This window comes from Lynx rufus, unplaced genomic scaffold (assembly GCF_022079265.1).
Source record: "Lynx rufus isolate CCGP_SWC_20201006 ecotype Redwood Valley unplaced genomic scaffold, mLynRuf1.p SCAF_2, whole genome shotgun sequence".
Lineage (NCBI taxonomy): Eukaryota > Metazoa > Chordata > Mammalia > Carnivora > Felidae > Lynx > Lynx rufus.
The window spans coordinates 61,233,708-61,461,546 of NW_025814834.1; the positions used below are offsets into that span (position 1 = coordinate 61,233,708).

The following is a 227,839-nucleotide window of genomic DNA, read 5'->3' on the forward strand; positions in this document are numbered from 1 at the left end:
CAGATGTTGGGGACATCATTCCATGTCAACAAATACAGGTCAACATCATTTTTCTTTTTTTTTAATGACTGCAAGTATTCTTCATTGAGGGTCTACGTGTCCTACACCGTGCATGAGATTTTAAAATTTCATTGGGAGTCAGGAACTATCTGTGTCATAGAAAGCTGTTTCAAGCAGAGGATAAACAGACGGGTCTATATGGCTTTAGGGATATGTCTGACTTTAGAGAATTTAGGGCCATGATTTGATTATTAAGTAGGCCTTAATCTATGAGTATATCACAAGCCATATTATAATAGGGTTGAAAGGTATTTATTAAAAAATATCATATAGCGAAAATCCGTTTCATTCTCTAGTTATCAGAGTTTCACAGGAAACTCCTTATTACATTAGCATTTTCCAAATTGCACAGACTGCATCCCAAAACTTAATTCTGACTTGGTTTGGCAAAATTGAAGATACATTTTCCTACAGAAGATATACAAGATAGTAAGAATCTCAGGTCAGTTGACAGAAGTTTAAAGTACTATACTTAATACATGGAGTGCCTGGGTGGCTCAGTCCATTAAGCATCTGATTTCTACTTAGGTCGTGATCTCATGGTTCATGAGTTTGAGCCCTGCATCAGGCTATGCACTGACAGTGCGGAGCCTGTCTGGGATTCTCTCTCCTTCTTTCGCTGCCCCTCCCCCACTTGCACTTGCTGTCTTTCTCAAAATAAATAAATAAACTTAAAAAAAAAAATCTTAGGGGCTCCTGGGTGGCTCAGTCGGTTAAGCATTCGACTTCAGCTAAGGTCATGATCTTGCAGTTCGTGAGTTTGATCCCCACGTCGGGCTTTGTGCTGACAGCTCAGAGCCTGGAGCCTGCTTCAGATTCTGTGTCTCTGTCTCTGCCCCTACCACATTCATGCTCTCTCTTCCTCTCTGTCTCCGTCTCTCTCTCTCTCAAAAATAAATAAACATTAAAACATTTTACTAAAAAAATCTTAAAAAAAATACTTAATTTATGATGTACAACAGCCCCTCCCCTTCCTGGAGGTTAAATTTGTGAAAAACCACTATGGTAAGAGAATTCTCAGTGGAAGAATCGATGGCCTTTAAGTCACAAATGAACAGTGGCACTTGTAAATATTTTTCACATTTGTTAAGCTAAAACAAAACAATAATAAAATATTAGTAGCATTACATCTTAAATTATAGTAATGAATAATGATATAAATATTCTATTTGGATATACAGTATTTGGATAATAAAAATGCTCAACATATAAAATTCAAACACGAAAATCAGTCTAATCTCACCATCTAGAAATAACAATTATGAACATTTGGGTGAACATTATTCTAGATATCACTTTGTGCATATCTACACGTAAGAAAGCAAAGATACATGCTTTTACATAAGTGGGATACACTGTTCTATACCCTGCCTTCTTTTCCTCACCATGTGTCAATGACGGGGCACCTGTGTGTCTCTGTCGGTTGAGCGTCCAACTTTAGCTCAGGTTGTGATCTCGTGGTTTGTGAGTTCGAGCCCCATATCCGGGTTGCTGTTGTCAGCCTATCAGTGCAGAGCCTGCTTCAGATCCTGTTCCCCCAACTCTCTGCCCCTCCCCTGCTCACGTTCTCGCTCTCAAAAAATAAATAAAACATTTAAAAAAATGTGTCAATGACTATTTTATGTCTATAGTACATTGACATCATCTTTTTTTTTTTTTAATTTTTTTTTCAACGTTTATTTATTTTTGGGACAGAGAGAGACAGAGCATGAACGGGGGAGGGGCAGAGAGAGAGGGAGACACAGAATCAGAAACAGGCTCCAGGCTCCGAGCCATCAGCCCAGAGCCCGACGCGGGGCTCGAACTCACGGACCGCGAGATCGTGACCTGGCTGAAGTCGGACGCTTAACCGACTGCGCCACCCAGGAGCCCCGACATCATCTTTTTTAACGGCTGCTATACAGCCATTAAATGCAGCAGCATGCATGGATAAACCACAATTTATGTAGCCCTTCTCCTACCAATGGACATTTCAGATCCTGTCCAATATTACCAACACACAATCTTGTTCAGACACCTTTTCATACTCAACCTATTGTTCTCTTAGGATAAATTCTTTTTTTTTTTTTTAATTTTTTTTTTAATGTTTATTTATTTTTTTTTTTTGAGACAGGGAGAGACGGCATGAATGGGGGAGGGTCAGAGAGAGAGGGAGACACAGAATCCGAAACAGGCTCCAGACTCTGAGCTGTCAGCACAGAGCCCGACGCGGGGCTCGAACTCACGGACCGTGAGATCACGACCTGAGCCGAAGTCGGACGCTTAACCGACTGAGCCACCCAGGCGCCCCGGGATAAATTCTTAAAAGCAGAATTGTTCGCTAAAGGCGTGGATATCTTACATTTGACAGCCATCGCCACACAGCCCTCTGGAAAGGCCAAACTATTTCACACACCCTTCAGCTATGCCTTACTTAGAGTCTATGCCAGACTCGCCAACAGTCTGCCCGCTCTCCTCTCACAGCTTCAGCAACTTCCACGTGGCTTGTGGAAGGACAGCAGGATAGTGCTTAGCTGCAACGGTTTACCTCCATCACCATCCTTCACCTCTCCCATGGCTATACTGCTTAAGCTTCAAGCATTTGTCTTTTAGATTTCTTCCCTTCCCCCATTTCAGCTTTTTTTCCCCCTAATCATAAGTGTGATTCACAATTCAAATTACCTGGAATGGAAATTCTCAGAGTTGCCAAAAAAGATACGCAGAAGTAAAACTGCCTTAAATTATTCTTGGAGACAGATGAAATATAAAAAAGAAAGAGAGGAAGGAAGGAAGGAAGGAAGGTAGGAAAAAGAAAAGAAGGAAGAAGGAAGGAAAAAAATAAATCACCACCTAGGCCTGTTAAGTGAAGAAAACTGACATTTTGAGATAATTATTCTTCAGGCCTACCAGACAACTCCTGTGCACAAATATTTCTATAGGAGGTTGCATTCTGAAGGGTTTTCATTCAGTTGTGAAACAGAGTACTTACTATGTGCAGACACTGTGCTCCAAACTTTGGGGAGATAGATGTGTAAACTAATGTTTTTTAGAGATGAGGGCATATACTTTGATGCTAGGTGACAAGTGTTATGGTAAAGTTATGCCCCAAGTGCTACATAAGCAGAGTGGGTTGGTCTAGCTGGGTAGAAGCAAACAAAGCTCAAAGGAGAGATGGCACTTAGGTGTGGCCTTGAAGGATGAATGGGTTCGTCAGGTGAAAAAGGACACTTTAGGAGCACAATTAAAAAGGCAGACAGTGGTAAACCTTAGCAGAGATATGAGGATAGGGAACTGACAGGAAATGAGGCTGAAAAGATACAGTGAGGCCAGACTGTGATGGAGCTGGCTTTCCACGCTAAGGGATTCAGACTTTATCTCAGCCATGAAGAGTTCCCAGAAGTTTTTCAGCAGGGAAGCGTCATAATCAGATCAGAATTTTAGAGCAATAACTGTGGCTGTGGGGAAGAGGATGGACTGAGGTAGAGATCAATTATAAAGGCCCTGCCTAGGGGCGCCTGGGTGGCGCAGTCGGTTAAGCGTCCGACTTCAGCCAGGTCGCGATCTCGCGGTCCGTGAGTTCGAGCCCCATGTCGGGCTCTGGGCTGATGGCTCAGAGCCTGGAGCCTGTTTCCGATTCTGTGTCTCCCTCTGTCTCTGCCCCTCGCCCGTTCATGCTCTGTCTCTCTCTGTCCCAAAAATAAATAAACGTTGAAAAAAAAAAATTAAAAAAAAAAAAATAAATAAAGGCCCTGCCTAGCCAAAGAATGGTAAAGACTTGTACTGAGACCATACAGAAAACTGGAGGGATCCTAGAAATGGGACTTACTGAGATTAAGAGTACACTTAGAGTGATGAGCACTAAGTAATGCACAGAATTGTAGAATCATTATACTGTACACCTGAAACTAACATAACATTGTATGTTAATTATACTTGAATTAAAAATAAATAAGTAAAGAGGCACCTGGATGGCTCAGTCGGTTAAGGGTCTGACTCGATCTCGGCTCAGGTCATGATTTCACAGTTCGTGAGTTTGAGTCCCATGTCAGGCTCTGAACTCATGGCATGGAGCCTGCTTGAGATTCTCTCTCTGACCCTTCCCTGCTAGTGTTCAATCAATCAATCAATCAATCAATCAAATGGGATTTATTAACTCACTGGACAGAGAAATGAAAAGGAACAGTGGGATCTAAGAGAACTCAAATGCTTTCACTTAGATACTGACTGGATGGTAATACCATTAATGGAGATAGAGGCTATAGGCACAGGAAGAAGATGTGGAGACAAATATTCATTTCCATGTTGGACATGTTGAGTTTAAGAGGCCTATGAGACATCTAGGAAAAGATGCCCAACAGAGAGCTGGCATTGAGGCCTGCTGTCCAGTTCCAGCAGATACTCTGTCCATTTTTTAAAAAATCATCTAGATTTGGGGCGCCTGAGTGGCTCAGTTGGTTAAGTGTCCGACTTCGGCTCAGGTCATGATCTCGCAGTTCGTGAGTTCAAGCCCTGTGTCGGTCTGTGTGCTAACAGCTCAGAGCCTGGAACCTGCTTCGGATTCTGTGTCTCCCTCTCTATCTGCCCCTCCTCTGCTCACACTCTGTCTCTCTCTCTCTCTCTCAAAAATAAATAAACATTAAAAAAAAATTTTTTTTAATGTTTAAAAAAAATCATCTAGATTTGACAGTCACTGAGGTAGATAAATTTGTTTGGTGACAACAGAGAGAGGAAACAGGGATAAGGGGTTGGGACAGAACCCTGGGGAACAATAATATTTAGAAACTTAACAATAGATAGAGACTAGTGAAAGTCTGGGAAAATCAGACTGATAGAAGACAAGCCAGGAGAGACTGGCTCATAAAAGTAATCAAAGTGTAAAGGAGAAAGTATGCCCCCACTTACTTGCCTTCCCCATTCCTTCCCACACAAAGGATCTTATGGAGTACCTTCAGGAACTGAAACAAGAATTCTAGTAAGTGGGGACTGGGAGTGAAAGACTAAGCAAGGAAGAGTTCCTGGGGCCTGAGAGTAGGGATTATGTACTGTGATCTGGGGCTTCCTGCCAGTGCTAATACCAGGGAATACTTTCATCCCTCAAAGGCTCTTGTTACCTTACCTCTTGGTTCCAAGAGACTGATCTGTCCTTTCTCCTTTCCAATGTCACTACTCATAGTTTCTACTCATCCCTTAACCCATCATGGGAGAGAACAAGTCTTAATAGCCTCTCAATTCAGCAAGTTTAATGAGTATAACTTTGACCCAGTTAGTTGTTTGTTAAAATAGACAGATATGACAATAGTTCCTGCTGAACAAGAATTAACAATCTAGTTAGGAGTGGGAATGCTGAGAGGAGGTTTACAGTGAGCTGGAGAGTCATCAGAAAAACCTCATGTCCTTCTTAAGAGGTTAAAAAATGTCTTCTTTCTATTTTCCAGGAGGGAGAGATGCTAATGATAAACCCTGACACAGAAAGACTTGTAGTGAATTGATTTCCATCAATTTAAGTGTGTGAAAAGGAGGATGAGAGAGGAGAGGAGCCTTCATGAATTTACCCTTCGTTTTCCACCCTGGGGGGTGGGGAGCAGGTGGTTTGTACCAGGTTGTCTGTGACAACCTGTCTGTAATTTTAAACTAATTATGGATAGTCCATAAAGGAGACCTTTCCCAGTCACTAAATCTCTTCCTGATGATACATTTTCTCTCCCTGTTCTAATCAGAAGATCCCTCTTACAGTTGTTGCAGCACTATGGGATAGAATGGGATGGGTTATAGGAACCAATAACCTGACCCGGTTTCCCTATAGCAGCCTTTTCCAAGATTGAACCACCATCTGTCAAAATCATAAGTGACAAAAAAGAGATTAATATGTTATTTCTGTAATCTGCATGGATTACATACATACACACACACATATGTGTGTATATATATAATATATATATATGTGTGTGTGTTTTGGTTTCTCCTCCACCTTGACTATCTCCCCAGATCCTCTTCACCATTACCTGCAGCAAACAAAAAAGTCTAAACACCATTATTTCTTGTCAAAAGAGGAAACAGAAAAATAACTTGATTAGTAAACAGAGCTTGGCCTGGAGCCCAGATCTTAAGAGATGTAAATTGGGCCCCTTTTCACAAGGCTGCACTCTTAACCTTGATTTGCACTCTTCCATCCAACTAGTCCAAAATACTGCTTACATCACCTTCTGCTTACACCTCTCACTTCAAATCTTCCTGTGGCTCCTTGCTCATCTCCACTAACACTGAAATACTGAGGTCTATCTGCCAACCAAGCTCCTTCCTCTCTAAAAACATCTTCCTCTTACTTTTCACACGCTCATCATACTTTTCCTGTCTCATCTGAGTGTTGTATACTGATTTGTATGGAAAGACCATGCCATGCAGTGCAGAGGAATGAACTTGAAAAAAAAAAAATCGGTCATGTTCAAACACCATTTTGCCCCTCACAGTCTGTGTGACCTTAGTCACTGCCTTACTTTTCTCATCTGCAAACAGGGAGTAATGCCTAACCCACTGGGTTTATTTATTTTTTTCCACAGTAAAGTTTTCCTTTATTTATTTAAAACAAAATTATGTTAGGGGCACCTGGGTGGCTCAGTCAGTTAAGCCTCTGACTTCAGCTCTGGTCATGATCTCAGGTTTGTGAGTTGGAGCCCTGTGTGGGGCTCTATGCTGACAGCTCAGAGCCTGGAGGCTTCGGATTCTGGGTCTCCCTCCCTCTCTGCTCCTCCCCTGCTCACACTCTGTTTCTCTCAAAAAATAAATAAATATTATTTTTTTAATTTTAATTCCAAAAAATATGGAACATTTTAAGAATTTGCATATCATCCTTGTGCAGTGACTATGCTAATCTTCCCTGTATCATTCCACTTTTATTAAAAAAATTTTTTTCTTTAACGTTTATTTGTTTTTGAGACAGAGAGAGACAGAGCATGAACAGGGGAGGGGCAGAGAGAGAGAGGGAGACACAGAATCCAAAGCAGGCTCCAGGCTCCGAGCAGTCAGCACAGAGCCCGACCTCATGGACCGTGAGATCATGACCTGAGCCGAAGTCGGACGCTTAACCGATCGAGCCACCCAGGCGCCCCTCCACTTTTAGTATATGTGCTACCAAAGCGAGCACTAGCTCACTAGTTCATTAGGTTTTAAAAGATATCTAGCAGTGGCGCCCTGGTGGCTCAGTCGGTTAAGCGTGGGACTTCAGCTCAGGTCAAGAGCTCCCCTTCATGGGAGGAGCCCGCTTCGGATCCTCTGTCTCCCTCTCTGCTCCTCCCCCTGCTTCTCTCTTAAAAATAAACATTGAAGAAAAAAATAAAAGTATCTAGCATGTGTAAGGTGCCGACACAGTATCATGTACTTAAAAAGCACTTAATATACGGTAGCTATTTACTGTGAAAATAACGTTCACTTCACAGGACCTGACACTTATGCAGTCCCTCCAAATATGTCGGCTCCCCTCTTTCCCAATCCTTGAAACAACTTCCTAGTTCTTTCTAACCAAGATTCAGAAACTAGTTCAAATCCAACAAGGATTTCCCTAATTTACCTGCAAAAGTATTTGCACGTTTACTAAAATCTCACCACGCACGCAAGGATAACACCTACTAACAGGTACCCAGACATAATTTCTCCTCTTCTTAACTTTAAGTCACTGTACGAGAATAATCACAATTTTCAAGTTTCCCAAAAGACGTGTTGCAGCATGCCAACAGATAGAACAAACACCAACTGTTTTCTCTCTGGCAACTGGGTATCCAGGCACATTTAGAGTTCCTATAGGTTTATCGCGAATCAGACAACTGAGGTGGGGAAAGAAAACTTCAGACAATGTCTCATAAGTCTCAAGGAGTGACGGCGAATAGATGCCAGGCAGTGACGGAGTCCAGGCAAGCGACGAGTGAACAAATATGTCTATCTGTTCCTGCGGCGTGTCAATGTGTCAGCCTGTGTGCCTGCGCGTATCGGGAGAACTGAAAGTACATTCATGTGCGCGGAGATGTCTGAGCGCGGGTGTGTAACCCTGTGAACCCGAGGGCTTAGCGAGTGAGCTACAGTGCAACCTCCCGCGGGTCTGTCCTCCAGGTGCTTACCTCTGCGGACGAGCAGGTGGACGCCGCTGGGCGCCGCCATGTTAGTGCCGGTCACGTGGTCGCGGAGCAACTCCCTAGCCGCCCCGCCCCGCCCCGCCCGCCGGAGCTGTCCAGTCGCAGCCCAGCCGAAGACTGGAGGCGCCCGGGCCGCCCCAGGGGGAGCGCGCGTGCGCGCGGGGGGCTGACTGCGGGAGCGCCGGCAGCAAAGCGGCCCCCGCACTGGGGCCAGCAGGGGAACCCGCGGCCCGCCGAACCCGCTCCGGCCGCGAGAGGCGGGCTCCAGCCACGGTTCGCGCTCTCGCTCAGAGCCCCCGCGCCCAGGTGGGATGGAAGAAGCCTGTCAGGTAAGCGTGGCATCCAATATTTGTAGCATCAACATTTTGGTGCATGGAAACGTGAAGTTGGGAGGAAAAAAATACAACACAGTCTAGCGTTCCACATAGCACTTTGCATCGTCGGCCACTCTGTTGGCAATTTCCCTGGATTGAGTTGAAAGGTAAAATTCGGTTCAAAGTCACCAGCTGCCCCTTTGCTGTCCCAGAGTGTCCGTTACTCAGCAGAGACTTCAGACAAGACAGGAATCTGTGTGCAGCTGCAAAATCAATTCTGGATACCCCAGTGGGTATGTTCGGGGGACTTCTCTGTCCCCAAGGACGCTTCCCGCTCAGCGGTATTAACTGGAGTCTTAATCCTAAATTTGACTTTTAAGAATGAGAGGATGACGTCTGCCCGTGGCTCTGCCAAAAGATGAAGCCTACAGAAGGCCAATTGTGAGACAAGTGAGGGTGCTGATGTATCCCTACTGTGACGGTGCCCATTTTTTTGACCAAATTCTCTTTTCGTCTTACCTGCATTTTGGGGCAGATTTCCATCCTGTCGTGGACCAGGCATTATTGATCTTGGTAGCCTGGTGCCCAGCAAAGAACCTGAAGCAATTGAACTCTTTATGGAACCAGTTAAACCAAGACTTTCACAGTTTCCCGGACTTTTAATGCAGCAAAGATTGGTGACTGTGTGTGATGATTCCTAATTAATTTTTTAAGAATTTAAGTACACACCTGGTGAACCATCCAGACAGTTCAGAAATATATAAAGGAAAAAGCCCAAGTCCGCTTCCTAACCCTCTCTGCACACCACAGTCCCACTCTCCAGCCAGCCACTGCGTGCATCATTCCATGCCCTGTACAGGCAAATATGTGTAAAATATTTTAAATGGACTCACATACCTACTGTTAGGACTTGCTTTTTGCACTCATTGCAAACATCAGATCTCAAACACTTAGTGCAAACCGATTCTTTTTAATGACTACATAGTTTTGATATTTTTACTTTCAAAGAGAATGGATTTAGGCAGTTCATTGGAGGACACATGCTATACTTCTTGGAGACCCAGTTTCTGATGCTTTTGGGTCACCTTAAAAGATAAAGAGAAACAGGGGCGCCTGGGTGGCGCAGTCGGTTAAGCGTCCGACTTCAGCCAGGTCACGATCTCGCGGTCCGTGAGTTCGAGCCCCGCGTCGGGCTCTGGGCTGATGGCTCGGAGCCTGGAGCCTGTTTCCGATTCTGTGTCTCCCTCTCTCTCTGCCCCTCACCCGTTCATGCTCTGTCTCTCTCTGTCCCAAAAATGAATAAAAAACGTTGAAAAAAAAAAAAAAGATAAAGAGAAATAATGTTTTCCACTGAGGTAAGTTAAGATGTACAAGGATGAGAATGAAAAGTACTCCCACAGGTTACTTCAAGCTCCACCTTTTTCAAAGTCAGATCAGTTCCAGGGAGAGGGTTTTTGACTATGGTAAATCTGTTCTGTTCCCCTGCAACTAGATGGAAAGGGAAAAGGAAAGGACTCAGGTGACACCACCATAGTGAAATCCAGTGAGGATATACTCAGTAAGTTCAGCATAGAAGGTATGTATCTAGGATGCACTAGAAATGAGGCAGATAGGGGCGCCTGGGTGGCGCAGTCGGTTAAGTGTCCGACTTCAGCCCGGTCACGATCTCGCGGTCCGTGAGTTCGAGCCCCGCGTCGGGCTCTGGGCTGATGGCTCAGAGCCTCGAGCCTGTTTCAGATTCTGTGTCTCCCTCTCTCTCTGCCCCTCCCCCGTTCATGCTCTGTCACTCTCTGTCCCAAAAATAAATAAACGTTGAAAAAAAAAAATGAGGCAGATATGAATGTGCACAGGTCATACAGCTCATCCACTGACCTCCTGCCAGTGGATTTGGCTTCTCCCATACCATATTGCACTGACATTAGAAGGATTAAAAGTTGCCAGTATGTGTCCTCCAAAATCAATTTATGACATAAATGCATACTGACCAACAAGATAAAAGGCTAGACCACTGACATCCGAAATCCCTTGCAATTCCAACATTCTGTGATCCTGGGCATTCAGGGCATTAGAATGCTTTCATTTAGATGAGTAACCACTACTGACTCACTTCTCTATTCCAGTTCTGTCCATCTTCCCACCTGTGAAATGAAAGTTGATTACATTGTGGCATTTACTGATTTGAACTCCCACCAATATTCATATTTGTACTTGGGATTCTTGAACAAAAAGTTGAGTACTTAGTTTCTCAAAACCAGGGCTCAAGAAATAAAGGATAACTTTTGGGGCACCTGGGTGGCTCAGTCAGTTGAATGTCTGACTTTAGCTCAGGTCGTGATCTTGTGGTATGTGGGTTTGTGGCCCGGGTCGGACTCTGTGCTGACAGCTCAGAGCCGAGAGCCTTCTGATTCTGTGTCTCCCTCTCTCTGTGCCCCTCCCCCACTCATTTTCTGTCTGTCTCTCAAAAACAATAAACATGAAAAAAATAATAATAAAGGAGAAGTTCTTAATACCTTCAGTTTCTGTGTCCAAAAATTCATTCTTCAACATTAAAATATTTTATTAATTGTGATTAATTACTGTTTTATAGGTCTTTTATCTTGGTTTTTACTTTTTCCTAAGTCCACGTCTTATTAGCATCTTTTAAATCTTTTTATCTTCGGGGCGCCTGGGTGGCTCAGTCGGTTAAGTGTCTGACTTTGGCTCAGGTCATGATCTCGCAGTCTGTGAGTTCAAGCCCCGCATCAGGCTCTGTGCTGACAGCTCAGAGCCTGGAGCCTGTTTCAGATTCTGTGTCTCCCTCTCTCTCTGACCCTCCCCCCTTCATACTCTGTTTCTCTCTGTCTCAAAAATAAATAAACGTTAAAAATTTTTTGAAAAAAAATTAAAAAAAATCTTTTTATCTTCTTTTATAAAAGAAATAATTCAGAAATAAATTGTCATATTCCTATTTTTGAAGTCAGTTTTTCCTTCTTTTACTTAATGATATTTTATTATAGACATACTGTATCCCTTTTTCAAAAGTTGTATATAGTTTGTGATAAAAATTTAAATTATATTGGCTTCTGTAATGTATGTTTTGAATTTGTAATTCAAATTCACATTTTAAAAATGTTCTAGGAGATTACGCAACACGGATTAAATCTCTTTAAAAATAAATTTTGCTTGGGCACCTGGGTGGCTCAGTCCATTAAGCATCAACTTTGGCTTAGGTCATGATCTTATGGTTTGTAAGTTTGATTCTCGCTTCGGGCAAGCAGAAGCCCCGCTTGGGCTCAGCTTTGCTTCTCTCTCTCTCTGTCTCTCTTTCTGCCCCTCACTCACTGGTGCCCCCCCCAAATGAAAATAAAATGAAATAAAATAAATTCTGCTTTGTAAAACATCTTCCTGCAACTTGTTTTGCAAGTTTAGATTTTTTAAATGCTTGTTAGGATTACCTATAATGCAAGATACTTAAAAACATAGACTATAAAGTAAAGACTAAGATGTCTACATATCCATAGAAGAATATAGGAACATATTGTAAAACTAACTGAAATAATGCAGTATTTCCTACTGGGCACAAAGCAGATTCTATGGCCTGCTGAGGGAACCTGGTGCCCTGTGACCTGCACAGCTTCGGCAGGTCTGTCATTGAGCCTGAGATGCCTTCATTTGCCCTTCCTGACCTTGCTTCTCAATTTTGCCATCTGAATTAGAAACACTTGTCTTTTGATTTCAGGATCATTTCTTACTTAGCATTTTACTCCATGGCTTGAGAAGAATAATTCCAATCTTGCCCTCTGATTTAGCTGATGTTAGTATGAGGAAATACTTCTGTTTATTTACATTTTTTAAGTCAAATGAACATTCTTTCCAGGAACTAGGAGTCCTGCATAAACATGTCTGCCCATACAACAGGGACCTGTCTCAGCAGTTCATTGGACCCCTGTAAAGTTAGGGTCCAGCTTCAAATGATTACCTGTGCAGGCAGAACGTTTCTAAGACATTCTCTTAATCAACTTTCTGGTAGAATGTCATTTCCTATGGCAATCATTTGAGACAACAATGGATATGTTACTGAGTATTCTAGAGGTATCCTCAGAGAAAATGTGTAGGTGCTCCATGTTTTTTTGAGGAAAACTAATGCTATATCTAAGGCAGTTGTGAAAAATCAAGGGATTTCTCCTTGCTGCTTGTGCCCTGTTTTGATCTATAACAGTGCTAAGAAGGAGCCAGGGGGCAAGGGAGTGGGGCTTTACTTGTACATGACTCTTCTGTCCCTCTCATTTTTGATTTGTCCAATGACATTTTCTCAGTCATATAAATCCTATGTAAGCGAAACTTGAAGTCCCACCCCCTTCTAACAACATTGTCCTACCTGAGCCCCTCCTACACTGAAATTCAGAAAATTTCAGGAATTTATACCCACTTATAGGCCTGATCCAAGTGGACTCAGCAAATAGCTTGCTGCACCTTCCTGAACAGTCTGTCAAGGTAAGCAGAGTAAAATGGGATCAGACAGGGCTAACTTAGCTGTAGGGTAAGACCAAAACATTGTCCCAAGGGAGTTAGGGAGTTGTTGCTTTCAGGCCCAGTCTGGCCAGTATTAATTTTAACTTGGTTCAACCTCTTGGCTTGAAAGATAATATGGGAGATTGTAAGCAGAAATGATGCTTCAGCCAAATAGCCTATTCATTGCTGGAGCATGAAATGGTGGCAAGAGCCAAGGGAAGGAGGGCATAGGAAGACTATAGGGAAGAGGATGAGGGTGGTCTGAGACCTCACACACTGATGCATCCAAGTTTTCTGATAATACTTGTTTTGATTAGATTTGCCTTTGGAACTGTGCAGGTTTAAGAAAAAAGGCTTCCCTGATCTCATCACTTGAAATTGGCTCTGAGGGAAGTTGGGTTAAAACAGAAGTGTGCATTTGCCCCTATGAAATCTAAATAAAGATGTGTACCATTAGCAACTACCATCTATATTAGTAATCTTTGAAAAAGCAGCAGCTGCTTAGACACTTCTGGAGAACGAAGAGTTCCAGTCAGAGTAAGGAAGAAAGGCAAAAGGTTGGCAAGAGAATTTAGCAATCAAACAGCCAATGAAGAAACACTTAAATGCCTACTCTAGGCTCCAAAGAGATACGATACTATTTTTGTTCTTAAGAAACTAATTGAAGGGATGCCTGGCTGGGTCAATTGGTGGAACATGCAATTCTTGATCTTGGAGTTGTGAGCTTCAGCCCCACATTGGGTGTAGAGATTAACTAAAAATAAACTCTTGAAAAAAAAAAAAAAAGAATTGGAAACCTGAGACTAACATGCTCACAAGATGGTCCGTAAAGAAAGACCAAATACCCTTGAGACTATAAGCCCCATAGGGACGACGACAGGGGTGAGCGGTCACAGATTCTGTAACGCTGGCTGTCAAGAACTGAGAAAAATGCTGAACTCTAATTATGTAAATATTGGAATCTGTTTAATATCCTTCACTTCCTACAAAGATGAAGGTGAGAGAAAGGGATATAACTCTTCCTTTATCACCTCTAATCCATGTTTATAAAAGTGAAAGGAAAATGTTCTAGATCTTGTTGGAATTTAAAAGAGTTTTTAAAAAAATTTTTTTAACGTTTATTCATTTTTGAGAGACAGAGAGAGACTGAACATGAGCGGGGAAGGGGCAGAGAGAGGGAGACACAGAATGTGAAACAGGCTCCAGGCTCTGAGCTGTCAGCACAGAGCCCGATGTGGGGCTCGAACTCACAGACTGTGAGATCATGACCTGAGCTGAAGTCGGACGCTCAACCGACTGAGCCACCCAGGTGCCCCCCCTTTTTTTTAGAGAGAGAAAGAGCACAATAGTGATGGAGAGGGACAGACAGAGAGAGAATCTTAGGTAGGCCCCATACTCAGCATGGAGCCTGACACAGAGCTTGACCCCAGGTTCTGGGATCAACACCTGAGCCAAAATCAAGAGACACTCAACCGACGGAGCCACCCAGCAGCCCTATACTTGTTGAAACTTTTTAAAAAAAGTCTATTTTGGGGGTGCCTGGGTGGCTCACTCAGTTAAACAGCTGACTCTTGATTGTCAGCTCAAGTCATGATCTCATGGTTCATGCGATCAAGCCCCAAGTAGGGGCTCTGCTCTGCCAGCACAGAGCCTGCTTGAGATTCTCTCTCTCCCTCTCTCCCTCTGCCCCTCCCCTGCACGTGTGCGTGCACACGCACACACACACACTCCCTCTCTCTCTCTCTTCATCTCCCCTGCTCCTGCTTGTGTGGGTCTCTCTCTCTCTCTCTCAAAATAAATAAACTTAAAAAAATTAAAAAGTATGTTTTGTTTTTTTCTGTTTACACAAGTATGTAATATGTGCTCTTTAAAAACATTTAAAAGTACCCAGATATATAATATAGAAAGTAGAAGTCCCCCAGAAAAGCTCTCTCCAGGTAGTCAGTGTTAAGTTGATGTATAGTCATCCATTTTTTTTTTTTCTAAGCATGTACCATTGACTGGGCTTTCTAAGGGAAGGAACCTATTTTTACCACGACCAGTCACACATCTATATAGAGTAAAAGACAGCAGGCTCGGCAATCCATATGTAGAAGCCCAGGAATGCACACTATTACCTATGGCTTTACTGTGCTTCCTCTCTTCCTTTTGCACTCACCCTGCACTTGTTTCCCTTTCATTGTTTCCATTTTCTGTGAGATTACTTAGTGGTTTTTTCCTTTCCCTCCTGAAGTGATGGTACACTCCTGGTTCCCTTCCTGTATCTTTCCATCTTTGCATCTTCTTTTGCTGGATTTATGGTTCTGTTTGCTCTTTCATGTTTAGTGTGTTTGAGCAAAAATATATGGTCCTGTAGCATTGTGTGAAACCAGGTCTGACCATTAATATCACAAGGTTGAAAATATTTGGAATTTTGATATTTCCTACCAAAAGCAGGAAACAGTACTCCTTGGTCCGTTAACAGTTATGCAAAATACACCGCAGTGAGAATCTCCGAGGTGGAGATTATGAAATTACAAGGGATTTAATCACAGAAAAAGAAAACTAGCTGTATGTCCCTTTCTCCCCTCCCACTCTCCGCCTCCACTCCCCAAACTGGCTGACAAACCAAGCAGTAGTGCATTTCTTAACTTCTGCTTGCCTCTCACTCAACCAATTCTACATTCAAGACCAAAACTGTCGAAACAAACAGGAGGGCAGATGCTGCCTCGACCTCTCTTCCCATTGAACTAGCTGCTCTGCACTCACCCCGTCCACTTTAGCCCAGAGAATAACCTGTGTGGAGAGCATTCTCCTCCTCTGAAGCACACACAAACATCGCCGCATTTTCTTTTGCTCGATAAAGGATAAAGGAAGAAAAGCAGCAGCTGCTCTAGGAACACACAGCAAACAAACCTCACTGTGGTGGCCCCACAGCCTTCACAAAGGGGGATTCAGAGAGCTAGGCAAACACGCTGTGCAGCCCAAGACTTCCGCACAGATTCACCTGCCAGAATTATTAATAAAATATCTGAAGAACTGTCCAGGTGAACTGGGAGTCTAACCAAAGCACATTTTCCAACTGGTCTTTTATTAAGTTCAAAGAAAATACAGTTGAAGAACTGGAAAGAGCTTCAAAGACCACCTAATCCAACTCTAACTCTTCCCCTTCCAACTCTACAGTGAGGCCCAGGAAGATCACAGGAGAGAAGGTGCAATCCTTTTCCATCCCGTGTACGTTATAACACCGGAGCTCTTAAAAAAATTTTTTTACAAGCTATTTATAAGGTACTTCTTGTATCATCTTACACTCTTCAGATATTCACAAGAGATAGCGTTACGCTTTTATTGCATTATATTTCTCCACAGGGTTCATGGAAAGCCCCAAAAATTATGACATGAAAAATTTCAAAGCTTTGGTTTTATACGTAGTGTCTGCTTGTTGATTCACAGAGCCAGGGTGTCAAAGATAGGGGCAGTTTGCTTTTGGTGGCCAAATAAAGAACATGCTAAACTATGATCCCTTTGAGAATCAATTTCCAAAGAAAAGGATTGAGTATTGTGGTTTTTAGGGGCTTTTTGCTTGTTTGTTTGTTTTTTATTAAAGAAAGCTCTTCATTATTTTTTCTTTTGGCGAGTTCTGCTTTGTGGAAGTCAGGCTGAGCACAATTCCACTGTTTAAAGGTGACACTTGTCACCTTACTTCAAGTAACCTTACTTTTAAAATCTACACATTTTAGGGGCGCCTGCATGGCTTAGTCGGTTAAGCATCCAACTTCGGCTCAGGTCATGATCTCATGGTCCGTGAGTTCAAGCCCCGTGTCAGGCTCTGTGCTGACAGCTCGGAGCCTGCTTCAGATTCTGTGTCTCCCTCTCTCTCTGCCCCTCCCCCTTCATGCTCTGTCTCTCTCTGTCTCAAAAATAAATAAACATTAAATTTTTTTTATTTAATAAAATAAAATAAAATCTATGCATATTATAGTTTTATTTGATAACTATATGGGGCTTCAGTTGATGAACAATATAGTTGTATTATTTAAATAAATTTTTGTATCAAAGTAACACATAGTTGTTTTTTTTTTTTTGTTTTTTTAACGTTTATTTATTTTTTTGAGACAGAAAGAGACAGAGCATGAACGGGGGAGGGTCAGAGAGAGGGAGACACAGAATCTGAAACAGGCTTCAGGCTCCGAGCTGTCAGCACAGAGCCCGACGTGGGGCTCGAACTCATGGACCACGAGATCACGACCTGAGCCGAAGTCGGACACTTAACTGACTGAGCCACCCAGGCGCCCCAAAGTAACACATAGTTTTTAAAAACATGCTGTTATAACAAGGGTTACAATGAAGAGGGATAGTCTGTCCTAAACTTTCCCAGTCTGACTGTACTCAACAAATTTGTTTCTAGTTGCTGCTCAGAGTCATGCCAACTACAGTTTATTATGTTTGGACTCTGACTTTCTTATATATTTTTTTCCTTGAGTTCATAATCTCCTATTATAAAATGGACAGTTACTTTCCTTGATATGTTATTCGGTTGCCATCCTTGGATTTCTTTTTATTGAAATCAGATTAGTTTCACTTTTTTTTTTTTTTTTTTTTGAGAGAGAGAGCATATGCACTTGCACTGATGCATGAGAGAGCAGAGGGAGAGAGAGGGAGAGAGGGAGAGAGAGAGATTGAGAGAGAGAGAGAGAGAGAGAGAGAGAGAGGGAGAGAATCTTAAGCAGGCTCCATGCTCAGCACGGAGCCCAAAGTGGGGCTCAATCTCACAACCATGACATGATGACCTGAGCCAAGATCAAGAGTCAGACACTTAACTGACTGAGCCACCCAGGCAGCCCTAGTTTTACTCTTTCTTATACTCCACACCTAACATGCTCTTTGATTTCACCTTCATGCTGCTAAAATAGACCTATATAACTGCATCAGAAAGTGTGTGAAGTAAGTCTTCTAGTTTCATAGATTTCCAAAACCACCTTTATTTTACCCTCACATTTGGGTATAGGACTCTAAACTGTGAAGACATTATTCCATTGTCTTTTTGCACGAAGCATGCTTGATGAGAAGTCTAAAGGCTATTTAAAGGCCCCCTCCTCCCCCAGGTGGCCTGTGTTTTGCCCTCTGAAAGTATTTAGGATCTTTCTTTTATGCTCGGAGTTTTGAAATTTAATAATTTAGCCTATATGCAGATCTCTTTAGGTAAGAGGTGTTGTGGTTAAGAACCCAGGCGAATTAGACGGCGCTCAAATCCTAGCTCTCCTACTTCCAGTGTGACCTTGGACCAAGTCACCTTCCCAGGCCTCACCTGAGGAGGATACCATGTGCCTCTGAAGGTCGTTGTGAGAATTGACAGGACTGATTCAAGTGCTTAACAGATAGTAAGTGCTCAGTAAATGTTCGTGCTGATGGCTTAACCTTGTTCAACCTTCACTGAGCTTCTAACTTGAAGATTCATTTCTTCAACTTGGCAGACTTATTCTGCCTTTCTTTGATAATATTCTTCTGTTCTCTTTTCCTCTCTGAAATGAAAATAACCTATCAGATGTCCCACATGGATTTCTTTTCGCTCATACTTTCTCTTTTCGATGTTCTAGGAACCGTCTTCAACTTTATGCTCCACATTTCTACTGCTTGAATTACAATGTTTATTTTAAATTTCCAAGAGCTCTTTTTTATTCACCAATTGTTCCCTTCTCACAGTATTATTTTTGTTTCATGTATGCAATAACTTTTCTTTCCCAATTTTTATTTTGGAAACTTTTTAAGCTTATTTATTTATTTTCAGAGTGAGTGAGCACAAGCAGGGGAAGGGCAGAGAGGGAGAGAGAGAATCCCAAACCCAATCTAACATGGGGCTCAATCCTACCACCAGGAGATTACAACCTGAGCCAATATCAAGAGTGGGACTCTTAACTGACTGAGCCATGCAGGCACCCCTATCTTTAAAACTTAATACAGAAAGGTTGAAGAATCATATAGTGAACACTTGTATGTATCTTCTCCCTAGATTCAATAATCTAAAATTATTTGGCACATTTACTTTCTTTTTCTGTTTATATAATTGTCTATATATGCCTGTATATATGTAAGTATATATATCACACCTACACATACTTTTTTTCTGGACCATTTGCATGTAAGCTGTAGACACCATGACTCTGCTGCTAAATACTTCACTACGTGACTCCTAGGAATAAAGACCTTTTCCTACACAATCATAATATCATTATCACAACCACACAAAATCCCATATCATCTAATATAGAATCCATATTCAAACTTCTTTATTGTCTCAAGTGTGTATAAAACCTACCCAAATGCAAAATGTCCATACACCTTTACTCAGTGATTCTATCACCATTGTGCACACAGCCTCCCACATGTACAAAATGGGGTACACACAAGAATATTTAGTACAGCACTGCTTGTTAAGAGCAGTAGATGGGATCTTTGTATTGAATCTAAGTATACTTGTAGTGGTTTGGGAAAGCATTTCAGTATGCTTATTAATATGAACATGTGTGATTAAGCAACCAATTTTGCATATTTCTATAATTTTAAGGAGTGAGCCAGGGGTAGGGTGAAATGGAATTATTTAAATTCAGGGCTTTATCTGGAGAGAGGTGTTTCAAGAAGTTTAGCAGACGTAATAAAAAGGGGTTGGTCTAAAAAGATAAATTGCTGAAAAGAATGAACTGGCCTACTTACATCAAAAATAGTTAATTAAGCAGGGCGCCTGGGTGGCTCAGTCGGTTAAGCGCCAACTTTGGCTCAGGTCATGATCTCACGGTTTGTGGGTTCAGGCCTCGCGTCGGGCTCTGTGCTGACAGCTTGGAGCCTGGAGCCTGCTTTGGATTCTGTGTCTCCCTCTCTCTCTCTGCCCCTCCCCCATTTGTGCTCTGTCTCTCAAAAATAAGTAAACATTAAAAAAAAATTCTTAAAATAGTTAAGAAGCAAAAATAAAAGGTACAGTTAACAAGAGTTGGGTAACCTAGAAGATAAAAGCAGAACTTACAATTTCCTAAAGTCAGTACAATTCTGTTTATGAGAAGCTGGAAAGTAATGTACCTTGATTGTTTTAGTATGTGTTGCAATTTTAATTTATTTAAATTTCTTTAAAACATGTCTTTAGCACTTCTGAAAATGGAAACTAGAAATGTTTATTGTAGGGTCTTTTGCAGAATTTCCATTTTATGAGATACTCGATAGTTTCATATCAGCCCAAAATTGTAAATTCTCTGTAGATTTTCACCCTATTCAAAGCAGTTGCCATTATTTTTTTTTAAATAAACATTTGATGTTAGCTGTGATGTTAAATAAGAATTCGATTTTTTTTTAAATTTACATCCAAATTGGTTGGCATATAGTGCAACAATGATTTCAGGAGTAGATTCCATAATGCCCCTTACCCATTTAGCCCATCCCCCCTCCCACACCCCCTCCAGTAATCAGGTAACCCTCTGTTTGTTCTCCATATTTATGGGTCTCTTATGCTTTGTCCCCCTCCCTGTTTTTATATTATTTTTGTTTCCCTTCCCTTATGTTCATCTGTTTTGTCTCTTAAAGTGCTCATATGAGTGAAGTCATATGATTTTTGTCTTTCTCTAATTTCACTTAGCATAATACCCTCCAGTTCCATCCACATAGTTGCAAATGGCAAGATTTCATTCTTTTTGATTGCCGAGTAATACTGCATTGTATATATATGCCACATCTTCTTTATCCATTCATCCATCGATGGACATTTGGGCTCTTTCCATACTTTGGCTATTGTTGATAGTGCTGCTATAAACAAGGGGGTGCATGTGTCCCTTTGAAACAGCACACCTATTTCCCTTGGATAAATACCTAGTACTGCAATTGCTGGGTCGTAGGGTAGTTCTACGTTTAGTTTTTTGAGGAACCTCCATACTGTTTTCCAGAGTCGCTGCACCAGCTTGCATTCCCAGTAACAATGCAAAAGAGATCCTCTTTCTCCACATCCTCGCCAACATCTGTTGTTGTCTGAGTTGTTAGTCATTCTGACAGTTATAAGGTTGTATCTCATGGTGGTTTTGATTTGTATTTCCCTGATGATGAGTGATGTTGAACATGTCGGTTGGCCATCTGGATGTCTTCTTTGGAGAAGTGTCTATTCATGTCTTTTGCCCATTTCTGCACTGGATTGTTTGGTTTTGGGGTGTTGAATTTGATAAGTTCTTAGATTTTGGATACTAACCCTTTATCTGATATGTCATTTGCAAATAAATATCTTCTCCCATTCTGCCGGTTGCCTTTTATTTTATTTTAATTATTTTTTTATAATGTTTTTATTTTTGAAGGAGAGAGAGAGACAGAGCATGAGTGGGGGAGGAGCAGAGAGAGAGGGAGACATAGAATTTGAAGCAGGCACCAGGCTCTAAGCTGTCAGCACAGAGCCTGGTGTGGGGCTCGAACTCAAGAACCCTGAGATCATGACCCGAGCCGAAGTCAGACACTTAACCGACTGAGCCACCCAGGTGCCCCTGTCGGTTGCCTTTTAGTTTTGCTGATTGTTTCCTTCGCTGTGCAGAAGCTTTTTATTTTGATGAGGTCCCAGTAGTTCATTTTTGCTTTTGTTTCCCTTGCCTCTGGAGACGTGTTGAGTAAGAAGTTGCTGTGGCCACGATCAAAGAGGTTTTTGCCTGCTTTCTCCTCGAGGATTTTGATGGCTTCCTGTCTTACATTTAGGTTTTTCATCCATTTTGAGTTCATTTTTGTGTATGGGGTAAGAAAGTGGTCCAGGTTCATTCATCCGCATGTTGCTGTCCAGTTTTCCCAGCACCACTTGCTGAAGAGACTGTCTTTATTCCATTGGATATTCTTTCCTGCTTTGTCGAAGATTAGTTGGCCGTACGTTTGTGGGTCCATTTCTGGGTTCTCTATTCTGTTCCATTGATCTGAGTGTCTGTTCTTGTGCCAGTAACCATACTGTCTTGATGATTACAGCTTTGTAGTATAGCTTGAAGTCCGGGATTGTGATGCCTCCTGCTTTGCTTTTCTTTTTCAAGATTGCTTTGACTATTTGGGGTCTTTTCTGGTTCCATACAAATTCTAGGATTCTTTGTTCTAGCTCTGTGAAGAATGCTGGTGTTATTTTGATAGGGATTGCATTGAATATGTAGATTGCTTTGGGTAGTATTGGCATCTTAACAATATTTGTTCTTCCTATCCAGGAGCATGGAATCTTTTTCCATTTTTTTGTGTCTTCTTCAATTTCTTTCATAAGCTTTCTATAGTTTTAAGTGTACAGATTTTTCACCTCTTTGGTTAGATTTATTCCTAGATATTTTATGGGTTTTGGTGCAGCTGTAAATGGGATCGATTCCTTGGTTTCTCTTTCTGTCACTTCATTGTTGGTGTATAGGAATGCGACCGATTTCTTTGTGTTGATTTTATATCCTACAACTTTGCTGAATTCATCAATCAGTTCTAGCAGTTTTTTGGTGGAATCTTCAGGGTTTTCCATATAGAGTATCATGTCATCTGTGAAGAGTGAAAGTTTGATCTCCTCCTGGCCGATTTGGATGCCTTTTATTTCTTTGTCTGATTGCAGAGGTTAAGACTTCCAATGCTATATTGAATAACAGTGGTGAGAGTGGACACCCCTGTCTTGTTCCTGACCTTAGGGGGAAAGCTCTCAGTTTTTCCCCATTGAGGATGATATTAGCGTTGGGTCGTTTATATATGGCTTTTATGATCTCGAGGTATGATCCTTCTATCCCTACTTTCTTGAGGGTTTTTATCAAGAAAGGATGCTGTATTTTGTCAAATGCTTTCTCTGCATCTATTGAGAGGATCATATGGTTCTTGTCCTTTCTTTTATTAATGTGATGAATCACGTTAATTGTTTTGCAGATATTGAACCAGCCCTGCATCCCAGGTATAAATCCCAGTTGGTCGTGGTGAATAATTTTTTTAATGTATTGTTGGAACCAGTTGGCTAATATCTTGTTGAGGATTTTTGCATCCGTGTTCATCAGGGAAATTGGTCTATAGTTCTCCTTTTTAGTAGGGTCTCTGATTTTGGAATCAAGGTAATGCTGGCTTTATAGAATGAGTTTGGAAGTTTTCCTTCCATTTCTATTTTTTGGAACAGCTTCAAGGGAATAGGTGTTAACTCTTCCTTAAATGTTTGGTAGAATTCCCCTGGAAAGCCATCTGGCCCTGGACTCTTGTTTTTTGAGAGATTTTGATTACTAATTTGATTTCCTTACTGGTTATGGTAAGAATTAGATTTCTTAAATTAAAGAAAAAAAGCAGAAGATGGGAAACAAACTAAATATCTGTTAATATAGGATTGGTTTAAACACACTGAAATCGGGGCACCTCGGTGGCTCAGTTGGTTATGTGTCTGACTTCAGCTCAGGTCATGATCTCACGCTTGGTGCATGGGTTCAAGCCCCACATCAGGCTCTGTGCTGACAGCTCAGAGCCTGGAACCTGCTTCAGGTTCTGTCTCTCTCTCTCTCTCTCTGCCCCTCTCCCACTTGTACTCTGTCTCTGTCTTTCAAAAATAAACATTAAAAAATGTTTACACACACTGAAATCGAACTATGTAATATCAAACAGCTGTTCAGAATCAAGGTTTTAGAATTAAATTGTTCTAATATGTACTAATAAAAATATGAGCTAAATTTAGTTGGAAAAGGCTCTGAGTACTGCACATGGTATATCAGCATTTGTGTTAAAACAAAAAATTATGGATATTTGCAGACTGATAATTAACTCTGAGAGACACAAGAGGAACTGGTAAATGTAACTGCCTCTGGAGAAGTGAATTGGGTGCCGAGGTAGAAAGGAGGGCAGCTTCTCACCAAATACTCTTACTTATTTTGAATTTTGTACAATGTCTATGTTACATAATAAATAATAGTGCTTAACGTGGATGAATATTCATCCAGTGTAGCAGTGGTTCTCAACCAAGGGTGATTTTGTTCCCCAGAGGACATGTGGTAATGTCTAGACACATTTGGTTGTTAATGGGGGTAGTGCTAATGGCATCTAGTGGATAGAAGCCAGGGATGCTGTTAACTGGCTCACTGTGCATAGGTCAGCCCCACACAACCAAGAATGGTTTGGCCCCAACTGTCAGTAGTGCTGAGATTGAGAAACCCTGCTATAGAGCAATTCTTCTGGATAAGGTTGGAGAAGAGCTAAGCAAGACTAGAGGAATAACAAGTCAGCTGTATATGCTTAATCATTCAAATCATTGTGACTTTAAAATAATTCCTATTTCTAGCCGTGAATGAGGATAGTTGAAGTCCAGTATGCTCCTGTCTGCATAGTTTATTCCACATTGGTACAATATCAAGTTTCTGTAACCTTATGTTATTTTGTGTTTATTTGTAAGTGTAGTATAGTCACTAGAAGAATGAGGTCACACTAAAGGACATGATTTCCAGGGCTTCAATGTACAGGTATGCTTGCACATGTACACACACAGCACATATACAGGGCTATGCATTACAGCACTGTTTGTAATGGAAAATATTGGAAACAACCTAAATAACGGGATTGGTAGAATAACTTATAGTATACCCATACAATGGAATACTATGCAGCCATTAAACAAGATAGCTTTAATGATCTCCAAGATATATCAAGTTTAAAAAACAAGTTAGAGGGAGCACCTGAGTGGCTCAGTCGATTAAGCATCCAGCTTCGGCTCGGGGCATGATCTCACGGCTTGTGAATTCAAGCCCCGTGTCAGGCTCTGTATCTCCCTCCCTCTCTGCCTCTCCCCTGGTTGCACTCTGTGTCTGTCTGAAAAATTTTTAAAAAGTTAAAAAAAAAGAATATGTAGGTTACCATATATATATATATATATATATATGATATATAAGATATATACATGTGCTCATTTATGCATATGCATACATCTGATTATATATATATATATGCATATATATATGTATATGTGTGTGTATGTGTATATATATATGTATATATATTCTGGTATATATTCAGGGATTGTTTCTGGATGGATTTTTCACTGTATGCCCCTTTGCATTTTTGTGCTATGTGCATACTACTTGTTATATACATAATGACAGCTCAGCCCAAGTCAATGAGTAAATGCACTGTATAACCTTACTATAACACATAATCCAAGGAGAATGAAATATGTGTTATAAAAAGATATAAAAGAATATGGAAATACAGAAAAGGTGTAGATGTTGAAAATGTTGAGAAGAAATGAGGAACTTCAAGCTATACCTCATATGAAGCACCATTTAGTTATTATAATCAAACATCCTTTTCCTAATACATGCTTCTCTACGGTTATAAAAACAAAGGGGCAGTTGTGGTATTTGGTGCCTAGGGTGAATGTCACACAAGTGACACCAGATGGTGATGAAAAAAAGCCCCTCTTATAAAGAACTTAGTGAGCTGGCATGCTTAAGACTTGGTGGCCTACTTAATGGAAGATGAAATGAAGTCAGAAGCCTAGAGTATAGTCCTGGCTTTCCAACAAATTTGTAACGTGACCTTACACAAGTGAACCTCTGGATCTATTATCCATCTATAAAGTGAGAGTGTAGATCCCAAAAGACATAAACAAACAGATAATTCTTATCAGGGAAAAAATTTCATAAAAAAATGGAAGAATATTTAGCCTTGCCATTCACCAAAAGGAATATAAATTTGAGATTTTATATCTATTGAAACAACAAAATCAACACCCCATGCCATTGAAATTCTGTTAAAACTAGTGCACACATTCATATGTTAGTAATTTACAAGCCATTATGGAAAATATGGCATGTTTATGTAGCTAAGCCATAGAGATATTCCTGCCCTTTGATTCAGTAACTGCATTTCCCAGGAATTTATATTAAGGAAATGATTTAACCGATACAAAAATATAAATACACAGACATTAGTTCATTTGAATGTTGTAATAAAAAAACCTAAATACCTTATTATGGGTACAGCAATATGAAATATTGTTCATCTGTTAGAAGACCCATTTTAAACACTGGAAATGTTAAAAATACTGCCATGTTCAATGTATACACAAAAATAACATACAAATGTAAATAATTTCATTTAGAAGGAAGAATTATGGGTACTTTATTATTTAATCACTATTTAATACTGTTAAACTGACTTTTAAATTCTAATAAAAAGAGCTTAAGAATGAATTTAAAGAATTAAATCATTTGGCTTCTATGGTCTATGATTCTAATCATTCTCTGATACAGGGTGCTTTGCTGTCCACTTTCTTCTAGTAGGCAAGGATGACAGTGGATAAGATAAATTTCCAGAATAGACAAGGTTCTGCTGAGGTCCCAGCTTGGAGACAATCAGAGACATAGTTTCTCCTCTCACACATAAACTCACTCACATACAAACGGTGAGTTTTGCGTGACTTACAAAAATGTTGTATTTTTTATAAACTACATCTACACTCACAATTGAGTATAAAAGCAGTAAGGGTGAGAAGAAAAGATATGAAAAGGATAAACATAGATCTTAGAACAGGGCAGGAACCTAGAGATAATTCTAGTATAACCTCATTTTACAGATGAAAAAACTGATGGGTCAGAAAGGAAACATGTTCTTACATATACAGAAAATGTAATTTGGAGGACAGGGAAAAAATTAAGGGTGATGGAGATGGGGGGTGGGGAAGATCAGTGAAAGAGATAAAGGCAACAAGTAAATACAGTAGATGTATGTATGGATGATAAAAGGGGTGAAGGCTACTATTGGAGGGTGGAAAGTGATCACTAGGGCCTATAGGGTAGCTGTGTTGGGTTCATACATAGTCCTACACACCCAGCCTGGTATTTAATTACACTACACAAGGTACAGATCTAACTATCAGATTTTCACTCTTCTAAATCCAAATGAAGGTACATCCTTTCAAATCCCAAAGATTAATGCTAAACCAGATTTTTTATCCATAAATGGATCACAGAACATTGCTTAAAAAAAAAAAAATTGGTATCCCACTGGATTTTTCTGGTTTCTACATAAAAAGTATGTTGAAGGGCACCTGGGTGGCTCAGTCGGTTAAGCATCCGACTCTTGGTTTCAGTTCAGGTCATGATCTCACAGTTTTCATGAGTTCAAGCCCCACATTGGGCTCTGCACTGACATCATGGAGCCTGCTTGGGATTCTCTCTCTCTTTCTGCCCCTCCCCTGCTCACACTGTCTCGTTTCTCTCAAAAATAAACTTAAAAAAAAAAAAAAGTATGTTGAAAGATAATTTGTTTAGATTTTACTGTCCCCCCCCCCCCCCCGCAAACCACCCCTCAGAGCTCATCTTTAGGTATCAATTGTGAATTTTTTTCATTTTTTAAATATATTTTTGAGAGAGAGAGAGAAAATGTGCACAAGTGAGGGAGGGACACAGAAAAGGAGAGAATCCCAAGCAGGCTCCATACTGCCAGCATGGAGCCCAGCACAGCTCCATCCCAGGAACTGTGAGATCATGACCTGAGCCAAAATCAAGAGTAGGACATTTAACCTACTGAGCCACCCAGGTGCCCCTTGATTGTGAATTTCTTTTAATTAAAAGAAATGTTTTTTAATGTTTATTCATTTTTTTGAGAGAAAGAGAGCGCGCATGCAAGTGGGGGAGGGGCAGAGAGAAAAGGAGACAAAATCTGAAGCAGGCTCCAGGCTCTGAGCTGTCAGCACAGAGCCCGACGTGGGGCTCAAACTGAAGAACTGCGAGGTCATGACCTGAGCCAAAGTCAGGTGCTTAATTGACTGAGTCACCCTGGTGCCCCTCGATTCTGAATTTTTAATTAAAAAATTTTAAATTTGCAAATTTAGATGAAAAGCAAATTGCTTTCATATATTTTCAGGAAGGATTTTAACTGAACTAGTTCATTCTATCTATAGCAAATTGTGTATATACTCTCAGAAATCAATCAGTTTTATCTATATACAGGCTTCTGAGATGAGACTAAAATTTTTGTAACACACCGATTCTAAGGGGATGGGCTTAGTGCTGTTGGTATGCTGCTGGCCACAGCTATTTTGTGCCCAGAGGGTACTGGTTACTTTGCTTCTCTTACATTTGACAGGCTTTCCTAATGGAAAGCTGATCTAAGGACAAGATAGTACTTGTCCAAGTTGGGATTTTGCCTTAAGCACTGAACAAATCAGATTTTAAAGGTAAAGTTCAATTTACATCCCATTTGTTATGTTATACAATATTTCACTTACTAGCACACGTTATAAACACCAAGCTTTTACTTTTAATGATTCTGTATCAAGCAATTTACTTGTACTCTAATAAAAAAATAAAGACTATAGTAATTTACTTTGGTTTTTTTTCCCCGTTGGACTTCAACATCTTCATAACCTTATAACAAATCACAACAGATACACACCTCATTTTCACAGAAGATATATTTCAATATATGGTGTGTAAACTGATTTCTATAAACTGATTTCTTATTATTTTACATTTTTATAAAGCATTTATGCTTTTAAGAAATTTTATTTATGTTTATGCTAACTTCTAAATTATCTTCAATTAGTATGTGATGCCAAGGTTTTAGGCTGTATCTAGTTTCTTTTCTCTCTTTTACCCAACCTACTCCCAGGAAGCAGTTAACAGAGGAGGAACAAAACAAATCTTACTAGGAATGTTTCCTATTTGGAGAAATCACCCAGGAAAAACAAGATTACTAGGAAGGCCTTCAATGTGTTTTAAAGGTGCCAGATGTAAAATCTTAGAAGCAAAATATGGGAGGAATGATAATAAAAGCCAAAAAGCGATCTGTGACAACATGAATAGACCTAGAGGGTATCATATGATGTGAAAACCTCAAGTTTTTTAACAAGACTGAAAAATTTACCCTAAGTATTTAAGAATCATATCATCACACATTAGCATATCACAACTATGCATTTATTATACTGTTAAGAAGGGAAGCAATTGCAGTGGTATTTCAGAAGCTATATATTTTTTAAAATGTAATATTCGCTCATAGACTCTAAACAGTATTTTAAAATATACAATCTCTCCGAAAGAAAATATTCAACTAAAGATAAGATAGATAACTTTTAATGTAAGTAAATGTTACAAGATTTTAAGATTAAAGTCATCATCAGATTTTCCACAACACAATGTACAGAAATTTGCAAACTTCCTGTACACAGCAGAATAACCTTTACTCTTGAGCGAGGCGTTCAATTACACGTCGGTAATCTTCCACAAGTTCCTGAAAGCTTTCTTCCAGCTGTTCATGTTGCATGCTTATTTCTATTTGGTTCATCTGGTTTGTCAGTTCTTCTGGTCGGAGACATTTTCTCATTTTAGCAAGATCTCTCTGCTTTTTCTAAGCAACAAATACAATTATTGGTTAGACTAAGAAAGAAGATATAGTTCTTTATATTCTTAGAATTTTAAGTCTCTACTGTTAGAAATAATAGTACGAATATGCCAATTTGTCCCATATAGTTTTTTTGTTAAGAAAATCATAATGTTATAGTAAATATTAATCCTCTTTTACTATATTTAAAAATACATATAATGTTAGCCCTGAATTATGAACCTTCTAAATGGAGTTAACTAGAAGACTTGGAATTTGTGTCAACTGATGGTAAATATACATGTCACTAATAGCCCCCTCTCCAGAGCATAATAAAGAACTGGCCAGTATAGATGCTCAAATATTTCTTTAATAAATAAATACATTAACTGAAAAAAGACAACTGAGATTAAGTGCTATTATTCTTCATTTCACTATTCAATCATTCATTACATTAATTTAAATTCCAAAGTGCCTTTTTCCTGCCACTAAATTAATTTCTAAGTTTCCTTACAATGTATTTATGGCCCAATATTATTTTAACCAAAACTGTTTGAGTTTCAGAAAGATAAACCAAAAACTGTCACATTTTAAGAAGACACTATTAACTAGCACTTATTGAATCTCTACTATCCAAACATACATTATCTTATTAAACCCTCCCCATTTTACTGAGAAGAAACCCATCATGATGAGCCAGTCGGGAGCCAGTAACAACTTTAAGCCAGATGCTGTGTCTGAACAGTACTGTGTTAATAATGCTGAGGATGGGACTGGAGGACTAAGTTAACAGCTACTGCAAAAATTTAAGTGACATGATGAAAGCCTCTCACTTGAGAGGCCAAGTCAATAGGAACAGAGATGGAGGGGAAAGGGCATATTTGGGAAGAAAATATTGGGTGATGTGGGGGATTAAGAATGACTCTAAGGGGCCCCTAGGTCACTCAGTCGGTTAAGTGTCCTACTCTTGATCTTGGCTCAGGTCATGATCTCAGGGCTCGCAAGATCAAGCGCCGCATTGGGCTCTGCGATGACAGTGCAGAGCCTGCTTGGGATTCTCTCCCTCCCTCTCTCTCTCTCTCTCTCTCTCTCTGCCTTGCCTGTCTGCTGCTTGCTCTCATGCTTTATCAAAATAAATAAATAAAAACTAAAAAAAATATGACTCCAAGACTCCTGGATAGGTGGCAACACTGCAATACATGAAACTTTCATACATTTTGGGTAAACTATTCTAGATTAATACATTAATCCCCTTTTACTAGAGTACATAATAAAGAGCTAACTTTATGTACATAAAGATCAGGGGTGCCTGGGTGGCTCAGTCAAACTTGATTTCGGCTCAGGTCATGATCTACAGTTGGTGGGTTTGAGCCCTGTGTTGGGCTCCATGCTGACAGTGTGGAGTCCGCTTGGGATTCTCTCTCCCTCTCTCTCTCTTTCTCTGCTCTTTCCTCACTCGTGCTTTCTCTCTCTTGAAATAAACTTTTTTAAAAAATCAGAAATCAAATGTATTAACTCATGTAATTCTAACAACTCTGTAAGATAATTTTCTACAATTCACAGATGAAGAAAAACAAGATATAGGAGTTGAATAACTTGACACAGAGGTAGTAGGAGAAACCAGAATGCAAAGCCTAACAGTCTGGTTAGACAATTAAAAAAAAAAAAAATACCAACAGCCCTGGGGCACCTGGGTGGCTCAGCTGGTTAAGCATTGGACTCTACATTTTTTTAAACATTTATTTTGAGAGAGAGAGTGTGCACACATGCACATGTGCAAGCACGGGAGGAACAGAGAGAGAATCCCAAGCAGGCTCCTAGCTGCCAGTGCAGAGCCAGAGAATATTGGAGTCTTGATGCTAGCTCAGATCATGATTCCAGGACTGTGGGATCAAGCCCTGCAAAGGGCTCTGTGCTGAGCGTGGAGCCTGCTTAAGAGTCTCTCTCTCTGTCTCTCTCTCTCTCTCTCTCTGTCTCTCCTACCCTCCCTCTGCCCCTCTCCCCTGCTCAAGAGAACTCTCTAAAAAAAAAAATAATAAAAATTAAAAAATTTAAAAAACCTAAATACTAATAAATGTCCTTTAAAGAGAACCCTAATATTTTTAGAATACTAGGCAAATGTGTCATGATTACTACTTAAAAAGCTCAAACTACAGCTAAATTTATAACCACACATTTTATTTATTTATTTGTTTGTTTAAAGTAAGCTCTACACCCAGCATGGGGCTTCAACTTTCATGACCCTGAGATCAAAAGTCATATGCTCTACCAACTGAGCCAGCCAGGTGCCCCTATAAACACATTTTTAATTAAAAAAAATTTTTTTTAACATTTATTTTTGAGACAGTGAGACAGGGCATAAGTGGGGTAGGGGCGGGGGGGGGGGGGGGAAGATACAGAATCAGAAGCAGGCTCCAGGCTCTGAGCTATCAGCACAGAGCCCGACGTAGGGCTCCAACTCAGATACCACAAGATCATTACCTGAGCCTAAGTCAGCTGCCCAACCGACTGAGCCACCCAGGCGCCCCTAAACACGTTTTTATTTTTATTTATTTTTTAATTTTTTTTTTAACATTTATTCATTTTTGAAAGAGAGAGACAGAGTGTGAATGGGGAAAGGGCAGAGAGAGAGGGAGACACAGAATTCGAAGCAGGCTCTAGGCTCCAAGCTGTCAGCACAGAGCCTGATGTAGGGTTTTGAACTCACGGACCACAAGATCATGACCCAAGTTGAAGTCGGCCGCTCAACCGACTGAGCCACCCAGGTGCTCCTAAACACATGTTTTTAAAGCAAGGTAACAACAATAAAGTTTGTAGATAAGCCTTTCTGACACTACAAAAACAGGTTGATACTGGGTCTAAATTGGTGGGGCTTTAGTAAATAAGGTTGTTGCTACTATAATCTGAAATAAAAAAAGTTAACTTCATTAGCGTAAGATGCCCCCTTTAAAGTAGTGCTTCTCGGGGCGCCTGGGTGGCGCAGTCGGTTAAGCGTCCGACTTCAGCCAGGTCACGATCTCGCGGTCCGTGAGTTCGAGCCCCGCGTCAGGCTCTGGGCTGATGGCTCGGAGCCTGGAGCCTGTTTCCGATTCTGTGTCTCCCTCTCTCTCTGCCCCTCCCCTGTTCATGCTCTGTCTGTCTCTGTCCCAAAAATAAATAAAAATGAAAAAAAAAAAAAATAAAGTAGTGCTTCTCAAACTTTAATGTGCACACAAACCACCTGGGGACCTTGATAAAAATGCAGGTTCTGACTCAGCAGATGTGGGATGGGGCAAGATTCTACATTTCTAACAAGTTCCTAAGTGACATCAATGTTACTGATCTACCGACCACACTCTGAATATTCTAGAGAACTGATGAAAATTCAAATATATTGTTCCTAAGACCCATGAGGACAGTGTATTTTTTACTCCCTCAATCATATTGGATAAGAAATGCTTTGTTTCTGCTGTAAAAGTTATTCACTATACTATATAAGAATATTTAACTTAAGAAAGCAGTTCAGGAACTAAAGGGTAATTCACCAGCAAGTTAGTGTGGTGTGTGATAGGAATAGAAGCTATTTTTCTAAATTGCTAACCAGTTATAATGTTTATTTCATAATTGATGCCCACTACTTGAAGATACCTCTAATCATATTAGATTCTTATATATAATAGAACCATCATATTAAATTCTTAAATATTTCTAGACTATCAAATTTTGTTCTAAATAACCTATAAAATGAATCATGTGCCAGTAATTTAATTAATTTATTTATTTATCCATGCCCAGCAGAGCCTGACAGGGGCTCAATCCCAGGACCCTGAGATCATGACCTGCACCAAAATCAAGAGTTGGACACTCAAAGGACTGAGCCACCCAGGCGCCCTAACATACTGTTTTAAATTATTATGCTGTTTTAAAATCTGAGAGCTTATATCTCCAATTTATCTCCCCCCTCCTCACCACGTTCAATTTCTTCATTGTCTATTTCTTTTAAATGGATGTCAGAATTAATCTCTATTGTAATTTTTATTGGCATGATGGAAATCTATGAATTTAAGAGCTCTAAAATACGTAGGAATAAAAAAATGCCTATAAATAGCTTCATGGAAAAAAACTATATATGAACATGAACATGTAAGGTATGGCTCAATTTAAAAAATAACTACATTGAGGTATTTATTATCCTTTAATATTCCTTACACTATATATTCCACTCTATGTGTATTATAAGTTAATCTTTCAAAGAATGGGTAAAAAAGGGGGGGCCTGGGTAGCTCAGTCAGTTAAGCGTCCGACTTTGGCTCAGGTCATGATCTTACGGTTTGTGAATTCTAAGCCCTGCATCGGGCTCTCTGCTGTAGTGTGGAGCCCGCTTTGGATCCTCTGTCCTCCCACCTCTCTGCCCCTCCACCACTTGCATTCCCTCTCTCTCTCTCTCTCTCTCTCAAAAATAAATAAACATTCAAAGAATGGGTAAAGAAATAAAAATCCCAAATTGATTTACAGAACATGTCTATCCAGCAAAGTGACACACATTGGGAGAACAAATGAAAGGTAGAACTTAAGACTGGAATAGATGTTCTATAAGCTTCAGAATAATTTTTTCCCTCTAAAAACAAAAAATTCCTTCATAGATTAGGGCAGTTCATAGTTTATTATTTTATTTAGTCATTTACTTTTAAAAAATTTTTTAAACATTTATTTTTTGAGAGACAGAGAGTGAGCAGGGGAGGGGCAGAGAGAGAGGGAGTCACAGATTCCAAAGCAGGCTCCAGACTCTGAGCTATCAGCACAGAGTCTGACACGGGGCTTGAATTTACAAACCGCGAGATCATGACCTGAGCTGAAGTCAGATGCTTAACCAACTGAGCCACCCAGCTGTTCCCCATTTATTTTTGAGGGAGAGTGCGTGAGTGAGCGAGGGGCAGAGGGAGTAGGAGAGAGAGAAGGAGAGAGAGTGTGGAGGCCAAGTGGGGCTCAAGCTCACCTGATGTAGGGCGCAAACTCACGAACAATGAGATCATGACCTGAGACGAAATTGGATACTTAACCAACTGAGCCACCCAGGTGCCCTGGCAGTTCATAACTTTTAATTAATCAAGATAAATTGAAGATGGCATTATTTTAAATTTATTTATGTTAACATTTGGCTTGAATATGAATTTATTTCCAGAAAATAATCCTTTCTTCTTGTCTAGTTTTCACAGGTTCCAAGAGGGGTTACAAGTATAATCTCAAAAATGCCACCACATCTAAGGGCTCCTTGATTTCCACTGGCTGAACTAGTCAGGCACTTATGCGAAGTACAGAGAGAAGGTTCTTTTGTAAGAATTTAAAAATAATAATGGTGTAGAGGCACATTAATTCCAAAGACTTGCCAAAAGACATCTTTTAAAACATGCACCACTGTACTGCATTTCTTTCTGTTCAGTTCCTAACTATGGAGGTATTTCCATTTTATGCAAGGGAAGCCTAACATCCAAGTGTTAATAAGTTGTCGACAATCACACAATTTCTAAAAGATAGAACAAAACTTCAAAATTGAGTTTCTAGATTCTAAATGCAATGACATAACAATGATTCGAAATTTTATATTTGCAAACCAACTAAGAATTAAAATACTCCTATGAAACCATATAAAAAAGCTTTAATGCTAAAACCAAGCAGGTACACCAATTTTTCTTTTGTTAGCCAAATTGTTCAAATGTATCTTTTCTTCAACACCTGAAAATTATTTCTGTACTAGAGATGGGAGTTTCTTCTTATGCTTAAAAAAAAAAAATGATTCTAGTTAATATAGGTTATTTCCCCTCTTCTGGCATTGATGTGAATGAATTATCAGTGTTTAAAACTTTTAAAGTAAGGCACAAGTACTTCTAATAGCTATCCAAATAATTTTTTAGGGGGAGAGTGTGTTTAGACTGATAGGTAAACTTGAGGGGTGCCTGGGTGACTCAGTTGGTTAAGTATCTGACCAGCTTAGGTCATGATCTCACAGTTCGTGGGTTTGAGCCCTGGGTCGGACTCTATGCTAACAGCTCAGAGCCTGGAGCCTGCCAAGGATTCTGTGTCTCCCTCTCTCTGCCCCTCCCCCACTCATGCTCTGTCTCAAAAAGAAATAAAACATTAAAAAAAAAATTAGACTGATAGGTAAACTTGATTCCTCAAATAAAGGCAGCACAGAATTGGTGTACTTTGCTAACAATCAATAAATTACTTCATATCTCAGTAATAATTTAGTGACAATCAAAATTATAATCTTTTCATAAAACTTGAAAGTAAACATAAATTTTACACTCCAAACTTTCCCCATTGGGCATAGATTTAAAGATTAAAAAAAAAAAAAAAAAAAGAAAAACTCTAAACCATATTATTAAGCAACTTTACTTTATTCTTAAATATAATTTGACATTTAAGAATGCTGTAATAACAGCAAAGTACATAATATCACACTGCAATCAGAAGCTGAAGAAAATCATCTACACACAATCAACAAAAAAATAACAGCACTTCTTCTATGCCTATAGGACATTTAACTCATTTCTAGGCTTTCTTAAAGTTTGTGGTAGGTTTCTTACCCCAAACATTGGGACTATCAACCTAAAGGAGGGGAGGGGGACCCTCAAGCTTTCTTGGTTTTCTCAGTGGGACAGAATACTGGATAACTGAACTGATTAAAGTGTACATTACTATAAATATGGTTTAAGCAAGTATCTGAAGAATTTGTAATCTGTGTGAGCTTTAGTGCAAGGATGGTGGTACTCTCATCTCAGTGGTGTTGAGAACCTAAAGAGTTTTAATAACGCTTTTGGTTGTCTTTCAGATAGATGACTTGTTTGACAGATGAGGATACTTAATATAAAAAATCATTACCATTCTTTAAGGGTGAAAAACACTTGCTTTTATAAAGTACAGAAATTCCTATTTGGCATGAGTTGGTGACTATTTACACTTAGAATCCATCATCTCTCATGTGCTACATCTGCCTATGTAAAACATCAAATAATTATGAGACACATAATTCAATAAATTATTTTACTTTACTAAAATAGTTTTAATACAGACATACCTCATTTTGTGCTTCGCAGATATTCTTTTTATAAAGTGAAGGTTTGTGGCAACCCTGCATCAAGCAAGTCTACTGGCACCATTTCTTTAACAGTATTTGTTCATTTCATGTCTCTGTGTCTCGTTTTGGTAATTCTTACAATATGTCAAACTTTTACATTATTATTGTATTTGTGGTGGTCATCTATATTCAGTGATCTTTGATGTTAGTATTGTTTTGGGGCTCCACAAACTGAGCCATATAAGATGGTAAACTTAACGTTGTATTTTTTTTTTTTAATGTTTATTTATTTTGAGAGAGAGTGTGTGAAAGGGGGAAGGGCAGAGGAGAAAGGGAGACAGAGGATCCAAAGCGGGCTCTGTGCTGACAGCAAAGAGCCCGATGCAGGGTCTGAACCCATGAACCGTGAGATCATGACCTGAGCCAAAGTCAGATACCCAACTGACCAAGTCATCCAGGAGGCCCATGTTGTGTATGTTCTGAGTGTACCACTGACCAGGTATATCCCCTTGGGCCGTTCTATTCCTTGAGACACAACAATATTGAAATTAGGCCAATAGTGAAATGAACCCTACAGTGGTCTCCAAGTGTTGAAGTGAAAGGAAGAACTGCACATCTCTCACTTTAAACCAAAGCTAGAAATGATTAAGCTTAGTAAGAAGGCATATTGAAAGCTGAGATAAGCCAAAAAGTAAGTCTCTTGTGCCAAAGAGACAAAGTTGTGAACACAAAGTTCTCGAAGGAAATTGCAAGTGCCACTCCAGTGAACACACATATGAAAAGAAACCAAAACAGCATTATTGCGGATATGGAGAAAGATATAGTGGTCTCAACAGAAGATTAAACCAGCCACAACATTCCCTTAAGCCAAAACCTAATCCAAAACAAGGCCCTAACTTTCCTCAATTCTCTGAAGCCAGAGAGGTGAGGAAGCTGCTGAAGAAAAACTGGAGGGGCACCTGCGTGGCTCAGTCGGTTAAACATCCGGCTTCGGCTTAGGTCATGATTTCATGATTTGTGAGTTCGAGCCCAGTGTCGCGCTCTGTGCTGACAGCTCAGAGTCTGGAGCCTGCTTCGGATTCTGTGTCTCCCTCTCTCTCTGCCCCTCCCCGGCTCACGCTCTGTCTCTCTCACAAAAATAAATAAACATTAAAAACAAAAAACCAAAAAAACCAGAAGCTAGCCAAGGTTGGTTCATGAGGTTTAAGGAAAGAAGTCATCTCCATAATATAAAAGTGCAAGGTTGAAGCAGCAAGTACTGATGTAGAGGCTATGCAAGTCACCCAGAAGATCTAGCCAAGATAATTAATGAAAGTGGCTATACTAAACAACAGATTTTCAATATAGACAAAATAGCCTTTTTTTTTTAAGTCTATGTATTTATTTATTTATTTATTTACTTACTTACTTACTTACTTATTTAATCTCTACACCCAATATGGGGCTCGAACCCACAACCTAGAGGTCAAGCGTCACATTCCCTTCTGACTTAGCCAGCCAGGAGTCCCAAAACAGCCTTCTATTGAAAGAGGAGGAGATGCTTGGCTTCAAAGCTCCAAAGGATAGGTTAAGTCCCCTGTTAGGGGCTAATGCAGCTGGTGACTAAGTTGAAATCAATGCTCAAGGATCATTCCAAATATCCTAGGGCCCTTAAGAATTATGCTAATTTTACTCTGCCTATGCTAGATCTACGGGAACAACAAAGCCTAGATGACAGCACATCAGTTTGCAACACAATTTACAGAGTATTTTAAGCCCACTGTTGAGACCTACTGCTCAGAAAAAAGGATTCCTTTTAAAATATCACTGCTCACTGACAATGCACCTGGTTACCCAAGAGCTCTGTGGAGATGTACAGCGAGATTAATGTTGTTTTCATGTCTGCTAACACAATATCCATTCTATAGCCCATGAACTCAGGAGTAATTTTGATCTTCAAGTCTTATTATTTAAGAAACACCTTTCATAGGCTATTGCTGCCATAGATAATGACTTCTCTGATAGATCTAGGCAAAGTAAACTGAAAACCTTTGGAAAGGACTCACCATTCTACGTGCCGTTAAGAACACTTGTGATTCATGGTAAAAGGCAAAATATCAACCTTAACAGGACTGTGGAAGAAGCTGATTCCACCCCACATGGATTAACTTTGAGGGATTTAAGACTTCAGTGAAGAAATAGCAAGAGAACCAGAATTAGAAGTGAGTCTGAAAATGTGACTGAATTGCTGCAATTCTCATGATAAAACTCGAACAGACGAGGAGTTGCTTCTTATGGATGAGCAAAGCAAGTAGTTTCTTGAAATGGAAACTACTCCTGATAAAGATGCTGTGAAGATTATTGAAATGACAACAAAGAATTTAGAATATTAGTTGATAAAGCAGTAGCAAAGTTTGAGAGTACTGACTCCCAATTTTGAAAAAATTTCTACTGTAGGTAATAAAATGGTATCAAATAGCATCACACGCTGTAGAGAAAGAATCAACTGATGTGACAAACTTCAGTTGTCTTACTTTAAGAAACTGCTACAACCAACCCCAGCCTTCAGCAACCAGCACCCTGATCACAGACAGCAGCCATTAACATCAAGGTAAGACACTCTACCAGCAAAAAGATAATGACTCACTGAAAGCTCAGATAATGGTTAGCATGTTTAGCAATAAAATGTTTTTAAATTAAGGTATGTACAGTTTAAAAAAAACATAATGCTATTGTACACTTAGCAAAATACAGTATAATGTAAACATAACTTTTTTATGCACTGGAAAACCATAAAATTCACTTGATTGCTTTATTGCAATATTCACTTTATTGCAACTGTTTGGAACTGAACCTGCAGTATCTCTGAGGTGTCCCTATACTCTGATGTTGCCATGATGACATCTACTTCTACTGTTCTATATGCCCAAATTTCCCATAAATTTTCCAGTGGCACCTCAATTGGTTAAGCGTCCAACTTTGGCTCAGGTCATAATCTCACAGTTCTCAGGTTTGAGCCCTACATTGGGCTCTCTGCTGTCAGTGAGAAGCCTACTTCAGATCCTCTGCCCACCTCCCCACCCCTCTCCCACTTGCGTGCCCACTCTCTTTCTCTCTCAAAAATAAACACTTAAATTTTTTTTTTCTAGTTGACAAACTAATGTTACTTTAAAACTCAAAACCTTTGGAAAGCACCATCTTTACCAATTGTCTGATGTTTCTGAATTGATAAACATCAAAGAATAAAATGCAACTTTGAACAATTTTGGGGAAGAGAGAACAGTGCAATGTATTACAACCTATTTATAGGCAGACAGTAGTCCATAAGACAGAAAACTTTTGGATTTATCATTTATGTTCTCAGCTCCTGTATTGTACAGGCCTACAGGTATGATGTATACAACTGTAGCAACCACATGTCAGATATTATTTATAGAACAAATTAAGAAATATCCTCCCCAATCAGCTTACTGCACAGCTGCAGCTATCATAGCAAATCCCCATTCACAGAGGCTGGCATGGACAATATCTACCGTAATAATGGCTACATGATGATCAGGACAAACCTGATCTAGGAGGGGAAATTTCTGAGTTAGAGGAAAATATGGGATATGAAAAATATGGGGTGGGGGTAGGGAACAAGAAGAAAGAATATTTTAAAAAAAAAGAAGTAAACAATATTATGTTGCAGTTTCAGCTATGGTAAAGTATAGATGTTAAAAATGACAACCAAGGGCATATTTAGGAAGAAGGCAGCAAAGGCAAACATAATATATATGACAACTAGGAAACTAGAGACTCAGAAAAAACTAATAAAATAATTTATTAAGGAAAAGTTTGGGCATTCACATTTTTAAAAGAGGGCAAACAAATGAAATAAAAAGTAACCATGAATAAACTATTCTTAGAATTAGTTTTTAAGTGAATGAAAAGAGATTTATAGCTTACACTGGAAAATTATGACAGCAAGACTTCTTACAACTAATTGGAAGAATGTATTCACTTTTGTAAAAGTATAATTTAGGAAAATGATTTGAACTCTCCCATACAATGGCAATTGCTACACTTTCTTCTTTTATTATTTATTTATTTATTTTTAAGTAAACTCTACCTGCAACGTGGGGCTCAAACTCACAACCCCAAGATCAAGTTGCATGCTCTACCAAATGAGCCAGCCAGGTGCCTCTCTTCTCCACTTTTATTTTTATTTATTTATTTTTTTAATTTTATTATTTTTTAAAACGTTTATTTATTTTTGAGACAGAGAGAGACAGAGCATGAACGGGGGAGGGTCACAGAGAGAGGGAGACACAGAATCTGAAACAGGCTCCAGGCTCTGAGCAGTTAGCACAGAGCCCGACGCGGGGCTCGAACTCACATGCCGCGAGATCGTGACCTGAGCCGAAGTCGGACGCCTAACCGACTGAGCCACCCAGGCGCCCCTCTTCTCCACTTTTAAACAATGACAAGAATACAATCTTTAAGACTCTACAAAGTCCTACCTTATATGGGCTAATTAGTCTTCTTTTAATGTCCAGTCTATAGCTTCTGTACTGTTCAGCATCACTCATGTCAGTTACCAGTAGTCGAAGAATTTCATAAACTCGTCTAGCATGTTGCTTAATGAAACAAAAGAAAAAAACATGAACACTTTCAAATCACAAAATAGTGACACTTTTCCAAAAGAACACAGGATATACTGAATATCTCCTATGGGCCAGAAATTGTGCTAGGTACCAGACGAAAAACAATAAAAGATAGTTTCTGTCTTCAAGGAGGCAGCAGCCTAATGAATAACACAAATGATTGAGGAGTGGTTAATTTAATGATGGAAATGTGCATAGGGTATTATGGTAGTGTAGCCTGGGAATGGGATAAACGCTAGAAACAAAACCTGGGGAAACAAAACCTGAGCTGAATCTTTTTTTTCTTTTTTTTAATGTTTATTTATTTTTGAGAGAGAGAGAGGGAGAGAGGGAATGAGTGGGGGAGGGGCAGAAAGGGGGGAGACACAAAATCTGAAGCAGGCTCCAGGCTCTGAGCTGTCAGCACAGCCAAAGTTGAATGCTTATCTGACTGAGCCACCCAGGAGCCCCAAAACCTGAGCTAAATCTTCAAGGGAAGGGACCATGCCATTCTAGAAAGAAGGGAGGGCTCTGTGTGTATACAAGTGCACACATGCAACACACATGCAGGACTGAAGCAGCCTGACGTTGCTGGAGCACAAAATGAAAAGCAGTGAGTAGAAGTAAAGTGAGGATACAGCAGAAGTGTGTTTACATAGAGGCTTACACACTGTGTTTTTATCACTGGGCTTTTACACACTGGCTTTTATCTAGCAGGTGACAGATTTTAAATGGCATGAACAAAGTGCACAAATATGAGTTTTAAGAAAAGTATTCTCTCAGCTACATAGAAATGGTAGCAAAAAGGGTAGGAAGACCAATTAGGAAGCTGAGCTATTAAATCAGGCAAAAATGATGAAGGCATGAACTAAGACAGCACAAGTAAGAATACTACAGGAACAAAGATTCTAGAAGAAGAGGAAAGACTGGGTGTGGAGAAGCATGTGGGATGATAGAGTTTTCACAGCCTAGGAGAGAGTCAGGAGGCAGCAGAACATATAAACCTAAAGAAAATTCTAGTTTAAAAGAGTGAGGATTTAAGCAATATCAGTACACAGGCAAGAGTTAAAACCGTGATTGGTTAGGAAAGCATAAACAGTGAAGAGGGAGATGTCAGAACCCTGTACTACAGTGACAGTTAAAGGGCAGGGAGAAGACAAAAACAAAGAAATATTAGGAAAATCAAGCTTTCGATACCAAAAGTAGTTTTGGTATCACTGAAGCCAAAAGAGTAGCCCATAGTTTTTCTGTTTGTGTTGTTTCACATATATTTATTGAAGACGGGAGGGGTCAAGTATAGGTAGATTGGGAAGATGATGTCTGAACATTCCGGAAGGGACACCTGAGCTGAGCTTGAAAAATGAGTAATATCTGGCAAGGCAAAGATGGAGGAACAAGAAAAGGGGGTATCAAGGGCAAAGGGAAGAGTTAAACAGACTTCAAAAGAAGAAAGATGTAGCACAGTTGGGAAATAGCAAGAGGTTTAATAATGCCACAGCTTGCAGGAAAGTGGTAGGAAAATGAGTCTACCAAGGTTGGCAGGGTCCACATTATGACTGGCTCTATGTGCCATACTAAGTTTTAAATTCTTTTTCTTAAAGGAAAAAAGGTGTTTGTATTCTCTTTTAAAAGCTGAGCTATTGATGGGGCGCCTGGGTGGTGCAGTCGGTTAAGCGTCTGACTTCAGCCAGGTCACGATCTCGCGGTCCGTGAGTTCGAGCCCCGTGTCAGGCTCTGGGCTGATGGCTCGAAGCCTGGAGCCTGTTTCCGATTCTGTGTCTCCCTCTCTCTCTGCCCCTCCCCCGTTCATGCTCTGTCTCTCTCTGTCCCAAAAATAAATAAAAAACGTTGAAAAAAAATTAAAAAAAAAAGCTGAGCTATTGAATAAATTCTCTAAAGGTTTAATACAGTCTGGACATACCAAATATTTCTAAAATATTTATTTATCTTAAAACTAGGAAGCCACTAAAGTGTTTTAAGGTAGGAGAAAATGGAAAGTTTCAGTTCAAATTAAGCTGTTGAAGATCAGTGATCAGGAACCTTTTTATATACAGGTTGGAGTTCAGAAGGAAAATCTACATTGGAGAGTTAGATGAGATCTCCCAAGTCAACAATATCACATACTAGTCCTTATTGGAATACTCTTCATCTCACATATCTTCATAATCCAAATCCTACCCATTCTTCAAAGCTTAGATCAGATGCATCTCCCTCCCATGAAAAACTCTGACTCCCCTGCATACATAAATATAAGAAACTAAACTCCCTCTTCTGAACTCCCAGATGATTTCTTCTGTACCTACTTTAGGATATTTACTACTTTAAAATTCAAATATACAGATGTATATAAAGTAAAAGTTAAGTGTTTTACTCCAGCCCTTCCCCCCACCGATACCGTCCCCAGAAGTATTAACTATTTTATCATTTGAAATATTTTCTTAAAAAGCAAAAGTAAGATCATACTATCCATTCTTTTCTGCTTGTTACACTTAATAAGCCATAAAATCAACTATCTTCCCATTCTATTCATGAGGAAATTAAATTGCCCTAAGTCACAGAACAAGTGCTATACCCAGATCTGAACCAGGCAATCTGGCTTCAGAGCCTATACTCTCAACCACTGCTACTTCCCACACATGTATTCTTGATACATTTGCAACGTTTAAGTTGTACTTAAAAAAGAAAGAAAACTTCCAAACTGAAATGTTTTCCTTCTACAGAATAAAAATACCTTATTTATTTTGAACTTCTGTTGTGCCTCTATTGCCATCTCTTCATTGAATCCTTGCATCAACTTTTCCCGGGAAAAACAGGGCAAATCTTGACAGAGCTTCACAAGCACAAAGTCTCTTAATTTCACGTAACTTTTGGATGGATCTTCCGCTAAAGAAAAGGCAGAATAATATTTCTCTTATCCAACATAATTCCTTCATCATTTGAGATCTCAATATACATGTTAGGCTAGAAAAAGGAAATATTATTAAAAGAATTTTACAAGACAAAAGTTATAATGAGAAAGGATTATTCCTTATTAATCAAACAATGGCACTATTATCTTTGCTAAATAAAATTACATAGTATTTGTGAAATTAGAGCTACTCCTTTCAGATGTAGACTTTTTCATGGGTGCTATCCTATGCATCTTAGTTTTCTTATTAAAAAAATTTTTTTTAATGTTTATTAATTTTTGAGAGAAAGAGAGAGAGAGAGAGAAAGAGAGAGACAGACAGACTGCGAACGGGTGAGGGGCAGAGAGAGAGAGGGAGACACAGAATCCCAAGCAGACTCCAGGCTCTGAGCTGACAGCACAGAACCCAATGCGGGGCTCGAACCCATGAACCAAGTGTTGAGATAATGATCTGAGTCGAAGTCAGACACTTAACTGACTGAGCCACCCAGGCGCCCCAATTTTATCTTCAATTAAAGTAGCTGTATAAACAAGAGATTCAAGTTTGGATAATCAATTCCAAAAGCAAGTATTCAGTGATATCTAAAGCTTCTAAAGCTCAATTTATAACTCCCCTACCCTAAACCAATAACCTTTACAGTCTGCCATACTTCTTTCCCCTAATTTAAAAAAAAATTCTTGCTTCCACAAAAGCAAATATATATATATTTTAAGAATAAAATGACAATATGATTTTGATCCTTTCTTCACTGCATCTGAATAGCATAGATCTTCCTTTGTTTGTCTCTTACCTACATTAGACTAAGTAGTTGACAAGGAAAATAGCAAAACATGATGGGTAGAAAGAAGACTACACAAAGAAAATCAGTTTGAGTCCCAGTTCTGTCATTCATAGATACAGGACCATGGGCAAGTCACCTCACTTCTCTGAGCTCTTGTTTTCTGATCAGTAAATGGCTTGAAACAAAGAATACTAAATTCTGAGCTAGTTCATGGATCATAAGACTTAATATTGTTACAGTAACAATACTCTACAAATCATTCAAAGCGATCCCTATCAAAATCCCAGCTAGCCTTTTTAGTTGCAGAAATTAAGTTTATCCTAAAATTCATACAGTTATGGAAGGAACCCAGACTAGCCCAAACGATCATGAAAAAGAACAAATGTTAGAAGACTCACACTTCCTGGGGCGCCTGGGTGGCGCAGTCGGTTAAGCGTCCGACTTCAGCCAGGTCACGATCTCGCGGTCTGTGAGTTCGAGCCCCGCGTCAGGCTCTGGGCTGATGGCTCAGAGCCTGGAGCCTGTTTCCGATTCTGTGTCTCCCTCTCTCTCTGCCCCTCCCCCGTTCATGCTCTGTCTCTCTCTGTCCCCAAAATAAACAAACGTTGAAAAAAAAAAATTAAAAAAAAAAAAAAAAAGAAGACTCACACTTCCTGATTTCAAAAATTACTACAAAGCTACAGTGATCAACACATGTACTGGCATAAGAACAGATCAATGGAACTGGATTGAGAGTTAAAAATAAACCTCTACATTTATGATCAATTAATTTTTTTTTTTTTGTCAACTGACTTTTGAGAAGTGTTCCCAAACCAATCTGTGAGGGAAAGAATGATCTTTTAACAAATGGTACTTGGACAACGGGATCTCCACAAGCCAAAGAATGAAGATGGACCCCTTTCCTCACACCATACACAAAAATAAATCAAAATCAACCATATACCTAAATGTAAGAGGCAAAAACCAGTTTAGAGGATGCCTGGGTGGTGCCTGGGTGGCTGGGTGTCACTATTTTGTGATTTGAAAGTGTTCATGTTTTTTTCTTTTGTTTCATTAAAACTAGCTAGGGAGAGAGGCACCACAGCAATAATTACATTAAGTGTAGATACATTAAACATTCCAATAACGAAGCAGAGATTGTCAGACTGGATAAAAAAAGATCCAACGATATGCTATCTACAACAGAAACATTTTGGATTCGAAAGCTGAAAGTCAAAGGATGAGTTTAAGCATTACTAAAATAAAAAACAATTGGGAAAAAACAGTTTAAGGCAAAAAAAAAAAAACGAGAAAAAAGGGCACATTTTATAATGACAAATTAATTCATGAAGATGTTAACAATTATAAACACATAGACAACAATAGAGGCCCAAAATACATAAAATAAAAGCTGACAGAATTAAGGAAGAAATAGATAATTCAATAAAAATAGTTGGAAATTTCAATACTACCCAATAACGGACAGAACAACTAGACAGAAAATCAGCAAATATAGAGAAGGTGTGAAGAACTCTATCAACTAACTTGACCTATCTGGTAGTTAGGTATCATTTCACCCAACAACAGCAGAATACGCATTCCTTTCAAGCACACATGGAACATTCTCCAGCAAGACCACATGTTGGGCAAAAAATTAGTAAACAATGGCCCATGGACCAAATCTCACCATGCTTACAGAGAACATACATGGCTTGCAAAACATAAGGTATTTATTGCTTCACATTTTAAAGAAAGAGTTTAGGGACCCTAAGGTAAAGTATAAATTAAAATTCAATAAATGAAAAAGAACTGAAGTTACAAAGTATGTTCTCTAACAACAATAGAATTAGATATCAACAACAGAAGGAAACTTGGGAATCTACGATATTTAGAAATTAAACATACTTCTGAATAACCCATGGACCAAAATGCTATTGGAAGAGATTTTGAACTGGGCGCCTGGCTGGCTCTGTAGGTAAACCATGCGACTCTTGATCTCAGGGTTATGAGTTCAAGCCCCACAATGGGTATAGAGTTTACTTTAAAAAAAAAAAAAAAAGAAAAAGATGGGGCGCCTGGGGGGCTCAGTTTGGCTGAGGTCATGATCTTGTGGTTCACAAGTTTGAGCCCCACGTTGGGTTCTGTGCTGACAGCTCAGAGCCTGGAACCTGCTTCAGATTTTGTCTCCCTCTCTCTCTGCCCCTCCCATCCTCATGCTGCCTCTCTTTCTCAAAAAATTAAAAAAAAAAAAAAAAATTAAACAAACAGGTATTTTGAACTGAATAAAAGCATAACTTATGAAAATACATGTTGTATATAAATATGAAAGTACTTATATATTTAAACTTCTGCATTAGAAAAGACATCAAATCAAATAAAAAACCTAAGTTTCAGTCTTCATTAGAGTAAGAGCAAATTGAACCCAAATAAGAAGAAAATAATAAAAGTTAATGTGGAAATCAAGTAAGTAGAAAACAGAAATAGAAATTTCTATGAAAACACAAGGGATCCTATATAACCGAAACAATTTTGAAAAAGAACATGACTAGAGAAATTTCACTTTCTGATTTCAAAACTCAATATAAAGGCTGAGGTACTGCTGTTGCTGGAGCCATGATACTTAAGAGAGAAAGGGAGGCCACAAAGGCCTAGCCAGCAGTACATGAGCCCCAAGGAGAATGATGCACATCTTTAGGCTGGAAAGCAAAAGGCCAGGGAAGAGGAGAAGCAAGATAAGAAGGTGATGAGGCTGCAGGTGATTCCAAAAAGAAGAAGAAATCTCTAGCCTCAGAAGAGAGTAAGGATGATGAAGATGACCACCAGCAAAGGTGTGGAAGGGCTCATCAACATCAAGAACCACAACTGGGTGGCACAGATAATTAGAAAGGTCACACAAGTGTATCTGGACAAGCCCAAGGAGCTTTCAAGGAAAGAAAAAGAAGACAGGGAGAAAGCAAAAAAGCATCACATTAAAATGCATTTATTGGGAAGACAGACTAGGCCAAGGCTGACCTCACCTGGCCGGAGATCAATCAGAAAGAGCAGAAAGGAGTGCAGCAGGTCACCAGGAAGAAAGAAGAGGCAAGAAAAGCAAAAGAGGATGCAACTTTATCAGGAAAACAAATGCAATCCCTTACCCTAATAAGTAAGCAAGGCCTGTTGGAGGAAATACCAGGCAACTGGGCCCTTTTGCCAGGACATCTGCTATGTCTTGCCCACTCTATGTCCTGGCACCACTGAAGCAGCCCCTCAGAAGTAGGAGTCTTCCTATGGCCTGGGTCCTCCTCTTCATCATCTTAACACATAAATAATTGGGGGAAAAGGCGAGCTGGGGGGCTGGCTGGAGAGGGAACAGCTGCTATCCTTGAGACAAAAAGATGAGGACTGTGTTTCCTATGTAACCATTAGAGTGGTTCTAAGAATTTAAACCTCTGTTGGGGGGTAGAAGGAATGTATAGGAAACGGGTTAAGAAGTTTTCATTTGTCAGGTAGATTGCACCTTATGGGGCGGTTGTGCTGGGGTCAGCTACTAATAAACTTGCAACACCAGCCCCAGACTGTGTTGACTGGGGGCTCACTCACAGAGGCTATACTCCAGGTCCTTAAAGGTCATGGTTGTCCCCAGCCAGTCCCCTCTAATTGAGGCTTCCTCTCTCTGCCCTTCCCTACCCCATTCCTAGCTACCTGGGCAGGGCCAGTATCCATTTTTAACCCTACTCATTGATCATTTCAAGAAACTTCTGCAGCACCCAGGAAAACCACACTCCACAAACTCAATGTACATATTTGGTGGATTAAATTTCACATAATAAAAAAAAAACAAACTCAACATAAAGCTATAGTAAACTAATCAAGATAGTATAATACTGGCATAAGGACATACATTGACTCTCAGAATCTAGAAATAACTCTTCCCATTTATGATCAACTGATTTTCAACATAGGTACCGAGGCAATTCAATGGAGGAAAAAAAACCAGTCTTTTTAACAAATGGCACTGCATCAACTGGATAGCCATATGTAAAAGGATGAATTTAGAAACTTATATAATATACAAAAATTAACTCAAAATGGATCACAGACCTCATTTAAGAGACTGGGAACAGGGACTGACTGCAAATGGACATGTGGGGTCTTTTAACTGTGATAGAAATATTCTAAAACAGGACTGTGGTGATGGCTGTAAAACTAGGCAGATACACTAAAACTCACTGAACTGTATGCCTAAAATGGGTGAATTTTATGGTATGCAAATCATACCTCAATAAAATTGCTTTAATTAAACCTCTACTAAATGACATACTCTCAAGCAAGCATCTCTTTAAAAAATTTCAGTACTAACAGATGAGGTTCAAACTTATTTAATGTCAATTTTTTCAAGTCTACCTCTTCTTTTTTTTTTTTTTTTTTTTTTTTTTTTCAACGTTTATTTATTTTTGGGACAGAGAGAGACAGAGCATGAACGGGGGAGGGGCAGAGAGAGAGGGAGACACAGAATCGGAAACAGGCTCCAGGCTCCGAGCCATCAGCCCAGAGCCCGACGCGGGGCTCGAACTCACGGACCGCGAGAACGTGACCTGGCTGAAGTCGGACGCTTAACCGACTGCGCCACCCAGGCGCCCCTCAAGTCTACCTCTTCTAATCTGTTTAGAAAAACACTGTTTTTGCTAATATTAATTCAAAATAAAATTTAGTATGAGTGACAGCTTAAGTAACCTCTATAACCTCAGAATATTAGGAAAAAACATAGAAAATAGAATTACAGTTGAGAAAAATCTAAAAACTCATACTACATTCCTATCAGAAATTTTCTTGTAATTCAGAAAAACATACAAAAAATTTCCATTTAGTTTTACATAAGCTGTGATAGACTGACAATATAAGGAGGCAAGTCACCATTTCAATCTGTAAGAACTTTAACCAAAAATGTCAGACTGAAAACTTAAAATGGTGACACTCAGTAATCTGTGACATCTTTCAATTCCTTTGTTTCTCTGCTACAAAGAAAAGCAACACATTTAAAAGATGAAATTTGCTTGAGTTTAAATCTACAGTCACATTCAAAATCAAAAATTGAGTTTTTTCCAAATTAAATACATTATCTAACAACATAAGTGCTCTTCTATCATTTTTTAAAAATCTCTCCAGGGGTGCCTGGGTGGCTCAGTCGGTTAAGCTTCTGACTTGGGCTCAGGTCATGATTTCACTGTTCGTGAGTTTGAGCCGTGAGTTTGAGCCCTGCGCCCTGACAGCTCAGAGCCTGGAGCTTGCTTTGGATTCTGTGTCTCCCTCTCTCTGCCCCTCCTCCGCTCATGCTCTGTGTCTCCTTCAAAAATAAACGTTAAAAAAAAAATTTAAAAAGAAAAATTTTCCAGGGGCGCCTGGATGGCTCAGTCAGTTGAGCATCCAACTTTGTCTCAGGTCATGATCTCACAGTTTGTGGGTTTGGGCCCTGTGTTGGGGTCTGTGCTGACAGCTCAGAGCTCTAAGCCTGCTTCGGATTCTCTGTCTCCCTCTTTCTGCCCCGTGTGTGTGTACTCTCTCTCAAAAATAAACATTAAAAAAATAATAATAAATAAAAACCTCTCCATATTAATATGTTATATTAGAGATAAAAAACCAGATGAAATCAGATAACACAAATCACCTAAGTATAAAAATTTTACAGATAATATTCTAAAATATTCTCTTCCAGTACTATAAAGGGACATTTAAAGGACAGTTATAATTAACTCTTAATACACTACTGATAGATTAGTAATACTGACATATATTCCAGCCCAAGATCAATTTCTTTTTTTTTTTAATTTTTTTTTTAATGTTTATTTATTTTTGAGACAGAGAGAGACAGAGCACGAATGGGGGAGGGTCAGAGAGAGGGAGACACAGAATCGGAAGCAGGCTCCAGGCTCTGAGCCATCAGCCCAGAGCCCGACGCGGGGCTCGAACTCACGGACCGCGAGATCGTGACCTGAGCTGAAGTCAGACGCTTCACCGACTGAGCCACCCAGGCGCCCCTGCAAGATCAATTTCTATTGCTAAATTCAATTCTCTTCAGAACTTTAGAAGAAATAAATCACTGATTATATTTATAAGGTCATACAACTGAGGTGTATTCAAATGCTTTATATCTTAAGATAGTGACATCCTTGGGGCGCCTGGGTGGCGCAGTCGTTAAGCGTCCAACTTCAGCCAGGTCACGATCTCGCGATCCGTGAGTTCGAGCCCCGCGTCGGGCTCTGGGCTGATGGCTCGGAGCCTGGAGCCTGTTTCCGATTCTGTGTCTCCCTCTCTCTCTGCCCCTCCCCCGTTCATGCTCTGTCTCTCTCTGTCCCAAAAAAATAAATAAACGTTGAAAAAAAAAATTAAAAAAAAAAAAAAAAAGATAGTGACATCCTGAATAGGAAGGTGCAGATGATATAAAAGAACTATCTTCCAATATTTTGCTTTAAAATTAAGTGCTAAAAAAAAGAAAATGAGTGGCAATTACACCACAACCACCTGTCTATCCTGTAACATAGGCCCATCAATGTTAACTTAATTATTACCATATCAGGCTGTAAATCAAGTAAGCAAAAGGCCATCTCAATATAAAGAATATTCAGGGTTGCAAAGGAAGATCAAGAACCTACTAAAGATCAACAAAGGTAAAAATATATATACAAAATAATGGAGAAACAGGCAACTAAAATGACTAAAAAGTGGAAAATTATGTTTTCTTTTTTAAAAAAGACTGGGTATGGAAATCTAAAAGAAATGTCTTAACGAGAACAGCTGATAAGGCATTTTTAGTAATTTATAATGCTGAGAACTGTTAACGCTGAAAATAAAAGCTGATACCTAGTTTTCAAATTCAGAAGTCCTTTAGCACGTTTAGCCTTTTCTCTCTGGAGACTTCAGTTTGCAATGAATAAAGGCTACACTATTGATGACTCTTCACTGAGATTTAAGAAATAAAATTCTTTATCTGCTAATTGGTGCTAAGTATCAAGGACTTTATTGGTTGGAGTAGACAGAAGAAAATGGTTAAGAGGCTTCATAGAAACAACCCCTGCTGGCACATTACCCACTAGAGAAGACAAAGACTACTTATGTGAACTCTAAGTCTCCAGATTAAAATCACCAAAAAAGTCCCTTCGTTTAGCACCAAGTCTAAGCTCTATAGAGTAAACAGAAGCCAAATAATTTTCAGCTTATTTAACAAGTGTCATCATTTTTATTGTCCCTATAACTTTTCACTTAGCCAGTGAAGGTATCACTTAAACAATTTATAACTTTTGATACAAACTAACTTAAGCAGTTACTTCTTTAGCTTCCAAATTTCCAAACCATTTCACAGTAGCACAAAAGTAAGATGAAAAGATAATTTAAATATGGAACTCCCTTTTAAAAGCAAATGCTTTCCCTCTAGTTTTTTATTAATCTACAGGATCAATTCAGAATCTGTTTTGTAGTAACTTTAATTTTGTTTACTCTGGACAAGTGAAACCCCTACATTACATGAAAGACTACTAATCTGCCTATTAGCCTGTGTGTGTGTGTGTGTGTGTGTGTGTGTGTGTGTATGTATGCGTGTGTGTGTATATATATATATTTTTTTTTTTTTCAAAAGCCTACTTATATTTTTGTTAGTCCCACATCCAGTACTTTTTTTTTTTTGGTATCTTTAAACAAATTGATAAAATTCCAAAACAGGGTTTTTTTAAAAAACTAACATTTTAGTATGTGTTAGGTACTACAGCTTCAAAAACAAAAATGTACTCCAACTATTATAGAATTAATAAAATGTAAGACCTAATTTGGATGTGAATATCCGATATAGTATTTTTCATGAAAAAAAGGGGGGGTGACTTTCAGTTTAATCAGCAACTGTATGAGTAACAAATCTGAAACAGTGTTACTCAGGGAGAAGAAAATAACAATAACATAAATGTTCCAGCCACTCAGTTCTTTGGTAGTTCACATGTTACACACTATCATCTGTAACCCCATCTAATGATGACGCTGGCTAATTCATAATGAAAGATGTATCCAAAACAAATAGGCCTGCATTTTGCCTTATAAACTACTGTTGTGAAGGTGTGCATTTTAGGGATATAAAACACATGTTTTAAGAAATGTGTATTCTCTGGGCTCCTGGGTGGCTCAGTCGGTTGGGCATCCAACTTCAGCTCAGATCATGATCTTGTGGTTCATGGGTTCGAGCCCTGTGTTGGGCTCTGTGCTAACAGCTCGGAGCCTGGAGCCTGCTTCATGGATTCTGTGTCTCCCTCTCTCTCTGCCCCTCCCCCACTCTTACTCGGTCTCTCTCTAAAATAAATAAAACATTAAAAAAAATTTTTTTTTAATGTGTATTCTAGGGGTGACTGGATGGCTCAGTTGGTTACCTGTCTGACTTCATTTGGCTCAGGCCATGATCTCATGGTTCATGAGTTTGAGCCCTGCATAGGGCTCGCTTCTGTTAATGCAGAGCCAGCTTCAGATCTTCTGTCCTCCCTCAGCCCCTTCACTCTCATGCTCTCTCTCAAAAATAAATAAACATTAAAAAAAAAGTATATTTGGGGCGCCTGGGTGGCGCAGTCGGTTGAGCGTCCGACTTCAGCCAGGTCACGATCTCGCGGTCCGTGAGTTCGAGCCCCGCGTCAGGCTCTGGGCTGATGGCTCGGAGCCTGGAGCCTGTTTCCGATTCTGTGTCTCCCTCTCTCTCTGACCCTCCCCCGTTCATGCTCTGTCTCTCTCTGTCCCAAAAATAAATAAACGTTGAAAAAAAAAAATTAAAAAAAAAAAAAAAAAAGAAAGAAGATAAAAAAAAAAAAGTATATTCTATTCAGGAACGATTTGCCTAGGTTTTTCTTTCTTCGTGAGGCTCAGAATATTCTTTCTCTACGTGAAAATTAGAGCAGGGCCTGTGAGCAATGCAATGGTTGGGCAAATGAACTGAACAACTAAAATCATACCACACTTACAAAGTACCTATGCCTGACCACAATTTCCCAATATATATTCAGTTCATATCTTCAAGTTGTTCAATTCACAAAGCACTTTACTTAGATATATAATCCAATCCCACCAAAGGTGTATAATTTAAAATGTAACCATAAGCCATCTTCACACAGTTCCAAAAAGACCCCAAGAGAATGCTGCTATTTAAAACAGAATAGTTGGGGCGCCTGGGTGGCTCAGTCGGTTGGGCGTCCGACTTCGGCTCAGGTCACGATCTCGCAGTCCGTGAGTTCAAGCCCCGCGTCGGGCTCTGTGCTGACAGCTCAGAGCCTGGAGCCTATTTCGGATTCTGTGTCTCCCTTTCTCTCTGACCTTCCCCCATTCATGCTCTGTCTCTGTCTCAAAAATGAATAAATGTTAAAATAAATAAATAAATAAATAAATAAATAAATAAATAAATAAAACAGAATAGTTATTTTGTGATGCCTGGGTGGCTCAGCCAGTTGAGCATCCGACTTCAACTCAGGTCATGATCTTATGGTTTGTGGGCTCGAGCCCTATGTTGGGCTTTGCACTGACAGAATGGATCCTGCTTTGGATTCTCTATCTCCCTCCCCCCCCTCAAAAATAAATAAGCATTAAAAACAATTTTAAAAAACCAGAATAGTTATTTTTTGACAAAAATAAAATTAATCAGTAAAGAACAGATTCTTTAAGAAAGGCTCTTTCAGTAACAAATCAAATTTCACATACCTGTAATATCAAGAACAGAAGGAGATGCAATGTAGTATCTATGAACTGTTTCAAGAAGTTGAGCACCATGGCCTTGACCTTGAAATGGAGTCAGTATCAGCATCTGACTACAGTAAAGAAATGATTTTAAAATTAAAATATCATAACATGATCCGTTTAAGAATTGCAAATCACTACAGCATTAAGAACATTTTAAAGTTAGTGGGGTTTTTTTCAATCAACCTTCCAGAAATCCAAAAATTATCAAGATATGCAAAATTGGTTTAATCTTCCACACTGTTTCAAAGGGAACAATGAAATAAATCAGTACATAGCCAATGAATAATGGCGATTTTTTTAAACAAATCAACACTATTATAACAAGTATTGGAAACTTCAGCAGTTCCTTCTTCTGAAATAAAAGACAAGGCACGTGTTATACCACCAATTACCTTACACGTGGCCGGGTTTTGTCTGGGTACACATAGTAATTATAGACTGTCATGTAGCCTACGGTCGCAAAGAGCGTAGCTCCATCCTTATTATACTTCTCAAATCTGCAGATAAAACAGAAAGCCAAGCAGGTCAATTACAGTCGCGCTCCCATGCAGTGTCCATTTTCTTTTCCATTCTCCGACTGAATTTTCAGTGTCAGCAAGCTACTCTGTGAGGGCCCAATGGGTACACCTGCTATGTTCTGAATGTACAATTCACTTAATTGGTGTGCAGCAACTTGGATAAATCAGACCTCTTTACATCACTTCAGTGCACTTGCCTATTATAAAGATGAATAGGTGGCAAGTAAAAGAAAACACAGGCAAAGCTCATTTTACTGTTTAAGCCTACATTCAGGGCCCTAACGGACAACAGCATTTAATTCAGCTCTATTCTCAAGGTCTCCGAAAGCATAATGAAGGAAAACTCAAGCCTCATAAACAATAGTTTTTCTTTCCTGGGAAAAATATCATTATACTGTCCCAATAATTGGGCCGCCACAATTAAAATGCTGGCTTTGTGGAGGTAATAAGGTCTACTGTTGCTTTAGAACTGTACTTACACTAGAAAGTAGTGCCATCTTTCATCATCCACGTCAATAAAGCTAGCAGTTTCAATAAACCACATCAAAAAGGTCTGAAGCCTTTCATGATATTCTCGAAAGCCTCTACATGTCATGTCAGCCTAGGGAAAAAGCCAGGAAAAGTCAGGTGAAACTCATCACAGAGGTAAGTGAAAGTCTGCAGAACACAAAACTATCCTGTGGGAAAATGTTTAGAAGTCTCAGATTAAGATGTGAACACAGACACACACACAAAATAGATCTTTGTTTTTAATGCTGACTGAAACTTGTTTCCTGAACTTAGAATGAGTCATTGAAAATAACACAACAAAACAGCACACCGGTTTCAGGCAAATGAAGTACTTTCACCCAAGAAATATTTAGATTTATCTTTACCTTGTATATCTGAAAGGTAAAGTTTTCCCCTCCTGTTGGACTGAGAACAGAGTATGTATGAAGTAAGGTTCCAAATGGCTTGAAATCGACTTCTTTTTCCAGCAAAGAGAGAAAGTCATTCGTGTTTGTACAAAATCCAGGTGGGATGATTTGTCTAATTTTGCCCTCAACATCGTCTGCCTAAGGAACAGAGGTTAAAGGACATAAGAAAACATTAATAACAAATTTGACTTTGAGTTGATTATACTTAATTTCTTTGAAATGGACAAAACCCACAAAAATCACAAAAATGAAGTTCCCAGTTAAACTAAAGAAGAAGACACATGGAGAAATGAGAAAGGATGAGTTTCATGTGCACAAGAGACTACTACCACACAAATCAGAGATGAACATAAGTATAATAAAGAAGTAAAAAAGAAGAGGCAGGTAGCCTGAAATCAGGTGCAAGTCAATGAGGGCAATGCTACTGAAATTTCTAACATCATATAGAAAATGCTGACCATATCCCTTCAGGACAATTGGAACTGGCCCAAACAAAAATCCGCTTATTATTTTATGAGTGTCAAGGAGACCACATTATCCAAGATCACAAGCAGTAGTAAGGGGAGGCTACAGTCTGACCAAACGAACAGCAAACTTACATTAACAAGTAGGTCGTAACTCCTTCATACACTAAACTCAATATTAAGACGACAATTTAAAAAATATGCCCACTTAGGACATACATAATTTATATGAATGGATAGATTATCCACTCATCCCTATAATGTGACACAAATTTTATAGACTTGGATTTGTGACAGTAGAAAGAGACAAGCCTGGACAACAAAATTAAACTCAGAGACTAAAATTACCCTTGTTAAACAACCTCAATGAATGTTAAAACTATCAGCTGAGCAGACTTCATAATCCCTTTCAAAACCCCAAAAGACCACTTGATTGAATACATTTACTACTTCTCTTTAACCATGAATATTTGATGAAGTCTTACAATAAAGTATTACTGCTTCTCACCAGGCAATAAAACTTAATGAATTGGTCTCAACTTAACAAAACCTTATCCCTCAATACAGTCCCTAAAAGCCTGACATTACATTCAACAAAATGAGCTTGCATTCTATTCAAACTTTTTCTTGAACAATGAGGCCAGGTTTTTACTTAATGGAGTTTGCCGTGAGTTCAGCTGTAATGTTTGTATTGTATCTATTTCCACAAGGACTGACACAAGAACACTTTGTGTTAACTTACTAAGCAGCTCTTTCATACCGTTTACATGCATGATGGGTATTAGTTCTAAACCAAGACCCTTGCTACTTAGCATTCAAAACAGGGAAATTAAGATGCTTAGGACAAAATACACTACAAAAGGCTAATACAACATGCTACTAATTCCTGTCCTTTCAACCATCTTTTAACTAAGTAGAAGCAATGCACCTGCAGATGAATAGCACTTTATTATCATTCAGTTACAATTTAGGATAGAGAACCAAGGATGGAGTTTATCACAAACAAGTTTTATTATTTTAATGCTCTGCTACCACCAACATTTATACATAACTTGTTTATAGCTATAAAAAAAGAAGAGCTATTATTTAAAACATAGCTCTTCAATATTATGCCCAACAGCTTATTTGTAATGCGTACATCAGTCCTTGCAATTCATTCACCTTCAAGATCAAATAAACTGCATTTGATATTTTTTGTTTAAAGTGCCATCTAATGTGAAGAAACCATCTTAAACATATTTTATAGAATATGTACAACCTCAATAAGTACAAGAGGAAACTGTAACAATAAGGAATAGTTTTAAGCAGTCTGATGTATGGCAATTAAAATCCAAAGTAGTGACAGGTGAAGTAGTATAATTTTAGTCCAAGTTAAAAAAAGTCAAGAAATATTACTTTTAAATAAAAAGGCTTATAACCTATCAGTTTAAAAGAAAACACTTCAAAGCACTTATAGTATAATTGTAAATTTTAAAAACATTCCCTATATCCTGTCTTCTTAACAAGGCATTGCAAAGTATGATCGAATAACTTCACATATCTTGCATCAAACGTAGAAACTAAGTTTCAAGTAGCAGTTCTGGTGGAAGACAGAAAGACCCAAAGGTCTGAGCTCAATAAAGCTGAAAAAGAGTTAATGTTTAACGTTCAGCCTTCAAGGGATACCTATTTACCGTAATAAATATCTTCAAATAAATACTTGGCTCTGGGCAAGTTCATAACATTTAAGAACTTTTACAGAAGAATAAAAGAGTAAGTTTAAAAACAAGGAATCTATTACATATAATAGGTTAGAAAAAACATGTATCGGATATATTACAAAAAATACATCGCATAAAACCAAATGGCTCTTATCTACTAAATATACTCTTTTAAAGAAAATATCCCATAACCACCCTGTCTTAGAAATCTGTACTCTTTACTAATTTAGTTCAGTTAAATATTCATTTTTCATATTGGATTACTGGCCAGATAATAAAAATCGTCATTAAAGAAAAACCCATCTCATCATTTAAAAATTTTTTTAATATTTTTATTTGTTTGTTTATTTTAGTAGGCTCTACACCCAACATGAGGCTTGAAATCACAATCCCTGGATCAAGAGTTGCACGCTACAGTGACTGAGCTAGCCAGGCACCCCATCTCATCTTTTTTAAATTTCATGTAGAATCAAAGCTTAACTGAAACCTTTTAGTTCCAATGCTTGCTGCTAAAAGCTTCGATTCTATTTCTGAAGATCACTAAAAAATTCCCTACTTTCAAGAATATTATTTTAAACCGCAATTAAAATTAAAGAAAAAATGTACTTATAGATAAGAAATTAAGCATTCATGAATAGATCAAGAATCCAGAATACAACCTGATGTATTAATAAAGACATGCCTTACAAATGTTTTCCAAACATTTAGAAATATCTTTTTAAAAAGGAAAGTATGGGGGGTGCCTAGGTGGCTCAGTCAGTTGAGCGTCTGACTGTGGCTCAGGTCATGATCTCAGTTCGTGGGTTTGAGCCCCATGTCAGGCTCTGTGCTGACACCTCAGAGCCTGGAGCCTGCTTCGGATTCTGTGTCTCCCTCTCTCTCTGCCCCTCCCCTGCTCATGCTCTGTCTCTCAAAAATAAATAAATATTTAAAAAAAATTTTTAAATAAATAAATATAAAGGAAAGTATAAAGGTAACTATTATACTATTTAGCTCTTAGGTAAGTCATGATGAAATGTTTTAGATTGCATTATCTCACATTATGATAATTTCAACTTCCAATGTTCTATACCTTGATATATATGCGATTTTCCCAGAAAGCAATTTTTGCTTTTCCTCATCACTGCATAAAGCAATGTGCCTGAGAATAACTGGTAGTCTGCTATGATGTAAATATATTTACACCTTATTTGTATTTATACACATTTGAAAACCAAATGACGTCGTTAGAATCTTATCCTAAACAGCATCATTTGTGTAAATTTGTCTATAGTGAGTTATTTTTGAAATAATGATTTTATTTTTTTTTTTTTAATTTTTTTTTTTTTCAACGTTTATTTATTTTTGGGACAGAGAGAGACAGAGCATGAACGGGGGAGGGGCAGAGAGAGAGGGAGTCACAGAATCGGAAACAGGCTCCAGGCTCTGAGCCATCAGCCCAGAGCCCGACGCGGGGCTCGAACTCACGGACCGCGAGATCGTGACCTGGCTGAAGTCGGACGCTTAACCGACTGCGCCACCCAGGCGCCCCATGAAATAATGATTTTAAAAAGGCCTGTTAAGTAGGTGCTCCTTTACTTGGCTAAAGTGGCAGACTTAATAACATTGACTAGAATTCTAAGATTACCTAAGATCTACTACAAACTACAAGCCAAAAAATTTCCGTATCTGCTTAATTTGCTCAATCTTACATTACCCGACAACATGTCTGGAAATCTGAGTGTTGTTAGAGAAGTTAACAGTGTGAACTTTTCACTACTGGAAAAACAAAAGTGGTATCCTGTTGATTTATACTGCATTAGTATTTTGCTACCTAAGCTCATATATAAAATTCTAAGATAGAAATCTCAATATATAATTTGAAAGCTTTTTATATTTTATAAAAAGCATTACACACTAAGAACACTGTCCAAATTATCAAAAAGAGTATAGTGAAGTATTAGTCTACCAAAGATTATTTTTTCATTTCCTCAAGATTAAATTTTTAGAAGTGCACAAGGATTTTCTTTAAGATGCTAAAGAATCCAGCAAATTTTAAATATTTGCTCTCATCTACTCTCAAATTCAATCCATATTAGTGGAAGACAAAGATAAAATAGATGATTGAAATTCACAGATAATACAAACTGTACCCAAATATTTCAACTTTCTCTACTAAACCTTTTCCCAGAAATGCTAACAATTAGCAAGACTGAGCAATCTTAGTTACACTCCCTTGCACTAAAAAGCAATGAAATTACCTCAGAAAAAGCGGGAGACTCTGCAAAGTGTAAGACCTTGATGAAAGAAACTGAAGACAACACAAATAAATGGAAAGATATATTGTGTTCATGTTTGTACTACTCAAAGCAATCTATAATTAATGCACCCTCCATCAAAATACCAACCACATTTTTCACAGAACTAGAACAAAGAATCCTAAAATTTGTATGGACCCACAAAAGACCCTGCACAGCCAAAGCAATCCTGAGAAAGAACAACAAAGCTGGAGGTATCATGCTCCCTGATTTCACACTAGACTACAAAGCTATAGTAATTAAAACAGTATGGTATTGGCACAAAAACAGATCAATGGAATAGAATAGAAAGCCTAACAATAAACCCATGCATATATGGTCAATTAATCAATGACAAAGGAGACAAGAATAAACAATGGGAAAAGACAGTCTCTCCAATAAATGGCATTGGGAAAACTGGACAGCTGCATGCAGAAAAATGAAACTGGACCCTCTATCTTACACCATATACAAAAATAAATTCAAAATGGATTAAAGACTTGAATGTTAAGACTTGAAGCCATAAAACTGCTTTAAGAAAACATAGGCAATAAACTCTTTAACATTGTTTTTAGCAATAGATTTCAGACTAGTCTCCTCAGGCAAGGGCAACAAAAGCTAAAGTAAACAAGTGGGATCACATCATACTAAAAAGTGGAGAAAAGGGAACCCTCATAACTGTTGGTGGAAATGTAATTGGTGCAGCCACGATGGAAAACAGTATGAAGGTTCCTCAAAAAATTAAAAACAGAACTACTATACAATCCAGAATTCTACTTCTGGATATTTATTGGAAGATGAAAACACAAATTCGAAGAGACACATGCACCCCTGTATTCACTGCAGCATTATTTACAACAGCCAAAATGTGAAGCACTGTAAGTATCCATTGATAGATGAGTAGATAAAGATGGGATATATATAAATACACATACAATGGAATATTACTCAGTCATAAAGAAATGAAATCTTGCCATTTGCAACAACATGGATGGACCTACAGAGTATTATGTTAAGGGAAATCTAAAAAACAAAGCATACAAACAAAACTCTTTGTTTACTGACTGTTCCTCCTAGCTACAATACAAGCTCCATGAGAGGAATGATTTTGTTTTGTTGCCACTATAGCATCAAGAATATAGAGGCATAGTGATATCTCAATACAAACTAAGAAGAGGTAAGCCCATCCCCCCAACATCCACTACCCATTCTTTTTTTATAAGGGGAAAAAAGTCTTTGCTTGAACATGTAATTTATACAAATCATCTTCAATCATGAAGCAAATAATCCTACAAAAAGACACCATAAAAGATTGATTCCTTACTCCTAACACAGCACTTCTAAATGGAAAAACCTGGTTTTCAAGAATGGGACAATTAGAAGTCAATGCAAATACATAGCTATTTCACTGCAAATAGTATTTGAAAGATTTACCAATAACTAAGTCAATAGTTCCTTTGGAAGAAATCAATCCAGTATTATCAGCTGGAACTTTAAAAAAAAAACACCACCACCAAAATCTTCAAATGATATTATATTTTGTACTACACAAGGAAACTACTACCTGCATTTTTAATAAGAGTATCTAGCTGGGCCTGAGAATTTAACAATCTAATAAGAAACATATGATCAGGGAAAAACTTCACTTTAATAAGTCTATATTACATGCTAGTTTATACAGCATTGCGTGAATTTGGGCAAGTCCTTTACAATGAAACAAAATTTTAAAAATTAAACAATAAAAAGAACCAAATCAACCAGTCCCAAGTCATGGAGAGGTTTTAGCCAACAAAAGATGGGGCATGAGATTGGCAAAAGATTTAAGTCAGAAGTTTAAAGTCCATTTTAATTTTTTTTTTTTCAACGTTTATTTATTTTTGGGACAGAGAGAGACAGAGCATGAACGGGGGAGGGGCAGAGAGAGAGGGAGACACAGAATCGGAAACAGGCTCCAGGCTCCGAGCCATCAGCCCAGAGCCTGACGCGGGGCTCGAACTCACGGACCGCGAGATCGTGACCTGGCTGAAGTCGGACGCTTAACCGACTGCGCCACCCAGGCGCCCCTTTAAAGTCCATTTAAAACCTTGAAAAAGTTGGTTTAATTGCTAATCTGCCCCTCCCCCAGTGGCACTCTGTCTCTCTCAAAAATAAACATTAAAAAAACCTTTTTTTATTTATTTTTAAAAAAAAATTTTTTTTTTCAACGTTTATTTATTTTTGGGACAGAGAGAGACAGAGCATGAACGGGGGAGGGGCAGAGAGAGAGGGAGACACAGAATCGGAAATAGGCTCCAGGCTCTGAGCCATCAGCCCAGAGCCTGACGCGGGGCTCGAACTCACAGACCGTGAGATCTTGACCTGGCTGAAGTCAGACGCTTAACCGACTGCGCCACCCAGGCGCCCCAAAAAACCTTTTTTTAAAAAATAAGAATGCAACTTGCAATTTTGTAAATGTGATTCAGCGACAAAAATGGCATTTCATTTAAAAAACTCAACTCTGTGAAATAATTCTTTGTTTTAATTTTTTTTAATGTTTATTTTTGAGAGACAGAGAGAGAGAGAGAGAGAGCGCGCAGGGGAGGGGCAGAGAGAGAGGGAGACACAGAATCCGAAGCAGGCTCCAGGCTCCGAGCTGTCAGCACAGAGCCCAATGAGGGGCTCAAACTCACGAACCGCAAGATCATGACCTGAGCGGAAGAAGTTGGACGCTTAACCGACTGAGCCACCCAGGCACAGGCACCCTTCTGTGAAGTAATTCTTCATGAAAAGTTTCAATGCCTTGAAGGAAGATAGTTGGGGGGGATGGGTTAAACAGGTGATGGGGATCAAGGAGTACACATGTAATGAGCCCTGGGTGACAACGTATGGAAGTGCTGAGTCACTATACTGTATACCTAAAACTAGTATTACACTGTATGGTAACTGGAATTTAAACAAAACCTTAAAGAAAAAAAAATTCAGTGTGTTTAAATAGGAATGCGCAGAAACAGAACAACTCTAAAACACATAATTTTCTTTTCTTTTTAAACTTTATTTATTTATTTAAAGAGAGAGAGCCAGGAAGGGGCAGAGAAGAGAGACAGAATCCTAAGTAGGCTACACCTCACCTGAGCAGAGATCAGGAATTTGACACTTAACTGACTGAGCCACCAAGATGTCTGAAAACATACAGCTTTCTTAAGGTCCCTCAGGGATTCATGTCCATCCTAAACATGCAAAATACACTCATCCCATCCCAACACTGCCAAAAGTTTCAACCATTCCATCATCAACTCAAGTCCAAAATGTCATTATCTAATCAGGTATGAGTGAGACTCTGGGTAGGATACTTCACGAGGCAAAATTCCTTTCCACCTGTGATACTGTGAAACTAGGAAGCAAGTTATTGCTTCTAAAATACAGTAGTGGGACAGGCACAGGATAAGTTAAGGAGTTTCCCATTCCAAAAGGAAGGAAATGGTAGAAAGAAAGGTGTCACTGGTACCAGGCAATTTCAAAATCCAGAAGGTCAAATTCCATTAGGTTTCAAGACTTGGGGATACTGTGGCCTGCAGCTCTACCCTCTGGGTCTTACTCCTTTTTCTCAAAGGGAAGTACATGTTTGCAGCTGAGTAGTGTTATCAGCTTGTTTCCTACCTATAGAATTTAGAAAATTCATTTGCCTTTCCTCATCCTGTTAGTCCACACTGGCAGTGTTTCTGCTGATATAACACTCTCAAAACCCTTCTAGGTCACCTATGTATGCCATGAGGGTTCATGCCATTAGACAAGATGGTCCTACAAAGGACTTGATCTCTACTCAATCTCTATTCCTGGCTTTTGCTGAGATTACTGAGGAGATACAAGAGTCACATGCCTAATCTCTTCAGCAAGAGTAAAAAGTTATCTAGCCGTGCTTTCAGCTTTCTCTCCACAGCACGCTTTCCTAACAATGAATCTCCTAACTTCCGTGTCTTCTGCAACCTGGATAGGCTAAGAGTCTCCCAAATCATCAAGTCGTGGATCTTTTATGCTTTACGGTTCTTCTCACAATCTCTCCCTTTCCTCCCACATTTATAATAAGCCGCAAGAAACCAGGCCACAACTTCAACCCTTTGCTTGGAAATCTCCTCAGCTAAATATCCAAGTTCACTGCTTATAAATTCTTTCTATGTAAGTGTAGGACACAATTCAGCTAGGCTTTCTGGCACTATATAACAAATATCTATCTCCTTTCCTTCATTTTCTAATAACATGTTCCTCCTTTCCTTCTGACTCAACAGAGGCACCTTCAACATTCCTATTTCTCCCAATATACTGTTTGTGATGGTACATTATTCTCTATGATGATATTGGCTTTCTCTCTCATGCCTCTAACTTTTTCTGAGCCCTCACCAGCAATGCCTTTAATGTCCATATTTCTACCAACAGTCTTTTCAAGGGAGTCAATGCTTTTTCTATCACATACCTTAAAATTCTTCCAGTTTCTACCCATTACCTATTTCCAAAGACATTTCTAGAGTTTTAGTTATTTGTTGCAGTAGCACCCCACTTCCTGGTATGAAAATCTATATTAGTTTCCTGTGGCTGCTATAACAAACTACCACAAACTTGGAGGCTTAAAACAACAGAAACTTATTCTTTCACAGCCTTGAGGCAAAGTCTAAAAACCGTATCACTGAGCTAAACTCAGGTGTCAACAGGGCCACACTCCCTCCAGAGGCTCCAGTGGAGAATCTGTTCCTTGCTTCTTCTAATTCTAGTGGCCAGAATTGTATTTGGTAAACAAAATACAACTATGATCATAAGAGTGAACATTTTTATAGAGAAGGACCACTCAGGAAAAAGATCAGGCTAAGGATCATGATCAAACGTTAACTGCCATGATAAGCAGGCAATCACATCCATAACTAAAGATTGAATATGTGGTTTCAAAGCTACTATATAACAGATTCTCTCCTCCCTCAAACCTTTAAATTTTAAAACCTGCTTTATACTCAAATGGAAAGCAGAGTTAAAGATAAATTCATTTTTGTTCTTACCTCTACACAGTCAAAGTTCTCATCAACTTTAGACGCATATTCAACACGGAACATTGTTGACAGGCTACCAGCAATATAGTATAACAGGATCTTCAGACCCTTGTAACCAAAAGCAGTTTCACTGAAAAGGAAAAAAATATCAATAATCTGAGACCCCAGAAAGAATCTTGCAAAGTCATTACCAAGTATTAACCATCCATATAAACAAGTTTAACTTTATGGGTAGTTTCAAGATTTTAAACTACACCTGTTTTAAAAAGAAACAAGTATTTGTAATGAAACTGTCTCAGCTTTCCTCATTTATAAAATGAGAGGGGCGCCTGGGTGGCTTAGTAGGTGAAGCATACAACTCTTGATCTCGGGGTTATAAGTTTGAGCCCACACTGGGTGCAGAGATTACATAAAAATCAAATCTTTAAAAAAAATAAGAGAAAATAACAGCACCTACCTTTGGGATGTTGTTTGGGTTGAATGAGGAAGTTAATACCTGTAAACTGCTCATAATGTTGACTAACACATTATACAAGTAGTAATAAGTGTCAGATGTTACTGCTACTGTTGCAGCTGCTGCTATTATTACTAGTACCAGAGAGCATTTCAAATCAGACACAAGTGGTATTAAACTGGTACCTGGCTAGGCAAGCAGCTAACATGTAGCTTTGGCCCAGTCTTGCCTCCAATTTACCACCTGCTTCTATCATCAAGATACCAGAGCTGCTGAGAGTGGTGAAAGCACCTAATTACACCCCTGTATGAACTCAGAAAGCAGATCTGGGGCTGCTATTTTTCCAATCCTGCTCCCTGAAATCCATCTACGCCTTGATATTCTCTAAAAAGAGTCTTCCAAAATGTGAATCTAAAATATTCAGAATAGGTAGGGGCGCCTGGGTGGCTCAGTCGGTTGAGCGTCTGACTTCAGCTCAGGTCACAATCTCACGGTTTGTGAGTTCGAGCCCCGCGTCGGGCTCTGGGCTGATGGCTCAGAGCCTGGAGCCTGCTTCTGATTCTGTGTCTCCCTCTCTCTGCCCCTCCCCCGTTCATGTTCTGTCTCTCTCTGTCTCAAAAATAAACATTAAAAAATAAAAAATAAAAATAAATAAAAAATATTCAGAATAGGTAAAGCTACAGAGACAGAAAGTAGATTAATGATTGCCTAGGGCTGGGGAGAGTAATGGGGAAAAAGAGCATGACTGCTAACTGGTTATGGGAATTTGGGAGGAATGACAAAAATATTCTAAAACTGATTGTGAAGATGACTACACAACACTCATTATGCTAAAAATCATTGAGCTGTATACTTTAAATACAGGGGCACCTGGGTGGCTCAAGTTCAGTTAAGCGTCTGACTTCAGCTCAGGTCACGATCTCACAGTTTGTGAGTTCGGGCCCCACGTCAGGCTCTAAGCTGACTGTTCGGAGCCTGGAGCCTGCTTCGGATTCTGTGTCTCCCTCTCTTTCTGTCCCTCCCTGGTTGTGCTCTCTTTCTCAAAATGAATAAGCATTAAAAAATGTTTTAAAAAGTAGATAAACTATATAGTAAATTATATCTCAATAAAGCTTTTCTTTTTTTAAGTGAATTCTGAAGAAGAGTGCCTGGAAGAAGCAGTGCCATTTCCAGATTTCTGTCTAGACTACCAAAATAAAGTATTAGCAGTGTCCATTCCAGGACTCTGAAAGTTATGTTTATAAAATGGAATGGCAATGATAGTAGTATCAAGGTCATACCTGAGTCATAAGACATGGTCATCATAATTATCTGTCATCTAACTTAGGAGTATGCAAGCATTTTTAATGACATGCAAAACAGAATGAATGTACAGAATACTATTAAGAAGCATCATCTGTAGACTAGATCCTATGCACCAAAGGAAGAGATTTTAAATAGCAGTAATAGGAAGAGAATAAAAAAAAATAGCTCCTTAAAAATAGAAATCCAAAAAGAAAACATTCCTCTTTTTATAATAAAATAAAACCTATTTGAAATACAAAAGACTCAAATTTTGGCATGAATCAATACATAATAAAATACAATTATTACTATTTAATAGCACATAAAATGCCTAATCTGATACATTAATAATGAGAACTTCTGAGGAAATTTGTCAATGAAGAGACATCTGTCAATTTCAAAACACATGAGGGGCACCTGGGTGGCTCAGTTGGTTAAGCATCCGACTCAATTTCAGCACAGGTCATGATCTCACCATTCGTGAGTTTGAGCCCTGCATCAGGCTCTGCACTGGCAGTGCAGAACCTGTTTGGGATTCTCTCTCCCTCTCTCTCTGCTCCTCCTTTACTAGCGTGCTCTCTTTCTCTTAAGATCAGTATACTTTAAAAACAAAAACCACATTAAATAAATATGTGGACAATGCTGAAATAACACATAGGTAAAACAGCCATGAAGGGAAATATTTTAAATGTCAACTATATCAAAACACGCTTTCTTCCTACAACAAACCAGGGTTCCTTAGGAAAATGGCTGACTCCAGAAACACTGGAAAAAGTATACAATGAATCTCCATATCAGAAGGTAAAGTGTCCCCAAAATGATGATGATATATCAAAAGGATTCAAAAGCCCATTTGAAATGGGGTAATTTGAGTGTCACAATAACAGTAATGGATTATAACTCATTGGATTAAAAAAGAAGAATCCTTGAGTCTCTTCTGATATACACAAAGAAATACTTAAGGGGAAAAAAAAGAGCTCTTCCTTACAGAATGCCAACTAATAAATGTAGAAGGTATGACAAAGTTAGAGAATCACTATTTTATAATCACAGTAAAATACCAATTCAGGCAAGAATCATCAATGGATTTAAAACTACTGGGTGAAAAAGACTGATAGGGAAAAGTATATTTTCAGTCTCAGAGTATCTCCCCACAGATTACATAATAAAGGAAAAAACCTTACAGTGGAGAAAGCTGACAAGCACCTCTAAACTAAGTTAACAAGTTATGGAACAAACTGACATCATGGGCTTTCTGATTGTGACAGACTAAGGACACGCACAACTTCTGTTAAGGTACTACAAAAATGCACAATATCTGAATTTAATCATGAAGAAAAATCAAACTAATCCAAAATTAAAGTTTATAAAACTAGCCTATAACCCACAAAAACGTGATATCATGAAAAACAAAAAGGCTGGGGAACTGTTTCAGATTAAAGGAGCCTAAACTAAATGCAATATATGACTCTGGATTGGATCCAGAATGAAGAAAATTGTTAAAAAGAATTACTGGAAACCAATTGGCAAAATTTGGACTGTGGATGATATATTAGAAAATAGTATTACAGCAATGTTAAATTTCCTGAGTTTTGATAATTCTATGGTTACTGTCCTTGCTTTTAGGAAATACATTATAAAGAATTTAGGAGTAAGGGATCAAGATACATCTGCAACCAACCCTCAAATGGTTCAACAACATACCAATAGATCTATATAGCAGTGAACGATTAAAGCAAATATAACTAAATGGTAACTGGGGAATCTAGATTTTAAAGGATATAAGAGTACTATTCTTATAATTTTCTGCAAATCTGAAGTTTTTTTCAAAATCAAAAGTTAAAAAAAATGGTAACTGGCTATATAATGTAATGAAGCTATAAGAAATTAAGGAATTGTGCTGAATATCCTAGGTTATATCTTTAACATTGCTTTCAAAAATAAATTTCTCTGTAAATAAATAAACTGCTTACTCATCATCGAAGAACAACTTGAGCTTTCCAGCTTTAGGAGAGTATATTTTGTACTAAAAGCAATATAGCATAGCAAGAGGAAGAAAAAAGTAGTAGTTACGAATACGGGCTTCACAGTCAGACTGCCTGAATCTGAACTTTGGCCAGTCAGATGTCCTTAAGCAACTACCCAATTCCACCAATGTACAGTGTAATGACTAGTAATACCATCACTAAAACAGCTGTGAGAATTAAATGAGAGAATGCCTCTAAAGTACTCTGTGATAAGTATTATATAGTAAACTGGTGTCTCAATGTCAAAAATGCCATTCTAATGTATATTTTAAATAAATTACATAAAAAACAACAAAGAAAATAAAGTCTGATTTCTAGATCTTAAAAAAAAAAAAGTGTTGGTTTTTTTTGGCCATACTAATTTGGCAAACATCTTACTATGTTACTTACTCATCCCCAAAGAGTTGATGGGTATATTCAGGAAAGAAAGTTCTAATGTCATTCTCAAGATCTTCAGGAAAACGAACTGTTTAAAAGAATAAAAAATATAGAGATATTAAAGATACTAAATTAAAGATATTAAAGGTGACAGGTATTTCCATTTCAAGAATTTCACTATAACTAGGGTACAGCCAACATTTTTCTCATGTAAAATGTCACTTCTCCATTATATGATTTACATCGGATTCTCATGAGACAAATGAACAATGAATAATATTGCTTTGAGTGCTTTAGCATCAAAACCCTACTGATTCTAAGAATTAGAAAACTAGGTATGAGAGGCATCTGATTTAGTTTTTATTTTTCTATATGTTTATATACAATGAAAAGAGTAAAAGAAAATAAAACCAAAAAGATACTCGCAGGTAAGAAAAGCTACAGCATCAATGAAAGAAAAACAAAAACAACAACAAAACCTATGGAAAACATTCTGAGGGCAAGAATAATCTGAGTTTTGAAAAGGCCTTTATCGTCACATCATTCTTTATCAGTGCAAGATGATATTTATGTTGTTACTAGGTTTTAGAGGGTTTTTTTTTTGCTATTAAAAGTAATACTGCAATGACATCCTCATACACACACCTTGCTGTACAAGTACACACAGGATAAATTCCTGGCAATAGAAGTGCTGAGTAAAAGTACTGAATTATTTTTGTAAATATTGCTTAACTGTTCTCTAAAAATACTTTAACGGTATGTATATGTATGTATGTATACGTACATACATATGTATATATGTATACGTGTATGTATACGTATATATACATATATACACGCATGCACACACACCCACCTACCAGCAGTTACTTAGATTCCTTTGCTTCCCACATTCTTGACAATATTCTGGACCCTCAACTTTAATTTCTACCAATTTAAGATGGAAAAGGGTACTCTGTTATTTTATTTGCATTTATTGTGACTTCTGATATTACTGGACATTTTCCCAGTATAATTTATCTTATGTATAATTTATCTTACCCCACCATCTTTAAATTGAAGAATGAAAAGCTGTACATGAAAAATTTCTACCATTGTCCTCCTACAACAGATCATTCACAGGATGCCAAAGTATCATCCAGCAGATTAATGATTTACAAAAGAAAAGACAGCTTTTCACATAGACATCTGGCAGTCACCACCTTTTCAAGACCAACATTGTATGTCTGCTGATTCAATGCAATACAAAATATACATTTTCCTACCAAAAATGTTTATGCCAGATCTAATCCAGCTTTAAACCTTCCAATTTACAAGAAATATGGAGGACAGAGTAACAGGTGAACTACTACTAAAAGAAAACAGACATATCAAGAATGTAGATTTGTCTAATAATTCTATACAATGACTTTACTCTACCAAATAAATCAATGGCAGAGGGGCAAAAAGTTCCATGTTGAGGGGAGGGATTGTTCTGGATTAAAAGAAATTAAAGAAACTTTACAGCCAACCATAATGCACGATCCTTGACTGAATTCTGGTTTAAATAATTAAAAAAAAAAAAAAGGTATTGAAGACTTTCAAGGACAACCAAGGAAACCAGAAAATTACATGATATCAAAAAATTACCATTACTTTTTATAGGTGTAATAATGGAACTATGGTTATATATGTAAATATTCATATATTAGAACATGTGCTATGAGGAAACTGTCATATTTAGAAATCTATTTGCAAAGAATTCAGCAAATGTACATACTAAAGCAAATACAACGGGGTGCCTGGATTGCTCAGTAGGTTGAGTGTCCGACTCTTTTTTTTTTTTTTTTAAATTTTTTTTAACGTTTTTATTTATTTTTGAGACAGAGAGAGACACAGCATGAACGGGGGAGGGGCAGAGAGAGAGGGAGACACAGAATCGGAAGCAGGCTCCAGGCTCTGGGCCATCAGCCCAGAGCCCGACGCGGGGCTCGAACTCACGGACTGTGAGATCGTGACCTGAGCCGAAGTCGGACGCTTAACCGACTGAGCCACCCAGGCACCCCGAGTGTCCGACTCTTGATTTCAGCTAAGGTCATGACCCCAGGGATGTGGGATCAAGCCCTATGCTGGGCTCTGTGCTGTGTGGAGCCTGCTTAAAATTCTCTCTCTGCCCCGCCCCCCAAAATAAAATAAAATGTAAAAAAATATTCTAAAGGAAATATGACAAAATTTTAATTGCTGAATTTAGGTATTAGATATATAAGTAAGTAATGTTCTATTCTCTCAAGTTTTCTATGTGTTTACAAATTTTCATGATGAAAATTGAAATTAAAAAAAGCCTGGGCAAATACAGCAAAATGTTAAGATGTGGAAAAGCTGAGTGATGGGATCATGATATTCATTAGTTTGCTATGTATTTTTTGCATGTCTGTAATATTTCACAATAAAAAAATAAATAAATCCAGTATGTTTAGACTCATTAACCCTCCAAATTTCCCACCACTGCATCTCTAATATTTAAAAATGTTTAGAAGCCTCTAGAAATTATTAAAAATTAACTGCAAACTACTGCTTCTAATATAGAGCACTTTGGTAGTGATGAAGAGACACAGACAAAAAGAAACATTATAAGTGTCAAAAACCTAGCTGTGATAACTATTTCTATAGTTTGGATCGGCCTTCTTCAACGTTCCTGTCATCTAAACTACTAAGGTTTTACTATTTTGGCATGAAATGTAGTCCACAGGTAATAGGAACTAAAAGAAAGAGAAAGCAAAGTGATGAGTCTTTTAACTGAAGTAAAACTCAAATACTTTAAGGAAAATATATAATTAAATATTTATTGCTTGGATCTGATTAGATTTGGGTGAAATAATCCAAGAGAGATTCTTTAAAACCAATGCTATATATAAAGGATTCTTTTAATATCTAATAAATGAAGTTTTTTAAATAATTTTTTTAATCTTTAAGTTTATTTGAGAGAGAGAGAAAGCACGAGTTGGGGGGTGGGGGAATCCCAAGCAATTTTACCACTACCTCTTCCTAGCTCACTCCTTGTGATACCTCAACTCTAACAATTTTTTAACCTCCAACCTCCACCAGGACTTACAATGTATTGATTAGAACACAATTTTCACTGTTCCTCCCCTCCTTTGTACCCTCACTTTCCAGTGTAGGATTCCATGGCCAATCAATATTATCACTCCCTCATAAACATCCTTAACTCCTTTGCTCCAATCTTTGTCATGCCAGTCTGCTAAATCCCCACTCTAGTTAAGTCTGACGGTATGCCCACTTTTTGCTACACCCTTGCATCTTCATGTAGTTGACCTTGACTTTACATTCATGAGTACAAAACTTGGAAGTGGACCCTTAGTGCTACCTGACAATCATACTATAGTTGTCAAGGCTACTCACTCTTGTTTGACAAGATGACTACTTCCTCAAACCTCCAACATCTTCTAGAAACACATTCTCATCTGATAACCTTGCTTCTTGTTTCACTTAGGAAACAGAAGCATTCACAAAAGAACCTGCACAACTGCCACTTCTACACCTAATTTATTGTAGCCATTCCCACGTCTTCCTTTTGTTAAACTGGCAGAGAAATTCTCCATGCTCCCATCTAAGACTAAGCCCTACAATGATATTCTCAAGAATATTCTCTCATATTTTCAAGATCACTCCACAAATACTCCTCATTCTTTTCCTGTACCATTCTCCCCTTCTCTGACAGATCATAGGCATCAGCATATAAACATGCTGTTATTTCTCCCATGCTTATGTAACTCTTGTTGCAATACTCATATCTGAAAAAGCCGTCTTCAATATAAGGCAAGATGAAGAGTTAAAGTGGGGACAGAGATAGAGACCCCTTTATTACCAGAGATAAAGAAGGAACTTTTTTTTTTTTTTTTGAGATAGAGAGAGAATGTGTGTGAGCAGGGGAGGGGCAGTGGGAGAGGGAGAGAGAATCCCAAGCAGGCTCCATGCCCAGCACGGAGCCAGAAGCAGGACTCAATCCCACCACCATAAGATCATGACCTGAGCCAAAATCAAGAGCTGGATGCCTAAATGATGGAGCCACCCAAACACCCCAGGAAGGAACATTTTATAAATGCTTAAAGGGTTAATACATCAAGAAGACTCAGACTCATCTGTATGCACCTAATACCAAATCTTCAAAATATATGAAGCATTAACTATGCTTCAATTAAAAAAAAAAAAAGAAGAAAAATACATGAAGCAAAACTAGACAACTGAAGAAACAGACAAATCCACAATTATAGCTAGAATTTTCAATAGTCCTCTCTCAACTGTTCTGACAGAATAAGTAGATAAAAATCAGCAAAAATATACAAGACTTGAATAACACCATTACACCAACTGACATTTATAGAACCTTGTATAAAACTGCAGAATATAAATTATTTACATTCTCTGGGACCCTCCCCAAACACCTGGGACATTCACCAAAACAGACAATATGTGCTAGACTATAAAACAAATCTCAAATTTAAAAGGACTGAAATAATCTGACCTTCCTGGAATTAACAGAAATCAGTATAATAAGGTAGCTAGAAAAGCCCCAAGTATTTGCAAATTAAGCAACATTTTTTCTGTGTAGCCCACAGATCAAAGAAGAAATAATAACAGAACAATAATAAAAAACACAACATAACAGAATTGGTGGGATGCAAGTAAATCAGTATTCAGAGGTAAATTTATAATTTTAATGCTAGTATTACAGAAGGAAAGTTTAAAACCAGTTATTTAAGCATTTACCTTGAGAAGGGAGTTTGTTTGTTTGTTTGTTTATTTATTTATTTTGAGAGAGAAAGAACATGAGCAAGGGAGGGGCAGAGAGAGATAGAATCCCAAGTAGGCTCCGCCTACTTTGGCTTTGGCCAAAGCCTGTTGTGGGGCTCAAAATAAAAAATGGTGAGATCATGATCTGAGCTGAAATCAAGAGTCAGATGCTTAACAGACTGAGCCACCCAGGCACCCCAAGAAGAGAGATTTCTTAGGAGCAAATGAAAGAATAATAAAGATTATAAAGATTAAGAGAAATAAGAAATAAACAGAAAAGCAATTTTTGAAAAGATCAGTAAGACTGATAAACTGATAGGCAGACTCATTAAGAAAAAAGAGAGAAAACACATATTACCAGTATCCCAGAAAAGGGATTACAGATTCTACAGAACTTAAAAGGGTAACGGGGATATTATGAACAACAATCTGACAGGAAATTTAGGTAAAATGGACAATTTCCTTAAAAGACAAAAATTACCAAAACTGACACAAGAAGAAACACCAAATCAGAATAGTACTAAATCTACTAATTAGATTTGTAGTGACAAACCTTCTGACAAAGAAAACTCAAGACCCACAAAGCTTCACCGGCAATTTTTATTGAACATTTAAAGAAGAAATATCAGTCTTTTGCAAACTCTTTTTAGAAGATGGAGAACACTTGCCAACGCATTTTATAAGGCTGGCAAAACCCTCATACCAAAATCAAACTAAGACCTAGAAAAAAAGATTACATCTATAAACGAATGTGGGGAGAACTGCTGTCTTAATAATACTGAGGCCTTCAGGGTGCCTGGGTGGCTCAGTTGGTGAAGCATCTGACTCGGTTTTGGCTCAGGTCATGATCTCACAGTTTGTGAGATCGAACCCCGCATTGGACTCTGAGAGGACAGCATGGAGCCTTCTTGGGATTCTCTCTCTCTCTCTCTCTCTCTCTCTCTCTCTCTCCTGCTCTTTCCCTGCTCATGTGTGCATGCTCTCTTTTTCTCAAAATAAATAAACTTTAAAAATAATAATACTGAGCCCTTCAATCTATGAATTTTAAAAACTTACACCACCAAACATTCATGAGGATATGGAATAACCAGAATTATAATACATTATCAGAGAATGTGAAAGTACTTGGGAAGTCAGTCTGGCAAGTATCTCATAAAGCTAAACATACAACCATCCTATGACCGAGTAAATCTACTGCTAGGAGTTTACCCTAAATAAAATCATGGGTCCACAAAAAGACTTATTACAAGAGCATTCTTAGCAGAGTTACTTATAACAACCAAAAACTAGAAAAACCGAAATGTCCATTAACTGATGAATAGCGATATATCCAACAACAGAATAGTATTCAGCCATAAATAGGAATGAACCTTTGATATAGGCAACAATAAGATGTACCTCAAACCCATGCTGATTTAACTAAGCCAGTCACAGAGTATACATGCATAACTACATTTATATAAAGTTCTAAAACAGGCAAAACTTTTTTTTTTTTTTTTTTAATGAAAGGAATCAGAACAGTAATACTTTGCAGGAAGCAGGGACCGAAAGGGAAGGAACAAAGTTCTGTCCACTGAGAAGGCCATTCTCATTAATGTTAGAACAACACTAACAGCAATGAGTTTACCAGCTCACCTACTAGATCTTGGCTTCGAAATACCATTTTCCTCTTAAAAACAAAACAAAAAAACAAAACAAAACAAAAAACCAGGGCTCCCTGGAGAAATGGCTGATTCCAGAGCTATGACAGACATAACAGATGAGCCTGGAATATCTTGTTCTAAAAAATAATCAGAATGAAGTAATCAAATGAAGAGGACATGTAAAAATGACATAGAAACCAGCATGAACTGGGCTCCCACTGGCCAAATCAGGGACAATATAGGCACCAAAATAAATGATAGTAACAGATTATAATCCACTAAATAAAAGAGGAACTAAATAAATGAAAGAACTGGAAGTTTAATGAAAAACTAACAAGTGCAATGAAATCTGCATATCACTTCTGTGACATTCCTACCAGAAATATATAACCTTAAATAAACCATGAGCAAATATCAGATAAACCCAAATTGAGAACATTCTACAACATAACTTATCTATAATCCTCAACTGGTCAAGGTCATGAAAGTCAAGAAAAGACTTACAACTGTTTCAGTCTGAAGGGGACAAAAGAAAACAAGGCAACCAAATGTAAGCCCTGGCCCTAATTAAACTGGATCCCTTTTCTATAAAGGGCATTTTAAGATAAGTGGGAAATTTAAACAGAGTCTGAGAATTAGATGGTGATAATGTACTGATATTCATTTTCTAATTTTGATGACTATATTCTGGCCATGTATAATAATGTTCTTGTTTACAGTAAATAAATATACATTAAAGAATATGTGGTGATGATGCATCAAGTCAGCAATTCTCAAACAGTTCAGGGAGAAAAAGTCTGTATTTATACCCAACTTTTCTGTAAGTCTGCAATTGGTTCAAAACAAAATTGGTTCAATGGCTCAGTTGGTTGAACATCCAACTCGATTTTGGCTTAGGTCATGATCTCGCGGTTCATGAGAGCAGTCCCCCATCTGGCTCTGCACTGTTGGAGAGCCTGTTTGGGATTCTCTCTCTCTGTCCCTCCCCAGGTTATGCTCTCTCTCCGTCTCTTTTAAAATAAACTTTAAACAAAACAAAACAAAGGAATGTAGCCCACCAGACCTGCTGCATGTATCAACCCCCAAAACTGGGTTTTAAATTAAAACCCCCCAAAAGCAGCTATTTTGGGGGGAAACCTCAAACCTCACTGAATCATACACTTATTGTGCATTTCATCGTGTATAAATTGTACAACACTTTTTAAAAAGCAAAAATAGGGGTGCCTGGGTGGCTCAGTCGGTCAAGTGTCTGACTTTGGCTCAGATCATGATCTCACCATTCATAAATTCAAGCCCCATGTTGGGCTCTGGGCTGACAGCTTGAAGCCTGGAGCCCGCTTTGGATTGTGTGTCTCCCTCTCTCTCTGTCCCTCCCCTACATGCACTCTGTCTCTCTCTTAAAAATAAACATTAAAAATTTTTTTTTAATAAATAAAAAGCAAAAATAAAGTTCTCTAACTTTATCCTAGGTCTTTCTCTAGCTACCCATTTCTCAACTCTGCTCCTGAGAAAATCTCTTCAAATATGGAGTCTATACTCCACTTCTAATTTCTCTCCTCTTAATTTCTCTAAATTACTATAAAGTAGTAGATCCTATGACTTCTCTCATTAAAAAAAAAGTTATCAAATCACTAAATCCCAATAGTTCTTATGTTATGAGACTACCAGCAACATTTGACATAGTTGATTACCTCTTCCTCCTTCAAATACTTCAATCTTTTGGCTTCCAGATACTTCATTCTCCCAAGCTAGCCTTCTCAGTCACAATGGCTTCCTTAATATTCCTTGAACACATACAGCACATTCTGCACTTGCGATTCTGCTGTATGTTAACAATCTTCCTTGAGATATCTACATTGCTCACAAATTCATTCCTTTTGTTACATACTCAAATGTCACCTTAGTAGTTGGACCTGATCACCCTGTATTTTCTCTATAACACAAATCACAGTTTTCCATGTATTTATGTCTGTTTCTCATAACCAGAATGTAAGCTCCATGAAAAGAGAAACTATTTGTATACCGCTCTATCTCCAGTGCAGTTTTTTATCCCCAGATAAATTTCTGCCACATAAGTATAGCTAAATGAATATTTGGCAAATGGAAGGCAGCTATGCTCACCACTATACAACCAACGCAGTATTTGACAAATGGTAAATGAACTTAAAATATAAACAATCTCAGTAGAACTAACAATATACTGTATTTTAATAATAGCTTATATGGCTTTTGTGTAGAATTTAAAACAGAGCATACTGGAGAATGACGAGGTCAGGGAAAACAATATATATATTACATGAGAAGTGCAAGGAAATAAGAGAAAAATAAGATAACAAAAGCACCAAACAATAAATATAAAGGAGATAAAATTATTAGGTAAAAAAAACTATGCAATCAAATTCAAGTATATACTCTATAAAAGACATACCTAAAAGGAATGACAAGTTAAAAATAAATGGAAGGGTCAAAAATGTATCATGCAAACTACAAAAACTGAAAATGTAATCTAACTTGTAAAAAAAAAAAAATTGCATTAAATGGCATAAGATCTCTTCATGATTAAGGTGAATTCTTTCAAGCCTTTACCTTTAGGTAAATCTAATGTTTTTAAAACTGGTGAGGGTGGGAGTGGTAAAATAGGAAGGCCAAGAAAAGTAGTCACAAAAAATACAAAAGCTGATCTTCACCTCCTCTAAAAAGAAAGCACAATGGACAAAAACACAGACCAATCTCATCTATAAGTGGTGGTAAGATAAAAATATTTAAATATAAAATAGTCTTCATCAATTCATTAAAAAAACCTCAAGATATTCATTTCAGAAATGCAAGGGTGGTTCAAAATACAAAGATATGATAATAAAATCTATTATATTAAGTATTATGTAGTAGTAACATTTGCATGTAACATAATATAATCAAATATTTCCATGGAAACCAAAATGGCACTTGATAAATTCTAATATGGATGTTTAAATAAAAACTCTTTGCAAAACAAGACAAATTACTCTTCAAAGTAATAAGCAAGGATATTTAGTGAAGACACACTAGAACCATTCTCATTAAATTAAGGAACAGATGACTGTAATCATTTTTAAACACTGTTCTGAAAGTGCTTGCCAATGCAATCTGAAAAGAGAACAAAGAGGCATGTATATCAAAAACAAAGTGAATTTATGAAAATGACCAGATATGGTTATAAGCCTGAAAAACAATCAGCTGAAGCCACTCCCCAGAAAGTAAGAGAAGCCAGTAAAATGATCAGGTTTTAAAATATACTGAAAGGGGCACCTGGGTGGCTCAGTAGGTTAACTGTCTGACTTCGGTTCAGGTTATGATCTCACAGTCCGTGGGTTTAAGCCCCGCCTCAGGCTCGGTGCCAAAAGCTCCGAACCTGGAGCCTGCTTTGGATTCTGTGTCTCCCACTCTCTCTGCCCCTCCCTCCACTCACACTCTGTCTCTCTCAAAAATAAAACATAAAAAAAAAATGTTTTAAATATATTGGGAAAAAAACCATAACAGGGGCACCTGGGTGGCTCAGTCGGTTAAGTGTCCAACTCCTGATTTCAGCTCAGGTCACGATCTCACGGTTTGTGAGTTCAAGCCCTGCGCCTGGCTCTGCAGTAACAGTATGGAGCCTGCTTGGGATTCTCTCTCTTCCCCTCTCTCTGCCCCTCCCTCATTCATGCTTTCCCTCTCAAAATAAATAGAATAGAATAGAATAGAATAGAATAGAATAGAACAAAATAGAATAGAATAAAATAAAATAAAAAGAAAATATATTCAAAAAGACAACCCAATTAAAAAATAGGCAAAGGATTTGAATAGACACTTCTGCAAAGAAGATATACAAATGGCAAATAAGCACATGAAAAGACACTCAACATCCTTAGTCATTACAACAGTGCAAATCAAAATCACAGTAAGATATCATTTTACATCTATTAGGATGGCTATAATAATATAAGGAAAAAAAGAAAATAACAAGCACTGACGATGTCGTGAAATTGGAACCCTTGTACGTTGCTGGTAGGACTGTAAAATGGTTCAGCTACTATGTAAAATAACTAAGCAGTTCCTCAAAAAGTTAAACATAGAATTAACATATCTCAGTAATTCTATTTGTAGCTATAAACTCAAAAGAATTGAAAATAGGGACTCAAACAGATACCCGTAGGCTGACGTCCATAGTACTATTATTCACAATAGCCAAAAGGTAGAAAAGATCAAGATGGGGGCAGCCTTCATGGCTCAGTCAGGTACATATCCGACTCTTGATTTTGACTCAGGTCACGATCTCATGCTTTATGAGCCCTCACATCAGGCTCCGCACCAATGAACGCTGCGGAGCCTACTCAGAATTCTCCTATCTCTTGCTCTCAAAATAAATAAATAAACTTTGAAAAAAAAAAAAAAGATCCAAATGTCCATGAACAAATGAATAAACAAAATGTGGTATCTATACACAATAGAATATTATTCAGCCATGAACAGGACTGGAGTCCTGATATATGCTACAACATGAAATATCTGCTAAGTGAAATAAATTGAAAACATTATGCTAAGTGAAATAAGCCACACACAAAAGGACAAATACTGCTGTGATACCACTTAAAATATCTAGAACAGATAAATTCATAGAAACAGAAAATAGATTAGAGGTTACCAAGAGCTGGAGGGGAAAAGTGAATGGGGATTTACTGTTTTGTTTTTTTTTATTTTTTTTTTTAATGTTTATTTACTTTTGAGAGAGAGAGAGAGAGAGAGAGAGAGAGAGGGGAAGGGCCAGAGAGAGAGGGAGACACAGAATCTGAAACAGGCTCCAGGCTGTCAGCACAGAGCCCGATGCGGGGCTCGAACTCACGAACCGCGAGATCATGACCTGAGCCGAAGTCAGACGCTTAACCGACTGAGCCACCCAGACACCCTGGAGATTTACTGTTTAACAGGCACAAAGCTTCTGTTTGGGGTGATGAAAAAATTTTGGAAAAAGATAGCACTAATGGTCACATAATATTATTAATACAATTAATGCTACCTAATTGTACACATAAAAATGGTTAAAAAGAAACAGAAAAAAAAGATTCACTCTTTCTACAATAACCTACCCCAAAGCTCCAAACCTCTGTGGAAAAAAAAGTGTGTCTGTCAATCCCTCACACACCAAGTGAACAAGAGCTTCTATGAGAGGAAGAATCTCAGGATAAACCTTAGTGGAATTCTGGGTATGCAGTCAAGAGTTAAAGTTATCCCATGTGTCTAGCACAATGCCTGTCACATAGATTTCAATAACCATTTGTCCAGACAAGGTGGAAGGGGAGGGAACTGGGACAGGAGAGCTGAAAAAAAAGAGGGAGAAAGGAAGGTTGGCTTGAGGTTACAAGTTATTACTATAACTGTACGGAATTAGAATGACCAAATAACCCAGTTTTCATTCTGTCATGTATGTGTAGAACTCGAGTTATGTAACTTGGATTTTGAAGTGGGGAAATAAATATATATTAAAAATTGTTTTCCACAGTTTTCTCACACACTACTAATAAAGACAGAACATATAGTGGAAGAGAAAATCTCATTTGTAATAGCAGTTAACATGAATGAAATACCTAGGAATAAACCTAATAAGAGATGTTTACCATCTGTAAAGTTTAAAACTCTTTAAAAAGATGGACATTTAAAAAAGACCCAAATAAATAGAAAAATATTCCTTTTTTTTTTTTTTTACATTTTTTAATTTTTTTTTTTTTTAAGTTTATTTTTGAGAGACAGAGAGAGACAGAACACAAGCAGGGGAGGGACAGAGAGAGAGGGAGACATAGGATCTGAAGTAGGCTCCAGGCTCTGAGCTGTCTGCACAGAACCCAACATGGGGCTCAAACTCTCCAACCTCAAGATCATAACCTGAGCCGAAGTTGGACACTTAATTGACTGAGCCACCCAGGCACCCCTAGTGTTTATTTCTGGGGGAGAAACAAAGATAAAGAGAGAGGGTGCACATGGGGGAGGGGCAAAGAAAGGGGGACTAAGGATCCCAAGCAGGCTCTGACAGCAATGAGGCTTGAACTCACAAACTGTGAGATCATCACCTGAGCTGAAGTCAGATGCTTAACCAATTGAGTAACCCAGGCATCCCGAAAAATATTCTTGCTTACTATTAAAAAGAAAAGACTCAACAATGTAAGGATGTTGACTCTCCCTAAGTTAAACTTAATTTGACAGGATCTCAAGTAAAAAAAAAAAAAAACAATCAACAAAAAATCTTTTTGGAACTTGATAAAATGTTCATCTAGAAGAACAAACAGAATTAGAGAAAACTTAGGAAAACTCTTAAAGAATAACAAGTGGGGGGCCTAGTCACATCATATATTAATCATAAAATTTTTAACAGCATTACACTAATGGAGCAAGGACAAAAGATACATGATTTTTATGATACTTTAATATGCTAAAAGCAATTTTAAATCATTAATGAAAAGACAACTTAAACTGGCAGGTGGAAAACTGGCTAAGTCATCTGAGAAAGCAAAGCTGGATTCCTATCTCATGCCTTATAGCAGGAAAGAGTCAAAAGTTTGCACTTGAAAAAAATCCCAAAAATATTAAAAGAAACAATGGATAAACTTTAAAATCTTAGAGTAGGGAGGGCCTTTTTGTAAGATATGACAAAAACACATACTTACAATATATAATAAGGGCTGATTCACTTAGATACAAAGGATATACTTTTCTTAGAATCAAAAATGTGTTAATTATCAAATTAAAAAAATAGTTTAAAAAATACAGTAAAAAATCCACAGAAAATAACAAGTGTTGGCAAGGATGTAGGGAAATTGGAACCTATGTGCACTGTTGGTAGGAATGCAAAATGGAGTAACCAATATGGAAAACGAATACTTATATCTTTACAACAGGATCCTGATTTTAGAAAAATAAATCTATGTATGCAGAAGAAAAAAAAACCTAGGTAAGTATTATCTCTGTAGTGAAGAGTACCTTCTTTGTCACTTTCTTTATATTTTTGTTATGTTTGTATTGTTTTAAATAATGGAAGCTAATATTTATTGAGAATTTTTAAAAGTCAAGTTGTTAATGCACTTTACTTGTACTTAACCTCCTCATTTAATCTTTACAACCACTGTAAAAGTAAGTACTATTAACTTCACTATAAGAATATTCAGGGATGGAATGTGACGGAACCAGAATTCATGAACATAAAACTATTTTTTTAAATAGCTTTATTGAGGTATAATTTACATAACAATAACACTTGTTTTAAGCATATAATTCTATAATTTTTAGTAAATTTAGAATTGTGTGACCATTGTCACAATCTAATTTTAAAACATTGCCACTGTCCCCAAAAGAAATCTCATGCCTATTTGCAGTCATTCTCTCTCACACTCAGTCTGACAACTACCATTCTACCTTCTGTCTACAGATTTGCCTTTTCCAAACATACATATAAATACAATCATATTGTATGTGAGGTCTTTTTCTGATTTTTTTTTTACTTGGAATGTTTTTGAGTTCTCTCATGTTTGTAGTATCTTTTACTCCTTTTTATTGTCAAGTAGTTATTCCATCATACAGATATACTACACTTTGTTTATTCACTTATCAGTTGACAGAGATCTCAGTTGTTTCCATTTTTGGGCTACTGTGAATAATGCTGCTATAAATATTTACATACTAGTTTTTGTATGGACATATGTTTTTAAATTTTTTTTAATGTTTGTTTATTTTTGAGAGACAGAGCGTGAGCAGGGGAGGGGCAGAGAGACAGAGAGAGAGAGAGAGAGAGAGAGAGAGAGAGAGAGAGAGAGAGAGAGAAAATCTGAAGCAGGCTCCAGGCTCCCAGCTGTCAGCACAGAGACTGACGCAGGGCTCGAACTCACAAACCATGAGATCATGAGCTGAGCTGAAGTCGGACACTTAACCGACTGAACCGTCCAGGTGCCCTTGGACATCTGTTTTCATTTCTCTTGAGTAGATAGATACCTAGGAGTAGAATTGCTGGGTCATATAGTACATCTAGCTTTTTAAGAACTTGCCAAACTGTTTTCCAAAGTAGTTGCATCATTTTACATTCTCATCAGCAATACAAGTGTTTTTCCACATCCTCACCGACACTTACTGTCTACTATTTTTATAAGAAAAATGTAAAGGTAAATGTTTTAAGAGTCTGAGAACATTGACACCTATCATTTTTTGCCACACTGTACTTCCTATACGTACACTCTGCCACTTCTTAAACATCTACCCACTCTATGACATAAATCGAGACTGAATAAAATCGGAATGTGTTCAATACATGCAGAAAACTAACCATGTACATGAACAACTCCTCTTATGTAAACTTCTACTTCGAATTAAAAAAAAAAGATTATATATGAACACACAGTGCATATATAATACCACTTCAAAATAGCATACGTACCTAATTTTAGTTCAATTGCTGTGTTGGTGTTACATTTGTACTCTGCCAGCTTCTTCTCCACTGCACTCTTGTACTCAACCAAAAATTTCTCCATAGCACCAAATCCTAAGGGAAAGTTTTTAAAAGGCCTTGTTGGAACTGGTTTAAATAGTCAAACCTACAAATAGCGTTCTTATTAGAAGTAGAATAAAAGGTAAGATTTAAAACATGCTAACAGATCATAAAAGTAAAGGCCTATAGACTCCTAAATAAATGTACTGCATATGACTTCCTCATTAGAAAACAAGAGAAATATCACTTGTGAGATAGTAGCTTATGAACTAGGCTTGCTTTACATGAATAAGTAAATCTGAAAATTAATGACTACTGACCTTTCTTTATATTTAATACTAATACATACTACCTGCTAGGATTTACACCTAAGCGGCTTTTTAAAATATAAAAAGGATGCCACTGCTCCACCAAGAAACAAAATGAGAATATCCTTTGATAATTACAATACCATTTCATCTCTAATACTGGAAAAATTCTACCCAAAGTACTTCATATCAACTATTAAAAAACCATCAACTGATAATGCATACATTATCTCAGGAAGGATACACAAGAAACTGGTAACCATGGTTATTTCTAGGATAAGAGAGAAGGAATGGGGATTAGGTTGGGAAAGAAAATTTTAACTGCATTGAAGTTTTTTTTTAACCATATATGTATAAAGTCATAAACTATGGGCTACTGGCAGCTAAATGGTTTTTACTACAACGTGGGCACCCATCAATACATGTAATAATTAAAAATGGAAGCAGTCCTTATCAAAGTAAACTGTCAAGCAAAGATGACAATAAATCTGACATAATGAACATAAAAATTAGTAAAAATTCAGGAAAAAAGAAGTCATTAGCAGAAACAAAAGAAAGGTACAATGACACGCCATAAACTTTAACAAGTGGTTGAGACATCATACACAGAAAATGAGGGGAACATTTGAGGCACTACAGATTAATGGTCTGGAGTCAGAATTCCTAGAATCAAATCCAGTCTTCACCACTTACTGGATCTGTGAACTAGAACTAGAGCACTTGACTCCTCAGACCCTAACCTATGAAACTGAGACAACAGAACCCACTTCAAGGGAATTATATACAACGCAAGCAACAAAATCTAACTTGTGAAATCATACTTTGGCTTAATCCCCACAATCTCTTAGACAAGTAAATACTCTATCAGTCCCATTTCATATTCAAAAGCTCAGGATTAGAAAGAAAGAGGTTTAATTGCTTAAAGGCGCCCAACTATTAAGTGGTGAAACAGAGATTCAAATTTAGGTGTAATTCTTACTATATGCACACCATACATAATACATATGGTCCCCCTCTTTTATAGCACCAGTGTACCCCCAAAATCCCACAGTCACTATCTGGTAGAACAGTCCTTCCTTAAATATCTGTAGCGTTCACGTGATAGCCTGTCTATCCAGCACATCCATAAAAGTGTAGTAAGACAACTATGAAGACAGCGGGAAAAGATAAAAGTAGAAACTGTCCCTTCACTTCAAAAAATATGTAATTGGAAAACCACACCAAAATAGGCTTAATACATGTAAAAAATAGCAATTAGTCATTAAATGTTGTAAACTAAAGAGACTCAATAAAGAAAACAGAATAGAATGAACACGAGAATTATAGTGTAGAAAGAATACTAAGAGAAGTTTAGATGAAGGAAGAAAGCGAGAAACTCTTTCTCAAAGGAAACCTAAATCGAGCCTAGGAATATTAAACGCGAGAGATTAAGAAAAACGATTACGAAGTCAAGATTCAAGTGAGAGCCCTAACGCAGGGCAAGGCAGAACTGCGCTAGCTCAGAAGTTGACTGTAGTGGAAGGAAGGTGGAGGAAGACCTGGAAGAGGAAGATCTGAGCATTAAAATCAGCTGGCGGGAACAGAACCAGACTACTGTGGCTGAGGCAGCAGTGGGGAAGAAGCAACGAGGAGATTAACAGGCCTCAAGACATCTAGCACCTTACAAGCCCAAATCGCGACGCCTTCCCCCGGCTTCCTCAGCCCTCCGCCGGGGCCGAGTTCTTCGCAGAAGCCGCAGAACCCCGAGTAGTTGGGGGTGGGGGCACGAACCTCGGCCGACAAGGAGCTGGGGTGAGAGTTCCGTGCTTCCAGGCTGAAGGAAGCCTTCTGGAACCCAGGCTGGTGCCCGAAAGTTCCAGGCGGGCACTGTCACCACGGTCTCGGCGTTCTTTCCCAAACCTGCCCGCCCCCTCCCCTTGGTAAACTTTTCCCGGGAACTTACCCGCCATTTCCGAGCTGCGAGCACCCGCGGCTGAGGAAGGACGAATCAACCCGCGCGCTCCCTGGCCGGAAGTGAGCTCGTTGTCTGACGCATTTCCCCCACCCACCTCTGGCATGTCGCTAGCCAATGAGAGAAGGAGATTCGAGGCGCAGGGAGGTGGATGCACCCCAAGAGGAGGGGCTGACACCGCGGGGAATGCTCCGACCGTTGCCTAGCCACCGCAAGCGCGGTCAGCAGCTTTGCAGGCCTGAGCCGGAGGTGGAGGCCGCATAAGGGACCTAACGTGTTAAGATGCTCGCTGGCTGGCGCGAGGACAGTTTCTTTTAGGTTGGATTTGAATGATATAAATACCATAGAGCTGTTTTCTGTTCCCCCCAGCGATGTTTCAGAGATGGGTAGAGAAACTTCCCCTTTGGCCTGCGCCAACACCTAAGGCCTAGATTTATGTAGGTAAAATGTAGGGTTTGAGTTGCATTCGCGGGAGAAATTTACAATTATTTGCTTCTATTTGAAAAAAAATTTTTTTCTTTTTTTTAATTTTTATTAAAAAATTTTTTTTTTCAACGTTTATTTATTTTTGGGACAGAGAGAGACAGAGCATGAACGGGGGAGGGGCAGAGAGAGAGGGAGACACAGAATCGGAAACAGGCTCCAGGCTCTGAGCCATCAGCCCAGAGCCCGACGCGGGGCTCGAACTCGCGGACCGCGAGATCGTGACCTGGCTGAAGTCGGACGCTTAACCGACTGCGCCACCCAGGCGCCCCGAAAAAAATTTTTTTTCTAATGTTAATGTTTGAGAGACAGAGCGCGAGTTGGAGAGGGACAGAGAGAGAGAGAATCTGAAGCAGGCTCCAGGCTCTGAGGTGTCAGCACAGATCCCGTTGGGGTCAGAACCCACAAGCTGTGAAATCATGACCCTAGCCGAAGTTGGAGGCCTAACCGACTGAGCCACCCAGGTGCCCCTATTTGTTTCTATTTTTGCCCTAAATTCTTGTTTAACTTCGTTTTTCTTTTCTCATGGGTTTAAACAGTATATATTGTAACGTTGAGGTACTCTGCTGCTGAAATTGTTACCTAATAATACCTAAAACTCTAGTGGCCCGAACCACCGCACAGCATGCTTCCTGATTTGGGCCATAGTACTTGCTAATATTTCATAATTGCTGAAACCTTTCGTCCCAGAAGATAAATCATTATTTAGGTATCCACAAATAGTCCCACAATGTTGTCTAAAACACTAGAATGTCTTGTATGAACAAATGTTGTTTAATAGGTTTTACAATGATACTGCGAAAGCTAAAATGGACCCTTGGGATGATAGTCTAGAACTAATACATCCTCTCATTTTAGTGATAAAGACATTAAAGCCCAGAAAAGAGAAATTGCCCCAAGTTCACACTCAGTATACAGCCTACCTTAGAGTCAGGTTCTCCAGATACTCAGCCCAGTATTTGTTCAACTGCATGGAGATGGCCTTCTTGAAGATAAAGATCAGAAAAGGTACCAAGAATGCTTGGATCCTTCTTTACATCTAAATGAAACACAAGAAATTATGATCATGATGTTAAGAAGGAAACTGAAATCTGCCATTAATGACATTATGGATCAAAAAAGGAAAACAATCTTTTTTTTAATAATCATTTTTTCAAAATGACAAGGCTCATTCCTTTACAAAACCACCTTGTTTGTAGATCAGCCAATAGCTGACCAGCAATTATCCTTATAATAAGAAAATAAAATCTGAAATGGATTAGTCCTGTGACTTTATGGTTGTAGAGAAAAAATACAGTGAAACCTATATATGATAAATATGAATAAGAAATAAGATGAATGTGAATTAGAAATACAATGAAACATATATTGTTTGACTAGCATTTAGTATGATCTACTTGGAAAATTGAGGTTACATTTTTAAATTGTCCTTGTCTTAGAATTGTTCACACATATTTATTACAATGCCACAGAACATATGTATAGGTACAGTTTACCTAAAAGTAAAAAGAATGACTTCCTTCAGAAAGGTAGTAGTAACATTACCAAAAAGGAGAAAGGTATTTTCTTTTTTTGCAGGGTTTTTCCCCCTCTTTTTTAAATTTATCTTTTACCTTGTTATAAAGGGAATTTATTGGGTGAATGTTACCACCATGGAGTAAAATTTCTGCAAAAGGAATATGCTGTCCTTATACATATATAAGAGGCAACAGAGGGGTGTGGACAGTTCAGTGCTCTACTAGTCTCAGTTCTACTGCTTCATGATTGTGGGACCTGTTTCATTTATTAAGTGGAGATAATACCTTCCCAGTTACCACACCTTGGTTGTGAAAATGAAATGGAACAATATTTATGAAAGAGGTTTGTAAACTCTAAAATTATATGTTAATATGAGATGATATTGGTATGTTAATATTTATTCTAGAATAGGAGGTTTGGAAAAGGCATTTTTCTCCAAAGAAAAAGGCCATATTGCACTATTAGGAATGAACTAGCAACTGTATGTTTGATATAGATTCAAGTGCAAATGGACTAGTAAATTTTGGCATCCTGTCTTGAAACCTCCAGAAGAGGGGTGCATGGGTGGCTCAGTCGGTTAAGCGTCCAACTTGGTCTCAGGTCATGATCTCACAGTTTGTGGGTTGGAGCCCCGTCGGGCTCTGTGCTGACAGCTGAGAGCCTGGAGCCTGTTTCAAATTCTGTGTCTCCCTCTCTCTCTGCCCCTCCCTTGTTCACGTTCTGTCTCTGTCTGAAGAATAAATAAACATTAAAAAAATAATTAAAAAGAAAGAAAGAAAGAAAGAAAGAAAGAAAGAAAGAAAGAAACCTCCAGAAGAGATTTTTTTTAAAAAACATGGTATTAAAGTGATGGACATCAGAAAGTGGGTATAAGAAATATGAAATCTAAAACAAAATGCAGATATTTAATATGTCTTTATTTCAAAATGTATACTTCTCTACAGGTAGTAACAACAGCTAGTCAACTCATTTGTTTGGTTCATAGTGCTTATTGGGAGGGGAGGGGGGCAATGAGTTTCAATTCCCAGAACAATTATTTAGAATGCCCTACCCGCCTACTTGACTTTCTTATGAGTTAAAATAAAAATAGATAAGCTCATATCGAAAACTACTATTAGAATAGTAACTTAAAGGCGTACATTACCAACAATTTGCACACTCCATTTTGTAACTCTCATACACTAGCCATAGATGTATGAACTAGTACTTTTTAAGAAGCAATTTTGCAATTTTAACAAATTTAGCAAAAATTTTAATTTGTACATTTTTTTTAATTTGTATATATTTTGAGGTAGAAATTCCACTTACAAACATTTGTCTACAAAATTGTTTGCATAAGAATGCAAAGATGTATGAACAAAGATGTTCAATACAGCATTAATTTTATTGAGAAATTGGAAATAGCCTAAACATTCATCAAAAGGGGCTGGTTAATAGGTACTGACATGGGAGAATACCTAGTATATAATAGGCTAAAAACTAAGTTACATAACATTATAATGTTATGTTATTTATATAAAGAAGTGTATTTTGATATAAACATACCTAACAAGGTTAACTGTGACTGCCTGTAGAAGGGAAAGTTTGAAGAGAATTAGTGAGGAATTTTTAAAAAATACTGTTTGCTTCTTTTAATGAGGTTATATTAGTTTCTTTCATAATTAGAAACTTACTAACCTTTTTGGAGGTTTTTAGACATATGTGCTAAGTCTTACCCTCTTCTTTACATTCTATGAATTGTGATACACAGAATCAAAGAGAAGCAGCTTAACTGAAACAAGGAACAGTTGAAAGTCACTATTTCTACTTTTGCATTGTCATTATTTACAAGCAAATATTGATCAGAATGAGGAAAGAGCACTATAATTTATTATACTTGTTTATGAAATGACCAACCAGCAACGCATGCTTCATTTTTTGAAACTATAATTTCTAAAAATGGCATTAATTATGTGTGTCTACTTAGGGTAATACAATAAGGCCTAAGATATTTCACATTCCATAGTTAAAATGCTGTTTCATACATTTTTTTTCAATTTTAGCTAACAAAAAAATGACCATTATTCCCCTGTCTTAAATTTTTTTGATCTTGTTTTGGGTTGTTTCTTAATGTGGAAAGCTTCAGGGTAGGGGGAAGGTGAAGGAAACACTATCAAAGCTACTTAGATATTAAACAAATAAAATGAAAACTTACGACTAGAATATTCATTTTAAAATGATATATTATTTCAGTCCTTGTCTTTTTTTTTTTTTTTGACTGGTATAAAACACATAAAATTGAACATTTTAATGATTTTTAAACATGCATTTTAGTAGTGTTAAGTATATTTACTTAATTGTGAAAGCTGTCATTTTTTTTAATGTTTATTTGGTTTGAGAGAGCAAGAGGGAGAGATAGAGCACGTGCACAGGGTAGAGGTGGCAGTGAAAGAGGGAGAAAGAGAATCCCAAGCAGGGTCCACGCTGCCAGCACAGAGCCCTACACGGGGCTCAATCCCACAAACCCGAGATCATGACCCAAGCCGAAATCATGAGTTGTATGCTTAACCCACTGAGCCACTCAGGAGCCCCAAAGCTGACATTTTAATGGATTGGTTTTCACCTTTTGATCTATTTATCCATATTACTATGCACAGTAAGACTCTTAACTTGCTATCATCTGGGCACACAAAGTGAGTAGCTTTTATACCAGTTATATAATACTGTGAATTAAATGTTCAGTTCATAAATCTATCCATTAAAAGAATTATAAAATAAAACATAATTATAAACTAAAATATATATATTGTTACCAACAATATATATTATTGATTCTTAATATTTTTAACTTGTTAATTAAAAGAATTATAAAATAAAATATAAATATAAACTAAAAAATATATATATATACAGTTATCAACAAACGAAACAAACTAGTGGCTGTGCAAATTAGTAAAATTAAAAGAATTCTGAAAATTTTCCTAGAGAGAATCCAGACTTTAAGTTTGTCATTAATCTCATCAACACAGGGCTCTCAGAGAATCCCTTTGCCAGTCTCTTGAATGAGCTAAGAGGACGAAAGGGTCATGCCGACTGGCATCATATAATACAGAGAGAACCTGCTTCATCAGGTAAGAAGGGTGTGTTGGTAGGGCTAGGATGCATTTAAATAATAAAATGTTTACTTTTTCATATCTTTGTAAGATTTAATTTTGTATATTGTATATGGGGAAGTTTATGTTATTATAGATATGGTGTGATTTTTAGATATGGTTTAAGAGAAACTAAAGTACTTTGAATAATGTAGAATCAGAACTTTAGAGCAAAGTGATTTTAGAAATCAGATAATCTAGTCATTGCCATCTTTTTAATTTGGTATATATACGCATAAAAATTTGTGTATGTATCTCCATATAAATGTATATCTAATATATTTTTGTCACTTTTCATTCCTATATTAAATATTACTATTGTTAACTTACTGTTTTTTAGACAAAAAAGAACATGAATACTAATTTTTAATATATTCCACCTAGGTAAGCCACCTGTGCACCCCTGAAAATCCCTGACTTCATCCCACACTCTTCTTTAAGGTTTCTCAGTGAGTTACTGATAGAGGTGATACTGTGGCCCAACTCTCAGTTTGATCCTATGTTTTTCTGGGTTTTCTTCTTCCCATTCTTGCTGTTGAAAGGGTTAATTTCTTTCATGAAATACTTTACTTTGGAAAGAAAGTCACCGTGTCTGGCTCATGATTGATACCCGTTAAGTGTTTATTTTAAATGATTTTGTGTAATACTATCAAGAACGTCATTTCTCCACAAAACAACTATGCTTCCGCTTTTGTTCCAGCAATTCATGGTTCTTGAGATTGGAAACTGCTAAGTTCTTTGCTTTAAAACATCCTTCAGCATGTGATTAGAATCAAAGACTACAAACCACCTTATTCATGATCAACTCATCCTGCCAACATGTGTATACTACAGGCCTTTCCTTATTAAATTGTTCTTTGGATGTCACCAGGGAGTAGCTCTGGCCTAAGGCGGGTAATTGACACAATTGCCAGGAGATGATCTTTTGCCAGAGTACGTTTATCCCTGGTACAGTGGCTCCAAAGACAAGATTCTCTGGGGCACATGTATTCTTGTAGACAAGCCCAGATCATCAGTAGCCCTGGTTTTCCCCAGAGAATTTTAACCCAGATTTGAGCTTTCTCACAGAGCTCTAAGAAGGCCTAGCTATTCCTCATGAGCAGCTTACCCTGCTCCTCTATACTTCCATCTCTATCCTTCAATCAGTTGAGCACCCAGACATTCAGACACTAGATGTAGGCTGCCATCTCCCCAAACCCAGGTCCTATTAGGAATACACTTACAGAGTCAAAGAGAGGTATTGGGTAAGTGGACCAGTGGATATAACATCCTTCCTCCTTTTCCTCCCTGGGTTTCCCACAACAAACAGGAGTGAGCGCATGCTGTTCCCCGCAGCAGCCCCACATTTCACCCCAAGTGAGGCTTTTATACTCTTCTCTCACTTCTCTCCAGTTGGCTCCATTGAGGCTTGCTATATCTGGGGCCTGCTGTGTTCACTCACCAAGGTAGGCCTACTTATCACAGAAAGATTGCCTCACTTTCTGATCTGTCCTCCTAGGGGATAATTATGAATCATCACCTTCTCCTCTCTTAAGCTTATTTACCTCTTATTGATAACTCCTCCAGGGCTGGAAGAATATTATCTTCATCTCTGAGTTCTTACTTGAAGTGAGAACAAATTCTTTTACCATTTATGAAAGATTTTTATTCAGAGAAAGTCTTGTATTGAATACATTAATATTTAAGCTTGCCCATATCCCCTCTTCTTTAGGCCCATGCTCAGGTTTATCTCCCTCCCCTCTCTGCCTGGCCTTTAAGGACAATTCCTATGTAAATAGAATTATCTATTTATTGTAATACTGGAATTATCTATTTATTATAATTTATTGCATTTTCATTTTATGAATTCTTATCTAAAAATCCAAATATTGACTTTAAAAAATTATATGTAATATCCTTATTTAAGGACAAATACTTGGAGAAATGAAAAATTCTATTTAAAAAAAAGTTGTAAGAACAATTGCAAGGGGTTCCTAAAATATTTTAAAATATTAACAAGTAGTTACAACATTTTGTTTTATGTAAGTTTTATTATGCAAGATCACAAGACAGGCCGGGAAGACATTTTCTTTTCAAAAAATTGTGGCTGCACATCTACGTTGTCCTTGGAGATGTAGAAGCCTTGCTGAGCTAAATTGTATGTTTCTTTCATTTAGTAAAGATTTTTGCTATTTTTCCTTTTCAAGTAGACTTTCAAGTTCTTTTATTCTCAGATTTTGAACTTTATATTGTTCTTTTCATCAAAATGCACAGAAGGACTGCAGCAGGGAGATGACAAATGTCCAATTCTTTCAAATAGCATCAATATAATTTAATTATCTTAGGTTTTGCTTTGCTTTGTGTTAAGCAAAAGAAATTAGACAATGTGTTTAAATGCCAAATGACATTTTATATACTATTAGGAGATTTTTTGGTATATGAGCCCATATCTAAGCACAAATGAAAATTGCATAGTTATGTATTTAGTATATTACAACACCTTATCCATTTATTAAAGGTAGCTGAGTACTTATCTAAATCATAATTATAACAGATAAGAACATAAGCTGTAATTTGAAAGGTGATTCTTTGGTGAGCCTTACTTTACTTTTATGCTATCTAGTTCATATATATTTTCCATTGGGATCATATGGGGTTGATATTTTAAAAAGATAGCCATAAACTTTTTATCTCTTACCAGGATTGGGTTAAAAAGGGGTAAGGGCATTCCTAGTATAGATGAATATGCTGTAAATAATTCCAGGATATTCTCACCCTGCTCCAGTGTCCTAAAATATTCCAATGTGAGAGGAAGACTTCATAAATTAGAGTCCTCATACAAATATTACCAATGATGCTGTAGAAATTGGAGTCAGAGATAGAATAGGTTAGGGTGGATGATTTCACATCAGGTGGGCCTAAAGGAATCTTCACTAGAGGACTCAAAGACATGTTCTCTGAAATATCTGTGCTATTAACAATTATATGTATGGACTCCCTGCAAACTAGAATGATTGCAGATAATGGAAAAACTCAAGCATAATACTCAAATTTTAATGGAAAAGGGAAGAACTGAGAGACCACACTTTGTTTAGTCTTCTTCTTTGAAATACTATGGTGTTAATCTTTGAAAAACAATAACAACCAAAAAACCAAAAAACAAAAACCAGAAAATCATAATTTACAAGTCCACAGAGGGTGGCCAAGTATCTATCATCCAACATGGATTTATGAAAAGCAATCTTACAAAATAAACTTATTTTACTTCTTAAAACAAATAGGTGGCAAAAAAAATGTAATAGTAGGTTTGGTTAGATATATGATCATTGCTGACCCTATGAAAAATTGTGATTTAGGGAAAACTCAATTATCTGCTCCAGGCATTGTTTAATATATTCAGATTACTCGTACAATTGTAGTTGCCACATACATACAATTTTAAGTTCTGATTCATCCACTTAACATTATATCATAAACTACATACTACTATTTCTTTTATGTGACCAAGTTACTAAGGAATCTGAAGTTGTTTGGGGTAGGTACTAAAATGCTTTATTTTTCTCTAGTCATCGCTCTACTGTATTATGTTTTCCTAGAGTACATTTTCTGCTCTTTTAAGTTACTCAAAGTCTAGGGGCACCTGGGTGGCTCAGTTGGTTAAGCATCTGACTGTCGTTTGGCTTAGGTCATGAACTCAACGGTTCGGTTTGTGAGTCAGGCTCCACTGGTGTTGGGCTCTGCTGGCAGTGTGGAACCTGCTTGGGATTCTTTCTCTCCCTTTCTCAGCCCCTCCCCTGCTCGTTCTCTCCCTCTCTCTCTCAAAATAAATAATAAATAAACATTTACAAAATTTTTGAGTTATTCAAAGTCTAGCCTATCCTAGTTAAAACTTTGGTGTTTTATTTTTTTCATTTTTTTTTAATGTTTATTTATTTTTGAGAAAGAGACAGAGTGCGGGGGGGGGGGGGGCGGGCAGAGAGAAATGGAGACACAGAATCTGAAACAGGCTCCAGACTCTGAGCTGTCAGCACAGAACCCGACATGGGACTCAAACTTGTGAACTGTGAGATCATGACCTGAGCCGAAGTTGGACACTCAACTGAGCCACTCAGGTGCCCCAAAACTTCGATGTTTTGAAACCTCCTCCATTGCTATCTAGACTTATAGCCATGGGGACTTGAAATGAGGAAAGGAGTATAGTCAATTTTTCAGTCATTCTCCTTCTTTAAACCCCTAAAAATTAGGTTGGGGGATGCCTGGTTGGTTCTAGTATATTTTTTCCTCTTTCCTTCTCAACGCGAACTCTTCTGGTGTTGGCTAGAAGTAGGAAGAGAGGAGAAATGAATCTTGCTACTTAACTACTCTGTTTCGGTCATCCCTGCTTCTTTAGTTGACAATGACTGCCATCAGTGCCCTGTCTCTCATATAGCATGCATTCTTAATTTATTCAGTGGGCTTCTGAAAGCGGCTTCTGTTTTATTTATTTATTTATTTATTTATTTATTTATTTATTTATTATTTTTATTTTTATTTTTTTAACATTTATTTATTTTTGAGACAGAGAGAGAGCATGAACAGGGGAGGGTCAGAGAAAGAGGGAGACACAGAATCTGAAACAGGCTCCAGGCTCTGAGCTGTCAGCACAGAGCCCGACGCGGGGCTCAAACCCACGGACCGCGAGATCATGACCTGAGCCAAAGTCAGACGCTTAACCCACTGAGCCACCCAGGCGCCCCAAGGGGCCTCTGTTTTATACCAATTCCCTGAAAAGAAAACTCTGGCTCCTCACTGCTTTTGTCTCCTTTGTTAGTAGGTCTCTCCTTTAGATGGAATACTGCAAAAGCAATCAAGCCCCAATATCTTCCTGTGTAATTTGTACTGTAAGAAATTCATGTATCATCCCTTGTATGACAATCATTGTCCCCAACACAATGGGCACACATAGACCTATCAGTCATCATATAATCACAGGATGATGGGGTTTAAAATGCTAGCCAATGCCAATGCTCTTCATATAATGTGGGGTAGAATGGGGAGTAAGAATAATATAGTGTAGCTGCTATTGAACCCTCCTTCTGTAGGTACCCATGAGGCCTAAACTACTAATAACTTCTTTTTCAGTCCTTCATTACATGCTCCCTTATACCTATGAACACCTTAACTGGATCTAATTCTATATCTAGTGCAGTGCCTAACCCTTAATTCCCAAATGATCTGAGTCCAGTATAGACTTATCTTTGTTGGGTTGGCTATAGAGTTGCCTCAGCTGGGTTTTGGACATAGTCATCCTTGTCTCATCATTTAGTTTCCCTTTGATGATTGGAATTAATCACCACATGGCTATGGTGACCCCTTCCTGCCTTTAATTCTGCAGTTTGAGAAGCCCCAAATGGCCAGGGGGCAGTATTAATTTCTAATTCATCTGAACCTTGGTGGTATTTCCTGATGGAAGCATTCCTCCCTTGGATACAGGACCTCAAAATCCATGAGCCCAAAGCTGTGGGGAAGGGAGGCAGAAATTTCTCCTGTGGATTATTTGGTGTGATAGTGACAGGGGCCATTTTCACCTCTTCCTCTTGGCTCATGGAGCTGTATGTTCTGGCTACCCTTTTTACCTCTAATGTTCTGATATTTCAAAATGTGCCTTGGTATTGAAACTTTTTCATTCATCCTGGATACACAGAGGACAGTTTGAGACTCAAAACTCCATCTTTTGGATATGGAAAATTCTCTTATTTGTTTATCTGATTTTTCTCCTATCCTTTTAAAACTCAATTTTTTGTGGAACACCTGATAATCAATTATTGGGCTCCTTGGATTAGTTCTCCATATTTAAATATCTTTCCTCCTTTTCTTTGTGTATTGCTCTGCTTTTTGAGAGATTTTTTGCAAGATTTTTATCACAATCTTTTTACTAACCTTTTTGTTACACTTATTACCTGTTTAACTTTGGAGAAGTAACTACATGTCTCAGTCTCAGTTTCTTCATCTTTGAAACAGAGATAATAATATGAGATAATCCTACTTCACAGGGTTGTTTTGAGGATAGAATCATATTTTGAGCTTAGGATATTGTCTGATACAAAGTAAGTACTCAGTAATAAGTATTAGTTAAAATGAGCTATGCATCAGTATCTTTTTTTATGTTCATGTATTTTTGACAGAGACAGAGACAGAGCATGACCAGGAGAGGGGCAGAGGGAGAGAAGGAGACACAAAATATGAAGCAGGTTCCAGGCTCTGAGATGCCAGCAGAGAGCCTGACACCCAGATGTGGGGCTCGAACTCACGGATCGTGAGATCATGACCTGAGCCTAAGTCAGACACTTAATTGACTGAGCCACACAGGCACCCCTATGCATCAGTATCTTGTGAATTTGGTTAGATTAAGTGATCTTTCGGTCATTTACAAGATGATTTCTGACCTCTGGAACTGATGACCAGATATCCTGGACCTCAGTAACTTCACCATATTGGGCCTTTTTTGAAATATCTAACAGTTGGCCTTCAGCAATCATGCCTCTCTCATTATACCCTTTAAACTCAACAATTGAAAACTTTTTTTTGTTTATTTATTTATTTTGAGAGCGAGGGAGAGAGTAAGTGGGACAGGGGCGGGGCACCTGGGTGGCTCAGTCGGTTGAGTGTCCAACTTCCACTCAGGTCTTGATCCCACAGTTCATGGGTTCGTGGGTTCAAGCCCTACATCGGGCTCTGTGCTGACAGTTCAGAGCCTAGAGCCTTGTTTGGATTCTGTGTCTCCCTCTGTCTCTGTCCTCCCCTACTTGTGCTTGCTCTCTCTCTCTCTCTCTCTCTCTCTCAAAAATAAATAAACTTTTTTCTTTCTTTTTTTTTTATTTTTTTTATTTTTTTTTATTTTATTTTATTTTTTTTTAATTTTTTTTTTTTCAACGTTTATTTATTTTTGGGACAGAGAGAGACAGAGCATGAACGGGGGAGGGGCAGAGAGAGAGGGAGACACAGAATCGGAAACAGGCTCCAGGCTCTGAGCCATCAGCCCAGAGCCTGACGCGGGGCTCGAACTCACGGACCGCGAGATCGTGACCTGGCTGAAGTCGGACGCTTAACCGACTGCGCCACCCAGGCGCCCCTCTTTCTTTTTTTTTTAAAGCGGGACAGGGGCAGAGAGAAATGGAGGGAGAGAATGCCAAGCAGACTCCATGCTGTCAGCTCAGAGCCAGATATGGAGCTCAGTCTCATGAACCGTGAGATCATGACCTGAGTCAAAATGAAAAGTTGGTCACTTAACCAACTGAGCCACCCAGGTGCCCCCAAACTCAACAGTTTTTAAATCCCTTTCCAGTTTTTCCTGTCTCTGTATCTGTGCTTACAGGTCTATATTTTAATTTAATGTCTTGTAAGAAACTCTTATTCTTAAAAAAGGGAAGTGATTGGGGCACCTGGATGGCTCAGTTGGTTGAGCGTCCGACTTCATCTCAGGTCATGATCTCACAGTTTGTGAATTTGAGCCCCGTGTCGGGCTCTCTGCTGACAGCTCGGAACCTGGAGCCTGCTTCACATTCTGTGTCTCCCTGTCTCTCAGCTCCTCCCCTGGTCATGCTCTGTCTCTCTCTGTCTCTGAATAATAAATAAACGTTAACTTTTTTTTAATTAAAAAAAAAGGGAAATGATGGGGGCAAAAGATGATTTATGAAGATGGTCTGCCCCAGAAGTGTGTATTCATTCTTTTATTAAACATTTTTATAGACTAATGCTATATGCCGACCCCTGTGCTAATTGCTAGAGATAGAGATTTTTGTTTTCTCTTTTTCTTAATTACTTATAATGAGCGTCTATCATGCTCACGAATCTATGTGAGTTGACAGTCTGTTGCAGTATTTTTAAATTGGGCCATGAAACCAATTCAGTATGTTGAAACCAGAATTAGGAAAAAAAGGAAGGAGACTAACACAGAATAATAAATACCAGAGTATGTTGCATATAGTAAAGTTAGATATTGTTTCATGAAATTTTTATTTCAGTGTGTACTGGGTGGGGTTAGGATTAAAAATATGTATTTTTTACTATATATGTCTGGGTCAATGAAATTTGAAAGCCACCAGTGGAAAAGACAATAAACAAAGAAGTGATTATAACACAGTGATAAATACTGTACACAGAGGGAAGCCTACCCTAGTCAGGGAAAGGGGATGAAAGATTGTTTTCTGAAGAAGATTCTTGAGCTGTACCTTAAAGAATATGCAGTGTGGAGTAAATGTGGAGTAAAATATTCTCAAAGGATTAGCACAAAGGAAATAGCCCTAAAATCCTTGTGACTAAAGGAACAAGTATGGTAGCAATAAGACAGAAGATTTAACTAAAAGGGAACAGTTTGGGAAGCTTCCATTCTTCACCATACTGAGGAGTTTGGATTTTGTGCTGAAGTCAGTAGAAAGCCACTGAAGGATGGGGAAGTGACAAAATTTAATTTCTGTTTTAGATTGAATACTTGACAGCACTGTGGAGAATGGATTTGAGGATAGTGATAGGAGTCAGAAAGTGGAGAACTAGAGGCTTGGAAGAACAATCAAGAGGCCTAATGAAGCCTATTATAATGATGATAAGAGATTTTAAAAAGCGCTGAAGGGGGTGGAAAACAAGGGACTGGGTACCTATTCAGATGTGAGGGGTAAGGAAGAGTCTGATACCCAGTTTTCTGGCCTGAGTAACTAAAGCAATATAGGAAATATGAAAGGACTAATGGCTTGTGGTGGAGAGATCAGCTAGGAATAATCAACAAACATGTAATTAGTACCTGGATAGCTAATGTCAGGCATTGAGATAAGTGTTAGGACTGAGGGTGTGGATGAAGAAGGAAGGATAAGGGGAATAAGACATATTCCACAAGGAACACAGAGAAATGGTAAAGTCAGGAACAAGTAGTAATTACAGTTTCTATGAAACCTTCTGTATATTATCCAGCTTGAACCAATTTTTTCATTTTCTAAACCTATATTGCGGAAATTTACTACATAGCTAAGCATATGCATTATAACTTAATGGTTTTACCTATGCTTAGTTTTCCCAATACATTGTAAGATCTTTATGGAGAGGGATAATTATATTCCCTTCATATTTCCTACTCATAGGTATCAATAGTAGCAGACATGCTGCATCTAAGAGATGGATTAGAGGGGCACCTGTGTGGCTCAGTCAGTTAAGCATCTGACTTCAGCTCAGGTCATGATCTCGTGGTTCATGAGTTCAAACCCCACATCGGGCTCTGCAGACAGCTCAGAACCTGGAGCCTGCTTCAGATTCTGTGTCTCCCTCTCTCTCTGCCCCTCCCCCACTCACATTCTGTCTCTCTCTCTCTCTTTCAAAAATAAGTGAATATTTAAAAAATTAAAAAAATAAGAGATGGATTAGAACTTCATAGCCATATCAAATTCTGTATAACAAGATGCCCTACCACCCCTTTAAGGTTCCCGAGTATGTTTAAGGAAAGGGAGATTTGTCTCATCTGCTACTAAGCCTTTGCTTCTCTGTGATCCATGCCCCCTGTGACCATTTGTCATAACTTGAATTGCACTCGCTTGGCTTCTGTTTTGCACCTAGAGCTCTGAGTCTACTGTATTTGATGAAATGATATTGTTGCTTTTGCCACATGGATCTCTGTGAAGGGGTGATATGAGGAAGGTACTCTTCCCACTACTGCGCCTTAATATTATTCCCTACCATCAACACAAAACTTGTTTTATGTAAGGCTTTGTTGAAGGGTTGGGGATGCTAAAATTATATAATTGCTGACTACCTATTTTATTACCTATCTCTATCCTGAACCTTCCAGGTAAGCTATCCATCCGGGATGATAGAAGAACAGGGTGAGCAAACAATGACTGTTTCTGTGCTTCTTTCCAAGTAGTGATAGTTGATAATATAGGATAATATAGGAAAGACCATATAGAGATGTGTTACTCTGATTTCTTCCAATGCCGACTTGACCAGAATCAGGGAAGAAGCAGCAGGTCAGTATTACCTATTATCAGTATTACCCACAAACTTCTTCAGAAGTACAAGCTGTCATTAACTATTTTTATGTGTAAGTATATTCTTTACTCTTTCTGACATCTTTCGCAGTACAGAGGGGTTATGGTCCTCTTATGGACTCAACTCTTAATTCCTGTTTATTTCATTTTCATGTAGTTTTTCCTTATAATATTGTCAGTACCTTAAAGTGGTATTCTATTGTCAGGGCTACTGGGAAAGGAATATGCAGAGTACAACTTTGAGACCTTCAACAATTCTTGGTCAAGTTCCTTCTGTGTTCTCAGCTTCATCCTCTTCTGATTAAAAGAATGCCAGCCATTCCACAATTCTGCCCAATTTTCCTCCTTGATCTGTCTCTTTCCAGAAAGGCTTCCTCTCCAAAGTCTAGCTGTTTCATACTGTTTCTCCAGACTTTCTAACTTAAACTTCCTGATTATTTGTCTGATCAGTACAACTTGATACTGGTCAATATTACACCATTTCTTTATAGTAATTCTTCAGAAGTTTTTCCTGTGCATACCCCAGTTCCTGGATTCCTTGTCTTGAGGGTTGTGGCCCTTTCTTCCTCAGTGAGTCCTTTCTGTAGGTCTGCTGCTACAAATCTTCTTTCCCCTTTTTGGAAACTCTCTAGGATTTCATCCTTCTCCCAACAGGGCAATCCAAGGACACAATGACCCATTACTGAGTATTTCCTACCAAAGTCTTGGGTTTCTCAGTCTAGATTTACACTGTAGGTACACTTAAGCCGGACAGTTTCAGTATAGGCTGGTAATTTCCAAGATTTCTGTCAGTATGTTATACAAATAAACTTCCATATACTTCCTCCAGTTTTCCCGTGGGTAAGCATTAGACCAAAGAAACACATACACACAAACACAACTTCCATGTAATTACTGTCTGAATTCACATTAAGGAGAACATTTTTTTTTCTCTCAATTCAACGTAGTTTTCAGATTCCCCTGTCCATAATAGAGATACATTATTTGTCAAGAAGTTTCTTGACAAGAAGTTTGTCAAGAAGTTTCTATTCCCTACTGTCCAACAAGGCACAGAGGCCTAACAATGTTTAAAAAACAAGTCCCATTACAATTTCTAGCCAAATGATAGAATTATGTACCTGAGTAGCCATCTTTAGTAACACAAAGACCCAGTACAGTTTCCCAGAAAGTTTTATTATGAGAAATTTCAAATATATGGGAAAATTGAAAGTTTTACAATGAATTCCCATATGTCCCTCAGTGAGGTGTCACATCTCTCTCTCTCTCTCCCCTTCCTTCCCCATCCATTCATCCATCCATCTGTCCATCTGTTCATCTGTCTCTCTCTATCCAGTCTTGAATCTTATTTCTTTTATGCATTTCAAAGTAAATTTAAGATACTAGTACTTTTCCCCCTAAATACTTCATTAGCTACAATTCAGTATTCACAGATAGTTTTCCTTTTGAGGAAATTTACACACAATGAAACCTTAAGTGTACATTCCCTAAGTTTTGGAAAATACATATACCTGTAATCTAAACTCTTAGCAAGACATAGACTATTACCATCATCCAGATAGTGCTTTCAATTCCTCTCCTCCAGAAAACATGGTTCTGTTTTCTTTTCCACCATAGATTAGGTTTATTTGTTCTAGAACTTCACATAAATGTAATCATACAGTGTACACCTTTTAAAAATCTTTTTTTGAAAAGTTTATTTATTTTGAGAAAGAGAGAGAAAGAGAACATAAGTGGGCAAGGGGCAGAGAGAGAGAGAGGGAAAGGGAGAATCCCAAGCAGGCTCCATGCTGTTAGCACAGAGCCTGGCATAGGGCTCAAACTCACGAACTGTGAGATCATGACCTGAGCCAAAATCAAGAGTCAAATGCTTAACCAATTGAGCCACCCAGTCATCCCCATCATATGCTTTTTTGCACTAATTCTTTCACTTAGCATGATACTTTTAAGACTCATCCATGTTGTGTGTATCAATAATTTGCTCTTTTATTCCTGAATAGTATTACATTCTGTAGATATACCATAGTTTATCCATTCTCCTATTGATAGATACCTGGACTATTTCCAGATTTTGGATTTTATGAATAAAGTAGCCATGAACAGTCTTGTACAAGTCTTTTTATCCACATATATTTTCACTTCTCTTGGGTAAATACCAAAAGGTAGAATTGCTGGGTCATAGTGTAGGTGTGTGTTTAGTTTTATAGAATCTGCTAGATCTTTTCCCAAAGTGATTATACCATTTTATGCTCCCACTACAGTGCATGAGAGCTCTGGTTGCTCCACATCCTTGCCAGCATCTGTTTTCAGTCTTTTTAATTTTAGCCATTCTAGTGGGTGTGTAGTGCTATCTTTTCACTGTGATTTAATTTGCATTTCCCTGATGGCTAATCATGTGCAGTTTTTCATGTGCTTATTGGCCATTTGTACATTATCTTTTGCGAAGTATTTGTTCAAGTCTTTTGTCTTTTGCCCATTTTTAAACTAAGTTGTTTCTTCATCATTGAGTTTTAGGAGCTCTTTTTTTTTTTTTAAGTTTATTTATTTATTTTGAGAGAGAGACAGAGGAGAGAGAGGGAGAGAACACGAGTAGGGGAAGGGCAGAGAGAAAGACAAAGAGAGAATCCCAAGCAGGCTCTGCCCAGAGCAGCGCCTGACTCAGTGCTCAAATTCACGAACCATGAGATCATAACCTGGATGCTTAACCACCTGAGCCACCCAGGCACCCCAGGAATTCTTTATATACTGGAATATCAGTCCTTTGTTGTGTATGTGTTTTGCTGACTTTTCTCCCAGATACTGTGGCTTGCCTATTCATTTTCTTAATGCTGTTGTTTGATGAGTACAAATTTAAAAAAATTGTTTTTTAATGTTTATTTTTGAGAGAGAGAGAGAGAGAGACAGAGTGTGAGTATGGGAGAGGCAGACAAACACACACACACACACACACACACACACACACATAGAATCCAAAGCAGGCTCCAGACTCTGAGCTCTCAGCACAGAGCCCGACACGGGGCTAGAACCCACAAACTGCGAGATCATGACCTGAGCCAAAGTCAGATGCTTAACCTACTGAGCCACCCCGGCACCCCTGATAAGTACAAATTTTTTAAAAAATGTTTATTTATTTTTGAGAGAAAGAGAGAGAGAGGGAAGGAGGGGCAGAGAGAGGGGGACAGAGGATCTGCAACAGGCTCTGCACTGACAGCAGCCCGATGCAGAGCTCGAACCCATGGACTGCAAGATCATGACCTGAGCAGAAGTCAGACACTTAACCAGCTGAGCCACCCAGGTGCCCCTGATGAGTACAAATTTTAATTTTAGTGCAACATAATTTCTTAATTTATGGTTATTGCTTTTTAATGTCCTGAATAAACATCCTTTACCTACCTTTGAGTCACTAAGATATTCTTTTATGTTTTCTGCTTAAAGCTTTATGATTTTAGCTTTTGTATTTAGGTCTATTATTTATCTCAAATCAGTCTTGGTGCATGTTTGAAGTAGAGGTTGAAGTTTATTTTCCCATATAAATTTCTAGTTATTCTAGAGTTACTTGTTGAAAAGACTCTTTGCCCCATTGAATTGTTTTAGTACCTTTGAAATCAGATGAGTTTAGGGGCGCCTTGGTGGCTCAGTTGGTTAAGTGTCTAACTTCGGCTCAGGTCATGATCTCCTGGTTCATGAGTTTAAGCCCTGTGTCAGGCTCTGTGCTAACAGCTCAGAGCCTGGACCCTGCTTTGGATTCTGTGTCTCCCTCTCTCCCAGCCCCTGCCCCTCCCCAGATTGCAGGCTCTCTCTCTCTTTCTCTCTCAAAAATAAATGAACATTGAAAGAAAAAGAAATCAGATGACTTTATAATTTTGGATCCATTTCTGGGCTCTCTAATTTGTTCTATTGATCTATTTATCAATCCTTATGTCAGCCAGTACCACACTGTACTGATTTCCTTAGCTTTACAATAAATTGAGTCAGGTAGTGTGAGTCCCCTAACTTTGTTGTTTTTTTTAATTTTTTCTTTAAATGTTTATTTATTTTAAGAGAGAGAGAGAGCATGAGCAGGGAAGTGGCAGAGGGAGAGGGAGAGAGAGAATCCCATGCAGGCTCCATGCTCATCATGGAGCCTGGTGCAGTGCTCAAACTCATGACCCTGTGATCATGACCTGAGCTGAAATCAAGAGTGGAATGCTTAACTAACTGAGCCACCCAGGTGCCTCTGACTTTGTTATTTTTTAAGTTACTTTGGATATTATGAAGCTTTTGCTTTTCTCCTGGCACAATTTTTATAATTTTTTTTAACGTTTATTTATTTCTAAGAGACAGAGAGACAGAGCATGAACAGAGGAAGGGCAGAAAGAGAGGGGGACACAGAATCCAAAGGAGGCTCTAGGCTCTGAGCTATCAGCACTGAGCCTGATGTGGCCAGCCGTGAGATCATGACCTGAGCCACCCAGGTGCCCCACCTGGCACAATTTTTAAAGTGAAATTTTTTCTTTACTTTGGACCAGATCCCTAGCATCCTTCCTTATTGACCTCTAAATAGAAGGGAGGCAAAAACGAGATCCAGGTAAATCTCCAGGGATAGGGTAGAGAGAGGTAAGTGGCTCACGAACCGGGCAAGATGTTCGTTGTCCCAATTACATACTTCTGGTTGGAGTGGGAATATGTGGCAATACCCCATTATTACCTACAGCTGCCTTGGCCTTTGCCACATGCAGAAGGTTTTGGTATCATCAGCTTTCTTCATCAAAAAAATGAATAATAGCAGTTGCCATGGTCAAATGGGGATCATGCTATTTATTTTTCTTATTTCCTATAGTTGCAACAGTGAATTTAGTGTAAACACAAGGCACTCAATAAGTTTTTATTAGCTAAAATTTGGCTCACTCTTAATCATGACATTAGAGTGTTAAAAAAAACAAACCATTAAAGTTCATCTAGTTCAATCCTCCATCTGATCATAAGGGTTTCCACTGAATATTAGCTTTCACACGACTAATATAGTGATAGGGCCCTCACAGACTTAAACCTCTACAGAAGGTCATTCCGTGAATTCCTTCCAAAATCCATTGAAAAGAAAACTGTCTGTTATTGTCTCCACAAGGGAATAAAGAAGACTGTGGTCCAAAAATAAGACTACTCATCCTCATTGCATAATTTATAGGACTCAGAGTCAGATTGTGAGGAAGAACAGTTTAGGAAGATGTAACTCCAGAAGTACAACTATTTCATCTGATTTTTGGTATCCCACTCTGCCCTCTCCACCAAAAAAAAAATTTATTTAAACTAGAGAAAATGTGCATACAGGGAGTATATTTGTATAGTATGGAGGAATCCTAAAGTGTCTCATTTATCTAGTGTCTATGAGTGGTTTGGGTTGAACTAATAATTTCTGATTGATTGATTTTGAGGTCAGCCTACCATCTAGAACATAATTTTCTCAAACTTGGACACTCAACCCTTCATATTTCTCTCTAGTCTACCCCTTGCCATTTCCCCATATAGACTCTTAGCAAAGAAGGAGTTAAAAGCACATCTTATAAAACTGTAAGTTTTGAGGGTACGTGGCTGGCTCAGTCAGTGGAGCATGTGACTCTTGATCTTGGGGTTGTGAGTTCGAGCCCCATGTTGGGTGTAGAGATTACTTAAAAATAAAATATTTAAAAGGAAATAAATGAAATAAAATTGAAAGTTTTGTAATATTTCAGTAAAATAAAAGGAATCATTTTATATTCTAGTTCCAGATGTTCAAACATCCTTTGTGTATGTGTGCCAAAGTCAGATCATGCTATTTATTTCAAATATTTTATTTTATTTTTTTAAGTTTACTTATTTATTTTGAGAGAGACAGAGAACACAAGCAGGAGATGGGCAGAGAGAGAGGGAGAAAGAGAGAGAGTCCCAAGCAGGCTTCACACTGTCAGCACAGAGCCCCATGCAGGGCTGGAACTCAAGATCCATGAGCTCATGACCTGAGTGGAAACCAAGAGTCGGACACTTAACTAACTGAGCCACCCAGATGCCCCTATTTCAGATATTTTAAGTGAGTTTCATCTTGATGGCAGGCGTAAAATGCCGCTTATTCTTCATCATAATGATGCCGTATGCCAGGAGCTTCACTCCTGGTTTAATTAGTCAGTGATACCCTAATGCTCTACTAAGTGTTCATATACCACCTGGATTTACTTCTTGCAAGATGACACTCCTAGTAGCTATGTGGGATATGGAAACAAGAACAAAAATGTATTCATGTCAGTAAAATAATCAGAGGAGGCTAAAAGATAAACAGAAACAGTATGTTATTAAAGATGGAAGGAGGGCCAAGAGTTGTGGCAGAACAGGCTCACTGGAAATTGTCTCTTGTTTTAATTATTATATTTTAGCTTATTAGGGCACTAGACATTAGTATAATTCTAACTTTCACCCACAAAGTGATTGGCTGGTTTCAAATTAATATAATGTAAGCTGTTTGGGAGTTAGAAACATGTTTCTGCAGGTTTGTCTAGTAAATCCATATTTTGGTTTTACATCTGGGGTAATATATTATTTTCATGGGCCACAACTTCACAAGCATATTTAAATTCCCAGCTCAGTCAAGCTACATACTGAATCTCTTATGAAACCAATTCTAAAAAGTGACTATTAATGACAATATATAAACATAAGTATATTTGCAACAGTTTCTTAGCCTTTAACTGCCAACTGTGCTTTCTAAATGTCATTCTCTATAGACTTTTAATGATCAAGTTTTCAACCTGTAGTTGTTTCATAGTTTTAAAATTATTTCATGTTTACAAATGTCATTTGCAATTTAAGGAAAGAGTTATAAATTACTATATTGGCAAGTAATTTTAAAAAACTGTGAACAGTTTTGAACTATTTCTACTACCTTTTCCCAAATATATTGTGAATCTTATTTGACAGGTTTGTCTTTTGATACCCCATTGACTAAGTTTTCCCTAAATCCTGCTCATTTGCAATTGAAGCACAAGTAAGTTTTAATTAAAAAAAATTTTTTTTAGTGTTTATTTATTTTTGAGACAGAGAGAGACAGAGCGTGAACAGGGTGGGGCAGAGAGAGAGGGAGACACAGAATTTGAAGCAAGCTCCAGGCTCTGAGCTGTCAGCACAGAGCCCAACGCGGGGCTCGAACTCACAGACTATGAAATCATGATCTGAGCTGAAGTCGGATGCTTAACTGACTGAGCCAATCATTATAACACAATGATAGGTTGGAAAGTTCTTCAGCGTAGGAACTCTAACTCATGGGCTTTTGTATTCCTTTAAATACTTAATTTCCTTAAAGTAGATAGTTTTAATACCTTTGTCCATTTTATTGTTTATTATATGATGGATAAAAAATTTAGCAAAATCCATATTTATTTAGGGTAGCTGAGCTTTTCTATTTTCTCTGTATAGCACCCTAATTTAGTTTTAAATTATTACATCATTTCCATTGCAACTAGATTGGCACCAGTGAAGCTCTTGGACTTACTCAAAAATCAGCTATTTTTTAAGGCATATATATATATATATATGTATATATATATATCTCTATATATGTATATATATATATGTATAATTTTTTGAAAAGTTGGCTATTTTTATTTGAGAAAATTTTCGTTGTGGCTTGGTGCTTATACCTATGAATTGTTGTGGTGGGCTCTGTTTAAATGTGATGTCTTCCTCTGTAGGAGTGGCCAGTCTGACCCTAAATTTTCACTCCAACTATATAGATTTGGCCAACAATGTATTCCAATAGGAAATAATTCTTTTGTTTATTTATTTATTTTAAATGTGTATTTATTTATTTTGAGAGAGTGCACATGTCAGTGCAAGCTGGGGAGGGATAGAGAGAGAGAGAGAGAGAGAGAGAGAGAGAGAGAATCCCAAGCAGGCTCCACACTCTCAGTGCAGAGTCCTCTAGGGTCTTGAACTCACAAACCATGAGATCACGACCTGAGCCAAAATCAAGAGTTGGTTGCTTAGCTGACTGAGCCACCCAGGTGCCCCAATACTTTTATTTTAAATAAATGTCTTCCTTTCCTTAAGTACTTTTATTCAAACTAAGGAACTTTGGCCTACTAAACATTCTTCCCTTGTAAAGTAATATAAAAAAAAAAAATCTTAAGAATCCTACTTAGAGAAATGTCATGAAATAAGAGAGAGCAAAGTATCAGGGGCATAAGGGTGTAGAAGAACAAAATATGAATTTGTAAATCCTTATGTCCAATAACATTGTTAAAAGAACTTTGAACAAGTTGAAGAAAGAATGGTGGTAAACAGTTAAGTCAACTGCAGCAGAAAAGCTCATTATAGGAGTACTAGTAATGTAGCATTCCTTATCAACAATTTACATTCTCCATTCCTCTTTCCTCATTTCTATTAACTTGGATACTTAATACAAACATGATTAGTGAGACTGGAGAAAAGGGAAGCCTCCTGTTAGATTCAACATTGGAAATGTGAAAGAGGGTGGAGAGGGATGGGATCATAGAGCTAAGTGATATTAAAATAAATCTTATGTTGTTAGCTTTAAAAAAAAAACAGCAAGTATGCTTGTAGTCACAAATAAAATATACTTAAGGTTGGGGTTTGGGTAAGCATTAACCATCTGTAAGATCCTAGAAGTTAGGGACACAATGCTATTTGTTTTTGTATTTTTTACAAGCAGGACTATGTCTAGCATGTAATAGATGCCCAGTAAATGTTGAGTGAATCATTATGTGGCTCAATACCTCAATATAGTCTTAGTGGCAGAACTCAGTTTTAGAGACATTATTTTGGTTCCAGGTAGAGCTACTACTTAGGCAGGGCCGGCAATCTTTATGTACTGGAGACTTGGGCCAGAATTCAGTACCAGTCCTGTCCATGGACAGATGGATTTTTTTTCTGTATGCATTTGTGCCCCACCTCATTGCACAAAGGATTTGGATGATTAGGAATGTGGAGTGAGTCTACGAATAAAGCTTTATAGTAGTACAAGAATTACAAATATATTAAGCATATTCATCCGATGCCAATTTAGGGGCAGATTTCTCAAGTTATATTTCCTTAGGTTTTGCCCAGAGTGCATGGTCCCCAATCCTTTTCATTGTCAATATTTGCCATTAGTTGTCATTAATTCATTTATTAGTATCATTAATGGGACATGTCATCTGATCTTTCGAAATCTTACTCAGTCTGGGCCCCAAGCGTTCCTTTAAGTCTCAGGATTAAACGACTTTGGCTGAAGTCGGTGCCCAAAGCCACACCCATTAAGAGGCCTTAAGAAACCTGGGCGGCGACTGAGCAGTAGACAACCACGCGGCGCATCGGAATCCCAGGGCTGGCACTCCAGTCTAGCCTATGGGAGGATTATTCCCCTCCCCAGCGAGACAGGTCGCCGGCCGGGACCAGCTCCCTTTCTGGCGGGGATTCGGGGCCCTTTTCCCGCCCCGCCCCGGGCTCATTTGCATAGGGACGCGCGCGGCGCCGGCGAGCGGGTGGGCGGGCGCGGCCGGGGAGGCGGCGCGCGCGCGCCCTGACAGCTCGGCCCTGCTCGCTCACTCGCTCGTCCCCGGCTTCCGAGCACAGCATGGCGGTCAAGGTGACTCCCGACTCTCTGCTGCTGCCTTTATTGCATAAGAGACATCCCGGGGACCTTGCCCCCAGCCCCTCACCTCTTACCATTTCCTTAGTTGCCTGGTTCTTAGATAGCGTATCCTGGGGCTCCAGCTTGCGGGTGGGAGAGCTGTGTGGGGGCTTGGACCGGAGGGAGAGGATGCCCGGCTGGGGGAGGGGAAGTAGGAGGGATTATGAGTTGGAGGGGCTTGTGAGGACCAGGTCGGTGAAGGAAGAGTAGTGCCCTGCCTTAGGTGCGTGAAATTGTGAGCCCGGAGTTGGAGGCCATCAGAAAGGGAGTGGGAGGAAGTGGCATGTAAAGCCGGGGATAACCTAAGGCATCTGTGTATTGCAGTGGGGGAGGGGGTGAGGAATTGGAGTTATTTGGGGCTTCGGTGGGGCTGGGGGCAGTGGTTGGCATTTGTGCTGCTGGTGGCAAGATGTCGAAAGTATTTGGAAATGTAGCAGCTTTCGTATTTTAGGTTGGGTGGCGGAAGACAGGGGCGCAGAGATAATTATATTCTGGATTGCCTTCCGTGGGGGAGAAAAGCTGCTAGGCCAGGCGATTGATTTGGGTTTTAACTTTTCTGTTGCCCTGTTCTTCCTGGCCTTTTGATTTGGAGGTGGGTGGTTGCTATTGTGTTGCTAGTGGATGTGGAATAAAATAAGAGATTGATCCTCACTGCCTTCCATTTCCAGTCCAGAGGAAATCTGGTAGATTTGCTGTATATTAAGCTCTTCACACCTGTACTTCCACTCTGTAGCCATAGATCTCCAATTTGACAGGTGTTATCAGTGTTAATACTTTTGGTTTGTTTTAAACGAAATGCCCCTATAAAAGATAAGAGCATTGATTTGTTAGCATTTGTGAACTCTAATCTGAAGAGATGATATGGTCTCTAGTAAAGCATTAACTGGCTTTTTCTTTTTTCTTTTTTTCCTTACAGGTGCAAACAACCAAGCGAGGTGATCCTCATGAGTTAAGAAACATATTCCTCCAGGTAAATTGGCTTGTGTGGCACCTTTTTTTATTGAGGAAAAAAAAAGTGTAAGCTTAATGGTTCTCAGGCCTTAACTTTCAGGAATGTTCTGTTTTCACTTATTCTGTTTTTTTCCCCCGTTTATTCTTAAAAACATGGGTAGACAATGTAGTTTGTAATTCTCTTACTTTGTTAAGGTGTGAATACACATTTTCCTTTTTATTTAGGTTTGATAAAATATTTTCCTCAAAATTTTGTTTTTTAACATGACTTAAAGTATGTGAAAGGAGACTAAAAACAATTTCCAGCTTCCCTTAAGCAGTATGATCAAAATATAACTTCAAAACATATCGACACTCTTGTGTAATTACTATGTATGGTGATTAATATTCTTTCTTTCTTGCAAGTTGCAAGTTTATAGTTTTCCTGTTTATAAGCATTTATGTAATTTGTTAGCGAGATAAGAATATTGATAATGTGTGTGTCTTTTCTCCCTCTGCTTATTTATATTCATAGATAGCCTTTTGGGGTTTTATTATAAAATATTACTGTCTGCAATTCTTGCAAAGATCTACCTTTTAAGTTTTTAAGATCAGTGACTTGGCTGTAGACTTAAAACAAGTTGGCTTAGTTTTTTGTTTTGCTTTCTTTTCTTAAATTTCAGAAGTTCCTCATGCAGGAAGTTGTACTTAAATAGATGAAAAGGGAGACAAGCTAAGGTGTTCGATTAAGTATTGTGTTTTTCTGTGAAATCTTCTTTTGAAAACTTTCTGTTCTGGACCTGGGTTCTTATATAGAAACTTTGACCTTGGGCAGGTCCCTGCTGGGTATTTGTTTCCTCTGTAAAATGAGAGGTGATCTCCAAGGTTCCTTCCAACTCCAAAAGTGTATGATTCTATATTAGGAACAGATTCTAACATATGCTCATCAGCCTGGACTAGATGACATTTTTATCTGAGACATGGATTGCTTAAGCTATTGTTGGGGAGGAGGCTGCATAGATGACCATACCATGTGTAACTCATGAAAAAAAATTAGCGAAAATTGGAATCTTAGATTTTATAAAATCTGATAAAGGGAAGGATCATTTCCAGAACATAAGTAATTATAATAGAAATAGTCTGTTTCTGGCTTGAAACCTTTATTCCTCACAAGTGTTCTTAAAAATAGTGTAAAATATGTCAGTATTAACCACACCATGATTATACTTAGTTGTTTTGTGAGATGTTCATGTGATACAGTTAATTTTATTTTCTATATTAAGTAGACATGGAAGAAATCAGTTGAAATGGTTCATGATGTAGTGCAAAGAGCACTGACCTAGGTGTCAGGAACACTGGGTTCAGTTCCTGCTCCTGCCTCATTTTGATTGTTGGATCTGTAGCTATCTGTCTGGCCTTTCTGGGCTTTACCTTCTCATGTGGAACTCAGTGGGATGTTGGGAAATGGGAATTGAGGTCCTTTCAGCTTTAAAAATCCTATGGAAAAAAAAATCTGTGCTTCTGCATGGGTTTGGTTTTTTGGGAGAGGGAGGATAAGAATACAAGGAAAGAACTGGGAGTATCTATGCTTAGCTTTTTGACAATTTTAAAATCTTATCATTTTTTTAAAAATATTTTATTTTTAAGTAATGTTTACACTCGACCTACAACCCCAAAATCAGGAGTTTCATGCTCTACCGACTGGGCCAGCCAGGTGCCCCCTATCATTATCTTTTTGCACATTATTTTGATGATGCCCTTGTTTTATTTTTATATTGAAAAATTGTGGAATTAATAACTGCATTTAGTACTAGTTATAAAGCACTGACCCAAGAATTAATTGATAGATAAGACATCACAGATACTTACCTTCACCAGCTAGAAAGGTAGAATATAGTTAGTTGAATCTATTTGAGGACAGTTACTAAGTAACATATTAGATTTTTTTATTCCTGTTTTGAGTACTTCAAACTGTAGCTATTTGAAGCTATAGGACACTGTTTAGGAGCAGTTTTATTTTAGAAGCATACGGTTTATTAATATTTTAGAGAAAATAGGCAAAAAATATATACTAACTACAGTATTTCGTTAGCATTTAACATATCAGCCCAAGAAATATTTACTAAGGACTATTTGCTATGTGCCATGTGTGCACTTGTATTTAGTTTAGCAGTAGGCATCAGTTGAATAATCGAAGGAGAGGACTAAGCCAAGATTTGGATGGTAATTGACATGTGACTAGCTCCTTTCTCAACCCATTCCACCTCTAACAGATTGCAGTTGAGGGAGTCAAGAATAATGAAGTCAAATACATAGCCTCTGGTAGAGCAATTGGCTTGCCTGGATAAAAGTGGCTGTAATAATAATGACAGTGGCTAACATTTATTGGTCATTCACCGGTGTCCTGGGCATTGGCCTAGTGCTTTAAGGGTATTACATTAATTTTCATAACAACCTTAGGAGGTAGGGTTAGAGTCCCCGTTAAATAGATGAAGTTAAATGACTTGGTTAATGTCATTTAGTTCTTAAGTGGTGGAGGCTGGAGTCCAATCAAACTGCAGAACCTGTATTCTTAACCCTTACACTAAATCACTTGTGGGGGGGGGGTCTCTAAGTGGGGGGTGGGTAATTTTTTGAAAGCTAGAAGTACATGAGGTGCTAATGGCAGCTGTGTTTGTTAAGTTAAAGGAAAAAACAATCTGGTTACTTAGGTGATGAAAAAAAAGAAGTGCCTTTGCACCGTAACTACCTAGAACATTTGGCCAATGAGTTTGGATTTGAAACAGTAGGGATGCACTATGGGTTTCTGAGTGGGCAAATTGAAGTGGTAAATTCTGACATCTCTTTGTGTATGTTGGATAAAGTGTGGAGAGGTTGGAAGTAGGTAGGGGGATCAGCTAAGAGGCTATTGAAATAATACATGTGGGAGATAATGACCTGGAGTGTCTGATGGCTGGGGAAATGGGAAGGAATAAGAATACCAGGGACTTTGTAAGGGATGAATCTATTGAATTTGGTATTAAATATAGAGGTAAAGGAAGAAGTAGTGAATCTGGATGGATGTTAATTGATAAGGCATCTATTTTGGGAATTATTGGTGGGGGAGAGAAGTTTAAGTTTCATTGTTAAATAAGTATGTCCTAATATGTTAAATCTGACAGGAGTGGAGAGATACAAATTTGTACAGGTGGTAGATAAATCCTTGTGGTTAGGAGTTTAAATATAAAAGAAACAGGACCAGGAATAAGGGACTGATTTATAAGTGATATCCATAATTAAAGTGGAAAGAAGGAGGAGGAGAACGAGGGAGAATCGTCCTATGGGAGTTTAAAGTAGTTTCAAAAAAAAGGATATGGTCAAAGATTAAAATTATTCTGTTATTAGTAAAGTTTGATTTTGGTAGGATTTGGGGGTTACTTGAGTTCTGGATCAGTGAGATATTTAAAGACTACAGAGAGACTTAATTTTGAATTTTGGAATACAACTGAAAGCTGTTTTTTGTAAATTTAGATCTGTGGCATTAACTGTCTAAATTCACAAATACTCATTTGTTTTTGTAAACAGGAAAATACTTCTCTTTGAAAATGCTGATATATGTATGTTTAAAAGTATGTGAAAAGGGCTTTAGAAAAGTGAAGCATTATTATTTTGAGTATAGGGACATAGGTTTATTTTTTCTGTGTTCATTGCTTCTCAAATTTTGATGACCTATATTTTCTATTAGTTAAAAAAAGGAGCAATAATATTCACTAGGATTCTGCTTTTTCCAGCTTCCTACAAGTTCATAAAGTTGGAGCACAACAAATGAATTCTTATGTGTTAGACTGTGCTGTAATTTACAACCAGTTGTCAAGCTAAGATTTTACTATTACTACCCTTACAACTGTCATTTCTTGATTTCTCTCTTCTTTTACCTCTCACCCACACACTATCATTGACCCGATTTTGCTACATCAGAAATATACAGTAGCAAAAGGAGACAAGAGAAGCAATGAAGAGGGAGGTAAGGTGAGGATAACAGGACTGTCACAGGCTGATTGTTATAAACGTGAGGAACTTCAAAATGAGAAGTTAGTCTATGCTATGTGGCAAAGTAGGTTTATCAAAAACTGTTATAAGTGAATGATTTGTCAAGATCTCTTTTTTTTTTTTTGGTTGGTAGACTTTTTGTTGTTTGCTTATCAAGGTATTGTATGGTAAAAGCAACACATGTTAAGACTGTATCATTATATATGTTAGACCAAAAATATACTGCAGTGTAGAACTCAAGTATTATTTTGAACCTGTTCTTTTTCTCATTATCACCCAATGTAACAATGATTATCATATCCCATGTAAAAATTATGAAAATGCGTTTTCTGTGATTTTATTTTATTTTTTAAAGTTTGTTTATTTTGAGAGAGAGAGAAACAGTGGGGGAAGGACAGAGAGGAGGGGAACAGAGGATCTGATGAGGGTTCTGTGCTAACAGCAGAGGTAGGGCTTGAACCCACAAACCATGAGATCATGACCTGAGCCTAAGTTGGATGCTTAACTGACTAAGCCACCCAGGCACCGCTGTGTTGTTTATTTTATAGAATAAATGGAAGAAGGTGCTGCTAAGGTAAAGCAAAGAGTGATTCTTCCTTAGTGTTTTTATGATAATGTATTCATTTCTAATTGAAAGAAATATCCTTTTTTATTAAAATAATTTTTAATGTTTATTTATTTTTGAGAGACAGAGACAGAGCATGAGTAGGGGAGGGAAGAGAGAGAGAGGGAGACACAAAATATGAAGCAGTCTCCAGGCTCTGAGCTGTCAGCACAGAGCCTGACACGGGACTCGAACCCAGGAACCACGAGATCATGACCTGAGCCGAAAGTCAAATGCTTAACCAACTGAGCCACCCAGGCACCCCAAAAGAAATATTCTTTTACTCAGTAAATATTTGTTTACATATTACATATGTATGTATTTTTGGCAATAACCTGGGGCTCAGAAGGGAATTAATTAAGCGGGAGACCCTTCTACCTTGTTGGAATATGCATTAGGGCTATCTTTTCCTTTTTTTTCTTTTTAAGTTTATTTTGCGGAGGGAGAGAGAGTGTGTGTGTTCATAGGGAAGGGGCAGAGAGAGAGAGAGAATCCCAAGTGGGATTTGAACTCATGAGTGGGGTTTGAATTCATGAACTGAGATCATGACCTGAGCTGAAGTTGGACACTTAATTGAGCCACCCAGATGCCTGCCTGCCTTCCTTCCTTCCTTCCTTCCTTCCTTCCTTCCTTCTTTCTTAAGTTTATTTATTTTGAGAGAGAAAGAGGGGAGGGGCAGAGAGAGGAGAGAGAATCCCCACCAAACTTCACACTGTCACTGAGGAGCCCAATGCGGGGCTTGAACTCAGGAACTAGGAGATCACGACCTGAGCCAAAATCAGGGGTCATACACTTAACTGACTGAGTTACCCATGTGCCCCAGGGCTATGTTTTCAAAAGGATGGAATGTGTATCACAAATGATAACATCGACTGAGGCCCGGTGTGGAGAAAAAAGGTGCTTTCATGGGGTATTTGTGGAAACAAAGACTCTTTGGAAAGCAATCTGGCAATAGTTTAAAACAAAGATACCGTTTGAATAAACAATCCTACTTTGGGGATATTTAACCCAGAAAAATAAAAATACTCATAAAAATATATATGTACAAGGTTGTTAGTTGTAACACTCAATTGTTCCTTGAGGGAAGAAAAAGTAGGAAAAAGAAAAGAGAAACAAATGTTATCAGAGAGGAGTGATAGAAAAACTATGGAAAAACCATTCCATGGAAAATTATGCAAAAGTAAAAAGAATGAGTTAGGCCTATTTCAGCTGATTTAGAGATTTCCAATGTACTATTAAGTGGGATAAGATGTAAAGAAGTGTTTATAGCATGACTCTAGTTTTCTATAAGCTGCTTCATATATGTTGTATGTATATTTACACATATACATTTATAGAAGAATTAGAGGAAAGTAAAAATAAAGCCTTAATGTGTATGTATTAGATTTTGATCAAGTGAATAATTTAAAAAGTAAGAATAGGGGCGCCTGGGTGGCTCAGTCGGTTGAGCATCTGACTTCGGCTCAGGTCATGATCTCACAGCTCGTGGGTATGATGCCTGCATAGGACTCTGTGCTGACAGCTCAGAGCCTGGAGCCTGCTTCAGATTCTGTGTCTCCCTCTCTCTCTCTCTTTCTGCCCCTTCCCCACTGGTGCGCTCTCTCTTGCGCGTTCTCTCTCTCTCTCAAAAATAAACATTAAAAAAATTTAAAAAAAGTGAGAATTTAGAAATTTCAGAATCTGAAGTTAAAAGAGGACTTCCCAGAATAAATTGGGTTGAATAAAGCCAATGAGAGTCTATGAGACACACAGAAGGGGATCTAAAGTTTTCTTATCTAAACTGTTAAGTGTTTTCACCAGTTTTTTAGAATTTAGGAATTGAAGATGATAGCCTTTATCTTTAGTATATTAGTATTTGCAATAAACTGTATAAAGTTTTCATTAAAAAAAAAAAGAGTGGTAGGGCACCTGGCTGGCTCAGTTGGTTAAGCATTTACTTTGGCTCAGGTGATGATCTCATGGTTGGTGACTTCAAGCCCCACGTCAGGCTCTGTGCTCGCAGCTCAGAGCCTGGAGCCTGCTTCAGATTCTGTGTCTCCCTCTCTCTCTGCCCCTCCCCTGCTCACACTCTGTCTCTCTGTCTCAAAAATAAATAAACATAAAAAAAAAGTGTTAGGCATTAAGGGCATACTAGCACCATAATGAGACTTTATCCTTGAGTCTGATACAAGGATTGAAAAGTAATTGAAAAGATGAGAAAATTAGTGTTATTAAATGTCATGTTATGTTCTACTACCAATCATATTTTTAATTGCCTACCATGTGCCAGGCATTGTGCTAGGTTCTACCTTTATAGAGTTGAGATAGAGGAGTTCAGTGAAAGTAACTCATTCTGGGTGGGGCTGAGACAGTAGCAAAGCCCACACATTAAAAACAAAACAAAACAAAACAAACTTCAGAAGGTGACAAGTCTAATAAGAAAACAAACAGAATGATGGAAAAGGCCATCACTTTTCAAGAAAGTGGTCAGTAAAGACCCCTGAGAAGGTGGGACTAGAGATGAGACTATAAAGTGGGTAGAGAATTCCAGAGGGCTCACATGTGTAAAGGCCTAGATGTGGATAAGGGCTTGGTATGTTTGACAAACAGAAAGGAGGCCAGTGTGTCCGAAGCATCAGTAAGTGAGGGAGTGAATGGCCAGTGAGAGATGGGACTGAAGGAGAGCCATATCAAGCAGGGCCTTGTTTGTAGGCTGCAGGGAAGAGTTTAGATTTTTTCACAGATTGTTGTGGAGACCACCAAAGGTCTTTCACCTTGGAAGTGGAATAATTGACATTAAAAATTTTTTTAATGTTTGTTTATTTTGGGGAGAGAGAGAGGGAGAGGGAGGAAGAAAGAAAGAAAATGAGCTGGGAAGAGGCAGAGAGAGTGAGAGACAGAGGATCCCAAGCAGGCTCTGTGCCAAAAGCAGAGAGCCTGATGTGGGACCTGAACTCACAAACCCAACCGTGAGATCATGACCTGAGACACCCAGCCGCCCCTCAATTTACATTAACAAAATTTTTTTTTAATGTTTATTCATTTTTGAGAGAGAGTGTGTGAGCGGGGGAGGAGGAGGAGAGAGAGGGAGACACAGAATCCAAAGCAGGCTCCAGGCTTTGAGCTGTCAGCACAGAGCCCGATGTAGGGTTCGAACCCATGAACCGTGAGATTATGACCTGAGCCAAAGTCGGACGCCCAACCGACTGAGCCATCTAGGCACCCCTCAATTTACATTTTAAATAGATCATATTGAAATGTAAACTTTTGGGGCACCTGAGTAGCTCAGCTGGTTAAATGTCTGATTCTTGATTTCAGCTCAGGTCATGATGTCACAGTTGTGAGTTCAAGCCCCATTCTCAGGCTCTGTTCTGTGCCGAACCTGCTTGAGATGGTCTCCTTTCTCTGTCTCTCTCCTTCTCCCCTGCTCACGCATGCACTCTCTCTCTCAAAATAAATAAATAAACTTAAAAAAAAAAAAAAAGGAAATGTAAACTTCCTTACATGTTTCTATGCTTTCTTATGGATGACTGCTTTAATTAGACTGTGATTCTTCCAATTTAATTTCTTTCTGTCCTTAGGGTTCTTAGAACATCTTGAGTGGGGCCTCAGCTGACTCTTTTTCATCCAGGAGGCAGCAGAGTGTAGCTTGAGCCTGCAAGAGCTTTGTAGTCTGATCTGGATTTGAGTCCTTACTGGATGCCTTTTTGCTCTAGGACCTTAGGTATTTATACCAGTAAGTTTCCTTACCTAAGAAGGGATTATTACACCTAGCACATAGGGATGTTATAACAATTAAATGAGGTAATTTGTAAATGATGCCTGACACATGGAGCTTAGTTCCTTGGTCCCTTTTTTTCCTTCTAAGATGGGATGAGGACTTTTCTTTCGTGAATAAGATCTGAGTCCCTTATCTTTCCCAGGTAACTGTGCTGACCTATAAAGTGACTAAAATATTAATGTGTGTTTATGATTATGTACATATAATCAGCTAATTACTCATATTGTTGAGACATATACCTGAAGATATTTACAAATCTCCACATTCAGAAATAAGAATAAGAAGTAATTTCTCTCAAGTTTGTAGGTTCTGAGAAGGGGTATAGCCATGGTCTAAGATAGACTGTGGATGATAACAGTTTTCTTTGGAACCTTCAACTGCTCAATCAGGATCAGAGAAGGACTAATAGTCCAACTGTAAGCTCTGAAATACCAAGACACAGATCTGAAAGAAAGACTTATAATTCATTCTTTATGTGTATAACTCAAAAAAAAAAATCATTTCCCCTTTCTGTCCAGCTCTCTTTTACTTAATAATACCGAAGTTTCTAAAGCATCATTCACCGAAATCAGTTCTATGGCCACTATTGGGCTTTTAGAACTGTGCTCTTGCTTACTTAGTCACTATTATGTCTCAGGCACTATTTTAAGTATTTTATATAAATCATTATAGTCAGTCCTCAAAACAACTCTAAAAGGTAGGAACCATTAACATTCTCATTTTACACTTGATCTTAGCCAAAAAGGCCGAGAAGCGATTAACATTCTCATTTTATAGGGGAAGAAACTGAGCCCTAGAAAGGTTAGGTAACTTGCTCAAGGTTATACAGTAAATAGAAGAGACTTGCTTTACATGTTTCAATGCAACTTGCCTTTCTAAGTTAATTTTGTTTGGGAGATACAGGTATGTTAGTATATATAGAATCACCTCATTATTTTTCTGTATCCTTTTAAAAAACCTTTTTTAATTATGGAAAAATTTAAGCCTATATAAAGTTAGAGAAGATAATATAATGAATTACCATATATCCGTCACTCAGCTTCATCAGCTCTTTTGGCTAATCTTGCTTCCTCGGTATTACAGCTGCACTGGATTCTTTTGAAGCAATTCCCAGACATTGTATCGCTGCATATATGAATACTTTAGTATCTCGAAAAGCTACTGAATGATGACTTGATACTTGACGAGTCTGAAAACCATCAAATCATAATTTGATTATTTCATGTAAAAATATTCCTTAATAATGTGGATTTCCATTCAGTGTTGAAGTTTCCCTGATGGTTTCATTTTTTTGAGTTGCTTTATTAAAATCATGATCCAAGACATGTTCATACATTACATTTGGTTGCCCTTTCTCTTAAATCTTCTAATATTTTCCACTCCTTACCAGGAAAAAGGTCCTTCTTTCTCTGTGCAAAAATCTTGGTATTTATTTAAGGCTTACCAACCTTAAAGCATTCTGTCCCCCTAGGAGCTGCACCTTGATTGTCAAAGACATGATTTGCCCAGGCTTATAAATATATATGCTCCTTGTATGTTCCCATGGTTACTTAGACCAAGAGATTGAAGTATTTAAGAACAATGTGAATTAATTATTCAACTTAATCTGCCCTGAGAATCATTCTAGTTTCAGTTATTGAGTTCTCTGGGGTCATTATTTTATTTCCAAGGTTTTTGGAAACTTTGAGGGGAAAATTGTTTTGGTATACGTAGTTTATTATGGTAGCTTCAGTTGATTTCAGTGATTAATAAAGAGCTTATACCTCTCTGCTCTGTTAGGAATTACATTGTTTAGTCGCTGACAATAGGATTTGATATAATGGAAGGTAAAAATACATATATTAAAGCAAAAAGAAAAATAAGCACGTAATATTTCATGGAGGCAAACTGAGTTAGAAAGGCAGACTTCTGAGAACCTTTTTTGCAAAATCCAATAGAAAGTTTTGTTTCTAGTGTATCTGAAATACGTGACTGAGAGTGCTAGTTAAAATTAGATGTATAAAATTGCCTTTTCCTAATGCATGTGTAGTTGATGTTAGTAAATATCGGAAAAAATTTGCATCACTAATTAAAATCTTTAAAAAAGTGGCTGTATGTGTTAGAATTATTTTTTCTTATTAGAATATTAATTTATAATAAATTCCACATTGTACTATTGTAACAGGGTTTGTTGTGGTCTGCTCATTATGCAGAGTGCTTGTGTAGTGAAATGGCATACGTTCCTGGTTCCTGACTAAATTTGGTTTCTGTTAGGAGTAAGAGCCATGTAAGTGAAGGACAGCAAGAGGATTAGCTTCAGAAGCTCAGCTCTTCCATTGTTCCTGTAATTCACTTTTCTGTATGGGAAATGCTTTACATGATCTCTGTAGTTACTGAACTTTGTGGCATTGTCATGTGAGAGTTACTGAAATTGGAAGGATGTTAAGATCTGAAAATGTCAGTTCATCTCAGTTGGAACAAAGTCTTGGAGCAGCAGTCTGTTTTGACTCCTATTACAGCCACATGTTGGATGAGCAGAGATGAAGCTGGCTAGACCAGTTAGGACTGATTTGGTAAACCCAACAACAGTGGGAGCCAACCCCAAGGAAACCTTGGTTTGGAGAAAGATGAGGAGGTAGAACATTAACTCCTTCATGTTTGGGCAAAAGCAGAATAATTAAATAAGCAAGGAGGGAAATTTGGATCCTTTGCTTTTCTGTGTTTCTAAGCATTTTAGAGTAACTACAGTATTTCATTATGTGTTATTGGTTTTACAATTTCCAAGAACTTTGGTGTTCAGGATCTCATTTTTTCCTTATGTCAAGACCGTTAATGTTTCTATATCTTCTTATTAGAGAAGAGACTCAGAGAAGACTCAAGAAATCACAACTAGTTAATGGCACAGGGATTAGAATTTGTTTTTAGACCCTGGTTTCAGTGTCCAGCATGCCACCGTCTCTGAGTTATTTGGGGTAGGAACTATGTTTTTGTGATCTTTGCATCCCTGGTATCAGGCATAATGTCCAGCACACGACTGGTACTTAATAAATGTTTTTAAGTGAAAGCGAAATTACCTGGAAGATTTGATAATAGCAGATTTTTGGCTTAAAAAGTAATGCTTCTAAATATATTACTTGGTTTTGGTGTGCATACTTAAAAAGAAAATCCTTGATCTTGATACACTGTGTACTTTTTAAAAAGTAACCAGCCTTCTAGTTACAGGAGATCAGAATTTTTCTTTATAACCTCTGGAAAATCTTCTGGACATATAAAATATCAAAAGATCTGTTTTTGAACTTAAATCATTTAAACAGGTAATTTGTATCATTTAGACTATTTGGTTTTTTTACTCATTCGTGTCATTAAATTTTAAGTTAACCTTCTTTTATCCCCTTGTACTCGATAGAAATCTAGGGTTGTGTGAAAACTCTTTGTAAAGTCTGCTTTACAGGTAACCTGCTATATGGGTTAAAGTTTGGCAAATTGTAAAGGAATTACTACTCTCCAACTTACTCCAGTCAAGTGAGACCTTAATATGTTGATCTGTTGGCTGGATAGGCAAAACATTTGGAGATAACATGATCTCATTTGGAGCTAGAGGTAGTTCTGTGTAAGTGCAATAGTGTAATTATATATATCTGTATGTGAAACCCTGCCATCTTTTATCAGCAATCAATGTATAAAGATTCTGATCTTTCGTCGAGATCCATTTCATTTCTCAAGCTTTATAATGTCAAGACTTTTGCAAGCACATGTGAACTATACTCAGTGTAAACTTAAATATTTCTGGAAATGTCAAAGCTGTGTGTACTTTTACATTCAAATACTTGAGTTGGATTTGGAAAGTTTCGTCAAGAAAATAAATCACCTATTTTTGTTTGGATACTGTCAGCTACTTCTTGTCAATGTCTTTCATGTGTCCTTGACTTCCTGCCCAAGAGAGATTTACAACTGCTTAAGAGACATCTTTGAAATGGCAAATGATTAACTCTAAAGTTATTTGGAGTATGGATATAATATTTGGTTAATTTCATTTAAAGTCATTTTTGTTCCTCCTTTGAAATGACAGGAACAAAATGGAAATATTATGGAACTATTAAGTTGACATATTAGGTTTTTAGAATAATTTAGCATGGGAGACCCAAAACTTTGTTTTAATTTTCTTTTTATTCTTTTTAGTATAAACATGCAAGTCATTTTGGTTAGCAGAAGGAGAAGGTCTCAATATGGCCACCTAATCTTTTCTGATTTCTAGCCTTCTGTGTTACTGTAGGCCATGTTTACTTCGTTTAAAACATTATTGTCCAGCAATTAAAATAAGCATTGAAAGTAATGAAACTATTTAAATGAGTCATTCTTATTTTAAAATATACTTTTTGTTTAAATAAATCACCTGTTTTTGAGGTATCTGCTTTGCTTTGTTAACATAATACCTACAATGTTTTAGCATCTTGACTGACTGTGGGTAGATTCTAGTTTCTGTTCTACACTCCCTCTTCTGTCTGTTCAGGCAACAGACTCACTGACATTGCCAAGTAATTGTCTGTAATTTAATGAGTTAATTAGTTAACTGTCTCCTGGAGAAGTCAAGTACTGACTCCTTATGGATGAAGACTTTTTTTCCCCTCTGAGCTATATGCTTTATCTTTCAGTTAAAATCAAGTTAAAATAGAGTAGGAGAGTTGGGGAAAACATTAGCAAAATACCTCAGGGTAATTGATTCTTTGGCATCATTTATAACCCCAGATACTGGCAAAGCCTGTTCCAGTACTTGTCAACAAAAGCATTTGTTTTCCTTGTTGGCTGCTGTGCTAGTGGTTTGTGCTAAGGCTATTTCCTGATAGTTTTATTTCCTGATAGTTTTAAAGTCAAGATTGTTGTGAAATCCTGGTGATTCTGTAGGTACAGTTTACTCTGTGTGTATGTGTGTGTGTGTGTGTGTGTGTGTGTGTGTTCTGTGTGTATAGTGGTGGTAGTCCTGGCAGTCAAATTCAGGTATTAGTATTAGATATTAGGCACCTATGTGGCAAAAATAAATGGAGAATTAGTTGCTGCATTTTGTTAATACTAACTGAAATGTTTTCATATTCTCTCTTTTGAGAATTGACATCTGATTACAGAAAGCAAGCAGCAAACAGTTGTGAAGAGAACAAAGATCTCCATAACCCATCTCTAGTGTTTTTTTTAATTTTGCATTTTGTGTTTTGCTCTTCCTTCTTTTAAATTTCTCATAAGAGTCAGGCCAGGATTTTTTGACAAAAGATGTGAGCATTCTTATAGTTCTTTATATATGATATGCATATATGTGTGTGTGTGTGTGTGTGTGTGTGTGTGTGTATAGCTGAATTGCTTTTCAACAAGACTGAAATTGAAAAAAGTAAGATCTACAGAACAATGTTAATTAATAATTATGTTATCATTTGTGTAAAAAAGAGAAATGGGTAAGAGTATTTATGCACATTTGCATGTGTATACATTAGCATGTATATGCATATATTTCATATATGTATAATCATTTATGCATAAAACATCTCTAGAAGGACAGACAAGAAATTGATTGCTTCTGGGGCGCTTGGGTGGCTCAGTTGGTTGAGAGTCTGACTTTGGCTCACGTCATGATCTCTTGGTTTGTAGGTTCAAGCCCTGCATCGGGCTCCCTGCTATCAGCACAGAGCCTGCTTCAGATCCTCTGTCCCCCTTACTCTGCCCCTCCCCAACTTGGGTGCGCTTACGCTCTGTCTCAAAAATAAACATTAAAAAAAAATCCAGAAATTGATTCCTTTGGAGGGAGACAGAGAGAGAATCTTAAGTCAGGACCCTGACTAGGGCTCAATTTCCACGACTCTGGGATCATGACCTGGGCTGAAACCAAGAGTCAGGCACTCCACGGACTGAACCACCCAAGTGCCCCTGAATTTTTAAAAAAATGTTTATTTTTTTTAAATAGATTTTTTATTGAAAGAGAGAGACAGCGGGGAAGGGGCAGAGAGGGAGAGATAGAGAATCCTAAGCAGGCTCCACACTGTCAGTGCAGAGCCCAGCACAGGGGCTGAACTCACAAACCATAAGATGATGACCTGAGCCAAAACGAAGAGTCAGATGCTTAACTGAGCTACCTACCTAGGTGCCCCAATGTACTTTTTGACTTTTGAATGGTATGACTGTAACGCTATTAAAATCATCTTTAAAAAGTCATTAGCAAGGGGTGAAAGTACCCATTGTTTTTTCATTTGCACTCCCACCACCTTGGTTCAGGTCTCATCCTCTTTCACCTGGATCTTCAGTAGCTGACACTTGGTCTCCCTGCCTCCAGTCATTTTCTGTCTTCTCCAAATCATCTTTTACATTGCCACAAGAGAGAGCACAGGTCAGATCATGTCTCTGTCATCCTCTAAAACTTTTAGTGGCATCCCATTACCCACAGAATGGAGTTCAGACTGTTCAACTTAGCATTCAAAGTCTTCCATCATTTGATCTCAAACTGCCTTTGTCTTTTCCATTTCAACTTCTACATCTTTGCTTTGTTGTTGTTGTTTTTGTTTTTTAGTTTATTTATTTTTAGAGAGAGCATGAGCAGAGGAGGGGCAGAGAGAGAGGGAGAGAGAGAATCTCAAGCAGGCTCTGTGTTGTCAGCAAGGAGCCCGATGCTGGGCTCAGTCTCATGAACCACGGGATTATGACCAGAGCGGAAATCAAGATTGGGATGGTAACTGACTGAGCCACCCAGGCGCCCCTGCTTCATATCTTTGTATGCCCTCTCTTTATTAACATTTGTGTCTCCAACTAGTTCTCTCCCTCCAAAAAAGAGAGAATAATTTATTTTAACATCTCTGTATTCACATTTTTTTAAAACCTTGTAGACCCTTTCTGTCTGTTGCAGTTAAAATCAAATTTTACTTTCAAGGCCTATTCTGAACATACTCTCTCTTTCCTACTGCAGCCCCATTCCACCTGTCCTTAGAACGAGCCACTCCTTTTTGGATCCTATAGTACATTTCTCATACCATTGTTTGGCACTCATAATCTAGTGAGTTTTTGACTTGTCAGTGGCTTTAAATTCTATTTTTAGACTTCCTTGTGTTGATTCCTCTTTCCAGTTGCAGTAGTCTTCCTGACATTGTGCCTTTCCCCACTCCTGCCTGTTCTTAACTCTGTGGTTTTCTGATCTTGGTAAAACATGTAAGATTATGAAGGATATTGAGGAACACAGAATAGAAGAAGTAGTCAACAATAATTGGTAGAATCCATTCACTATTAGTATTAATACCATACAGTTTATTTTTTCTTTATCCTATATTTGCATACTTATTGTTTTGAAATGTCGAAGATCATTTAGTCTTAATTTTATAGATGTGTGATATATGTAGAATCCTGGGAGGAGAATGGAGTTGTTGAGCCAGAACTTAAACTTAGGACCATTTCAGCAATGACTTTTATAGAATGTAAAGTGAACATGACTTTATCTTGGGGTGATATTTGTTAGGTGCTTTTGGGTAGTACAAGTTAGTAAAAATATGTATACCTGTGTGCAGGCTGATCAAGCATTTGCTATGATAGCCTCTGTGGGGTTTTCTAGAATATGACAGAGGAAACATTTTTTATTTATTTCTCCTCTTGTTGAAAGAGCTGGTTGCTTGGTTTAGTCAGATTCACAAATGAGAACATTTGAAATGCTTAACCAAAAAGCAAACCAACAGTCCTTTTCTGTGATCCTTCCCATCCTTGTCTTATTTCCTAGAAGCAACCACTTCTTTTTTTTTTTATGAATATAATTTATTGTCAAATTGGCTTACATACAACACCCAGTGCTCATCCCAACAAGTGCCCTCCTCAATGCCCATCATCTACTTTCACCTCTCCCCACCCTCCCATCCACCCTCAGTTTGTTCTCTGTATTTGTGTCTCTTGTGGTTCTCCTCCCTCCCTCTCTGTTTGTAACTGTTTTTTTCCCATTCCCTTCCCCCATGGTCTTCTGTTAAGTTTTTCAAGATCCACATATGAGTGAAAACATATGATATCTGTCTTTCTCTGACTGACTTATTTCACTCAGCATAATACCTTCCAGTTCTACCCACATTGCTGCAAATAGTACGATTTCATTCTTTCTCATCGCCAAGTAGTCGTCCATTGTATATATAAACCACATCTTCTTTATCCATTCATCAGTTGATGGATAATTAGGCTCTTTCCATAATTTGGCTATTGTTGAAAGCGCTGCTATAAACATTGGGGTACACATGCCCCTATGCATTAGCACTCCTGTATCCCTTGGGTAAATTCCTAGTAGTGCTATTGCTGGGTCATAGGGTAGTTCTATTTTTAATTTTTTGAGGAACCTTGACACTGTTTTCCAGAGCGGCTGTACCAGTTTGCATTCCCACCACCAATGTAAGAAGATTCCTGTTTCTCCACATCCTTGCCAGTATCGGTAGTTTCCTGAGTTTTTCATTTTAGCCACTCTGACTGGTGTGAGGTGGTATCTCAGTGTGGTTTTGATTTGTATTTCTCTGATGATGAGTGACGTTGAGCATCTTCTCATGTGTTTGTTGGCCATCTGGATGTTTTCTTTGGAAAAGTGTTCATCTCTTCTGCCCATTTCTTCACTGGATTATTTGTCTTTTGGGTATTGAGTTTGATAAGTTCTTTATAGATTTTGGATACTAGCCCTTTATCTGATACAGAAGCAACCACTTCTAACTCTTAACTATTTATTTGGTATTTCCCTTCATATTTCTATACTGCTATTTCTAGATATTATTGACTTTCTATGAGAGTAGTTGAGGACTTCCTTACACTACTTCCTCCTCCATTCTTCTTCCTCCATTCCTCTCAGTATGTTTATCATTGTTATTAAATTAATATCTGGTATCTATATTATTATGACCGTGAATACTGTTTATTTGAGCCAAGTCATGTATTTCCTGTTTTTATACAACAAAACTGCTTTTTCGTAATTTACTTTCTGATAGAGTTAAAAATTATCTAACTTTTCATTTACTTAGCAACTTGTGTACCTCATACAAATTCATTAATTTAACAAATATTTACTGAGTGCTGGGGCACCTGGGTGGCTCAGTCGGTTAAGCATCTAACTCTTGATTTCGGCTCAGGTCATGAGGTCAAGCCATGGCTTGGGCTCCGTGCTGTGAGGGGAGCCTGCTTGGGATTCTCTCTTTCCTCTCTCTGCCTCTCTCTCTCTCTGTCTCTCTTTTTCTCTCTCTCTCTCTCAAAAGAAAAAAAAAAAGGTTTGCCAAGTGCCTACTGTGTGCCAAGCATTATTCTTGGTGTTTGGGATACATCAGTGACCAAACTAGACAAAGATTCCTTCCTTTGTTGGGAGATAGACAGTAAACATAATAAAGAAGTAAAATACATAGTATGTTAGGAAGTGATAGCTGCCGAGGGGGGAAAAGGCAATGTAAGGGGGATTGGGAATATAGGCGCAGGCATGGGTTATAATACTAAATAGGGTGATAAGAATAGATCTCATTGAGGAGGTGACATTTGAACAAAGGTTCATACTCCTCCCCATGTTATTTTTCATTTAGCCAAATGCCTTGGATAAGCATTCCGTTTTTCCCAGTGGCTTTCCTTCCTGGAGCCCTTCGTTTGCTCCCTGCCAGGACTATGTACTCTAGAGGCCTGCAGCACAATTGTTGTCTTGGGATTTCTCTTGGCCACTTTTCTGGATTGGGTCATCTGATTTTTGTATCCCACTTGGTTCATGCCTTCATTTTGTTGGAGCAGATTCTCCTATAGCTTCCTGAGGAGGCACATGGCAAGAGAAAAAAGTATTGAGAACATGGATATCTCAAAGTACTTTTAACCTACCTTTATAATTGATTCAAAGTTTGGCTCAGTTTAGAATTCTAGGCTGCAAATCATTTATCTTAGAATTTTCAAGGCCTTACTGCATTGTCTTCAAGCTTCAGTGTTTCTGTTGAGGAAGCATTGGTGCCTGTGATTCATAATTCTCTATAAGTGACCTTTTTTCTCTCTGAAAACGTGTAGGATTTTCTCTTTATACTGGTGTTCTGTAATTTTATGATGATGGGCCATGGCCTGGTGTAGGTTTTTGTTTGTTTTACTGTGTTGTGCTTGGCACTTAGCCCTTGTATTCTTCAATTCTGGGAAATTTTCTGATGTTACTACTTTGATAGTTGACTGAAATAGCTAAATTGATCAGCTGCAACCCGAAGAGGAGAGCTTTGGTTGTGTTTGATCATGCCATAGTGCGTAAAACCCTTAAAATAGTGAGGTCTTTATTTGACAGGCAGATTCTACTATTTTATTTTTAAAAATTAATGACCTAAAAGCAGAATATTTTTGTTTCTTTTCTCCAGCTACTGGAATGTAGAACAAATACCTGTGATGGAAGGTCTTGTGTGTTTGTCATACTTTTCTCATTCGTTTTGTTTTTAAGGTTTGGCAGCCTGTGTTCTCCTGCTGCTCCCCACTCTTGTAGGTGGGAAGCCTCTGGGAGTCTACACGTGTCACCTTCTCACTCTCAGGTCTTAGTCACCTTGGCTGCCCTTTCACCTTTCTTCATCTTTCTCGTATTTCGTCTCTTACATATTATATGTTTAGTTGAAGTAAAAGTCACATGAGACAAAATTCTCCATTTTAACCATTTAAGAGTACACTGCAGTGTTTTTTTTTTTTAGTATATTTACAGTGTGCCGCCATTGCCACCATCTAATTCCAGGACATGGTCGCTGCCCCCAAGAAAAACCCCATATATGTTAAAGCAGTTACTCTAATTTGCCCTCCTCCCAGTTCCTGGCACCTGTGCCTCTGCTGTTTGTCACTGTGGGTTTGCCTCTTGTGGACATTTCATGTAAATGCGGTCATACGATCTGTGGCCTCTTGCCTTTGGCTTCTTTAACTTGTAATGTTTTCAAGGTTCATCCATGTTGTGGCGTGTGTCAGTACTTTGCCAGTGTTCTTAAATCTGGCTCTGAGTGTTTGTTTTTCACTGTCCAGAGGAAAATGCACTATCCTGCATTTATTATCTTTATTTTGATTTTGATACTGTCCTTTATATACCTTTTCACAAAATGTTTTTGGCTACAATATGATGTTGAATAATTTTAATTTTAAGTATACATTATTTATTTTTTAGTATGCCAGTACTGAGGTTGATGGAGAGCATTACATGACCCCAGAAGACTTTGTCCAGCGCTATCTTGGACTGTATAATGATCCAAATAGTAATCCGAAGGTCGTGCAGCTCTTGGCAGGAGTAGCCGATCAAACCAAGGATGGGTAAGAACCTTTATACATTTTTGAAAATGAATGTTCTGCAATATCTTACTAAAAAATAGGAACACCCTAAGTTTACCTATGACCACCTGGAATTTTAATATTAATAAACCTTTATCTTTTCTTAGAAGTTTATAAGAAGTATTACTTGCTGCCATTATCCAAGGATTGGGCAAAAACTAGCATTTGTTTCTTGGTTTTTTTTTTTTGGAAGTAAACTATATATGGAGAACCATATTTTGTATTGAATAATCTGAACAGAATGGTTTTCTTTCATTCATTCAACAAACATTGAGTACCTACTATGTTTTCTAATGTTCTAAGGACTGGAATTACATCAGCGAGTAAAGTGATAAATGCAAAAGCAATACAAAAATTTAAAAGTAAATTATAGCATGTTAGGTTAGAAGTGCTATGAAGAAGAATGAATCAGGGAAGAACTTAGTAGTATTTATTAATTTATCTGTCTACTCATTTATTTGACAAACATTTATTGAACAACCACCATTAGCCAGGCACTGTTGGGCCTTAGTAATACAAACATAAATAAAATGGGGTTCTATAAGGGAAGGGAAGCAAAAATAATATAAAAACAGGGAAGGGGACAAAACATAAGAGACTCTTAAATATGGAGAACAAACAGAGGGTTACTAGAGGGGTTGTGAGAGGGGGTATGGGCTAAATGGGTGAGGGGCATTAAGGAATCTATCCCTGAAATCATTGTTATACTATATGCTAACTAACTTGGATACAAATTAAAAAAATAAATTAAAAAAAATGGGGTTCTTGGCCTTAAGAAGAAACTCATGGCCTAGTGAGAAAAAGGATGAGTGAACAAAGAAAAGAATACTTTGGGTATAAGATGCTGTAATAGAAGTATATGAAAGATACAAAGGACACCCAAGAAGGCATAGTTAACTCTGTTTTGGGTGGTCAGGACAGCATCATAGAAGAGATACTTGAGTGAAATCTGGCAAGATGAACGGGAAGTTGCTGGTGGTTGGATAAGCTGGGAGAATTCCAGGAAAGGGAATAGCAGTGGTGTGTGTGTGTGTCTTGGGGAGTGACATTGAAGAGGTTGTGTTACATATACCTTGGTGTGGCTGTGGTTTTGCTTTGTTACTCTTGGAATTGTGGTTGAAGTGGAACTGGGGACCGTCTGTGCTAAGCTTTGACTGTATCCTGTAGGCTCGTGACTTAGTCTTGGAGGTATTTTTAGCCTGGCAGTGTATGGGTGTGTGCAGTCACAGAAATAGCAAGGTGCATCTTACTAGAGTGTCACTTTACTCAAGGGGAAAAAGCACACCGTTTTTAAGTTAAGATCAAATATGACTGTATTATAGAACAAATGGAGTATTCTTATGAATTATAAAGAAAATTTTTTCTTGCTTTGTGAGTTCCAAGCTACATCCTCAGGCCTTCAAAGGCCCGGGTTCTTTCTCCTACCTGTAGAGGTAGTTGTGTGAAAAACTAGGCAATGAGGAGTTGTTAAAAGTTATTTTCCATAGGGTGCCTGGGTGGCTCAGTTGGTGATCCCAGGGTTGTGGGATCGAGCCCTGCAACAGGCTCCATGCTGGGTGTGGAGCCTGCTTGGGATTCTCTCTCCCTCTGCGCCTCTCCCCGACTCATGCTCCCTCTCTCTAAAATTAAAAAAAAAAAAAAAGATACTACTGCAGATATGATGAGATTTTTTTAAAAATGGTAGGTTGAAATAGGGCAAGATTTGCATGCAATGAAATTCGTTTAGGAGACTATTATAAACTAGAGACTATATTGTAAACTAGGAGACTATAGTTAAACTAGAAATGTTGATATCTAAGTTCTTTGAACCTAGGGTTAGTATTCATATTTTCCCACAAAATCTAGTATAGTGCATGAAATTTGAATATTTTATATCTTAGATAAAGATTTTATGTAATTTGTCAGTGGTAGATGTTGGGGAATTTGCATACATTTCGTGATTAGTCTTTTAAAAAGTCAAATCAGGGGTGCCCAGATGGCTCAGTCGGTTAAGCATCTGACTTTGGCTCAGGTCACCATCTCACGGTTTGTGAGTTGGAGCCCCATGTCAGGCTCTCTGCTGTCAGCGCAGAGCCTGCTTTGGATCCCCTGTCCCCTCCCCTTTCTGCCCCTTCCCCGATTGTGCGCGTGCGCACTCTCTCAAAATAAATAAACTTAAAAAAAAAAAAGTCACAACTAGGTTCCCAACGGTTTGGTGGCAGCGTTGCAGACGCAGATCTTTGTGGAGACCCTGATGGGCAAGACCATCTCCCTCGAGGTTGAGCCCAGTGACACTAGTGAGAATGTCAAAGCCAAAGTCCAAGCCAAGGAGGGCATCTCGCCTGACCAGCAGCGTCTGATTTTTGCTGGCAAACAGCTGGAAGATGGCTGCACTTTATTCGACTACAATACCCGGAAAGAGTCCACCCTATACTTGGTGCTTTGCCTGCAGGTGGCGTCATTGAGCCTTCCCTCTGCCAGCTGGCCCAGAAATACAACTGCGACAGGATGATCTGCCACAAGTGTTGCACCCCTGTGCAGTTAACTGCCGCAAAAAGTGTGGCCACACCAACAACCCACGCCCCAAGAAGGTCAAATAAGGCCTGTCTACCGGCTCTTCCTTTACTCGCAGGGATGCCTTCTGCCCAAGACCCAGGGCCCTGGGACTTCAATAAAGTGTCCCTTTCATTGAAAAAAAAAGTGAAATCAGCTGATAAGCTATGATAAGCCACTTAGTCATTGGATTTCTTAACAGTGATTAGACAGTAATGCATATGAAAATTATTTTTAGTCAGAATTCGTTCTTCAAAATTATTAAAGGTAACATATATATTTAGCTCTTTTAAAAACTAGGATGGTATTTGTTGTCATTAATTTGGCCTGAGACCTGCTTTCAGAGTACCCATATCTTCTCAGATGCTTCTTTTGTGACCATTTTTGCTCATCTATCTCAGTAAGTGTGTTTGTTTTGAAGCTTCTTGTGGTTCTCCCAGACTCTGTTGCATTGTTGATGTGGTTGAATGGAATCAAGGGTTTAAGTTGCCAGAGTAGAATAGATCAAAGATGGGTTTTGGCTAGGAAAGTATCTGATAATGTTAATAGTGTTCACTTAAAGACAAATCTATTTCTCTTTGTAAAAGGTAAATCTTTCCTATTTCAGATTTTAAAAACTTCTTAAGCTTCCTTTTTCCTCTCTTTGGAATTAGTCAGATTGGGTTCTGTAGGAAATCTGATTCAAAGAGCTAGATCACATAGGGTACCTGCATGGTTCGGTTGGTTAAACATCTGTCCACCCATCGGACTCTTTATTTCATTTCAGGTCATGACCTCACATTTTAATTCCTGTGATGGAGCCCCGAATTGGGCTCTGTGCTGACAGCGTGGGGCCTGCTTGGATTTCTCTCTCTCTTCTTTCTCTGCCCCTCCCCACACTTGCACGCTCACTGTCTCTGAAAATAAATAAACATTAAAAAAAACAGATCATAAAAATTATCAGTGAGTTTATGAAACATATAGGTAATTTCTAAAAGCAGAGAAAGCTGGAATTTTCTAGAAACACAGCAATTCTTAACCTCTTATTCATGGATAGTCTTCAGGGGTTCCTGAAGTTGCTGAAATATCATGCAAAATGAGTGAATTTGTATCTGCGTTTTTCTCGGGAGAAATCCCAGGTTTTCAGAAGGACCTGTGACTTCAAAAAAGGTTAAGTATCATTGTTGAAGTTTCTTTAATACTTGCAATGGAAGATGGAGTGCCTGGGTGGCTCGCTTGGTTAAGTGTCTGACTCTTGATATTGGCTCGGGTCATGATCTCACCATTGTGAGATCGAGCCCTGCACTGGGCTCTGTTCTGAGCGTGGAACCTGCTTAGGATTCTCTCTCTCCCTCTCTCTCTGCCCCTCCCCTGCTCTCTGTCTCTCTCTTTCTCTCAAAAAAAATAAAAAAAACCTTTAAAAAAATACTTGTAATTCAAGAAAATGAAAGGTTTTTTTAATTTTTTTAATTTTTTTTAATGTTTATTTATTTTTGAGACAGAGAGAGACAGAGCATGAATGGGGTAGGGTCAGAGAGAGAGGGAGACACAGAATCCGAAACAGGCTCCAGACTCCTAGCCGTCAGCACAGAGCCCGACGCGGGGCTCAAACCCACGGACCGTGAGATCATGAACTGAGCCGAAGTCGGACGCCCAACCGACTGAGCCACCCAGGCGCCCCAAGAAAATGAAAGGTTTTGATGATGTTTAACTTATTCCAAGTAGTCACTCTTGTTCATTTAACATTTAAGGAAAATGAGGCCTAGAGAGATTGATTGATTTGCCCAATAACACAAAATTCTCTTAATTTTTAGTCCATTTTCCTTCTTTAATCATTTTTTTAAAAAATGATGTTCTCTTTCTTCCCCACTTTCTGTTTCCCACTCCTTTACCAAGGACAGTGATCAAAGATTAGAATAGTGTATGTAGTTGGTACATTTTTTTATAACCCCAAGAGGTATTCCTTGGTTCTGTTGTAGTTTTTGTTTTTGTTTTTTTTTTGATGAGAGTCTTATAATTTGAAGTAGCATCACATAGGTTGTTTATAATTATCAAAACCAAATCTTAATAGCACTAGTATACAGAGGTCTAAGTGATTTAATTAAGTATGTGGGAAAAGCAGGTTTGAGAGAGGTCAATACCATACCTTTTTGTACCCTGGACCGCCTCACCCTCTGCTGCATGTTTTCTTAGCATGTAAACCACCCCCTTTCTCCTCTTCCGCATTCCTTTTCCTCCAATAGATAGTAAAATAAGCAGGAGTGTTTTGATATAGGTGTTTGTTGTGCAGAACCATGTAGAAGCAACATTGTATGGTATAAATAGCATGATGGGTTGTCTAAAGTAAAAGTCATTAGTCAAATGTTATTTGTGAAATTGTGGCTTAAACTTTGAAATTGTGCTTTTATAATGAAAGGCAAAATGATTTTATGCATTAAATGAAGATTTCAGGAACTATTCTTGTGTGATATAATCTAAAGTGTTTAGACAGTTGCTTGTTTGAAGCTGTAACTTCTAGAATTATAGTTTCTATATTTAGCTCTGGCCAGAATTTCATCTGGAAGCTCTAGTCTATAATGTGTAAAACTATTACTTTTCTCTTTTAGTTTTTCATAACTGCTTTCCTTTACTCTTCTACATGTATATAAAAAAACATTATGATGCATGTAGAAAACCTTTTATGCAAAAATCTTGATGGTTTTAAAAATTGCAAAATTAACATATTAATATTTTGAAATTTTACTAGTTTCCATTCAGTAAATTTAAAAGGAACTTTGTAGAAAAATTTTAAAACATCCAATTCATAAAATCCATTATTTCAAAAAAATTTTTTTAATGTTTATTTATTTTTGAGAGAGAGAGATAGAGACAGAATGTGAGCAGGGGAGGGGCAGAGAGAGAGGGAGACACAGAATCCGAAGCAGGCTCCGGGCTCCGAGCTATCAGCACAGAGCCCGACGCGGGGCTCGAACCCACAAATGGCGAGATCCTGACCTGAGACGAAGTTGGACGCCCAACCGACTGAGCCACCCAGGCTCCCGTAGAATCCATTATTTCAGAGTATAAAATGAATACATGTTCTTTGTAAAAAGTCAAGCAGCAGGTATGGTAAAAAGTGAAGGTGCCACCCCATCCTTATTGAAAGAAAACAATTTATTAAACTATGAACTAAGCAGTGGTTTCTTCACTCCAGTTAGCGTCTTGTGGTTTGCATTGGCGCTGCTTAAGTCTTGATCAAGGCCTTCTAACAATAGAGGAATTCATAGCAGGATAAAGGAAAAAGAGCCTTAAAAATTATTCCAGAACATGTTTGCTTTATGTTAGCAGATAAACAGGCCATTTCTTGCTTTATGAAAAGTATTGTTCCACTGTCATGTGGTATAAAAGGCCTATGGGCTAAAGATAGATAGGGAGCATATCAGAGAGACAAAATGGTCCATTACCCTCACCTCCTACTTCTTCCCAGTATTTTATTACGAAAATTCAAACATTCAGGAAGGTTGAAGGTATTTTACAGTGTATACTTAACATACCCATCATATTCTACCATTAACATTTTTCTATGCTTCGTTTTTCATATATCTATCTTTACATCAATCCATCTTGTTTTTTCACACATTTCAAAGTAAATTGCGAACACTGATACTTTTCTTACACATTTCAGCATGCATATTATTAACTGGATTTCAGTATTTGTTTTGAGTGTTTTCTTTATATGTAAAATTTACCCACAGTGACAAATACAAAACTTAAAAGTGCATTTGCTGAGTTCTAATAAATGCCTATACTTGGGTAATCTCAGGTGACTTTTTACCGTATTAAAATATATATAATACAATTTATCATTTTAACCATTTTTAAGTATATATTTCAGTGGCATTAAGTATATTCATATTGTTGTACCACCATCACTACTATCCATTCTACCTTTTTTTTTTTTTTTTCATCTTCTCATACTGAAACTCTGTACCCATGAAACAGTGAGTTCCTGTTTTGTCCCGATACTCAGCCTCTAGTAATCACTATTGTACTTTCTGTTTCTAATGTGTTTGACTATGTTAGATACTTCATGTAAGTGGAATAATGTATTATTTGTCCTTTCATGTTTGATTTCACTTAGCCTGTTGTTTTCAAGATTCACCCATGCTACAGCTTGTGTCAGAATTTCGTTCCTTTTTAAGGCTGATTAATATGAAGTGACTTTATTTTTAAGTTGCTGATGCCTTTGTGTTTCTTAATTGATCTTTCTTCAAATAAATCACTCTGTGTAACAAAGGTAAGTGAGTATTGAGGATTGGTTGAGGATTCCCCCAATATCTTCTTTTTTAATTGTTTTTTTAATGTTTTATTTATTTTTGAGAGAAAGAGCATGAGCAGGGGCAGGGCAGAGAGAGAGAGCGGGACAGAGGATCCAAAGCAGGGTCTGTGCTGACAGCAGAGAGCCCGAAAGGGGGCTCGAGCTCACGGGGATGGTCCCCAGGGGCAGGTGTAGATAACTGATGGGCCCTGCTGTCCCTGAAGAGGTAGCTTCCACTTTGGCTCCAGGAGACTGGTGGAATGAAAAGTATTGGGACCAGAAACTGGTTGCCCTTGCTCACAATTTAACAAGGGAAACCAGAAAGCTGGATATTTGTGTGAAATATTTATAACTCCCTAATGTTGGCAACTAATGTAACTAAAAATATAATTCTTTGCATGGCCAAAGAAAACATGTGTGGGCCAAATTTACTCTGCCAGCCGACCATTTATGACCTTTGCTAGTTAAGGAAAAAGTCTTACCTTTTCTCATAGAGAAAAGTTTTACTACTGAGTATGAAATGTATTTTAAAGCTACATATTCTGTATTTTAGGGTAATTGTATTTTTGATGTCAGATTCCTGAGACTATTTTGGAAAAACCATGATGTTACAGGTTTTTTTTTTAATTTTTAATTCATAATCAGCCTAATTACTTTGTAGTTTTTAAATTACTCTTATAATCAAAAGAATAATGCTAATTCTTCATGATAAAAATTTCAAACATAGAATTACATAATGTAGAAAATGAAGGCCTTCTCTAAGTCATCCCTATATCATTACTGTATTTGTGTTATATATTCTTTTTTTTTTTTTTTTTTTAAGTTTATTTATAATCTCTACACCCAACATGGAGCTTGAACTCACAACCCTGAGATCAGGAGACACGTGCTGTACCGACTGAGCCAGAGCCAGGCAACCCTTGTGTTATACATTGTTATTAAAACCTCATAGGACTCGGGGCGCCTGGGTGGCGCAGTCGGTTGAGCGTCCGACTTCAGCCAGGTCACGATCTCGCGGTCCGTGAGTTCGAGCCCCGCGTCAGGCTCTGGGCTGATGGCTCGGAGCCTGGAGCCTGTTTCCGATTCTGTGTCTCCCTCTCTCTCTGCCCCTCCCCCGTTCATGCTCTGTTTCTCTCTGTCCCAAAAAAATAAATAAACGTTGAAAAAAAAATTTAAAAACAAAACAAAACAAAAAAACCTCATAGGACTCAGTGCTTTTTAGGAGTGTGTAGATGATGATACCTGATATGTTATAACTTCATTTGTTTTTACTACCTGAAAATTTGTGTAATGATAACCACGCTTTTGTGTTTTTAGTAGTATACCAATGCATAAAATGTATTATGAAAGGTGACCTGATAAACAGTTTATTGGGTTGTTCTTCCCAGGATTCATTAGGCACTTAAGCTCCTAATTCCACCAAAGATTCTTCAGCAGGGGCACAGTGAAGGCATAGTCTTTAGTGCCCTGAATAATACCACCACAAAGTCTTTCCCTCAATAAAGGGAAAAGGCATAGTATGCACCATTGCTTTGGATATAATGTAATTTGTGTAACTTAAACATAATTCAGAGTGTTACAAGTAATGGAAAAGGAAACTACAAATGTAAAGTATGTCTTAGATGAATGGAGACATAAAATGAAATGTAAAATGTAGTCATTTTCCTAAATCTGTGTTGAGAAATATAGCTCTCTGTAAAGCCATATATTCTTGGGGCACCTGGGTGGTTCAGTCAGTTAAGCGTCTAACTTCAGCTCAGGTCATGATCTCACAGTTCATGGGTTTGAGCCCCACTTTGGGCTCTCCGCTGACAGTGCAGAGCCTACTTTGAATCCTCTCTCTCTGTCCCTCCCCGCTTACTCAGTCTCTCTCAAAAATAAACACTTAAATAAATAAAAGCCGTATATTATAAATTGAGTTCATTCAAGAATATTTACAAGTTCTTACCTGAATCAAACTTGTGTTCTGTGACAAGCCTATCTTCTCGCAGGAAATCAGACTTTAAACAATGAATTACATAACTATTTTATTTATTTATTTATTTATTTATTATTATTATTTTTTAATTTTTTTTTATTCGACGTTTATTTATTTTTGAGACATAGACAGAGCATGAACGGGGGAGGGTCAGAGAGAGAGGGAGACACAGAATCTGAAACAGGCTCCAGGCTCTGAGCTGTCAGCACAGAGCCCGATGCAGGGCTCGAACTCACGGAGTGTGAGATCATGACCTGAGCCGAAGTCGGTCGCCCAACCGACTGAGCCACCCAGGCGCCCCACATAACTATTTTAATAACAATTTTGCAAGGGGCACTAAAAAGGTACAGTGTGCTGCCGTAAGGCTGTAAAGGGTAACTGAAATCATCTCGAGACTGTGAGATGGTTGGTTGTCTTGAGGAAATGATATTTGATCTGGGCTATGTAAGGATGGGTACAAATTAAATGGGCAGAAGTTTGGAGATGGTGGAATCATTCCAAGGAAAGTGAAATGTTGTGTGATGGTCCTGGGTGGAAGGAGCAGGGATTGAAAAAGAGTGGGTTGGAGTGCAGAGAACAAAGGGGAGGCATACAGAGATCAGATCCTGAGGGGCAAGAAGCCACGTTAAGATTAGGTCTATTCCTTTTGATAGGGTGACTATAAATGTATTGTCCAAACCAGGCCATTTGAGAATAAAAGGCAGCACCATTACTAATATGAATAAGTAAATAAATAACTACATGTATTTATATATTTATAAAAAACCAGATTTTTATAATGCTGTTACTTGGATATTAGTCACTTACCAATAGCAGCAACATGGTGTGGGATGTTTGCAGCAAGCTTGCTATGGAAGATGACTCTAAACTATATACTAGCATATGCCAACTGTATAAGATCATTGAAGGCAATTTTAGTATAATTTTGGCCACTGGCTAATTTCACAACCCTGAGTATTCTAGGACTCCATGTGCTTTAGTTTCCCTCCTCTTGTTTTGAATCTTCCTTTTAAAAATGTATTATTGACATTTCAAGCCTATAAAACACAGACTAGTGTAGCAAATTCAATATCCTCATCACCAAGTTTGGGTAATTATTAAAATAATTATTAAAATTGTTTTATTTATATTTTTCATCTCCTGGATTATTTTGAAGCAAATTCCAGATGACTTCCCTTTACCAATTGTGTGGTTACCCTGAGCTATAGTTCATACAGTAAAGACAGGTTAAATGCCTGATATTTTCCCTTTCTTTACCAGCCAATAACATGTTATATTTTGTTGCAGATTGATCTCCTATCAAGAATTCTTGGCATTTGAATCTGTTTTGTGTGCTCCAGATTCTATGTTCATAGTGGCTTTCCAGTTGTTTGACAAGAGTGGAAATGGAGAGGTGACATTTGGTAAGGAAAAAAAAAGATTATAAGGGATAAGTGAAGTTAGTGAAGCTGGTCCAGTCTTTAATTGCTAAATCTAGTAAATGCATATAAATTCCTGATTATCTAGGAGCTAGTTAATAAGTGAAGTATTGATTTCCTCAAAGAATTTACACAGATAAAATTAAAATGGTGTATTTTCTTTAAAGCATTAGATAATTACAAAAAATTAAGGAATCTTTGCTCATTGAGTCATTTATTGACACTTTTACATTCCAAAAATATGTGGTGTAAACTTTTCTTGCTCTGGGCTAGCCTGAGCAAAATTCTTTATGAAACAGACGAGGAACAACATGGAATAATCATATCATTCTTGAAGGGATTTTTGGGTAGAGAGTGCATAGCTCCTCAGTAGCAGTTTGGAAAAGTGCTACGATGTAACACCAAGAATGGAACTGAAGGAGGGAGTTAACAATAGTTAGCATTCTCTGAATCACCATTGTAGATTTTTGATTTTAGGAAACAAGCCTAGAACATTGAAACTAACATTTGTGTTAAATATAGAAATTGATATAAATCCTTTGCTAGGCCTATAATCTAGCACAAGATCAGTGTTTGACAAGCATATAAACTAGAATTTCTGTTTGTAGCCATGTATGTTTTAGTTTTTAAAGACGCTTATTTGCAGAAATTAGTTTATGTTTACCGTATCTGCTAATTTTTCCTGCAACAGGTTTTTCAATAAAAACAATGCAGTGTTTTCAAGGACCTTGAATCCTCTTCTTTTTAAAAAAATATTTATATATTTTTATTGTGATAAAAGAACACATAAAATCTTAACCATTTTTCAGTGTACAGTTCAGTAGCATTGAGTATATTCACATAGTCATGAAACAGATTTCCAGAACTTTTTTATCTTGTAAAGCTGAACTTGAGCCCCTTTTATAGGGTGAATTTGCATCAATATGTTGTAGAGAGACTCTTGAAAATCAGGCTTTCCCTGAGCTAAATATTTATTCACCACAGAATTTGTCTTATAAAAAAAAATCCTTCAGTTACACCCAAAGGAGGAAGTATCACTGCCATGAAAAGAATGGTGAGAAAATACAGGTATTAGAAGGACCAGTGGTGCTCTTTAATGCTTTTAGTGGGCACATTTTCTAGCTTGGCATTGACTGTTTCCTTTTGTCCATTGACCCAGTTGTTGTCTGTGTAAGATTTCCCCAAATAATTACCTATGCAGAACTCCTTAGGTTTCTGTATCCATGTTGGCATACTCCTGCTTTGGAGCAAGCTCTGGCCACTCTGCCTCGTAAAGAAGGTTGATTTTTCCCAGAAGCACCCAAATTCTGTAGTTTAAAATATAAAACCTTACCATCTCATCACTCAGCATTAACCCCAGACCACTAATAATGCTGCATTTTCTGTTTTCAATAGGTATCACACATTCTCACATGTCTCACTTCCAAATGTGCAGCAATACTTGGGAAATACTTCCATACAAATATCTGTATTAGTGATAGTAGACCTGTGCTTCTATCATGTATCCATTGTTTTAAGAATTAGATTTCCCAAAACCAAATTGTGGGGACTTTTGTCCTTCCTACCTTGGTATCATGGTTCTTTGTGTCATCTCCATTTGATGCTTTTCGCAATTTCTATTTTAAAAAACAAGTCACTCAAGTCAGTTCATCCAGTTGACTAACAATAGAGACCCATGCCAGTGTTGATTAGTAGATTAAAATGGGTATAAGAAGCAGTTGAGTGGTTTATGAACACATTTATTTCATGCAAATGAGAGCTTGTATTTATTAGATCCCAACTTTAGCATTTTAAAGATCTTTTGTTTTTCTCCCAGACTATGATTCATGAGTTAGAATTTTAAGAAAATATAATTAGGATTAGAAGCAAAACAAATCAGTTTTAGTTGTTATAGCTCCTGATATGACCTGAAAAATAAACATATGAACCCTCCAAAATCCTGCTTTCATTCTTCTGCTTCATAATGTAGAGATAGGAAGATTCCTGTGGAATGAGGTACTGCTGAATGCCCTTTCAACATTTGTTCTTGGAGCCCCTGGCCAGTTGGGTGGTTGTCTTGATGATGGTCATCTGTTTCTTGGGGACCTTGACCATTTTCCCTTCCTGTCTTGCCTCCCTGGTTTTGAGGATTCATTTTAGACAAATTTTCTTAAATAAAAATCATAATGAAGGAGAGAAAGTTTAATTTTATATTATTAAGGAAAGAGGAAAAGCATTGAAACTGTTACAAATGCCATTTAACAAGATTTCTAAGGCCTACTCATTACAGGCTGTTTTCAAGACTACAGAATTTCAGCATAAGGAACTAATTAACTTGGAGTTTATTTTTATAGGATTTTGGATCTGTGTTAAAGGTCAGTTTTCATGTTTGTATCCACTTAATAAAATGAATTGTGCTTATGTATTTATAGATATATGTTTAGGTAAAAGGAAATTATAGATCCATTCTAACTGTAAATCCTTTTCACCAAATGGCCTTATATTTTCTAGTTTAGAATTTATTTAAAGTATAATTTTCTCTTGTGCACACCAGGAGAGAAAGGTGGGAGAGAATATTGGATGCCAGGTGTAATGGAGTGGGGGGGGGGGGAACTGTTATGCCATTGGTATCTCGTGGACTATGATGATGATGTTATTATCTGTGTATTTGTATATATTGTTCTCATCTATGCTTTTGTTTTTTTAGATACGCTTTTTAATACACATCAGATTAGATACTTAAGTTGTGTACATTTTTGCAAGTATTTATGTAAATAGGAATATCGAACAACATTTACTTGAGTGCTGGACAAGTTTTTTGTTTCTGTTTTTTAATTGTTAGAGATGCCTCTACTTTGGGGGAGAAGACTTACATTGAGACCTCGGTAATCCATTTCAGAATGTGCAAGCAAGCGCAGGAGAGGGTTCTGGAGTTTTTAAAAGAGTGAATAAAACCATAGTTGTTTCCTCTTTGATGTTCTTTTAATAAAATTTCTAATGCATGCTGTGGATACTTAATGGCTTATATATCTGTTACTGCCACTGTTGAGCCTTGTGGAGGCCGTTGCATGATTGGTGTGTGCTAGATACAGTCTAAACTTGCCTTGGTCTCACTACTAGCCTCTAGTGTACTGGGTATTCTGCTTGATAGAATTAGGTTGAGGTAACCTAGATAACTAGTTATACTACATTGTGTTGTCAGTAGCTGCCTTGCATTTGTCCCACATTTAAAAAATAAAAGCCCATTGCGTTAACAAAGATGTAATCCTTCTAAAAAAATGAAACCCCAACTCCTGTCTATTAACTAATAAATGAATATAAGATATGTTGTACAGTCTAAGTTTTTTATTAAAATCTCATCAGCATTGTGTTCCAAAGCGCTTGCCTAGGAATGGGACCTCTCCAAAGTGATTTTTTTCAAGGGCACATCTTTATCCCCTCACTGTAGAACCCTGAAAAAGCAGGGATTCCTTTTGATTTGGTACTGTTTTTGATTGTCATTAAATACAGCAAATAGAAATGAGTTCCATTTGTGCCTTTAAAATAGACTCTTTTTCCCTGAAGGGAAGAATAGATTGGGGTGGCTTAGGCATAACCACCGCTGTTTTTAAAAGGTTCGGGAGATGGAAGTCTAGATGTGAAAAATTACCCTCTCTCAGTGGGAACAAAGCTGTAGACATGGAATACTATGAAAATCTAATGGTAACCAATACCTAATTTGGTCTAGTAAGAATTAGAGCTTCACCTGGGTGTTCAAAATAAATCAGTAAGAATTTTGAGACCCCTTTCAGATATTGCAGAAAAAAATCCTGTTAATACTGAAGGCTACTAGAGTAGCTTAGAGTTTAAGGTTAAAAAAAAAAAGGTCATAGTGTTATTAGTTTTTATGCATTTGGTGATAGACTGGTGAAGCATCTAGTTTCTATAGTAATAGATGCTCTTTAAATGTAAACTCATCCTTCCTGAGAAACGGACCTTCACATATATTTGGCAGCAGGACTGCTCTGTTGACTAATTGTATGGTAGTCCCTTCTGGAGGTAGGTAAAGGATTAATAGAAATACTTTTGCTTAGAGAAACAGAGGAAGTCACCTAGGAAATTAATGACCCAACTGGAAGTAGAACCTAGTAGTCTGGGACTGAGTCTACATGCTATTTTGGTTGGGACTTCCTCTACCAAGTTCCTGTTGTTGAACATTCTGTTGTTGTTGTTTGTTTTCCTTTGTTTTCTTTTTTGGTCTCTTAGTTGTTCCTCTTCTTTCTCCCCAAGTTTTCCTTCACTGAAAAACTCTTTACTTCCACAAGTCTCGCCATTGTTTTTGTTCAGTTATACACAAGGAATTCACTGTTTTGGTGGGAGTCCTTCTAAAAGCCTCTCTGACTTCACTTTAAGAACTATGCAGATGAAACTGAGCTATTGAGGACTCCCCCGCCCCCACCCCCACTGACAATAAAAATGTTTGGTCTCAAGCCTCTTAAGTTGGAAGCAGTGGCTCCTGCTGGGCTGGAATCCTTGGAATCAGGATGTCGTTGGGCTGATGGTAGGTGGGCTGTGTCACAGGGCTGATGGCTTGTATACCTACAGGAGGAGTTCTCTGGCCACACCGTTGGTACAGCAGCTCCTTCCAGGCTCATTCATGGAACAGGCATGGCGGCAGTCTTGGAGAAGAGTGCCAGCCCCGGTCAGAGGTAATTTTGTACTGAAGAAAGGTGAACAAGACCAGTAGGAAGCTCCCATAAGGACCAGGGGAGGGATGAGGGTGGATGAGATGGGGAGACACATTGTGGGCTGTTGGGGAAATTAAAACCTCTGTTAAGACATATTTACATAATATATATGCTTCAATGTGTAATTCATCTAGTCCAATCATCATAAGTGACTGATACAGCTGAACTGACTAATGTTATACGTCTGTGAACATTTTTACTTAATCACAGTTGTCACCATTACCTGCCCTCCTGACAAATCATACTCCTTTCCTTTGAGCAAAGAGAACATAATGACAGGCTACTTTTGTATCTGGCCCCAACTCCCTTTTCAAGAGGAATTATAAACCATCTCTTTCATAAGCCCATGCTCTGCAGGAAGTGAAAAAGTGGTCTATTGTTTTCTATATGTCAGAAAACGAATGGATTCCTATATCCCATAGCAATACCAACCTAGTATAAAACAGTAGATCATGATCTTGCTGCCAATAAGATGTGACTGTCATAGCCCTTTCATCCAGGCCAGAACTATGGCCACTGAAATAATACTCCAAGGAGTGCTATTTAGAGCTAAAGACCCTTGTTTGCCACTGGAAAGACGGGATTCTCTGTGGGGGCGGTGGGGGTGGGGGGGGGGGACTTGCTATGCATTTTCAGTTAGATGTATTGGGAATATTTGAGATTATTGGGGTTCCCTTTTATGTCATGCAGAACCGGATAAAACTGGATAAGGAGAGCATCACATGTTTGAGCTGTTGCCTCACACAAGTAGAAGCTCTCCAGTTCTGGAGCTTTTGTATAACTTTTTTTTTTTGGATAAGCACATCCTGGTAAAGTAATTATGAATTGGATTTTAAAATAATAGTTGTACTAATTATTTTTATAAGCTTCCTGAATTAGCCTTAGGCAGTTGGTAGTAAAATAATAACAGAAGGGAAGTGGGACACAGCAAGAGGTGCCAAAGTAGGTTTGAAATTTTGTTAGTCTTAGTAACTATAGTTGTAGCCTGTGACATACTCAAAATAGTTAAAAGTGTCTGGGGGGTGGTAAATAAAACAGCACATATTAATGCTCATAATAAAATCATGTCCAAAGCTATCAATGACCACTTTGGGAGAAGTAGGAAATGTTGAAACAAATAGTCATGGAAAATGACACTTCAATATTTGGGAAGATTACTATGAGTAATTTAAGCTATCATTTTAATTGTTTCAAAGATATTCCAAGATCTTAGCTAGAGGTTGCTAGGAAGTTTACAAAATAGGATTTTAGTTAAAGTTTTTATTATGGAACTTTTTCTGAATGTAAGTTAGACATTATAACTTTGGTTTATCCTTTTTGTGATAGTAGAAAACAATTTTCATAATTAAGTAAATTTTCATAGTTTGAAAGCTTTTGAATCTTTGATTGTATTTGATTAATTTCACAGTAATATTCTAATATTTTCTGATCATGTAAAGGGAATTCAGTTTTATTCCACCATTGTTTAAAACTTAATCTAGGTAGCAGTATGTACATTTCTTGTCAAATAGTTGAGTTTTAGGATTTGTGACCTTTAAAATAAAGGTTATAAAAAATGTATTCCCTTTCATAATCTTAATATTTAAATTAAATATATGTAGTAGTTTAAGTTATTCTATTCTGCTTTCCCTTAATTTCTTTGTGTTTTATTTAACACTGTTTGTTGGATCTTAAAAATAAGAAATCAAAGTAATTAATTTGGGAATAAAGCAGCTAATTATTTAAAAAAAGATCCTAAAAAAATCTTTGCTGATCTCTCTTAATATATTTAGCTCTATTTTTGATAACCCTTATTATTTTAATTATCTTATAAACTTTGACATATTTTACAACTGTTGATATTCCACATAGATTTGAGGGTAAACTTTTATATTGGCTAAAAGCCAAGATCTATCCCATGAATTGCTACTGAGTTTTTGTTTTTTTGTTTTTGTTTGTTTTTTTTGCTTTTAGAAACAAAACCCCATATATTTAATTTGTGTTTATGGAAGGTGAAAATATTTTAATGTGGTTTGAAAATTATGATATAGTATTGCTAACTAGGCAAGAAATAAATGCTATATTCCATTTGAAAGAAAAGATGAGAATCCCATCTCCCCAGTGACATCCAATGCCTTCTTCCAACTTACTGATAGCAGTGACCTATTCAGAGCTGTTATATTGAGTCCAGACTGGTAGGATTTCCAGTTCAGGATTCTTACACTCTCTTCCACCTCCCCCTCCCCACCCCAGTAATGCTTTTATCAAGAAAAAAATGGTATATAAAACTAAAGGGAATCCATTAAACCATTTACAATATGAGATCAGTATCTTATTCAAAGAATTTACAGAAATTAGAGAAAGTAGCATAGTTGGAGATTATAAAACATTAAACTTGTATTTGCTAATTAGTAAAATTGTAGCTATGGATGGTAAAACGCTTCCACTAATTGGCTTACATTTGAAAATAATTTTGTTCTTAAGACATCAATAAAACAGGCTTCCTGCTTTCTTAACTTTGTTAATGACTTTTTTTTTTTTTTTGGCATGAGCTTCTAAATTAGGCTATCCAGTCTATGCTTGTTAAAGTACCAGTCATTTGTGAATTGACTTTTATAGTAAGTGTAGAACTGTGTAAGAAAGTGACTGACATTGTTAGTGCATGAAGACCAGCTGTCAGAGGGTTTTGGTTGTATATTTACAGTGTGACTGGTTCCTATCTTAAAGTTAGTGTACTGTGTTTAGTCCTTCTTTATTTAAAAGTGAATCACTAATTTCACTTATCTTAAAATATTTTAATAGTTGAGACTAATAATCATGCTTTTTATGGGGATTTTGTAGCTTTGTGTCAAGACCATATTTTTGACAATATCAGAAGCTTTTAATAAGGTGCTTGCTGCTGAGCTAATGATACGCTTTTGGTAGTATTTCTTATACCTATCTTCAATAGACAGATTCAGGCTAGTGTGAATGTAATAATCAAGCCTCAATCAAACCATACTTAGTATGACAAATATTGCATTATACTGTAATTTAGGTATTCATGCTTCTGATAAAGGGCTTAATTCGACTCCTTGAGGAACCGGGAAAACACTATTGATTTTATACAGGAATGCAAAGTAGCAGCCATTTATAGTGCAAGATATAAATCACTTCCTAATTAAAATTAAATCAAGAGAAATTAAGAATCTCATGGCCTTATATGTAATGGTACACAATCTTAAGTGTAAAATTATATTTTGTATCAATTGTGTTCCTGTGCATGGGTTTCTGGGCACGAAAAATTTTGCAGCTAATCTTAATAGAAACAGATAATATTGACTTGAAATTTCTCTTAATTTCTTTCTGTAGGAACATTGCAGTGGACTAAACTACTTATTCCAGATATAATTTGTTTATTTTTGTCTTCCCTTTTAAGAAAATGTCAAAGAAATTTTTGGACAGACTATTATTCATCACCATATCCCTTTTAACTGGGACTGTGAATTTATCCGACTGCATTTTGGGCATAATCGGAAGAAGCATCTTAACTACACAGAATTCACACAGTTTCTCCAGGTGAGCCTAGTTTTCATAACCGATGTAAATATATACCATTTCTTCTCCACTTCCCTTTGAGTTTTAAGTTTGTTACCAAAAATAGCAATTCCCTGTGGCATTTCTTATTTCCCACTGCAGGTTTAAGCTTGTTACCAAAAATAGCAATTCCCTGTGGCATTACACCCCCATTTCTTATTTCCCACTTCCAGAGGCAACTTTTAAGCACTCTTAAACTTGTTTCTTTTCAGCAATCACTTTCATAGCTCACCACAAGTATAGCTGCCATCTGTTACCGTCCAGTGCTATTACAGTACCATTCATTATATTACCCACACTGTACCTCTCATCTCTGACTTACGCCGTAACTGGAAGCCCGTACACCCCACTCTCCTCCATTCATTTTGCCCATCCCCCCACACACTTCCCCTCTGGCAACCACCAGTTCTCTGTATTTATGGGTCTGTTTCAGCTTTGTTTTACTTTTTAGATTCCACATATAAGTGAAATCATATGGTATTTGTCTTCTTTGTCTTTGATTTACTTCATTTAGCATAATACCCTCTAGGTCTATCACTGTTGCTGCAAATGGTAAGATCTCATTCCCTTTTTTTTTTAATTTTTTTATGGCTGAGTAATATTCCATTGTATGTATATACCACATCTTCTTTATCTGTTCATCTATCGATGAATACCTGGGTTGCTTCCAGATGTCTTGGCTATTATTAATAATGCTGCAATAGGGGCACCTGAGTAGCTCAGTTGGTTAAGTGTGTGACTCTTTATTTCTGCTCAGGTCGTGATCTCACAGTTCATGGGTTAGAGTCCCAAGCTGGGCTCCATGCTGACTGCGTGGAGCCTGCTTGGGATTCTCTCTCTCCCCGTCTCTCTGCCCCTCCCCCGCTTGTGTGAGCATTCTGTCTCTCAAATAAATAAAAACTTTTTTTTTAAATGCTGCAATAAACATAAGGATGCTTATATCTTTTCAAATTATTGTTCATTTTCTTTGGGTAAATACCCAGTAGTGGCATTATTGGATTGGATGGTGTTTCTATGTTTAATTATTTGGAGGAAACTCCATACTGTTCTCTGAGAGGTTGCACCAGTTTACATTCCCACCAACAGTGCATGAGCGTTCCGTTTTCTCCACATCCTCAACAACACTTGTTATTTCTTACGTTTTTAATACTAATCATTCTGACAGATGTGAGGTGATATTGTGGTTTTGATTTGCATTTCCTTGATGATTAGTGATGGTGAACATCTTGTCATGTGTCTGTTGGCTATCTGTATGTGTTCTTTGGAGAAATGTCTGTTCAGCTTCTCTGTTTTTTTAATCATTGTTTTTTGGTGTTGTAGAAGTTTTTCATGTATTTTGGATATTAACTCTTTATTGGATGTGTGATTTGCAAATATCTTCTCCCATTCAGTACATTGTCTTTTTCATTTTGTTGATCGTCTCCTTTACTGTGCAAAAGCTTTTTATTTTGGTGTAGTCCCTATAGTTTACTTTTGTTTTTGTTTCCTTTGCCTCAGGAGACCTATTGAGAAAAATGTTGCTAAGGCCAATATCAGAGAGATTATTGCCTGTGTTTTCTTCTAGGAGTTTTATGGTTTCAGATCTTACATTTAAGTCTTTAATCCATTTGGAGTTTATTTTTGTGTATCGTTAAGACAGTGGTCCAGTATCATTCTTTTGCATAGTTTTGTCCAGTTTTCCCAGCACCGTTTGTAGAAGAGACTGTCTTTTTCTCATTGTGTACTCTTTCCTGCTTTGTTACAGATTAATTGACCATATGATTGTGGGTTTATTTCTGGGCTGTCTATTCTGGTCCATTGATCTATGTGTGTTTTTGTTCCAGTACCATACTGTTTTGATTACTACAGCTTTGTAATTTATCTTGAAATCTGGACCTCCAGCTTTATTCTTCTTTCTCAAGATTGCCTTGACACTATGGGGTCTTTTGTAGTTCTGTACTCTACTTTTAAATTTTTCACTTTTTGGTATTTTTCATTGAATTTGAACTGTGGAAGATCAGGAGCTGGTTCTTTCATCTCTCCCTCTCTCCCACAGACATTTTCTGTTTCCATCACCATATAATTCATATCTGAATTACTATAATTTTATAAATACTATGGATGACTGGGGTGCCTGTGTGGCTCAGTCGGTTAAGTGTGTGACTTTTGATGTCATCTCAGGTCACGATTCCAGGGTTGTGGGATCAGGCTCTGCACTGAGCATGGAGCCTGCTTAAGATTGTCTCTCCCCCTCTGCCTCTTTCCTCCATTCGCTAATTTGCTCTCTCTTTCAAAAAATAAAAAATAAAATAAAAATAGAGGCACCTGAGTGGCTCAGTTGGTTACACGTCCAACTTTTGGTTTCAGCTCAGTTCAGGATCTCATGGTTCATGAGATTAAGCCCTGCATTGGGCTCTGCACTGGCAGTGGGGAGCCTGCTTGGGCTTCTCTGTCTCCCCGTCTCTCTGCCCCTCCCCTGCTTGAGCTCTCTCTCTCTCTCTCTAAATAAATAAATAAACTTAAAAAAAAATACTGTGCTTGACTAAAATGATTACTTTTCTTAGTGTTTCTAGTTTTTCTTATTTGTTTAGTTTTCTATGTATTAATGCTAATTCATTCTTAAATTTTGCCTCACTTATTAACATTTCATTTTAATGTGTTTACAAAATATTATGTACTCTATCAATTTCATCTTCTTGGAGCTAAGAGCTTTCTTTCTTAAGAAATGGAGATAAAATTCACTTAACATAAACTTAACCTCATAAAAGTGCATAATTTAAGTGGCATTTAGTACAGTTCAGTGCTGGGCAACCACTATCTTTGTCTAATTCCAAAACATTTTTATTACTCCAAAAAAAAAAATTGTTTACTCATTAAGCAGTCACTCCCCGTTCCTGTTTCTCCTCAGCCCCTGGTGACCACCAAACAGCTCTGACTCTATGGATTTACCTATTCTGGATAGTTCATGTACAGTAGTCCCCCCATTATTTACAGTTTTGCTTTTTACAGTTTCAGTGGATCCATGGTCAACCGTGGTCCAGAAGTAGATAATCCTCCTTCTGATACCGTTAGAAGGTCAATGGTAGCCTACTGCTATGTCACAATGCCTACATCATTTACCTCACTTCATCTTATCACTTAGACATTTTATCATCTCACATCATCACAAGAAGGAAGGTGAGTACAGCATAGTAGGATATTTTAAGAGGACAAGAGAGAAAGAGACCACGTTCACATAACTTTTATTGCAATATATTGTTATAATTTTTCTATTATTTTAGTGATAATCTCTTACTGTGTCCAATTTAGGAATTAAACTTTATCTTATGCATGTATAGGCAAAAAACATCATATATAGGGTTTGGTTCTATGTGCAGCATCAGGCATTCACTTGGGGTTCTGAGAACATACACCCCACAGGTAAGGGAGGACTACTATTAATGGAATTATACAGCATGACTTTTTGTGTCTGGCTTTTTTTTTTTCTTCTTCTTTTTTTTTTTTTTTTTTTTTTTTACTTAGCATAATGTTTTCAAGGATTATCCAAGTTGTAGCATGTATTAGTACCTTATTCCTTTTTATGGCTGAGTAATATTCCATTGTATGGATATACTGTTTTTTGTCTATCCATTCATTAGTTAATGGAGCCTACTAATTGGGTGTTCTTACCTTTTGGTTATCACAAACGTTGGTGTACAAGTATTTGTTTGAATAGCTGTTTTCAAATCTTTTGAGTACATCTCTAGATATAAAATTGCTGAGTCATATGATAATTTTATGTTTAATTTTTTGAGGCTTGCCAGACTGTTTCTCATAGCCCCTGCACCATTTTCCTGGAACTTTCTGACCTGCTTCATGGTTGGAGGCTGGACTTTGTACTTTTTGCATAGCTGTCGGTCTGTAGTCCCCCTCAGCTTCGTACTGGGGAATGCATTTGTCTACCTTTTGTGTTGAATCTTCTGCTTACTGGATTCCATCTCTTTATTATAGTGTAGTTCCTCTTTTTGGTGGAATATTTCCTGTAGTGGCTTCTTGAGGAAAGTATAGTAATTTTTTGTGAGACTTTTCATACCTGAAAACCTCTGTTCTATTTATACTTAGTATGGCTAGGTTTAGAATTCTAGTAGAAATTAGTTCCCTCCTAATTTTGAAAACATTTCTTTTTTGTTTTCTTTCTTCTAGTATTGCCACTGAGAAGTCCAATGCCATTCTCATTCTTGTTTTTTTTTTTTTTTAAGTTTATTTTGAGAGAAAGGGCGAGAGGGAGAGAACTCACCTGCATCTCCATGCGAGCTAGGGAGGGACAGAGAGAGAATCCGAAGCAGGCTTGGTGTCGTCAGCATGGAGTTGGAAGTGGGCCAAAGCAGGGCCTGATGCGAGGCTCGAATTCGTGGAAATTGTGAGATCATGACCTGAGCCTAAATCAAGAGTCAGACACTTAACTGAATGAGCCATGCAGGCGCTCCCATTCTCATTCTTGATTCTGTTTTGACATTTTTTTTTTTTTTCCCCATTCTGGAGAGTCAGATTTTTTTTTCCTTTTCTTCAGTGTTTTGAAATTCCATGATGATATTCCTTGGTGCTGGGCATTTAGTGGGCTTTCTGAATTTGAAAACTTTTGTCCCTCAATTCTTGAAAATATTCTCATTGCTTTTTTTTATTTACTTCTATTTTCTTTCTTTATGGAACTAGTAAATATATTAAATGTACAATTTAGTTTTCTCTCCCACTTTCCGCCTGAACTTTTAGTAAGTTTTTAATTTTTGTTACATTTAAAATTTTCAGTTCTTTTTCGTTTTCTGAATATTCATTTTTAAAAAATAACATATTGTTCTTTTTCTATAGGTGTACTATTTTCTCTCACTTCTCCAAATATATTAAAGATAGGTGATTTTTTTTCTTCCTGTGAATTGTCTGTTTTCTTCAATTTTCTTTCTTTTTCTCTGTTTGGGTTTTTGTTTTTCATGTTAGTGGCTTTTCTTACAGTCATTGGTCCTCTGCTCATATTTAAGATTGAGGCTTATTGGGAACTTTGGGTTCATGGTATTACTTATTAACTCTAAACCTTATTATAAAGTTTGCTGTCTCGGCTGTCATATTGGGGACCCTTTAATGTCTGTATGTTCAGGTCTTTCTTTTACATTGGGGACCCAGAGAATAATCATCTAGAATATTAGATCTGGCTATTGACGTTATGGTTGCTGAATAATTCAAGAGGGTTAGAGGTCTCAACTTTCAGTGTGGAGATGGACTTTGATTTTATTACCTCTTTTCCACTGTACCTGGTCTCCCCTAGTCCAGATCCTCTATTAAATTCTCTAGGCAGTGAGTCTCTAGTCCTCTACCAGGGTTGGGAAAGGCCAGAATCCTGGCTACAGTGAAGTAGTGCAGGTGACTAAGTGAGTTTTAAACAGACTTCCATCTGAGCTTCCTGTTTGTAGCTCCACCTTCACTGTCACTTGTAAGAGTACTCGTGTAGCCAGTTCCGGAGTTTTTAAGGGGTCCTGTAATGTACATTGCATAGCTTTTTGGCTTTTCCAATGTCTAGTTTTCTTTTATTTTTTTTTAATGTTTTAGTTTTTATTTTTGATTTTGAGAGAGAGTATGTACAAGCAGGGGAGGGGCAGAGAGACAGGAGAGAGAGAATCCCACACAGGCCTCCACACTGTCAGTGCAGAGCCGGATATGGGGCTCAAACCCGCAAATTGTGAGATCATGACCTGAGCTGAAATCCAGAGTCAGATGCTCAACTCACTGAGCCACCCAGATGTCCCTCCGTGTTTAGTTTTCTTGACTCTGCTAAGTCAGTTGTCGCTTGCCTTTCTGCTCTACAATCTTAAAAAACGTAGTTGCTATCTTCTTTTCTGTTCTCTTTGTCCTTGAGTTTCTGTTTTGCTTTTAGTTCCTTTACTGTGATTTTTAGTGAAGAGTGAAGTTTTGGAAGACTGCAGAATTACATGTACTAGTTCATTCTCATTCAAAGCCACAGTTTCTGAAGCGCAGCAGTTTTCATCTCATAGTTAGATGAAATGCATTTCCAGGTGTCTGAGATCTTTAGCTTTAGTGTAGCTTCCTTTTTTCATCCTTTCCCTCAGTTCCCCTATCCACACTTGAAATCTGGAAGCAGACTTACTTTATTTTGTATTTATTAGAGTATCTTTATCTTTTTAGATAAAGCATCTTTTTAGAGTATTTTTATGTATTTTATCTTTTATAACCCTGGGGTATTGTTTTACTTCATGAGCGTGATCACAGTTTGAAAACTGTATCCTTTAGGTGTGGTTATTTTAGTATACCGAAGCGAGTACTACGTGTGGTTATTTGTAGAACCAGTGCTTGTTCTAACACTTGCACTGTTAGTGCCCACCTGACTGTCATTGGAAAATGCTCACACTTGAAAAGTTGAAAGTATTATAAATTTGAGAGATGATTATTTAAAAAAGAAATGTTCTTTCAACTAGTATTTTTTAAGATTTCTCCAAAGATGGTTTGTTCTTCTCATTGGTTGTCTTGCATTGTCTGAATGTATTTTACAATATCTAATTCTACCCTGATATACTAACTGTACTACATAAACTGAGAGCTTTGGATATGGGTTTTTTTCCCCCTTTGTTTGCTTCTCATTTTGAAGTCATTAATTTTAATTTTTTAAACTTTTTATTTTTAAGGATTTCAAATATATTTAAAAATAGAATAGTGTAATGAACTTCCATGTACCCATCAACCAGCTTCAACAGTTATTAACTGTTGGCCCATCTTGTTTTGTCTGTACTCTTCACTGTGCTCCCTCCTGGATCATTTGGAAGCCAATCCCAAACACTGTATATAGTTTTATCTGCAACTTTAACTATGTATCTTTTTTTTTTTTTTTAACGTTTATTTATTTTTCAGACAGAGAGAGGCAGAGCATGAACAGGGGAGGGGCAGAGAGAGAGGGAGGCACAGAATCTGAAACAGCCTCCAGGCTCTGAGCTGTCAGCACAGAGCCTGACGTGGGGCTCGAACTCATGGACCGTGAGATCATGACCTGAGCCGAAGTCGGACGCTTAACCGACCAAGCCACCCAGGCGCCCTTAACTATGTATCTTTAAAAGATACATAGGAGCCCTCCGATTGCTGACCTAATAGAAAATAGAAAATCTGTTCTTCCAGTATTACTCTTGCAATGAGGATTCTGCTCTGTCTTATTAATATAAAAGTTCACATTTTCTTCAGTATTGAGTGTCATTAATGAGGCTTCGTCATGTCCATGGCTGCCACTGGATATTTCTGAAAAACGAAGACGTACATGGGAGAAGACAAAGGTGTAACAAAGACATAGAGAAGGAGGGAAAACATATAAGATAAGGAGAGGACCTATGTCTATTTCTGATGCTGCTTAGGAACATCCTTTCTGTGGGGGAATACTTTCAATCATATTTTAAGGTTGAAATAAAGACCTAAAATTCCTGCTTCATTTGAAGGATGATAGGGTTGGAGCTGAGGTGATAGGAAGATGGAGTGAGTAGGGAGAATGATGAAAGTAGAAGAAGACAGAATTTGCAAATATGTGGAGATTATGTAACACGCTCCTGAATAATTCATGGATCATAGAATAAAAGGAACGTTAAAAAAATATCTTGAGACAAATTAAAATGAAAACACAACATACCAAAATGTATGGGATACAGCAAAAGCAGTTCTGAGAGAGAAGTTTCTAATGATAAACACCTACATTAAAAAAAAAAAAAAAAAAAAAAGATCTCGAACTATCTTTACACCTCAAGGAACTAGAAGAAGAATAAACTAAGGATAAAGTCAGCAGAAGGAAGAAAATAACAAAAGTTATAGCAGAAATAAATGAAATATAATGTCTAGGGAGACAACAGAAAATATAAAACTAAGAGCTGTTTTTTTTTTAAGATATACAAAATTGACAGATCTTTACCTAGACTGAGAAAAAAACACATAGAAATGAAAGACACATTACAATTAATAAGAGAAATGCTAAGGATCATAAGAAACTTCTGTGAACATTTATATACCAACAAATGAGGTAACCTAGAAGAAATGGATAAATTCCTAGAAACATATCCAGTCTACCAATTCTGAATCATGAAGAAATAAAAAATCTAAACAGACCAATTACTAGTAAGGAGATTGAATCAGTAATTAAAAATCTCCCAACAGAGAAAAGTATAGGACCAGATGGCTTCCCTGGTGAATACTACCAAACAACTAAAGAAGAGTTAATACCAATCTTTGTCAAATTTATCCAAAAAGTACAAGAGGAGGGTACATTTCTTCCAGATTCATTTTACAAGACCAGTATTAATCCTAATACCAAAGCCAGACAAGGACACTGCAAGAAAAGGAAATTACAGGTCAGTATTCCTGATGAAGGTAGATGCAAATAGCCTCAACGAAATATTTGTAAACTGAATTTAATAGTACATTAAAAGGATCATTCATGTACCATGATCAAATGGGATTTATTCCTGGAATGCAAGGATGGTTTAGCATATGCAAATCATTAAATGTGATACATCACATTAACAAAATGAAGAATAAAAATCATATCATCTCAGTAGATACAGATACAGAAAAAGCATTTGGAAAAATTCATTATCCTTTCATGATAAAAAATGCTTAGCGGGGCACCTGGGAGGCTCAGTTGGTTAAGCATCTGACTTTGGCTCAGGTCATGATCTCGCAGTCTGTGGGTTCAAGCCCCGTGTCAAGCTCTGGGCTGACAGCTCAGAGCCTGGAGCCTGCTTCGGATTCTATGTCTCCCTCTCTCTCTGCCTCTCCCCTGCTTGTGTTCTGTCTCTCTCTCTTGCTCTCTCAAAAATAAATAAACATTAAACAAATTTTTAAATGTTTAGCAAGGGGTGGGGTGCCTGGGTGGTTCTGTCGGTTAAGTGTCCAACTTCAGCTCAGGTCATGATCTCACAGTTTGTGAGTTTGAGTCCCATGTGGGGCTCTGTTCTGACAGCTCAGAGCCTGGAGCCTGCTTCGGATTCTGTCTCCCTCTCTCTCTGCCTCTCCCCACTTGAATGTGCTCTCTCTCTCTCTCTCTCTCGCTCTCTTTTCTCTAAGATAAGTAAACATTAAAAAAAAAATTAAAAATAATGCTTAGCAAGGTGCTAAGTCAGTTAATGCTCAGTCAGTTAAGGATCCAACTCTTGATCTTGGCTCAGGTCATGATACAGTTTGTGAGACTGAGCCCCATGTTGGACTGTGCACTGGCAGCACAGAACCTGCTTGGGATTCTCTGTCTCTGCCCCTACACTCCCCCCTCTCAAAATAAATAAGCATTAAAAAAATATTTAAAAAGTGCCTAGCAAATTAGATATAGATGGAACATACCTCAACAAAATAAAGGCCATATATGACAAGCCCATAGCTCACATCATGCTAAACAGAGAACAGCCGAAAGCTTTTACTCAAAGACCAGGAGCAAAACAAGGATGCATATTCTTACCACTTTTATTCAAAAAAGTACTAGAAGCTTTAGCCAGAGAAATTAGTCAAGAAAAAGAAGTAAAAGACATCCAAATTAGAAGGAAAAAATAAAATTGTCCCTTTTTGCAGATGACATGATATTAGATATAGAAAACCCTTGGGGCGCCTGGGTGGCACAGTCGGTTAAGCGTCCGACTTCAGCCAGGTCACGATCTCGCGGTCCGGGAGTTCGAGCCCCGCGTCAGGCTCTGGGCTGATGGCTCAGAGCCTGGAGCCTGTTTCCGATTCTGTGTCTCCCTCTCTCTCTGCCCCTCCCCCGTTCATGCTCTGTCTCTCTCTGTCCCAAAAATAAATAAACGTTGAAAAAAAAAAATTAAAAAAAAAAAAAAAAAGAAAACCCTTAAAGACTACGCGCACACACACATGCACACAAACCCATCAAAAACTGTTAGAACTAATAAATGACTTAAAGTTTCAGGGTACACAATCAAAAACAGTTGCACTTCTATACATTAGCAATGAACTACTAAAAAGAGAAATTAAGAAAATCCCATTTATAGAATATCAAAAAGGATAAAATACTTGAGAATATATTTTACCAAGGAAGTGAAAAATCTGGTCACTAAAAACTGTAAGATGTTGATGAAAGAAGTTAAGACACAAATAAATGGGAAGATATTCCATGTTCATGGATTTGAAGAATTAATATTGTTAAAATGTAATACCCAAAGTGATCTATAGATTCAATACAGTCACTATCAAAATTCCAGTGGGCCTTTTCACTGAGATAGGAAAAACAGTCCTAAAATTTGTATGGAACCGCAAAAGAACCCAAATAGCCAAGGCAATTTTGAGAAGAACAAAGCTGGAGACATCACATTTTTAAAATTCAAATTATGAAGCTATAGTATTCAAAACAGTATGGTATTGTCAAAAACAGACACATAGATCAGTGGAACAGAAAGAGAATCCAGAAATAAACCCATGCATATATGATCATTCATTTTTGACAAAGGAGTTAAGAATATAAAATGGAGAAAGGGTGGTCTTTTCAATAAATGGTGTTGGGAAAACTGGATATCCATATGCAAACGAATGAAACTTGACTCCTATCTTATACCAGACAGAAAAAACAACTGAAAATAGATTAAAAACTTGAACATAAGACCTGAAACTTTAAACTCCTAGAAGAAAACATAGTGGGTAAGTTCCTTGACTTCAGTCTTGGCCACGATTTTTTGAATTAGACACTGAAAACAAAGGCAGCATAAGCAAACATAAACAAGTGGGACCACATCAAACCAAAAAGCTGCACAGTAAAGGACTCCATCAGCAAAATGAAAAGGCAGCCAATGGAATGGCAGAAAATATTTGCAAACCACATATCTAATAAGGGACTAATATCCAAAATATGTAGGGAACTTTACAACACAGTAACGTACACACATGCATATATATATATATATATATATATATATATGTATGTGTGTGTGTGTGTGTATATATACGATACTATATATATATATATATACACACACACACACACATATATATGTATATATATACAGAGACATATATATGTACATATATACATATGTATGTATCCCAGATACATACATATATACATATATATACACACACACACACACACACACACACACACATATATATATATATATATAGGATGTGAACACTTTCAACTCCATAAGTTAATTAATTATAAAAACTAAAAATGGATAAGAGGCCTGAATAGACATTTTCCCAAAGAAGACATATAAATGGCCAGGAAGTATATGAGAAGTTGCTCAATCTCACTAATCACCAGGGATATGCAAATCCAAACCATAGTGAGATGTTACTTCATATTTGTTAGGATCTCTATTATCAAAAAAACCAGAGACAACAAATGCTGGCAAGGATATGGAGAAAAGGGAACCCTGTACATTGTTGGAAAGTAAATTGGTGCAGCCACTATGGAAAACAGTCTGGAGGTTCCTCAAGAAATTAAAAATAGAACCACCAGGTGATCCAGCAACCCCACTTCTGGGTATGTATGCAAAGGAAACAAAAATCACTATTTCAAAGAAATAGCTGTACTCCCATGTTTGTTGTACATAGAAACAACCTAAGTGTCCATTGAGAGGTGAATGAGTAAAGAAAAATGTGTGTGGGGGCGCCTGGGTGGCGCAGTCGGTTAAGCGTCCGACTTCAGCCAGGTCACGATCTCGCGGTCCGTGAGTTCGAGCCCCGCGTCGGGCTCTGGGCTGATGGCTCAGAGCCTGGAGCCTGTTTCCGATTCTGTGTCTCCCTCTCTCTCTGCCCCTCGCCCGTTCATGCTTTGTCTCTCTCTGTCCCAAAAATAAATAAACGTTGAAAAAAAAAATTAAAAAAAAAATGTGTGTGTATTCACACACAATAGAATATTGTTCACTCAAAAAAGGAAATCCTGCCATTTGCAATAACTCAGATGAACTTGGAGGGCATTATACTAAGTGAAATAAGCCAAAGAAAGACCTACTACAAGGGATTGCTTCTTTGTAGAACCTTAAAAAAAAGTTGAACACAGAAACAGAAAGAATAGTGGTTGACGGGCAGGGTGGGGGTGGGTGGGTAGGGGGGCGGAGGCTGGAAAAAGGATACAAACCTTCCATTATAACATGAATAAGGTCTGGGGATGTAATGTATATCATGGTTACTATGGGTAATAATACTGTGTTGTGTAATTAAAATTTGCTAAGGAAGTAGAACTTGAGTGTTCCTATAAAAAAAGGTAACTGAGGTGATGGATATGTTACTTAACTTGGTGGGACTCCTTTCCCAATGTATACATGTATCAAATCACGTTGCACACTTTTTATATATCACAATTTTGTCCCTTTTATCTCAATAGAGTTGAAATTTTAAAAAAGTAGGAGTAGGGTAAAAAAAATAAAAAATAAAAAAGTAGGAGTAGGGAAGAGACAACTTTGTCATATCATGCTGGTTGTTTATTTTGTACTCTTTCATATTTACCAATTGAGTTTTAGTTTCTCCACTTCTGTTGTCTTTTCAAAAAAATCCAAACATTTAGATGTTGGGTGATAGATGTTAAAATACCTTAGATGTTTCCCTCAGTATTCTCATTTAATTTTTTTAAGACTATTGGAAGATTTAATAGGTTTGATATACTTGTCTCTAGCCTGCCAACCTGCTAAGAAAAAATATTTTTAAAACTTATTAAATAGCATACAAATAAAATCTAGAAAGCCACATAAAACAAATACGTAGTTTAATGAATTATAAGACAAACCTAAGATAATTTAAATGTCTTTGAATTACCAATGAACTATCACAAGCCCATAGGAAAATAAATTAGTAAAGTAATGAGACTTTTTCCAAAACTGTAAAAAAAATTTTTTTTAAATATTTATTTACTTAGAGCATGAGCAGGGAAGGCGCAGAGAGAGAGGGAGACATAGAGTCTGAAGCAGGCTCCAGTATGCCAGCCGTCAGCCCAGAGCTCGACATGGGACTCAAACTCACGAACCATGAGATCATGATCTGAACCAAAGTCAGATGCTCCACCAACTGAGCCACCTAGGCACCCTGCTACCAAAACTTTTAAATATCAGAAAAAGCAACATTGACTTGTAGGCTTGTATAAATATGGTAATGAAAATTGCAGTATTGTATCTGTGAATAATATATATTTAGATATGAATATTATTTTTAGAGTTGCAAATAGTGTGAAAATGGCACCCAATAGCACCATTGTTATGTTGTGGTAACAGATTTATTTGGATTATGTCATAGGTCCTCAGTGCAGAAATGCTCCACTTTTCACTTTTGTATAGTATTCAGCATGTTACTGGCACGTTTTATTGTTTTTATTGATATCATTTATGACAAAATGTGACTGCTGAATAATTCAAAAGTTCAGTGATCTTCTGGATTATTTTACAGTTTATGAGTAACTGCTGCCCAAGCCAGACAGTGATAGCTGAACACTAGTTATCAGTTTGTTATTTATAACTTTCATGTTAGAATTACTAACTATTGCTGTTACCAGTCAGTAGACTTTCTCACTAAGTTCATGTTTTAAAAATTGTTTGAAAAATGGTGTCTAATTCATTGAGAGAGAAAAAGAGACCCTTTAATTACAGTATTACATTGAAATACTGAAAATGAATCTAAACTTTTTTAAGTTTGCTCATTTGAGAGAGAGAGTGCAAGTGGGCAAGGGGCAGAGAGAGAGAGAGAATCCCAAGCAGGCTCTGCGCTGTTAGTGTGGAGACTGACACACGGCTCAGTCCCACAAACCGTGAGATCGTGACCTGAGCCGAAAGCAGGAGTCTGGTGTTTAACTGACTGAACCACCCAGGTACCCCAAATCTAAACTTTGATTTCAAAACGTACCCTTGGGAGACACTGGCAGCACAGAGCCTGCCTGAGATTCTCTCTCTTCCTTTCTCTCTCTCTGTGCCTCCTGCTTGCCATCCCCCCGCCCCCACTCTCCCTCTCTCTCTCTCTCTCTCTCTCTCTCAAATAAATAAACTTAAAAAAAAAGGTACCCTTGGATAAGAATGCCTTCAAGCAAGAAAGAATACATTTTAAAAGCTGAATTAAAACACTAAGAAGGGTTCAGTGTTGAAAACTTTTCAAGTGCATTAAGGTTTTTTTCCTCCTCCTCTTTCTTTATTGTCATGCTATGATTCATTCTTCCCGAGGAGTACTGTGTAGTACATTTTCAGGAAAACGTGCTTTTTAAAAGAAATTAAAAGTTTTATTGTAAATTCAGAGCTATGCAGTGTTCATTTCTGTAGTAAGTGCACGCAAGGGAAGAACGTCCTCCTTTTTCAAAACATGCAGTTGGGATGTGCTTTAACCAATCTACTGTTCTATTTCTAACTTCCCTCTAGGAGCTGCAGCTGGAACATGCAAGACAAGCCTTTGCACTGAAAGACAAAAGCAAAAGTGGCATGATTTCTGGTCTGGATTTCAGTGACATCATGGTTACCATTCGGTCTCACATGCTCACTCCCTTTGTGGAGGAGAATTTAGTTTCAGTAAGTAGAAAGCAAGTACTTCAATTTTCTCTTTCCTTAACATTTTTGAACCATTGGGTCCTGGCTCGCCTCCTTGGACACACCTGACTGTCAACTATTCTAACTTAATGTTTGGTTGGTAGAAGGTAAACAGGTATGTGTAAGGGAGGTGGGAGTGCTGTGATGGTGAATAGTCTTTCCCGCATCAAGTTTTTTTCAGAGCCACCATCGTGCTCTCCTATATTTCTAAATTGTTTATTTCCATTTACAGAGTCCAGTGAAAGAAAACAAGGGAGTTTGTAGACAGGGGTGTGCAATTACTTTTCCCAGTGGGCAGGGCAGTACTTTGCCCAGACACTGCTGCCTTCACCTTGGCCTTTTTCCATCCCACCAGGCTCCCAAAGCCTTGCTATAAAGATGGCTCCTTCCTTTGTTGCCTGCAGGGTGCTGTTTGCTAGAGGAATCATCACTGGCCTCTACACTGTTTTAATAACCATGGCCGTGGCAGAAGGTATGGAGGAAATATGTGGGCATCAGCCAATGTGGCTCCCTCCTCTCTCTGCCCCTTCACCTGTGCATTCAGTCTGCATGGACCAGACGGTTTTTTTGTTCTGTCAAACTGCTAATCTCTATAAAGTAATCATCTGGACCAATAGCAAACTGATGTCATTCACTTCCTCACAAAGAGTGCTGAAACTTTCCTCACTTACCAGTTCTCTTGTTCGTGCATTGTACTTATGTATAAGTTTTTGATTGCTGCTTGTTTTATATGGAGGGAAGCCAGTGAGTGCTTTTGTTGTTTCAGCTGAAGATCATTATCCCTGATTTAGACCGGGGTAGAAAGATCAACTTCTGTTCTTTTTCTTCAGTGAATTTGAACATGGAGCATGTCACTTTGTCCTACACATTTCACCTCCTTGACACCCATCTCCCACTCCCTGAACCCTTACCTCATACCCTAGCCAAAAAATGAGAGAAGGACAGAAAGAAAGGGAGAGAAGGAGGAAAGGGCGGGGGGGTGGGTGGGAGAAAGGAAAGAAAATCCTACAGAGGGGGACTCTCATTGCCTTGGAATGAGGGGACCCATTTAATCTTTTCCAATTGGGTTACATAGACCTATTATAGCTTCAACTTACCAAATGCCATTTCAGTCCCTGAAGGAATGTATTAAATAATTTGAGTTCTCCTTTTGGGTCACTGGCATCCAAATTCAAGCTAATACAAATATCATCTATATTTGGGTTAAGGCATTTATGTGAGGGATGGGTACATTTGCCCATCATTACCTACACTATTCTTAGTAGACCTTTGTGATTAAGGTCACACTGGTATTTCCATAAGTATTTCTTTGAGTTTTTATTAGAGAATGTTTTTAATCATATGGGTTCCTCTGACTCCTGGCTTAGAAATTAGGCTTTGCAAACTATGAAAAAAAAATTAGGCTTTTGAGTTTATATCCAAGTGGTGGGCAGAGGGAGAACTTACCTCTTCACCCTGCAGAGGTAATGAAGGCCAGATTGCCCCCCACCCCCATCACTCCCCAGGCACAAGAGAGCCTCTTTTGCACTGTTCCACTAAAGATGTAATTTATAGTGAATAAATGCTCCCTAGATTTTCTCTACATTTTTTGGAGTTTTTGGTAGTTGTACCTTTCGTGATGCAGATTCAGACTGTTAAATATCTTAATTATAGTAGTGGTCTTTAAAAAAAGAAAACAATTAGGAAAGTTGATATAGTGAAATAGTTTTAAAATATAAAGTTACCACTGGTTTTTGTGTATGGAAAAAAAGCAAGTTTAAAAAATACTCTGTATTGTACGTTGATGTTTGAATTATCCTAGACTAGCAAGAGTTCATAGTTGAGGATCTTGAAAATCCTGTTTAAATAACCATTATTTTTGATCTGTGATAATTGTATTTGTTGTTTCTGACCTTATAGGTAGATGAACCGTGAAGTCCAACTTCCAGATGTTGCTTTCTTCCTTAAAACCTAAATTACATAGACCTCCCTGAGGGCGTGAAATGCACTGAGTGTTTCAGTAGGATACTTTCTTTGTATTTATGGACTGGTTGTTAATCACTTTAATAATGAAGACTACTTGGGATCTTCTTTGAGAAAAGTGTAGTGTCCTTAAACGTGTTTTATTTGTTTTTGCTTACTATTTAAACTTTTCCTGTTGTCATTTCCTAGGCAGCTGGAGGCAGCATCTCACACCAGGTTAGCTTCTCCTACTTCAATGCATTTAACTCCTTACTGAATAACATGGAGCTTGTTCGTAAGATATATAGCACTTTAGCTGGCACAAGGAAAGATGTCGAAGTCACAAAGGGTAAGATTTCAAAACTGTGTGTTGATTGGAATGTGCATTTTCACTTTTCTTTATCTAGGGCATGAAGCTGACCTAAGTTTACCACTCTGAAGCCAGATCTAGAGAGTGTGTTACGGTGTGCGTATGCTTCACTTGGGCGGTAGTGGTCTTCAAAAATCCAGGTGCATTTAATGGGGTGCTGGGGTCAGGAATAAAAAAGCAGCTCTGACAGTTTTGAAAAGAACCTTGGTCCAGTCTGTCACACCGGCTAGTGGCACTGTGGCTGAAACTTGTTTGTACTAGGAGGGAGTTGTGGCAGAAAGATGGGCAAGCCTCCTCTTTTTGCTGTGTTGTAGTAGGGTGTTTTCGTTGATTGGAGAATAGCACGTCTTTTATCTTGTGACTCTGGAGACGAAAGCAAATAAACAAGATAAGAGAGAGGATTCTAAAGAGATTGTTTTATCTTTGAAATAAATTTGTTTTTGCTGGTTCCTTGTGTTAACATTTTATCTTTTGCCGGCTTTCAAACTTTCATAGTGGAACTTAGGTATTTAAATTCAGTTTTAGATTTTTAAAATAATTCTAAAATGCCTTTAGCTTTCAGAGGATAGTTGGTTAAACTAGAAGCATGTTAAGAATGTTTTAAGATTTTCAATTCTTTCTTTTTCTTCTAGAGGAGTTTGCCCAGAGTGCCATACGCTATGGACAAGTCACTCCACTAGAAATTGATATCCTCTACCAACTTGCAGACTTATATAATGCTACAGGGTAACTATTCCAATAATTCTTCATGATATTTATTATAGGACAGTTCCTGTAACATGTGAATCAGGGGTATGCTTTCAGTTCATTTTACAGTAGTTAATTCAGTCTACAAATTCCAAGAAAGAGAGAGAGGCCAAATGAGAAACGGGAGGAGGGAGAGACAGACGAAGACAGACGTTTAGGTTGGGGGGATGAATGAAGGGAAAGGGAGAGAGAGCAAGAGGGGAAAAGAGAAAGGAGAAGAGAAAAGGAGGGAAGAGAGGGAGAGAGGGAGGTAAAAGAAGAGAGTAAGAGCTCATGGGACTTGTGAAAGGGAGATAGGGGACAGAAGACACACGAGAGTGAGAGGGAGTGAGAAGTAAGAGAGGAATGGGGAAAAGTTGATTTCACCTGGACTCGATTACATGTAAGAGATTTGTGAAAATTTGCCTACATTTATAAAGTAAACTGCAGTACATGTCCAGGTGTCTTATAATCTTTTTGGTTCATTCACAAATGGTCATTTTTACAGAACAGTATGTATCATTTTGTGTTGGAAGGTATCATTTCTTGAAATATGTTCGTGACGTTATCATTATGGTTATCATCATAGTCAAGCTCAGATATTTTATGCCTCCATTCTATTTTTTTTTTAATTTTTTAATGTTTATTTTGAGAGAGAGAAAGAGAGAGCACGTGCATGTGAGTGGGGTAAGGGCAGAGAAAGAGGGAGAGAGAGAGAATCCTAAGCAGGCTCTGCACTGGTAGTGCACTATGAGTGCAGAGCCCAACTCAGGACTCGATCTCATGAACCGTGAGATCATAACCTGAGATGAAATCAGTAGTCGGATGCTTATGTGACGGAGCCACCCAGGGACCCCTAATGCTTCCACTTTATAGACTAAAATAACCAAAGCACATTGACAGTTTTTGATTTGTGAAGTTCTTTTGTAAATCCAAAAGAAAAACCTTCATCTCTGAGCAGGATTTGTGGGATGCGGGACTTATGCTCTTATATTAGGTTGCAAGATTTTTTTAAGTGTAGGAATATCCGAAAAATGGTTTTTGTCTTTGTTTTTGTTTTTAATATGAAATTTATTGTCAAATTGGTTTCCATACAACACCCAGTGCTTATCCCAAAAGGTGCCCTCCTCAATACCCATCATCCACCCTGCCCTCTCTCCCACCCCCCATCAACCCTCAGTTTATTCTCAGTTTTTAAGAGTCTCTTATGTTTTGGCTCCCTCCCTCTCTAACCTCTTTTTTTTTCCTCCTTCCCCTCCCCCATGGTCTTCTGTTAAGTTTCTCAGGATCCACATAAGAGTGAAAACATATGGTATCTGTCTTTCTCTGTATGACTTAATTTCACTTAGCGTAACACTCTCCAGTTCCATCCATGTTGCTACAAAAGGCCATATTTATTCTTTCTCATTGCCACGTAGTATTCCATTGTGTATATAAACGAAAAATGGGTTTTAACCCTAGAGCTGAGGACTATTAGAATCTGGGTATATATGGGTGATTTATTATTGCCTTTATGCTACATAATGAATTATTGGTCTGGAGATGATACTAAAAATGCCATCCAGTCTTTGGTGATTGACATGAAATATCAGGCCATGTCTCATTCATCTAGAATTCACATTTTTAGCAGAGGTTCTGTGCCACCTTTATAAGATAATAAATGGTTTCAGAAAATGCTTTTCAAAACTAGATCTGAAGTGATCTACCTGGTTCATGGAATGTACTTATTTTTAAATAAATTTTTTAGGGGCGCCTGGGTGGCGCAGTCGGTTAAGCGTCCGACTTCAGCCAGGTCACGATCTCGCGGTCCACGAGTTCGAGCCCCGCGTCGGGCTCTGGGCTGATGGCTCAGAGCCTGGAGCCTGTTTCCGATTCTGTGTCTCCCTCTCTCTCTGCCCCTCCCCCGTTCATGCTCTGTCTCTCTCTGTCCCAAAAATAAATAAACGTTGAAAAAAAAAAATTTAAAAAAAAAAAAAAAAAAAAAAAAAAAAAATAAATTTTTTGGAAACAGTAGTGCAGGGTTCAAAACTCAGAGCTTAAAAGAGCATGCTGTAAAAAAGTATCTCTTCTGTCCTTGTGCCTTTCCTTAAAGGCAACCAGTATTCATCAGTTTTGTATTTGTCCTTCTCAAGATACTTTGTACCTATGCATTAAATATGTACCCTAAAGGAATACACTTAGTATGTATGAACTGTCAATGTCTATACTTTACTTCTAACAAGGATTAGTTCTTTACTTTTAGTGTCTACCATTGGAGTATTATTAAATTTGTGTAGTACATATTATTTTTCTGAGATCTTTTGCTTTTTGTTGTGGGATCCTGGGTTTGGAGATTTTTTTCCTCACTAAGATGATCTGAGTGAATAGAGAAATACTACTTTATTTTACTATTATGTTTATTTTAGAGCGTGAGCAGGGGAGAGGGGCGGAGGGAGAGAGGGAGAGAGAGAGAGAGAGAGAGAGAGAGAGAGAGAGAGAGAGAGAGAGAGAGAGAAAGAGAATCTTAAGCAGGTTCCATGCTCAGCACCAAGCCCGACACAGGGGCTCCATCCCACAACCCTGGGATCATGACCTGAGCCGAAATCAAGAGTCAGATGCTCAACTGACCGAGCCACCTAGGCGCCCCAAGAAATACTACTTTTAAAGCATTGTTCTTGGGGTGCCTGGTGGCTCAGTCAGCTAAGCATCCGACTTAAGTTCAGGTCATGATCTTGAGGTCTGTGGGTTTGAGCTGTGAGTCAGGCTCTGTGCTGACAGCTCAGAGCCTGGAGCCTGCTTTGGATTCTGTGTCTCCCTTTCTTTCTGCCCCCCCACCCCCCCACTCACACTCTGTCTTTCAAAAAATGAATAAACATTAAAAAAATTTTTTTTAAAGCATGCTTCTTGGGGCACCTGGGTGGCTGAGTCATTTAAGCCTCTGATTTTGGCTCAGGTCATGATCTTTTGGTTCGTGGGTTCAAGCTCTGCACTGGGCACTGTGCTGTCAGCTCGGAGCCTGGAGCCTGCCTTGGATTCTGTGTCTTCCTCTCTCCCTCTGCCCCTCCCCTGCTCATGCTCTGTCTCTCTCTCTCTGTCTCTCAAAAATGAATAAAAAGGTTAAAAAAATAAAAAAGCCTGGTTCTTTTCCCGTCTTCTTTTTTTCTGAAGAAATATGATCTTGGTATGAGGAGTTTGTTGGTGTCTAACAGTTTTTTCTTTCCCATATTTTTGCCTGAAGGCGCTTGACTTTGGCAGATATTGAGAGAATAGCTCCGTTGGCTGAGGGAGCCTTACCTTACAACCTGGCAGAACTTCAGAGACAGGTAGGAGGAGTCTCATAAATAGAATCACCTTCAAAAATGCTGAAATAGTATGTACATGACAAGCCTAAAGTTCCTGAATGCTATGAAAATTAAAAACTGTCCAGAAAAAGTCTCTACTTAGCTCAAAGATTACAACTGTTATTCCCACCCTTATGGACTATTTTTATGGGGACCTAAATTTATGTTTGTGTTTTTTTCTTTATTAAGATAAGGGAAATAAGAGTGCAGACATACACGGGCTTGACTCCTCCCTGGAACTAGCAGTCTTCCTTTCACTTGTGTGGTGACACTTAAAGATTAGTGTTAAGTTCACTTTGAAAAATTAGACTGATATTTATAGGGCTTGAAAAATCAAAACATTCTTCTAATGAAGTACATCTTTCACTGAGATCATGCTTTATAGATTACAATAATAACACAGGAAAACTATATAAGTAATGAGCCAGAAAGACAACCTTGAATATTACTACATTTTTTAAATAAAATATTAGCAGTTTTTCTTGAAGGATGATTTAAACAATAGCTTCTGAGTCCCATAAAGTTAATACAGTCCCATTTCTGATTACAAAAATACTACCTCAGTGGGAAAATAAACCCCATGATATTACATGGAAGAGTACAATGGCACAGTTATTTTTCTTTTCTTTTCTTTTTAGGTCTTGTTTTAAATTGAAACTTTCACTTCTGTGGCACTTGGAGGAGGCCCCAGTTGTAGTTATGGTCACATGGCTTTGTGTGTGGGGTGAGGGTTAGGAGGGCTCCTCCCTGTCACCCGCTATTTCCCTGCTGTCATAGACAATGCTTGTGTCCCACATGATTCCTGAGGAGACTTGTGCCGTATGAGACGTTGAAAGGGTGTGGGGAGATAGGGAAGAAGACAGGAAAAAAAGGAGAGAGAGAAAACACTAAATGGGCATGCCACAGAAAGAGCCCAAGTCTGTTTTTTCTTCATTGCTGCCACATAGGTGAATAGCCACATGTGCTAGTAAAAGATCAAGGCATGTTAAGTGTGGTTCACTTTGGGAAATTTTGGTAGGAAATTTTTCTTCTACTTGTGCTCCATGAAATGATGTTTCTGCTTCTAAAGCTAATTAGGATTTCTAGTTCTACTTTTCATAATAAATAAGAATGTTTGTAGTCAGGTAAGTAGATTGAAAATGGAAAATTTTGCTTTTATATCTACATTTTATGTTAATACTTTGTTTGGAGTGTAACAAAGCTTTCTGTAGATTAAGATATATCTGTAACTCCTTACGATTTAGCTTCTTTAGTAGCAAAGAATTCTTACCTGCTGCCATCAAAGTTTATTTCCACTGTACGTTCTCAGGTCCTTAAAAAATAGATGGATTTATTCCAATTCATTGATTCATAATAAAATTTAATAAAATTGTTAAATGGTTGAGATATTGAAACATTTAAAGAGCTTAGTGAATTTAATTTTACATTTTGTGGTATACATTTATGAAAATTTGCTCTAGAAATTTGAAAAAGTTGCATTTCAAAAGATATTTTTCAGTATTATGTGTCTATAAATAGCTTATAACATTACTATATTTCCTATGCTGTACTTTTCATCTCTGTGACGGATTTAGTTTATAACTGGAAGTTTATACCTCTTAATCCCCTTTATTTTGCATCCCCCCCCCGCCCTACACATTCCCTCTGGCAACCATTATTTACAACAGCCAAGATATGGAAGTAACCCAAGTGTCCACCAGTAGATGAATGGATGAGAAAGATGTGGTACACACACACACACAAATATTACTCAGCTATAAAAAAGAATGAGATCTTGCCAATTGTGACACCTTGGATGGACCTAGAGGGTATTAATCCTAAGTGAAATAGGTCCAAGAAAGACAAGTATCATCTGATTTTACTTACCTGTGGTATCAAAAAAACAAAACGAACACAAATCCCACCAACTCTTAAATCTTATTTTGTAAGGCCAAGAATATTGAATTCAAATTCAGGTGTGATTTACTGGCAAAAGAATTTTGTTAATTTATTTTCCCTAGCCTTATTTTTCCAACCGTACATCTCAGTAGGTATTAAAATCTAGCTCTTTTCTCCCCCACCTCGTATAGTCAGTATAAAAATCTTCAGCTTTTCCTTTTCTTCTCTCCATTAATAGTATGCTGTTTTGAAGAGGTAGCTCTCTTCATTGGATTGACATACTACCTGAAGTAGTGTGGTTTGGGCACATAGCTTGACTTGTGGCATGATCTTGCTCTAGGTCATTCTCATTTATAGATTGAGGTATGTTCAACAACAAAAGCAGAAGAATTTTCTGCTACCAAATGAGGTCTCAAGTCATTTCCTATCATACACATGTGCTTAGGGAACAGGTTAAAAATCAGTTAAGATTCTCAACTCTTATTTTGCTTTGAAAAACACTTAATTAATTTTGTTAAATATCACCTTCATGATCATAATCATAACTTAAGGGAAAGTGCCTTTTCCTTTGGCCCATTTGCTCACGGTAGGCGATCTTCTTAGTGTTGAGTATTTTCTTTCAGTCTAAATGCTAAAAATTCAGTACACAGTCATTAACAGGCATGACAGCTACAGTAGCGTTCTACTTATGAATATTCATGAAGTGAAATCCATAGCATTAATTACATTAATTTACATACCTGAATACAAGTGAACCATAAGTTACAGTGATAGCTAAGCTTGAGAAAAACTTACTGACCATATTTAAAAAAATAAATAAATGCTATTTAATAAGGGCAGAGGCCAAAAGGCATTTGCGTATTTGGGTGTTTATAGTTAGAGATGTTTTTAGCTAAGAATTAAAACACACTGTAATCCTTCAGTTTTCATAGGATTTTGTAGGGCTTATAAACATTAAAAAATTAGTTTTTAAGTGCTTATTTAATTTTGAGAGAGAGAGCAACAGAACACAAGCGAGGGAGGGGCAAAGAGAGAGGGAGACAGAATCCAAAGTAGGCTCCAGGCTCTGAGCTGTCAGCACAGAGCCTGACATGGGACTCGAACTCACAAACCGTGAGATCATGACCTGAGCTGAAATTGGATTCTTCACTGACTGATCCATAAACATTTTGTAAAGGAAGAGAGAGGGTAAAGAAAATATATGTGATGAACACAGGAGAGGCTTTTTATATTAATAAAAAATAGTGGTAATTTTATTCTTTTTTGGGATCATAGCCCTTATTTGAGTTTTAGTTCAACATATTTTTTTGAAAGGAGACATGATTGAAAATAATAAATCTATGAGAACGAGGCCTGTTTTCACCCAGTTTTGTAATTGAGAAATTCCATTTTGGGATAAAGTTTTATGTGCATGTTTTTAGAAGTTAAAAATATTTTTGCTGTCCAAGAAACAGACTCTTAACTTATCTTTACCTTGAAGACACACACTGTGTTTTCCACTGTGCTATCTTTGAAACAGAGTATTAGAAGTAACTGGTTAGCCTTGCTTTGTTCAATCAATGTTTAAAAAACTAACTGAACATAGTCAATATAATACGTTGAAGTGATAGCAAAAAGATTTTTGGTTTAGTAAATGAAAATAAAATTTTTTGAAAATTATTTTATACCATCTCATTCTTTTTGTTTAAAAAAATTTTTTTTTTTCAACGTTTATTTATTTTTGGGACAGAGAGAGACAGAGCATGAATGGGGGAGGGGCAGAGAGAGAGGGAGACACAGAATTGGAAACAGGCTCCAGGCCCTGAGCCATCAGCCCAGAGCCTGACGCGGGGCTCGAACTCACGGACCGCGAGATCGTGACCTGGCTGAAGTCGGACGCTTAACCGACTGCGCCACCCAGGCGCCCCTATTTTTGTTTTTTAATGTTTATTTATTTTTGAGACAGACAGAGCATGAGTGGGGGAGGGGCAGAGAGAGAGGGAGACACAGAACCTGAAGCAGGTTCCAGGCTCCAAGCTGTCAGCACAGAGTCCCACGCGGGGCTTGAACTCACAAACTGCAAGATCATGACCTGAGCTGGAGTTGGACACTTAACTGACTGAGCTACCCAGGCACCTCTGATCTCATTCTTTTATAACTTTTACTTTTGTAGATGTTTACAATGTAATCGCTTCTTGCCCTTTTGGCTTAGATCAAGTGTACAATGCATATTGTGTGTAATTTAATAAAACCTATTACTTAGATTTATATAGATATTAGTACGATGGATCATGTATATAATTTATAAATGAAATCATAATCTTTGGTTGGCAGGAGTATTCATTCATAAACGGTTGTTGAAACTATTTACTTAAATAATGGTGGAGAATGCAGTGGGGTGACTAGGGCCACGGGTCTGCTTATTCCCCATCTCACTATGAGACCTTTATTGTCACTTGTCCTGTCCTTAGTATGGCCATCTTACCTTTAAATGCACAGTGGACTGACTGAGAAATTAGTACTTTGTGGTCTCACTGTGGGTTAGACCATCCTGATGGTCTCAAAGGGAGTTTATTTACAGAAGATTGAGAAACATTGGGCCCCCCAATGGCTGCATTAGAGCACAGGTCTTGAATGCTGCTTGGTAAAGTACTTTCACCCTTTGGGAGATAGTAAATCTCTAAACAGTCTAAAATTAGTGTTGTTATTGTAGTGATAAAGAGAACAAAAAGTAATTGTCTTTTTGGATGGCCCATTTGCTCTTCTATGAATGAATCAAATTATGCTTATATTAAGGTTTTGTTAAAATATCCTACTCTTTCCCTTATTTGATTTCAAATATAAATATCAGTTTCTATTTATTGCTCACTTTTGTTACAGTACATAAATTAAACACAATGGATGTCAATGCAGTTGTCTAGGCTAACTTGGTAGGAAAAAATGTATTTCCTACAAGATCATGATAATGTACTACTCTGTAATTTTCCACCGTTTTCATGATGGTTTCTTCCACATGCTAAATTCAGTTTTGTACATAATAGGTATATACTTTCACGCAATGGATTATAATAAAGTTAGTATATTGTGATAGTTGAGCTTTATAAAATATGTACTGATATTTGAAATAATGGTGTTTTACCAATTTTTTTTGCCAAGGGTTTTCTCTGGGTTTCATTTTGACTTTTCATCATACATTACTTATTTTCCTTTTTACTATAGAATTTGTTGAACCACAGCACTGGCAAGCATAATGAGCGGTTTTTTTTTTTCTTTTTTAAGCATAATGAGCTTTTAAAAGATCTCTGCCTACAGAGATCACAATCAAACATTAAACATTTAGGTATCACATGCTTTGGTTAAAAACTGAAAAGATGTGTATTGTGATTCAGGATTTACAAAACAACCAAATAAAACCTTTCTGTAGGCTGCGTCTCAAATTATTTGTAAATATCCAGGTTTGTCATATTTATCTTGATTAATTGAGCTTTGAAGAGATTGTACAGATGAAAGCAAGTCAGAGTAGACTAGCTTTTTTTCTTTCTTTTAGATTTTAGGCATGGATTCCCTCTCCATTAAATTATTCTAATGAGCGTATCTAAGCTTTTTATTATGCAGGTTTTTAAAAAAAGCTCATTCCAAGTTAATATTTTTCAAGTTTTCTTTATGATAAACCAAATATTTTATTCTTTCATTTCAAACTGTTTATGCAGCATAACTGCTGTTTTCATAAAGAATATATTAAAGAACAAGACTGGCAGACTAGTATAGACAAATTATTTTAGATCCTTTATGTTGTGGGTTACCTATGAAATAACATTCTGAGTCACAATAGGGTTTTTTCCTTTGCATTGTTATCATCATAAATCCTATGTTGTAACTATAAATGTGGGTAGCTAGGATAGTTTTCAGCCTAACTACATAGCAGAATGATTTAAAGCCTTTAAAAAATAGTAAGCTCCAGGCCCCAGAGACTTATTTTTTAAAGCCTTTCTTTGGATAGGTATAGCTGGAGAATACATAGGTCTAGGAAAGAAAATGCTCAGTAACATGGTTCAGAAATACGTGGTTAACTAGTGATAACCTCAGTGGTGAGCTTGTAAAGCCAGAAGTAAGGGGGCCAAGGCTCTGAACTCTTAAAACTGTAGTTATTAAAGTTTTTCACTTTAGTCCCAAAGAGAAGCATTTGACTTTGCTTCACCTACATATACATAACAATCCTAGTTGTGTGACTGCTCCAGCCTTAAGAAAAGAGGCGATAGGCGGCCAAACCAAATCCAACCAGGAGGCTGTTGGTGAAAGAAGTAATGGCCTTGAGGCATGGGAAGATAGCACCAACAGGTGCATTAGATCTTGATGCAGTAATTGATGGACCTAGGAATCTGATGACTTTCAATCATTAGAGAAGGTGTTTTTTATCATCAGTATTCTCTGATTTAGGAATCAAGATAGTTTGTGTACCTTTTAGAAATATATATATATTTTTTTAATTTTTTTTTTTCAACGTTTATTTATTTTTGGGACAGAGAGAGACAGAGCATGAACGGGGGAGGGGCAGAGAGAGAGGGAGACACAGAATCGGAAACAGGCTCCAGGCTCCGAGCTGTCAGCACAGAGCCTGATGCGGGGCTCGAACTCACGGACCGCGAGATCGTGACCTGGCTGAAGTCGGACGCTTAACCGACTGCGCCACCCAGGCGCCCCGAAATATATTTTTTTAATGTTTACTTTTGAGAGAGAGCGAGTGAGAGCAGGGAAGCAGCAGAGAGAGGGAGACAGAGGATACAAAGCAGGCTCCACGCTGACAGCAGCAAGCCCGATGCGGTGCTCAAACTCATGAACTGTGAGATCATGACCTTAGATGAAGTTGGATGCTTAACTGACTGAGCCACCCAGGTGCCCCCATTTTTGAAATATTTTAAAATTTTAAGTTAGCTAAAGAAGGGGGAAAGATTTTATACTCGAGACATTTATTTACCTGAAAGATTCACTTCTCTGGAAATGATAGTGTATTCTCCAATATTAGAGAAATCAGGTATTAATAGGCTTATTAAAAAACGGGGCGAGAAGAAGGCAACTGTGTCTCTTAGGCTAATCGAGGTATCTATTTTTAAAATCGTAAGTAGCTGAATTGTAGCCTTTTTTATTTGCCATATACTTTTCCGAGTGTCTTTACCTATTTTTTCCTCCCTGCAGCAATCTCACGGTTTAGGCAGGCCGATCTGGCTCCAGATTGCCGAGTCTGCTTACAGATTCACTCTGGGCTCAGTTGCTGGAGGTGAGTGACATGTCTGTGTGCTGTCTCAAGCTTGTGTTAATTCAGTACTATCTCACTAGACCGAGACAGGTCAGCAAAGGTGCAGTTTCTAGTTCCTGCGGGTCATAACTACAGAGCTTTCTGCAGTGTCCTTTATTTCTACCTGTGATGAGAGGATTGTCGCAGCACAGCTGTGGCCCTTCTGGCTCCAGTGTGTCTTCAGGACAAACCCCTGTAATAAAGTGAAAGTCTGCATGCGTGCTGCACTCGCCTTAATTATCCTGTTAAGACAGTGTGAAGAAATGGAATAATGGTGTTGGGGGTGAGGCAGGTATACAAATCCCAGAACCTTACAAAACAAAACAGCCTCCTAAAGTGATTGATTCACTGTAGCTTTTCTACTCGTATTTTTTTTTTTCCCTCTCCCTCTTTCTGGCTAAAGAATTATCTAGACTTGTACTTAATATTTGCTAAAATGAACCCCTAGTCCCTGCTCCTAGGCAACATTTGAGAGACTTTTTTTTTTCTTACATCTTTCCATAGAAAATGTATAGAATCTGAAGTAGCTTTGTTGAGAAGATCCTAGGAGGTGTGATTAAAATGCTTATGATTTTTCAAAACAAGCCTGAACTGATGAAACTATTGTTTTTTCCTTTTCAGTTTTAGAAGTTGCAGAACATGTTTTGGTTTTCAACAGTTGAAAAATAACACTCCACTTCATTTTATAATTTTTCCAGTGTCAGAAATCCTAAAGCCTGGCATTAAAAAAAGCCAAAAAACACAAATTCTGTACAAAGGGATAGGGTCATGTTGAGATGTGGTTCCAATATTATGGTCATAACTAAGAGTAATTTACCAAAATGCTTTAGTAAACTAAGTTTTAAAATTATAGCTACCTGTTTCTACACATATGGTTATTTTAAAGGGTAAATGGTATAATATTTAGGCATTGAATGGAAAGTATAAAGAAATATATAATAGTTTCATGTTGTGGAAATCAAGTCTTGATGACTTAACGTTGGTAATGACTTGAAAATGCACGCAGTTGTTCTCTGAAGCAGCTGTATTTATGGGTCCCAAATGCTAGCCTGTCATCCTTCAGCAGTGTATGGAAGAAGGAAGAATAACATACAGTCTCTTTTGTGAGAATAGATACCGTATTTTGTTTTCTAGTCCTTTGAGATGAGATTTGTTGTCCTTAAAGAGCCTCCATTTAATTGCACTCTCTTCTAAGGGTAAAACTTGTTTTCTTTGTAGCTGTGGGAGCCACTGCAGTATATCCTATAGATCTGGTGAAGACCCGCATGCAAAACCAGCGTGGCACTGGCTCGGTTGTTGGGGAGCTGATGTACAAAAACAGCTTTGACTGTTTTAAGAAAGTCTTGCGTTATGAGGGCTTCTTTGGACTCTACCGGGGTGAGTAACTGTATCTTAGCTGCTGAAGTTAGTGGTTTTATCTCAGCAGCAGCAGATTTTAACACCTTGATTATGAAAAAAGTGTGTTGTCCAGTCAGAGTAAAGATGTTTCTCTCTTTTAATTTTCTTGTTGCTTGTTTCCCTTTTTACATTCTTGCTGGTAACTAGCAATATGTGTGTAGACAAGGCCTTTATTTCTTCCTGATGTGTGTATTTCATGGAATCCAAATTCTGTTGCCACTGTGCTCTGACAAACTCAGGCACATGTCTGCAAGTGGAGTAAAGGATGACAGCTAAGAAACAGAGAGCTGCTTTTCTCAAAGAGTTGGAGAAAAGAGATATGCCTCTGCTCTGTGAAATAGAAGCCAGGCAGTTAGCTGAAAGTGAGTTTACCCTCTATGCACTTGTTTCAATTGAAAGAGATATCAAATGTGTTTGTCTCTTCCAAGGAGACCATTCACAAGTCTTTTTTTCCAGTGAGTCATCTGAAGTTAGAAAAAAAAAAATGAATAAAAGAAAACGCTTGGCTTCATGTCTCATTCTGTCTCCTTTCCTCCCCTTAGCTCAGAGGCACTGTGAGTAAAAGCAGAGAGATTTTCTTTTGCAGAGAATGTTACCACCAAGTCTAGGCTGAGCATAGTGCTGTCAGCATCAGAGGCAACAACCCCCTTGTAGAATTCTCCCCACCCCCGTTGGCTTTGTAGGAACTTGTTCTCTTTGGAGAGGGAATGACTTTCATGTACATGTTTTCACATTAGAATTTAGGGTTTCCTTTGGGAGGGAGATTAATTTTTTAATCCCTTTGGGCGCCACTTGGAATTCTTTGAAAATATTCTCTACATGCTCAAGTCCAGAGCATTTTTGTAATTTACTGTACTTATTTGTTTGCACACACAGTCTCATTAATCCCTAGCTCACTCTGAGCTCTGTTGAACTGTTTGGCCTAGAACTTCTTCCTTGGAAAGAAAGACTGGACCTGAACAAAGCTTATGCTCATGTACAGGAGGAAAAAACACCTCTGGTTAGCATTATTTGCAGATATTCAAGTGAAAAATGTATCTCTGATACAGTTAAAGGAGAGGGTCATGAGGATGTTCATTATTGGCATTTTATATAGAATAAGAAAAGAGAGTGGTTTTGAAATCAAAGTAGGCTTAAATACCCTGCTCCTAAGAATGAATGTAGTTAATTTTACTCAAATATTCAGAACTCTAACCTCCCTGAATTCCAGCTGTATCACATGTACTCCACGGGAGGAAGGTGTGTGTTGTCCAGAATGCAGATCTCTGCCTGGGAATGCTTATTTTAAGCTGTACTAAACCCTGCATATCTAGATTATATTTAATGAGGAATTTAATGAGGGTTGAGTGGTGCTAAGGGTTTTTGTTTTTTTTTTTCTTTGTCATCTCCAATCTTTCTTTGTTGAAAAATGACCTTTCTTCCTCCTTGGTTTACTTTTTCTCTATCAGAAGTAACCTAGATATATACTGCACAGTTTAACCTTCTCAATGGATGGATGCTTACGGAAAATTTCATTTGGGAGAGATGTCATGTTAATGAAATGAGTCCAATATAGCAAGTTTAGGGGTGGGGGAGAGGTGGAGGGATTGTTAGCTTTATCCAGGATGTGAGCTGATAAAATCAGTTCTTTAAATGAGAGACTCTTGTATTAGAGAGAAGATTGTAGGAGTCCTGTATGTGAACACTATGATTATTGAGATTGTCATATATGGCTTAGAACTGGTCCATTATTCTGTCAGATGATTGACAAAATTGTTGACAGATTAGCCTAAATTTCTTTGCAGGCAACAGTGATAAAATGACATAAATCAGTACTTTATTAAAATTCCATGAGCCTTATTGAGGCAAGTTGTAAAACAAATACACATGCTGACATGGTTGTATGGAAGTTAGATTAAAAGTAATAGGGCCTCATAATCATGAAGGTTAGAAAGTTAAGACTGCCATCTGCTGATTTATTCTTTTAAATCAGTCTGCTACCCATTAAAGGTGTGTGCAGATTTGTGTTTGTCATTGATAATTCAGTTTGACTGACAGTAGCCTGTATGTATGATTACTTGCTGGCTCTCAACTCTTAGAAAATCACTCAGCAGTATCCTCAAAGTAGGCTTAAGATCAGCAGTGAGTGTGCAAACACATACATAACTCCCCCTTGGCTGGGTGATTTAAAGGATATAGAATGTTTATTGTTAGCATCTTTAAAAAATGTATGCAAAAAATGTATGCCAACAATTTGAGTAATCTGTGTGCTTTACAAAGCTGAGCCTTATGAATATCTACAGATGTTGAATTGTTTATATATTTTTTTTCTTTTGCAGTTTGCAGCCAGCCTGGGAAATTTAACTTTCTAAGAATAATGATTTCCTTTGTTTTAAGAAGATTCTTTTGAAATGTCTTAAGTTTGACATACATTAGTAAATAAGAATGTAGCAGGCATATGTTTTTGTTTGTAAAAGATATCCATTAAATGATACTTAAAACTGCATTTTTCTTTGCAGTTTTGGCTTCCTTTAAAATAAATGGTACTGAATTCTGGTTTTCTCTATAAAGAGAAAATTATGCAAGTTGGTGTTCTGTAATAACCAAACCACTATATGCTATTATATAGGTAGCAGCGTTTGTGGCAAAATCTGGGTCTTTTCAACAGCAGGCTTTGCAGAGGTTTTCCAAGCATACAACATTGGCTTCTTTAAAGTGCCTCTCTATGTTTGTATATTGTTGGTTGTAAAGGGAGGGGATTTGGTTACATTGTTATTGGCAGTGTTCAGGAGTAGAGAAGATCCATGGTCTCCATTCCTTGCTCACATACTTTTTGAGAGGTGTTAGATAATTAGGCTTTAAAGGAAGCATGCTTAAGAAAAGGATTTATAGCCTCAAGAAAGCATAACATTATATTTCACATCAGTACTGTATACATGTACAGAGTTTTTAGGATAGTCCATTTTTCCATATTTTAATGAAAACCCTAAATGTTTGATGCATTAATAATATGAGGGAAACCGTTGCTTGTTGGGCTTGTATGTTCATGTTTAGTACATTCATATTGTTAATGCTTCTTTCTGTTTACCTAGGTCTGATACCACAGCTTATAGGGGTTGCTCCAGAAAAGGCCATTAAACTGACTGTAAGTATCTTTCTTTTTGAATTTATGTCTTTCGTTTAGATTATCATTAAGCCAAAAATTAATGGTGCTCCTGCTGAGACTGGCACACTATCAAGACATTTGTAAAACTTTAAACTTTTATGTAGACATTTAATAATTTTTTAAAAGTTTATTTACATTGAGAGAGAGAGAGAGAGAAAGAGAGAGAGAGAGAGAACCAGCAGGGGAGGGGCAGAGAGAGGGGGACTGAGGATCCGAAGTGGGCTATGTGTAGACAGCAGAGAGCCTGATGCAGGGCTGGAACTTTCAAACCGAGATCATGACCAGAGCTGAAGCCAAACACTTAACCAGCTGAGCCACCCAGGCGCCCGATGTGATAATTTTTAATTTCATCATGAGACAAATATTTTGATGACTTGGAAAATGAATAACATGCCATTAGAGGAAATGGTTGAGAATTCTAGTTAACCGATGTTGTCTTTCTGATTAGGTTAATGATTTTGTCCGGGACAAATTTACCAGAAGAGATGGCTCCATTCCACTTTTAGCAGAAATTCTTGCTGGAGGTTGTGTAAGTATTAATACTGGGCATCTCTCATGACAAGTATGTTCCTTTAACCTTTTTTGCACATTAGGTATAATATCTGAGTGACATTCCTTCTGAACTCAAGGGTTTCTAAGATTTTCTCAGTGATAATAAGGAATGCTTTTTAATTTCATTGCATGATCTAACTGATTTTAAGTGCAGAAAAGAGGTAGTATTTTTGTCAGCTCTAACTCTGAGAAGCTCCTGACATTATGTTCCACACTTTGTAAAGTTCTGATTCTGATTCTTAAATATTATAGAAAATAGAGTAGTGGATAGGGTTCCCATACATTTATATTGTCTGGAAGTTTAAGTGTGAGATGACTGATTAATTGAGCTCTTATATTTCAGGTGTAGGACTGAGTAAACCATTGTGGTATAATTATAATTTTCCTTCTTTAGGGACCAGAGGTTATAGCAAACAACTGTAATTATGTTAAGGCTATTACATTTCTGAATGCAGAGTTTCAGATTATATTTAATTAGAGCACAAAGGTTTCTATCTTTAAAATGTGAGTATAACATTGGATTTAGACCAATTCTCTAATCTAAGTTTGTAGCTCAACTAATTTTATTTGTGGTGTTCATTTCAAATTTGTTAATACACAATTTAAGACTTATTTAGTCCGTTTTGTCCCTGAAGCCCTTAATAATTTCCAGTTGAATTGGCTGACAATCCTGGCTAAACCCTCCTCAGTTGCTAGTGGAACTTGAGGTGATAAGGTCAGTGACCTTTGCAACTTTTAATTCAGAGAAGATGCCCTGAGGGTCAGAGAAAGGGGCTGCTCTGGATTCTTCTTGATGAGATTTGTCAGCCTGGTACATACCTGGGTCCTCACCTTTGGGCAATTGAAGTTCCTATTGAAGAGGTGACTTGGGCTCTTTGTGTGTGTGTGTGTGTGTGTGTGTGTGTGTGTGTGTGTACATATGTATGTATGTCCATTTGTGTGTGTGCTTGTACACATGCCCACCCAAGTACATTCTCAGGAAGAAAACTCACCTCTTTGGCTGACTTTCTTTTTTCATGAAGGACAAATAACAAACATAGAATAAGACTTTTGTTTAAGCAGATCACAAAAAATATAGTTTCTCTTCTTCCTTTACCCTAATTAGATGCTGTAATTATTTCTTTTGTCATGAGAGAATGTTTGCAAATCGTAAATATTCTTTTTCTCAGTTTTAGTTTTAGTTTGGTTAAGAAATTTCCTTAGTTTTGCAACTGCTCATGTGTACACTTGCCAGAAATATCCTGAGTCATGCTCTTTCTGTCCCATGTAGCTAATTATTTGTTTCCATTTGTAATACCCAGAGGTTTTTGCCCATGAAACTGACCTGTTCCCATGTCTGACATGTGACCTAGGTGGTTAAACTGTAATCAGATATTTGGTTCCTTTGTTTTTCCTACCATGGACCCTGTTTCTAGGTTTGAACTTTGGGAATTTCTATTGAAGTCTGGGGTGCCTTGAGGGTTGTGCTGACACTCTAAATTTCTTCTTTCATCGTGACTTCTTTCTGAGAGCTTTGATGGATTGTCTAGTTGGAAATTGACAGCATGAAAAATAGACAGGTTGGGTTGTAGGCAGAACGATGAGGTTGTCCACAGTTCTTCATCTCAAACATTTTTTGCTGCCCTCTTTTTTCTAAATTTCTTCTTCATTCGAGGAGGAAAGAAAATGTGTAATTACTGAGTTTGTATTGATGAATTCAATTACACTACAGTGTAAATGATTATTAAAGCATAATCTGCCAGTTCTCCCAAAGGTCTATGTATTTCAACAGAGAATAAGGCCTTAAATGAAATGAGTGAGTCTCTGTGTAAAGAATATCAGCCACTGTGGAATACAGGAATTCTCTCTTTACCGAACGAAACCTGATAGACAGCCACCAGATAAACACTGGGAAGAGTGGTTACCCGTGCGCCTGATCGTGAGAACTCTCACCATCCTGGCTAGTGGTGGTGATCTAATATGCAGTGTCCCTGTGGGTATTTGGCTGAATGCTGTCAGTGCAACCAGCTAAGAACAGTGCTCATGTTTTTCCAAAAATCACTCAGTTTTAAAGACCTACCTTGTGTTAACCTAATGCAAAACATGTTAGCCTAATGCAGATTATTTCAGAGGAAATGGCTCAAACTGAGCAGTCATTATTGGTTTTGTAGGTTTTTTCCCCAGCAGAAGGATCATCTAGGACTTGGGCTTTGAGTTGCCTATATATAATGGAGAGAAATTCTGCTGTGAAAATGACTGTTGCCCTCTAGGAAAAATGGTGTTCATTGACTAGATAATGAATTGACCAAGAAATAAAAATACCTGGTCCTTAGACCTTATTTTTTGTTGTTTGTTTTGTTTTATGACCTATTTTTTAAAAATATGGTATTTGATACATGCCAAAGAGTACATAGTATATAAATCTAAAGAGTAATAATAAAATGAGCATCTATAAGCCTGTCACCCAACTAAAATATTACTATAATTGACACTGGTTTTTGCTTCTAATGTAGCTCTAATATGCTAAGATTGCTAATGAACAAGCAGTAGGGACTTTTCCTATCTGAACATTTTATAGGCGTTAACTATCTCATTATCATTCCCACCTAGAGGTGAAGAAAAGAAACCTAAGTGAGATCCAGTACTTAGTAAATGGTAAAGTTAGGATTCAAACCACTTTTGTTTCAAATCCATATTTATTCATATTTGGTATATTTCCATTTATTCATTCTTCCATTTATTCATTCTGATTCAAAACCAGCCATCAAGGCTGAGAAGGATTTAGCTTCTTTTTTCCTGTGAAGGAAACCAGACTTAGGATATGTTTACGTCTCATAGAAAAAGGGTAGTTGCTGATCATTCTCACCAGATAAAACTTAATCTTAAGTCTAATCATATTCTGTGGCAATTTGAAAGTAGAATTTCTTATTGTGATTTGCTTCATTCCTACATATCACCAAAGAAAATACCTGCTTATGATTATAATTCATCATAATAGCTGCCATTTCTTAAGCATCTCGTACTGGACTTGTACTTCATAGGCATCTTCTCATTATTCTCAGCTTGAATTGAAGAAACTAAAAACTCAGTGAAATGTAGCAATATTTAGTGTTTGTTTCTGTTTATTCATTTTTTATTTATTCTCTCATTCATTGAATGCCTGCCGTGTTTCAGGAATATTTTAAAGCAACAGCTTTATTAAGATATAATTCTCATACCCTACAATTCCCCCACTTTAACGTGTACTACTCAGCAGTTTTTAGTATATCCACGGAGTTGTGTAGCTATCACCAAAGTCAATTTTAGAACATTTTTATCACCCCAGAAAGGTACTTGGTCCCCTCTAGCTGTCGCCCATCAGTCTTTCCTCTTTGCCTCTGCCAAGTCTTGGGCAGCCGTTAATAAGCTTTCCATCTCTACAGATTCACCAGTTCTGGACATTTCATGTAAATGGAATGAAAAACGTGTGGCTTTTCGTGTCTGGCTTTTTAAAATTCAGCATAATGTTTTCAAGGTTCATCCATGTTGTAGCATGGATCAATGCCTCAGGTCTTATTGCTGAATAGTGTTCTATTATGTAGATATGTCACATTTTGTTTATTGATTCATCAGTTGTTGATCATTTGGGTTGTTTCCACTTTGTGGCTATTATGAATAATGCTGCTCTGAACGTTAATGTAAAAAGTTTTCTGCAGACGTGCGTCATCACTTCTCTTGGGTATATACTCAGGAAGTGGAATTGGTGGGCCATATAGTAACTCTAATTTGTATTTTGAGGAATGGCCAGACTGTTTTCTAAAGTGGCTGCACAGTTATATGTTCTTACCAGCAGTGTAGGAGCTTTGAGATTTCTTGACATCCTTGTCATTGATTTATAGCCATCCTAGCGGGTATGAATGTTACCTTGTTGTGATCTAATGACTGACAGTGTTGAGCATCTTTTTAAGAATGTATTGGCATTTATATATCTTCTTTGGAGAAATGTCTCTTCAGAACCTTCACCTGTTTTTAAATTGGGTTGTTTTTTATTATTAAGTGATAAGAGTTCTTTGTATATTTAGAATCCCTTACCAGACATGTGATTTCTAGTATTTTTCACTTTCTTGACTGTGTCCTTTGGAGAATTGGACTTTGATTCTAATGAAGTCCAATTTAATTATATTTTGTTGCTTGTGCTTTTGGTGTAATGTCTAAGAAATTATTGCCTAATCCAAGATCACATAGATTAATACCCATTTTCTGCTAAGAATTTTATAGTTTTAGCTCTTACATTTAGGTCTTCGAACTTTCACACAAATTGTTAACCTTAATTTTTTAGGGTCTTTTGCCCTGAGCATAGAGATTATTAAATGGCAGTTTTATGTTTCATTGTTAACATTTTGGTATATATTTCCTTCTAGTGTTCTCATACACATGCTCATCTGCATGTGTACACACACACACACACACACACACGCTTTTTAAAACCAGATGGAAGTTTTGTTGACTCTGGGTTCTTGATCGAAGATACAGGCTGCTCTTACTTTCTTTTATTTTCAGGTGTGCGTGGTGGGGAGGGACAGAGGGAGAGGGGGCAGAGGATCCAAAGTGAGCTCTGGGCTAACAGCAGAAAGTCTGATGTGGGGCTCGAACTCAGGAACCACGAGATCATGACCTGAGCCGAAGTCAGACGCTTAAGTGACTGAGCCACGCAGGTGCCCCCCAAGGCTGCTCTTACTTTCTAAAGGCAGCAGAGAATCAACAGCAGAACATTTCACTTTGGAAGCAGAATATAACCTTTGGGAAAAGAAATAAAACAGGGTATGCATTTTTAAATTTTAAATCTTCATTGCGAACTTTAACCAACTTTTTATTTATTTTTTATTTAAAAAAAATTTTTTTTCAACCTTTATTTATTTTTGAGACAGAGAGAGACAGAGCATGAATGGGGGAGGGGCAGAGAGAGAGGGAGACACAGAATCGGAAGCAGGCTCCAGGCTCCGAGCCATCAGCCCAGAGCCCGACACGGGGCTCGAACCCATGGACCACGAGATCGTGACCTGAGCCGAAGTCGGACGCTCAACCGACTGAGCCACCCAGGCGCCCCTAACCAACTTTTTAAAATATACCAAAACCTCGAAAAAAGACTTCTAATTCAGAATTTATGATAATATAGATGTGCCCTCATAAGTTTTTTGTTGTTGTAGTATCTATATCATAGTTACCTTTTTTTTCTTTGTTTTAATATTTTTGTTTTTTAAAATTTACATCCAAGTTAGCATATAGTGCAATGATTTCAGGAGGAGAATCCAGTGATTCATCCCCTACGTATAACACCCAGTGCTCATCCCAACAAGTGTCCTCGTTAATGCCCTCGCCCATTTAGCCCATCCTCTCATCCAAAACCCCACCACCAGCCTTCAGCTCTCTGTGTTTGAGTTTCTTATGTTTTGTCCCCCTTCCTGTTTTTGTATTATTTTATATTATTTTTGCTTCTCTTCCCGTAACTGTTTTGTATCTTAAATTCTACATATGAGTGAAATCGTATATTTGTCTTTCTCTAATTTCCCTTAGCATATAATACACTCTAGTTCCATCCACGCTGTTGCAAATGGCAAGATTTTATTTTATTTTTTTGATTGCCAAGTAACATTCCATTGTGTATGTATATACATATACGTATATATATGTATGTATACGTATATGTATACACACACTCACACACACACATACATACATACCACATCTTCTTTATCCATTCATCAGTCCATGGACATCTGGGCTCTTTCCATACTTTGGCTATTGTCAGTGGTGCTGCTATACACATTGGGGTGCATGTGCCCATTCGAAACAGCATACCTGTATCCTTTGGATAAATACCTAGTAGTACAATTGCTGGGTCATAGGGTAGTTACATTTTTAATTTTTTTTTAATTTTTATTTATTTATTTAAAAAATTTTTTTTTAACATTTATTTATTTTTGAGACAGAGAGAGACAGAGCATGAACGGGGGAGGGTCAGAGAGAGAGGGAGACACAGAATCTGAAACAGGCTCGGGGCTCCGAGCTGTCCGCACAGAGCCTGATGCGGGGCTCGAACTCACGGACCGCGAGATCGTAACCTGAGCCGAAGTCGGCCGCTCAACTGACTGAGCCACCCAGGCGCCTCAATTTTTTGAGGAACCTCCATACTGTTTTCCAGAGTGGTTGCACTAGTTAGCATTCCCACCAGCAGTGCAAAAGGGTTCCTCTTTCTCTGCATTCTTGCCAATATCTGTTGTTGCCTGCAGTTGTTAATTTTAGCCATTCTGACAGGTGTGAGGTATCTCATTGTGGTTTTGATGTGTATTTCCCTGATGATAATACAGTTACTCTTGAGTAAGTTTTACAGCTCTACAGAGAGGGAAAACAAGCGTGTTTCTGCCTGGGATCAAACTGGGGACCTTTCGTGTGTGAGGTGAACATGATAACCACTACACTAAGGAAGCCAGCTGTTGTATAACCTATACATTGACCTTTAGGTTTAACAATTGCTTGACCCTTCTTTAGGTGGGGTTGGGGCAGTATTTGTGTGTACGGTTACCCATAAATATGTGTTACAGATGCTGTATGTGTAGCATATATAACAAATATTTTTGGTTTCAAATATTTTTTTCTCATTGCTCTTATAGGCAAGCCATTCTTATTAGGCCATATGTTTTTCTTTTTCTTTTTCTTTTTCTTTTTTTTTTTAGAAGGTCTCTGTATATGTAGAAATCCATACATACAGGGGCGCCTGGGTGGCGCAGTCGGTTAAGCGTCCGACTTCAGCCAGGTCACGATCTCGCGGTCCGTGAGTTCGAGCCCCGTGTCGGGCTCTGGGCTGATGGCTCGGAGCCTGGAGCCTGTTTCCGATTCTGTGTCTCCCTCTCTCTCTGCCCCTCCCCCGTTCATGCTCTGTCTCTCTCTGTCCCCAAAATAAATAAAAAACGTTGAAAAAAAAATTAAAAAAAAAAAAAAAAGAAATCCATACATACATATATACACACATATTACATGTCCATATCAGACATAATATAATTGAGTGCTTAATTATATCTGTTGTGAGCAAGAATAATATTTTAATGTCAACTTAGAATTTTCAAAGTACTTTAATATGCACATGGTCACTTCTTGTGAAATAGGTAAATGAGGAAAAGAAGCTTAGAAAGGTTAAGTCTCACCCCAAATCACACAGCTAATACATGCTGCAGGTTTCATGTGAGCACCAAATATTTTAAGAACAATTCCTTTTGTTTGATAATGCTCTCTTGGAGAATCAAATCCAGGCCCTCTTCATGTGTCAAAATAAATCTAGGTGAGCCTATTCAACTTTGTGATGACTTTTTTTTTTTTTAATTACATTGTTATCTATATGATAAAGATGTATATATCTGAGTATATAAACACATATGTGACTATTTAGGTGTAATGAACATACCAAAAAATGAACAGATCTTAGATGTCAGCTCAGTGAGTTTTAACAATTGTATATACCCGTGAAATCACCACTCAAGACAAGATATAGAACATTTCACTTCAGAAAGCTGATTCATTCCTCTTTCTAATCAATCATTCCTCTGTTTCCCTAGGCAACCACTATTGTTTCTTCTTAGATTTCATATAAATGAAATCATACAAAATGCATCCTTTCATAGCTGGCCTCTTTTGCTAAACATGTTTTCAAGAGTCATCCTTATTATTGTGTGGGTATCAGTAGTTAGGTTTTGTTTTTAATTTTACTGAGTATTATTCCACTGTATGAATTGACCACAATTTGCTTATTTGTTCTTGTGTTGATGGACATTAAAAAAATTTTGTTAATGTTTGTTCATTTTTGAGAGAGAGAGAGAGACAGAGTGAGAGCAGTGGAGGGGCAGAGAGACAGGGAGACACAGAATCTGAAGCAGGCTCCAGGCTCTGATCTGTCAGCACAGAACCCAATGCGGGGCTTGAACTCACAAACTGCGATTTCAGGACCTGAGCTAGTCAGTTGCTTAACTGACTGAGCCATCCAGGCACCCCCTGTTGATGGACATTTGAGTTTTTTCCAGTTTGTATCTGTTATAAATAAGGTTGCTGTAAACATTCTTGTATAAATCTGTCAGCATTTTTCACAGGTGAGTATTTAAGAGTAGAATAGGGTACAGGTTGTGTTCAATTTAAAAGAAACTGGGTCGCCCAGTCAGTTTAGTGGCTGACTCTTGATTTTGGCTCAGGTCATGATCTCATGGTTTGTGAGTTTGAGCCCTGCTTTGGGCTTTGTGCTGACAGCATGGAGCATATTTGAGATTCTCTTTCCCCCCTCTCTCTGCCCCTCCCCTGCTCTCTTTTTCTCTGTCTCAAAAATAAGTAAATGTTTAAAAAGTAAAAAAAAAAAAAAACAAAAACTGCTAATTGCTTCTTTGAAATGGATGGACCATTTTACAGTCTCAGCAGCAGTGTCAGATATTTGTAATTCCACATCCTCACCAACATTTGATATTGTTAGTCTTATTTTATTTTATTTTATTTTAATTTCTTTAATATTTTTTAATGTATATTTATTTTTGAGAGACAGAGTGTGAGAGAGTGTATGAGCAGGGGAGGGGCAGAGAGAGAGAGGGTGACAGAGGATCTGAAACAGGCTCTGAGCCTATAGACAGAGAGCCTGACACAGGGTTTGAACTCACAAACCATGAGATAATGACTTGAGCTGAAATCAAGAGTTGGCCGCTTAACCTCCTGAGCCACCCAGGCACCCCAAAGATTTTATTTTTTAAGTAATCTCTACACTCAGTGTGGGGCTCCAACTTACGTCCCTGAGATCAAGAGTTGTATGCTCTACTGACAGGCAGTCGGGCACCCCTAATTTTTTTATTTTAGTCATTCAAGTTGGAGTGAAAGGATGTCTTTTTGTGGTTTTAATTTTCATCTCCCTGGTGTATAAAGACATTGATCATCCTTTCATGTGTTTTTTAGCTATTTGTATATCTTTTTTGGTAGTATCTGTTCAAAGTTTTCTGCTTATTTTTTATTAGGTTTTTATATTTTTTATCATTGACTTGTAGGAGTTCTTTATCCATCATGGATGTAGTCCTTTGTCAGATGTATGTATTGTGAATATTTTTCCCAGTCTGTGACTCATCTATTGTCTTAATGTGTCTGTGGGGTTTTTGTATTGAGGTATAATTGCCATATAACATATTAGTTTAAGGTGTACAACATGATTTGATGTTTGTAAATACTGTGAAATGATTACCACAAAAGTGTAGTTTCCCTGTCACCATAAAGTTACATAATGTTCAGTATAGTATTATTGTGTATAGTCACCATGCTGTACATTACATCCCAGTGACTTAATTATTTTATGCCTGGAGGTTTGTGTGTCTTGACCCCTATCTCCTATTTCACCCACCCTCCTAATCTCCCTACCTTCTGACAACCACCAGTCTGTTCTCAGCACCTATGAGTTTTGTTTTATTCATTTATCTTGTGTTTTAGATTCCACACATAGGTGAAATCATCCACTCATTGCCTTTCTCTCTATGCTTTATTTCACTTAACATAATATCCTTAAGGTCCATCCATGTTTCTACATGGCAAAATTTCATCTCTTTTTATGCCAGAGTTGTATCCCGTTGTAAACATACACCACATCTTCGTTATCCATTCATCCATTGATGTACACCTTGGTTGTTTCTATATCTTGGCTATTGTGAATAATGCTGCAGTTAACATAGGGGTGCAAATATCTTTTCAAAGTAGTGTTTTGTTTTCCTTTGGATAAATACCCCAAAGTAATATTGCTATATATATGGTAGTTCTATTTTTAAGTTTATGAGGAAATTCCATACTGTTTTCCATAGAGGCTGTGCCATTTACATTCCTACCAATAGTGCACAAGCGTTCCCTTTTCTGTGTCTTCACCAACACTGATTATTTCTTATCTTTTTGATAATAGTCAATCTGACAGGTGTAAGATAATATCTTATTGTGGTTTTGATTTGCATTTCTCTGATGATTAATAATGTTGAGCATCTTTTAATATGCCTATTTTGCCACCTGTATGTCTTTTTTTGGAAAAATGCTATTCAGATGCTCTATCCATTTTTTTAATTGGATTTTTTTGTTGAATTTATATGAGTTCTTTACATATTTTGGATGTTAACCCCTTATTGGATATATGGTTTGCAGATATCTTCTCCCATTGAAGTAGGCTGCCTTTTCCTTTTGCTGGTGGTTTCCTTTGCTGTGCAAAAGCTTTTTAGTTTGATGTAGTCCTACTTGTTTATTTTCACTTTTCTTGCCTTTGCCTTTGGAGTCAGATCCAAAACAATATTGCCAAGAGCAGTATCAAGGAGTATACCACCTATGTCTTCTTCTAGGAGTTTTTTTTTTTTTTAAATAGTTTCTGCTCTTATATTTAAGTTAATACATTTTGAGTTAGTTTTGGTATTTGGAGTAAGAGAGTGATGGCAGCTTCATTCTCTTGCATGCGGCTGTGCAGTTTTCCTAACACCATTTATTGAGGAGACTGTCCTTTCCCTATTGCATATTCTTGCTGCCTTTACTGTAAAGTAACTAACCATATATGCATGGGTTTATTTATTTCTGGATTCTCTTTTTGTTCCATCGATCTATATGTTTTATGCCAATACTATACTGCTTTGCTTACTGTCATTGAAAAAAAATTTTTTTTAACGTTTATTCATTTTTGAGAGACAGAGAGAGACAGAGAGAAATAGAGCATGAGTGTGGAAGGGGAGAGAGAGAGGGAGACACAGAATCCGAAGCAGGCTCCAGGTTCTGAGCTGTCAGTACAGAGCCTGACACAGGGCTTGAACTCATGAACTGCGAGATCATGACCTGAGCTGAAGTCGGATGCTCAACCGACTGAGCCACCCAGGCATCCCTTGATTACTGTCATTTTTAAATATAGTTTGAAATCAGGGAGCTTGAGGTCTCCAGCTTTGCTCTTCGTTCTCAAGATTGCTTTGGCTACTCAAGATCTTTTGTGGTTCCATATAAATTTTAGGATTGTTTGCTCCATTTCTGTGAAAATGCCATGGGATTTTCATAGGGATTGAATTGATTGCTTTGGGTACTTTGGACATTTTAGCTGTATTAATTCTTCCAGTCCATGAGCACAGGATATCTTCCTATTTATTTGTGTCTTCTTCCATTTTTTTTTTATCAATGTAGGTTTTCTCATACAGGTCTTTCACTTCCTTGGTTAAATTTATTCGTAGGTATTTTATTCATCTTGATTGTAAATGGAATTGTTTTCTTGATTCCTCTTTCTGATAGTTCATCTTGATTGTAAATGCAATTGTAAATGGAATTGTTTTCTTGATTCCTCTTTCTGATAGTTCATTGTTAGTATGTAAAAACACAACAGGTTTTTGTATATTGACTTTATATTCTGCAACTTTATTGTATTTGTTTAACAGTGTGTTGGTGGTCTATGGGGTTTTTTAATATATGAAATCATCTCATTTGCAAATGATGATCTTTACTTTTTCCTTTCTAAACTGGATGCCTTTTGTTCCTTTTCCTTGCCTGATTTCTCTGGCTAAGATTGTCAATTCTATGTTAAATAAAAGTGGTGAGAGCAAGCATCCTTCTCTTGTTCCTGATCTTAGAGGAAAAGGGAAATGCTTTCATTTTTTTTCACCATTGAGTGTGATGTTAGTTGTGGGTTTGTCATAAATGGATGCTGAATTTTGCCAGATGCTTTTTCTGCATCTATTGAGATGATCGTGTGATCTTTAGCTTTCATTTTGTTAATGTGGTGCATCACAATGACTGATTTGCAGATGTTAAACCATCCTTACATCCTGGAATAAATCCCGCGTGATCATGGTATATGATTTTCTTAATGTATTTTTGAATTTGGTTTGCTAATATTTTGTTGGGGATTTTTACATCTATGTTCATCAGGGATTTGGGCCTGTAATTTTCTTTTTTTGTGGTGTTCTTGTTTGGTGTTTGGTATCCGGATAATGCTGGTCTCATAAAATGAAATTTTGAAGCATTCCCTCCTCTTCAGTTTTTTGGAACTTAGAGAAAGGATAGGTATTAGTTCTTCTTTAAATGTTTTGTAGAATTCACCAGTGGAACCATCTGTTTCTGGACTTCTGTTTGTTGGTAGGTTTTTGATTATCAAGTCAGTTTTCTTCTTAGTAATCAGTCTATTCATATTTTCTGTTTTTCTATTATTCAGTCTTGGAAGACTGAATGTTGTATGTTTTTAGGAATTTACCCATTTTTTTTCACGGTTGTCCAATGTTGGCATATAATTGTTCATAGTAGTCTTTTATGATCCTTTGTATTTCTTTGTTATCACTTGTTACTTCCTGTCTTTAAAAAAATTTTTTTTTTATTTAAATCCAAGTTAGTTAACGTGTTCAGGAATAGAATTTAGTGATTCATTGCTTACATATAACATCTAGTGCTCATCACAAGTGCCCTTCTTAATGCCCAACACTCATTCAGCCCATCCACCCCTCCCAACACCTTGCCAGCAACCCTCAGTTCTCTGTATTTAAGAGTCCCCATTAAATTTGTTTTTAATGTTTATTTATTTTTGAGAGAGAGAGACAGAGCTCAAGAGGGGAAGGCCAGAGAGAGGGAGACACAGAATCCGAAGCAGGCTCCAGGCTCTGAGCTGTCAGCACAGAGCCCGACGTGGGGCTCGACTCAGGGACTGTAAGATCATGACCTAAGCCAAAGTCAGATGCTTAACTGACTGAGCCACCCAGGCACCCCTCTCCCTCTCTGGCTTTATCTTATATTTGCTTCCCTTCCCTTATGTTCATCTGTTTTGATTCTTAAATTCCACAAATGAGTGAAATCATATGATATTTATCTTTCTCTGACTAATTTCGTTTAGTATAATGCACTTTAGTTCCATCCACGTTGTCGTAAATGGCAAGATTTCATTGTTTTTGATCACCAAGTAATATTCCATTGCATATATATGCCACATCTTTTTTATCCATTCATCGGTCGATGGGCATTTGGGCTCTTTCCATACCTTGGCTATTATTGATAGTACTGCTATAAAGATTGGGTGCATGTACCCCTTCATGTAACTTCCTGTCTTTTATTTCTATTTTTATTTATTTGGGAAGCCTTTTTTTTAAATTAATGTAGCTAAAGGTTTATCAGTTTTGTTTATCTTTTCAAAGAACCAGCTCATAGTTTCATTGATCTTTTCTAGTTTCTTTTTAATCTCATTTATTTCTGCCTTAATATTTATTATTTCCTTTCTTCTTCTAACTTTGGGCTTCATTTGTTCCTAGTTCCTTTAGGTGTAATGTTAGATTGTTTATTTGAGATTATTCTTGTTTTTTGAGGCAGGTCTGTATCACTCTGAACTTCTTATATCTGCTTTTGCTACATTCCACAGATTTTGGTGTGTTGTATTTTCATTTTCATTTGTATCAAGGGATTATTAAAATTTTTACTTAGATTTCTTTGTTGGTCCATTGGTTATTCAGTAGCAAGTTATTACATCTTCACATCTTTGTGATTTTTCCTTTTTTATTTTTTTGTGATTGATTTCCAGTTTTGTTGTGGTCTGAAAAAATGCTTGATAGGGTATCAGTCTTCTTAAATTTACTGAGACTTGTTTTGTGGCCTAACTTGTGATCTCACCTAGGGAATGTTCTGTGTGCACTTGAGAAGAATGTATGTTCTGCTGCTTCTTTGTGGAATGTTCTATATATGTTTATATATATATATATATATATATATATATATATATATATACACACATATATATGTATCTGGTCTAACGTATCCTTCAAGGCTGATTTTTCCATTTTTATTTTCTGTTGAGGTGATCTATCCATTAATGTAAGTGGGGTATTAGAGTCTCCAAATATTATTGTATTGCTGTTGATTTTTCCCTTTGGGTTTGTTAATATTTCCTTTATATATTTAGGTGCTTCTATGTTGAGTGCATAAATATTTACAAATGTTATATATATTCTTGCTGTATTGACTCTTTTATCATAATATAATGCCTATCTTTGCTTGATTAACAGTGTTTTAAAGTTTGTTTTGTCTGATAAGTATAGCCACTCTGGCTTTCTTTTGGTTTCCATTTGCATGAAACATCTTTTTCTGTCCTTTCATTTTCAGTCTGTGTATGTCCTTACATTTGAGATGAATCTCTGGTAAGCAGCATATAGATGGGTCTTGTTTTTTTATCCATTCAGCTTCTTTATGTCTTTCAGTTGAAGAATTTAGTCCATTTATGTTTAAAGTAATTACAAGTAGGTGTGTGCTTATTGACATTTTGTTAATTGTTTTCTGGCAGTTTTGTAGTGACCTTCTGTTCTTCTTGTTCTCTCTTCTTGTGGTTTGGTGCCTTTAGTGTTATGTTTAGATTTCATTTTCATTATCTTTTGTGTATCTACTATAGGTTTTTGCTTTGTGATTACCATGAGGCTCACCTATATCAGCCTGTATGTATACTAGTCTATAATTTTTTAATGTTTATTTATTTTTAAGAGAGAGAGACAGAGACAGAGACAGAGACAGAGTGAGTGGGTGAAGGGCAGAGAGAGAGGGAGACACAGAATCTGAAGCAGGCTCCAGGCTCTGAGCTGTCAGCACAGAGCCCAATGTGGGGCTCGAACTCATGAACCATGAGATCATGACCTGAGCCGAAGTTGGACTTAACTGACTGAACCACCCTATACTAGTCTATTTTATGTTGATAACAAGTTATGTTTGAATGCATTCTAAAATTCTACTTTTTTACTACGCTCACCTCCAATTTTATGTTTTTGATGTCACATTTTATATCTTCTTATTCTGTGGATTGTTGTAGTTATTTTTACTGCTTTTATCTTTTTTTTAATTTTTTTTTCAACGTTTATTTATTTTTGGGACAGAGAGAGACAGAGCATGAGGGGAGGGGCAGAGAGAGAGGGAGACACAGAATCAGAAACAGGCTCCAGACTCTGAGCCATTAGCCCAGAGCCTGATGCGGGGCTCGAACTCACGGACCGCGAGATCGTGACCTGGCTGAAGTCGGACGCTTGACCGACTGCGCCACCCAGGCGCCCCACTGCTTTTATCTTTTAATCTTCATGCTGGCTTTATAAGTCATTAGTCTACTACCTTTGCTGTACATTTACCTTTACTGGTACAGTATTTACTTTCATATGTTACTTTGTTACCCAACCAGTACCCTTTCTTTTCAGCTTAAAGAAGTCCCATTAACATTTATTTTTAGGCCAGTTTAGCAGTGATGAGCTCCTTTAGTTTTTGCTTGTCTGGAAAACTTTACCTCTCCTTCAGTTCTGAATGATAATCTTGCTAGCTAGAGTATTCTTGGTTGGGAGATTTTGCTTTCAGCACTGAATATATCATTGTCATTCCCTTATGGCCTGCAAAGTTTCTGTTGAAAAATCTGCTAATAGTCTCATGGAGTTCCCTTCTATATAACAGGTTCTTTTTCTTTTGCTGCTTTTAAGATTACTTCTTTAACTTCTGAGATTTTAATTATAATGTCTCTTGCTTTGAATCTCTTTGGCTTCATCTTATTTGGAACTCTCTGGGCTTCCTAGATCTGGGTGTCTGTTTCCTTCCCCTGGTTAGGAAAGTAGTCAGCCATTATTTCTTCAAATAAGTTATGTCTCTTTCTCTCTCTTTTCTCCTTCTAGGAGAATTTTGTTCTGCTTGATGTTGTGCTATGAGTCCCTTAAGCTATCTTCACTTTTTTCCTTTTGCTGCCCTGTTTGGTTGAGTTCTGCCCTGTCTTCCTGGTCACTTATCCTTTTTTTCTGCTTCATCTGGTCTGCTCTTGAATCCATCTAGTTTATTTTTCAGTTCAGTTATTGTGTTTTTCAGCTCTGTAACTTCTTTTTTGTACTTTTTTACATTATCAGTCTCTTTATTGAAGTTTCTTCATCTATTCTATCAAGATTGGTGAGCATATTTATGATCATTACTTTGAACATTTTATCAGGTAAGTGACTTCTCTCCATTTCATTGTTTCTTTCATTAGATTTTTTTTTCTGGAATTTTATCTTATTATTTCATTTAGGACATATTCCTGTATTTCCTCCATTTGTTTGACTGTTTGTTTCTCTATCGTAAGCAAAACAGCCATCTCTCCCAGTCTTGAAGAAGTGCTCATAGGAAGACTGGGGATGTGTTTCTATCTGCTGTCTGTGTACCCTGGGGGTGGTAGTCTGTCAGGAACTGTCTCTCCAATTGTTTTAGTCCTGTGGACCCCAGAAATGCAGGCCTCCTGACCACTACAGCCAGATGCTTGTCAAGGGGCATCCCCTGTGCAGACTGCTTATACCCACTTGCTTTGGCAGGGCCACAGGAGAGGGCAGGGCCAGGGCAAGCTCACTTGCCAGGTTTAGCAGGACCAGGGCTACAGAAGAGGGCAGGCCTGGGGTAAGGCTGCCCACTGGGTTTAGGCAGGGCAAAGCTGCAGAATAGTGCAGGGTCAGGGCAAGTGATGCTAGCAAGGAGAGGAAGAATGCAAGACTGATGCCTACCAGTGCCAGCACTAGCAAGGCAGGAGAGTGCACAACCTGTCCCCAGAGAGGATTCCAACAGACCCTTGTCCTTCCAGCAGATACTTTATGTCTAGCCTATGGATCTCTTTCATGTATGGTCTAGGTGCCCTTTAAGCTGCTGCTTTAACACTGGGTCCCAGGGTGAGTGAGTATGTGCACAAGCCCTTCAAAAGGGGAGTCTCCGTTTCCTTCAGCCCTTGGGTCTCCTGGAAGTGAGCCTCACTGGTTTTTAAAGTCAGACATTTTGGGGGGCACTTGGGTGGCTCAGTTAGTTGGGCATCCAACTTCGACTCAGGTCATGATCTCGCGGTTCGTGGGTTCGAGCCCCATGTCGGGCTCTGTGCTGACAGCTCAGAGCCTGGAGCCTGCTTTGGATTCTGTGTCTGCCTGTCTGTCTGTCTGTCTGTCTCTCTCCCCCTCTCTCTTCCTCCCCTCCTCATGCTCTCTCTCTCTCTCAAAAATGAATAAACATTGAAAAAAAATTAAAAAAAAAAAAGTCAGGCATTTTGGGAACTTGTCTGTCTAGTACAGGTCCCAAGGGTTGGGGTACCTGATGTGGGGCTTGAACCTGTTGCTTGTCAGGAATACACTCTATATTTGTGATTTCACTCTAGAATGGGTGGGGTTTTTGGCAATACTGCATCTCTGCCTATTATACCTATCTCCATGTGGCCTTTTTATCTGTTGTGGAGGAGCTGTTGAGCTAGTTTTTAGGTCTTTTTTGGAGAGAATTGTTCCATATGTAGTTGTAGATTTGGTGTGTTCTGGGTTTTCTCATACTACCATGTTGACCTGCCCACTCTGTGGTTGTTTTTTCAAAGAAAAGGTTACGTAGAGTTTCTTAGACATATCTGTAAACTTAAATGGGAAAAAAATTAATGTCTTTCCAAGTCAAAAACGCAGAAGGTTTAACAGTCTAAATAGACTAACCTATATGTAGTTTTTAAACATCTCTCTGGTAAGTACCTGTTTTTATGTTTAAACTCTAACCAGAGCACTTACCTGCCTGATCACATTAACTCTTTCAGGGAGTGTATACTTCTGAATGGGTAGAAGTCATACAACTCAGGGTGTATTTATTGTTCAGCAGAAGGCTAGTGTAATCTTAATGTGTTGCAGATATTCTTAGCCCTGTGTGAACATACCTCCTGAACAACATGTCCCTTCCCTTGATATCTTGCTTTCAGTCTACGATGCTCTCACATTAGTGCACAAGAGCTCTGTGAGGTATATTGGGCTGTTGTTGGGATCCCTATTGTCATATAGGAAACCAAGGAATGGGAAGGTTATGACCTATCCAGGGTTACAAAGTCAATGACACTATAGGTCAACAAACCTGGAATCTTTCCACTCTTCCATGCTTCCTCCCTTCAGTCTATGCATGCACACAACTGTAGGTGCAGCAAGAGGTCCATTTGTTAGTTGGAGCATCTAGTGACCCTAGGGCCAAGATTTGTAGCTAGCCAGCTCATTATACTGTGTCTTCCTCAACAAGCTGAGTTTGCACATCTCTAAAGAGTTGTTTGGGAGCAGTCTCTCCACCTCCCATCCCACCAATCAGTGTGTTCCCAACTTGATACTTGCATATTTATGTGAACACATACATATGTGTACAAGTTCAAAGTCCATATGTATTTATGTCAGAGGGGCTCATGATAGATACACAGATTCTGACTCTTCCTTTACTCTCGTTAGAGGTATGTGTAGTTTTATCTATTCATATTTTAACACCCTCACATATATTAGTGACTCAACAGTGAGCAAATTGTACTTTAGTCCTTTTAAGTTATCATGGTCCTAGGCTGTTTTGGAAAGAACCATTAATATTTCCCATTGCTTTATAAAATATGTAAGAATGTTTGGTTGATGGTATCTGAGACAGAGTCACTGTCTGTTCCTATACTTCTGGAGTCAGTCCTGGTGACAGTTAATTCTGTGACTTTTATTTGTTTGGCTATTTTAAATGCACATAGTTTGTACATCTGCTCAAGTTCCTGGTGTGGCCTTAAACTGAAATTAGATTTTCATCAATATCTGTAAGGAAAGACTTTATAATGAATTGTTCAGTTTGTGGTTAGAGGGAAATATTTCCAAACTACAGGAGAAACAGATCAAAGAAGAAAGTAAACAGGAGACTTGGCACGAGCAGGGCCAGGTCCTCCTGCCTCTTTGTGGACTCTGCCCCTGGGGCAGGATTGTGAGGGCAGGAGGTTGAGCAGGCCTGATCCTGTATGCAGCCCCTTGGCCTCGGGCACATCAGAGGCTTGGTGACATCTCAGTTTTCCATCCTTTTTTCCTGACTTTTGCTGTCCACTTTAGTTGGTTTATTTTCTCATTAAGAAAAAATTTATGTGACACAAGATTGAATGGAAGTGTTTACATTCTTTCTCTTTCTGTTATATATAGATAACCTTCATTCAAAATGGGAGTTGTTCTCTTTTATTGTGTCATTTGTAATTCAATTCTAGAACAAAGAAACGACAACTTAGTACTGAAAAGTGAAAGCTTCTAAAACAGTTTTAATATCAATGCTTGCTTCTCTCTATAAAAATAGGCAGCAAATTTGAAGAGGGAAATTTAGCAAGTAGAAGTTTAGAAGTTAATTTTGGTGATTTGATGAGTGAAACAAGTTCCTCAAAGGTATTGTATGGAGTGGCGTTATCTAATGTAAGCATCAGTACAAGGAGCAGCAGGATGGCAGATGAGACCGTGTCCATTTAAGACTGTATAGCTGTGTATCATCATAATTTAATTAGAAATTTTATATATCTTGGTGTCTGTTATTTCAGATCACTATCTATATTTGGTTAGATTGTTTGATGTTCATACCTAAATAGATGGATAAGCCTGTTTAAAGTTTTGGATCCACAGATAACTAGTGCTAACTAGTTTTTAAAATGCATTCAACGTATATAAATTACCAAATTTATTATGGGGAAGAATGTGTGAAAGAGGACATAGTCTATAAAAGAAGTCATTGTTTCTAAGACCAGTTCTGTTTCTCATTATTTTTTCTATTTTTTGTTTTTGAGCAGTTAATACATTTCATGATTCAGAATTTAAAAGGTACAATAGGATATGCTTTCAGGTACACATTTCTCTTTCCAGGAGGCAACCAATATTTTCATCTCTAAGCCATTCTAATTTTGATGAACTTAGGTTAATTTTGACATATTGGTCATCAGTGGATACCTATATTTTATGTTTTGTTTATGTTGGCATGATTTTATTATGATCCTATTACCTGATCAAGAGCATATAATTGTTTCCACTTAACTCTTTCCTTACTTGGGCATTTACATTCTTTTGTTTAATTTATTGCTCTTTAAAGTAGCAAACATATTTGCATATTTGTAAAAAGCAAAACATATGGACATATTTGTAAAAATATACTTTTTATTCTATTGTAAAGTTATATTTTTATTTCACAATTTAACACTTCTGAAATTCAGCATATTCAATGATTATTATAACCAGGGTTTTTTCCCTGTGAAAAGCTGTTTTTAATGTAATATTACTTAAAATCAGTAGAGCCTTAAAATAGAAATGATATTTTCCTATATTTGTGTTTCAGAGTGGAAACAATTAAGAATGTGATAAAACCTGGGGCACCTGGGTGGCTCAGTCGATGAGTGTCCAGCTCTTGGTTTTGGCTCAGATCATGATTTCACAGTTTCATAGGTTCAAGCCCTACATCGGGCTCTGCGCTGGCAGGATGGAGCCTGGTTTGGATTCTTTCTCCCTCTCTGCCACTCCCCGACTCACACTGTCTCTGTCTCTCTCAAAATAAATAAATAAACTTCAAAAGTGTTTTTAAAAATGTGATAAAACATAATCTTTGTTCTGGGTCACTAGATTTCTTACTAGAGCAATTGAATTAACTGCAGATTTTATCCCCCCATCTCATGTCCCCAGTTTAGGTCAATCTCAGAGTTCGGAAAAGGACAGCACATATTTGCCATGTGTGTTTCCCTTTAATTGTTACGAAATATCCAAAGTTTTAGACAACTTAAATAGTCATTTTTATTATTTTTTAAATTATTCAATGTTTCTGGATAGTATTTGCCTACATATTCCTGGGTCTATCATAAAATATAAGTAAATTTTAATAAATATATAAATAAATATAATAAAATACAAAAGTATAAGTTTTACCGCATACACAGACTTGTGCAATTGCTAGATGTTTTCCTCCTTCAAATATAGTAGAGTATGTAGGTGTGAATGAAACTCATAGATATGTGCCTTGCTATAGTGTCATTGCTTTGTTGTTTATATGCTCGCTTGTCAGATGTATGTATAAATCCAAATCAGTTTAGTTTTGTCATTACGTCCAGTGCATTTTCAGGACTTTGTATGCATTCTGGGTAACAGATCTTCAAAGCACACAACAGTTAATGTGTTACACGTTACATGTACACTGAGAAAGAAATGTAAGAGTTGTTAAAGGAGTGCAAATCTCAGTAAACTGGCAGTTATTTCCAGAAGGGTGTGGCGAGCCGGGGAGGAGGAAGTGTGGGCTGGGAGACTGCTGGTTGGCATACTCTTGCTCTGTGGGATGCTTTAATTTACTAATGATTAAAAACATGGAAGAACTTTGTATTTATTTAAACATGATGTCCATATTTAATGTGAGGATCACCCAAGGTTTGACATCATCTGGTGGTGACAAAGTTTGGGGGTTATAATCAAAATTTGTGTTTCTATTATTATTTGTTTAATTCTGCTTTAGTTGAGAACGTAAGGTGCATTTTCCCAAAGATGGTCTTTGCAACCATTATTTAAACAAGAGATTTCAGGGAAGTAGTAAACTTTTTCAATTCGTTTGGTCTTTAATACTAGCTGCAGGAGCAATTACTTGGATTATCATTTTAACATAATTTTTTACCCAGCAATCCTTTTGAAAGTATTGTTTGCTTAGATTGAAACATTGAAATGCTTCCTTCTGCCTGCAGTGCAACAGATTAAAAGAGAGGGAAACACAGGCAAATCAACATGTAAAATTGGGTCACGTATCATTCGGGGACTTGTGTGCCAGTGGTCTGGATTGTCGACTTGGGAGCTGCAGGAGACCCAGAGAGAGACAGCAAATTGCTTGCCCCCTGAGCTTGGTGGACAAAAAGGGGATTAGGGCCCTGGGGGATCCAGGACAGTAAGCTGCCCACGAAGTGGAAAGGAATCTCGCGTCAGTGTTGGCAGTCGTGGATGTCATGGATGGGAGTGAGGGGTCAGGATTGGAGCAGGCGTAGTTGAGGGGTTTCCAGCTCTGGCCAGTTAGCAGAATGGCTGAGACTTGCTGCCCCGTGAAAGTAGGACTGGAAGGACTGTGGGTTTTAGATAAATGAACAGGGATGGGGGTGAAGGTAGTGTTGGGTTTTATGGGTATCGTTTGCAATATTTCTATACCTGTGGAACTATAGTACCCCAGTGAGGCCTTTCCTGTTTCCTGATTCACATGTGACTTGCTGTTGCAGTGAAGTTACGATTATAGAATATAATTATGACTATATGAATATGGTTATGATCGTGTAATATAAACAACTGCAGTTCAGATGAAGATGTGCAAATGAGATTTTTCCACTTCATGGAGATGTATATATTTATTTATGTTTTAACAAATGTATTTTTATGTATCCATACACATACACACACCCATATACGTTTTTTACTTTCTTACAAAAACCAAAAAAAAAAAAAAAAAAAAAAAGTTGGTAGCAGTTTTGTTAAACATTCTTCTTTTTTTTCTCCTCGACTAGTTAACAGATTTCAGATGCAAATACACCCTCATTATCCGAATTCAAATCCCTGTCACTCACCACCATTGTGGAGTGTGGCTTTGATTTGCCAGTTTTGTACTCGTGGTAACTAGAGGTTCCACTTCCTAGCAGAGTTTTTCTGGTTTTGTCTTAATACTGAAAGTGTCTTTCTACATTCTCTCCTTTTAGCTCTGTATCTGTCTCCAGAGTTTTGCTCAGGATAATATATTTTAGAATTTGAACCATGGGAGACTTTTCCCCTCTGACTTAAGGCACGTCTGTGGGGGCGAAGTTGTGTTAATTGCTTTACAATCCACGGCAGTGGAAATGGGTGGCTGAGCTAAAAAGAATGATTGCTAAGAAAAGAAAAAAAACAACTGTAGATCCAAATTTTACCTCCAGCTTACAAAAGATACCAACCGGTCTTCTGCCATCTCTTTCCCTTTCATTGGGGAACTCCCCACTGCCTCATCTGGCTTCACTTTTGTTTTCCAAATGAGTTTATTAGTTTTGCCATTTTGGGTGCTGAGTTGACTCTGGAAAAACTGGTCTGAGAAATACTCCTGACATTTCAGATAGAAACAAACCCAGACATAGATTGACTTGAATTTGGGACCATCCCTGTGGGCCCCTCCATTATTGGCCGAAGCGTGGGACTCTCAGTCTCCTGTGAAGAGGGAAGAGAAAAGTGGTACCATGTAGAGGCTTTTCTGGATTTTTCTTGGTTACACTGTCAGTCGGTCTCTGATTTGGAAATCTGCTTCTGTCTCTCCTCCCTTGCCTACAGGCTGGCGGCTCTCAAGTCATCTTTACTAATCCATTGGAGATAGTAAAGATTCGCCTGCAGGTAGCTGGAGAAATCACCACAGGACCCAGGGTCAGTGCCCTGAATGTACTCCGGGACCTGGGACTTTTTGGTCTGTATAAGGTGGGTAGATTCCCTTGGGTTATCTCAGTAGACAGCTTATAATGTACTCAATAGAACCGTGAAAGAATGTGGAAACCAGGCTTCTCCCTCCAAACTGGAAAAGTAATTTTGTCCAGCAGGGTAGTCCCTTGAGTACAAAATCAGACAAAAAGAAAAAATCAGGACACTTCTATTAGAGGCAGTGGGATATACAAACACACTCTCCTGTTGTCATCTTCAGGCTTTTATGAGGCTGCCAGCAGGGAGGCCAGCACTGCAGACCTGCTGGCTTTAGGCTCACAGCCTTTTATTTGACCACAGGTTTGGGAAAAGTTTCTTTGGTGTTCTCTTTGGGCTGTTTTAGGACTTCAAAATAGTCTTGTGTTTATTTTGAGTCTGAGTTATCTCTATTGTTATCTTCCCAGTAGGAGCTTCTGTTTGTCTTAATAATTTGACCACAGTGAAACAGTAGTAGAGTTTGGTAGAATTCAGGTCTTAAGAAGTTAAGTGGTAGGATTTGTCAATAATGAATTCCATTAAAAAAAAAAAAAAAACAAAACCAGAGTGTACTGTACTTTAGCAGAATGCCAGTCAACAGATTCCTTCCCTGCAGGTATACTTACTCCCATCATTACAGATCAGATGTAATGGAGCAGAAGCTATTATTTTTCTTAAACAAGGAAGAGTATTTCTTTCCATTCTTTTGCCTGGTATAAGAGGGGAATACGTAAATTTAGCTGCTATTAGACAACTGTGTTTCCACAGCATCTGGTTTATTTATAGATCTGTTGCTGTAGAAATGTGTAAATTGGCTTCTGGAGCTGCAAATTAGAAATTAGAATTTCTCTAGATTAGATTCACACAGGTACAGGGCTCTTGGGAGACCAGTAAACCAATGATGCTTGAATCTTGGGAGAGTTCTGTATACATTCCCTCCCCTTCACCCGCAATTTCCATCCTTTTTTTGGAATTACCTTTGAGAGCTAAATTTATTGATACTGTTTCTGTCTGTATCATTCTTCAGAGAGTTCTTGGAATTTTTTTTTTTAATGTTTGAGTTTGTCTTTTGAAAACAGAACCATTAGGGAAACAAGTGCCAAAGACAGTGTATTTGCCTGGCTAGATAAAGCCCTGGGCAGTAGAATAGCATGGGCTACTAACCAAGCCGAGGGAGGCATTTATTGTGAGCTTTCTACTCCCGTGGAAACTTCCGCTAAAATAATTTGTCCTAGTTCCCCACCCCCGCCCCTCCTCTGCTGTTCAGGACATGGGGGCCCAGGAGGGAAGATTGGTGGTTTCTTTTTTCCCCTTTTGTAGAATAGTCACCTTTCTTTTCCACTGCCATTGTCTGTAGCTTCTTAACTGGTACTCCATGGGTTCTAAGCTGTGTAGATCGAATTGGTGAATTGTTAGAACTGTGGGCTGCCTTTGCTGCTTACTTTGGAATCAAGCTATTAACCTTGGGTTTCCAAGTCTGTTGCCACTCATGTCCTTCCCCATTGCATCCACCAAAGCCACACGGAACAAGCAGCCTGGAAGTTTGAGAATTAAATTTTTTTAACCTTAGAATCTGAATCTGGGGGTGCCTGGGTGGCTTGGTTGAGCATCCAACTTTGGCTTAGGTCATGATCTCACGGCTCATGGTTTGAGCCCTGCGTTGGGCTCTGTGCTGACGGCTCGGAGCCTGGAGCCTGCTTCAGATTCTGTGCCTCCCTCTGTCTCTGCCCCTCCCCTGCTTGTGCTCGCTTTCTCTCTCTCTCTCTCTCTCTCTCTCTCAAAAATAAATAAACATTAAAAAATCTCAATCTGTATTGGAAATGCCAGAAAATTCTTAGTTATCAGGATAACATCATTACCCACTTAATGAACTCTAGGACTCGAGTCCACAAGCCTTTCTCAAACTTTGAGCCATGTATATTTGTCTATGCTCCTCTCGCCACCCCCCACCCCCCCGCCCCCCATTTCTATTCCACATCAGTCCCCATGCTGTTTGAGGGAATACCTAATACTTGTCACCCTGGATCCCTTATGGGCATTCATGGCCCTGTTTACATAACTGTTTTGCACTATTTCCTCACTTGTGACAGGGTGCCAAAGCGTGTTTCCTCCGAGACATTCCCTTCTCTGCAATTTATTTTCCTGTTTATGCTCATTGTAAACTACTTCTGGCTGATGAAAATGGACACGTGGGAGGTATAAATCTCCTTGCAGCTGGAGCCATGGCAGGTAACTAGAATTTTCTTTTTTAAACCAAAGAACCCTTCCCCCATTCTCTTTAAGAAGTACAGAATCTCTGTGTACCGTCTGCCTTTATTTCTGGAAGGGTTATTGTTTGTATCTGACTTAGTTTAAATATGATCACTTTTTTTCCTTTGTGGGATGTGCTCTAATTCTGATGAGAGTTAATTACATTTGCATACTGTGGATAAACAGCATAATGCAGCTTAGCAACTCAGAGCCAAATTAGATCTGCCCATCTAAATTGGGCTTTCATCATTAATGTGCGCCTCCCATTCCCCTGAAACCTTGGGTGTAGCCAAGCTAAGCATTAAGGTGGAAAAATTCTTCATCAAATCAGTTGCTTCATTGTATCTTATGTGATGCCCAGGTCTAGCCTGCCTCACTTGCTATTTCTGCATGTTGGAGTCCCCATGATTTGCCTTAGAACTTGAGCTTTCCTCATGATACTGTCAGTGTTCCTTCTACCGTCATTCTAATTAGATCAAAGTAAGCAGTACTTTCCCAGCAAACTACCCCATACTCAAATGGGCATCTCTTCTCTGCCCTTTAACACTTTCTTTAATAATACTTGTTTGCGTAAGTTTTATCTTCTGTACTAGGCTGGGAGCTTTTTGCAGGGAGGAGTTTTATTCTCTTTATCCTTACTATCCCTTCGTGGCCAGCATGGTAATAATAGGAGCTCAAAAAATGTCAGTGGGATAAATGAAAATCTTCATCTGGTCTAAGATCCCAAATTAGACACAAAAGAAATTCCATCTGAAAGAGGAGCCTAACACATGCAGGCAGGTACTAAGATGTTTTCTTTTGATCGCACAGGCCTAGCCTTCCTCTTGAAGGAGCTGACTGGGGATAGTAGGGGAGGACCACGTGTCCTTGGCTGCACCGGCACTCAGAAATGACAGAGGAAGGAAAAGGCATGTGTTTGCTCTTCATTACTGCTGGTCAGAGATAGAAACATGAAGGGTGTACACAGACCCAAACGGAGTCCCCAGATGCTGGTGTAGGTCTAACTGCCTGGACTCATGGTGCCGTATAGCTCTCACTGGGTTCGTTCTCCTCTGGTGCCCTGGCTATACAGCAGAACAGCCTGAGCACTTCCTGAAGTGTGGGGTGCGTATGGTGGGGCTCTAAGGGTGTTGGGATGGACCATGTTCTTGTCCTCGCCCACGATGACAGGGAATGACTTGTGATGGTTAAAAAACTCTCCAGGGAGCTCTGAGTCCTTATTTGGGGTCTACCAAATCCCGTGTCCTCTGGCCTTTGCTATTTCAGTCAACTGCACATTTGAAAGCCAGAAAAACTATCTGCTCTGTCTTGGCACTGAGTGCTCATCCAGCCTCTTTTGGGTACTCACCAAAGGCTCCCAGTTTTAAATGGGGCCAGGAAATTTTCCCTCCAGACTTTGGCCTGTGCTTTCCAGTCAGCAGCAAAAAACCAGCCAAAGAACAGTCTAATCGTGGACAGGCATTTTGCCAACAGTTGATGGAACCAAGGAAACATTTCCATGGAACTGTCAGCACCAACTTTTTGCCCACAGATACTCGATGTCAAGTTTTCATAATGGAAGATGATTTTTTCTCATTTTTTTTCCAGTAAAGCCTTGCTGGCAGGGCCTGGGAACATTTAGAATTCAGAACATTCCAAAGACAGGCAATTTTCCTTGTTTCATCTGAATACGGTGCAGGGCCATGTGGAAGGGGGGGTATTCGCATTATCCTGTAACAGGCTCCCACAAAGTCCACTAGCTCCACCTGCCTGGTGATGATTCAGTGATATTCAGGCCATTTGAATATCTTCCCCCTGAGGAAGGTTATCTTGCTCCCTTATTCCCTGCTTTGTTTTATGTGAAAGACGTGGTTGTGAAATCCATTTTGGGTGTCCCGCTGCTGATCAATCTCAGCATGACCCCCGGGAGCTCACGCACGGGGGATAGATAATAAGGCCTTTTGATGATCGGTTCTCATATTGTTCCTTAACTGGTTGCCTGGCTGCCTCTGCTCCAATTGTAATGACTTCTGTCATGTAAGCATGTCTGAAAGGAGTCCCAGTCAACTCTTGAGTTAGCCCTCAAACAGGTGAGTGGATATGAGTACTGACAGTCACCTTGCACAGTAAGATGACAAGAATCAGCAAAAACCACTGGTTTGTTGTCAGGTACATTTAACATCTCATTAAATGGACAGTGTCCTCATTTCTTACTATATACATAAATACTTGTGTCTTATTTACCAAAAAAAGGAGGTAAAATAATTGAAACCTAAAGAGGAATACTTGGGAATCATCCTGGTAATATTGCTGCATTTTTTCCTGTCACAGTTCTTTGGGATCATGCATAAAGAAAAAAGAATTCTGTTCCACATTGAAGCAGCTAGTAGGCTTATGTGTCCTTTTTTCCGTGAGTGCCCAGGCATCTATTTAAGAAACTTTGAGTTAGAGCAGTTAAAGTTGCTAATTGTATTGTTAGATGTTAGCAGTATGTCTGTTCTTTATGAGGTACTTTGGATGACTTACATGTGCCTTTCTCCTGAAAGGTGTGCCTGCTGCTTCTCTGGTGACCCCCGCTGATGTCATCAAGACAAGATTGCAAGTGGCCGCCCGTGCTGGCCAGACGACATACAGTGGTGTCATTGACTGTTTCAGGAAGATACTCCGGGAAGAGGGGCCCTCAGCATTTTGGAAGGGGACTGCAGGTAGGGACTAGGGCCGTACAGAATGGCTGTCTGGTGTTAGGGACCTGCTCCCATTACTCACTGGTCGGCTTTGCCACAGCCATGTTAAGTATCCCCACTCCCATCTTTTTCAGCTCGAGTGTTTCGATCTTCTCCCCAGTTTGGTGTTACCTTGGTCACCTATGAACTTCTCCAGCGGTGGTTTTACATTGATTTTGGAGGCCTGTAAGTGCAGCTGTTCAACTCCTTGTAAAAGAAAGCACCAAAATCAAAGTAGGCCTTTGGCCTACAAAGGCATTTTTGAAACTATTAGAAACTAGGACGACAGAGAATCCTACAGGACCAGTGCATTTAAAACAAACAGTGGGCTTGGGGTGCCTGGGTGGCCCAGTTGGCTAAGCATCCAACTCTTGATCTCAGCTCAGGTCTTGATCTCGGGGTTGTGAGTTCAACCCCTGCGTGGGACTGCACACTGGGCACGAAGCCTATGTAAAAAAAAAAAAAAAAAAAAAAATAAATAAATAAATAAAACAGTGGGCTTGAGAAGCTTCAGTATCAGGGGAGTGAGACCTTGGTAGGGGGACATCATACACCGTATTAAGCAGTTACTTGGGGAAAGTGAAGGCAAGCAGCAAATTAAAATGTTATGTGAATAAATTATCTTTTTTAGTATAAGCAAATACTGAGCTTCATGGATCTAGGTCCTTATTATTTGAATTTATTGTATGGTCTTTTAACCAGAAGTAATGTAAATCTGTGTTAGTAACATTTTAATGAACTTTGTTTCAAAGGCTCCATCAAGCCCTTTCATACCTCCAAGACTTCGTTATTCACCATAATTTATGACTAGATAGGTATAGGTGTTCTTAGAGCTAACAAACAGGAAAAAAAGAGAGGTTATGCCCATGGACATAATCAGTGGTGAGATCTAGGTCAGAAATTGGGCCACTTGAAGTCTGTTCTGAGAAGAAAAGGAACTACTTGTTGAATCTGCTGAGGGGGGAAGGTTGTACCCGAGCAAGTACTTATCAGCTTTTCAGCAGATGATCAAATCCCGTATCTGGGTCTTCATCTCATAAACCTTTGACCCCCTTTCTTGCTCAGAGGCCAAATAGGAAATTAGCTGTTGAACCAAGAAGTAGAGGGACTTAAACAAAGGAAGTAAGAATAGTAGTCTCACAATTCCAGGCTTTCCTATGCTTTCAGATTGTGTCAAAGTAAGAGTTCTCTCTATTTCTCTTTAAATTTAGTAATACTTCATGAGTTTACTATTTAAAAAGTTAGCTTTTTAAATTTTTTTTTTTTATTATTATTTTGAGAGACACAGACAGAGTGTGGGCAGGGGAGGGGCATAGAGAGAGAGGGAGACACAGAATCTGAAGCAGGCTCCAGGCTCCTAGCTGTCAGCATGGAGCCCGACGTGGGGCTCGAACTCACAGACTGTGAGATCATGACCTGAGCCGAAGTCGAACGCTCAACCAGTTGAGCCCCCCAGGCGCCCCAAAAGTTACCTTTTTAAACTATGTCAGAATAAAAGAAAAATATAAACTTTTTATTTAAAAAAATTTTTTTTTTTTCAACGTTTATTTTTGCGACAGAGAGAGACAGAGCATGAACGGGGGAGGGGCAGAGAGAGAGGGAGACACAGAATCGGAAACAGGCTCCAGGCTCTGAGCCATCCGCCCAGAGCCCGACGCGGGGCTCGAACTCCCGGACCGCGAGATCGTGACCTGGCTGAAGTCGGACGCCTAACCGACTGCACCACCCAGGCGCCCCGACTTTTTATGACTAATTTATGCTTAGTACAGAAAATTTGGAAAATGGAAAAGTGTAAAAGAGAAAGTCACTCATGGTCCTGTTTCCCAGAGAGTTTTAATATTTAAGTGTATTTGTTTCTGATCTTTTTTCTGTGGACCTATTTATAAATTGAGACCACCAAAAAAAAATGTGAATGTGTTGCTTTCCAAGCAGCTATAAATCATAACAAACGTAGCATAGATGACCAGGAACTATTCGGACGAACACTCCTCTTTGTGGCACATGGGTGAGGCTGAAAGTGTTCTCCCATCCTCATGTGCCGTCCTCATCAGTCTTGAGCGCACTAACCATTAGCTTTTTCCTATCAACAGCAAGCCCTCTGGCTCAGAACCAACACCTAAGTCACGCATCGCAGACCTTCCTCCTGCCAATCCTGATCACATCGGTGGATACAGACTGGCCACAGCCACTTTTGCTGGCATTGAAAACAAGTTTGGCCTTTATCTCCCCAAATTTAAAGCTCCTAGTGTTGCTGTGGTTCAGTCAAAGGCGGTGGCGGCGGCCGCTCAGTGATGAGACAATCAGTGTGGCAAAATGGTTGCCCTGGAGAGAGGGGCCTCGAAGAGCAGCCCTGTAATGTATCCAGTCAGCTGCATGGTGCTGACTGAGCTGAGAAGTCAAACTATTCTTTCTATATGACATATACATATATTTGTTTATAAAGTAATCATTTGCCCAGGAAAAAGCGACAACGCAGTTTCAAGCTTTAGTCTTAAGTGTTGAAATGTTTTCTAAGCCTTGGCATGAATTAGTGTTCTAGACTGCTTTGCACAGCTTGCACTTATAGTGACTGTACATATTGTACATCTTTGTACAGAGACATCTTGGCACCTCATCCCAACAAATCACGTTTATAGAATGTAATGCGGTTCTAAGTGGCTTGAAATGTACAGAATGTTTTGAAAGTGTTTTATTAAGAGTCACACAAAAATAAATGTATTAAAATTAAATTCATTCTCTTATTGGTGACTTACAGAAATAAAGCATCAATATTGGATGTATTTAATTCCCAGCTCGTTTTCCATTCTGGAATAAAAAGGTATTTGCTGATAAGGAGGCATAATGAGGCCAAGTGCTTACACCATTGAATAAGAGATCCTTGGAAGATGCATGCTAGTAGATGCCAGAGGATCAGGCTAATGACTTGTGTGTGCTGATGTGTTTCCATTTGTATTTAATATGTGTATAGATTCTCCTCTGTTCATCAATCAAAAGGCATTTCCTAGACAGCTCCTCTCCTGTCAGTGGGCATACGGAAATAGGGATGTCTCCAGCATTACTGGCTTAGTTTTGCTTTCCTCTGACACAGCAAGGCAAGGGCCTAGCTTTTAAGATTAAAAGATACTTTGGCAATTTTCCTTCATATGGACATGTTTCCAATCAAAAATAAAATGCACACCAAAATGTATGCATGTAGTTGGATTTTCCTTCGTAAATACTCTGATAGTGCTTTTTATTTTGATTCACTACCAGTTCCAAAGAACTCATGATCAGGAATCCCTCTCTCCCACTTCTATAAGAAAGTATTTGATTTGGAAAGGGCTCTGGGAGTGAGGGGAGGGAGGACGATAAAGAGAAGCTGTATCTTGGGATTTTTAGTGGGGTCTAGGTTCTTCCTTATGAATCCAAATACAAACTACTTATTCCAAAAGTCACTCACCCAGGATGTGATTACTAATTTAGATCTAAACATGTATCTTGACAGCCACATCTACACTTTGCTGTGCTTGTGATTTGATGTGTACGTCAGAATTTACTTTAGCAAAGTGCTTTGGGAAAACATTATTGCTGTTGCCGATAAGCTGGGATAGGAGAATGTATGCAAATATTTTCAAGGGACAAACTTGGAGATAGACCAAGTCACTTAGTATCCTACACAACACTCATTACTTGATGGCTGACAGGTCTGTAACACAACTATAGGCACTCTCAGGCCCTCCAGCAACAAAAGACTTAGCTTTGAAAGCAAGTTATTTCCAAATGTATTCAGTTCTCATTGGAATGGAATAAATAACAATACAGTTGTTCACTATTGCCACCTGTTAAAAATATGCGAGTAGCCCATGGATATGTTCTTACAAAAGATTCATAGAATATCTGTGCATATAATTGACCTTTGAACAACTTGGGGGCTAGTGGTACCAACCCCCTGTGCAGTGGGAAATGGGCGTATAACTTTTGACTCCTGAAAACTTAACTACTAATAGCTTACTATTGACCAGAAAGAAGCCTTACTGATAACAGGATCAATTAGCACATATTTTATATGTATTAAATACTGTATTCTTGTAATAAAATAAGCTAGAGCAAAGAAAATGTTAAGAAAATCATAACACAGTCCTGCATTGACGAAATATAAGTAGACCACACAGTTCAAACCCAAGTTGTTTGTAGGTCAACTATATAGAGAAAGATGTGAAAGTGCCCTCTTTACCCCGCTTCTCCCTTTACCACTTGCTTCCTGAGAGGTAATCACTGCTAATAGGTTAGAGTCTAAATTTGTAGTCTGTTTTTCATACATCTATATAAAGATATATGTACATATTTATATTTTAAAAACAGGATTATGCTATGTATGTATTGTTCTGTGACTGTCGTTCACTTAATATCTTTGAGATCTTTCCATGCCAATTCATAGAGATTTATCTTAATTTTTAATAGCTGCGTAGTATTCCATGGTATGGTTATAGACACTTTTAGTAATTACTCCCTTATTGACATTCATTTCTTTTTTTTTTTTTTTTTTTACTACTGCAAGAACTGCTGCAGTGAATGGTACACATCTTTGTACATATATTTTGAGTACATGTGCTAATATTTCATTAGTGTATTTGAAATTCGGACTGATAATTCACAAGATAATATGGGTTTTACATTGATGTCTGTATTGCCACATTGTTCTTCAAAAAGGCTTTATTGATTTACTTTCCTACTGATAGCATATAAGAATGCCTATTTCTTTGTAACCTCAGAAAAAATGGGTATTATCAGTCTTACCTTTTAGGTAAATCATGATGGGTGATCACTGTGGTTTTAATTTTTGTTTTCCTAATTACTAATGAGGTTGAATGTCTTTTCATATTTACTGGCCATTTGTATATTTTCTTATTGTGGAATATACAGAAAGTACATGAGACATACGTGTATGTATGTATATACACACATCTTTTAAAATCATAAAGTGAACAGTAGTGTAACTACCCTGTCAAGAAATACAGTATTTCTAACACCTCTGAAGTTCCCACATGATTCTCCCCATCACACTCCTTCTCTCTTCTTTAACACCAGTCCTACTCTTCATTTCTTTATAGTTTTACACCCATATATACATCCCTAAATATTTAGTTCACTTTTGAAATTTATGAGTCAAATTATATTATAGACTTTGAGACTTCTTTTGCTAAAAATGTTTATAAGATTCATCCATGTAATTGTATGTAGCTATGCTTTGCTTATTCCATTATATGAATATATTATAATTTTTCCATTTTAGTTTGGACATCTGGGTGGTTTCTAACTTGGGGATATTACAAATAGTGGATATTTTGTATGTGTATTCTAGAGTATGCACTTTATTTTTTTAATTTTTTTTTTTAACGTTTATTTATTTTTGAGACAGAGAGAGACAGAGCATGAACGGGGGAGGGTCAGAGAGAGGGAGACACAGAATCTGAAACAGGTTCCAGGCTCTGAGCTGTCAGCACAGAGCCCAACGCGGGGCTCGAACTCACGGACCGCGAAATCATGACCTGAGCCGAAGTCGGCTGCTCAACCGACTGAGCCACCCAGGCGCCCCTAGAGTATGCACTTTAAAAAAATTTAATGTTTATTCATGAGAGAGAAGGAGAGAGTGTGTGTGAGCGGGGGAGGGTCAGAGAGAGAAAGGCAGATATAGAATCCAAAGCAGGCTCCAGGCTCAGAGCTGTCAGCACAGACCCCCACATGGGGCTTGAACTCAAGAACTGTGAGATCATGACCTGAGCTGAAGTCAGACACTTAATTGACTGAGCCACCCAGGCACCCCTAGAGTATGCACTTTTTTAAGTTTATTAATTTCTACACCTATCATGGGGCTCAAACTCAATACCCTGAGATCAAGTCACATGGTCCCCTAATGAAGCCAGCCAGGCACCCCTAAAGTATGCACTTTTAAAAGGATATATACCTAAGAGTAGAACCAGAGAGGCACAGGTTCGTTAGATTCTTGCCAGGTCATGCCAAACTATTTCCCAGAGATCCTTGTACTGATGTACATTCACCCAAGGGTGTATTGGCTTTTTAATTTTTACCAAGCTGCTTGATGTTATCTCATTTTGGTTTTAATTAGCATTTTCCTTATTTCAAGTGAGGCTGAACGAGCCTTTGATGTGTTCATATATATTGCCACATTGTTCTTCAAAAAGACGTACTTTCCTGCTGACAGCATATGAGAATGTCAACATGTTTACTGGCTTGGTGAGTGCAGTATGTGCTAAAGTATTTTGTTAATTTTTTTCCCAATAGTTTGCAGGGGATTCTTATATTTATATCCTGGATACTAGTCTTTCATGAGTTGTGCTTGCAAAACCTTTCTCTAATTTGTGGCTTGTCTTTTCAGTGTTTTTGACATATTAACATTTTAATACGTTCAAATATATTTTTACCTTACAGTTAGCATGTTTTATATTTCACTTTAAAATTATTCTTTCTCTAGGTCATGAATATGGTTGCTATTTTTTTTCATAAAGGCTTTATAGTTTTGCCCCCCACGTTGAGGTTTTATCCTACTTGGAAATGTCTTCGGTGTGTGGTAGGAGGTGATTTTTTTACTTCTTTATACGGGTTAGTCTGTTGTCCCAGCCCTGTTTATTGAAAAGACCTTCCTTTCCCTACTGCTTTGAAGTGCCTTCTCTGTTATCTATTGAGCATTGGTATGTGCAGACATCTACTTCCGGACTGTTTGTTTTATTGGTCTTTCCCTGTGCTTATATACACTCTCTTCGTTACCTTATCTTTAAAAAAAAGTTTTTATATATAGTACTGCAAGTCCTTTCACCTTGTTGTTCTTCAAGAGCTTGTGGCTTTTCTTGTTTCTTTGCTCTTTCATATCCATTTCAGAAACAGCTTGTGAACTTCCTCCCAAAGACTAAACAAACCAAACACACTGAGATTTTAATTGGAGTTCCAATGATTCTATAGGCCACGTGGGGAGAATTTACATCATTATACCAGACCTTCTAATTCCATTTACATGATATCTCTTATTTAAGTCTTTTTAATGTCTTAATAACATTTTATTATCACCAAAGAGGTCTTATACATTGTGTGTATATATATTCATTCCTAGGTATGTCATATAATTTAGATGCCTGGTATATAGGAATATAATTTTCTCCTCACTTTTTATTTTCAAAAATTACAAACCTGAAAAGTTTGTGAAGAGGTAATATAAAACTCTTTGAATGTTCTAACTGGATTCACTTATTTACATTTTTCCATGCTTTATCTTTGCAAATACAGTTATTTTTGCTGAACCATTTGAAAGTATGTTGCAGACAACATGGTGCTTCATCCCTAAATATTTTAGCAAACATTTCCTAAAAATGAGGACATTCTGCAACCAAACAACACCATTATCACACATTTTATTTTAAAAAATTTTTTAATTTTTTTTTGTTTTTTTTTTTTGAGAGAGAGTGTGAGTGGGGGAGGGGCAGAGAGACAGGGAGACACCGAATCCCTCAGATCCACAGAATGTGAGCTGTCAGCGCAGAGCCTGATTGTGGGGCTCAAACTCACGAACCACGAGATCATGACCTGAGCTGAAGTTGGACGCTCTTTAAAAATTCACAATAACTTCATAAACTGATATTCAGTCTAAATTCAAACTTTCCCAACTACTTCAGAAATGTCTTTGTTTTTCTGAGGCAGAATCTAATCAGTATTGATGCATTATGGTTGGTTATGCATCTTTAGTTTTTAATTCTGGAATAGTCCCATGCTTTTTCATTTGTCTGTTGGTCATTAACATTGTATGTAAGTCATTTGTCTTACAGAACGTCCTGCATTGATTATCTGATTGTGTCCTTGTGGTATTGTATAACTTGTCCCAATACTATAAACTAGAAGTCTAGTGGTATAGTGATTAATTTTTCTTTGTAACAGCTTTGCTGCTGAGGTACTTACGAAGTTATGTAACCTTCACCACAATCCAATTTTAATACATTTTCTTTACCTCCCCAAATGTAAAATGTATCATTTTATATTCCCATCAATAGCATATGAATGTTAGTTTTTTCACATTCTCACCAACACTTTATTGTCTTTTATTATAGTTACCCATTGGGCATGAAATGATACACATTGTGATTTTAACATCCATTTGTTCATTGACTAATGATGTTGGGCATCTCCATGTGCTTATAGATATTGGTGTTTAAGCCTTTTACCTATTTGTAAGTTGGGGTTTGTCCTTTTATTATTGAGTTGTAAGAGTTCTTTATACATTCTGGATATGAGTCCTATATCAGATTTGCAATTGTTTCCTCCCAGTTTATTTTCTTAATGGTGTCTTTGAAATGCAAGAGTTTCTTTTTTTAATGTTTATTTTTGAGAGAGTGTGAGCAGGGGAGGGTCAAAGAGAGAAGGAGACACAGAATCCAAAGCAGGCTCCAAGCTCTGAGTTGTCAGCACAGAGCCTGATGTGGGCCTCAAGCCCATGAACCGTGATCATGACCTGAGCTGAAGTGAGATGCTTAACCAATTGAGCCACCAGGCACCCCTGAAATGCAAGAGTTTTAAAGTCTAAGTCCAGTTTATCAATTTTTGAATTTTATGGATCATGCTTTGGTATAATCTAAGACTTCTGCCTAAACCAAGGTCGTCAAGATTTTCTACTGTGTTTTCTTTGAAAAATTATATATTTTAACTTTCACATTTAGATCTTTGAGCTATTTGGAGTTAATTTACACCAGTACTGCACTTTTTTTTTTTTTAAGTTTATTTTTGAGAGAGAGGTGGGGGGGAGGGGCAGAGAGAGAGGGAGAGAGAGAATTCTAAATAGGTTCCACATTGTCAGCATGCAGTCTGATGCAGGGCTTTAACCCAAGAACTGTGAGATTCTGACCTGAGCTGAAATCAAGAGTTGGATGCTTAACCGATTAAGCCACCCAGGCACTCCAATACCACATGCTATAGCTTCATGCTTTTTTTTTTTAATTTCTTCAAATGTTTCTTTTTGAAAGAGAGAACGAGCAAGCATGCGCACAAGCAGGGGAAGGGCAGGGAGAAAGGGAGACACAGAATCTGAGGCAGGCTCCAGGCTCTGAGCTGTCAACACAGAGCCTGATGCAGGGCTTGAACCCATGAACCAGGAGATCATGACCTGAGCCGAAGTCAGACGCTTAATTGAGCCATCCAGGTGCCCCTTAATGTTAAGTTTTGAAATAGGAAAGTGTAAATTCTCCAGCTTAGTTTTTTGTTTTTTTTGTTTTTTTGTTTTTGGAGAGAGAGAGAGTGAGAGTGAGGGAGGGGCAGAAAGGGAGGGAGAGAATCCCAAGCAGGCTTCATGATCAGCTCAGAGCCCAACATGCTTGATCCCAAGTGGGAAATCATGACCTCAGCCGATACCAAGAGTCAGATGCTTAACCAACTGAGCCACCCAGGCACCCCTCCAGCTTTGTTCTTTTTCAAAATTATTTTGGCTGGATCTTTTGTACTTCCATATAAATTTTAGATTAGCTTGAGAGTTTCTTCAAAAAAGCCAGCTGGTTTTGTTTTTGTTTTTTTTTAGTGTTTTATTATTGAGAGAAAAAGCATGAGCCAAAGGGAGGGTCAGAGAGAGAGGCAGACAGAGGATTCAAAGCAGACTCTGTGCTGACCACAATAAGCCCATGTTGGGCTTGAACTCATGAACTGTGAGATCATGACCTGAGCTAAAGTTGGACACTCAACACACTGAGCCACCCAGGTGCCTCCAGTTGGTATTTTGATATGAATTTTGTTGGATCTGTAAAGAAATTTGGGGTGAATTGTACCTTAACAGTCTTTACTCTTCCAATCCATGAACTTGGAATCTCTACCTATTTAGATACTTAAAAATTTCAGCTATGCTGTTTTGCTTTCATTGCACAAGTCTGGTACTTCCTTGGTTAATTTATTCTTAAGTATTGTTTATGGTGCTTGTATGAATGGAATTGTTTTATTTTCAGATTGCTCACTGTTACTATATAGAAATACAACTGATTTTTCTATATTGATCTTGTATCCTATGATCTTGCTGAATTCACTTAGTTTTCGTAACTGGATTTTTTCTATATATCTCATTTCTTTCTTTTTGTTCCTGTCTTCTTTTGCTGCTTTCTTTTGTGTAAAAGATATATTTACTAGATTATTAAATAGATATTTATATTTATATCTGTAGTATATCATTTAATTTGTTTTTACTATCTTAAAAAATATTTTCTTTCTTGAGTTTTAGATTCACAGCAAAATTAAGTGGTATTATAGAGATTTTCCATATATACCCCCTATATCTCCACACATGCAGAGCCTCCCTCATTATCAACATTACCCCATCAGAGTGGAACATTTGTTACACTCAGTGAACCTACATTGACACATTAGAATCATGCAAAGTCTATAGTTTACATTAGGGTTCATGCTTGGTGTTGTATATTTTATGACTTTGAACAAATGCATAACAACATTTATCCATCATTATGGTGGCATACAGAGTATTTTCACTGCCCTGAAGATCCTCTGTGTCCCACTTACTCCTCCATCCCTTGCTCTCAACACCTGGCAATCACTGATGTTTTAATTTCCGTAGTTTTGCCTTTTCCCGAATGTCATGTATTTGGAATCATGGAGTATATAGCCTTTTTCAGATTGCTTCATTAACTGAGTAATATATAATTAAGATTCCTCCATCTCTGTTCATGGCTTGAGTACTCATTTTAGTGCTAAATATTTCACTGTCTGGATATACTAAGTGTTTATCCATTTACCTACGGAGGGACATCTTGGTTGCTTCCAAGTTTGGGCAATAATGAATAATAAAGCTGCTGTAACCATCCAGGTGCAGGACACAAGTTTTCAGCTCCTTTGAGTAAATACCAGGGAGCATGACTACTGGATCATATGGTAAGTGTTTATTTAACTACTAGATCAAATGGCAAGAGTATATTTACTTATTAAAAAAAAATTATATCCAACTTGGCTAATGTATAGTGTAATAATGATTTCAAGAGTAGAATTTAGACGCTTAACTGACTGAGCCACCCAGGTGCCCCAAGATTTTTTTTTTTTTAATTTGTGAATGTTCAGTTGTTTTAGCACCATTTGTTGAAAAGACTATCTTTGCTCCATTGTATTGCCTTTCCTCCTTTGTCAAAGATTGCTTGACTATGTGGGTTTAAATCTGGCCTCTCTCTTGTGTTCCATTGATTTTTTTTTTTTTGGGGGGGGCAATATCATACCATCTTGACTATTATGGCTGTATACTATGTCTGAAGTCAGGTGGTGTCAGTCCTCTTTGTTTTTCTTCAATATTGTGTTGGCTATTTGTCTTTTGCCTCTATTAACTCTGGGATCTGTTTGATGTTACCTACAAAATAACTTACTGGGATTTCAATTGGGATTTAATTGAAATTGATCAGTCAAGGTGGGAAAAGCTGGCATTTTGACAATGTTGAGTTTTGCTATCAAACGTGGAATATCTGTTTAGTTCCTTGATTTTGTTCATCACTTTTATAGTTTTCTTCATGTAGATCTTTTTCTTATGTTGTTATATATAAATATTTAATTTTGGGCATGCTAAGTAAATGGTATTGTGTTTTTAACTTCAAATTCTACTTGTACATTGCTGGAATATGGGAAAGAAATGGACTTTTTGTACATTAATCCTGTATCCTTTAACTTTGCTATAATCACTTACTAGGTCCAGGAAGGTTTTTGGTTTTTTGTTTTTTGGTTTGTTTTGTCACTTCCTTCAGATTTTCTACATAGGCAATCATGTTCATTTTCAAGCCAATAGTTTTATTCCTTCCTTCCCAATTTGTGTATCTCTTATTTCCTTTCCTTGTCTTAGTGTGTTAGCTAATACTTCCAATATGTTGAAAAGGAATGGTGAGAGGGGGCATCCTTGTCTGCTTTCTCATAATGTGAAAGCTCTTCTTCCATATTAGTGGGAAAGCTTCATGTTTCTCACCATTAAGCTGTAGGGTTTTTGTAGATATATATTTTTTATCAAGTTGAATAAGTTCCTTTCTAGTCCCAGTTTACAGAGTTTTATCAAGAATGAGTGTTCAAGATTTTGTCAATGCTCTTTCTGCATGTATTGATATGATCATGTGTTTTTTCTTTAGCCTATTGTGATGGATTACAATGATTTTCAAATGTTGACCAGTCTTGCATGCCTGGGATAAATCCCAATTGGTTGTGGTGTGTAATTATTATTACACATTGTTGGATTCAATTTTCTAATATTTTATTGAGGATTTTTGCATCTATGAGAGATAGTTTATAGTTCTGTTTTCTTATAATGTCGTTGGCTTTGGTATTAGGATAATGCTGGCCTCATAGAATGAGTTAGAAAATACTCCCTCTTCTATCTTCTGAGATTGTAGAGAAGTAGTAGAATTTCTGCCTTAAATGTTTGGTAGGATTCACCAGTGAACCCTTCTGGGTCTGGTGCTTTCTGTTTTGGAGAGTTAATTATTGATTAAATTTCTTTGATATGAACCTATTAATATTATTTCTTCTTTTGGGAGTTTTGGCAAATTGTGTCTTTCAAGGAATTAGTCTGTTTCATCTAGGTTATCAAATATGTGGGCATAAAGTTTTTTGTGGTATTCCTTTATTATACTTTTAATATTCTTGGGATCTGAAGTGATGTCCCCACTTTCATTTGTTATTAGCAATAATTTCTCTTTTTAGTTTGGCTGAGCCTTATCAATATTATTGAGCTTTTTAAAGAACCAGCTTTTTGGTTTCACTGATTTTTCTCTATTGATTACCTATTTTCAGTTCATTGTTTTCTGCTCTAATGTTTATTTCTCTTCTAATGCTCCTTTTCTAGTTTCCTAAGGTGGAAACTTAGATTACTTTTAGATCTTTTTTCCTTTCTAATATATGTATTCAATGCTTATATTTTCTTCTAAGCCCTGCTTCTATTAACTCCCATGAGTTTTGATATGTTTTCATTTAATTCAAAATATTGTAAAATCTGAGATTTCTTTCTGACCAATGTTATTTGAAGTATGTTGCTTAATCTCCACATATTTTGGGATTTTCAGTTTTTCTGTTATTGACTTCTAGTTTAGTTACATTGTGGTCTGAGGGGATTGTGTGATTTCTGTTCTTTAAAAAATTTTTGTGTGTTCTATGACCCAGAATGCGGTCTATCTTGGTGAATGTTCCATGTGAGCTTGGATAAAGTAGTCTACAGATATGGATTATATCCAGTTGATTGATGGTGGTTGAGTTCAACAGCATCTTTACTGATTTTCTCCCTGTTGGATCTGTCCATTTCTGAGAGAGGGGTGTTGAAGTCTCCAACTATTATAGTGGTTTTATGTATTTCTTTTTTCAGTTTTATTAGTTTTAATCTCAGTTGGGTGTTCTGTTAGGTGCATACACATCAAGGATTGTTGGGGGTTGTTTTGGAGAATTGACCCTTTTATCATTACATAAAATCCTTCTTGATTCCCAATAACTTGTCTTGTTTTTAAGTCTGCTCTTGTCTCAAATTAATATAGTTACTCCTGCTTTCTTTTGATTAGTGTTGGCATGGTGTATTTTTCTCCACCCATTTGCTTTTAATCTGTATGTGTGTTTATATTTAAAATGTGCTTATTACAAAGTTTAATTATTTTTGAGAGAGTGAGCAATAAGCAGGGGAAGACAGGGAGAGAGAATCCCAAGATTTGAGAGAATCACAGAGCTCAAACTCACAAACCATGAGATCATAACCCAAGCTGAAATCAACAGTTGGATGCTTAATTGACTGAGCCACCAAGGCACCTTGCTAAAGTGTGTTTATTATAGACAACACATATTTGGGTCTTATTTTTTGACCAGCTATGATAGTCTACCTTTTAATTGATGAATTTTGGACCACTGATGCTCAAAGTGATTATTTATATACTTACATTAATACCTACCATATTTGTTACTGTTTTCTATTCCTTGCCCTTTTTCTTATTTTTATCTTCCATTCTTTGGCCTTTTTTGGCTTTAATTGGGCATTTCATATCCCATTTTATCTCCTTTTTATAGCATACTTAAAAATTTTTTTTAATTTAATTTTTTTTAATTTATTTTTTGAGAGAGCAAGCGGGGGAGTGGCAAAGACAGAGGGTGACACAGAATCTGAAGCAGGCTCCAGACTCTGAGCTGTCTGCACAGAGCCTGATGCGGGGCTCGAACTCACATACCAGATAATGATCTGAGCCGAAGTCAGATGCTTAACCACCTGAACCACCCAGGCGCCCATAGCATAGTTTTTAAAAACTTTAGTTGTTCCCCTAGAGTTTTCAATATAAACTTATAACCAATCCAAGTCCACTTTCAAGTAATATTCTACTTTATACATAGTGGGAATACCTTATAATAAAATAATACTCATTCCTCCCTTCTGTCCCTTCATTGTTGTCATTCACTTCACTTGTACATTAGTGCGCACACACACACACAAGTATATATAGTTGAATATGATGTTGCTATTATTTAAAAAAAAATTTTTTTTTAATGTTTATCATTTTTGAGAGACAGAGATAAAGCATGAAAGGGGAAGAGGCAGAGAGAGGGAGACACAGAATCTGAAGCAGGCTCCAGGCTCTGAACTGTCAGCACAGAGCATGATGCGGGGCTCGAACTCATGAACTGTGAGATCATGACCTGAGCCAAAGTCAGATGCTCACGACTGAGCCACCCAGGCACCCCTGTTGCTATTATTTTAAACAAATTTACCTGTTACATCAATTAAGGATAAGAAAAATGGTTTTAATTTTACCTTCACTATTCCTTCTCTGATGCTCTTCCTTTTTCTATGTGGAACAGAGTGTTTCTGACCTGTACCATTCTTTTTCTCTCTAAAGAACTTCTTTTAACATTTTTTGAAAGGTAAGTCTCCTGGCAACAAATTCCCTCAGTTTCTGTTGAGAAAATCTTTGTCTTCACTTTTGAAGGATAATTTCACATGGCTACAGAATTCTCAGTTGGTGGTTTTTTCCCTTTCAACACTTTTAAATATTTGTCTTCTTCCTTCCATGGTTTCTGAAAAGTTGGGTATCATTCTTAAATCTTTGTTCATCTATAGGTAGGTGTTTCTCTGGCTGCTTTTAAGATTTTTTCTTTATCTTTGATTTTCTGTAGTTTTAAAACTAAATCCTAGGTGTAGGTTATTTTTTGGGTTTTGGTTTTTTGTTTTTGGCATTTCTTCTGCTTGATGTTCCCTAAGCTTACTGGTTCTGTGGTTTGGTATCTGACCTTAATTTGGGAAAAATTCTCAGTCATTGTTTCAAATACTTGTTTTGTTCCTATTTTTTCCTTCTGGTATTCCCATTATATACATTACAACTTCTGTAGTCATCCCAGTTTTAGATACTTTCTTTTTTGTTTTAGAAGTGTCTAATGAGACATTTTTAAGCTCAGAGATTCTTAGCCACATCCAGTTCACTCATAAACTCATCAAAGGCATTCCTCATTTGTGTTTTGATCTCTATCATTCCTTTTGGGTTCGTTTTTAGAATTTCCATCTCTTTTTTTATGTTGCCCATTGTTCTTGCATGTTGTCTCCATTAGAGCCCTTAACATATTAAATCCTAGTTCTAAATTCCTGGTCTCGTAATTCCAACATTCCTGCCATGTCACATAATTTTGATGTTTACTCTCTTAAAAAGTTTTCTGACTCTTAGTGAATCTTGTAATTTTTTTCTTGATAGGTGGGACAGGATGGCTAGAGTACACCAGAGTTGGGTGCTTCTCTTCCCTCAGGTAGTTAGGCTCTGGTTAATTACTTTCTTCTGAGGACAGACCTTAAAACAGAATGCTCTAGCATACTTCAAAAGTAGTTCCTTTTCTCCTCCTCCTGCTGAAAACACAAGGGGATTATTTTTAGGTATTCACTGAGATACTGGTAGGGACTCCCGTGGTAAAACAAAAGCTGTTCCTTCCCCTAGTCTACACTTCACATGACTGGGTTCCCCTGGAGTTTTAACTGATTTTTCCACACATTGAACCTCCAGCAATTTGTCAATTGCTGTTCAGTTTTCCCTATCCTGGCACTGGTTCCCATGGATGTAATTGCTCTAGTATGTTGTGGTTTTCTATATTTGCTTGTTGGTCTAATTTTGGGGGGACAGTGGTTTGCACTTTGACCTTACTTCCCTTATGGATCTAGGAAGAGTTGTTTGTTCAGCTTTTTACTTGCTTTTAGTACAGAGTGGCAACTTCTAAACTTCTTTTGTGTAGGACTAGAAACTGGAAGTCTAGAATTCTTAGTTCGAAGTAATTTTGTCTTCATATATTCTTGTCAAAGAGACGCTT

General features: G+C 37.9%; 2 protein-coding genes and 2 pseudogenes across 3 annotated transcripts; 2 read left to right on the forward strand and 2 right to left on the reverse strand.

Moving 5' to 3' along the window:
• Positions 1–6,850: 6,850 nt before the first annotated feature.
• On the reverse strand, positions 6,851–6,946 carry LOC124516738 (uncharacterized; annotated as a pseudogene).
• A 21,883-nt stretch (positions 6,947–28,829) lies between these two features.
• HAT1 (histone acetyltransferase 1) lies at positions 28,830–86,627 on the reverse strand. Its single transcript, XM_047085122.1, has 11 exons — positions 86,513–86,627; positions 84,212–84,316; positions 69,356–69,431; positions 65,210–65,330; positions 55,707–55,886; positions 55,311–55,432; positions 54,706–54,810; positions 54,275–54,381; positions 43,641–43,792; positions 40,787–40,903; positions 28,830–29,275 (listed from the first exon to the last, which is right to left on the reverse strand). Exons 1-11 carry the CDS (start codon positions 86,625–86,627, stop codon positions 29,108–29,110), a joined length of 1,368 nt encoding a protein of 455 aa, XP_046941078.1. The 3' UTR covers positions 28,830–29,107.
• On the forward strand, positions 44,723–47,818 carry LOC124515643 (28 kDa heat- and acid-stable phosphoprotein-like; annotated as a pseudogene).
• A 24,557-nt stretch (positions 86,628–111,184) lies between the features above and the next one.
• On the forward strand, positions 111,185–214,260 carry SLC25A12 (solute carrier family 25 member 12). Of its 2 annotated transcripts, XM_047083589.1 has the most exons (18): positions 111,185–111,228; positions 112,190–112,243; positions 131,698–131,840; positions 141,932–142,047; positions 150,166–150,305; positions 164,645–164,791; positions 166,961–167,099; positions 167,753–167,846; positions 171,064–171,148; positions 178,217–178,298; positions 179,535–179,693; positions 182,786–182,838; positions 183,308–183,388; positions 206,463–206,603; positions 208,670–208,808; positions 211,355–211,513; positions 211,627–211,717; positions 213,622–214,260. In XM_047083589.1, the coding sequence occupies exons 1-18, from the start codon at positions 111,217–111,219 to the stop codon at positions 213,821–213,823; spliced, it is 2,037 nt and encodes a 678-aa protein (XP_046939545.1). In that variant the 5' UTR covers positions 111,185–111,216; the 3' UTR covers positions 213,824–214,260. The 2 variants fall into 2 exon arrangements, with proteins under 2 accessions (XP_046939545.1, XP_046939546.1); XM_047083590.1 differs by lacking the exons at positions 111,185–111,228; positions 112,190–112,243; positions 131,698–131,840; positions 141,932–142,047 and adding an exon at positions 143,548–146,729.
• The last annotated feature ends 13,579 nt before the right edge of the window (positions 214,261–227,839 follow it).

Excerpts from the sequence above, each read along its gene's own strand:
- HAT1 (XM_047085122.1), bottom strand. The coding sequence starts at position 86,627 with ATGCCAGAGGTGGGTGGGGGAAATGCGTCAGACAACGAGCTCACTTCC. Across the intron at positions 69,432-84,211 it reads AGCAATTGAACTAAAATTAG|TTCGTTTTCCTGAAGATCTT; the intron begins GTACGTATGCTA and ends TCTTTTAAACAG. Across the intron at positions 54,382-54,705 it reads AAAACCCGGCCACGTGTAAG|TCAGATGCTGATACTGACTC; the intron begins GTAATTGGTGGT and ends TCTTTACTGTAG.
- SLC25A12 (XM_047083589.1), top strand. Across the intron at positions 150,306-164,644 it reads AATTCACACAGTTTCTCCAG|GAGCTGCAGCTGGAACATGC; the intron begins GTGAGCCTAGTT and ends ACTTCCCTCTAG. Across the intron at positions 179,694-182,785 it reads CTTCTTTGGACTCTACCGGG|GTCTGATACCACAGCTTATA; the intron begins GTGAGTAACTGT and ends CTGTTTACCTAG.